This window comes from Mesoplodon densirostris, chromosome 17 (assembly GCF_025265405.1).
Source record: "Mesoplodon densirostris isolate mMesDen1 chromosome 17, mMesDen1 primary haplotype, whole genome shotgun sequence".
Classification (NCBI taxonomy): domain Eukaryota; kingdom Metazoa; phylum Chordata; class Mammalia; order Artiodactyla; family Ziphiidae; genus Mesoplodon; species Mesoplodon densirostris.
The window spans coordinates 27,059,891-27,348,248 of NC_082677.1; positions in this window are offsets into that span (position 1 = coordinate 27,059,891).

Consider the following 288,358-nt stretch of genomic DNA (forward strand, 5'->3'; position numbering starts at 1 on the left):
AAAGCCAATAAATTAAAAAAAAATCAACAAAACAACCATCACACACACACAGACACAGACAGACACAAAGACACACATATCCCTATCTAGAGATAGAGTGGGAATAAACAGACCCACATACCTCCAAAACATCAAATTGCAGCAATATAAAAAATATAAACAGCAATTTGACTAATGGCTATTGAGTCTTTAAAGAGAGATTAAATTACTTAGATTTCTTAATTTAAGAAAATAGTAAAGAGCATATTTTAGAAAGAGTTCCATATAAATATTTACTAAAGATAAAATTTGGATCCTTTGAATGAAATGTTCTTCCCTTTCCAAATGTGGTTTTACCCAGGTCATCAGTGACCTATTTTGTTAATTCCAGTTGAAAATGTTTTTTAGCTTTACCCTAATTCTCTCTTTCAGTTGCATCATATTCAGCTGACTATTTCTCCTTGAAATACTCTTACCTTTATAGTAAAATTCTCCCTGATATCATTCTGTCTTGCTGCACACTCTTTCAACTCCCCCTCCGCCTGATGGGAGACCCTCCACTTTGACCACTAAATATTGAAGAAAAGAGGATTTCTGTCCTAAGCTATTCTTTATCTGTAGTCTCCCAAAGCAATTTTGCTTATCATCAAGCTTTAGGTGATGATGATTCACAAATTTCTGTCTCCAGGGCAGATGTGTTTTTGCCTAATTCAAATCTAATTTCAATTAGAATTGAATCCAAACTCTACCTTTAAGGTTTCCATGCTTTAGACTTTGCCAAACTTTCCAACTTATTTCATACCAATCTCTTCTTTCACTCCAGTTATTCTTTCTCTTCTTAGAATAGAATCAAATTATCTCTCCCATGTCAGAACAGTTGTACTGACTTTGTCTTCTGCTACCAACACGTTTCCTTGGATCTTTTTATGGCTGGCCTTATATCCTAGTTTAAACGGTTTCCTTAAATAGTAGATTTCCCTGACAACCCCTGTGGTTTGCCGCTGGTGATCTCCATCACAAGACACTATTTATTTCTACATAGTACACACATGCACACAAAGTCACACACACAGAAAATCTAGAACTATGGATTGTTCTATTAGATACAAATGTTAAGCTCCATGTACAGGAATATTAACTCTCTCATTTTCCATTTTATCACCAGTGCCTATCTTACAGTAGCTATTAAATATATATTTGATAACTGAATGAATGAATAAAAAATTTCATGATTGGATAAGCAAAGAATGCTTAATGGAAAGACAGAAAACTGAGCAGAAAATTGAGTGTATTTCATAGAGAATGAATCAGTCTGTTTTGCAGCATAATGGATTTTATGCTAATTAGGGAAATACATGAAAATTATTGAAGAAAAGTTTGAAATCAAACCAGGAACTCAATAATAAAAATAAGAGATGTATATTTGGCACTTTTATTTACATAAAAGTGACAGTTGCTTGAAATGCTAAAAGTAATTGAAACTGACAAAGGAGAGAAACAGAAGAATGAGCCCCATGCTTAGTGAAAACTCACTTAGAAGGAATAGGAGTTTGAAGAGGAGTGAGGAAAGTAGGAGAGGAAGAAGAGAGTACTAGTACTAGTACTAGTACTTTTATGGCATAGGTATGCTAGTTTCACGAAATAATTTCCTGCTTTGCCAACATTAAATCCACCAACAGTCACTGAGTGTTAATACCACTTTTGTCAGTACTAGTTAGTACATTTTTAAATGCTAATTTTGTAGCCCCTATCTTCTTTTTCTTATTCTTCATCTCTTTTACTCCCTGTACCTTATTATAAATGGCTTTTAATTCACTGATCTCTTTTGTGTTTCTGATCTAGTCTATACTTACTAGGTTATCATATGTAAAACACTTAAAACAATGGTGGATGATAGTAAGCACAGCATAAACGTTTCTTTTACTATTGTATCATTTTTCATATAAATTCTTAATTGAGTAACTTTTTAAAATTTAAGATCTAAAACTTTATACTTATGAGCTTTCCACTTGATTCTTTTTTTTTCCTTGTTGGGTCTTTTTACTTAAGTTTTTTTTTTTCATATATGATGTTTCTTAACTTTCTGTCTTTATGTTATCTTCTACTTGTTTATTTAAACATACTATATGTATATATATATATATTCTTTTACTTATTTCAACATTATAAGTGTCTTATTCCAACATTTTAAGCATACTTATTCTTTTTTTTAATTTTTTTTTTAGATGTTGGGGGTAGGAGTTTTATTAATTTATTTTTGCTGTGTTGGGTCTTCGTTTCTGTGCGAGGGCTTTCTCTAGTTGTGGCAAGCTGGGGTCACTCTTCATCGCGGTGCCCGGGCCTCTCACTATCACGGCCTCTCTTTTTGCGGAGCACAGGCTCCAGACACACAGGCTCAGTAGTTGTGGCTCACGGCCTGTTGCTCCGCGGCATGTGGGATTCTCCCAGACCAGGGCTCGAACCCGTGTCTCTTGCATTAGCAGGCAGATTCTCAACCACTGCACCTCCAGGGAAGCCTCAAGCATACTTATTCTAAGGCACTGCTTTATTTTATTAGATCGTAGGGAGAGACAGCTAGCAGTAGCCTTGGTATCAGTTCTCCTCTTCTCCTTTTATTGATAAAGTCATTATCTTAAGGAGGAACATTACTGTCCACCTAGAGACAAGATGTCTCAACATATGACATATGACAATATGTCCTTTCAGTTAGAGATAGGTGTGTAACTGAGTTTCGGTCAACAGAATGAAGTTAAAAGTGAAATAGATTTCTAGATCTTGTCCTTAAAACAGTACAGTCTGGAATCTAAATGTGGTGAAATGACCCAGTTTTGACCTATCAGATAAGTGCAGACACCCTAGCGAAAGGGGCAAAACAAATGAAAGGAACTTGGGTCTCTGAATGACCGTGAGGGAGAGACACCAGCAGTTGGAACACTCATGTGTTATATGAAACAGAGATATACTTTTATACTATTTCAGTTACTGTCTTTTGGATCTTTTTTGTTATAGTAACTTCTTTACCATAATAAAATAGGATATTTTTTTTTACCTGAAAGAAGAATCCCCAAGAAGTATCTAAAATATTGATATATGACATTGACATAGAGGACAAACACTGGATAGTAAAAAAAGACATACAGCAGGTTGGAAAGCTGGTAATTCTTGTTATGCTATGGAAATAATTAATTATGATGTTGCCTCCAATAATTTGGAAGTCAGGCCACATGCCAGAGTGAAAGCGTGTATTAGATCTAGAGGGAAGTGATTAGAAAGAACCAGAATTTTCAGTTGGTTGCACCTTACTATTATTACCAAATATTATATAACAAAGATAAGCTCAGTCAAAATTTGGAGGGGATATAAGCAGAAATTGCAATATTTAGAACCTAAATCTTTGCGCTGTTTCAGAACTGGAAGATTCGATTGCTCATGTTCTTCTAAGTATTATGTTCAGTGCCTTTAACATGGCCAAACCTATGCTTGTTTTACTCCCAAAGCCAACTTCAGTCTCTCAAGTATTCTGCAGTAGGAAAGAGCCTCTCAAAACCACAGAGCCGCAACTGACAGTGAGCCAGTGTCAGCCACTGAGTAACAGGATGCAGAAAACCTGGGATTCTCAAGGAGTATGTGGCTTAATGGTCTTGCTAGCATGGATCACTCACTTTGGGATTTAAAGTACTGAATTTTTTGATGCTCTTTATGATAGAAATGTAGGCTTTAACTTCACAATGATACTACATTTCAAACTCTATAACATTAAATCTGTGCACTGTCTTAGCATTTTACTTTCTGAAGTGATTTATCATTTGTCTCTTAGCTTCCTCTTTGTGGGAGTTAACCACAGGGAGTCTTAGGCGAGATTTCGCTTACAGAGCCTTAATTGTGGATGGTTTCACTGTTAGTCAGTGATTATACACCGGCTTTGAAAAAAAATTTTATTGAAGTATACTTAATTTACAGTGTTGTATTAGTTTCAAGTGTATAGCAAAGTGATTCAGTTATACACACATATATATATGTGTGTGTGTGTGTGTGTGTGTGTGTGTTCTTTTTCAGATTCTTTTCCCTTATAGTTTATTACAAGATATTGAATACAGTTCCCTGCACTCTATAGTAGGTCCTAGCTGTTTATCTATTTTATATACAGTAGTGGATTATACACCAGTTTTTATATTTGTTTCTCAGTACATGGGTTTTGCAACATGTAACACATTCTCAGATTCTGTGCTAAGCTGTGCAGTCTTAGGCTCAAAAAGTTCTCTATTTTAATCTATGTATCAACTTTAGACTGTCGGGAATAAACTTTTCAATTCCTGCCTATGGTTAATGCAGTCCTTTCCTGACTCCTTTGTAGAGTAGGGAGCCACTTTCAAATATCCACTATTCTTGTAACTGCAACGTGATACAGGTAATAAAATCCTAGAACTAGCATATGTAAGCTGTTGTGTCAGTCCTGTGGGATGTGTGGCTATCACTCCTGCTTACTAGTTTGTCTACATGTTTATTCTTTATTTCTAGGATGTGAACAGTTCCCTTTTATAGGTTTGGGGTGGGAAGAGGATTTTTCAATCTACTTGCCCAACTTCTTGTCTAGGAGCTGAGATAGAAATATGAAATAAAAGTAAATGAGGAGAAAAAATAATAGTTACAGATGTTCCAAATCTTTTAAAGAAGTCTGAAGAAGTAAAGAGAAAGTAAGGATAAAATGTTATATTAAACAAAATAAGTATAAATAATTTTAAGAATATAAAAGACATGAGATCAATGGCAGGATCAATAAGAGAAAATCCACACCTTAACCACAGCTTGATGAAACCTTAATTCATCAAAGATAAAGGTGAAATGCTAAAATGTTTCAGAAGGGGAGTAAATTACCATAAATGAAAGGGAAACAAAATGATATTAACAATAATAGATGCAATAAGACACATAAAATAATATCTCCAAAGTGTTAAGAAAAAAATGTTTTAACCTGAACTTCATTAGCCACAGCCACTGTTCAAAAGTGAAGGTGAAATAAATACAATTCAGGCATACAAAAATTCCTAAAATTGAGTAACCACAGACTTTAGCCTAAACAAATAGTAAAGAATGTGTTTCTTCAAGAAAAATTATTTTAAAACCTGGAAAAATTAGTTAATGCAAGTATTACTAAGTCACACTGGTAAATTTTATTTATTAAGAATACGAGCACACACACATACACTCACGTAATAATTTTATGATATTATTAACAAGTTGGAAATAATAGATGGTGGGAAAGGATAGTTTTGAAGTAAATAAAAGCCTGTTAAGATTCCTGCATTGTTTGGGAAAGTGGAGAGACTCATTAATTCATAATTAATTATTAGTATGAGAAAAATAAAATTAATTCCCTATCCCAGGCCATGAAAATTTTCCATATAAAAATGAAAATTATGAAAGGCATGTGGCTATATATCCTGGACTCACCTGATCCATCTCTGCCATAGATTCCATTTAGCTACTTGTCATACTGATACCTGGCTTTACCTTTCAAACAGAACTTTGTTTAGTATTTTAATATTGTGGATTAAAAAGGTGCTGCCATGTGCTAACAAGATTGTAGGTGTTCTTGCTTTAGAAACCTAGACAGGAATCCTTGGGACTGTACTGACAAGGCCTTGAGCTAAAGCCTGAGTTATCAGATCTAATGCTAGTTGCATTATGTTATAAGACAGGTAAGGATGACTAGCTCTGAGTTTTCAAGGACCTCTAATATCCTATGACAATTGTCATTGAAAACCAAAACCCTCTCCTTTCTTTTTAAAAGCTATCACTGAACAAGAATAGAGCATTTGACTTTAAGACCTTAAGGTGTAATGCCAAAAGCCTACTATTTGTCTCTCTGTGAACATACTAGGCAGGAAAGCAGATATCTTTTTATTGAATGCTGTGTTTTTATCTGAAATAGAACTTCTCCAATGCCTAGCATTTAATGCACTTTGGTTTGTACTAATTCAATGTAATGAAACCCCTCTGAGACTGTGACTGTGTCTATAAGAGCGTGGAAAAATCAAATTAGACCGTAAAATTTGGCCCATTCAATTTACATTAAAAGAGAAAAATGTGCTAAGAAAGACTTTCTGTTGCATGTTTTATAGTGCTGAGGCTTTGACATTTCTGGAGGAAGTAATTGGTGAATCTCTCAGAGATAGTTACTTGAATATGATTAATTTAGTTTTTTAATCAATTCTGATAAAATACAATCAAAGTAAATAAAATAGAGGAAAAATAAGCTGATACTTTGGTCTTAAAACCTATTCAGTGATGGAGAAAACTAATCACCTTTCAGGTTATGAAGAGATAGTGTATTTGACATTGGTTGACCTTGAGGAATCATATAAACTTGTCTTCTGAGAGGTTGAAAATTATGATTTATTTTCAGCACATGGCAACATCAATATATATTTTTTTTTCATGTTTGAGCATACATTTTATATCACATTTTCCCTTAATGAACATCTTTCTTGAAAAATTTTAGACGCTTTACATAGTGTCTGCCTATTATATATTAAGAAATTTGGGAAGCCAAGACATAGTGAGGGTGTTAATTCCCCTGAGGGTATCAAAAAAAGCCTTATGAGGCTGTTGTTCAGGATTCATTGCTAATGGTAAATCTATCAGTCAATAATGGAGTTGAGAATAAGATATGTTTCTCCCCAAAGGAAAAGCTTTAACTACTAAACCAAAGAGTGTCTTTAAGTGCTCTGTGGTTAATCATTATCCTCTACTTGCCAGTACTTTGAAACATCATCCTCCAGGAAGAATACTCATGTAATCAGGATGCATATGTGAGAAGCCACTGAAATGTATTAAATTGTCTATTTCTTTCATTTCCAGCCAATTCCAAGTTTTTACTTATTATTTCAAAAAGATGTGTAACTTGTTAGGGAGTCAAAAAAAGTTATATCCTGGGGATAAAATATAAAATCTTTTTTTCACACATGATGAAATTTCCACCAATAGGGTCAGCAAAAAGTCACAATAAAGGAAAGATGAGTATTTTGAAATTTATCAGACCATTTCAGCCGAAGTATAGATTTAAGATAATGAATACTTCCAGGCATGTACTATATTAGGTCAGATTATTATGACAATCAAATTCTTGGATTTTACAGGAAAGAGAATTTCTACACTGTTTCATGTCTACTGTGCTTCCAGATCTGATCTGTAAAAGTCTCCCAAAATTATTGTTTAGAAAATTTGTGTAGCTGATTGAAACAAAAAACAACATTTTAACATCTGGATGCTTAATTCACTTTTATTCTCAGTCTTTCAGCTGAGTTACCAAATTTTTAGTTCTATGCATTGTCTTATTGTAAGATGATATATTTATTTATTCTTCAAAAAATCTGATGTGGCATACAGATATATACGTTATAGTGTGACACAAAAATAAAGTAGGATAAATGAAAATAAGGGTTAACTAAACCGGGATAAATTAAGTCAGAAAGGTTCATAGCGAAATGTTTTATTCACTTGCTAGAGGTCAATATCAAATTTGGTTCTCTGACAGCCAAGGAAAGATGAAAACTTGGACAGCCACAGGATTCAATGTCACTGAAACTAAAAAATACCAGTGACTCATGAGAGGTTAAGTTTTTTTTTTGGGGGGGGAACTGAGAATTAACAAAATGAAACCTGGGAATTTTCATAAAGATAATGTGGGGCAAAAGCCTCAAAATATGCTCAGCAAAATCTATAAAGAAAATCATACAAGTAGAGATCTATAGCGTGTGTCAATTTTTCTAGGTCTTATTGCACTGGCAATGTTGACTTGGCCCATGATAGCACAGTTAAATAGTCATGCTGCTTAATATTTGCAAAGATACTATTCATTGAAATTGTCATTTCAACTCAATTATTTTGCAGAAAACAAATTGCCTTTCATACACACATGCATGCACACACACAGACACAAACACACTTATCCATGTAAATTCTTATATTAAAACCAGAGTGCTTCAAATCAAAAGATGGTTAACAATGTACTAATCCTCATAACATAGTCTTTTCCAAGGATGTGAGGGGATATGGGATGTAGATATACAGATATAAACATATAGATACTAAATATGGAATTTGACATCAGATCCCAGAACTACACTAAATACTTTTTAACTAAAATATATAACTATTGGGGAAGTTAGACTTAAATATTCCATTCCTCCATATTTATTAAAATACAAGGTCATTAACTATATGAGCATAAATGTTATACCTCTTTATTGTTATTAATTATTTTAAGAATTCAGGTAATTTCTATGAATCCTATAACATATACTTATTCAAAGAAATCCAAGTTTATATAAGTTGGAAATGTTTTGGAACTTGATAAAAATTAAATGACCTCTTGTGTAATTTACATGTAATTACAAAATTGACAATTAGAGAAATGCATAAAATGTATGTGTTTCAGTTAGAATAATGAGCCCTACCCCCCACCAAAGATGCCCATGTCCTAATCCCTGTAATCTGTGAATTTGTTAAGTTACACGGCAAAGGGTAATTAAGGTGGCAGATGGAATGAAGGTTGTGAATCGTCTGACTTTGATCAGGGAGAATATGCTGAACTATCCAGGTGAGCCCAATAGTAATCACAAGAGTCCTTAAAAGTGGAGAAGGAGGGCAAGAGCAGTGAGAGTGAGGCTATGCGAGAAAGTCTTAACCTACCATTGCCAATTTTAAAGATGAAGAAAGGGAACCATGAGTCAATGAATGTGGGCAGCCTCTAGAAGCTGGGGAGACAAGGAAATGTACTGTCCCACAGAGCCTTCAGAAAGGAATGCAGCCCTCTCATGTCTTGATTTAGTCCTGTGAGATCCTTGTTGGATTTCTAGCCTACAGAAATATGACAGTAAATTTTTGTTTTTTAAGCCACTAAATTTGTGGTAATTTGTTACATCAGCATTAGAAAACCAACACAATATACTTCATAAAATATAACATTATGCCTGTGTCTGCAGTTTCTATATTTGTCTATATCATGAAGGTCTCTATACTTGATAATATACATTCCCTGCATAGATGGTATAGCAGATAGATAAGCCCCATAGACAGTTTCCTTTCAAACCTGAATTAACATATAAATTTCCTTATTTTGATAGTTTAAAAACTTGCTCTTTTAATTGATCTCCAAATATTCTCCTGTCAAAATTAAGTAATAATGTTCACTGGTCATTCTATCACTAGATTTAAATTCCATTTGAGTTTTTGGATACTAGACTAGGTTTTCCAGAAAAACCTAAGAATCTGTTAGTTCCAAAGAGCTACAATTTTAATATGTGAAATGTTTAAAAAGAAAATTAGGTTTTAGTGTTATTATTGATTCAATGGTAATTGATATCTTAACAACAGAGGATCATATTTTTCAGACATGAAATAAAACAAAATGAATAATATTTTAAGATCTTAATTCACTACAGAAATATATCTCATTGAAACATTGTGAATATTTGGTTTTAACTTTACTGTTAACTGGCACTTGGGTATTAATGCTTGCCCCTACTGAGATTTTTAACTGAAATGATAGTTTAACTTCTTTTGATGATTTCAGTGTGTACCCATAAATGATCTGAGTGATTTGGTCTAAATAATGTGTCATCATTATGTGGTAAAATCATAGAAAATCTAAAGAGACTTTTTCTTACCTGCTTGTGCCATTATTAATCTTGATATTTGGATCATAAAGAAAATTATAATTAAATGAAAAATGTATCACCCTATTGTATGACTGCAGTAAGAAAACAATCAAGGGAAAACAAATCTGACAAAAACAGAACATCAACAGTAAGGGGACAAAAAGGGGGGATAATTATCCATTCACAGATAAATAAAATAAGGAAAACAAATAAGCACATGGAAAAAAAGTCCAGCAAACAAGTTAACAAAGAATAAGTCCCAGAGATGTGCTCTGCTACCATAGAGACAAATTATCACAACTTGCCTCTTAGATCTAAATGAAGGCATGATTTAATCTGTGAAATTGTTTTTCTCTCAGACAACCTTTGGAGAGACTTTCCCCTCCTTTTTAAAATCTATCCTGTGGAACAAAAGAGCTGAGTTACTTAGTATTTTTCAACAGTAAACTTAAAAAAAATTACACTTCATTTAAATGAATATGGATATGATTTTAGATTCAGTTTTTGGAGAGAGCAAAGAAGAATTCACCCTGTTTAAAGTTGATCAGAATTGATAAATATAATCATTCTAATCAGGTGAAAATGAATTTCAAATACAAAATTCCAAACAAATTTCTTAAATGCCAATAATACTACCTTGTAAATAACAATTTATTTATAAAACCAAGGATTTACATTCTGTTAGGGGGTTAATTATGTCCCTTTAACCTATTCACAATGATGAAAATAGATATTTCACAGTCAAGCAAACATCTTTCTGTCCTAGAAGAAAGGAGTTATCAAGGCTTGTCAACTCTGCTTTTGTACGCAAGTCATCCCTCTTCCTATCACTGTCACTGCTTTCACTCATCCTCAGCTCTTCTTGCCTGAATTATTCTAATAATATCCCAAATGGTCTTTTATCTCTATTTTACTCCTGTGCAATCTGATTTCCACACTGATTTCAGAATATTCTTTCAAAAAGACAAATCTGAGTGTTTCTTTTCCCTGCTTCAAGTCCAACAATAACTCCCATCACCTTCAGCTTCTACTGTAAACATGGTGGCTTAGCCATAGAAAACCCTACATCAAGTACCACCTTCCTATATTTCCCTTTACTTTATACACAAGCCTTCTTCCAATCACACTGTATTTCTACAGTGCCATAGTGTTTAGTGCATTCATTTACTCAGCACTTATGAACATTTTCTCTCTAGTGAATCTATAGCTTTGATATGCTCTCCATTCTGCAGCCTATGTTGTCCCTTTTGTCTGACTGATAAGGTCTCTCTCATTCTTTAAATCTGAGTTGAAGCACCATCTGCCTACTGAATAGTGTTCCATAACCACTCTGGCCTCAAGGCAGAGGGTTCGTATTAATCCCGGATGCACTTAGATTTCAAGGTACAGCTAAAAGAGTTGCTCGTTGGTTGCCGTGCTTCACAACTCTGTGATATCACACAGCATGCTACTCACATTTTATGGGACCTACTGAGCCTACCCGCTCTCACCTTTTCTGAAAGCTCCCTGTCAAGTTGAGCTACTGCAGCAGGCATGTGCTAAATAAAGGGTCTTGTGCCAAACTCCCTACAGGTTTTTTTTTTTTTTAAATTGGAGTATAGCTGCTTTACACTGCTGTGTTAGTGTCTGCTGCACAGCAAAGTGAATCAGCCATATGTATACATATATCCCCTCTTTTTTTTGGATTTCCTTACCATTTAGGTCACCATAGAGCACCGAGTTGAGTTACTTGTGCTATACAGTAGTTTCTCATTAGTTACCTATTTTATACATAGCAGTATATATATGTCAATCCCAATCTCTCAATTCATCCCACCATGCCCTTTCCACTTTGGTATCCATACGTTTGTTCTCTATGTCTGTGTCTCTATTTCTCCTTTGCAAATAAGATCATCTACACCATTTTACTAGATTCCACATTTATGCATTAATATACCTTTTTTTTTTTTTCTCTTTCTGGCTTACTTCACTCTATATGACAGTCTCTAGGTCCATCCACATCTGTGTAAATGACACAGTTTCGTTCCTTTTTCTGGCAAATTCCTTACAGTTAATTGGACTAGAGGTGGACTCCTAAGCCATGGTGGGCCAATGGGTCAATGAAATTCCTCCATCCTCCAAATTGGGATTGTGACTTACTTTTTGTGGCTTTATTTTCTTCATTAATAAAATGGGAGCACTCATAATGGCTTATCAGATTGATTGTGAGGATTAGGTAACAAATGGAAAATAACTAGCACAGAGTAGGTACTTACTAAATGGTTCTTGACTTACCTATCTCACATACTCTTTCATCAGATGAGAAAATTATGTCTAAGGATTTTACAAAGTGTTAATAAAGTGCTATTATTTTCTGATATAATGTATTATTTCTGATGTAACACCTTACTTTCAAAACTAGCATGTGTGAATTCCTGTCACTGAAGTGTGAATAGATTTGGGCCATAGGCAAAGGGTAGCCATCAGACAAGGCTGGTACATATTCTTGTGATGTAGATTGCTAAATTTCCATACATGTTCAAGTTAAATTACATATATATATATATATATATGTATATATATATATATATATATATATATATATATATATATATACATATATATATATATATATAGTGTGATTTTTGCTTTTTGGATAACGAATAATGAATTTTCTCCACAATCACAGATGCCCTAGGGAATGAATTTATTCTCTCCTTTTCTAAACAGAACCTCGGTGAAAATAGTTTAAAATAATTTTCTAAAATGTTATGAAGTGAACAAATAATACACTAGTTGAAAAATTCCCTCAATTCCTCAATTCTTTGAGCCATAGATTAGAAAAAAACAGAAGAAAGACTTCTGAAACCTTACCTTAGGGAAAAGGGAGTCAATTTTCTATACCATAGTTATCTTGTTCACTTCCCTGTAATTTATCCAGGAACCTGCAAGGATTTATTTGTTCTCATCCTCAAGGGCATAGAGTTAGCAAGTCTCCAAGATGCAGAAGTGGGTCAGACTAGGACAAAGAAAATAAATCACAGTTCAAGGTCTAGGAAGACCCTGGCTCTGTTTCTTCAGAAAAGGAGGAAGTTTCATAAAACATCAGTCTGAAAAATATAGGTAAATATCAGGAGTTTGATATGAAATGTTGGTGCAACTTTAATACTTGAATTATATATAGTTTCCAGAGGCCTCAGTGACGTTCTTACTAGAAATTGGCTACTATTTTGTAAGGTAATGATGTAGAAATCCTATGAGACATTATGCTGTTTACTAAGATATTTAGAAGGAAACAGAGAAGAGGCAAGAGCTATGTCAGAAAAAAGATGGTGTTTGAGAAAAAGAATAAAAGTAGCTTTTAAATTGTATTTATTTTTAAATAAGCAGGGCTGTCACATTGTTCAAAAATTGAAAGATATTCAGTGAAGCCTCCTTGCCATACATGTTCCCCAAGCACTCATGCCCTGTCCATGGAAACCAGTAATATTAGCAATTTCTTATATATTCCTCTGGAGATATTTTATGCTTATCTAAGCAAATATGCTTCTATTATTTTATCCCTCCTATTTTACCCAAAAGGTATCATTTCATGACACTGTTCTGCTCCTTACTTCACTTAGCAAGAATCACTCTGTAATATGACATAAAGAGTTTTCTCCCTTTTTAAAAGCTACAGTAAAATCCAGGCCACGAATGCACGTATTTTTATTAACCCAGTAAATGGAATACTTCTGATTTTACTCTCTAACTTTCCAACTTACATCTCCTCGAAAGAGAAGGAATAAGAATTTGCTGATTTGTTCATCAGCCCAAAAATCCTGTTCTTTACTCAGCGTGTTTTGGTATCATCCATTCTCTAGGTTTGGGGAGGAGGGAGGATGCTGAGTTTCCTCCTCTAAATATGTTATATCAATAATGGTGTTGTTACAATTCACTGATATTCTTATTAATCCTTGTGCTCATTCACAAAGTAATTAAGCTCATTGAGGTGGTTTGCTGAAGCTCCCCAAAACTCAAATGAAATCTCTGGTGAATTATTATATTTTTTTGCTTTCTACAGAAACTACAGTAATGCAGTTTCAACAGGCTGTACCGCTTTTGTGAGTAACTGATTCCATTTTGAGATGCAGAAAGTTATTGAAACATTTTCATGATGGTATTTATATTTTAACACTTTATCTCAAATTAGATAACCTAGATTTAATTTGTAAGACAAACATCTATTTCTCTTATTTTCTGAATCAAATTTCTAGGTCACAACTATCAAAATAATCAAACATTATATCAGTTACCTATATCAATGGAAACCTTCAGGAAAACCTCTTGGAATAAGGTTTTGGGAGATATAATTTCTCCTTAGGTATTTATGAAAGTCACCTTAAACAAGTCTCCCATTTATCAGTGAAGGGTGATATTTTATAAAGCAAATAAAAACATCTAAATTATGAGTACAGAACTTCAATAATATAGCTAACAATTACTGGGTGTTTGTTATATGTCACAGGATGCATTATCTTTCTTTTTAACTTTTAGAAGATCTCTAAGAGGTAGTATTATCATTTCCATTTTACAGATGAATTTTCTGAGAATCACACAATTAGTAAATATCAATAGCAGAGTCCAGACTTGGATAGTTTGGAAATAGCAAGATCTTTGCTTTTGACCCTCACACTATTGTTTTCTCTTATTTATATAAATGTTTCCCTTACTCATATTCGAATTTGGCTGATCAAACTTATTCTTAATACAAGGTAGAATGAATTACACTGTTGCTTTTATGTTATCTCAAACAATGACATTTCCTCTTATGTGGTATAGGAGTTAATTTAAACAAATATTTGCAGAGTGTAAGGCAATTTGCTGGATGTTCAGGAGATGAGATGAAGATCATTGTCATAGCCAATAATTTTAATAAATCATTATTGACATACTATCTTTTCAAGTGTGCCCTCCAATAATCAATCCAAACCATTGTTTATTGCTTACACCTTCTTTTCAGACTACACAAATTAATAATCATGGGATTTGGGGGAAGTTCTTATGTATAGATTATATATATATATATATATATATATATATATATATATATATATATATATATATATATATATATGAAAAATAGTATAAAATTACAGAGTAATATCTAACTGGGAATGATTTTTAAAAATATGTCATATTAGGAAGAAAGATGCAGTGGGAAACAAAAAGTCCTAAAGAAAGCATCAGTTTGGGAAATAATGAGCCTTGATTCAGTCCCACTTCTTGCCTCCACAGTGCCTTCAGTTGAATTAGAAACACTCTCTTATTCCCATCTTCCTCACCACCTCCTGCTACATTTGACATTAGAAGTCCTGCAAGTACATGATAAGTGGATCCTGCTTTTGTGAGCCTTTCTCCAGAAGATGCAGGACTGAGCCTTGGTGCACAGTTTGGTAAATGTATAGTCTCCCCTGCATATGGCACAATCTGTGTAACTGAATGTGCTGACCTTATCTGAATCAAGTTCTGACTCTGCTCCTTACAAACAATGATCTAGGGTGAGGCAATAAATATCTCTAGTCCTCACTTCACTCATCTGTAAAATAAGTAGTTAGATTCTGATTCCCAAGGATCTTTCTAGCTCTAACTTCCGTGTGTCACAAAGCATCTCAAAGCACAGATGAATTAGATGAGCATTGACAATAGTGCTGCAGTCAGCCTGAACACTGTCTGCCAAAGAGCATAAAAGAAAAAAATCATATACATGTTGGGGAGATATAAACTAAATGTAAACAGTGATTTTTCTTGTGTGGTAAATTTACAGAAGACTTCAGATTATTTGTGTATACACAGAGTATGTACATAATAAAGTTAAGTGTATTTTATTAGTTTTTCTTAATATTCTGTGTCAATCATTTATTACATTTAATAATCACAAAAGGGCTTCCCTGGTGGCGCAGTGGTTGAGAGTCCGCCTGCCAATGCAGGGGACATGGGTTCATGCCCCGGTCAGGGAAGATCCCACATGCCGCGGAGTGGCTGGGCCCGTGAGCCATGGCCACTGAGCCTGTGCATCCGGAGCCTGTGCTCCGCAACGGGAGAGGCCACAACAGTGTGAAGCCCGTGTACCGCAAAAAAAAAAAAAAAAAAAAAAAAAAAAATCAGAAAAAAAGCAATAAATATCATGAAAGAGCCAAGAAAACACTGGAAAAGAATTAACCACAGGTTATAATGAGCTTTGTCTTTAAAGAAAACCATAATTCAAAAAGATACATGCACACAAATGTTCATTGCAGCACTATTTACAATAGCCAAGACATGGAAGCAAACTAAATGTCTATTTACAGAGGAATGGATAAAGAAGATATGAAAAAGAATGAAATAATGCCATTTGAAGCAGCATGAATGGACATAGAGATTATCAGACTAAGTGAAGTAAGTCAGACAGAGAAAGACAAATACATGATATCACTTATATGTGGACTCTAAAAAGATGATACAAATTAACTCATTTACCCAAACAGAAACACACTCACAGACATCAAAAACAAACTTATGGTTACCAAAGGAGAAGGGTAGTGGAGAGGGATAAATTAGGAGTTTGGGATTAACGTAGACACACTACTATATGTAAAATAGATAATCAACAAGGACCTACTGTATAGCACAGAGAACTCTACTCAATATTTTGTAATAACCTATATGGGAAAAGAATCTGAAAAAGAATATATATATATATATATATATATATATATATGTATATATATGTATGTATATATATATATGTACATATGTGATTGAACCCCTTTGCAGTACACCTGAAACTAACACAGCATTATGAATCAAATATACCACAATATAAAATAAAAACTAAGAAATAAAAAAGTAAAATATAAAAAAATTAACTTTCCATTAAACAAAAGAAAAGAATTGGATTAGGGAGTAAAATAAATGAAAAAAGGTATTTCAGGAAGTGAAAACCTGGTCCAAGACAAAATGTGAATTAGGTGTTATTTAAGATAAGTTGAGAAGTTCAACATACAGCACACTGTAGAGTAAGTGGTGTCCTGTTTGGGAGGGATCCGCTGCTGAGACTGGGTGAGGGCCTTGGAGTGCATGTTTGGAGGGCAGTCATGTTAGGGATGGAGCATGTAAAAGATTTCTCAGATGGAGTTACTGATTATATAATTCCTTCTTCTGGCTCATGCCTTACTCCTTAGGTATTAGTATTATCATCCCCAGAACTGTGAGGTATTTGAGAAGACAGTAAAGAGGATGGAGAACAAAAAAGTAAGCAATTTCTTAAACCAATTGACTCTGAGTATCAATGAATTTGATTGTCATCTTTCTAAGGTATTTTGAAAGAGGAACATAGGAGGAGGCAGCCCTCAAGGGATGGGTTCACGTGTTGTGGAATTTCAGCCTCCCCTGGGGGTTATGATAAGACATCTAATGTATTTAAGAGAAATATATCAGGCAATGCCTCCAGTGGTACCATCCAGTTGATTGCCTACTATGCCCACACTAGAAACTGACTCAGTAATCTGTATGTATCATTGCAAACGTTTTATGTATCCCCAAGGTGGGTATTCAAGAATTTAATCTTATTAATTGGTACAAGTTAACTTTGTTAGAAATCCAGTGATGATACTGTTATTTTAATCCTCAGTCTCTCTATAGGAATTCTGGGCAGCTGTCAAAAGGGAGTATTACAACGCTTTAGGAGACACTGAGCCCTGTCATTTCTGTTTTGAAAACTTTCACATTCATTGGGGTGGCCTCCTGGTCTCCAATAATTTAAATCCTGCACATTCCATTTATGTGACAAACTCCTACTGTTTTAGAAGTATCTGGAGCACAGTTGTGACAGGTGGCCATGTAATTCAAACAAGCTGTGGTGGTTTTCAGGTCAAACTATGCAGACTTAACTTTCTTAGAGTTTCCTTTGACACAGATGTTGTTTTGTTTTTTATTACCTAAGTTTTACCTTGGAAACAATTTTTGTTTATTTTCTACAACTATACCTTGAGGCAATAGCAAGAGGGAAGGTTAAGTCTTTATTTTCACTGTCAAAACTGATAGCCTATAAAATATCCAGTTTTTTTTCCTCTTGAAGTGACATTCAAAAAAAGCCATATCTTCTGAACCATGGAGTTGGGAACATGATAGTGAAGACAGGATGACTAGTACTTTCTTAGTCTGGATTCTGAAGTATGAGTATGCATTGGCATGTGGAACAGACTTAGAATTTAAACCAGTGTAGACTAGAATGCCTTTTACTTGTTTAGCAATAATTTCATTTGAAAAATTCTTTTTGAGAACATTTAAATTAAAAAAAAAAATAGGTTGTGATAATGCTTGTTAATCAGCGGATTGGTGGATGGAAATATTATTTTATTCCTGTCTAGGTAGTTTATTTGCTGAAAGGGCAAATGCCAATTTTCCCTAAAAGTGAACTCTAAATAGTAGTGGTAGAGTTAATTTTGAGGGCACTTAAGAATTAAGGTAAACAATTTCAAGTATACAATACCAAAAAATGGTAACTAAGTGATGTGATGGATATGTTAATTAGCTTGATTGTAGTAATCATTTCACGATATAGAAGTATATCAAAACATCACCACGTTGTGTATTTTAAATACATATAATTTTTGTTAATCGTACATCAATAAGGCTGGAATAAAAGAAAATAAAACAAAATCAAATAAAGTAAAATAAATTAAAATAAAACAAAATTGAATTAAATTAAATTTAAAAATAACATAACATGGGCTTCCCTGGTGGCGCAGTGGTTGGGAGTCCGCCTGCCGATGCAGGGGACACAGGTTCGTGCCCCGGTCTGGGAAGATCCCACATGCTGCGGAGCGGCTGGGCCCGTGAGCCATGGCCGCTGAGCCTGCGCGTCCGGAGCCTGTGCTCCACAATGGGAGAGGCCACAACAGTGAGAGGCTCGCATACCGAAAAATAATAATAATAATATTAATAATAATAATAACACAACATAAAATAAGACAGGGTAACCAGCTCATTTGGTTTGCTTAGGACTTTCCCCATTTTAGCACTGGAAGTACCATGTCCAGGAACTGGAGAGGTTGATCACCTACTCCTCTTTTCCTTTCTCTGCTCTGCTTTTACCTTTCTTTATAAAGTTCTCAACACTCTAACCAAAGCAAACTTAATTTTAATCAGTAAGTGAGTATTTGATCGAAGTGGATTTGTTTTTGAGCATCTACATTGAGCACGGGTTGAGGGTAAATGAGGATCCCCGTTTGCCAAGACCCTTTGAAGTATTAGTTCAAAGAGATGTTGGCTTTTTTCAAGTAGAATGTAGAAGCTATTTTTCATCCTGAGAAACTCAAACTTAAATCTGCAGATGAGTGAGAGTATAAACTAATGAGTCTGGGAGAACATAACTGCCACATTGCTAGACAGCACTCTTGAAGGGTATTTAACGGGAAACTACTGTGAGTCCTTGCTGAACCAACTTATCAGGACTTTTCAAAATGAAAGTGCCTAAAGACAACCTTTTGGAACCTGTTACAACAAAGTCTTATTACCAGCATTTCTGTGTGCTCTTTTTTAATGCTGAGTTTGAGGAAGGGTACTCTGAAGACAATGAGGAAATCATTGCAAACTTCCTAAATCCTACCTCCAGGTTGAAGTTGACAGGAAAATCTGTGGAAGAGTTCTCATTTTATCTAGGAAGCTGCAGCAATTGAGGAGAAAATCATAGTTTTCAGGATAAATTTACAGCACAGAGGCAGTCAGAGATTGAGAACTTGGTAGGGGTCCAGGAAGTTCAGTTATTCTGAATATCTAGGGTGCTAGAAAACTCTTGAGTGAGACAACCACTGATGTTGTTCCTTGGGTGACTTATGCTGACAAAATTTGCTTTTTTTTCCCCAATGTCGAATCAGAAAAAGGATATTTATGGCAGCTTGGAAAAAAAATCAAAATAGTTTAAGAGTCAACAAACTTGAAAGCTTTCATTTCAGATTTTTCAGACTTGGCTGTTACAGTGCATAAAAAACCATAGTGTCTTTGAAGATGAATATGCCATATTAATGCTATAGGGAGATGCTTTTGCATATGTAAAGCAAACATCTCCATGAAAACAAATCTAGGAGACTAAAGTAAACATCTCTTCAATATTGTTTAAAGCAAAAAAAATAAATAAATCAACAAGAGCAAATGATGAATTTATTCAGGGCTGGTTTCCTTTGCTACAGAAGGCTTTTGATTCAAATTGTGCTCTCAAATGAGCAAAGCAAGGTAGCCTAGATTTCATTTATAGAAAACTGTCAGGATGAGTCTATATTTACCATGGAATATACTCCAGAAGGTTTTCTTCCCCTACTTAGTCCTCAATTTCAGTTTGTTTTCAGATAATATGGTGCTAATTTTTAGAAGCAGATTGCAGAAAAATGAATGTTAATTAAATGTCTCATATTAGTTAATCAATGTGTTACTGATAAAAAGCAACCTCTAAAAGAATCAACAAGACTGAATTTTTATTGTATTAAAATTGTTTGAAGAAAAAAAAACAGGGAGAAGTTGTCTAATTTTATTTAGGTATTTTTTCCCTTGTAATTATGACCCTGGTATTTCTTGTATTCCTGAAATAAATTCATTTAATTTTGTAAGAAATATAATCTCTTATAGTTTGAAGTTGTGAGGGGGGAATACCGAGGACTACATCAAATGTCCTCTCCATAACATTGTCTCTTAGCAATGGTTCAAGATGTAGAGAACTTATAAGGACAAGATTAATGATTTACAGCCATAAGCATGGATGATATCCAGAGGAACATGAAGAATTCAAATTTGAGAGGAGAATAAAACGCAGTACTCAGATGACTTTAAACATACATAAAAATGTACATACATAAGAATGTGTGGCCACTCTGTACTCTCTCATCTTAATAGTCTCAGGGTCAATGATTATTTTTTTAAACTATGAGACCAAGTATTTGACCATTCACTATGCAGGGATATTATACAAGGCAGCACAAAAGACTAGCTCACTTATAATATGTTTTAAAACACCTTATGGAAACAAATTGAGGTGACAACAAATTTGGTCCTATTGACAACAAAAGGATACAGATATTGAGAAACTCAGAGATAGTGGCATGTAGAAAATAAGTAAGCCCCAAATTTTCCTAAAAACAACAGTATTAAGTGTATAATTGTTAGAATTTACATATATATATATATATATATATATATATATATATATAAAGTTAAATATTTTTTCTACAGATTTGGCCATACCCACTTTTAATATGTCATTTTCTAAAGGATTTGTTATTTGTGTTGATTTTTTCCTCTGAATAAAAGCATTTATTTTAATTTTGCAGAAAAAAATCAAAGAAATGGACTTTTTGAGAAAAAACATATATGATAAATGATTTAGGATACATAAAATCTAAAGTAACTTCTTTACCTAAAGACATTAAGAAGCATGTCAAAATTATTCAGAATTGTACTTGGTGCAGAAAATCCCATATATGTATTCATTCAAACCTTTCAGCATCAAACATTTTTTGTCACTCAGAATATACTGACATTTAAAAAAATTCCCTTTGCCAAATTGCACTAATTTTCAACAAAAGCTAACAAACATGAGATCAGAAATGCCAGGAATTGCTAGGGACAAGTATCACATGAATGAAGATGCAAAACTATCAGAGTGAAATATTAGTCAATCAGATCTAAGCATGTATGAAAATCCTAAGTGAACCATGGAAAGGAGAGTTGATATTTGGGTGTGATTATCATCTGTAGCCTCTCTTCGCAAAATCCCCACTGTGATACAGAGAAGGAATAATGACTATGTAATATTTTATCCTTAACCAAATCTTGGGTTCCAACCTTAATTCAAACCATGGGTCATGAATACATCTCTGGAAACTTCTTTTCTTAAGCCAATCTGGTTTAGTTATCTTTAAACCAAACTTGATAAAAGATAATGCTCTATTTCACATTCCATCTACTCTCCCCACCATCACAGAAATGTCCCCACCTGAGACACAATGTCAACATCACAATCAAGGAAAGGTTTATTCATAGCAGGTATGCCATTTTCTATTCCCACCAACAGTGCACAGTCTTCCAATTTCTTCACGTTTTAATAAAACACTTGTTATTTTTTTTCTTTTTTGATAATGACCTTCCTAACAAGTTTGATGTGATTTGCAGTTCCCTGATGATTAGTGATGCTGAGTATTTCTTCATATGCCTGTTGACCTTTTGTATAACTTCTTTGGAGAAATGTCTATTTAAGTCCTTTGTTCATTTTTTATTCAGGTTAGTTGATTTTCTGCTATTGAGTTATAGCAGTTCCTTATATATTTTGGAAATTAACCTCCTATCAGATATATGATTTGCAAGTATTTTCTCCCATCCCATAGTTTGCCTTTATACTTGTTGACTCTTTTCTTTGTTGTAAAGAAATGTCTTAGTTTGATGTTGCCCTACTTGTCTATCTTTGCTCTTGTTACCTGTGCTTTTGGTGTCATAATAAACAAATCATTGCCAAAACCAATGTTATGAAGTTTTTTCCCTATACTTTTGTATTAGAAACAGAACAAATAAGATGAATGGATGGATAGATAAATAGATATAACAGGAGATTTATCATAGGAATTGGCTCATGTATTATAAACATTGGGAAATCCCGAAATCTGCCATCTGCAAACTGCAGAACCAGGGAAGCCAGTTTGACTTCAAAAACCTGATAACCAGGAGTGCCAATGTCCAAAGGTAGGAAAAGATGGATGTCTCAGCTTAAGTAGAGAGAGCGAATTTGTTCTTCCTCTGCTTTTTTTTTCTATTCAGACCCTCAACAGATTGAGTGATGCCCACTTGCATTGGTGAGCGTGATCTTCTTTCCTCAGTCTACTGATTCAAATGTTAATCTATTCCAGGCACACCCTCAAAGACATTCCCAGAAATAATGTTTTACCAGTTATCTGAACATCCCTTAGCTAGTCAAGTTGGTACATAAAATTAACAATCACAGGTTTCTTCTAGAAATGTTATAGTTTTAAGTCTTATGTTTAAGTCTTCAATCCATTGAGTCAATTTTTTGTGTATGATTTAAGATAAGGATGTAATTTTATTCTGTTGGATGTGGATATCCAGTTTTCCCAACATTATTTTTTACAGAGACTATCCTTTCCCCATCTATAATCAACACCCTCGTGAAAGATCACTTGACTATATATGCATGAGTTTATGTCTGGGTTCTCTATTTTCTTACATTGGTCTATTTTTCTGTCTTTATGCTGGTACCATACTATTTTGATAACTATAACTTTGTGATATATTTTGAAGTCAGGGATACAGAATGGAGCTTCCTCGAAAAAATTAAAAATAAAACTAACTATGATCCAGCAATTTCACTTCTGAGTATTTATCCAAAATAATTGAAAACAGTATCTTAAGGAGGTCTTTGCATGTGCATGTTTATTGCAGCACTATTCACAATAATTAAGAGGTAGAAATAATCTAAATGTTCATCAGGGGATGAATAAAAATAAAATGTAGTATATATGATGAAATATTCAACCTCAAAAAGGAATGAGGTTCTGACACATGCTGCAATATGAATGAAATGTAAACTCATTGTGCTAAGTAAAATAAGCTAGTCACAGAAGGACAAAATACTGCATGATTCCACTTATATGAGATATCTAAAATAGTCAAACTCATGGAAGCAGAAAGTAGGATGGTGCCTGTTGTTCAAAGGGTATAGAGTTTCAGCTATGCAAGATGAAAAGTCTAGATATCTTCTGTATAACAACGTGCATATAACTAACAATACTGCACCATATACTTAAACATTTATTAAGGGGGTAGGTTATATATTATGTATTTTTTACCACAATAAAAAAGGTTTATCTGATACAATCATGCATTTCAGTAACAAGGTGAGCCAGAGAGCAAGAGTGAGCAATATCTCATCATGCTGATTAAAGCAAAGAGAAACAATTGAACATTTGGGATTGAATAATAGAGCTGTTTGATTAAATATCAATATCTGAAAATCTTTGTGTTCTTATATCATACCAATAACTAGTTAGAAAATATGATGAAAAATGTAAAAGGATCTTCCTCATAATACCACCAAAAATATAAAACAGCCTAGATAAATGTATCAAAATATGCATAATAACTATATAAAAAACAAACAAAGTATAAAACTTCCTTGGAGAAAGAAAAGACAAATTGAATAAATGGAGGTTGATATACATATTTCTGAGAAAATATGTATTAATGACTTTTCAATATTGAAAAGATGTCCACCTTTATTGCATATCATTGCATTTATTGTAATATAAGCTAAAGTGCTTTAACAAACATCAAAATATAGTGACTTGAGTAGGAAAGGAATTTATTTCTTCTTAATCTAACAGTCCAGAAGTGAAAGGCCTGGGGGTGTCAGGATTGGTCTGTCATCCTTAGTATCCTTAGCTTCCAAATTTACTCTAGTTTTTTCCTATTTTTTTCTAGTTTTTCCCCTATTTTTTCCTATTTCCCACTAGGCTAGAAGGAGGAAATAGAGATGCTAGGGCATCTATCTTTAAGGAGAGTTTGCGCACATCTCGTTTGCAACAGTCTAGTCATGTTGCCATGTCTGGCTGCCATGTAGACTAAGAAGTGAAGTCTGTAGCTATTCCAAAGCAGGGTGGAATCTCTACATGCCTAGTAACAAATCAACTTGAAACTTAGTGACTCAAAACAACAGCAATCATATTATTATTTCTCAAACTTTTGGTGGCTCAGGAACTTTGGAAGAGTTCAACTGGGCAGTTTTGGCTCAGTATGTCTCCTGCAGTTATAATGTGAAGGTATCAAGAGTAAGAGTAGAGTTGTGGAGTGATGGAGTTGTTGGTGGCTGGTTGAACATTTTCCTCTCTTGTTAACTGAGAACTTTTCCATGTGGTCTTGATGTACTAGCTGGGACTTTCTCCCAGGATGGCAGCCTCTGGGCAGTTGGACTGGTTACATGCCAAGTCAGTAGTCCTTAGGAAGAATACTCCCAGTGAAGGAGGGAGAAAATTAATTGCCTTAAGAGGACTTAAGAAATCACCTAGTGTCATCTTTATTGTACTCTACTGATGAACACAGAAAAAGGCCACCAGATTCAAGAAGAGAAGACATAGAACACACTTTTCAGTGGAAGAGTGTCAAAAATTTGGAGCCAAATTTTAAAATGGTTATGCTTATTAAAAGAAAGAATAGGAGAATAGAAGCTGAGAAATGCTTTTTAGTCCCTGTCTGGGCTCCTCTGTCCCACAATCACTAAACACACATACACATGCATGCTCTCAAGTTCCCGCCCACTTGCTGCATCTAGCTCAAATTTAATTAATACAAATCTGTTATTTGTATTAATTCCAAGAATGAGTTCTAAGTGTTGGAGAACTAATAATGTCAAAGATAAAAACACCAATATTCACAGAAGATTAGGAACAAGAACGCTTAAGTGCATAAACTATTATTTGGAAAAAAGGAGGTTTGGAAACATTCAGTTGTTTGTTACCAATATCAAACCCTGCTTGAAAGAAGACTCCTTGCTTCAGAGAGAGCACTTTCCTTGGTATATTTTCTCTTGTCAACCCTGATTCTTCTCTATAGAAGGGACTTCCTTTTTCACAGTCCTTCTCATCCCCTATGTGATCCTTTGCAAGTTCTCCCTCACCTATTATGTCTTGTAGCCACTGTTTCAGTGGGTGTTGCAGATATGGAGGTTTGATGACCTCAGGGTTGCTTCGGAGCCAGAACAATCATAGGCTTCTGTGCTCAGGTTTGTAATTTATTTGGCAATTCAATTTCCTCCAAAATTTAATAGTCTCTGGTCTACTTGCTTCCAGTCAGTTTTATGTGAAATAACCATTCACATAGATCTCCTCTGTTTACAGTTCCTAAACTTGTAGAATTTCTTCTTATATTAGATGGCTTCTGAACTTATCAGTCATCTCTCTGTCTTATAATGGGAGTTCCCTTGAGGGATTTGTAACCATGAGTTCATGTGGGACAGCAACACCCTTAATCTGACTTTTGTTTTCAGTCTGCTTTTGGGCAATAAATTTACTTCTTGTTGTTTCCATATAGAAACAGTTGGAACTTCAAATTCATTAAGGCCTCAAACTTCTGGACATTCACTCAGTTTAAATTTCAGGCCACTGACTGTTAGAACTCCTGTTAACCAAAGCTTGTTTTTTTGTTTTTGTTTTTTGTTCTATCTTTGCTTGCAAACTGGCCAATTGTTGGCTAAATGTCTCTTTCACTCCCTATTGTTAAAAGCAAAAAGGAATAGCCATTGCAAACATTCTACATTTTTCCAACTAGCTCTCATGAGTCTGACATCCAGGTTATCACAGAAAGTGTTCTGCCGAGTGCTTTAAAGTTGGTGACTAGATTGCAGGACTATAATTATACCTGTGTTCTTTCTAGTTATTAAACTATCGCTAAGGCAATCCTTCATATTCTAGGTTTTTGTCAGTATTCCAGCATCACAGCAGACAATTCTATTTGTTAGGTTTCGGGCTAAAGTGCTATAAAAAGTATCCTGTCATATGCAGTCTTAAATAAAAAAGATGTTTGTTTTTTCTCTCACTGATCAATTCCAAATTGAATGTTGTAGGGATCAATTCCAAGTTGAATGTTGTAGGGCAACAGTTTTTAAGGAAATGACTCAGAGGCTGTACTTGTCACTTGGACTCATGCACCCAGCCACTAGTTTAATTGCATAGCCATGGTAAATTGTAAGGGTAGGCAACCTATATCCAGCTAACATTTTGGGTTTCTAGTGCAAAAGAAAGAAAAGGAGAATGGATAATAAGAGCTGATTAAAAGTTTCAGTGACATTCAGGTAAAAAACTAATGAAAACTTTTTTTAAAAATTTTTGTAACAACTTAAACAAATCATTTTAAAATTGACCTGAAATAACAAACATGTGAAAATAGTTATAGAATTCTTTAAAACAAAGAGTAGTAGAGTTGGGATAATATTGGGAACATATAATTTTCCCTAAAAAAAGATTTAAATGTATGAAAGAAAAGAATATGTTGCTAGAATAGGAATAGATAAATAGCCCCACAAATATAACTCAGAGATTTATATTGCCCAATTTATAAAACTATAGCATATGATAAAGATGATATTTCATATAAGTCATTGGAAGAGTTATTATTAAATTATATTTATTAAAAATCAGGCATACAAAATAAAACTATAAAATTGCTAGAAAAATATAGATTTGAATACTTGTATAATAATGGAACAGGGAGAGATTTTCTGAGTGATAACAAACTATAAAGAGTAACAGAGTCCATAAAGAATAATTTGATATAAATGATTGACAAACACTGCAAGTAAAAAAAATGACCATAAGCCTTACTAAAATGCAAATGTAAATCTTGAAAATCCAGATAATTTATATAATGCATAAAGAATTTATATCTTTAAAGAGTGCACTGTTACTGCAAATGAATGAGGAAAATAACAACACTCTAAGGGAATAATGCGAAAGGACATAAATCACAGGAATAGTTAGAATGTTCTATAAACTTGTGGGAAAATATTAAACCTTTGTAGTTATCAAGAAACAATTAAAGTAGTGAGAAAAATTTTCAATTATCAGAAAGTAACTAATTAAAAGATTTAATGTTGACACTTTCATAGCGAAATGGAAACATTTGTGCAATACTGAAGGAGGCTTCATTTTATAATTTTTTAGAAGAATATAATAATATATATCAAAATCATTAAAATATTCCTAACTTCCTAATGATCAGTTATAACCCTTGGGGGAGTTATAAAAATGAGAAGAAATGTGAAGTTTATAAAACTATACCAATAAAAATGTTCATCAATATGCTTTTAACAAGAACAAAACACTGCAACTTTGTAACAGTCCTTCAAACAGGGCATATATAATATATGCATACTGTGAAATCCTGAGCAACATTAAAATTTGTGCAATATATATATATTTATTTACACAGGATGATATCAATGTTTTTAAGTAAAAAAATTACAACATCATTTATACGGTATGTATGTACATATATGCATATGCAACACATATGTATTTTTATATTTTTTCTTTTTTTTTTTTTTTTTTTTTTTTTTTTTTTTTTTTTTTTTTTTTCGGTATGCGGGCCTCTCACTGTTGTGGCCTCCCCCGTTGCGGAGCACAGGCTCCGGACGCGCAGGCTCCGGACGCGCAGGCTCAGCGGCCATGGCTCACGGGCCCAGCCGCTCCGCGACACATGGGATCCTCCCAGACCGGGGCACGAACCCATATCCCCCGCATCGGCAGGCGGACTCTCAACCACTGCGCCACCAGGGAGGCCCTATATTTTTTCTTTAAGATGATAAATATTTGAGTAACTTAATGAATTAGGGAAAATAATTAGATTAATTGAATTAACTAGCTGAATCAGGTATAAAAGTGTACTCCTGTGAATGAATTATCTGCTGAGTACAATTAGCTATGGAATTAGAAATGTTTAAAAGGGGATAATTTTGCTGCAGCTGAGTGTTTGAGATTATACTTAATTATATGATATTGGTTAAATTTTAATCTGAATAAAAATTTAATCAAGAAACATGAAAATGCCCACTACTCATTTATACCCATTGATAATATATTTTTATATGCTTTCAACATTCACTCTGAAAGAAAAAAATTCTTAAAAATTCAGAAATCATGCATATATGCATATATGTACATATGTTAAATTGAAACAAATATTGAGTGACTTTATTTTAAAATATAAATCAAGGCTACCTCTGTTACCACTCTGTAGTTTGGCTAAAATTAACACATGCCTTTATATTCTACAATACCCATCTTCAATTTGAAATGTACAAGTCATCTAGTTAAGTGAAAGCTTGATAACCTAATATAACAAGCTTGAACATCAGAAATCAGCTAAAATATTTTATGTGACAATTGGCTCACAAATGTCTGCCTGGGCAGATGGTATTGGTTTCAAAAGAAAGACGTAGTTTGCCTGGAGAATTTCAGAAAAATCTGGATATCATTTTCAGACTCTGGTAAAGGAGAAAGGTGTCATTTCCTTGACAGCCACAGTGATTTCCCTGTTACTGTTTGCATGGCAGATGCCATGAACAGATTGATGTGTAAAGAAAGACAAGGTACAGGAAAATCATACAATAAGACTCATTAGCTGGAGATAGACATTCTCTGCTGGGAACCACTTGGAAGCATTTTTTGATGTACAAAGAATGTTTAACATTCTTAATATATGTGCTTTTTAATGTGGTGGGACTATATTTATACATGTGGTGCTTGATTGAATGGGGAAAAAGAAAAAAAAACACTGTAGTTTACTGACAAATAGATGTCTATGAATATGTAGCAGAAATGAGTCAGTCTTAAATACGGCTTTCAGCGTAGAATGCACTTTATTATTTCATTTATCCTCTCAGCCTGGCTCTGTAGAAATGAAGCCTAATAATGGAACTATCTATTACTGTCCAAAACAAATAAACCAAAACAAAACTAAAACATCACTACACATAGAACATTATGAAGAAAAAAATTGAAAGCCATGTTTTTGTGTTTTGTGTTATCATCAACTTTTATTTTTATCATTTTCTCAAGAATGTGAAATCTTGGAAGGTCTGAACCATGTGTGAAAATAAAATACTTCATTTTGCCGAGGTGGTGGTGTCATTGACACAGGATATTTTAAAGAATATTTTCTTTGGGGGGAAAGGACTAGAGAAATGACTGTTAGCTATTAACCCAAAGAATGGTTTGACACATTGACAAACATAGATTTCTGATATGTATACTGTGCTTGAATGAGTGTTTTCATTCACAACATGGCCCAAGATACTCAACACTAGTAGTGAGATACTGATGTCCATCACTATTTAGAAACCTAGTGCCCTACTTACAGTCAGTTTATCAGTACACAGTGAAGGCAATCCCAGGTACAAGGCCAGCCTGCCCCTGCATGCCACAGAGGAAGACATGATAGAAATCCAGGCTGCATTTACTGCACACTCAACACCAAGGTTAATTTTTCTAATGGCAAGTAAATGTGCCCCATTATTCACACTCAAAACGTGAAACTCCTATGAGAAGTTTCTACAAATTATTTATAGAAATAGATCAACTGTAATCTTGGATTGACTCAGGTAAAAGTTAATGTACAATAACAGAGCATAAAATGACCTTCATCTTCTATTTCTTCTTCACTTTGCTTCCACTCTTAATATTCTTCTTAATAGAGACAATGGAAGCTAACTTCTGCTTCTTTCTGCTTCTTCTCTGTCATTTTGAACATCACAACACTCTCTCCAACAATGGATGCATCACTTCTTAGTGAGCATCTCAAGATGCTGCCTCTAACTCTGTGCCTTCATGAATTATTCCCCACCACTGAGCGTTGCTTCTCTCAGTTCTCCTTGGTAGAGATTTATAATGCTGAATTCCATGTGCCATGTTCTATGGACCATGTTACATTTCTCATACCTGCCTGTGTTATGTCTTGACCAAAACTTCCCACTTACAGAACTGCTTCCATTTCTGAGGCCAATTTCATCCAGCTATGACACCCTCAAAACACATTATTCTCCTAATTTACCAATATTCTATTTCCTTGTTCATTATGGAATTTGGCACTTAGCTAAACTTCTGTGGATGTCCACATGTTTGACCCAGGAATCTGGAACTGTTTCATCTTCTCAACACCAACAACACTTGCCATCTGTTCCTAGACCCCAACCCAGACACTGTTACCCCTTATAACTGCTCTAACTTGAGTTTAGGCATGAAAATGTCTAACCATATCCTCCCACCCTCTTTCTTTCTCATTATCTTACTTTCAGCATATATTCATTGATATCATTCTGATATCTTGACCCTTGGTCTCACATTTATATTGCCACTGATCACTTCATTTCTGACTTCATTTCCTTCTTGAACTTTCATCTAAGGTCCCACTCCTTGATCTTGCTTTTCTTAGACAGCTTCCCTGAAAACTCTCACCATTTACTATTTCTATTCATACATCTGGACAGCTGAGATTTGCCCCATGACATCACAGAACCATAAAGTTTGGTGCTACTAAAAAATCATTTCAGTTCTCTTTGGGTCTATAATATTATTGAGCTATCATAACCCAACCTACTCTATTTATCCCAGTATGAAACTTTAGCATTCATGAAAATTCCCTATAGGGTTTGTTAAAATAGAATTGCTGGGTCTCATTTCAGAATTTCTGATTTAGTAGGTCTAAAATGGGAATGTGTGATTTGATTTTTTAACAAGTACCCAGGAGTGGGGACCACACTTTGAGGTCCACTGGTTTAGAAACAGAATTCTCTTAAAACATTTCAGGATACAGGTGCTCAAAGATATCATAGGAGTATCTCTCTTTTCTCTCTATTCCATCCTTTGTGTTGACTTAATTTTTCAGGCAATGTCTTGTTCCATGACAGAAAAAAATGGTAACAACAGCTCCAGGATTAACTACCTTTTTAAACTCATACACCTTCAGGAAAAAAAGATTACCTTTCCCCATAACTCTTATAAAACACCCATGAAATAAACTAAAAGGAGTCAGGCTTACTCTACCTAAATGAGTTGAGTGGTATTAATGGGGACCAGCAAAGGGGAAGACCCACAAAGAGATGCTGTGTGTTAGATCGATGTCTTCTGCGGTGTGCTTCACATCTCTTTGCTATGCTCATAAAACACGTCCACACATAGGGCTTCCCTGGTGGTGCAGTGGTTGAGAGTCCGCCTGCCTATGCAGGGGACATGTGTTCGTGCCCCGGTCCGGGAGGATCCCACATGCCATGGAGCGGCTGGGCCCGTGAGCCATGGCCGCTTAGCCTGCGCATCCAGAGCCTGTGTTATGCAACAGGAGAGGCCACAACAGTGAGAGACCTGCGTACCACAAAACAAACAAACAAACAAAAAATAAATAAACATGTCCACACTGCCGCCCCCCTCCTCTTAGTAAATGATCTTACTGACAATTCAATAACAACAACAACAAACAGCCGAGGTTATAAAGCAAGCCATCCCTCACCTCTTGTTTCAAACATGTAATTAAAAATATATATTTATATATTATAAATTATATATATATATATATATATATATATAACACATCTATGGCCTTCAGAGTATGTGTGGCAGGAAGAAAAAAAGAGAGAAAGCAAGAGTCTTGGAAAGGAAACTAGTAGAGAAGTAGTTTAGGCTGGATAGCAAAACAAAAATCAAACAAAGACCAACAACAAAAACAACCCATGAAAACCAGAAAAACCTCAAGTTGTTTTCTCTGGAGTCAGGAGATTATTGGATCACATGATATATCCTCACCTCCTTTATTTCAATTTGTGAGAAAAGTGTTTCCTTTTCATAACACTAACACCATGAAAAGAGCTCTAGTTTCTAGAGGGAATTTCATTAATCAATTTTCCCTTCACATTTCCCTATATGTAGCCCTCATTCTCTCATTCTAACAACTTTTAATAAGTCTATAAATTTAGTGAGATCTATCCAATATAGCATATGTGATTGTACATTTATGGGTTCAATCAAAAATTATCTTACGCCGTACCTGCTTTTTAAAAAACGAAACACCACGTTGATAGTTACACAGCAATAAATATTCATTTATTTCATCGTTTTAAAGGCTGAATGCAATTTCTCTCTATAAATTACAACATAAATTATTCAAACATTTCCTTGTTGTTGAATTTTGTGTTCCTCCCAGTATTTTGTTACCATAAACAATGCCACAAATGATATCCTTATTTATTTATATTTTTATATTTATCTATTCTACAGTATAAAATCCCAGATGTGGAATTGCTGGGTCAAAGGATATGCATTTTTCAGGTTTTTGATTTATGTTTTCTCCAGAACAACCACACCATTCCCCTGAAGTTTGAGTGGTGCTGGTCTCACCCACCTGCCCACACTGAGTATTACCATTCTTTTAATGTTGGTTAATCGGCTAGGTGTAAATTATCCCTTGGTGTCAATTTACTTTGCGTATGCTTGAACACTTACACAGCTGAAAAATTTTTCAAATATCTACTTATTTGCCATGTTTGTTTCTGCTTTGCGCTTTTGTTCATTTGAAGTATTCCTAATAACAAAAAAATGTTAACATTTAATGAGGCTCATAATGTATCAGGTTTATCCTAGTATTTTACAAGCATTATTTCATTTTTTTTGTTTGTTTTTTTGGAGTATAATTGCTTTACAATGTTGTGTTAGTTTCTGTATATGTATACATATATCCCCATATTCCCTCCCTCTTTGTCTCTCTCCCACCCTCCCTGTCCCACTCCTCTAGGTGGTCACAAAGCACAGAGCTGATCTCCCTGTGCTATACAGCTGCTTCCCACTAGCTATTTTACATTTGGTAGTGTATATATGTCAAGCATTATTTCATTTAATCATCACAATAACCTGATGAATATGTACTATGTTTATTTTCATTTTACAAATGGAGATTCAAGAGAAGACTGGTTAAATAATTTTTCAAACATTATACTGTAAGTAGCAAATACAGCCAGTACTCAAACATAGATCTGCCTGAGACCAAAATCATGTGTCCCTTTTTATTCTATTGACTTTTAAATTGCATTCCTTCCAGCCTACTACTACTGCTTCTTCTTGGACTGTCTTTATGTCTCACATGGAATCTTTTGGCCAACTTCTTTGATTCTAGTCTTTTTTTTTTTTTTTTTTTTGTGGGAACTCCCCTCCCCCTGGAAATGGGTGTAGCATCAGAGAATACAACGAGGAATGATAAATTATCCATAATCTCAGTAGCTGGAGATGATGATTGTTAAGAATTTACATAATTTCATGCTGTTGTCTCTTTCTTTTAATCAGAAACTAAACTTATTTGCACAACTATATCATATACATATTTTCTGTTTCAAAAACATCTACATTACAGGTAATGCAACAACACCTCCTCAAATACATGATTCATTCAATAGCTTCAGAGAATACAGCTATTAACGTTATGCTCTGTATGCTTCCATTCTTTTTCTATACATAGACACATAAGCATACATATTCATAAATCATTGTGCTGTATTTTATTAAAATTGTATGATATTGTGCTTAATGAATCATAATAAACTGCTTCAATTTAACGGTGTTTTTTTATGCTTTTGTCATACTGGTTCAAATGAATCCTTTCCTTATTGTTGGCCTCTGAGTAGGATTTTCTACCATGCGTTTTCTTTTATTTATTTATTTATTTATTAATTTATTTATTTATTTTTTATTAGCTTCTGCTTTATAACAAAGTGAATCAGTCATACATATACATCTGTTCCCACATCCCTTCCCTCATGCATCTCCCTCCCTCCCACCCTCCCCATCCTACCCCTCCAGGCGGTCACAAAGCACCAAGCTGATCTCCCTGTGCTCTGCGGCTGCTTCCCACTATCTATCTACCTTACGTTTGGTAGTGTATATATGTCCATGCCTCTCTTTTGCTTTGTCACAGCTTAGCCTTCCTACTCCCCATATCCTCAAGTCCATTCTCAAGTAGGTCTGTGTCTTTATTCCCGTTTTATCCCTAGGTTCTTCATGACATTATTTTTTTAAATTCCGTATATATGTGTTAGCATACGGTATTTGTCTTTCTCTTTCTGACTTACTTCACTCTGTATGACAGACTCTAGGTCTATCCACCTCATTACAAATAGCTCACTTTCGTTTCTTTTTATGGCTGAGTAATATTCCATTGTATATATGTGCCACATCTTCTTTATCCATTCATCCGATGATGGACACTTAGGTTGTTTCCAGCTCCGGGTTATTGTGAATAGAGCTGCAATGAACATTTTGGTACATGTCTCTTTTTGAATTATGGTTTTCTCAGGGTATATGCCTAGTAGTGGGATTGCTGGGTCATATGATAGTTCTATTTTTAGTTTTTTAAGGAACCTCCATACTGTTCTCCATAGTGGCTGTACCAATTCACATTCCCACCAGCAGTGCAAGAGGATTCCCTTTTCTCCACACCCTCTCCAGCATTTATTGTTTCTAGATTTCTTGATGATGGCCATTCTGACTGGTGTGAGATGATATCTCATTGTAGTTTTGATTTGCATTTCTCTAATGATTAATGATGTTGAGCGTTCTTTCATGTGTTTGTTGGCAGTCTGTATATCTTCTTTGGAGAAATGCCTATTTAAGTCTTCTGCCCATTTTTCGATTGTTTGTTTGTTTGTTTGCTATTGAGCTGCATGAGCTGCTTATAAATTTTGGAGATTAATCCTTTGTCCGTTGCTTCATTTGCAAATATTTTCTCCCATTCTGAGGGTTGTCTTTTGGTCATGTTTATGGTTTCCTTTGCTGTGCAAAAGCTTTGAAGTTTCATTAAGTCCCATTTGTTTATCTTTGTTTTTATTTCCATTTCTCTAGGAGGTGGGTCCAAAAGGATCTTGCTGTGATTTATGTCATAGAGTGTTCTACCTATGTTTTCCACTAAGAGTTTGATAGTTTCTGGCCTTACATTTAAGTCTTTAATCCATTTTGAGCTTATTTTTGTGTATGGTGTTAGGGAATGATCTAATCTCAAACTTTTACATGTCCCTGTCCAGTTTTCCCAGCACCACTTATTGAAGAGGCTGTCCTTTCTCCACTGTACATTCCTGCCTCCTTTATCAAAGATAAGTCGGCCATATGAGCGTGGGTTTATCTCTGGGCTTTCTATCCTGATCCACTGATCTATCTTTCTGTTTTTATGCCAGTACCACACTGTCTTGATTACTGTAGCTTTGTAGTATAGTCTGAAGTCAGGGAGCCTGATTCCTCCAGCTCCATTTTTCGTTCTAAAGATTGCTTTGGCTATTCAGGGTCTTTTGTTTCTCCAAACAAATTTTGAATTTTTTTGTTCTAGTTCTGTGAAAAATGCCAGTGGTAGTTTGATAGGGATTGCATTGAATCTGTAGATTGCTTTGGGTAGTAGAGTCATTTTCACAATATTGATTCTTCCAATCCAGGAGCATGGTATATCTCTCCATCTATTTGTATCATCTTTATTTTTTTTCATCAGTGTCTTATAATTTTCTGCATACAGGTCTTTTGTCTCCTTAGGTAGGTTTATTCTTAGATATTTTATTCTTTTTGTTGCAGTGGTAAATGGGAGTGTTTTCTTGATTTCATTTTCAGATTTTTCATCATTAGTGTACAGGAATGCCAGAGATTTCTGTACATTGATTCTAGTCTTAAAGGACTTAATTTTATCATATACTATACATATGTATAGATTTTTCTATAATGTTAATCTGATTCCAATTTTCCTTGGGCTAACATCCCTTAAATGTCACCATGTTTCCATACGGCAAAGCCCAAACTACTTATCAAGGTCACAAATTCTTCCATGGCCTGACTCCCATAAGCTACATCCCTAGCCTTGTCAACTGCACAAAATACTTCTAAATCTTACTCATTTTATTCCCCAACATAACAAAGCATATTTACATTCAATGTTTTATGGCCCTTAGTGTAAGTATTCACACTCACTTTTGTATTAAGTACTCACCCCCTGCCCTACTCCACCAACCAACCCAACAAGTACATACATACCCCTCATTCTACACATATATCTTTCATCAAGCATTTCAGTAACCTGCCTCTTTAAAGCTTTTCTTGTACTATCTACTTTTTTTTTCTTTTTTTTAACAACTTTATTGGAGTATAATTGCTTTACAGTGGTGTGTTAGTTTCTGCTTTATAACAAAGTGAATCAGCTATACATATACTTATAGCCCAGTATCTCCTCCATCTTGTGTTTCCCTCCCATCCTCCCTATCCCACCCCTCTAGGTGGTCACAAAGCACTGAGCTGGTCTCCCTGTGCTCTGTGGTTGCTTCCACTAGCTATTTATTTTACATTTGATACTATCTACTTTTTTTGCCCCTCAAGTCCACTGCTTCTTCCTATTCGACCTCTTTACCATTTCCTACCTAGAACCCTTTGTTTTATTTAATAATTTATGTCAATCTCACTATGCTCAATTTTAATTTTGAATAACAGTGACTTTGTGTGACTCATTCTGTATCCTGCATTTCTAGAAAAGGTCTGGTATATATAAGTACTTTCGATGAATAAATTAAAAAAATAAATTTATATTATGAGTTCACCTGCTAACTTTCTACTAAAGGTCATGAGATAAAACTAATTAATCATTTTAAATAAGCCATTGAACTTATATTTTTATGTGTTATATGTTTGTACTTCATAGATCATTCTATCTTTTAAAAGTATTTTAAAATTAGCAACAATATATTTCTTTTGTAGATAACTTAGTACTCCAAAATAAAACACCTTAAAACAAACTCCCCCAAATTAAACAATAAAAATGACACCAACAATCATGAAAATAAATTTGACCAATTGTCTATTAAAGTTGCTTTTTTCCTTGTATTAATTTCAATACCTACTTATAAATAAGCTAACATTTTAAAGTGTGTATCATTTAAACATCATTTCCCATCTAATGCATAACAGTAAATGTGCATGGTATTTGTCATTAATTCTATGTAAAGTTTTTAAGTGTGAAAGTCAATTTTAAATATATTGGTTGCAGAAATAATTGTTTCACCTATTTACTTTTGTTTTTTAGAATTTTCAAAACACTAAAAATGATGCACTGAAACAAATATGTAGATATTACATTATTGAGCAATCCATGTATAATTTAGATAACTGCTTTTAGAAGATATCCTGTTTGATGAAAGTCTCTAAAAGGGAGATTAAACACTGTGTATTCTTAGAAGATTTTCTCTTGAAAAATTTGTGACAGGTTGTGCTAATTTGCATAAAACTATCAATATTAGGCGAATTTACCAGTGCCACTGTGAAGGATCTATGAGCTGCTTATGAAAATGGCCCCAATTCTACTTCAGATTCTCAGATAAATTGAATTACAATCAGTCAATTTGTACATAAAAAGATATCTCGCGCAAGTCTAAATATAAATGAAAGCCACAGAAAGGCGTGAAAACAGACACTTTTCCATGTTACATGGTATCAAACTAATCCGTCAAATCAGGAAATAAATGAGGAAGGGAGAAGGATGAGGGAATGGGGTTCAGACTGGTGTTTGCATAGTGTAGACAGCATCAGTTAGTTCATGAAGCAATTTTGAATTATGAGGTGAACATAGAAATAAGTAATGAATTTAACAAAAAATTGATTTAACATCTGCAGGTTCATAATTCCTTAAACAAAACAGTTGGGGCAAAAAGTATATGGAAATTTAGAATCTTTCAGATTTTATCAAGGTAACATGGAAAATATACTTTATGATATATAACATCTCAGTGGGAACTGGGACAGAATCACATAATTAAACACATTATTGTTTATTCATATAGTATTTGAATTTTTTCAGTGTTGGTTCAGTTTTGCCAGCAAATGAGTCCTGGTGAAGTTAGGTTGTGCTGTCAAATGATAATTTTTTTTAAGTAATAATTAAAAACACCCCACAACTTTGTTTTTTCTAGATTTCAGATCTTAGGGGTGTAGTTAAAGGGTGGTGGCCCATACTGTATGCTTGCTTGAACAATATCAGGAATGTACTCAAATTCTTGCTGAGAAGAAAAGATTCATATATATGAAAAAATTAGAGACTGCTTTTGTCACTAGAGCCTATAACCCAGGCCCTCAATTCTGTAGTTTAGTTAGTATGACAGTGAAAGTAAACTATTAAATCAATATACATGGAAAGCTCAGTTAAAAGAAAAATATGTGTATAGGCTTGAATAAGGGGTCTTGGCAAGTAAAATTCAGAAAGACCAAAGAAAAAGTTCTTGCTGCAGTTGCACAGATGATTATGGTTTGAAAACTCAACAAGAGATTCTGATAGCTCCCTTCTCCATCTACCTTCAACTACAGTCTTATGGATTAGACTGACCAGTGGAAATATAATGACAATAGTATGCTACAGGTGTCATATCAGTCATACATCTCAGCTTTTATGGAACTTGGGGCAGGATCACCTATCTATGCCTGAGGACTGGAGAAGGCCTTACTGAGGAAGTTATGGTTGAGTTGAGTTTTGGTGGATGAGTTGAGTTTTGGTGGATGCGTTGTCCTCCATTCAGAGCACTAAGGACTGCCAGTGTGTTTACATGTATGGGGTAGGGGACCACGACAGTAGACAGGCAACCATTATTCATACTGGACATTGGTGACCCAATAGCTGAATCTATGCACAAATGGGACTGGACAGACCAGTGTGCAAACCACGTCAGCCCTGGTCACAGCTATTGATACTTCACGGGGTATAGCCACTTTGTTAATTGTCTGGATTCTGTTCCAGCACTTTCTAAGTAGGATCACCCTGTCCTTGTATTGTACACTTCTTCCATTTGTATTCACCTGCATGTTTAGGCCCTGATGGATAGAGATAGATGTGCAATATGACTTAGAATTTGTGCAAATGGTTTGAAAAAATTGTTAGTGTTTCATCTAATAAATTAACAGTCATGTAAGAAATATAGAAAAGTATTGTGATCACAATAGTATTTTTCCCCCCATGAAAAAAATACAACTCAGTAAATAGATACTGTGAGCTGTGGGTGGATATCTCAGCTGTAGATGCTGCAAGGACTTCTTGTCAGTGAAAAAGAGGAATGCAATGTAGGCAACAGTTGTAGTTACAATAGTTGCCAATCCAATACACATAAAATAATAATGGAGAAGGTCATTTCTAAAGGCTGGCAGACAGTAGACAAGCTGAGCCAAGGCAGTGAAAAAAAAAATATACTTTTCCAAAATCAAAAAGAAATTGGAAAGCAGCCAATCTATGGGTTAAGAATAAAAGGATCAGTTTGGAAGCTAAATGGGAAGCAGAGTAGTACTGGTCTGATGGTCTAAACTATTTTTTTTAAAAAACACAAAAAAACTAAGGTAAAGAGAGAGAGAGAGAGAGCCCCCCCCCCAAAAAAAATGAGGAAGTAAAAGAAAAAGAGAGATTCTAAGACCTTAAACAAGACTACAGCTCCTAAGGGTAAAGGGATTTTTCCACTAAAGATGACCTTTAGAATGTTTCCATATCAGTACAGTTTAAAGGAAAACATCTAACATCTACCAGAAGCAGTTTGATTTTATTTCTTAAATCAGCTGTTGAAAATTTCTCCAGACACCTGTCCTAAGGGTCTAGGGCTCTTTTCTGTAGAGGGAATCACCCTGAATCATTTGACAAGCAAAGCACTGCAGACTCTGGTCTTGTGGTTAGATTTTGTGAGCCTCCATTTCATATTTGAGAATAAAATAATAAAAAATTAGTACATTCTACCAAATACATACATGCATACATATATATTTCAGAGGTTTAGTTAGACAATTGATACCTCTAGAAGTTGTAGTCTTATTTGCTTTAATATTTTTGGTTGGTTGCTTACATTGCCATAGCTTAAGAAATTACTGAGTAAAGTACTAGTAATTATTTTGTATCGTTGGTCAACCAGGTAAAGTTTATAGTTTTGGGGTATATTTGGTTTAGTGATGGTATAAAAATAGGAATTAGGTTTAAAGCTTTTACATTTCACCTGACATAAATTTAGTATTTTGATATTTAATATCTAGATTCATATTCAATTCAGTCTCTTTCTTAAAAAATCAGATGTATAGAAAAATAACACCCAATATGTTTCCAGTTGATATTTACTGGTAAATTTATATATTTTTCTAAATAACCCCTGTTATGTTCTTCTTAAATGTATTTCACTAAAAGTTTTCACTGACATGTATTCACTGAAAAGTTCTACAGTTTCTATAAATTAAAAACACCCTTTAATTAACTGATTAAACTTAGGTGACTAGGTAGCACTCTGACCTCAATTTTTTCTGTATTTAAAATGTGTTGAGTGTCCCAGGTAAGTAAAGGGGGACAGAATAAAATCAGATCACAGAAGATGTGTCACCAAATCTGACAGATATGAACACATAAGACTGGAGTTTAGCAAAACTTCTATCACGGAAGTGTGGTTATTTTCCCTAAAATAGTGGATAAGGAAAGAAAAAGAAAACTCTTACTGGTCAAATTGGATCCTAACTCTCTGTCCCACTCTCCAGATGCTGTCCTGGGGAAAAGAGATAAGTAGGAAAAGTCCTCGCAGTCTTCACTAATATACTCCCCTCCTCAATACACACACACAATCAATTAGAAGAGAAGTGTACTGGAGAAATAAATGGAAAATCACTTAAAAATAGAATAACCTACCAATCACTAAGGATGTCAGTATCTTGATATCTCAGTGCTTCAGTAGTAGATGCAGGACAAAGTGCTGGAGCCTGCCATTTCTAGGGCTCCAAGCTGGAAATGGTCTAGATTCAGGGGTACTGTCCTTAGAAATAAGATACACTTCTATATTTTGTTAACACCCTTTTAGAACATTCCCCAAATGATATGAGTCTATATTCTTAAAGTAGAAGTCTACACATAGCCTTATTTCACCATTTTCTATGCCATCCCTTCCCATGCCCTCAGATTATAGACAAGCAAGAAGCTTGAACGGATTTCAAGTTACAGATTAGAAAGGAAGAAAGAAAAAAAATTCTCATAAAGTGGGACAAGTCAAGGAGAAATCAATTGAATTTTACTAAGCCAAATAAAAGATATTATCTTATAAAAGGTATAAGAAGAGAAAAGGAGGAAAAGAGAAAGATATTATTTAAAAAGACTACATAATACAGTTTAGAAGATAACATAATTCCAGAAACAGAAGAAAGCATAACAGAACCATAAATTTAAAATAAGTTTATAGATAAAATAAAACAATAACGTGAGGTTATATATATGAGGTATATATATGTATATATATACAGTATACATAAGCTTATATATGTATACACACATACATGTACTCATATATAGTATATATATATATATATTTACATATAGTATATGTGCACACACATACAATCATACAATAAAATCAGCAGTAAAATTTGTCATTTCCTTTTCTTTTACAGCAAGGAATTAATTGATTTTTTAATATTAAAATTCAGCATATAAAATAATCACATGTTCTTAAGATTTTTGATATTTATCCTCTTGTATATTCTCTTTTAACCTTAAGAGGAATCACTCTACTCCAGAGACAAAACTGTTGATTCTCTTTTAAAATAAAGTAAAATTTCTCCTCCTCTGGTGTTCATGACAGGACACATGGCTACTACCAGCTCCTGAATATGGCATCTTACAGCTTTATCCATCAGCTATACACTGGCAGTCTTTATCACCTGCACAAAAATCTCCAGGGAAAAGGTTGTATCAGTGGGTTATTTCTGTCTCATTGAACGTACATGCACAGATTTTTTTCTCATTGAGCATATATGCTCAGCAATTGGTCCCACTGCAGTCACGTGGATGGGGAAAGTTAGAGAGGTCAGCCTGGTGAACCAGGATACAGATTGCTAAACTCTTCTGGTCTCTAATACTACCTGAGTTTTACACCAGCTTCAGCAAAGAATCAGGATAATTGTTAATTCCATCAAGCCCTTTAATTCCAGTTATACTTACACACAACCGAAAATACACACCCAACCTATCTCTTCTTTTCCTTCTTTTCCAGCCTTCTCCTCCCTGCCCTCTATTTCTTCCTCACACTGCCACTCCCTCACTCTCTACCATTTTTTTAATCTGTTCTTTAGAATCTATCTTTCTTTATAACCCTGCGCCTTAAATCCTAAGTCTCTGCCCATGATTTTATCTGAACATAGTTGACATAATTTAACTTTGGCTCCCTGAATCAGCATACTAATCTCCCCACAGATCTCCTAAAAGGAACAGAGGATTCTCTCATCCTCCTACACTACTAGGAACACAGGAGTCTGAGATGACATTGGCATCCTCCCAGTTCCTTATTTCCAATTTCAGATGGTTATTCTACTTCCCTAACATATAAACACTTCTCCCCTGAGGTTCATGACATCAGACCTCAGTATCTTGTCAGTTCTCCTGCAGAGTTCCCATTTCTTCTTCGCAATGGATATTGGCATCTAACTCACATGATTCTCTACTCCAAGAACTTCAATCATCAGAATAAATGTAAATGATCCAGTTCTCCACACTGTACACTTCTTTACCAGGAATCAATCAATTTAACCCTCTCATCCTCATATCTTTGAGGATGAAAAGCCCTGGGCTTTTTCAGCAGCCCAAACTATTATACCTCTGTGAATTTAAACTCTAACATATAATCACCGAGCATGCTTCATTTATCTTCATCTCTTTCAATTCATATTCTAAGTAGATCTCTGATTTTACTGAAGTCTTAAGGTTTCTCAACCCAACTCACTTTTGTCCCTAACAACATCTTAACTAGTACAGACATCATGCTGCAACTCTTCTATTGTCACATATTCCACTGTTTTGTACCCTTTTCTGTACTATACTTATGGTAACCTATTCCCTTGGATCAACATAGACATTCAGCACTTCTTATCTTACACCTGGGTTACCTAAGTACTGTTAGAGAGGATCACATGGTAAGTGGATTAAAATCACTTCAAACTTAAAATCTTTACTCTTGGTTTTTTAGTACTTTTCACTAGCAATTTTACGTATTTATGGTCTTCTTTCTTCCCAAAATTTTGCAGCAAGCTCTTCCAAATATTCACCACTCTTCCCAACTCTATTTCTGGGACTACCTACTGAGCTATGAAAGGCAGATTGTTTTCCTTTACCTAAGACAGAAATAAATTAAGTCATTATCATAATATTGACATCAGTTTCAAGAATTTCTGAGGATCCAAACACAAAACTTTCATAACATGGTTGACCCTGAGTCATCCCATATATCTTGAAAATTTTGATTGTAATAAATTACCAATTTTAAAGTTTATAATGGCATAGTTAATTTAAAAATATGAGAGAAGATAAAATAAATCCAGAGGTAGATTTTCAAGAATTATACAATGTAAAAATTACAATAATAATCACTATTTGTGGATTCCTTATTTGCAAATTTACCTACTTGCTAAAATTTATTTGTAACTCCCAAATCAATATTCACAGTGCTTTTGCAGTCCTTTGAGGACATGCACAGTGGGGCAAAATTTTGAGTCCCCAGGCATACGTCCTGTTAGCTGAGGAGGAACAAGATGACACTGACTTCTCATTATAGCTCTAAGACTGTAACCAAGTGTCCATTCTGTGGTCTTTTTAGTGCCATACTTTTTATGCCTTTCGTTGGTGATTTCACTGTGTACGAAGGCCCCAATCATTGTGCTGATGTGCCGTCTAGGGTTCCTAAGCACAAGAAGGTTGTGATGTGCTTTGCAGAGAAAATACATGTGTTAGATAAGGTATGTTCATGCATGAGTTATCGTACTGTTGCTCCTGAGTTCAAAGTTAATGAATCATCCCAAAGAAACACAAATATTGCATGATATCGCTTCTATATGGACTCTAAAATAAAATACAAATGAACTTATTTACAAAACAGAAACAGACTCACAGACATAGAAAACAAACTTATGATTACCAAAGGGGAATTGGGGGGAGGGATACATTGGAAGAGGGGGATTAACAGATGTACACTACTATATACAAAATTGATAAACAAGAAGGATTTACTGTATAACAGAGGGAACTATATTCAATATCTTATAATATACTATAATGGAATAGAATAAAAATATTTATACATATATATGTATAAGTAAATCACTTTGCTGTACACCTGAAACTAACACACTATTGTAAATCAACTATACTTCAATTTAAAAAACTTAATGATTCCTGAATATATTAAATAAAATGTATTTAAACAGAAACACACATAAAACAAGATAATGCATTGATTGGTGATTAAAATGTTGTGAACAGATGATTACAGGAAACTAATTTCATATTTCCCCCAGGAACAATGGTTCAGTATTTACTAATTCAGTGTTCACAGTAACTTTTTAAAGCATAATCACTGGAATAATGAGAATCTGCCATCTATAGATAGTGATATTACAGAAATGGGAGGGGTTGCTATAAAAGACCTGCTCCTGTATTCTTGGTGATGACACAAATGGAATTACTGCCTATTTGCAAACAATACCTGCATGAACTGCAAATAACTAGTAAGTCACTCAAAATAGCAGATGAATGAATTTGTTAAGAAAGATACATAATAATTTTATTGGGCCATCAATTAAGGTTTCTGATGGTTTTCTTTTCAGTTTTCTGTAAATGAATCAACTGGCTTAGCAGGGCAAGACAGAGGTCAGTCTTGCTTCTAGTAGGTCAAGGATGCCTTATGACTACCACAACTCAGCAGTGGTCTCTGAATAAAAGTCATAGAACTGGCTAAACCACCAAATAAAATAAACTAAAAAATATTCTCAGAGAACCCTTGGGGAAAGTGAGAGGTAGGGAAATCAAATTTAAAATGATCATGCTAAAATTTCATATTATCTCCCTTAATCTTATAGCTTCCTTTTGATATTGGTATTATCATCTTTATTTACAGATGAAGCAACAGAAAAGTTGAGTAAAATATCTAAGTTCACTCAGCAAATAGGTAAGAGAGCACAAATTAGCAACAGTTGTTGTCTGACTCCAGAGATCATGTGTTTTTTAATTAAAATTCCAAGATTTTAATTCTATTTGCCTCTTTGTGCTCTTCTTTTATTCGTCTGCAAGGCTTTCAACCTTCTTTTAGAAATGTATTTCAAAACCTTTTAAAATTTTTGAATATTCTTCTAAAATATATGAAGAGTTAATATAAAATTACATAATTATTTTCTTATGGGACTTCCATCAGAAGATGTCCCCCTTTTAAATTTTTGTTGCTTTACAAAAGTACTTTTTCAAGTTACTTGATTGTACTTTGGCTTATATTTTCCCTCAGAAAAAAATATAATGGATGGTTAGGCATTAAAGTACAGAAAATTACTATTAATCAATGTTACACTTCATTCGTAGTTTTGTCAATCCTGTATCATGAAGCATCATCCAGTATGTTTCTGTAGGAAAATGAATTTTGGTTCCAGGCAAGAACCGTTTACCTGAACTCATTGCATTCTCTGGAATTCCTCCCTCCAACTTGCTGGTTGTGGAAAAAAGAGAATCCTCTACTTACAAGTCCTTGTCAGTAATTCTGAGAACTGTCACAGATTCCTTCAAGGGCAAGACTTAGGGAAGAAAGCGGAGGTTAAAAGGGGTTGAATTGGAACAGCTCTGTGATTTCTCATTTCTTACAGCAGACCAGGCTGGCATTTGCTCTAGTCCTGGCCAACAGCTCACTGCCTGATAAACCTTGTGGTATGACACATAGATGAGCCCTTAATTACTGGAAAAGCATCTAGACAGGTAGCTGGGAAATATACATTATCTGCCTCTTATTTGCCTCTAGCATCAATGCCATAATTGTTAAAAAATCAGGTTATACCATGGGAATGTGTCCAGAATGTCAATTTCTTCCTTATAGTGAATTTCATAGAAAAGGCATTGAGAATCCTGATATCAAATAAAAACCTATTTTGTTAACATTATTCCTGTCTTAAAAATTAAAATATAATGTGCATATTTATTTCTGACCCTTACACACTGAATTATTTCAAACTTGTTTAGTGCTTTTTAACATATGTATATATGTATATATGAAGAGATAGTGAATTTGTAAATTATACTTGTGAATATATGCAAATTATAGCAATATAGGTGAAGAGTCAATATGTCTGTGTATATATACACACCAAAGAAGAAAAGTTTATACATAAAAGTTGTTGCCATATGTAGGGCAGGTGTAGTATTTTCTCAGTCTGACCAAACTTAAAATGTTTCTCAAGAGAAACGTCCTAGTACTTGAATAGATTAAAAGCAATAGAAATTGGTCCCTCCATCCAAGATTTAGCTTGAAATATTGATTAGTGTACCTGCTGTATGATATTTCCATTGAGAGAAGTATAGAATTTTTGTCTAGAAGATAACAAATGCCAAATTCTAAAGAAACTAGAAAGTTCTTCCCTCTCTTTGTTTTGGCTTTCCTTTTTAAAAAGTTAAGGTTGTCCATTATTTAGAGGGGATAGTTCTCAGGTCTTAGTCTTACAAACAGCAGTTCAAGAACATCTGTACTCTATGTGTGGTGGCTTTCAGACAAGGGTACTTTTTTACCTCATACATCATTTACAATTTTCTAATATTCCATGCAGGATTGTGCATTTTTTTTTACCTTTTTGTGTGCGTGTGTGTGTAACGAAGAGAAAATAGTAAAAGAAGCACAACTGCGAAGTTACTCTCCAGGCTTTGATCCAGGAGTGTACAGGTAACTGTTGTACTCTGTAAAACTCCTACCAGGTGGAACAATCAATGCAGAATGAGGCAAAGACAAAATGGAAGTATTTAATTAGAACACACTCATTCCAGAAACATTTACATGTGTATTACTACTGCAATTCTTTTTTATTATTTTTGGTGTTGATAAATACTAAAGGTATTTAGTTTTAGATAGCTAAAAACTTTACATATTTATTGGTGTTTCAGTAACTCTACATCACCTTGCAATATCCAGATGAAGAATTTTTTCATAAAAGTATGTGGATATATAGATTTTGTGGATAGATACTATTCACAAGGAATCCACTTCCTAGTGAGGAAATTAAAAAAAAAAAACATGAGATAGGATTAAGGTAGAGGTGCATACTAAATGCATTATAGGACAGTGAAGTAAATTTTGAAAATCATGCCTTAGAGAGAGACAGAAAGTTTCATTAATTTTTCTGGAATAAAAATGGAATTTCTTATATATTCTCTTTTATAAGTATTAGCCCCAAATTTATTAATATAATAAATAGAAAGAAAAATTTACTGGGGAAATGATCCTTTCTGTGGCAAGTAATGAAGACTTCCAGTGCAGGATCACACAGTTCTTACACGAGATCAGCCATTCTCGTACCATGGCAATACTATCTGGGTTCTGGTTCTGGATGGCTGAGAGTGCATACCATTTTGCTTCCTCTTTCTCCCCAAAGCTCACTGAAGGAATGATAAACATGTATAGAAGAGGTGATTCACAATAGCACTGAGGACAGCAGCAGATCAGGAGTGTTTCAGAAATTACGAGGAATATGGGGAAAAAAACCCAATTGTTTCATGTTGCTGCATTATCTAGAGGGCAATATTGTTACTTAACTAGGAGATGTCCTTTTCCAGCAGAGCTGTGAAGAGACAACAAGCTTGAAATGGGAAGACCTTTTATCTCCATAACCACAGGGCTAGGCCACCTAACATCCATCTCCCTATCACGTCCCCTTCCAACACATACACACACACACACACACACACACACACACACATTGTCAGAGAGAAAGAGAAAGAGAGAAAGGGAGAGAAAGAGAGAGAGGGAAAGAAACAGCAGCCATGGTCTTTGCTCCTAGTTAAAAGGAAATAATAAAAAAAAATAATAAAAGCCTCCTCTATAAAGAAACTGACTAATTGGCCAGGGAAGACCAAGGTTTTGAGTGTAAGTGTTGGTACCTCCCAAAAGTCCTTACTTTGGCATTTGAATGGGTGTGAAAACCACCTGCATCTCTACACCCGATATGTTCAGCTCCCCATTCCACCCCCCAAATGCCTGGTGGTCACTAGTCCCCACTGCTCCACACAGTCCTGTCAGTCCCTCTCTTCCTGGGACAGGCAGTCATGAGAAAAGACCTACCCCAGACAGAAAAGCTTGTGCCAGCGACTTTTATTAACATCATGGCTCTCCATTTATAAAAAAATAAATAGCAATTAAGGACCACCAGACATTTATGGAAACTACTATCACACATCAAAAAGCCAAAAACAACAGAACAAAGGATCTCAAAAATATCCAGCATGCTTTTGGTAAAAGAGGAAACATTTTCCATAAACATACTTAGAGAAACTATGGGTACACACAGTAACATAGATGGAACTTAGGTGCATTTTGACAAGTGAAGAGGCCAAAGTCAAAGAATGAAGTATTATATGATTCCATTTATATTACAATCTGGAAGAGGCAAAACTATAGGGATGGAGAAGACATCTGTGGTTGCCAGGGGTAGGGGATGGGAGGATAGCAGAAGAGGAGTTTGGAGGGGCGAGGAAACTGTTCTGTGTCATGATTGCAGTCATGATTATAAAGCTCTGTCATATTTCAGAACACACGGAACTGTATAAATTGCAGAGAGAATTTGCTATATGAAAATATAAAAATTTTAAATTTTCGATTAACATTCTCACAAAGACTAGACAAGATAGCCTGTTCCTAAAAATTAAAAGAAGCTACTAGGTTAAAGAAGCATTCTGAAGACAAGAACAAAATACAAGCAACTCAAAATGTTACTGCTGATTAAAATAAAAATAGAAGAATCCCTCCTTCCCTCCTCTATCTTTGTGTGTGTGTGTGTGTGTGTCTGTGTGTCTGTGCGTGTGTATCTGTGTTTGGTTTAAAGGGGGAGTTTCGAAGAAGAAGTATGTAAGTATGTTAGGTAAATTAGTATAGTGGTTGTGGAAAGGTTTAAAATACACAAAGGAAAATAGAGACAAAGATGAAAATTTGGACAATTTGAAAGCAAAATTAAGAGATACAAATAAACTTATCTAGCGTATACAAGAGCCACATAAAATATATTTTCAAATAGAAAGAACAGGAAAAAATGAAAAACAAAGGTAATAATCCATTAATAAAAGGAAAACAAAATCATAGTTTTCAAATTGATGTTTTGATTAAGTGCTGAGCAAGGGAAAATAAATTGCCTTTGCATAAACATACAACCTGTGAGAATGTTAACACAAAAGATAATAATGCTTTCAGAGTGGAAACTGGTTTCAGAAGAAAAACCTCGCTAAGAAATGGCTTGAATACGTGTTCAATCGGTTTTGAATTTCATCAGATGAATCAGCTTCTTTTTGGTGTGGGCACCCTGGCTGACATAAAGGATCACCTATGGTCTCACTCTCCAGGGCTGATCATCTTTCTAAAAACTCAAAAGTTATCCAGGTACAGGAATATAATTTTATTGACAACTTTCTGACATAAATTTATCATTCAAAAATATTTTTTTCATCCAAATTCCATGCTAAAGCTTTAAATCTGTGCCACATAAAACTTTCCCAATATGGTATCTTAATGACCAACAATTTGGAAGGTTTAGTCTGTCATTGAGATCAAATATTTTTGTATGTGTGCCTTTGTCATTATTTGACATTGTCATATAAGCAACACTCTGTTTTAGTGTAATTCTTTGAAAAACACCATAATCAATGGAAATGATGATAATTAGATCAAAGGGGTATTTTTTGTTTTTGTTTTTTCTGACAAAGAGATTGTAGGCAAAGTCTCTAGTAGAAACTATCATTATTTGCAGGTGCATTGGACTCTCCACTTGTCACTGGGTTATAATTCTAGAGATTGCCTCGAGTAATAATGCCTTTTTTTTTCAGGAGCTTTTAATATGAAAGCAAAATATGGAATATGGAACAATATGTAGCCAGTTCAACTTATACCTAGTATATTTCAAATTGTACTGATATATGCCTGAAACCACAAATTACATGAAGAATATTAAAAGAAAATCATGAAAATAAAAGTGACTTTTGTTATCAAGTTTACAACCAAATAGTTATGAATTCTCATTAAAAAAATGTAACTCTTATTTATCAACCAGTTTCTGGAACCAGTTAACTGGTTTTTCCACAATCTCTAGCACAGTGATATCCTTAAAGTCCTTAGAAGTCCTTGCATCGTTCTGAAGCAAAAAAGAGCTGTTAAATGCTCAGTACACTTAAAATTAAGGCATCTTAGTATCATAACTGGATATTCTTTCACCCATAGGTTGTTAGTAACTGGTAGCTTATAAGCCAAAAACAGGATGGTGATTATGTTGTGTTGTGGTACGTAGTGTTCAAAAAACTGAGTTGTCAACATTTAAAAATAGTATATTTTTGATAAACAACAAAGTCCTACTGTATAGCACAGGGAACTATATTCAGTACCTTGTAATAAAGTATAATGAAAAATAATATGAAATAGGATATGTATATGTATAATTGAATCACTTTGCTGTACACCATAAACTAACACAACATTGTAAATCAACTATATTTCAACTAAAAAAAAAAAAAAAGAAAATACTTATTTTATAATATTGAGAGAAAAAACAAAAATTTCAAAATTAATATAAATCAAACAACATTACCTCCATTGTCACTTCCCAATCCCTTAAAAGTGTTTTCTGGCATGGATTTCCATAAGATTTACAAATGAGTCATCGCTCTTGTCATAACATATTTAACAGTTCTCTGTTTATAAAACAATGCTACAATAGAATTCATGTTTTAGTAGCAAAAAAATAAAGACTAGACTATTTTACCCAAAATCAGAATTTGCTGCACATTTTTCGAAAAGAAAATGAAAATCTATGATACTGGGCCTGCCTTTCTACAATCACTTGCAGCTAAATAGCAGTGGATTTTGTTAAGAAACATGTAACCTAACTAGCTCTCCACAGGCCACCCCACTGCCATTGTGTTCCATCGGGCTCTCTTCTCCCAATTATGTTGTGTTTTGTCCCATAGTACTTGAGTAAATGACCCCTCATGTTCTTTCAATCAGTAGGTGAAGAAACAAAGGCAGCAAGGGAAAGTAATCTAACTAACCTGACTTTATGCTCTGAAATATGGACAAACTTCTATATAAAGGTTTTCCTTTCATGATTTCATTTTATCTCTTTCTTTAATATTTTTTTAAATTGAGAATCATTGCATTTTGTAGACACTCAATAACAAGCTATATCATTAACTTTCTGAAAGTCATTATGAGCAAAACTTACAATAATTCATCACAAAGACAGAGATATAAAAATAAGACTTGGCAAAAAATGTATAGGTGATATAGTTAAGTACTTCATCACTTGAAAAGTTCAAACAAGTATAGTAATTTGCTTTATCAGGGTTTCTACAAGATCTTCACTGTATTTTAAGAAGATGTTCAATCTTCAGCAAAATCCTTTGCCTTCAGTAATTATAAGAAGGTGAGAGGAAAATATCTTTGTGAAGCTGGCTCTTTATAGCATATGATTCTGCCAGATCAAACTTAAAATTTATGAGAACTAAGTAAGTTTGTTTTTCATGTAGAACACTTTTTCCACAAAAAATAAAATAAAATAATTAATATTTTCTTATGTAATCAAGTGATATTTTGAAAATAGTTCTTGCCAAGGTAAATAAAAATATTAAAGTGTAAGTTTCTGTGTATACAAAAAGAATAGTTAGGAATTAAAAATTTTAAATATGGAGAAAATTTGAGAAAAACAACACAAGTGCATACCAGAGCCAAATTGTTTTATTTATTTATTTTATTTATTTTTGTTTAGATTTTTGCCACACCTGTGTGGCATGTGGGATCTTAGTCCCCCAACCAGGGATCAAACCTGCGCCTCCTGCGTTGGAAGGTAACCTTCACCTACTGCACTGGAAGGCAGAGTCGTAACCACTGGACCACCAAGGAAGTCCCCCAAATTGTTTTAAATGTGACAGGTGGAAATGCAAAATGGTGAAGCTGTTATGGAAAACAGTATGGAGATTCCTCAAAAAATTAAAAATAGAACTACCATATTATCCAGAAATCCCACTTCTGCATATTTATCCAAAAGAATTGAAATCAGGATTTCAAAGAGATTATTAGCACTCTCACATTCATTACAGTATAGTCAAGATGTGAAATGACCTAAATGTCTTTTGACAGATGAAAAGATAAGCAAATATGTGGTATATACACAGGAATAATATTCAGCCTTAAAAAAGAAGGAAATTCTGCAATACGCAACGACATGGATGAATCTTGAAGACATTATGCTAAATGAAATAAGCCAGTCACAGAAAGATAAATACTGCATAATTCCACTTACATGAGGTATGTAAAATAGTCTAATTCATAGAAACAGGAGAGTAGATTGATGATTTCCAGGGCCTAGTGAAAGGGAGAAGAGAGGAGTTAATTATCAATGGGTATAAAGTTTAATTTAAGCAAGATGAGTAAGTTTTAAATATCTGCTTTACAACGTTGTACTTATAGTCAACAAGAATGTTTCATACACTGAAACATTTAAGAAGGTAAGTCTCATGTTCAATGGTCTTACCACAATAAAATAAAACAATTTAAACGGTGATAGAAATCGTTTGAAAACAAATACAGTTCCTATTTCACTCTAAAATCACATATGACAGCTTTCTGCATATAAATACAATGTTTCCTTACTGTCAATTTACAGTCAATATCATTATTGCTTTCATTGGTACATGCTATTAGCATTATAGTTATTTACTTTCATTGTCTGCAAAGAATGTACTCATATTGCAGAATCAGCAGAGAAGTCAAATCCCTGCCTTATGCATTTGAATGTTTAACTTGACAAAGAAAGACAAACTTTAAGAGAGCAAAGAAAATTTTTTCTAGGAAGTGAGGTTGCTAGCTATGCAGTAAAGATAGCCATTCGTAAAATGTCTGAAGAAGTTCTTCCAGACAAATTCAAGCTGAAGTTTTATTATTGTGTTATGAGAATTATATTTCAAATCAAGTGTTTTTTCAGTCACTTCATGTCTTGAAAAATATGAAATGATTTGCAATTGTCACAGTTATTCATATCACAAATTTTTTACAAGCAGTATTTTTTTTTAGGTTAGCAAGACACTAGAATTACAATAAACTTATATGTGGGAAAACATAGCAGTTTAATAAGCCTATGCTGGGAAAGTTGCACCTTAAAATATTCATGCACACTTTTAACCTTTCAGTATATATGAACTCTGAAGTTAGTTGAATTCTTCGGGGATTTTAACTCATGCTATATTGTGATAAAATCGTTTTCTTAAATCTAAGAGATTCTAGTCAAGTAAAAAGATACCGAATTGTAGAATTAAAGGACCTTTGTGACTTTCATCAACTCCAAGTTTCTTTACTTCTCCAAGTTTCTTCATTTATAAACTAGGGATAATAATGCTTATATGAATATTTAGCTTATGCTAAAATATAATGTGGATATGAAAACAAGTTTAAATGCAACAGTTTGCTCATGAGTTGCCTATTGTAATTCCTCTGTAGAGACATGTACTAAGAATCAATGTGGAAAAGTTCTAAAACTACATCAAATATGTTGTTGACATACAGACAGACTGTCACTTATATCTACTGCCAGGCACTTTCTTAGATTCTAAGGATATAAATATGAAAATTATACAATCATTTGCCTTCAAGGAGCTCACAGTCAGGTAGGGAGGACAAACCATATACAACTTCCTACAATGGATTAAGAACTATATTAACATTAGCAAAAAGTGCTATGAGAGCATATAAATGGAGGGTTACTTCTGATTACAATATCAGACACAAGGTGACTGAGATGGTGTCCTTGAAGCTATGCTTCATAGGATAAATTGAATTTTTCTAGTGGAGAATGAGGACATTTGATGCATAAGAAGTATCGAGTAAAGGTATAAAGACAATTTAAGACAGATGGTGTGTCTGGGATGAGAATGGATATGTGAATGATGGGATTTGATATTGGATGTGCAAAGGCATATGAACTCCAATCTCTGCAACAATCATGAAGAAAGCTGATTTTGTCTCATACCATGTAATTTGTTAATGTGATTGCTATAGTTCTTTAATATGTCAAAGTAAAAAGAAGACTATTTTTAATGACTCATAAATTCACTACCCAGATAACATTTTTGAAACTAAAAATATAATAGTACTGCAATGAATATTATTTTATCTTTATTGGGGAAATTTGTGTTTTTACTACACAGAAAACAAGGAAGAATATACTTTTTGAAACAAAGTATTACACTTTACACAGAACATTTTTTAAGAAAAGAAAGCACACATTTAAGTGTGTGCCATAGAAACAAACAAAGAAAAAACTCTGATAGAATTGATTTGTAGAGAGAGGCACTCAAGACAAGGCAATTAATTCAGGAGAGATGAATTACAGCCACAGCTGTGTGAATGAATAGTTGGGAGTATATTTGATTAATGTTTAAATAGAGAATACATTGGCTAGAGTAAATAGGTGAATGGGAGTAACTAGCAAATGTAGAAAGAAATAATAAATTTTCTTAGCTTAAGTAGAGTGATCAAACATTATAGGATAGAATTTGGAGAAAAGAAAAGGCTTGGGAGTAACATAATAACTTATTTTTGGACACGTTCAATTCAAGTGCCACATGAACTTTCAGATTGAGTTGTTTAGCAAGTAAATAGAAATTATATCATTCATATTATTTTGAAATGTTTTCTGTTTACAGAAGTAAGAATATCTAAAAGCTATTGGATCAGCCATCTCTTTGTAACAACCTACTCCAAAACTTAATGTCTTATTACACTAAGTATTTATTATTACTCAGTACCTTATGAGTCAACTAGGTAGTTTTACTGATCTTAACTAGGCTCAGTTGATATTAGCTGAGTTTACTCATGTATTTTTGGAAATCACGGTTTTCTAGGATGATCTCCTTCACATGCCTGGCATTTAGCTGGCTGTCCACAGAGGTGACTAGGATGATTTAGCTCATCAGACTAGCCTGTATTTGTTCTCATGGTAGCTGAGCAGAATTCCAGGAAAGTAAATACAGGTATGAAAGTTCTCTTGAAACTTAACCTTAGATCTGGCAAACTACTTCTGCCATATTCTATTAGATAAAAAAGGTCACAAATCCAGCCCAAATTCAAGAAATGAGAAAATAGGTTCTACCTCTTGATGGGAAAATCTTCAAAGGCATGTTGCAAAGTGTGTGGTATAGAGAAGGATGGAGAATTAGGGCCATGTTTTTAAATCAATGAACCCATTATCAAATGTGTATTTAAGTATATAGTTACTTAGTGTTAAAAAACAATCTAGTAGGGCTTCCCTGGTGGCACAGTGGTTGAGAGTCCACCTGCCGATGCAGGGGACGCGGGTTCGTGCCCCGGTCAGGGAAGATCCCACATGCCGGGGAGCGGCTAGGCCCATAAGCCATGGCCTCTGAGCCTGCACGTCCGGAGCCTGTGCTCCGCAATGGGAGAGGCCACAACAGTGAGAGGCCCGTGTACCACAAAAACAAAACAAACAAAAACAAACAAACAAACAAAAAACAATCTAGTAGATAATCTTCCATTTAAGAAAAAAATCCCTAACAAATGAATCGTATATGTTAACCTCTCAGAGCACAGAAAGCTTGCTTAAAAGCCACATATAATTATTTTATCAGAGCCATGTGATAAAGCAATTATGTAATTATACATTAATTACTCAACAGAGAAAATGATTTGCGTTTGTGTTTAAAATTCAGAATTGTTCACGTGTTCTTTTTAACTAATCTTTTAACTAAAAGAGAGCTAAAGTTCAATAGTACTTCGAATGGTGTCACTGTTTATCCTTAATTTTAACTAGTGTAAAATGACAAGAGATTTATCCAGTGCCATTGGTGAATACAGAAGGTAAATAATTAAGAATGAGCCAAAGAAATTTCTTAAATGTGGGAAGCACCATACTTCCAACAATCAGATATGTTTAGAGAGGGCACAGACAGCGTACTAAGCAAACACAAGGGTAAACAAAAAACCACACGAACAAATTACCAACAATGAGTAAATCCAGAAACAAACACTCCATACAATTCCAAGTGTGAGGAACATGACTATACATGCAATAGACCTAATGGGCTACTTTTGCGTGAAAGTGGACTGATAATTAGAGTGAAAGGGGCAGAGAGACAGAGGCAGACACTGGGAATCTTTCAGGTAAACTGGAACATACAGTTAGCTCAATAATGAACTTCTCTGTAAACAAGTGTCAGTTTCTTAATCAGAAACTAAGAAGTATACTTGTGAATTTACTTATCCAGAGCCAATTGTTTCACCTTTTTGTTCCTCATTTAAATCTAAGTGTTAATCTGATGGTTTTCTGTGTATTGTCTGACATCTTTTCTTTCTTTTACACGACAAAGGTCATACTCCCCACTCCCCAACCCATCCTACCTTATAGTGTCCAATATTTAAAATGACTGAAAGAAAATTCTCTTTTCTGAAACATAGTGGACGAACTACTTTTGGGGGTAATCTTAAAGAGTTTAGATGAAAGACGCTCAGGAGAAGAGAAGGGAAAATTGTGAAGTGACAACTCAAAAAATAAAGGACAAAGTAGAAGTTAGAAAGAGGGCTTAGGAACAGAGCAAAAGGAACAGTAAAGAATACTGCCCTTTACATTGCTTTTGATGATTTGATGTCTGTGGACAAACTACAGCACTCTGGACAGGCAAGCCCTGCTGAAGAGCATTTAGGGACTTCAGGCACCCTGTCTCAAGAAGGAAGAACCTGCAGGAACTGAATAGAATGTTTGAGCAAAGTTCTTTTTGCTGGGACACAAAAACTGTGAGGATGATGATGGTCATTGGTGAGGGCCTGGACAGAGATGGAGGACCTGGGTCTTTCACATAGTAAAGTAGAGGGTTGCAATCTGTTGAAATACTGGCCAACCATAAGGGATGCTACTAGGTCTCCAGACCTGATTTGGCTCTTCCTTGGCCTTGAAGTTTCAGAGAGGTGAGCTCTTTAGTTTCACGGAGTTGATTGGACTCAAGATGCTGACTAATGATTAGAAAGAGGAATGATTATTTATGGCAAAATAATCAGGAACAGCATAACAGATTGGATCTTAGCAAACTCAGAACTACAAAGTGAATTAGCTATGAGATTTGAATGTACAATTCTTGCAGTTCTAAAAGCTGAGTTATTCCTCTCCCTAATGACGAACCTGTAAAGAGATCTGTACAAAGAATTTGTAGAAACCTTAGAAGATGCTCTCTGTCTAGAGTAATGCTTGAGGAAAATATGTGATTCTTGCTTTGCTTTTAAGATGGACAATACTCCTTTTGTGCCCCTTCTGATTGATATAGTTTTTCTTTAACTTGTTAATATGTTCATACAGAAAACAAGTTTGCTAACCTCAGGCCCAGTCTTTCCATGACTGAGTATTTGTCCACTCCACATGCTATATGTTAATTGCATGGTTTGATTTTCAGAACGTAATCTTACTTGCCTGTTGCTAATTTCTTGGGGTGGGGTAGTGGGAACACTTCACTGTCAACCTCATACTTAGCCTATACCCACAAGCAATTGTGAGCTATATTCTCACAGAAGTAGCTTAAGTGGAAATAAGAGCTAGCTCTACAATCATCTTCCCTTGTCTATTCTCTATTACTACATGAGGGGAAAACTGGGGAATGGGGCAAAAATACATTAAAAGGAGCCCAAGTAAACCTACCTGCATCTAAGGAACTACTTTGAGAAATGATGAGAAAAGGAGCTGAAGATGGTGAGGTCCTTTTATGAAATAAATTTAAAAATACCCTGTGATATGTAAGCTGATGTGGCAGGGGTTTTCCTTCTACTTTGTTTATTATACCCAGTGCCTGAATATTTGCTAGAAAGTGCTCAATAAATGTTTATGGAAATGATTATTAATCAATTAATAGAATACTGTCTTAGATTCTGAGCATCACATTTCAGTTGGAATAAAAGTAACTTGGAACATATCAGAAGATTAGTGCTCAAGAGATGTAGAAGACTGGAAGATCTGTTTAAAGAAGGCATGGGTATCTAGCTGAGAGAAAGAGAATACTAGGCACAGGGCAAAATAAACACTGTATTAAAATATTCAAAAAGCCAATCAGTAAGTGAGATATAGGCAGACTCATTCTGTTACCCTGGGGATGATAAGTAGCAGTTACAGATTTCAGATTTTCATAAGCAAGAACTAATTTGCACCCATGTATCAGTTTCTATTGATGGGTAGTATTTTACCACAATCACATGAATTTGTGGCTTTCCTTTAGGCCTGTCTTCAAAATTCTACATGTAAGGTTTGATTTATTTAGCCATTAAATTCTTTTTCATTATTAAGGGTTGAGCATATTTCCCTGTTGTAGTTCATGATTACATGCCTGTTTCTAGGGTGAGAAATTGGATTCCTTTTGTTTCAATATTAAAAACCATTAAGAAAATGTGTGTAGGAAGATTAAGTATAAGTATATTAATAATAGTTAATACCTTTACACTACGTTCATCAGAGAAGTTCAATTATATATCTAGAGTTTTCCAAGAGATCCAAGTATTCTTTTTCTTAGCTTAAAAATATTATTTGATTAGACATTATCTGGGATGTGAAAACATTACACTAATCAATAATAGAATTGGGTTCAAATTTAATAGCAAATAAATTCAGATAACAGTGGAATTTGGGAGATAGCACTAAAAGTTATGAGCATCTAGCGAGGCTACATGTCCTGTGTACATGAACTTGGAGGGGTGTGGTTGATTTAAAGGAGTTGAACAGGCAAAAATACAGAGTTCTCCAACAGTCATAGATGTAAGTGGTACATTGCTCAAAAGTAATCAGTGGTTCATTAAAATATTATTCCTGATTTTCCTGTTGTATCTAAAACATTTTAACAAAATTTATATACACATTCACTTTTGAAGAATATACCTATTATGTAAGATGAGATGCAATTAATTTAGAAATAGACAGTTTTTATTTTAGAAAACACACACACACACAGCTGTCTCAGAACCTATATTTAAAGGTTAGATACTCAAATCCTGATCCTTTATATACTCAAATTTTTGTTCTTTAGATATTATATTTTCCATTAAATTTCAATAAAGAATTGCTTATACTTGCCTTTCACTTCTTCACTTCCTGCTCCCACTTCACCCACCTCAATCTGCCTTCCTTTCCCATCATTTAAATAAAAAGGTTTCTCTTAGATTACTGATAGATATATCTGTGCCCGTAAGTCCAAATGCTTACTTTTCATCACTCATCTTACCTGACTTCTGTTGACCATTACTTTCTTGATGAAACCCTCTTTCACTTCAATAGCTTTATTTACTGATTTTTGCAGTTTCACACCCTCTCCCTGGACATTAAATATTGGTTTTTCACATCTTAGACTTTGGTCCACTAGAATCTTCCTGGAAAATCTCATACCAGATAATATTTGTCCAAATCCATGCTTTTAGTTATCATGACAAATATATCTCTTACACCACAATGTATGTCCACTTGCCTACATAATGTTTTTCTTTGGCTATCTTAAAGGCATTTCAAACTCAACGTGTCTAAAATTTTATCTGTGATCTTTCCTTTCATTCTTTTCTGTTCTAGCATTCTCTACGTTGGCAAGTGTACCATTAACCATTCAGTCACACACAAACACACATGCAAACCAGAAATCTACGTGTCATCTTTGACATCTTCTTTCTCCCCATGACGAAGTTCTGTCATTTTTCCCATTAAACCTATTTTGAATGTTCTATTCTCTCCATCTCCTTCACCACCACCTTAGTCCAGGATACCATCATATCTTTCCTGGACTATGGCTGTAGCCTCTGTATTTGCATTCATATTAGTCCCCATATTCTCTGTTACAGCCTCAGTTAAAACAACAACAACAACAACAACAGCAATCCAGTTGTGCTGTTTTTTTTTTCTGTCTTATTTAAAGCATTCCAATCACGTCCCAATGCTCTTGGGATAAATGCAAGACCCTGCAATGTTGCCTGTAGAAAGAACCCTGCCTATTTCTTCAGTCTCACTACACACTCTTCTTTTCCTTGTCATCACTTGAGACACACTAGTCTCCATTCATTTCTGCATTCAACTGTTTCTTCCCACCACGGGGCTTTGGATAGCATAATCCTCTCCTCTTGAAACCTTCTACCTTTGTCCATCCACCCTTCTAGCAGCTCATGCTCACTCCTCCATAGGTTACTTCCTCAGAAAAACTCTCCCCGAATTGACTGCTCTGACAATGAGTTTCCTCCAGATGTAAGCTCATTTAGTCCCATACACCTCTCCTTAGAAGTATTCCTTAGTACCATTTATCACAGTTATAATTTCACATTTATATGAGAGTCTCTGATTTACCTGTCTCTGCCAAATCCATAATAAGCTTCATGAGGATAGGGACATTCTCTCCTTTGGTTTAACATTTTATTCCTAGCACCTATGTGGTGTTGAATGAATGGTTTATGTTACCTAGAGAAGTCATTCACTGGCTGTCACATGAGTATGGATTTTATAATTTTTTTTTGTCTTGGTACCAAAAGTGAAGCTTTGAGGAAATGGACTAGAGAAAAAGCTGGGGGATCCTGAACATGGGCAAGTGTCCTTAGAGCACTTTGGCAGCTGCTGTGAAAATGGTAGTGGTTATAGCATGTGTTTGCAGGGAAGTAAGTAATAACTCAATTTAATGTAATATACATTTTTAAAAAGATAACAGGGCTTTATCTATATAAGCTCTGTACTGAACAGTATAAATATAATAAAAATGTAAAAAACAAAACCTCTGTCTTATAAATCTGGGAAACTTATTAAAACATATTGGAAATAAGACAGAAATAAGCTAATAAACATTATTTTTATTTGATTTTCATAGAGCGTTTACTATGCATATGCATTCTAATAAATCTTCAAAATATCTCAATGCTCATAAATCTGATAGAAGAAGGATATTCATATATTGATCTTAGAGCAAAGAAAATTGAGGCTTCAAAATGTTATGAATTATATCCTAGTCCACACAGCTAGAAAGTGACACTGTTCAGAATATATTTCAAGTCCTTAAAATCAAAGAATTCATGCTTAAAACCAGTTTTTGTCAAATTTCAGTAATATGTGGACTCTCATTAAAAAATCAAAATATTTCTGAAATTTTGTATAGAATTAAATTAGCATCATGACAAAATTCCTTAAGCATATAAATATGAAATTCTTTTACTTGTAGATTTCTAGAACTACAAAAACAAAACAATATTTGGTTTTACAAATTTTGCAAATCAAATAAAACAAAAATTCAAATTCATTATTATTGTGACATATTTTTGTTTATAAAATAAAATTAATAAAATATGAATTCTGTATTAATGGTTATATTCCAGGCTCTGTATTAATCTTCATATGTTAAATTTTGCTTCAATGACAACAAACCCCGAATCTCAGTGGCTTAACAAATAAAGTTCTATTATATGCTATATGTCAGGTGACTCACCAGGGTAGATATCACCATTTAAATTTAGGATTTCCATGCTTGGTACCAAGGTAGAGAAATAATTGGAGTGATGTACAGAATGATTTTTACTGCCTAAGCTTGAATATTGATTACAACTAGTCATGTGGCTCCCTGTAACTGTAAGAGGGCTGGGAATTGTGGGTTATTATGTATCCAAGAACAACATTACAATATTGCTGAACACAAATAATGACTATCACAATTCCAAAACTGAACTCCTGTGCTCCAAAAATGATTTCAAGTTATGAGTTATGTTGACCTAAAACACATAGACTGCCAAATCTTTCACCAGCAAGATGGGTTTATTTGGGATCAGCAGAGAATTACAATCTGTAGTCTGTAACCATGATGAGCCACGTGCAAATATCCAAGTATCAAGGGAAAGAAATAGCTTTTATAGAGGGAAAAAGGAAGTTGGAAGAGCTCATGGCTTTCATTTGTTGAGTTCTTGCCATGAATAAGAGGAGTCTTCTTCCTGTTGGGCTCTTCTATCCTCAAAGGCCAAGAGAGGTCACCCTTGTAGTCTCCCAAGTCTATTTAATTGAGGTTTCTGTTTATTACATTTTTACAGTTACCATGCACAAAAAAACAAGTTTAGTAACATTACTGGTAAATTATTAAACATAAATGCAAGAGTAGACATAGATGATTGTTATCATTTTTACATTAGAACTATAAACAGTAAGATGGGCTTCTCAATATATTGAAAGTTAAATAATAAATACCATTTGTATAGGTGCTCTCTTGGCCCCAACAGAGTTGTAAATACAAACATAAGTGTAAGCCATGAACCCTTAGGTAATAATTGGTTAGAAGGTGGTCAATGAGATGATTCAGAATGAGAATTTTTTTATTGTCATCAAAATAAGAATTCAAAATAAAATTGTATCAACAAGTCATGGCCACTTGTGAGAATATATTGCCAACCCCACAGTTTGAGAAACAATGTATACAGCTATTGTGTCTGTAGAGCTATGTGGCAATATGAGTGAAAAAATCATTAAAGTGTTCAAGAACAAGATCATTGTGGACTGGAGTGGACTGAAAGTATTCATAGGCAAGGAGGATTTGAGCTCAGCCTTGAAAAAATGATAGAACTTAAGCATAAAAGATAAGAGAATTGGATTCTCAGCAGGTTTAACATCATAAATAGGAGAAGGGGAGGAGCAAGGTTTGTTCATGGGTTGAGAAGGTGACCTTATCTGGGATAAAATGTTTGTTTTGAAGAGTATTTTGAATTTTCTTTTATGTATAATGAGAAGCTAAAGCAAAATTCTGAGTGAAAAGCTATGCCTCATTGAAAATGGTGTTTTTGAACAAATAATGTAATTTTTCAGTGACTGGTGGTTAAGACACTGTGAATCATGATTACCATGTATTATGTACACATTATGTGCAGGGTAATATATCAGGCACTTTAAACAAAATATCTAATTTCATGATAACATGAACACTGAAAGTTAGACAATCCTATCCTTGCTTTAGAGATGCCAGAAAAGAATTCCAGAAGTGTTGGGTTACTTTATTTACAATAATAGTATGCACCCTGAAACAGGGATTTTAATCCACTTTGACACTAAAATTCAAGTTCTTTCTACTGCATCATACTAAGTGAAGAGGGCCACATATTTCTGGCCCTCTGTTGAGCAAATTGTATTTATTAATAAATTAGTAGTCATCCTTACTGAGGTAGATAATTTTTTGTTTCTTTCAAAGGACTAGATATATAACATTTGCATGTGATCAACATTGTTACCAATAAAGTATGACTTTTGTGACTATCAACAGGAAAGTAATCTAGATAAGTTGGAAATATTTCTATTATCATGAGACATGAACATCTATTAAGTTTGAAATTTTATGGGGTCACATGCCATTTTTATCAGATTTGGGAAATTTATGATAGGAATAAAAAGAAAATATGTTGATTTCATAATGCATTTGTTATCATACTTTTTGCATTTTCCTAGAATTAAATGGTTGTAGTCTCAATGAGATAAAGGGCAGTGTATAAACACTTGTGTAACTGGGTTACCAAACCAAAGATTTAGGGCAATTAAAATACTCAGTTTTCCCTTGTCCTTTTTTTATTATGTTCTCTGAGATACTGTAGCAGCTATGGAATACTTCCAAAGGCATGAAAAAGACCTCAGACTTTGGTGGTAGATAACAGGAACAATCAACAAGGAAATACCAGTTATCATCAAGGAGACTTCAGTAAGAGACTGGGGAAAAATGGAAATCATCCTTAGGGAAGTGGAATCAACATCCAAGTTCAATAGACTAAGTCATCACAGAACCTTGATTGAAATGTGGAAGTATTGGCAAGTAAAGGGAAAAAGAAAAAAAAATAAAAATAAACAAACCAAAAAAAAAAAAAAAAAAAAAAACAAGAACTTCAGAGTGGGACACTAGAGTTAGAACCAGAGAAGGGAACATTGCTAGGGTTGTTTCTCCTTGTCATTGGTGGGGAATGTATTGGTATGTTATGGGAGGTTATGGATGGAATGTGTAGCTTGGTCATTTTCTCCCTTTAAATTAGATGTCAGAATATCAGGATGTTCTCCTATACGAATCTGGGTGAATCTCATGTTACTGGTTCTTATTAGGTACTTAGTAATTACACATTCAACAGATAAAGGATAAAAAAGAAAGAATGAATAAACGAATAGCTAGTGAATTCCATTGTTCAAAAAGGGCTGCAGCATCATAGTTTCCTGTCCTTCCTTGAATTTACTGAGAGCTTACTTAGTGGAGGAAACATACATCCAGAGAGATACCATTGTATGTTCATACAGTGCCTGGCCCTCTGTATAGAGTGGCACCAAAATGTGGATCATTCAAATATTTTGTTGATTGTTGACTAAATGCAGACAATTAGACCTTGAAGCCTGCTCATCCTTCTCACTGTTTTAAAAATAAATCTTTGAATAGCCAATGTAACCCACAAAGGTCTTATAATAGAGAAGAACAAATCTGACTCCATATTGGATCTGTTTCTTTCACTTTAACCTTTGTATTCTATTGCTTTTGTTACAAATTATTTACTAAAGGGATGTTACCTGTAGCTTAGCGTATATATAATGGCCCATTTCCCAGGACCCTGTCTTCCATGCCTGAATGTTAAACTAAAATACCTTTGTTTAAGCTCAGAGGAAACATCCTGACCAGGCTCACTGGTGAATGGTTACAGGAAAGAAGAAATTAACAAATTTGGCCTGAACCAGGAAATGTTGGCAACAACTTATCACCTTTTTTACTTTACCTCCTTACTTCCCCCTCTTTATTCCATAAAAGAAACTAGCATCTAAACCTGGGTAAGATGGTTCTTTGGGACACTAGTCCACCACCTTCTTGGTCTGCTGGCCTTCTGAATAAAATCACTATTCCTTGCCCCAACAACTCATCTCTCCATATATTGGCCTGTCGTGCAGCCAGCTGTATGAGCTTGGACTCATTAACTGTCTGGGCCTTGTCTAATTCTCTAGCATCAACTGATGGAGCTCTTAACCAGTGTTTCTGCAGCCTGGCTCTTTCTAAGGCACCTGATAGAGAATTATCTGAGAGGCAGCATGGCATAGCAGTTAAAAGCAGGAAACCTGATATCAGAGTGCTGCAGTGAGAACTCTCTTTCTACATATACTGACTATATAAGTTTCTTATCCTCATTGTGCCTCATTTTGCTCATCTTTAAAATGGAGCTAATAATAGTACCTTCCTCAATGTATCATTATGAAAATTAAACAAATTAACTGGAAAGTGGTCAGAACAGTATCTGGTCTTTTCCCAAACTTACTAATATGAAACTAATTGAAACTCCAAACATTTCCATTAAATATAGTAAAATAAAACACAAATAAATAGGGCACTTAGTCCAGCTTGAAAGTTTTGGACAGACTACCAATAAGTACTGACAACAGAAAGTCATGGAGTTACAGAGATAGTGACAGAAAAATGGAATGCAGGGTGAAAAAAAGATTATCCTGTTTTATTGGGTTGACATATGGGATAGACTTGAGAATGTTTATAGACGAATGGAAAGACACAGGAGCAAGAGTAAACAGGAAGAAAAGGGAAGTAAACTCCAGAGAAGGTAGTAGAGGATGAGATCAATGCCACAAGTGGAATAATTGGCTTTAGACAGAAGCAGGGACAGATAATAACTATGAGCTGTTTTGCACCCCATTATCTTTAACTCACATTTCTGTTTGGAAACCATGAGCTGGGTGTCACAAAAGCCTTTCTTATTGAAAGACACCCTGTATCACTGATTTTCACAAATTTTCTCTACATTGTATGCTGTTAACTTGATGTTTAATCCATACACCTGCTGCTTTGTGTGCTTAGAATGCCTCTTCCCTTAAATTTCATTTCTCCCATACAGATTTCTCAATCAAGTGACTGTTTAGCCACTGAAACAATTTCTAACTTCAAGAAACTTCTTTGGCATTTCCAGAAACATAGAAAACAAAATTAAGTGGGCATTTGCTTACATTCTTGTTTTCCCCTCAGTGAAAAGTCATCGCTTGGTCTCCATTGCTTGCCAATAATTGCTTCATGGAGCGAAAATACAAACAGGGCAGTGACTACGTGCATTTAATCTACTTATCAGAACATAGAACATTTTCATGAAACATTTTACAAGAACTTATGTTCCATTTGATAATGATGATGACCCATGATTTTTATATAGGAAAGCTCTTAAAATTGCCTAATAAAAGCAGGGCACAGAAAAATGGACTATTTTGTCAGACCATCTAGAAACTTCAATCTAAGAGAGGTTAGTTTGTGAAAAATCTTCTAGGATATTTGAATCTTAAATTTAAATGCCCAGCCTTCTATTTGAAATCATTCTGGATTCTTCTGTAATCTGGCTCTAGAACCAGCAACTAAACCTCTAGCAAACATAGTTTAATCTCTTCATATATTTAAAATAACCAAAGTATATGGCCTCGCTCTGGGCATGCTCATGTTTTTTAAGATAACTCAAGCTTCACCTGAGTAAAAGAAAACTTCCAACGCATGTTTGGGGTTTCCCCCCATACACACAAATGTGTGTATCTCTTTCTGTTATTTCCAGTAAGATGGGAAAATGACTTTGAAAAAAACAACTTCGGGTATATTATCAACGAGAAATTTAGGAATTTAGCTATGACATTATGACATTCCCATTAAGCTTACAAAAAATAATAAGTAAGTAAAGTCATGCTCTGACTTTGTGACTCTCACTGTTAGTAATCATCAAAACACTGTGAAAAATGATTTTAAGATCAAAGCAAAACATAGCAACTTCAAAGACAGAGAGAGAGCTCAGGGCTGAAAAAGCATGGTCCTCATAACATCACCCCCCATTAGATGGTTGTAAGAACTCAGGTAAACAAGACTTGGATCTGAAATGGACCTAAGAATATCTACAGCAATCTGCCAAGTTTCTATTCCTCATAATTTTTCACAGTTACTTTCAAGATCACTTTCTGTTCCATTCCACAGATGAAATCTAAGTGTGCTTCGTGAGATCTATAAGCTATCTTTAATCTCCTGAACAGATTAATTTGACCACATAATTTAACATTTAAATTTGCACATTTTGAGAGGAATAATGGCTTTATTAATAATTACAACTCAAAAATAGTGTTAATTTGGTATGTTCTAGGCAAGTGGGAATACCTTACTATGGCATCTTTCCAAAAAATAGCTTTGTTTAAGATGAAATGTTGTTCCCTTGGCCCTATATTAAGAGTTATTTCTTTTGAAATCTTACCCATTTCTCAGCCAGTTCACTTTGTGTGTCCCCAATTAACCAATCCTAATAATCACAAATATAAGTGGTTTGTTGCCTTTAAGTTATGAAGACACTCCATACCAACCTCAACACAGATGACACTCAACAACAACATAAATGATATCCAAATGTTAACACTACTACTGTATCAAAAATTATTTAAAAAAATCAGTGTGTCATATTTTGAAAATTATTCTATTTTTTTGGCAACTTGCCTATGTATATCATCTTATTTACCAAACCCTTAAGACTAATATCATCAACTACAAAAAGTGCCCAATGAAGAACAATAAATAACTGTAACAATAGCTATAATTTTAACTACTTTAACATAAAGTTATTTCAACAACATCATAGAAATTTTGAAAAATAGAATTGCCTCCCATCTTACCATTTTACACACAGCTGTTGGATATCTTTGTTTTCTTTTTCTGTCTTTATATTTCTTTACGATTGTGTATGAATATCCATTTTTCAAACTAACATTCTAACCATTTTTCTACAGCAGAATATATATATATATAATTGCATTCAGAATCTATATCAAAATTTTACCCAGTTTGGATTTATTTCTATATTGCCATCCAACCCATGTAATTGTAATTTGAGAGTGTAAATTAAATTGGGACTGTTCCCTACTTTAATTCATCTTTGAATTAAAGATGGATATTTGGAGTGACTCTCATTCTTCACTATGTTAACACTGAAATAAATATTTAAACACATATAGCTTTTTTCAACTCTTGAAATTTTAAAATATATACCCAAATGCATGATTACTGGGCCAAATGATAAAAATGAAAAAGAAGAAGAAAAAAGAGTATATGGGTTCAGAGTGTTCAAGAAAAGTTCATTGTATCCTAAGTGACTTATTACAAATGCACCATATTTATATACATATATTTAACATAATTCATGTGATTCAAAAATATGCAATTTATTTGTGATGTTTGAATAATGAAAGATCATCTAACCTAGATCCTTAGTATTTGAGTTCAGCTCTCTTATACTATGAACACGATAAGTACCTGACTTAAGTATCCTATAACTTTAAGATCTGGTTTGGCTCGCTACAAATGAATGGATACACAGAAACATTATAGGTAAAATGGATAAGTCAGTAAATGAAAAGTGACAGTATTAGTTAAAAATAAGATATGTAGTACCAAGTTCAGCACTAAGAAAGACAAACTATTCATTCCAAATAAAATATATCATTTTAAAGTCAGTGAGACAGTAAACTAGCTCCCTCTCTGTATGCAAAGATTTTTCTGTTTTAATATTTGCATGTAAAAATGTTGCCAGTATTGTATTGCAAATGGTGGTTTAATATTTTGTCCTTGATCCAGTTCCTGATCTGGCCTGATCCAGAAGTAACTGTATTTAAACCTCTTCTTAAACCCCAGTGTTTGTCATCTTATTACCTATATAGAGGTGCACAGAGAACTATAAAAAGGAAGCAGGGACTATCATTCTTAGGCAGTTGACAACAGGAGGATTTTTGCCTATAAATCTTTCCACAAAATCTTGAAATAATACTTTTGAACAAAAAACAAAGAGAATGTAAACCAAGCTTGTTTGTTTCTAAAATGTTTTGTGGCTACCTTGTGTTATGTGTGTACCTCATGTGTTTTTTACAAAACCAGAAACATTTTGTTAGTACTATTTCTATTCACACCAGAAGGTGGACATATATTGAGGAATTTATACACCAAAAGGAATCAGAGATGTGGAAAAAAGAAGACATATATTTGAGTTTAACTAAGAGAAAACTTGAACAGCAACGTTCAGGCTATCTTCATCAGAAAATATTGAAAGCATTAAGAAGTAAATAATAATTCCTAGATAAGAAGGATGAAAGAAATCAGTTGATTGCATTTATGTAGGAATGTTAGCAAGAAAACCAAGTATGTGCTCAAGGTATATGGTCATCAAAATCTGATCTCAATGAACATTTCCCGTCTCATCTTCGATTCAAATCCTATAACCTCTGCTGCAGTGAACTGGCCATTTTCTCCAGGAAAATAATCTTACTTCTACATCTTACCTTTGAATGTCTCCCTGTTCCAATTTTTTCCTGTTTATGGAAATTCTCATAATTCGAGAAGGAAGCTCCCTCCAACATAATTAAGTAGTCTGTATATACTTAATCCCCACAAAACTTTCTAAACAGCTTCATCTCTTCCACAAGCTAGTGTTCTGCAATTCAAGTCTTCCTGCAGTAGCACAGAGCAACACTCTTCCTATGGAGGAGGGGGAAGTCTTTTTGAAGAAATCATATTAGCTAATGTTTCTAATAAGGTTAAATTACATTAAATAACTAACATTTTAAGAAAAATGTGATAAGCTAGATAAGATAAATGTATTTAACTATAAGTTTAGGTCCTAACATTTTTCAGTGAAGAGAATGAATTCAATTTAATTCACCAAATATATTTTAAGTAACTATTAAATTCACAGTTTTATGCTAGACCTACTATTACAAAGATTAATACATGTATTCTAAAATATCCCACTTTAATGCAAGACATTTTATGTTAAATGCAATAATATGTCCTGTATTTAAACTCTATGTTTTAAATATGGTAACTCCAGATGAAAGAGCAATTCTTTGAAGGGATTAAGCAGTTTTTATAGAGGAGATACTACTACTTTGAACCTGACACTAATAAGAGAATAAGTTTGTGATGTGTGAAGTAAGGGAGAAAAAAGAGTTCGAATAACTGGATGGACCAATAGTATCTAGGATGGAGATCCTTCTGCTGCAAGATTGCCCCTAAGACAACCACATTTTAGACACAATTTTGTATATTTATTTACAGTATTTGTGCTTTTATCATACTAAAATATAAAAATCATAAAAAATGTTATATTTAACTATCTTATTTTAAAATAATTATTGTGTTCTCAATTATATATATTTTTTTGCATGTTCGGACCATCGGTTTCCCATATGAATAGAATTCCAATTTTAGAACAGTAGTCAAAAGAAGTGAATTGAAGTTTTAAAATGTATCTCCCAGGAAAACATTTAATATGTAAAAAATGTGTGAATTTAGTATTTGTACTATATTTAGTCCAGTCTAACAAACAATTAATAACAAAACCTGTAATTTTCAGTCATAATTTTTATACCATAGCACCTTTTTCTTCCATGTAGCTTTCAATGCAAATATGATGTTATTGCATTTAGCTGGATTTCATCCATTTTGATGAATTTTGTTTTCATGTTTGTTTATTTAAAATATCTTAAATTTTCTCTTGAGATTTCTTCTTTGACCCATATATTATTTAGAAGCATGTTGTTTAATTTTCACATATTTGGGGACTTTTCACTTATCTTTCTGTTATTGATTTCTAGTAAAATTTTAGTATAGTCTGAAGGCAGATATTGTATGGTTTCCATTCTTTTAAATTTAAGGTGTGTTTTATGGCTCAGAATATGGTCTGTCTTGGTGAATGTTGCATGCAGGGTTGAGAAAAATGTGTATCCTTCTGCTGCTGTTGGATGAAGCAGTCTCTAGATGTCAATTGTATCCAGTTGACTAATGGTTTTGTTGAATGCAGTTATTTCCTTACGGAATCTGTTTATTTCTAAGAGAGGGGTCTTGAAGTCTCCAGCTTGGCTAATGAATTTATCTATTTCTCTTTGCAATTCTATTAGTTTTTACCTCACATAGTTTGACATTTGCTGTTAGATGCATATATGTTAAGGGTTATTTCTTCTTGGAAAATTGGCCTCTTTACTTTTAGGCAATGGCCTTCTTTATTGCTAGTAACTTTCCTGGCTTTGGCATTGGCTCTGTTTGTTATTACTGTAGCTAATCCTGCTTTCTTTAGATTAGGGGTAGCATGGTATATTTTCCTCTATCCATTTACTTTTAATCTATATGTGATTTTATATTTAAAGTGTGTTTCTTTTTTTAAAATTATTTAATTTATTTTTTTTACACAGCAGGTTCTTATTAGTCATCCATTTTATACACATCAGTGTATACATGTCAATCCCAATCGCCCAATTCATCACACCTCCACCCCCATCCCCCCGTCACTTTCCCCCCTTGGTTTCCATACGTTTGTTCTCTACATCTGTGTCTCAATTTCTGCCCTGCAAACCGGTTCATCTATACCATTTTTCTAGGTTCCACATATATGTGATAATATATGATATTTGTTTTTCTCTTTCTGACTTACTTCACTCTGTATGACAGTCTCTAGATCCATCCACGTCTCAACAAATGACCCAATTTCATTCCTTTTTATGGCTGAGTAATATTCCACTGTATATATGTACCACCTCTTCTTTATCCATTTGTCTGCTGATGGGCATTTAGGTTGATTCCATGACCTGGCAATAGTAAATAGTGCTTCAATGAACATTGGGGTGCATGTGTCTTTTTGAATTATGGTTTTCTCTGGGTATATGCCCAGTGGTGGGATTGCTGGTTCATACGGTAATTTTATTTTTAGTTTTTTAAGGAACCTCCATACTGTTCTGCATAATGGTTGTATCAATTTACATTCCCACCAACAGTGCAAGAGGGTTCCCCTTTCTCCACACCCTCTCCAGCATTTGTTGTTTGTAGATTTTCTGATGATGCCCATTATAACTAGTGTGAGGCAATAACTCATTGTAGTTTTAATTTGCATTTCTCTAATAATTAGTGATGTTGAGCAGCTTTTCATGTGCTTCTTGGTCATCTGTATGTCTTCTTTGGAGAAATGTCTATTTAGGTCTTCTGCCCATTTTTGGATTGGGTTGATTTATTTTTTAATATTGAGCTGCATGAGTTGTTTATATATTTTGGAGATTAATCCTTTGTCTGTTGATTCATTGGCAAATACTTTCTCCCATTCTGAGGGTTGTCTTTTCATCTTGTTTATGGTTTCCTTTGCTGTGCAAAAGCTTTGAAGTTACATTAGGTCCCATTTGGTTATTTTTTTTTTATTTCCATTACTCTAGGAGGTGGTTCAAAAAAGTTCTTGCTGTGATTTATGTCAGAGTGTTCTTCCTATGTTTTGCTCTAAGAGTTTTATGATGTCTGGTCTTACATTTACGTCTCTAATCTATTTTGAGTTATTTTTGTGTATGGTGTTATGGAGTGTTCTAATTTCATTCTTTTACATGTAGCTGTCCAGTTATCCCAGTACCACTTATTGAAGAGACTGTCTTTTCTCCATTGTATATCCTTGCCTCCTTTGTCATAGATTAGTTGACCATAGGTGCATGGGTTTATCTCTGGCCTTTCTATCTTGTTCCATTGATCTATGTTTCCATTTTTGTGCCAGTATCATATTGTTTTGATTACTGTAGCTTTGTAGTATAGTCTGAAGTCAGGGAGTCTGATTCCTCCAGTTCCATTTTTTTTCTCTCAAGACTGCTTTGGCTATTCAGGGTCTTTTTTGTCTCCATATAAATTTTAAGATTTTTTGTCCTAATTCTGTAAAAATTGCCATTGGTAATTTGATAGGGATTACATTGACTCTGTAGATTGCTTTGGGTAGTATAGTCATTTTCACAATATTGATTCTTCCAATCCAAGAACATGGTATATCTCTCCATCTGTCGGTATCATCCTTAATTTCTTTCATCAGTGTCGTATAGTTTTCTGCATACAGGTCTTTTTTCTCCCTAGGTAGGTTTATTCCTAGGAATTTTATTATTTTTGGTGCAATGGTAAATGGGATTGTTTCCTTAGTTTCTCTTTCAGATTTCTGTAGACATCATATATCTGGGTCTTGTTTTTTATCTTCTATAACACTCTCTGTCTTTCAAGTGGTGTATTTAGACCATTGATGTTCAACATGATTATTGATATAGTTGGATTAATATTTACTATGTTCCTTACAGTTTTCTATTTGTTGCTTTTGTTCCTTGTTCCTATTTTTGTTTTCCACTTTTTTCTGCCTTATGTGTTTTTTTTTTCTTATCTCTTGTGGTTTTATACGATTCCATTTTCTCTCCTTTCTTAACAAACATTTTTTTTAAATTCTTTTAGTAGTGGCCCTAAAGTTTGCAGTATAAATTTACAACTAATTCAAGTCCACTTTCAAATAACACTATACCACTTCACAGATAATAAATAATAAATAAATAAATAATAAATAATCTTAATTCCTCTTTTGCATCCCTGTATCATTGCTTTCATTCATTTCTCTTACATAGAAACATGCATAAGCATATATATATATATATATATATATATATATATATATATATATATATATATACTAAATATATAAATGTATGGTTTGTACATAGCATACATAATTTACTACATTGTTGGTATTATTATTTTGAATATGAACAAACTATTGTGTGTTAGATTAATTATGAATAAGAAAAATAAAAGTTTTTGTTTTACCTTTACTTATTCCTTCAATGCTCTCCCTTAATTTATATACATCAGTGTTTCTGACTAATATTATTTTCCTTCTCTCTAAATAAATTTTTCTTAACATTTCTTGCAAGGTAACTCTACTGGCAACAAATTCCCTAAATTTTTGTTTGTTAGAGAAGGTCTTTATTTCTCCTTCACTTTTGAAGGATAATTTTTCAGGGTACAGATTTCCAGGTTAGTGGTTTTTTGCTCTGAACACTTTAAATATTCACTTCACTCTTTTCTTTCTTGCATGATTTCTGAGAAGAAGTTGGATGTAATTCTTATCTTTGTCCTAATATAGGTAAGGTGTTTTCACCCCCACCTTGCTTCTTTCAGATTTTTTTCCAGATTTTTTCTCTGTCTTTCATTTTCTGTAGCTTGAAAATAATATACCTAGGTTTGTATTGGCATTTATTCTGCTTGTTGTTCTTTAAGCTTCCTGGATGTGTGGTTTGGATTCTGACATTAATTCAGGGAAATTCTTAGTCTTTATTGATTCAAATATTTCTTCTGCTCCTTTCTCTACCCTCTGATACTCCTATTATATGTATGTTACACCTTTGTAGTTGCCCCATGGTCCTTGAATATTCTGTTTTGTTTTTTCAGTCTTTGTTCTCTTTGCTTTTCAGTTTTCAAGAATTCTATTGATATATCCTCTAAGTCACAGACTCTTTCCTCACCTATGTCCAGTCTACTAATAAGCCCATAAAAGGCATTCTTTTTTTTTCTGTTGCAATGCTTTTTGTTTGTTTGTTTAGTGTGTTTTGGTATTTCTTTAATTTTTTCTTGATAGCCAGGCATGATGTACAAAGAAAACAAGGAAGTGCTGTAAATAGGCCTTAGTAATGTGGTGGTGAAGTGTGGGACAGGGGAAGTGTGCTATAGTCCTATGATTATGTCTCAATTTTCACTGAGCCTATGCCTCTGAACTATGAACTTCACAAGAGTTTCTCCATTATCCTCCCTTAGGCAGAAGAGGATGGGTAGAGTGGCCTGGAGTTGGGTATCTCCCTTCTCCCGCATGGTAGGCTGGAGATGGCTGGAGTTGGGTGCTGAAGTTGGATGTTGCTCTTTTCTGGATCAGGTAGGCTCTGTTAACACCCCAGCTGGTTACATCTGCTTAATTTGTTTCCCTTGAGGCCGGACCTTGTTAAGAAGAAATGCGTACTTTGGTGTAATTCAAAATGTTTCCAGTTCCCCACCCTCTGCCTGAAGCCCTGGGATTCCAACAGTATTTTAAATGTTAAACTCTGAGTTGTCCATACTAAGTCTCCAGCAAGTCCTTAGTTATAGTCAGGTTTTCCTACCCTGACACTGGTTCTCAGGGTGACCTCTGTTTGTGAGTATCTGTTATGGTAAGCCATGACTCCCTGAATTCCCCTGTCTGTCTCTGCAATACTGGGGGCAGTGGTTTGTCCTGTGTCCACTCTTCTCTTAGGGACCTAAGAGGACTTGATTTATCAAGTCTGTTCAGCTTTTACTTGTTAGGACAGTGTGACAGCTTCCAAGCTTTTTACATAAGGAGGCAGAAACCAGAAGTCCCCCTACCTTATCTTTTAAGACATTTTTAGTTGTGTTTTCTATTCCCTGTGACTGAAAATACCTGAAATGATATATATGTCCAAATAAATTATAAAAAAATAATGCAAAGCATGTATCACTGTCACTAATATGTTAACGAGCATATTAAGAGCCATCTAGAAGCTCTGATATAAAATTACATGACTTTGTTTATGCCAATAGTCTATATATTTCTATAAATATGTAATCCATTTCTTCAATAATATATATTAACATTCAGAGGAGCATATTTTTGAAACACTATAATACTTCTCTCTATTAGCTAAAACCATAGATTCCATGCAATGAAAACTATACTGTTTAAGACAAAATTACTATATTTGCTTATTTTTACCTTTGATAAACTTCATTAGAATTGGTCAAAGTTACAATTTAAGGAAGAAATGATTTTGTTTTCCTCACTTATTCTGTTTTTTAATTAGTTTAATGTAATGAATGTAGTCTTTTGTATTAGTGGGCTTATTAGCAGCATTTTTACCAATGAAATCACTGAGAAATGCAGGTAGTAAACTTCAACTCAATGGTAAAACCTTTAAAAGAGCAGCTTCACTTTTAAGGGAAGTCATATCATCCAATCGAATTAAATATGTTAAAGATTTTACTTCTATTTCTAAGACCTTGAAAGAATAGAACTTGTACTAATGATGTGAAATTATGTGTAAATGGTTTTAGCACCAGAGATAGAAAAAGGTTCAGAGTAATTATGTTTTAACATTTGATCACTAAATAAGAAGTCAATAAGTCAATTTATAATTTAAATAGATTAGAGAATTTCAAATATCTAAATATAGTGTAACTGAAAATAAATCAAGAGATAAAGAAGAGCTGCAAAAAAATGGTTAGACTAAACTTAAAGTTTGGCAAGGAATTGGATTTATATCCTCAAAGAAATACCCTTCTTTAAATGTAAAATATAGTTTAGAAAAGGCCCATTTCCCAATGGCATCATCTAATTCAAGAGATAGCATTCATGCCCTCAAAGCTACAGCTTTCAGAGCTGCAATAGCAAGAATTACCTTAAATGAATAGGATTTTTTTCCCAGTTACTACAGCTGAATGCATCTGAAATAGGGAATTCATGCATTTCACTTCACTATGGAAATCGTCATATAAATGGGATAGTCAGTGGAAATTTCAGCTTATATATAGCAAGAAATTATGTCATTTACAATTTGTAATTTGTCAATTACAATTTGCATCATGTATACTTTTTTCTATCTATCTTGATTTAAATTTACAAAAAAAAAGGTTTTAGTGGTTATAATATTTTAACTCTCTTTAAAAATAAACGTCTGTTGGAACACCATTTAAAATATGTAGCTAAAGGAGTTTGAAGTGGTTTAATGTAGCAGTAAGCCAACATATCAAAATACAGTATGTTGAAGAGGTAGTCCAGCATTTATCTGCTAAAGTCAGGGCATGTGAGTCCCGAGCAAAAATCATTCTCTGCCAAATCCTACACCATGAAAATATAATAATAATAGCAAAGAGTATTGTTCATATCAGTTTTAAGTGCCACTGCTTGGAAGATAATCACCAAACAATGTATAAAAGATTAAAAAAAAAAAACCACAACTTTTTAATGCACTTAGACGTTAAAGGAAATACACCATTTTCAAGGAACTTTAACTTACTACCAGTTTAATCTTAACCTCAGTTTCATTACAACTAATATCACTTCTATTTCTTGAAGTCTCTAAAGCAGTCTCTTTTTATCGTTTGTGTGACTGTCTTTTTTGTCAACTGAATTGTAAGCTCCTGAGAAAGAATGTCCATGGCTTACATTTCCTTTGCTTCATCCTCAGAGTCCAGCCCACATGTAGTGGGCCCTGCTTGCTCAAAGCACCTTGCAGGTGACTCATTTGGTGTCTTTATTGGCCTCAGAACCTGTGTTCTAACTGGGAGGTTCATTAGGGAAGACACTGGTGCAGGTTGTTGTATAATATCCACTCCTAGTCCAGGCTCTGGTACCCAAAAGTCTTTTCATATATAAATATAAATGAATTAATCCTGTTCCTGCATTCTCTCACTGCTCTTCAGAGTTAAAAGTATCTGGAAAAGGAAAACTTTTTATTCCATAGGACAGCTTACTTATTGTTTAGCTGTCAAAATACTATTTATATGTAGCCCAAATCTTTCATCTTGTGCCTTGTACATACAGGCATACCCCTATTTATTGTGCTTGCCATTATTGCACTTCACAGATAAAATTGCATTTTTTACAGATTGAAGGTTTGTGGCAATCTTGCATCAAGCAAGTCTATTTGAACCATTTTTTCCAACAGCATTTGCTCACTTTGTGTCTCTGTGTCATGTTTTGGTAATGTTTACAATATTTCAAACTTTTTCATAATTATGGTGATCTGTGATCAGTGACCTTTGATGATACTACTGTAAAAAGATTATGACTTACTGAAAGCTCAGATGAAGGTTCGCATTTTTTAGCAATAGTCTTTTTAATTAATGTATGCACATTGTTTCTATAGACATAATGCTATTGCATACTTCATAGACTACAGTATATGTAAACATAACTTTTATGTGCACGGAGAAACCAAAAAACTCTGTGACTTGCTTTATTGTGATATTCCCTAGAATCAAACCCACAGTATCTCCAAGGTATGCCTGTACTTATTCTTGTTTTGTACACTGAGCTTATAAGAATAATTCTTATCTCTCTTATTATTTTGGCCATATTTTACCTCCCAAAGAACTCCTAGCTATTACCCAGGAATTGGGGCTTACCCCAAAATATTTTTCATGTTTTAGAAAATGTATTTATCACAGTTGTCATTTTTGCTATAATTATAACACTTCAAAAATGCACATGATATGTTATTAACTTTGTTTAACTACATATATAATTTAATATTTCCTCATGATAAACAAATCTACATTCACATTTTCCAACTAAATATTTTAATTAACTCTCAAAATTAATATATGAGAAACTTGAGGACATACAATTCAGATTCTCCAATAAATTAGTAGAAGTTGAGGAAATGATACAGCTCGAATTAGAAAAATTTATTATGTAATTTCTTCTCTTGTTAATAACATGAACCAAACAGTACAAAAGAACTACTGTTTTCAAATACCATAACACACATAGATTTTTTATATAAAGTATGAATAATATGCTTAATGTGGTCTAGTTCATATGTATAGAATTCTTCAATTTCAACATATTTTGGAGAATAGTGAACCTCATTTTGTTTTACAATGTATATACTAGATGAGTTGCGATTCCAGATGGCTGGAGGGAAATAGAACCAAAACCCCAACACACAGTATTGCAGGGTTTTATGCTGTCCTCAGCCATTGCATGATTATTTGAGAGTTCTCAGCCCCCCTGAGAATACTGGAGATTCAGAAGATGGAAACAATCTAGTCCAGAAGTCACTTCAAGTCACGAACTTCCTTTTTGTGATTTCCTTCCAGCTTAACTTCCCTTTACATGCAAAGAATTATATAGCAATTTGCCACAGAACTCTGCAAGCATTTATCCAAGAGAAAGGATTTGTCTAAGAAGTGGCATCAATTTTGGCCACAGGAGAGCCAGGCATACGTACAATCAAGTGAAGTACATATGACTTCCATGTGGTCAATTCTCTATGGTCCTTTACTGAGGTGAATTGCCTGTTTGACTTAAGATTAAGTTTTTGACAAAACTAACATTTTAAAGCTTAACCTCAAAGAAAGCTACCGTTTATAATATACTGTTAGCAACATCATAATTCTAAGAAAATCTACTTGTTAGAATTACAATTTTACAAAATCAAAAGACACCTTTACTGTGTCTTAATGCTGGGAGACTTTTCTTCTAACTCGAGTTTCATAATACTGAGAAACATATAATAATAGTATTTATGTAGCATGTTCTATTACAAAAGCTTTTGAATTTTTATTTAATACTGAAATGGTCCCCACTGAGATGTTAGCATTCCCCTTTGCAGTTGCACTGATATCACAAAGACATACACACACACTCATTGAATCTCAACTCAGCTGGACTTCTAGTTTTGGTTTAGTGAATACAAATGAGTATATAAAAATGTGTTTGTGGGGCTTCCCTGGTGGCACAGTGGTTGAGAGTCCGCCTGCCAAGGCAGGTGACACAGGTTCGTGCCCCGGTCCGGGAAGATCCCACATGCCATGGAGCGGCTAAGCCCGTGAGCCATGACCACTGAGCCTGCGCGTCCGGAGCCTGTGCCCCACAACGGGAGAGGCCACAACAGTGAGAGGCCCGCATACCACAAAAAATAAATAAATAAATAAATGTGTTTGCAATTAATAAAATTTGACTTTATTTTCTGGCAATAAATGCATGACATGAGATAAATTTTGATTTAGCTATAGGCATTTGTTATTGCATGTTTCTGTACAATTCAATGAACCCACCACTTCACTGGGAATCCTACTGAGAAGAAAGTAGAAAATCAACTCCATTGCCCCTAGACTTCTCTAAATCTATGAGACTCATTAGTACTTGTGCATAATGCCCTGACATATCTAGTGATAACCTTCTAATGGATGGAGGTCATGTCCAAGGTAGTTTCACTGTAGCTTTGGGCACCATCTAATATTGCCAAGCATGCATTGAGAATACTTTGGGAGGAAAGCTCTTAATACTTCGTTATTGTGCAATGTCTTTAATCATTCACATCAAAGAGATATGTTATGGCTATAAAGCCTAGTTTTTGTATGGTTTTCAATTTATCAGTGACTGCTGCTGAGCTCTGGAAAGAGAACTTCTTGTCAAATTCAAAAGTCTAACCATACCTAAGAAACAGAACGATGGGACAAATAAAAATAAGGAGGTTAAGAACTATTCAGGGGAGTACAGAACTTTTAAGTTCAGTGCAGTGGTACAGTTCATTGTGAAATGTGAAGTCCATTACTATGAAATGCCTTAGGATCACCAAAGAAAAGAGGATCAAAAGCACGACAAGTAATTTCCTTCTCCATCACTATGCCCCTCCTTCCCAAACTTAATGATTCTGCTCTAATTTGTTTTATATATTTTCTTTGGCACAAATATAAGTTGCTTTTCTGGAAAATACTGTTCTGCTGCTAATAACATATGAAAGCTACTATTAACGTTTCTTTCTAATTTAATTATTCAGCAAAGAGACCACCCAAGTTTATCCACATGTACCAAAGATATCAGAAATGGGAAACAACTAGAGTCTGTTTAGTTTGATTGTAGTGTTTTTGTCCTACCACATTGTCTTTAACTAGTCAGAGAACACTCCTAGGGGTGAGAACGAGGCCAATATACACAGTATTCATTAGTTTGGCCTCTCTAAACTGTTGACCTACCACCAACACAAATGTCATTTTATGGTGTGATTCAATTTAACTTGGAAACACCTTATTAAATCTATTTCACTATAGATACCCTGCAAAACTTATTTGTCTACAGACTGTTTATAAAGGACATAGCATGTAAACTCTGAGTCCCTGGTTCCTGGGAACTTTGGCAGTAGAACTCAGCAAGAGGCAGCATAATGGAGAGATAGTATGCATGAAGACTGACCTTGGAGTGTGATTCCCAGATTTATTACATCATATCTTGCTATGTGACCTTAGGCAAGTTAGTTAACCTCTTTTGGCTTTACTTTCTTTGTCCTTAAAGTGGGTATGAGAAATAGATGAGTTAATGTTTGCCTAGTACTTAGAATAATGCCTGACACATAATAAATATGACTCAAGCCTTTGTAAAATAAGATTACCACCTTAATGAGTCAACACTGTCCTTAAAAAGGGAAGTACAAGAAACAACACAGGGGCCTCCCTGGTGGCGCAGTGGTTGGGAGTCCGCCTGCCGATGCAGGGGACACGGGTTCGTGCCCCGATCCCGGAGGATCCCACATGCCGCGGAGCGGCTGGGCCCGCGAGCCATGGCCGCGGGGCCTGTGTGTCCGGAGCCTGTGCTCCGCAACGGGAGAGGCCACGGCAGTGAGAGGCCCGCGTACAGCAAAAAAAAAAAAAAAAAAAAAAAAAAGAAAGAAACAACACACACACAAACATGACTAGGTAGCAATCTTGTTTGGTGTTTTGGAGCATACACAATAAAGTTCTTAATGGATCTATCTGAGCTTTTGTGCATAACAGTGAATCACTCCGATTCTACAGTCAATAATGTTCAAAAGTGTACCTTTTTTCTCAACTAAGCATCGTGCTACAGTTAGCCTGTCTTTGACACTTCCTGTACTGAGCTCCTGTGAAGTAATCTATTTGGGGCCTTCCCAGAAGATTCATTAAGTTGTACTAAGCGTATCTGCTTGCCTCATGGGCCAGGGGAGGAATAACAAACACAAAACACCTGTGCTCTCAAGTTAGCCAATTTTATTTCTTTAGACAATTAAAGGTTTCGTTTATTATTTATAAAATTCCGAATGTGTTGGGACCTAATTATTTCTGAAAGTATTGCACCCCCCCACTCCATGGCATGTCAGCTGCAGCTGGCTCTTATCTTATCTATTATTAGATCTGATTTGAAGCAGGATGTTTTCTGTGGAGAGCCCCTGCATCCTGAATACTTTCCCCTCAGTCATCTATCAAAGTGCAAACATGAGAGTATTTAGGTCATGATTTATAGCACCCTCAATCTTCTCAAAGTTTGATTAATTTTAGTCATCTTTTTTCTAGGACAGAAAACAATAGTGTATTTAATAACACTTAATATCATTAAATTGCAAAAAGGTTGACTTAATACATGCACACTAGTCATTTATTTTGGAGCAAGTAATACAATCGTAAAACATTGATAACCAAAGTGGTGTTTATAAGCCAAAAATGAGTATGTCTACTCATATATATTTTGAGCCAGTTGTATCATCAAGATATTCCCAGCATCTATTATCTAAAGCATTAAAAATATATATATTTCCAAAGGACAATCCAACAACAGAAACATTCATAAGCTCTTTAGAAATGCAGGTACCTGGCCCAAAGCAGAACAATGGACTCAGAATCTCTAGAGATGAGGCTTAGAAATTAGGATTTTAACAAATACGGTAGGTAATTCCAATAGTTGAGAATCTCTGATTCTCTAGTATGAAAGTATTCATTTTTCCAGATTCTTTATTTCTTCAGCTATTTTAGGCAGCTGCCGGCCAGGCAGGGTGTGACTGGCCAATAGGAGAGAACTACCTCAATCAACATGTGTGTATTAACTTATCATCCCTTCGACCTGCCAGTCACACTTTTGTCCTCTTTGCTAGATCTTAGAATACCCTAGGGAGCAAAGGCACAGATTTTGCTTAGGGTTTGACTTGAAACACCTACACAGATGCCAGAGGAACCAAGAGAGTAGGGACTCTTTCTTGGCAGTTAACACAGCATACCCCAGAGAGAACTGCTGGTCCAGTCTCAGTCTTAGAACTAAGAACATCTCTTCATTTTCATTGTACTCCCTTATTTTACTTGGATAAATGAAGCTACCTCGGCACACCTACCTTGGTCTTTGTAAACTCTGGTGACCTGAACTACTGTCCTTCTGCCAATTCCACTGTCATCTGATGAGAAGCAGTGCTGTATCACTGATTACCCTCCCTCTGTGTTCTCTGCTGGTTTCACTTTCTTTTCCCATCTTCTCCGTGCAGCTATTTCTTTTTCTTTTTCTTTTTTTTAAATAAATTTATTTATTTTATTTATTTATTTTTGACTGCGTTGGGTCTTTGTTGCTGCATGCAGGGTTTCTCTAGTAGCAGTAAGTGAGGCTACTCTTCATTGCGGTGTGTGGGCTTCCTTCTCATTTCGGTGGCTTCTTTTGTTGCAGAGCATGGGCTCTAGGCGCGTGGGCTTCAGTAGTTGTGGCACACAGTCTCAGTAGTTATGGCTCACGGGCTCTAGAGCACAGACTCAGTAGCTGTGGTGCACGGGCTTAGTTGTTCCACGGCATGTGGGATCTTCCCAGACCAGGGTTCGAACCCGAGTCCCCTGCATTGGCAGGCAGATTCTTAACCACTGCGCCACCAGGGAAGCCTGCAGCTATTTCTTAAAGTGTTGTTCTCAATCCCTTTCTCCCTCTAAGGCCCTGTCAAGGAGAATTCATCTCTTTCTATAGCTTCAACCCAACAGCTCCATGTTAGTGATGCTCAAATGTTTATCTTGAGTTCTAATCACTTTAGAAAACTGAGAGTCACTTTTTACTGCTATCAACATGTTCACTTCCATGTGTGATTACATATTTGAATCAACTTCTGCAAATGTACTGTGGAACACATTTCCTTACCCTCCAAAAAAATAAAAAAAAAGAACAGAAATAAGAAATCTGGTCCCAAATTTGGCCTCTTCCATCAATGGTATATGCAACCTCCAAGTTCCACAGTTTAGAAGCGTTTATCAACTTTGACTTCTTTAGTCTAAGTTAATCACTGGGTTGATTTACTACTATTTAAAACAATTCTTTATTGAAATCCTAGGAATCCCAGGACCTTTTGGACAGAGAAAGTACTTAACTCTAAAGGAGATAATTCATTATGGTGATTATAAGGAAGACTGATACAAGAGAGACTTTGGTTTGAATTCTACAGTACTTTATGCTGCAAGAACATAGGCATATTGCGTAACCTTTCTAAACCTATGTCTTTCTTGCCAATATGAGTTTATTTATTTTTTCAACAAATATTGTTGGGAACCTTGTAAGTTTCATTGCTGTACTAGAATCTTGTATGCTGTGTTGGACAACATCTCTTCACTCCTGGGGAATATAAAGGAGTGCTTCATTGTGATGAAAGATAAGGTAATATATTTTAAACACTTGGCACAATGAAAATGTTCTGAAAATATTCATTACTTTTCTCCCCTAGAGTCTATTTTCTGGCCCTTAGCTAACATATCATGTTTCTTTGGACACCTTTGTTTGTTTGTTTGCTCTTTTTTTTTTTTTCTTTTCTTATTAAAACTGTCATACATAACTCATTCTGCCTCCTTGGCTTCCCCAGCAAAATGAACTGCAAAGTGGGTGACTTTTCCCTATGTTCTCTGATTCTTGCTTTTCTCTGGGAAGATATGATCTCTTTCATTTTATTTTATTTTATTTTTTCCTGGAGAGACATTAACAAACCTTATTTAGTGACGTGGTTTGGTCAAACTTACAAGACAGTATTTTTGTGATCATTTTTTGTTTGTTTGTTTCAATATGCATGATGAGAGAATCAGGTAAAAAAATGTCTCCTAGTTTTCCTTCTTGGCTGACTGGTTGGGAATAGGGGTGTCACCAACTGAGTTTGATATAGGAGAAAGAGAAGGGAAAGAGAAAATAATTGTCCACTTATTTGGAAATGGTACCTTTGAGGTTCTTGTGAAACTTTTAGATGAAGAGTTGAACAGAAATTTAGATAAACAAATATGAAGCTTGAGAGAGAGGTCTGAGCTGGAAATAAAGTTTTGGGATGTATCAACTTGAAGTTGGTATTCAAAACTATGGTCATAGATTAATGTGTTTTAAAATATTAAACAGTATGCATTTATTTACTAGGCTTTGTGCTTAAAACTAGGAAAAAAAATTTAAATAAAACTTATATTGCCCTGGCCCAAAGGGAGCTTATACTCTATCAAAGGACCAAAAAATCATGTAAATAAATATAAATTGGGAAATGTGATAAATAGTGTGTTGTGATAAGAAGAAATGCTTGATTCCCTTTAACTTGGATAAGCTGACAGAAATCCAGTATATTTGAGTATGGGTGGGTAGGGCCAGGTCACGTACAGCCTTGTGGACCACAGGAGAAATTTGGATTTCAGGCACAAAGCAATGAGAATCATTGAAGTGTTTTTAGTTTTTAAGTCTTAAATGACATAGTGACTTATTAAAGACTGACATTTGCTCGTGTTATTATAGGGAAAATGTGTAGACAAGGAGAAAGAAAATTGCCCTAACCTCATTTCTGAGCTCCAGAACCACATTTCCTGTAGGTGACTTATGGTAAACTCAGTAACCATGGGATAAGTGTATTATGTGGAAGAAATTGTGCTCAGATAATTTAAATTATTTAAGAGGCAAGTTATTGAGCTGACACAAAAATCCAGGACTTCCGAATTTTGTTTCAGTGATTTGAATGAAATATGGATTGCCTTCTATTCTGTGAAAAATGTCCTTATTCCTGCACATTTCAATATTTTCTATTTATATTTCCACACCAACAAAACCTTCCCCCAACAGAGTAGGTCTGCTGGAATTTTCCAACACAATGATCAACTGCCAAAAGACATTCTTTCTGAACTCAGGTCCTGTATAGCAGACTGTTGACAAAGATAAATCTTGAACTTCAGCAGCAAGTCAAACCTTTCAGCAAGAATATTTCAGAATATGATTTTCAAAATTCACAATCATGAGTACTAATGATCCAAAGACTGGGAGTGTAATTAATTACATGTACATTGATGGATATTGACATTAGCTGTTGCACATCAGTTCAGGGTGCAATAAACTGAGGTACAAAATCCTCAGCAATTTAAGTCAAAGGCCTTCATAGTCACAGAAATAATAACAATAATACTTCTTCAAAGAACTGTACACATGCAATATAATAATTGTAGCAGATATAAACAGAATATTTAGTATGTTTTTATCATTTTAAATATTTTATATGGATCTCTCTCAAATAGGTACTATTATCATCTCCATTTTATAAATTAAAAAAAAGACTGAGACACAGTGTGATCAAGTAATTTTCTAAAGGTTCACATAGCTTGACATTAGCATATCTATGATTTGAACTACAGCTGCCTGGGTTCTCTGTCTTTCTGTATGTAAAACAATACTGTTGAAATGTGATACTATACATGGTGTTGGCCTTACCTATGTTTTAATTATTGTAAATTATTAAAATTCAGAACCACTAGACAGATTTAAGTAGCTAGAGCTTACATTTTTAGTTTAACTGTCAGAACAAATTGTTTTATATTTATGTGTACAAAGATTTATAAGGTGTAAGGGGTGATTGTAAACTGAAGACATAAAACCCTATTTTTTAACTTCAAATACAGTTATGACTGTTGTTCTAAGTACTAAATAATCCCTTATCTTATAAAATGATTCTCGGTGTTCCAGGACACAAAATTATTATGTCCATATCGTCTACAATTTTAGATTGATCTCCTGTTATTACATTGTTGGCTTAGTTTATAATCAGTTTCATAAGTTAGTAAGTATGACAGCTGCTTGATTTGGTCTAGGGGAAAAAAGAACATTCTGATAAAACTCTACTAGTAAGAAAAAAATCAAATAAATAGTATAATAAACTTTTCACATCAAAAGGATATAAGGATCCTAAAGTACTGTAATGATTCAAATAGACACATTACCCATGCATTAGAAATATTTTATTTGTAACTTCATTAAAATATGTAAAGCAGATGTATCAAAAAGCTGTAGTAAGACCCCAAAGGGAAAATATTCCATTTGCTGTCTTGTTACTAAATCTGTGAGAATTTCTTAAAGTGTGAGAAAATATACTTTAAATATTGGTTTGTACACATATTTTAAACATGTTTTATTATATTAATAAATATTTTTGAAGGTGGAAGTTTTTTTTTATAGTATCTGAAAGGAGAATAGGAGTTTTTTTATGATGTATTATTTTATTTTACTATATTTAATTTTATCAATTCCATTTTATTAGGGAACATGATTGCTAACATTTAATGAATGTTTCCTTTTGGCTATTGCTTTACATGTACTAACTCATTTAATGTTCACAATAAGTTTATGAAATAAATCTTACAGCTAAGTCATTATATAATGAGGAAATTAAGAAACAGAGAGACAAGCTAAATCTCCCAAATTTATACATTTAGCAAGTGGATAAGTTGAAATGTGAATCTAGGCTATTTGTTTCCTGAGAGATATTTTAATGACTACATTAAATGGAAAAAAATATATATTATACATACATCCATACTCAGGAGCTAATGGAAACTTGCTTTGGAGAGGTATTTAAGTTATACAAGGAGAATCCTTTTTTAAACAATAAGCACATATTTGTATGTAACAATGCTTTTATTACATTCTAGAATATGTACCCTAGTTACAGTATTTTATCTTTCCACTTTGAAGGAATTCTAATATATTCTAGTCACTGAAAAATTCTGCAGGGTATATATGTTTTTCAGTTCTTATCTGTCCAGAGGCTGAGTTTATTAATAAAGGTTAACACACACCAATCTGTCAAAGTTAACTCTAGGGTGTAGACTTATTGAATGACAAAAGTGAGGGAGACACTTTCATGGTAATGTTTTTACCTTGTACCATTTATTCTCTCACAATACCATTTTGACTTCTGTAATTAAAACAGAAGAAAGGTAAAAAAAAAAAAATCCAAGCAGAGCTTATAGAGTACCACAGATGGCAGTTTTAGTTTATGGATAAGAACATGGATGCTGAGAAGGTTGGTAAAATAATCAGGATCATCTAACTCCAAAATCTACTCTTTCCATTAACTTGAACTATTAAATGAAGAAAAGCAAGCAAGCAATATGAACTTAGAAATTCAGCCTTTGACTCTGTTAGCTGCATAACTTGTGACAGAACTACGATTCCACCAGAAGTCTTGGCATAAGTTTTAAAAAGGCAAGAACTCGGTGATATTTACCTCTATCCTAACACAATGTCTGGCCCATGGTTAGAACTCAGCAGTTATTGAATTTGAATGAAATAAAGAGAATATTTTTAATTATCTCCAAGGAAACAGTTCTTTCCCATGGACATATACTGAGAGATCTGTTGTTTCCATCTCACATTCTTAGATCAAGAATCAGACACTACTTTAAAAAAGGAGTACGGCAATCAGTAGCCTGGTTGTTCACAACTCAGTTAATTTTCATAAACAGACAACCACATTTGAAATTGGCAGGAATGAGCAGTGCCCTCCTATTCCCCTGTGGCACCTGGGATTCTTTTTATGAATTTCCAAAGCAGTCAGACATCTCAGAGTATTATTTTCATCTGCTTATTTTTCTCTTCCCATCTCTCCATTTATTTCCATTGCTCATCCAAAAGTTACTATGCAAATAAAACTTTAATAAAAGAATGGGGATTATCATGAGGCATAAAATATTCTAGTTTCCTTTCCCCATACTTGTAATCTGAGTATTGATAGTAATTGCAAGTGTTTGGCCTTAAGGCAAAGTAATTCTTTCAATGTGATCTAACATCAGAACAGTGTTTAATTTTAAGTAATTGCATATGGAAGGAAAGAAAATATAATTTAAGTAAACAGGAAAACCCACAATCCGTTAATAATGATCTTTAAGAAATACTTTGAGCAGTCATGACAATTCGTACCCTAAAAGTAAATTTAAAATGTAGCAGTTTCAAACCTTGTGTAAAAAATTTAAATTATACTATTTTTAAAGCTGCCTAAGCATCCTAATTTTCCTTTATCTTCCACTTTCAATATCCATTATCTTTGTATGCCTACAGTTTATGCTTAAAGAATCAAGCCATAGCCATAAAAATAGAATTGCATTTTTAGTAACTATTGCCATTATACTAAAAATACATTTGGATCTATAAGATTTCACAATTTCAGTACTCTTTCCCAATATCAAATGTCTTGAATTTACTACAATTGAGCAAGAGAATAGTTTTGAATTGCTTTTCTAATTAAAGTGCAGAAAGTTAATAGGTCTGGACATCTCTGCAAAATGAGTAGATGTGTACCCTTGTCTTGACATTTCCTTCAGCATTGATTTGAAAACACTAAATATATTTTATTTTGTAGAACCAGAGCACAAAAATACACCTAGTAATTGTTTTCCATTGATATTCCCTTGGTGAATTTGCATTTGTAGGATAAGAATTGACATTTATAATGCAGAGCCGGTCAAATTATAGAATTTGTAAACTGAAGCTCTTTATTTTTATTACTATAACCTTTCAAAGTGATTGGATGGTTTTGTACAGCCTATTTATTTATCTCATTTTAAAATTGATTAAAGAAATAACTTTGCCTATGGAACAGAAAATGAGTTATTTCTTGAACAATTCCATTTAAAATACAATTGTTAGAAAGTTATTTTGACACTTTAGGACTAGGGCTCCACTAAGAAATCAACTTGATATTAAATATTTTAACAGAAGATAGTCTAAATGCAATGGGTCAGGTCTGGTCAGTAGGAGGCCCCCCAGATTTGTGGTGAACTTGGGAACTTTTGACTTCACATAGGTGTTGAAAACATGAATAATGCCCTTACTATTGATTATATGCCAGGAGGAAAAAAGTCAGGGTAGTACATCTGTGGGAATGAGATGAAGCAGTGGCATAGGTCAAACTGTGAATAAATGAAATATCAGTTCAGCAGTAATACGCTCTCCCTTCCCAAGGTTTGTTGTATAGACCAACACGGAGGAATACTGAAACCAGGGAAATTCACAAAGCATCCATCTATCAGCACTTTCTATAAACTATAACTGATATATAGATAAAACCAGGCTAAAAGGAACATGAAAGGCATTCACTCTTAACAGAAAGAGAAGTTTAAAAGGCCAAGATAGAATGGGATACAAAAGTTGGTAAAGGATAATTCCATAAACTTTGTTTTGATGTTCTGTTTGCTGATGGTTTGTGGTGATTGGGGTTCTCTCTTTTTCTTTTCCTTTGTATGAGAGTCAGATAGGGTGGGCCCCAAAAGATGGAACTAGAAAAAATTACTCCATTAAATAAATGAACACAAAATATACAGAATATATGATTCTGGAGTGAGAATTTTTGGACTTCTATCCTAGGAGGTTTCATTAGCTCCATTGACTAAAACATCTACACAGAGTTGGTGACTCTCAAGCTTTATCTTCAGGTTTGATACTTATTTTGAAATTAGACAAAACACTCTCAATATAATTTGGAGAAAATGCATTACTTTCCATCTTCTCTTTCTCTTGTCCTTCTATCTCTGATATTGGTGACACCATCTGTTTGTTTGTCTAAGTCAGGACCATCAGTTGCTGTCCTTCAGTTTGTATTAATACTATTAACTCCCCATTATCCTCTACAACTACTGGAAAAAAGGCCTATTCATGATACACCTATAACTTCTTCTTTCCTTCTTGATTGCTATCGCTGCACAGGATGCCCTCATTGTCTCTATCACAGAGCATTGTGGTCATCTCCAAACCCATGTAGGAAATAAGTGTCAATGAAAAGGCAATGAGATTATGTCTCTAGTAAAGATAAATCATTAGAAAAATATTATCCTGCAATTACACTCTTGGACACATACCCGAAGAAAACTCTAATTCGAAAAGATACATGCACCCCAATGTGCATAGAAGCACTATTTACAATAGCCAAGACATGGAAGCAACCTAAATGTCCACTGACAGATGAATAGATAAAGAAGATGTGGTATATGTATACAATGGCATACAACTCAGCCATAAAAAGAATGAAATAATGCCTTTTGCAGCAACATGTAGGGACCTAGAGATTATCATACTAAGTGAAGTAAGTCCGATAGAGAAAGACAAGTATCATGTGATATCACTTATATGTGGAATCTTAAACAATGATACAAATGAACTTGTTTGTAAAACAGAAATAGACTCACAGACATAGAAAACAAACTTATGGTTACCAAAGGGAAAGGGGGAGAAAGATAATTTGGGAATTTGGCATTAACAAATACACAGTACTATATATAAAATACATAAACAATAAGGACCTACTGTATAGCACAGGGAACTATATTCAATATCTTGTAATAACCTATAATTGAAAAGAAGCTGAAAATAATATACATATATATATATGAGTAAGTGGATCACTTTGCTGTACACCTGAAACACTGTAAATCAACTATGCATCAATAACAAAGATAATTCTTTAGAAAAATACTTTGTTCAGGGTGGAGAGGAGACTTGAGGGAAAGAGATGAAACAATAACCAGTTTCACCTGTCAGGTAATTCCCTTCACAACTTGAAATTCCTTTAGTTCAATCAGTGAAAGTGTTTTGTTGTTGCTGTTGTTGTTTATTTGCTTAATTTGATAAGTTACTAAGAATGATTTTATGTCTTATGACTTCAGCCTAAGGATACTTAAGATAGAAAATAATTCAGAATCTGATTATTGTTTATGCCATGGTCTCATAGAGGACATATAGGTATCTTTCTCTTTTTGTGAATAAAAAGTAGCTTTTTATTTTTTTATTTTTAAAATTTTACATATTTATTGGAGTATAATTGCTTTACAATGTTGTGTTAGTTTCTGCTTTATAACAAAGTGAATCAGTTATACATATACATATGTCCCCATATCTCTTCCCTCTTGCATCTCCCTCCCTCCCACACTCCTTATCCCACCCCTCTAGGTGGTAACAAAGCACTGAGATGATCTCCCTGTGCCATGCGGCTGATTCCCACTAGATATCTATTTTACGTTTGGTAGTGTATATATGTCCATGCCACTCTCTCACTTTGTCACAGCTTACCCCTTCCCCTCCCCATATCCTCAAGTCCATTCTCTAGTAGGTCTGTGTCTTTATTCCTGTCTTACCCCTAGGTTCTTCATGACATTTTTTTTCTTAAATTCCATATATATGTGTTAGCATACAGTATTTGTCTTTCTCTTTCTGATTTACTTCACTCTGTATGACAGACGCTAGTTCCATCTAACTCATTACAAATGGCAAAATTTCGTTTCTTCTTATGGCTGAGTAATATTCCATTGTATGTATGTGCCACATCTTCTTTATCCATTCATCTGATGATGGACACTTAGGTTGTTTCCATCTCCTGGCTATTGTAAATAGAGTTGCAATGAACATTTTGATACATGACACTTTTTGAATTATGGTTTTCTCAGGGTATATGCCCAGTAGTGGGATTGCTGTGTCATATGGTAGTTCTATTTGTAGTTTTTTAAGGAACCTCCATACTGTTCTCCATAGTGGCTGTACCAATTCTCATTCCCCCCAGCAGTGCAAGAGTGTTCCCTTTTCTCCACACCCTCTCCAGCATTTATTGTTTCTAGATTTTTTGAGGATGGCCTTCTGACTGGTGTGAGAGGATATCTCATTGTAGTTTTGATTTGCATTTCTCTAATGATTAATGATGTTGAACATTCTTTCATGTGTTTGTTGGCAGTCTGCATATCTTCTTTGGAGAAATGTCTATTTAGGGCTTCTTCCCATTTTTGGATTGGGTTGTTAGATTTTTTTTTGTTATTCAGCTGCATGAGATGCTTGCAAATTTTGGAGATTAATATTTGTCAGTTGCTTCATTTGCAAATATTTTCTCCCATTCTGAGAGCTGTCTTTTGGTCTTGCTTATGGATTTCTTTGCTGTGCAAAGGCTTTGAAGTTTCATTAGGTCCCATTTGTTTATTTTTGCTATTATTTCCTTTTCTCTAAGAGGTGGGTCAAAAAAGGATCTTGCTGTGATTTATGTCATAGAGTGTTCTGCCTAAGTTTTCCTCTAAGAGTCTGATAGTGTCTGGCCTTATATTTAGGTCTTAAATCCATTTTGAGCTTATTTTTGTGTATGGTGTTAGGGACTGATCTAATCTCATACTTTTCCATGTCCCTGTCCAGTTTTCCCAGCACCACTTATTGAAGAGGCTGTCCTTTCTCCACTGTACATTCCTGCCTCCTTTATCAAAGATAAGGTGACCATATGTGTGTGGGTTTATCTCTGGGCTTTCTATCCTGTTCCATTGATCTATCTTTCTGTTTTTGTGCCAGTACCATACTGTCTTGATTACTGTAGCTTTGTAGTATAGTCCGAAGTAAGGGAGCCTGGTTCCTCCAGCTCCATTTTTTGTTCTCAAGATTGCTTTGGTTATTCGGAGTCTTCTGTGATTCCATCCAAATTGTGAAATTTTTTGTTCTATTTCTGTGAAAAATGCCATTGGTAGTTTGATAGGGATTGCATTGAATCTGTAGATTGCTTTGGGTAGTAGAGTCATTTTCACAATGTTGATTCTTCCCATCCAAGAACATGGTATATATCTCCATCTATTGGTATCATTTTCAATTACTTTCATCAGTGTCTTATAATTTTCTGCATACAGGTCTTTTGTCTCCTTAGGTAGGTTTATTCCTAGATATTTTATTCTTTTTGTTGCAATGGTAAATGAGAGGGTTTTCTTGATTTCACTTTCTGATTTTTCATCATTAATGTATAGGAATGCCAGAGATTTCTGTGCATTAATTTTGTATCCTGCTGCTTTACCAAATTCATTGATTAGTTCTAGTTTTTTTCTGGTAGCATCTTTAGGATTCTCTATGTATAGTGTCATGTCATCTGCAAACAGTGACAGCTTTACTTCTTCTTTTCCAATTTGGATTCCTTTTATTTCCTTTTCTTCTCTGATTTCTGTGGCTAAAACTTCCAAAACTATGTTGAATAAGAGTGATGACAGTGGACAACCTTGTATTGTTCCTGAGCTTAGTGGAAATGTTTTCTGTTTTTCACCATTGAGGACAATGTTGGCTGTGGTTTTGTCATATATGGCCTTTATTATGTTGAGGAAAGTTCCCTCTATGACTACTTTCTGTAGGGTTTTTACCATAAATGGGTGTTGAATTTTGTCGAAAGCTTTCTCTGCATCTATGGAGATGACCATATGGTTTTTCTCCTTCAATTTGTTAATATGGTGTATCACATTGAATGATTTGCATATATTGAAGAATCCTTGCATTCCTGGAATAAACCCCACTTGATCATGGTGTATGATCCTTTTAATGTGCTGTTGGATTCTGTTTGCTAGTATTTTGTTGAGGAATTTTGCATCTATGTTCATCAGTGATATTGGCCTGTAGTTTTCTTTCATTGTGGCATCCTTTTCTGGTTTTGTATCATGGTGAAGGTGGCCTCATAGAATGAGTTTGAGAGTGTTCCTCCCTCTGCTATATTTTGGAAGAGTTTGAGATGGATAGGTGTTAGCTCTTCTCTAAATGATAGAATTCGCCTGTGAAGCCATCTGGTCCTGGGCTTTTGTTTTTTGGAAGATTTTAAATCACAGTTTCAATTTCAGTGCTTGTGATTGGTCTGTTCATATTTTCTATTTCTTCCTGATTCAGTCTTGGCAGGTTGAGCATTTCTAAGAATTTGTCCATTTCTTCCAGGTTGTCCATTTTATTGGCATAGAGCTGCTTGTAGTAATCTCTCATGTTCTTTTGTATTTCTGCACTGTCTGTTGTAACTTCTCCTTCTGCATTTCTACTTCTATTGATTTGAGTCTTCTCCCATTTATTCTTCATGAGTCTGGCTAATGGTTTATCAATTTTGTTTATCTTCTCAAAGAACCAGCTTTTAGTTTTATTGATATTTGCTATCATTTCTTTCATTTCTTTTTCATTTATTTCTGATCTGCTCTTCATGATTTCTTTCTTTCTGCTAACTTTGGGGTTTTTTTGTTCTTCTTTCTCTAATTGCTTTAGGTGCAAGGTTAGGTTGTTTATTCGAGATGTTTCCTGTTTCTTAAGGTCGGATTGTATTGCTATAAACTTCCATCTTAGAACTGCTTTTGCTGCATCCCATACATTTTGGGTTGTCGTGTCTCCATTTTCATTTGTTTCTAGGTATTTTTTTAATTTCCCTTTTGATTTATTCAGTGATCACTTCGTTATTGAGTCGTGTATTGTTTAGCCTCCATGTGTTTGTATTTTTTACAGATCTTTTCCTGTAATTGATATATAGCCTCATAGTGTTGTCAGAAAAGATACTTGATATGATTAGAATTTCCTTAAATTTACCAAGACTTGATTTGTGACCCAAGATATGATCTATCCTGGAGAATGTTCCATGAGCACTTGAGAAAAATGTGTATTCTGTTGTTTTTGGATGGAATGTCCTATAAATATCAATTAAGTCCATCTTGTTTAATGTATCATTTAAAGCTTGTTTTTCCTTATTTATTTTCATTTTGGATGATCTGTCCATTGGTGAAAGTGGGGTGTTGAAATCCCCTACTATGAATGTGTTACTGTCGATTTCCCCTTTTATGGCTGTTAGTATTTGCCTTATGTATTGAGGTGCTATTATGTTAGGTTGCACACATATTTACAATTGTTATATCTTCTTCTTGATTCGATCCCTTGATCATTATATAGTGTCTCTTCTAATAGTCCTTATTTTAAAGTCTATTTTGTCTGATATGAGCTACTCCAGCTTTCTTCTGGTTTTCATTTGCATAGAATATCTTTTTCCATCCCCTCACCTTCAGTCTGTATGTGTTTCTAGGTCTGAAGTGGGTCTCTTGTAGACTGCATATATAAGGGTCTTGGTTTTGTATCCATTCTGACAGTCTGTGTCTTTTGGTGGGAGCATTTAGTCCATTTACATTTAAGGTAATTATCGATATGTATGTTCCTATTCCCATTTTCTTAATTGTTTTGGGTTCGTTATTGTAGATCTTTTCCTTCTCTTGTGTTTCTTGCCTAGAGAAGATCTTTTAGCATTTGATGTAAAGCTGGTTTGGTGGTGCTGAATTCTCTCATCTTTTGCTTGTCTGTAAAGGTTTTAATTTCTCCATCAAAACTGAATGAGATACTTGCTGGGTAAAGTAATCTTGATTGTAGGTTCTTCTCCTTCATCACTTCAAATATGTCCTGCCAGTCCCTTCTGGCTTGCAGAGTTTCTGCTGAAAGATCAGCTGTTAACCTTGTGGGGATTCCCTTGTGTGTTACTTGTTTTTCCCTTGTTGCTTTTAATATATTTTCTTTGTATTTAATTTTTAACAGTTTGATTAATATGTGTCTTGACATGTTTCTCCTTGGATTTATCCTGAATGGGATTCTCTGTGCTTCTTGGACCTGAGTGACTATTTCCTTTCCCATATTAGGGAAGTTTTCAACTATAATCTCTTCAAATATTTTCTCAGCCCCTTTCTTTTCCTCTTCTCCTTCTGGAACCCTTATAATTCGAACGTTGGTGCATTTAATGTTGTCCCAGAGGTCTCTGAGACTGTCCTAAGTTATTTTCATTCTTTATTCTGCTCTGCAGTAGTTATTTCCACTATTTTATCTTCCAGGTCACTTATCCGTTCATGTGCCTCAGTTATTCTGTTATTGATCCCTTCTGGAGTATTTTTAATTTCATTTATTGTGTTTTTCATTGTTGCTTCTTTCATCTTTAGTTCTTCGAGGTCCTTGTTAAATGTTTCTTGTATTTTCTCTATTCTATTTCCAAGATTTTAGATCATCTTTACTATCATTATTCTGAACACTTTCAGGTAGACTGCCTATTTCCTCTTCATTTGTTAGGTCTGGTGGGTTTTTATCTTGCTCCTTCATCTTCTGTGTGTTTTTCTATCTTCTCATTTTGCTTATCTTACTGTGTTTGGGGTCTCCTTTTTGCAGGCTGCAGGTTTGTAGTTTCCATTTTTTTGGTGTCTGTCCCCAGTGGCTCAGGTTGTTTCAGTGGGTTGTGTAGGCTTCCTGGTGGAGGGGACTAGTGCCTGTGTCCTGGTGGATGAGTCTGGATCTTGTCTTTCTGATGGGCAGGTCCACATCTGGTGGTGTGTTTTGGGGTGTCTGTGGCCTTATTATGATTTTAGGCAGCCTCTCTGCTAATGGGTGAGGTTGTTTTCCTGTCTTGCTAGTTGTTTGGCATAGGGTGTCCAGCAATGTAGCTTGCTGGTCATTGAGTGAAGCTGGGTCTTGGTGTTGAGGTGGAGATCTCTGGGAGATTTTCACCATTTGCTAGTACTTGGACCTGGGAGGTCTCTTGTCGACCGGTGTCCTGAAGTTGGCTCTCCCACCTCAGAGGCCCAGTCCTGATGCCTGGCTGGACCACCAAGAGCCTGTCAGCCACACGGCTCAGAATAAAAGTGAGAAAAATTAGAAAGAAAGAAAGAAGATACAATAAAATAAAGTAAAATAAAATAAATTTATTAAAATAAAAATAATTATTAAGAAAAAAATTTTTAAGTAAAAAAATATCAAACAAACAAAAAAAACGGATGGATAGAACTCTAGGACAAATGGTGAAAACAAAGCTATACAGGCAAAATCTCACACAGAAACATACACATACACACTCACAAAAATAGGAAAAGGGGAAAAAAGAATAAATCTTGCTCTCAAAGTCCACCTCCTCAATTTGGGATGATTCGTTGTCTATTTAGGTATTCCATAGATGTAGGGTACATCAAGTTGATTGTGGAGATTTATTCCGCTGCTCCTGAGGCTGCTGGGATAGATTTCCCTTTCTTTTCTTTGTTCACACAGCTCCAGGGGTTCAGTTTTGGGTTTGGCCCTGCCTCTGCTTGTCCGTCTCTGGAGGGCATCTGTTCTTCACTCAGACAGGACGGGGTTAAAGGAGCCGCTGTTTCAGGGGCTCTGGCTCACTCAGGCCAGGGGTAGGGTGGAGTGCGGGGTGACCCTGCAGTGGCAGAGGCTGGTGTTATGTTGCACAAGCCTGAGGTGCCCTGTGTGTTCTCCCGGGGAAGTTGTCCCTGGAACCCGGGATGCTGGTAGTGGCGGGCTGCACAGGCTCCCTGGAAGGGAGGTGTGGAGAGTGACCTGTGCTCACACACAGGCTTCTTGGTGGCCGCAGCAGCAGTCTTAGCATCTCATGCCCGTCTCTGGTGTCCGCGCTGATAGCTGCAGCTCGCACCCATCTCTGGAGCTCCTTTAAGCAGCGCTTTTAATCCCCTCTCCTTGCCCTCCAGGAAACAATGAGGGAAGAAAGTCTCTTGCCTCTTCTGCAGGTCCAGACATTTTCCCGGACTCTCTCGAGGTTAGCCGTGGTGCACTAACCCTTTCAGGCTGTGTTCATGCCTCCAGTCCTCTCCCTGCGCTCTGACCGAAGCTCGAGCCTCAGCTCCCAGCCCCGCCCACCCCAGCAGGTGAGCAGACAAGCCTCTCGGGCTGGTGAGTGCTGGTCAGCACCAATCCTCTGTGCGGGAATCTCTCCTCTTTGCCCTCTGCACACCTGTGGCTGTGCTCTCCTCGCGGCTCTGAAGCTCCCCCCCTCCACCATCTGCAGTCTCCACCTGCAAAGGGGCTTCTTGTGTGTGGAAAGCTTTCCTCCTTCATGGCTCCCTCCCAGTGGTGCAGGTCCCATCCCTATTCTTTTGTCTCTGTTTATTGTTTTTTCTTTTGCCCTACCCAGGTACGTAGGGAGTTTCTTGCCTTTTGGGAGTTCCGAGGTCTTCTGCCAGCGTTCAGTAGGTGTTCTGTAGGAGTTGTTCCACATGTAGATGTATTTCTGATGTATCTGTGTGGAGAAAGGTGATCTCCGTGTCTTACTCTTCCACCATCTTCCCCTGGCCCCCAGGTATCTTTCTTGACCTGAATAGACAGAGTGCTGATAAAGATGTCCCCAGCCTGTAATAATATAATCATGATGATTATAAGAGTTAAGTACTTGGAGTGATTTCTGAGTATCAGCTATTCTGTTAAGATGCTTACTGTAGACTATCAAAATCAATCCTCATGGTAATCTTATGGGGAAGGTATTATTATTATCTTCATTTTTATAGATGAAGAAATTGATTTTCAGAGGGGAGAATTAGATTACCTAAGGTCTACCACTGGTAAATTTTAGAGTCCAGATTTGAATGCAGGCTGATTCCAAAGGTAACTTCTGTAGTAATCACCAACTCTGGAACCATCTTCCTGAGTTCTAATCCCTCAGAATCTATCTCCCTTATAGGGTTGGAATGAAGCTTAAAAGAATTAATAGATATTTAGCATCAATCAGAAGGCCTAGCACATAGTGAATGCTCTATAACTGTTAACTTTTTTCATTTAACTCTTTACCCCCCATCCATACCATATTTATAAGTGAGACATTGGGTAGATTTGAATACATGTAGCTTTTAGAACCTCTGTCTACTATTTGCTTGGGGAACAGGCGGAGCAAAGGGAGAAAAGGAATAGGTTTCATCATACTCCTTAGATAAATTGGTGCACAAATCACAAGATTTTAAAAGTTATTCTGATTTAAAGACTCCCCTTGAATGGTATAAAGGACCCTCAAGGCAGGAATGGAAGTCCAAGTCTAGAAAAACTGCTGGTGGGAACCTGACGCTAATAATTGTTACCATTGTTTCTGGCTGATCACACTTGGTTCTTCTCCAAGTCCACCCAGGTAGAATAGAAGCTTTGACCTCTTAAGACCAATGCTTTTTGAATATAATCATGTTTTAAAGCAAAATGAAAATGATATCCAAAAGCCACAGCAAAGAAAAATTGACAAATTCATTACTCAGAGTTTTCTCACTTATAATAGATAATATGCTCACTGAAGCACAACCTTCATATTGTTTCTGGTTTGGGCATATAAATATCTTCACTCTCTGTGTCCAAATTCAAATTTTATTAGTTTTTAAAAAGAGGAAATATTACACACAACATACACTATTATTTCAGATGCCAATAAAGGTGGATCTTAGTTAAACAAATGACTTAACTAGTTAAAGATAGTAGAAACTGATCCTAATTAATGAATTTTTTTATTATTCTTTCCCATGGTCTTTAGCTGTGACAGTTGGAGAGGAACCTATAAAACGGTGAATGGTTACCAAATTATCTCTGCTCATTTGATTTTTTAAGTGTTTATTATGTAAACTTTGGTCTCCAAATACACTGAATTTATAGTTTTGGATTATTTTAAATGGGTGCTTCAAATGTTGACAGTGAAAAGAATTTCATCCTGGGAGCCAGGAGGCCTGAATTTTCTTCCTTTCTTAACATGTCATGAATGTCACTTTGTCCCTCTAGACCTCAATTTCCTCATCAGGAAATGGAAACTCTGCCTGGGTAGCTCTTCCTCTGGTTTATTAATTCTTCAAGTTTTAGCTTAAGTATCACTTTCCTAGTTTAAATCCTATTGTTAAATTTCTAATTTCGTCTGTAATTTCCTTTCAGGTATTTAACATCACTTCAATTCAATTATGTAATTATTTATCTTCTATCTACTCTGCTAATGGACCATAAGCTCCATATGAAGGTAAGAACTACTATGTTTCTCTTCTATACCATTGTAAGACATAATAGTCTCTGAATTATAAGGCATATAAGACACAATGGAGTTTAGGAACTAGGTAAACTGGGGACTGTCTGCCCCACATAAAGTTATTAAAATTTAGAAAACACTATTATTGCCAAACAAAACCCTTATGGGGCTATGATTTTGTGACTTCTAGCTTCTAATAGTAGGTCATTCAAACACCCAAGTGACATTAAAACAAACAAACAAAAAACAAAACAAAACAAAACATGGGAGAGTTTATGAAATGTGTTCCATTAGACAAATTAATATATTTTTTTCTCTAATATATTTTTGTATTACCTTCTGTTGCATACTGAAAATGTTGCTCATTTTTCAGTAACCTCAATTGCTCCTTCATGGAACTGTGTTTTCTTATTGAAATATAGTTGACTTACAATATTATATTAGTTTTAGATGTACAACATAGTGATTCAATATTTTTATAGATTACACACCATACAGTTATTATAAAATATTAATTCTACTCCTGTGCTCTACATTATATTCTTGTGATTTATTTCTTGATGAACTCAACCTTATACTACTATCTCAAAATATTCTTGGGCTTCCCTGGTGGTGCAGTGGTTGAGAGTCCGCCTGCTGATGCAGGGGACACGGGTTCATGCCCCGGTCTGAGAAGATCCCACATGCCACAGAGCGACGAGGCCTGTGAGCCATGGCCACTGAGTCTGGAGCCTATGCTCGACAATGGGAGAGGCCACAACAGTGAGAGGCCCGTGTACCACAAAAAAAAAAAAAAAAAGAAAGAAAGAAATTATTGTATCCCCATCAGTAACTGTACATATAGCTCTCTAAGTTACATAAAGTTAATAGGTTAAAAAAACACATTGAGAAAATAATTATTAAAATTTATCACCTCCTTACAAAATAACCCATTTTACATTGACCATGAGATCTCTTTGAATAATGAGCTCTTCTTATATATTTCAATATGCATTTATATTTACAACTTGTTTTGCATGGGACATTTAAGATGTCTATTACCTTTCAAAGTGATATGCAACTGTATGGATAAAAATTCTGCTTCTCAAAGAGATGAAATTGTGCTTTTTATTTACTTCACTTTTGTAATACAGACACATGTACTCTGTGGACAATCAATAAATAATATTGACCAAAATTGCAATAGTTTTAACCTCACTTTCAAATGCCCTTTAATAAGAAAATTTAAATAACATGAAATGTAAATTAAAGCTATGAACAGAAAACTAAAGCTGGAAAATATTTATCAAAAGAAAAAAAACAGCTAGACAAAAAGAAGTTAAGTTATTCAATACCCTTGACTGTGAAAACCCTTCATTTCTCATTACAAAACTGTAGACAGCATACAAAAGTGTAAAAGTTTGACCTTTACATATTCTTTAAGCTAAAGATATTCTTTAACTACCATATTAGATTCCTTACAAAAAACATTAATTTGTACCATGTATAATTAAAATAATTATGAAAATAGAAATGCATTGACTTAGAATAATGTGTTTTTCCCCCCCACAGTGTTGGTCCAATGATGGAGAACAAAATACATCATTAGTACCTATTACCATGTGTATTAGAAAAATTATGCATCCAGTACTAATCTTGTCACTGGAAAAAAAAAAGAATATAGTATACCTCAATCTTATGTTGAATTTAGGAATTTTTTTCATGATCTATGTCACCACAAACATAATTATCAATAATGAAAAGTCTGCCACTTGCAAAAATGATGTAAAGAAATTCTGCAATCATCATCCAAAATTTAAAAAACAATGCTTTTTGTGAGACAGAATATCCCTAAAGATTAGAATTAAACATAAAATAAAGTAAATAAGACACAGTTTCAAAATGCATGTTAAACTTTTTGAGGCAAAAATAACTTTGTAAGCAATTTCTTAGATGATTTCTAAGGCTAGAGGATAACTCTCAGACATAATAGAAATTTCAAGATAACCTAAATATATAATAAATAGTTAAGCTTTTCTAAATATAGAACTAATTTTATCTAAAGGAAGATTTAAATTTTATCAAAATGTACATTTTATTATGCAAATATAACCATGAAGAAAATAATACCTCAAATGAAGAATTATTTGTCTCTGTCTTACATATTCAACAGCACTGACAATTGTTTACATTATAAGCTTTATGATTTCTCGAGGAATAGATTTCTAGCTAAGATTTTACAAGGATGCTGATCTTAATCTATTGAATAATTATACAAAACAAAACTCTTTTGAAAAAGAACTTCTTGATTTTTAAAACAATTCTGAACCAAATACTGCTTTACAAAAATGAAGTCTGATAAAAAATTTACATACAGCAAACTATTCCATAAAGTATTAAAGAAACACTTTTTTTCTAGGTTATATCCATATCTTTAAATCAACTATTCAGTGATTTTTCCATATGAGATATGAATTTAAAGAGTTTCTAGGTCACCATCCCATAACTAGATTGTGACAATGAAGAAGACAAAGATGAAAACAAAGATGAAGGTGAAGGTGAAGAAGAAGGAGGAGGATGAGAAGGAGGAAAAGGAGGAGGAGGAGCAGGGAAAGGAGAAGAAGGTGATGATAATGATGAGATACCAAAGAAGATGAAAAAAAATAGTAGAGAAGAAAGAGTGGAAGAAAAAGAAGGGTAGGGAAGAAAGTGGACACTAACTAAAAGAAGGTAACTTTTATTATTCTGAAGCAAAACATTATTAGGAAAGATAAGCTTCTCCTATCTTTTCATTTATTTACTGTCATATCTTAGTCATGTATCCACTCTATCCTTTTCTTTGCTGGGCAATGAGAATAATATTGCCAGTTATCTCACAGATATGTTTCTATTCATCTGTATCTATCTATCTATCTATCTATCTATCTATCATCTATCCATCCATCTTTCTTTCAATCATCTAGCTCTATGATCTACCTATGTACGTTACTTTCTAGCGTTTCTCAGAGAAGAAATTATCTAAAAGCAATCCATGTGTCATTCTTGAAAAATATCTAACAATAAATCTTATTCACAACTTTGTTAGCATCACCCTGGCAAGTGAAACTGTAATTAGAACAGCAGGAAAATTTCCTCTGTGGGGTCATAACTCCTCATTTTGCATATCGTTCTGCCCTAAGCTGCCCTCAATGAACTCCATATGTAAGATCTTCCAAGCAATGCTATAGGTTGTTTTTCTCCCCATTGAAAACCATGCTTTCATTTCAGTTGACTGTAATTAAATAATCCCAAAATATTCAATTAAGGAGCAAATAGCTACCTATATTAATATTTCTCTTCTAGGTAATTTTGCATTTTAAAAGGTACTTTGTTTTAACCACAGTAAGTTTTTAAGAAAATCTAAAATATAGACATAGTAAACAATTTATACTTACAGAGTGGAGTCCTTCTGGAAATTTACAAATCATATAACATACCCGAGCTAATCTCGGGTATGTTAAGTTCAGACATGTTGGGACAAATATTACTTTCACATTAAGAGCTGGATTAAATTACTTTTACCTCCTATTTCTTTGCTTATTCTCACCATTAGAGCTAGAAAATTTACTCACCTGTCTTCAAATCTTTTCTCATATCCAGTTTTGTTTGTTTGTTTGTTTATTTTTCAGTTCCAAGTGATGTCTGCCTTTTCTCAGAATAGACCTTGCCTGTTTGTTCACTGTTGTATCTATACAATAGCTGAAAGATAACAGGCACTCAATAAATGTCGGTTGGAAGAGTGAACAGTGTATGGTTAGACCTCAGTGATGAAGGAAAACTAGAGCCAACTCAGTTTTGTTCAAAATATCCTTCTTTTGATCAAAGAAATTATGTTTTGATTTGGGCAAAAGAAATATGCAAATTGAGGGGTTGCATAGTCAATGAGATAAACTTAAAGTCAATTGGTATTCACATCCTATGAGGATAACAGAAGAAACAGGCATCTAAAAATGAATAAATTATTGGTATAAACAGAAACGTCAAAAATACAGATGATTTTCAACCTTTTAGTGACTAAATTAATATTTGCAACTTTAATGAAAACAAAAATTAGTCTTTGGAAACTCTACAGATAAGTACTAAAATGACTTGTTAATAGTTTATCATTTTATTTCAGACATGGCATGTACAAGTCTTCAACATCCCCTGATAGAATACCTTTATTCTTTCTTGTGACTCGATTTTCTTTGTCAGGCATTTTTCCCCCCTTATATCATTGCAGAGTCACCTATTTCCATACACAAAGTAACTAGCCAATATATGCTACTACATTTCCAATCTCACAGAATCCTAGGCCCTATTGTTGCAATTCCTTTCTCTGCCTCAGACATTGTGAAAGATATTGTTGTAAAGTATTGTTGAGTTGACAGGTTTGGAGTTGCTGATGACACTGTAGAAAAAGACTTCCCCAAAGGTTAAAACCTACATTTTATCAAAGAAAACAGCAATGAAAGATTTGAACTATTGTGTCTTGAATTATGGCTGGCTGAGATACTCTACTGAATCACTTAATCCTTTTAATACCTGCTTATTTTAGCTTTTATATAAGCATCTGCTCATACAAAGCCTGCATCAAACTCCAAAGCCAAGGACTATTAGAACTGCCTGTAAGACTGATGGACTGTGCTGTGAGCTGTGAAAAGATTCAGAAAATGAGGGAATCAGTATCACTGGAGGCCAGGAGGTGGGAGCACTTAGGTACCTGGACTCTAGTCTTCTTGCTTCTCACTTATTGGATTTCTTCTAATAACACACTGTTTCTAACAACTAAGAACAATATGGTGTCAGGAAATCAGATATGTTGATGTAATTATTTTTGTTAAGCTGCTAAGCCTATTGATTGAGACTATCATAGGAAAATTCTATAGTGGCTGTTGTGCCACATGACTTTGAAATCAATTACAGTCGAGTTCATGTCTCATGTGACAAATCTAATAGAAAAAGATTTATCTGTTTAGAGCAAGGTAAGTACTTACTATTTAGATTTGATTTTGTTATGCTTCTGAGTAGAATAAATGAGGAAGAATAGAGGTGAGTCATTCGGACATTGCTTTGCCTCTCAAGCCTTAGCCAGCAATGTAAAATTCCCACTCCCTCTCACCCCCATTCCCATCACAGGGAGGATAAATGAGAAACTGAGAGAAGAAACTGAGAAAGGATTGAGTCAGTGAAACAAAAGGCTTTTTTTCTACTGAATAAAAGGAGAAAAAATAATCTAAAGGACAATGCAAAAATAGCCACCAAAGCAAGTCCAACTGTTTTATTCATTAAAAAAAACACGCGGCTCAAATTTTGAACATTTGATTCAATGCACATACACACACAATGCACACACATTTGATTCAATGCACACACTCACAAAATCAAATTTTGAATATTTGATTCAATGCACATACACACGCAAACACAACAAAGAAAAATATCATCACCAAAGTGTCATCACCAATGTGTCTTGCTAGAACCAAAAGGATTATTAAGTGGACTTAATGAGGTTAAGAAAAGGTGATTAAATACCCAGTACTTCATGCTTCTCTGTGTATAGACTTTCTTAAATTTAAATCTAAGCATATGAAAGCAAACATTAGCAGGTAAAGTCAGCAGCTCTTTTATAGGTAAACAAATTCTGTTTTAGAAGTAAAGAACTGGATCTCAGTGTAAAATTGTATCTCTGAGGTTGTATAATTTATACTGCTGCCCTCAAAAGTGGTAGTACTTGATCAGCGAATGTTATCTAAAATTTATTAATAACACCATATCATTTATGGAACTGAGAACTAAATATTTTACTTTCCTTTCTTGCTGTTTTTAATGATTGGCTATTACTAGCCTTTCCTCATCACGTTCCTATTAGTGCTTCCCACAATACTCCACTGCTAAAATCTTCAGAACATTTACAAAGAATATAACGATACTTCTATCCTTTTTGGTTATCCCTTTATTGCACTCTAACAAGTTTCATGTAAGCTGGAATCTCCATGCTATATTACTTTACCTAGAGGACAGTATGTCTCTTTGCTAAATTTTTCAAACATTTATTTGTAGAAAATCATATTCAGAAATTATTCTGTAAGCAAGATAAAAATGTGCAATAAAAATATTACTCAGCCATAAAAAGAGAATGAAATAATGTCACTTTCAGCAACATGGATAGACCTAGAGACTATCATAATAAGTGAAGTAAGCCAGACAAAGACAAAAATCATATGATATCATTTGTATGTGGAATCTAAAAAAATGATACAAATGAATTTATACACAAAACAGAAATAGACCCACAGACATAGAAAATAAACTTATGGTTACCAAAGGGGAAGGAGGGGGAGGAACAAGTTAGGAGGTTTGAATTAACAGCTACACACTACGATACATAAAATAGGTAACCAACAAGGACCTACTGTATAGCACAGGGAACTATACTAAATATTTTGTAATAACCTATAAGGGAAAATAATCTGAGAAATAATTTATATATAACTGAATCATTTTGCTGTACATCTGAAAGTAACACAACATTGTAAATCAATGATACTTCAATAAAAAATAAAATAATATAAAACAAAAAGAATGTTCAGAAGACATGTAAGGAGCTTGCTCTCCACCACATTTTCTTCTAATTCACAGAGTAGTAAAACACTTGATTAAAAGAAGTCAAATAAAAATATCAAGTATAAATGCTTGTGGGCACCCCATTACTAACTTCTTCATGAATAAGCCAAGGAGACATTCCCTACCAATATTTAAGAAAGGGCATCAAGCCACAACATGTAAGATGAAAATCTTACCACTTAGAAAGGATTGTATACAGGATAATGCAAATACAATTTGGATATTCGTTAGGAAGCCATGAGCCATAAAAAGTCAAATAGCCACAAATGATTCATCCTAAAATAAAAGTAGACATTGTTCTACAAGAAAAAATATGGAACCATTAGGTGAAAAGTTGAATAGTGGTAACCAGTTAACCTAAGATTAATACAGGTTTACCTGCAAATGAAATGTGACAATGTCTGAGCTTTTCCTCTGGTGTTCCAGAAAAGATAAAAATGAAATAATCTTCCTTTAACTTAAGTGCTGCATACTCACAGTAGGCTGGATAATAGAAGTGCTATTGAGACTTCTTATTCTCATTGAAAGTAATGTCAAACTGGATGATCATTTAAGCATGGAAGTGATAGATAAAGAAAATTTTTTTAGTGCAAAGGGTTTTTTGTTTTTGTTCTTGTTTTTTCTAAATTTAAAATTCTTTTTTGGAAACTTACTTTAAATAAGAAAGCACTCTATGTTCTGATGGCAGCACACCAAATAAATGCAATTGAAAAAGTTTGTGAGTGATCTCTCTGAATGATGCAGTAATAAGTACTGTTTTCATATTTCAAAGAATGTGGACTGGCAGTGTTCTGCATGCCTTTATTTTGTCTCTCCAGCCTCACAGAGAGGACAAAGACACATCGCTCTCTCCTCCCTTCTCCTTGTTTGCATTTCTCAATTACCCCCTCTAAATCTGCAATTTGTAAGTATTGATTGAACTAATCCATTAAAACTGAATATCTTTAAGGGGTGAAACATTTTTAACATGAAATATACTATATTAATTGAAAGATTTATCCTGTCTACAGTGAAAGAAACTTAGTAATTAAAGAGTTTGTGTGTGTGCGTGTGTGAGAGAGACAGAGAGAGACAGAGAGAGACAGAGAGGCAGAGACAGACATAGAGAGACAGAGAAAATGTGTCTTTGCATATTCTTGGAAAATTTCTGCAAAGGTTTGTATTAGTGTGAGAGCATTCACCACACTTGCAGCTTTCTGAGATATTGGCCCAGACTGAAGCATAGATGATTAAAGTCAGCTCAGGTTTCTAGTAAAAGCAGATATTATTATAATGCTAGGACAGACTTTTCTCTCTTTGTATCTCTAGAGCTTTTGTGATCAAACAGAAGATTTACTTTTTTCCTATATTTGAATTTTAAAGGGCTCTAAAAATCCTGATTCTCTTATATCTGAATGTCACAAATCCTTTTAAAAATTGTTCAAGTGGACTCTGTAATATATAGAGGGGGCAAGTCCAGGGATAAGCATCTGGAAGGATTCTTTGTTGTTAGGAAGAGGGGCTTTCTCTATCTTGTTATGGTGGCTCATCCCTGGAGGATCTTAAAGCAGAAGAGGTAATATCCATCTTGAGTACTTGCAATGTAGTTTCTTTCAAGTACAAGAAGCTCCCATCATTCAAACTTTAGACCCAAAGGGCTATTAACACAACACTACTTGATAATAATGATGATGATATCCTATACAGCACAGTGTTTACAGTTTTCAGAATGCTTTCAGAAAAAAAATAATATTCAACTCTGATCTCAGCAAAATCCCTTTGTTCACTACTTTTATCAACAGCACCCACCTACTCACACCAATTAGTACCCCTATGTCCTTGGCAGTGTTCCCCTCATCCTAATTCCCCACAGTTTTCAAAACTCTTCTGGAATCTTTTACTTTCTTTCCATATCCACTTGCATGGGCTTTGTTCAGCGCCGATCTCTCTCACAGAGAATTTTATTTAACTGTGACTTCTCTTTCAGATCTCAGATCATTACCTCTGTGTGTGTGCACTGTGGCCACCAGAGTTAACATTCTGAAATGCAGTTCTAATCACAACAGTGTCCTAGTTGTCATGGGTCGAGGACTCCTGACAGCTTGCAGGGAAGTCCATACTCTTTACTGATAAACTCCACACCTCTTGCAATCTGCTCTCAGCTTCTCTGGTTTTCTTTTCCTTTTCTTTATTCCTTCATCTGTACCCTCAAGTCACACAGAGGCATTGCTTACCCTTCTCCACCACACTAACCCATAGAACGTTTCTGAAACTTTGCCCATGCTCTTCCTTTTGTCTGGAACAACCCTCTTTGTTCTTGTGCTGAGAAAAATGGCCTTTGGTCCAGGATGATTTGGAGAGGACTAGAGAGGATGTCAGGGTTCAGTCATAAAGGACTCTTAAACCAGGTTAAGGAAACTGAACTTTGTGTTAAGGAAATTGGAAAACAGGAAGGATTTTTGAGAGGTAAATGATGTGCTTGCATTTTAGATGAGGATCTCCCTGTACAGAAAATGACTTGGAGAGGAACAAGGGATGGAAACCAGTTAAGGATGTTTTGGATAAGGAGAGGAGGTGAGCTGATGGCTACAGTGAGGCAGCAGGAATGGAGAGATACATGAATTGAAGAGTCTTAAGGAAGTACATGTGGCAAAATTTGGAAATTAACTAGATCTGGGGAGTCAGAAGAGTGCAGTCTATTTAGATATAGACTTTCTATTCTAAATTTATGGTGAGTTTCTTGATGTCTGGTTTTGAATCTGGAGAGTATGATTTTTAGAAGTGACTTTTCAGGTGAAGAAGTTGCTATTTTTATTCAAATGTAAGGGAGGAACTTAAGGTCAGAGTTACTGCTTGACTTATTCAAGATCACAAAGTTAATAAGTCAGAGCTGGGGCCATGCCATCCCAAATAGTCTGACAGCTTTTTTAAGTTATTTTCAGCAAGGAAAACAGGAACTTTTTAAAGCTGTAAATGAGCTTTCTACAGCTAGAATTTTATTTTTACAAAAAGGAGGTGACATGGGATCACATGTAAAAATGAATGAAGCTGTTTGGGCCTGTCTGGGGCCTTCACAGTTGTCACCAGGCTCTTGATGACCATGGGCACAGCTTACCTGGCAACAGCACAGCCTGGCGAGGCTGGCGCTCTCCTCTCTCTGTGGCCTCAATCTTCCTATCCAGGAGTCACAGGTGGTGGCCCTCACTAAGTCAGCCTCACTGGGCTGCGGCGAGGCTGAGGACTGTTGTCCTTTCTCATGGCCAAAGTCATGGGCTAGTTCAATGCTCTGGGGACTTGCAGGGCTGGGGGATCTGGAGATTTGAGATTCCGTGGAAAGAAGCAGGTGAGACAGTGTCTCCTCCTGAGACCATAGAGAGGTAATTCAAACAAAAATTTAAAAATGCAGACAAGACAGAGAAGTCTCCAGAGAAAAGCCCTGGAAAAGCAGCAGAGAACCAGAGTTCTACCCTCATGGAGTTGACTTGTACCAACCAAGAACATGATGAAATAATAATAATTCAGAGCATGAAAATACTATTAAAGGCCAGATAGCTTGAGGAAGAGGAAGTCTGGCTGTGTCTCCTTTCTCCTTTGGCAACCTTAGGCCTGTTTTGTCAGAAACCAAGTTCAGATGATTGAGCCATGTTGGAGTCATCAGCTGGGCAGCCAGTGGGGCCGTAGCTTCTCCTTCCATGTGGCTCATGAGGACAGGGATTTACTGCTGGCCTAGAGGCTGGGGATGACTCCTTTTCAAAATCAGGCATTCCTTCAGGAAAGGGAAACCTTTGTCCAGGGAATGATTGTTGGCTTGACAATGGGGAGACTTCATAGTGTCTTGAAAACTTAACTTCTGAGGAGGTCGTGGAACTGGAAAATAAATCTGTATGGAGCAACATGAAGCAAAGTGCCTGACACCTATTTCATAGAGCCAATACCCTTGGAAGGGGGATGTATATATATATATTCATATATATTCGTATATGTATATATATGTGTGTATATATATATATGTATATACATATATTCCAAATAGATATCCCACAGGAAATAATCCCTTTGGAGAAAGAGACATAAGTATGGGCTCCTGAGAGTAATATAGTCGAGAAAGGCACTAAATGTCTTTCTCAATCATGTTGTATATATAAATCATATCAATACTAAATTGCCACTGTAGTTAATAAAGCAGACCACTAAGTGTTACTCACACAGAACGTATTTCCCCACTCAGATCAAGGGGGTGAGAGTTGGGATGCGCCTCTAGGCTCATGAAAGTGTTTCAAGTATTTTGATCTTTACCAAAAAAGGGAAAGTTGCCATTTTAAAAAAATAAAATAAAAACAGAGGAAAAGAAAAAGGAAGGAAGGAAGGAAGGGAATGAGATAAGAATGGGGAAGAGGCTACTGAATAACAAGATGTCATAATGTATATATATGTTTAATTCATTTTTAAATAAACTTTTCTCCCTCCAAAAATAATATATACAAATCACTTGACTTCGCTGATTCTGTCTTTTTTATACAACTTTGGAATGTTTATTAGCCATTTATAAATAAGTATCCTCCAGCTTTCTTTCCCATCCCATATCACGTTTTACTAAGAAATTTTATATTTATCCTCAATCCTCAAATTTCCTCAAGTTTAAAGCCACTTTCTTAATCTTGCTCTTTATTTATTTATTTATTTATTTATTTGGGTCACACCAGGTGACTGGTGAGAACCAGTTCCCCGACCAGGGATTGAACCTAGCCCCTGGCAGTGAGAGCTTGGAGTCCTAACCACTGGACCGCCAGGGAATTCCCACTCTTGCTCTTTTTTAATATCATGATGATGACATTTCTAGGATTGTCTTCTAACTGATAAGAGGATACTAAAAAAACCCAAAAATGCTTTTGTCTAAATGCCTCTTATTTTTCAATATGTCAGTGGTAATACATAATTAACTATCCACTGACACTCACTTAGTATAATTGGAAGTGAACATAACCTGGGTTTGTACTTAAAATGGAGCTCCTGACATGTACCTCCTTCCTTAGATAGATGAACCTTGAATCATGCATTACCTCAAAGAAATGTGGTTTGTGTCAGACAGTGAGCGCATCATTACTGAAGCAGTGGGACAGTCCTAATCAAGATGGGCAGGGAGATGACATACAGACAAGTGATGAGAGGTAAGCTATTGATATCAGATTAACTCAACAGAAGAGAGGCAGCTTGACTTGGCGGTGGGATGGAACAGAGGCAGGGAGTTGGGGAAGAGGCACCACAGAGATATGGGCAAGAAGGGAGTAGATGACAGTTCCAACAGTGTTCAGGTTTAGAATCAATGCTGCTGGATTATTTAATAGACTAAGCCCAAGTTGGGGTAGGGGAAAATGCATATATTCAGAATTTTATTGGATTTCCTTATACTTCCTTTGCTGTTGAGTATTGTTTTTATGTAAATTACACATGCAGAGGGCAGTATGATCATGACTGAGCATATTTGGAGCTGAAGACAGAGGTTAGACTGTCCAGTTATGGAGATGTGAGGGCTAGGGGGAAGATAGAGCCTTACAAGACTTCAAGAAGACTATGCACATCAGTGTCAAGAACTGTGAAGGATCTGAGAATTGACTGTACACTACTTGCAATCTAACTATTTAGCCTGCCACAGTTTCGTGGCTGCTGGCAACACAAGGAGACTCCTGGGTCAGAGACAAAGGCTTTCATTACTCACAGTAATAGCAATAGTGGACTTACACCAATTCACTGAGCCTTAGTTCCCATGGAACAACATGAAGAGGGCCAGGTGATAGCTGTTCACACAGTAAGTTGAACGGTAGGAGTGAAACTATGAGTTTAGGAAACACAGAAACCATTAATGTGTAGTAAGCCTGACCATCCTTCTGGAGGAAGATAACATTCCTGTCTTCCGAGGCTGCTCACTGTACAATCATAATTGCACCGACAGCCTGCAACAAAGGCTGTCAGTGTCTTTGCTCACAAGATGTGAAGAAACACCAGAGACCCATGGAGAACTGATTCCCAGCCATCAACAAATTCAAGCCTTTATTTTACTGTTTAGGATACTGAGGCTCCAAAAGGTTAAGTGATACCTCAAAGAAACACAATCATTATAAGATTTTAGGTTAGACCTAGATGCCCAGATCTTAAATCAGGTTAATAGCAAACCTCACTCTGTAACATACAAATTTCCCCAAATTTCTCCCACAGAGTTCTTATGCTGTGTGCATGATATACATTTTTTTAACTTAATTGAAAAGTAGTGATGATTGATACTCACTGGTCTCTTCTGGTTCCACACTTACAGTATCAGTAATGTCATTGTCCAGAGTATTTTGTGAGAGATTATCAGGATTGGGCCACTTCTTCTCAGGTAGATTCAGAGATGTATATAAATTTTTCTCCACAGGAGAAGTACATGGTTATTTATACTGTGACCATAATTTGTGTAGTAATGTTAGAAGCATGACTTGGTGATACTATACTACCCAAGAGGATCCCTTAGAAAAGAACTTCTGACATCAATGACAGTGAACCTGTCAGGTGGTAGAAGGTGAACAGCCCTCTGGATTATACAAAGAACTCAGTGATGTTTGGAAATTAACACCTCAAAGTCAAACACTTTACCTGTAAGAGAGGGATACATCAAAGTGTTACCGTGCGAATTAAATAGAATGTACGTGGCCATCCTTTATTTGCAAAAAGTCACCAGAGATTGTGCTCTACTTAAAATTGTGGGCAGTTGTATACTTCGTAAAAGCTGTCAATGACAATCATGAGAACTGTAAGCTGATGAATGTGACAACACTGACACTTTGATTTTCAGAAGATAAAACTTCTAAGTGTGTGACTTTCAAAGAAAAGTTTTAAATCCACAGAAACAATACAAAAAACTAAAACCAAGATCATAGAAAGATGATTTTTTTTTTTTTTTTTTTTTTTTTTTTTTGCTGTACGCGGGCCTCTCACTGCTGTGGCCTCTCCCGTCGCAGAGCACAGGCTCCAGACGCACAGGCTCCGCGGCCATGGCTCGCGGGCCCAGCCGCTCCGCGGCATGTGGGATCTTCCGGGATCGGGGCACGAACCCGTGTCCCCTGCATCAGCAGGCGGACTCTCAACCACTGCGCCACCAGGGAAGCCCAGAAAGATGATTTTTTAAAAGTTGTCTTTTTCATGCTCAAGCTCATTTTTATGGAAAACATGTGATTTCCTGAAATAAATAATAAGCTTTTATTTTTGTAGAATATTGGGCTTATTTTATTCACTTGTCACTAAGTTTCAATTTTTTCAAAATGTTGAATTTATAATGACTAAAGGTGTTTTGTTTCTTTAATTAAAATTGATATTTTCTATTTCCACCATTTGTGTATTTTCCAATTCTGTTACTGTTCATTTGATCACTGTACAAATTGAGTGTGTTTAAAAAATCATGATATTTTTATGAACCATGTTAAATGTCTTCAGAATTCATGACTTCTAGTTAATTGATAAATCACCATAAAATTGGAAATATTATTAGAATTTAGAATCAGATTGTGTCTATGGCATTTTAAGAATGTATTACCATCCTTCCTAAAGCCCAGATTTCTCCTAACTATTATTTTTACTAAGGATCTTTCATTCTTCCAATAACAATGTTTGGGCCTCACTTATTACTTGTTATCCCCCCTCTCTTCCCCCTCATATAACCAGGGGTCATGTCCTTTCCATTATTCTGAATTCAGCCAAAATCATTTACCAATGTGAAAACTGAGGCCCCAGAATGTTATGATTCATTAAGGTTACACAAAAAGATAAATATCATATGATATCACTTATACATGGAATGTAAAAACACGATACAAATGAACTTATTTACAAAGCAGAAAGAGACTCACAGACATAAAAAACAAACTTATGGTTACCAAAGAGGAAAGGTGGGGGGTGGATAAAGTGGGAATTTGGGATTAGCAGCTACACAGTACTATATATAAAATAGATAAACAATAAGGACCTACTGTATAGCACAGGAAACTGTATTCAATTTTTATCTTGTAATAACCTGTAATGTAAAAATAATTATTATTTTTACATTACAGGTTATTATAGGTTATATATATATATATATACATTACATATACATATATATACATATACATATATGTGTACATTACATATACATATATGTATATATACATATATATGTATATATACATATATATATACATATACATATATATACATTACAGGAGATATATATATATATATATATATAGATAGATAGATAGATAGATAGATAGATATATTCTGAATCACTTTGCTGTACACTTGAACCACTGTAAATCAACTATACTTCAATTAAAAAAAAAGTTACCATATTTGAGACTCCTTCTTACTTCCTACCTCTAATCCAGACTGCCATCTTCTTTTTTCTGTCTACTCTGGTCCCTTCCTAAAGCACATATATGGTCATAGTCAAACATCATGAAAGGATTCCTGCTATTTACTAAATAAGTCCACATGCCTTGGCATAGAATTCAAGAACTTCTATGCCCAAGTCTTAATATACCTTTGCAAGATTCTTCCATCTTTTCCATAATATATCTCCATGTTTTCGTGCAACCTGACAAGTTGACATTACCTGTACTTTCCCATGTCTTCAATGCTATTCCCTTTACATGAAATGTTCCCACTTCATACCAAGCTGTCAAAATTCTACCAAAACTATAGAATCAGCTTGAAGTCTTATTCAAATCTTGAATTTATGTTCTCACATTTCCTTGAAAATCTTCATAACATTTTTGTATCTCTCTTACTGTAATAAGTAACTTCCACATTTAAAATTGAATCTCCATGTGCTCATGTTACATTCAGTGATACCAAAAAAGCAAAATTTGTATCCTAATTATTTTAATTTTCCACTGGTTCATAGTATGTATGCTAGGTATCAGAAGTTTCTTCATCAACTTCTCAGCATCATTTCTTTCCCTGAAATTAGCCCTCACAATATTTATGTTAGATTGCCCCTTGTCCTCACCTTTCTTTGTGTATGTTGCACATTGAAACAGGAATGAGCACAGCTCAGAAACCATTTCATAAGAAATGCTGTTTATGTACCCTAAGTATATGAAGAATACATCCTTACAAAGAAAGTATAAGTAATAAAAAATAACAATCAATGTGGGACACATGTCACATGAGACCAGGGCACCAAACTTAAAAAAAATTACATAGAGTTAAAACTAAATAAATCACGCACTGTAAATGAGAAATAAGTCTTGAGCAATATTGGTAACAGAAGTTACTATGTGGGCCACCAATAAGGAAATTCAGAAAACCTCAGCCTAAAGAGGGCACCATAGCTAGAAAACATAGGTAAGTGTTGGATGACAGAAAAATCATGGTCTGAGTCTTGAAGGAGGTTAACAGAAATCCCTGAACACCTCAGCCTCAACCTGTGTACTCAGAATTCATTACCTATGTGAGAAGGATCAGTTAAGATCACTTCTGAACATCTGAAATAGTAAAGTATAAGTATGTGCATTGATTACAAATAATTTACAGCTATCACCTAGAGTAGATTTGATGATAATTTCCAATCTCTGCTTGCCAGTATATTGGAAAAAAGGGCAGCCATGAATAACAGGGTAATCTCTGATCTGGTTCTCACCAAGGTTTTCTTCTGCCCTTGGATGTGTGTGATGTATTCACCCTATTCTGTGGCTCACATCAGTCTACAATTCACACTAATTTATACCAAATATGTTGTGAGAGCAGCAAATTCACACATTGTAATCCAATGTACATTGCATTATATCCAGCGTAAGTGAGATTTGAATGACACTTTCCATTAATCTATGTTCTGTAAGAGTTGCTTTGCTTTTCACTTCTGTTTGCTTGTGCAAAAATCCATGAAAACACAGGAAACCATTCTTCTAATGCAAAAAATTGTGTGTGTGCTTGTGTGTTTGTAGGACTCACATGTTTGGAGGAGTTTTATCTAGCACTCAAGATTTTCTTGGGAAAAGAGCTTTTGTTCTGGATGCTACTTGGGGAAGTATTCCTCACTTAACTAAAATCCTTTATCCCATGATTACGTCTGTGACTCCAGAGCAAATGTAACCCCCGTGGATGCAGCTATGGATTAAATTGCTTGTTTGCTACCTCTTGGTCTTTTGGGTTTTTGTTCCAACATCATAGTTTGGGAGCATGTATAACCAACTGTTGTATGTGTTCCTACAGCTCCCTCAAGCCTCCCTATCTACACAAGAATGATCTTTTCCTTTGTGACTACGAAACTCAACTTTCTCACAAATTGAGGCAGTACAATTGGGCAGCAAAGATTTTAAAAATTCTTGGAATAATGTTTTCCATCACTTTGAAAAATGTCATTGATGTTCAGAATACAGGAAGGATTAATGAAGTATGAAGACACAGTCAGAGTGGGAAACTGAGTCAGGCCTTCACACCTTTCACTTTATTATTTCCTACAGTCTTTTACACCCTCCTGCTCTGAATTGCCCCTGTCTTTCAGATCAGTTTGTCACTGACACATCTTTTTGATAAGTCATTGCAGCAGTATGTTGCCCTTTTCTGTATTTGTTTGACCTACCATGTTTCCTATATTAAGCTCCTAAAAATAAGCTATATCACAAGAATTAAGAAAATGAAGGATTTATCCCAATCCTAGTTAATTTTTGATATTATTGAACTATGTACTTCCTTAAGTATGTTTGCAAGAGTCATAAACAGAAACTCTCTATTAAATGTTTCCACATTTCAAATGATTCTTGACATTTATGTCATTCATGTTGTTTTTCTCAAGGTTTATACCATTTAATCAGTCACAGAAGAAGTAGTGGGTGGTTAATAAGTTATTTACAGGAAAAGTGAAGCAAATAAGAATTAATGAAAGTCACTTAACTGACATCACTAAAGAAAACCTGACAAAAACTTAACTACTCAAGTAGTTTTAATAGTTGTCAACTTCATAATACAATGTTACAGTTTATTATTCAACAAATATAATTTATTTTGTACTCTACAATGTTTTAAAACTTTCTAGTGGAAACTTTCACCAAGAAATTTGAGGCTATATTTCATGTTGTTTTTTCAAATGTATTTTGTGCAATAAATCTGCCATATTCAGTAGCAGTTGGCTAGGATGACTATATAATTTATCATCCAAACCAGGACACTGTTGAGAGTGTGAAGGGATGCCGTTAATAATATTCTGGGTTAACTAGTGTGAAACCAAACTACCCTGGGACACCATAACTTATGGAGATCCTAAAGCTGCTCAGGTAAGGAAAGTTCACATTTCTTTGACCTTTGACCTCTTATGAAAGAAAGACCAATAAAAAAGGAGAATGAGAATTGGGTCTGGAGACTAAATAATTTGGTTAAAATCTTGACTTTTCCAAGTAGTAGCAAGATGACACTGCTCAAGTTATCTCTGTTTCCTTTCCCACTGTGAACTATAAGATCTGGTACATTTTGTATTGTCTTGGAATCATTTAATACCCAAGATTGTAATCTCCTAGAGCACTACTGTCCAATATATTAGCCACCAGCTACATGTGGCTTTCTTTTACATGTGACTTTTTAAACGTAAATTTGAAATAATTAATATTAAGTAAAACAATTTCTCAGTCTCACTAGCCACATTTAAGAGTTGAATAGCCACATGTAGCTAATGGCATCTGTATCCATGCAGATTAGAAGATTTCTGTCATTGCAAAAAGCTCCATTGCCAACACTGTGAAGATCAAGATCATCATTATTTCTTGCCCAGACTCTGTCAAATCCCCCTGAATAATCAGTGCACATTCACTTTGGCATCCTTGCATCCATTCTCCATTCAGCAGCCAAAAGATTCTCTCAAAAGACTAAACTTGTCAGTTTGCTCATCTATTAAAATCATTTAATGGTGTCCTTAGTCTCCCCCACTCCTTGTGTGGCCTGCCTCCTCTACTCCTATCATGGCTTATTGCACCAGGCCTTCTGCTGTCTGCTTCCAGCCTCAATGACCTTATTATTCCATTTGCATTTGCCTGGCTTCCTCCCTCTACGGGTCCCTTGCCTGTTTTGTTTTCATTGCCTTGAATGCCCTTCTCTCTGATTCTCACCACAGATATCCTCCTGCAGATCAGCTCAGGTGTCACTTCTTGGAGGAATCTCCCCAAACCTCTCTGATAGATTAAATCTCACTTGATAAATCTTAAACATCAAATAGTAATCATCCAGGAGTGAATTTTTTGTTGTTTTTAAATTTTTTCCTATTGAAGTATAGTTGATGTACAATGTCGTGTTAGTTTCAGGTGTACAGAAGGATGATTCAGTTATCTATCTATCATCTATCTATCTATCTATCTATCTATCTACCTACCTATCATGTTTCAGATTCTTTTCCCTTATAGGTTATTACAAAATATTGCGTATAGTTCCCTGTGCCATAGAGTAGGTCCTTGTTGGTTATCTGTTTTATATATAGTAGTGTGTATATGTTAATCTCAAGCTCTAATTTATCCCTCCCCTCCCTTTCCTCATTGGTAACCATAAATTTGTCTTCTAGGTCTGTGAGTCTCTTTCTGCTTTGTAAATAAGTTCATTTGTATCTTATTTATTTTATTTTTTTTTACATTCCACAAATAAGCAATATCATATGATATTTGTCTTTCTCTGTCTGGTTTACTTCACTTAGTATGATTGTATCTAGGCCCATGAATGTTGCTGCAAGTGGCACTATTTCATTCTTTTTTATGGCTGAATAATATTCCATTGTGCACATATATATACCACATCTTCTTTATCCATTCATCTGTTGATTGACATTTAGGTTGCTTCCATTCTTGGCTATTGTAAACAGTGCTGCAGTGAACATCCTGCAATCCCACTCCTGAGCATATATCTGGAGAAAAACTATAATTCGAAAAGATACACATACCCCAATGTTCATTACAGCAGTGAATGTTTATTCATCTTTATATTTGAATTTTCTCTACAGTGGTTGCCATGCAGTGAACATTAGTGGAACAAATGAATGATCTGAGGCCTCCAGTAGGCTCTACCTGTGTTACTAGAAAAAGCTATAACACTTGATATAGAAAGGCAAAATTGATCAGAACACTGAGACTGATCTCTAAAGGTCAACAATTTTTCTCCACTGCCTCATGTTGGTTCTGTTTTGTTTGAACCAGAATCCATTAATAGGAGAATTATTTCTGTAAATATGAACTGGAAATCTGAATTCCTATTTCAAGAATTTTAATAGTTAATATAACAACCAATGATTAATTCACACTACTTGCTGTAGGGAGGTTGTTGTGAAATGTCTAACTTCTAAGAGTTTTAACACAGCTTTGGTCCCAAGAAACCAAGTCTTTTTGGGTTATTTGATCTTCTACCAAAAGAAAATTTCTCTGTTTCCCTCTTAGGGCTTCTGTCAGGCCAGCAATTTAATATGTTTGACATTTTTGACTTAACAGTTAATGTTTAAAATAAATTATAAATTAAATTTAAATAATTAATGATGTTAAGCTTCATAATTATATATTTTATTTACAGGTGACTCCTAAAATATTTTTAATAGGATTTTGATAATTAGCTTAATGACTCATCAATGTGTTTTATGTCAAGTAGTACTGGTCTTTAAATTCTAATCATTGAAGAGTAAAAAGCAAATAAAAAATGAAAAAAAATATGTCAAATATTTTGTTAAAAGTATTTATCCATACACTCTTTGGAATAAAGACATATTAAACTGCAAAATTAAGGTTAGTGTAACTAAAACAAGAGACAACTACTTAGATGTAATTGAACTATTAAAGGTTTCCATTGACATTATATTTGCCATCTTAAATGTTAATTAACATTTTTATTAAGAAAATCTTTCACTCTGAAATATAAATACACAGAATCTCTAAATACATGTGCATGGTAATGGGTTTTCTTTTTTATAAATATGTTGCTCTCTGCCTTTCATTTTCTCTATTGCTGTCCTGCTGTTTTCTTATTAATACTCCTAGGTTTGAACACATAACTAAGGGAAAGCTCTCCTTTGTTTTTCTCTTTAGTGTCATTGGCAGCTATTGTCACCTTAAGAGTTCTTTGGGGCCTTCCAAGATGCGTAATAATGGAAATGATGATGACTTCCATTTATTGAGAACTTACAAAGCACTTTTGCATACACTTCACAGAAACATTATGAGGCATATATCATTATCTCTCTTTCAGAAGAGGCTACTGATCCTTAAAGCGATTAAGTAGCCTTGAATTAAGTCGCATTTATGGCTAGAGACAAAGGCAAGATTGGGACCTATGTAATCTTGATTCTAGTTTCACCCTCTCAGATATTAAGCTATACTGTCCAACAAGCTATATTACCTAGTCTCACCATATTCTGGTGAGGACAATTCAACTTCTACCTTGTACCTCTATGCTTAAGATATTTTATCATACAACTGTTATTAAAATTTAGTAGGGTTAGACTCCTGAGCCTGGCTAAGTAATGTGTCATCAAAGAAAACTTGGGGAATGTTCTCTGCTTTACCTCTATGCTATGGCAATGAAGCTCACTTCAGCATAGATGGTGGTTAAAGCACAGTGGGGTCCAATGCCCTGGGGTTGAATGTTAGGTCTACTTCTCACTTTCAAAACCCTGTGGAGAATGTTCAGTCTCAATTTTTCATTTATAAAATAGGGATAATGATTATACTTTCCTTATAGGATTATAGTGATGATTAAATGTACAGTCTTTGAAGAGTGCCTGGTACATACTTATCTCAATAGTTGCTGCCTACCATTATTACTACTATTAATAGTTTCATAAAAATTCTAGTAGATATTCCTCTGAAAGAAAACAAGAACTAGATTTATATCCAAAATAAAGTGAATAGTTTAGAAATAAGAATGATAATGTAAACTTTTTCTTGGACCCATACTAAGCGACAGGCAATATGTTGGCATTTAAATATGAGGAAAACAAGACTTAGAATAAGTAATTTTTAGTAACTGGATATGAAGCTAATCTGTTTCCTGGACGCCTAAGGGCTTGATGACAATGAACTCCAGGGAGAGATGAGAAGAACCATCAGTAGTTTAAATACTCAGTTTCCCAATTCCTCCCCGACTGCACTGTTTGAGTCAGTTGTTTCAGAGTAAGGCCTGGCTATCTGTATTTTAGCAAACTTCCTACATGATTTTAATTCTATCCAAACTTGGGAACCACAGACCCTATGAAATACTTCAAAGGAGGTCAATTAACAGAAGGAAGAAGGTTTCGGGAAGAGTGAGACAAGCACAGCCCCGGCCTTAAAGACCTCCAGGAGAGAGACAAACTGGGCAAATCAAGAAGGAGAGGTTTAGAAGTCATGTGAGCCATCTTTAGGGCTATAAAAATGCCCCATATTCCACGCACAAGAGTGTAACTGGTAAGGCTTTGATAGGTCTTCAGAGCAGAAATATATTGGAAAATATACATAAGGACATCCTGATTTAAGTAATTTGCTTGGCAAACCACATTAAACAAGTTTAAGCTTATGTACAGTGATTCTCAAAGCAAGAGACAGAACATCAATTTTATACTCACCAAGAGCATTCAGAGAAAAGCTGAATTAGGACATCCATGGCAAATTAAGCACAAACAAATACCTACCCGCCCCAATAAAACAGGATTGTGAAAGCTTCTCCCATTTTCCTCTGATGGCAAGACTCTCAAAATATTCTCTTTTTATTATTTGATTGATAGAATTCTGGAGTTAATAGAATCTCAGAAATAATCATAAGTAACAGTATTTTCTAGAGTATGGTGGCCCTACAACATTAAATATTTTTGCTCCTATCCCTCCACCTATGCATTTGCTTAAAACCAAGGAGTTCTTCCTGAGGCTAACATTCTACATATCTCTCTTCTCTGTCTGAATTTTTCTTCAGGAAAAGAAGGTAAAACTTCTTCTTGTGTTTTGGTAAAACTTTCTTATTTACATCCCACAAAGCCAGTCATCTTTTTGCTTAGATTCATCCTTGAGTATTTGTCTTTCCACAAGTGCCTAAGCATACACATCTTACCTCTTAACTTGTGATCCCAAATCACCAATGGTGTTCTTTGTATTTCCAAAAACCCCTCACATCTGTACTTGATTTGTGCTTTGGGGTGAGCTCCTTTGTTTTGGACAGAATGCTGCTTCATTTTTTTCTGCTCAACATTTTTTAATGTCTGTGTCTGACCAGCTGGCATAAAAATGTCTGTCTTTGTTGAATGCGTTAAACATTATGATACTTTGTCCTTTGACCCACTTTGTCCTTTAAACCATCTCACACATCTAGTCTGATGCCTAAGGGCTCTCAAGATTCATAATGACATCATGTGCTTGGGCACTGTACTTATTTACAGCATGCTTTACGTACGTCCAGATAAAATAGTCAAATGCTTCACTCCAGAACCACTTCTCATAATTTAGCTTCACCTTTACACTCCCTTGTCTATACTCAGTAGAGGTCTATTTTTTTCCCATTTGGCTTCTCTCCTCCCTGTGGGTCTCAGCAAACTATGTAGCCTGGCCCAGCTGCCACCATTTGAGTTGTAAAAATTCACACATCTGTTAGTGTCTCTCTGTTGGCTTTTTGCAAAGAAGTACTTTGTGGAAGTGGATTTTCTAATAGATACATGCCAAGATTTTTCAGAAACAGTTAAGAAATGTATTCTAATTCGGCAAGTCATATGTTGCTCTATTTTTACAGTTTACTTAAAAATGAAATAAATGAATCATTTTAATGTATAAATCATATTATAAAAGTTAGTACTTCAGAAGAATCTTTACATTATTTCAATTGATTATGATTTAATCAATTTAGAGGTAAGCAGAGATTCTTACATCCATTATGTGAAAGAGCACACAAAGGCATCATTTCTTTTTTATTAAGGAAGCAGTTAAGTGGTTTGCCTATAATCATATATTTAGCAAGTTATGGGGCAAAGACGAGTAGCCAGGTATTCTGACTCCTGACAGAAAAATCAGTCACATAGCAAGGGTAAAATGTGCTCAGGTGCTATACAATTTGCTGACGCTCTTCCACATCCTTTTAAAACTACATGGGAATTGGAAAAGACAAGCATCTTTGAGGAACCCACTACACCTACACCTAAATGTCACTATGCCCTTGCACTTGTCCCTAAAGTAGGCCTTGACAACATAAAAGGTACCTATTTTATCTGGGCCTTGACACAAATAAGAGTTGACTAGTTATTAACAGAAAGAAGGAAAGAATGTTCCAGGCAGAAGTAACAAGTACCAAAGTGCCACTAGAAGAGGCATTATAAAACAACATGCTTATATTTCCAAATCCATAAACAGAGTAGCATTCTGCCTTAAGGTGGAAACTCAATGGCTAACTTCTGAAAATTCACATGGCATAATATTTTAGCCACAAAGGCATTGAATCTGTGACTCCTTTTATGAATTTTGGGGAATGTGAACAGCTGGAGCATGGATAACACCCTCAAGTGTTGCTTTTAGTCTGTTGTCTGGGAAGTATCAAAATAAGTCATTAATTTTAGAATAAACTAAAGCTCCCAATTTTAAGGGGCTTTATAAATAATGAAGTTTGCACAAAAAATGTCACTGGATCCTTACCACAATCCTATGAGTGATATTACTCTTCTTATTTACTTTGTATACACAGTAAGGATTTGAAAATTTGAGATAGCAAATGATTTGCTTAAGATCCCATAAGTAATTTATCCCAGAGCTGGGCCAAGAAAATAAATATTTGGACCCCTGGTCCAGTGTTCTGAAAAACAAGACAATTTTGTGACATTTCTTGGATGTAAAATTTCTTAGAGGTAAAAGATAAACGAAAGATAATCAGAAAAAGAAACCAGCTATGGCAGAACTGTAAAAAGGTCACTGTTTTCACTCACCAAAGATTGTTTACTTTCACGCATATTAGCATTTCAGGGCACTCACCCATTGATATTTCTATTAGCACATTTCTGTTTCCCCCTCTGTATACATAATTACACCACACCCCTCCTTCAGAACCTAGGACCTCCTGCTATTTGCCTCAACCTGATTTCCTCCTCATTGAATGCTGTCTGCTGACTACAGACCACCGAGGACATTTATTTATGCCCCATGGAAATGCACATCTTCATTTCTCTCCTTGTACCATGATTATTTGTATTGTCTGAGGCCTCAGCTTGACAGGATGACCATACATCCTGGTTTGTCTGAGAAAATCAGGAAGAATGCCTGTTGTCCTGGCATAGTTAGAAATGGTGCCCCCTTTCACTTTTATACATGTCAGAGTTTTTCAAAAACGCATATGATCACCCTACACCAGATAACCGGGCAAATTAATGAGTGCTCTTGAGAGAGGGAATAGGGATGTATCAAATAATTTTCTAGCCAATGTTCTTTCAGTAGCCCACAGTTGTGTTAGATACATGTATTTTAAGAAAGAAGATAAAAAAAAATTCTGCATGTAACTTCAACACAAGATTTTTAACCTGCCATAAAACAGATATTAATAATGTTTTCCTAGCTTTATCTAGAGAAGATTATTTTTAATTAGAATAACTTCCAAGAGATTGGTTCAAGATGGAGGAGTAGAAGGACATGCACTTACTCCCTCTTGTGAGAACACCAGAATCACAACAAACAGCTGAACAATCATTGACAGGAAGACGCTGGAACTCACCAGAAAAGACACCCCACATCTGAAACAAGGGAGAAGCCGCAATGAGGTGGTAGGAGGGGCACAATCACAATGAAATCAAATCCCATAACCACTGGGTAGGTGACTCACAAACAGGATAATTATTATACTACAGAAGTCCCACACTGGAGTGAAGGTTCTGAACCTCAATTCAGACTTCCCAACCTGGAGATCTGGCAACAAGAGGAGGAATTCCCAGTGAATCAGACTTTGAAGGCCATCGGAATTTGATTGCAGGACTTCTACAGGACTAGGGGAAACAGAGACTCCACTCGTGGAGGGCACACACAAAGTAGTGTGTGCATCAGGACCCAGGGGGAAGGAACAGTGACCCCATAGGAGACTGAACCAGACCTAACTGCTAGTGTTGGAGGGTCTCCTTCAGAGGCAGGTGGTGGCTGTGGGTGACCATGGGGACAAGGACACTGGTAGCAGAAGTTCTGGGAAGTACTCCTTGCCATGAACCCTACTGGAGTCCACCACCAAAGAGCCTATAGCCTCCAGTGTTGGATCACCTCAGGCCAAACAACCAACATGGAGGGAACTCAGCCCCACCCATCAGCAGACAAGCAGATTAAAGTTTTACTGAGCTCTGCCCACCAGAGCAACACCCAGCTCTACCCACCACCAGTCCCTCCCATCAGCAAGCTTCCACAAGCCTCTTAGAGAGCCTCGTCGATGAGATAGCAGACAGAAGATGCAAGAAGAGCTACAATCCTGCAGCCTGTGGGGGGAAAAAATTCACAGAAAGAAAGACAAAATAAAAAGGCAGAGGACTATGTACCAGATGAAGGAACAATATAGAACCCCAGAAAAACAACTAAATGAAGTGAAGATAGACAACTTTCCAGAAAAAGTATTCAGAATAATGATAGTGAAGATGATCCAGGACGTTGGACAAAGAATGGAGGAAAAGGTCAAGAAGATGCAAGAAATGTTTAACAAAGACATAGAAGAATTAAAGAACAAACACTTAGAAGAATTAAAGAACAAACAAACAGAGATGGACAACACAATAACTGAAATGAAAAATAAACTAGAAAGAATCAATAGAATAATAACTGAGGCAGAAGAACAGATAAGTGGCTTGGAGGACAGAATGGTGGAATTCAGTGCCATGGAATAGAAAAAAGAAAAAAAGAATGAAAATAAATGAAGACAGCCTAAGAGACTTCTGGGACAACATTGAATTCACCAACATTTGCACTATAGGGGTCCTAGAAGGAGAAGAGAGACAGAAAGGACCAGATAAAATATTTGAAGAGATTATAGTCAAAAATTTCCCTAACATGGGAAAAGAAATAGCCACTGAAGCCCAAGAAGCATGGAGAGTCTCAGGCAGGATAAACCCAAGGAGAAACATGCTGAGACACATAGTAATGAAACTGACAAAAATTAAAGATAAAGAAAATGTATTAAAAGCAACAAGGGAAAAACAACAAATAATATACAAGGGAACTCCCATAAGGTTAACAGCTGATTTCTCAGCAGAAACTCTACAAGCCAGAAGGGAGTGGCATGGTATATTTAAAAAGATGAAAGGAAAGAACCTACAACAAAGAATAATCTACCTGGCAAGGATCTCATTCAGATTCGACAGAGAAATCAAAAGCTTTACAGACAAGCATAAGTTAAGAGAATTCAGCACCACAAAACAAACTCTACAACAAATGCTAAAAGGATTTCTCAAAGTGGGACACACAAGAAAAGAAAAGGACCTACAAAAACAAACACAAAACAATTAAGAAAATGGTATTAGGAACATACATATTGATAATTACCTTAAATGTAAATGGATTAAATTCTTCAACAAAAAGACACAGGCTCCGCAGTCTCGCTGAATGGATGTATAAACAAGACACATATACATGCTTTCTACAAAAGACTCACTTCAGACCTCGGGACACATACAGACTGAAAGTGAGGGGACAGAAAAAGATATTCCATGCAAATGGAAATCAAAAGAAAGCTGGAGTAGCTATACTCATATCAGATAAAATAGACTTTAAAGAATGTTATAAGAGACAAGGAAGGACACTACATAATGGTCAAGGGATCAATCCAAGAAGAAGATATAACAATGATAAATATATATGCACCCAAGATAGGAGCACCTCAATACATAAGGCAACTGCTAACAGCTATAAAAGAGGAAATCAACCGTAACACAATAGTAGTGGGGGACATTAACACCTCACTTACACCAATGGACAGATCATCCAGACAGAAAATTAATAAGGAAACACAAGCTTTAAATGAAACAACAGACCAGATATATTTAATGGATATTTATAAGACAATCCATGCAAAAAGAGCAGATTGAACTTTCTTCTTAAGTGTACACACAACATTTTCCTGGATAGATCACATCTTGAGTCACATATCAATCCATGGTAAATTTAAGAAAATGGAAATCATATGAAACATCTTTTCTGACTACAATATTATGAGATTAGAAATAAATTACAAGGAAAAATGTAAAAAAAACACAAACAAATGGAGGCTAAACCATACATTTCTAAATAACCAAGAGATCACTGAAGAAATCAAAAAGGAAATGAAAAAATACCTAGAGGCAAATGACAATCAAAACATGAATATTCAAAACCTATGGTATGAAGCAAAAGCTGTTCTAAGAGTGAAGTTTATAACAATACAATCCTACCTCAAGAAGAAACAAGAAAAATCGCAAATAAACAATCTAACCTTACACCTAAAAGGACTAGAGAAAGAAGAACAAACAAAACCCAAAGTTAGTAGAAGGAAAGAAATCATAAAGATCAGATCAGAAATAAAAGAAATAGAAACAAAGAAAACAATAGCAAAAGATCAATAAAATGAAAAGCTGGTTCTTTGAGAAGATAAACAAAATTGATAAGACTTTAGCCAGACTCATCAAGAAAAAGAGGGAGAGGACTAAAATCAATAAAATTAGAAATGAAAAAAGAGTAGTTACAACTGACACTGCAGAAATACAAAGCATCATAAGACACTACTGCAAGGAACTCTATGTCAATAAAATGGACAACCTGGAAGAAATAGGCAAATTCTTAGAAAGGTATAACCTTCCAAGACTGAACCAGGAAGAAATAGAAAATATGAACAGACCAATCACAAGTAATGATATTGAAACTATGATTAAAAATCTCCCAACAAACAACATTCCAGAACCAAATGACTTCACAGCTGATTTCTATCAAATATTTAGAGTAGAGATAATAACACCCATCCTTCTCAAACTCATCCAAAAAATTTCAGAGGAAGGAACACTCCCAAACTCATTCTATGAAGCCACCATCACCCTGATACCAAAACCAGATAAAGATACTACAAAAAAAGAAATTACAGGCCGATATCAATAATGAATAAAGATGCAAAAATCCTCAACAAAATGCTAGCAAACAGAATCCAACAACACATTAAAAGGATCATACACCATGATCAAATGGGACTTATCCCAGGGATACAAGGATTCTTCAATATATGCAAATCAATCAATGTGACAATGTGATACACCATATTAACAGATTGAATAATAAAAACCATATGATCATCTCAATAGATGCAAAAAAAAAAACTTTTGACACAATTCTACACCCATTTATGATAAAAAGTTTCCAGAAATTGGGTATAGAGAGAACCTACCTCAAAATAATAAAGGCCATATACAACAAACTACAGCATCATTCTCAATGGTGAAAAACTGAAAGCATTTCCTCTAAGATCAAGAACAAGACAAGGATGTCCAATCTCACCACCTTTATTCAAAGTAGTTTTGGAGGTCCTAGCCACAGCAACCAGAGAAGAAAAAGAAATAAAAAGAATACAAATTGGAAAAGAAGTAAAACTGTCACTGTTTGCAGATGGCATGGTACTATACATAGATAAGCCTAAAGATGCCACCAGAAAACCACTAGACCTAATCAATGAAATTAGTAAAGTTGCAGGATACAAAATTAATGCACAGAAATCTTTGCATTCCTATACTCTGACAACAAAAGATCAGAAAGAGAAATTAAAAAAACAATCCCATTCACCATTGCAAAAAAAAGAACAAAATACCTAGGAATAAACCTACCTAAGGAAGTAAAAAACTGTGTTCAGAAAATTATAAGACACTTAGAAATAATTCAAAGATGACACAAACAGTTGGAGAGATATACCATGTTCTTGGATTGGAAGAATCAATATTTTCAAAATGACTATACTACCCAAAACAGTCTACAGATTCAATGCAATCCCTATCAAATTACCAATGGCATTTTTTACAGAACTAGAAGAAAAACAAATCTTAAAATTTGTATGGAGACCCAAAAGACCCCAAATAACCAAAGGAGTCTTGAGAGGAAGAAAACAGAGCTGGAGGAATCATACTCCCTGACTTCAGACTCTACTACAAACCTACAGTAATCAAGACAATATGGTACTGGAACAAAAATGGAAATATAAATCAATGGAAAAAGATAGAATGCCCAGAGATAAACACACACACCTATGGTCATCTAATCTATGACAAAAGAGGCAAGGGTATACAATGGAGAAAAAACAGTTTCTTCAATAAGTGGTGCTGGGAAAACTGGAAAGCTACATGTAAAAGAATGAAATTAGAACACTCCATGACACCATACACATATATAAACTCAAAATGGATTAATGACCTAAATGTAAGAACAAACACTATAAATCTCTTAGAGGAAAACATAGGAAAAACACACTTTGTCATAAATCACATCAAGATCGTTTTTTATCCCACCTCCTAGAATAATGGAAATAAAAACAAAAATAACCAAATGGTACCTAATGAAACTTAAAAGCTTTTGCACAGCAAAGGAAACTATAAATAAGATGAAAAGACAACCCTCAGAATGGGAGAATATATTTGCAAATGAGTCAACCAACAAAGGATTAATTTCCAGAATATATAAACAGCTCATGCAGCTCAATATTAAGAAAACAATCAACCTAATCAAAAATGGGCAGAAGACCTAAAAAGACATTTCTCCAAAGAAGACATACAGATGGCCAAGAGGTACATGAAAAGATGCTCAAAAGCACTAATTATTAGAGAAATGCAAATCAAAACTACAGTGAGGTCTCTCCTCACACTGGTTAGAATGGGCATCATCAGAAAATCTACAAACAACAAATGCTGGAGATGGTGTGGAGAAAAGGGAGCCCTCTCTCACTGTTGGTGCAGATGTAAATTGATACCGCCACTATGGAGAACAATATGGAGGCTACTTAAAATACAAAAAATAGAATTACCATATGACCCAGCAATCCCTCTACTGGGTATATACCCAGATAAAACCATAATTCAAAGACACATGCACCCCAATGTTCATTGCAGCACTATTTACTATAGCCAGGTCATGGAAGCAACCTAAATGCCCATTGACAGACAAATAGATAAAGAAGAGGTGGTACATATATACAATGGAATATTACTCTGCCATAAGAAGAAACAAAATTGGATCATTTGTGGAGACATGGATGGACCTAGAGACTGTCATACAAAGTGAAGTAAGTCCGAAAGAGAAATACAAATATTGTATATTAACGCATATATGTGGAATCTAGAAAAATGGTACAGATGAACCGGTTTGCTAGGCAGAAATAGAAACACAGGTGTAGAAAACAAATGTATGGAGACCAAGGGGGGGAAGTGGGGAGAGGATGGTGGTGGTGGGATAAACTGGGAGATTGGGTTTGACATATATATACACTAATATGTATTAAATGGATAACTAATAAGAACCTACTGTATAAAAAATAAAATAAAATAAAATAAAAAGAAAATAAAAGCGAATGCCGGGATTAAAAGGGTAAAGAGTCTCTTTAATAAAAAAATATTTCTTAGTTGAAAAAAAGAAAAATAACTCCCACATTTTCAAATAAAAATGCCCATTCTCAGTTGAAACACTTTCTTCACTTGGCTTCTGAGAAATAGCACTCAACTCAACTTGTTTTCCATTTACGTAATGAACATTCTCAGTTTTCTTTGCTGGCTATTCTCTTACTTCTTTTAAAATATTGGATTGAGGGCTTCCCTGGTGGCGCAGTGGTTGAGAGTCTGCCCGCCGATTCAGGGGACACGGGTTCACGTCCCGGTCCAGGAAGATCCCACATGTTGCGGAGCGGCTGGGCCCATGAGCTGTGGCCGCTGAGCCTGCACATCCGTAGCCTGTGCTCCGCAATGGGAGAGGCCACAAGAGTGAGAGGCCCGTGTACCGCAAAAAAGGAAAAAAAAAAATTAGATTGAATGCCATACAAAGCTGTCCTTGAAGGAGTTTTTTTCCCTGTTGACATGGATTCCTAACAGGATATCATTCAGTCCTGTGGTTTTATAGCAACCCTATGCAAATAACCCCTCTGAATTTCAAATGTTTAGACTCAATTGCCTGCAACATCTCAATTTTCATTCATAAGTTTATTTATTTATTCTCTCATACAGCAAACTTTTTTTTTAGCTGCTAATAATTGCCAAGCACTGCTTTATGTGTTATCGCAGTGAGTAAGGCAGAGTCCTTGCATCCGTGGAGTTTCCATTTCAGGGAGATAACAGAGGTCTCAAATATGTTCCACACCAGAACCCTTGATTCCTCAAACACACACCCCTCCACACACATACGTGCACAAACACAAACTTACATCATCCTCAATCTGCTATTTCAAGTGACAGCTCCGCAATTGACCCATTGCTCGGACCAAAAACATTGCAGTCACTCTCGACTTCTCCTTTTCTTATACTCTAAATTCTATCCACTTAACACTTAAAATCTATTCTGAATCTCTGCACTTCTCTTAACATTCATCTTTGCCACTCTGGACCAAGCCACCACCATCGATGGCTTAGCATTTTGAAATAGCCTCTTTATTGTTCTCCTTGCTTTCAGTGACATTTGTTACAATTTATTCTCCCCATAGCAACAGTAATTATCTTATTAAACATGAGCCAGATCCATTCACCAAATTTCTCCAGTAGTTTTCCCTAAAACCTAGAATAAAAGATGATACCCTTCCCATGCTTAGAGCACCCCGTTTGATAGAGTCGTGAGCTCCACAACCTCTGTTACTTCTCAGGCCTTTTATCACCTCTCTCCTACTGTTCCTCTTTTCTCACTTCCCACACTCTCCTCCTGCTGTTCCTTGAATGTATCAAACATACTCTCACCCTGCAGCCAATACAGCTATCCCTCCTTGGCCTAATATGCTCATCTGCCAGATACGTGCATAGCTCATGACTTCTCGTAATTCAGGTCACTGCAGATGATACCTCTGCAGGGAGGCTGTCACTTATTACCTGGCCTAAATCAGCTTCTCACTCTCCCACCCTCATTCTGTCTATTCCCAGATCCTGTTTAACCTTTGTTTCTAAACTACAATAAACATTATATGCCTATATTTTTTGTATTGCTTTTCCAACATTCCACTGGCATATTGCTGCCATATAAAAGAAACTGTTTTATTCCAAGCCCTGAGAAAGTATAGGTCAAGTAATGAGTATCGCCTAAGATCTGATGAAATAATAAATTAATTCATTCAAGCAATCTTAATAATCTCTGCCTCACAGGCCCTTTACATGAGAGCTGTCTGACATGAAATAAAACCCCAAGCTTGATGATGGAAGAACATGCATAAACAACTTCAAAATGTCTTTAGACGCTTTCTTGTCTTAAATGATAGAGAGGGGCAGTTTTGTGGTGTGATGGCTCTTTCAGATTACATCGTGATTTCAAATTTTGTGACCTGAAGAAGTTACTTAACTTCTCTCTACCTTAATTTCTCCAAAGTTTTACCTACCTCACAGGGCCTTTGTGCAAATTACATGACATGATACACATAAAATGGTTAGAACAGTGCCTGGTACGTTGTAAATGTATACTACATTTCTTTCTTTTATTCTTTCATTTTCGACATCTATTCCTTATGTTATTTAGCAAGTGATAGACCAGAATTTACTATATTTTCTGGCCCCCTCCACTGTGATCTTGAGTGACACTTATTAGATGAGACAGAATGTTTTGATGGTAGATAACATCACCAACTCAAATGCCATGTGATTGTTTTATGTGGGGATAATGTGTGGGCACTGCTCTAATCCCATGGATGTTGGGCCCAGTGTGTGTGGCTTTAATCCCAAACAGTCCTCAATCCTCTTGGTCCCAGTGGAAATGAGACAGTGCTAAGAGCTAGGTTAGCTGTTAAGTGCTCAGAGAATCCCTGATGAATTAAATTAGATTAGTCACAGCTTTTTTCTGCCTCCGCATATACAAACAGATGCAGAGAGGCTCACCTTATGAAATGTTTAGCTTTATTCTCTTACTGGTTTCTTTCTATTCTCTTCCTCATTTTTTTCCCTCACCTTTTAGCTTTGGAGGCCTGAAGTTGCCAATTCAGCTGCTTTGGAGCAGGTGGATTAGTGGTGGCTTTATGAACTTGTGGATAATGGTTTTTTTATTGGGGGGGATGTTTAGATTTGTCTAAAAGAGGGATTGCTGATGCTTTTACTACAGCTGCCCCTGCTCTCAGTTTAACTTCAGACACCTCAGGAAGATGCCAGTAGGGAATAACAACAAATTAATCTATTCTTTTGAACTCAAACAGCAAGATTGTGTAACAAGCTAACTGAATTTCACCCTCTCCCAACCCACAAAAAAAAAAAAAAAAAAAAAAGACACCTGATAAAATCAGATGAGGATTTGAATCACATAAGAGATGGAATTTTGCGTCAAAATTTCTACAACCTTGTAATATCATTTGAAATTAAGCCATCATTTAATTGTATTGTTAATATAGCAGTAACAGTGATGGTAAAAGTACAAAATAAGGAGAATACAGGCAGCAAATAGAGACTTCAAATACTAGGTTGATGCCAAAGCCAGAACTTGGGGAGGCTGTGTTGAATATTCCTAATCACCTTCTTCCACCTACCATGGGGAGAAAGGTCACCAAAAGGAGTATAGTTTACTTTTCATTCCACGCCTTTCCCACCTGAAGGCCAGAGAACAGAGACAGCTCCATGATGGACCACTTTAGAGAAAGTGATAGAGATTTTTAGTGCCTAATTTTCACCCCACAAGGTGTCAAGATCCCAAACTGTTTTCTCCTCAAAAATAGGGAGCTAAAACCTCACAATGACAGACTGAAATTAATCATCCTATCTAGGTTTGGTTCTCCAGCCCAAGAACTTCTCATGGAACAAGAGTATGTCTTTTATTTCTGTACCTTTAATACCTAAGTGTCACCAATAAAGGTTGAGTGAATTAATTAATTAATGTTCTGGTCTTGGCCCTGGCTCTCCCTCCTCTGTGACGTTGAAATCTGTTCACTCTTTCCCAAGTCCACCACCATGATGGACCGCCATCATCTCTCACCTGGATTACACCCCCAGCTTTATAACGGGGAGCTATCCCTTCAGGTTTGGCCCCATACTCTTGCCTGAATCCCTGTTCCTTTTTCTGCACTGCAAACAAAATTACATTCTTTAAAATGAAAATTTTATCAGGGCAGTTCTCCACTCAGAACTGTCCAATGACTTTTTATATCTCTTGGTTTTAAAGTCCAGGTTTTAGTTTGTGCATTTGGCTTGTAATACCCAACACAATGCAGCCCTAAATGATTTAGCATTGATTTAATGCTAAATTGATGGCATTATTTCCGCCAACCATCATGTTTGTGTTATATGATCCAGCCATACCTCGATGCACATATCTTTCTTTCACATTTTAACATCCCTGATATGATGAATCTCAGTCCGTGATACAATTGCTGTGTTTTTTCTTTTCATATTGGTACACAAAATTATGATTCATTTTATATTTTATATCAACTGTGACTTAATAGACAAGGGAGTATTTTATTTTTTATTTTAATTTTATAATTTCTCAAATTCCTTTATTTATTTATTTTTAACATCTTTATTGGAGTATAATTGCTCTACAATGGTGGGTTAGATTCTGCTGTATAACAAAGTGAATCAACTATATGTATACATATATCGCCATATCCCCTCCCTCTTATGTCTCCCTCCCACCCTCCTTATCCCACCCCTCTAGGTGGTCACAAAGCATCGAGCTGATCTTCCTCGGCTATGCGGCTGCTTCCCACTAGCTATCTATTTTGCATTTGGTAGTGTATATATGTCCATGCCACTCTCTCACTTCGTCAAGAGAGTATTTTAATTTAATTTTTTTTTTTTTTATGGTACGTGGGCCTCTCACTGTTGGGGCCTCTCCTGTTGCAGAGCACAGGCTCTGGACACACAGGCTCAGTGGCCGTGGCTCATGGGCCCAGCCACTCCACGGCATGTGGGATCCTCTTGGACTGGGGCACGAACCCGTGTCCCCTGCATCAGCAAGCGGACTCTCAACCACTGTGCCACCAAGGAAGCCCTTAATCTTTGACTTTAAATTCTGGCCCTTGATATATATATATAAGTAAACTCCCAAAATGTCTACCTGGTTAACAGTTTTTGTGGAGGAATACCCCTTAGTTTTTATTGTCCCAGCTTCATAGAATATATATCTCTCTAAATAATATGTTTCTCCTCAAGTGTTTATATAAGACAAAAAAAATATATTTATGCCCCCGAAGTTCGATGAAATATTTTTTTTAACAAAATAACTTGCAGGGAAATTCTTCAGTTACAATCCAAATACAACTGCTAGAATGCCAGAGTCACTTTCATACAAACTGAAAATTGTGCCAAGTGTCACAAAGAGTATGTGCTTCTGGGATTCTGTTGCCAGCGAATGATGTGTCCAGTGTTTCCTCAGTATGAACCATTTGATGGCATCAAAGGCCAGTCCTGAATCTGTTTTCACAGTGACTTTCCCATGTAACCCGTATTCTTGCATAGATTTTGTGATAGCCTTAAAGAATAGCATGGAGAAGTAAGGAGATTGAGAAAGATGATTAAAAACAAGATGTTACAGCATATACAAAACATGTTACTAAACATGTTGAAACCATGTTAATTGGTGATGAGAAAACTTTCAACATTTTACAATTTAAAATGATCATTTTGATAGGGACAGAGTAAAGGGACAAAGTAGGTAATTAAATAGTTAATCCCACTAGGGTATTGTAAGTAAGGAAAAAAGTTCAGGAGACCCCTGTAAGTTAATGATCACTCAAGAAAGCAGGTTTGCTTAACCACAAAGCCAAGCAGGCTAGCCAAGCAACAAAACCATGCAACAGAAGCATGAGACATAGGCCAAAACAATAAAACAATGGTGGCATGAGACCCACCTCCTGCCCAGTGAGCTCAGCAAGTTATTGATGCCTAGGACATGCTCCTCTGAACACACTAAAAACAAAAATATAAGGAAAAGGTGAAATTATACTAAAACCTGAGATGATTTAACATTTTTAGCATATGGTACTGCCTTTTTGCTCATTTACATTGCACCATGACTAGTCCAGGCTTGACCATATAGTGACAAGAAAACTCCCCCCTCGACATGGAGGAGGAACTGATGATGGAAGCATGATGTCTACTCAACAATGAGGAAGGTGGTCTTTTCCCCCTCCCCACTTTTGCTTTGATTTTAAAATTGTAGCCCACTATGTTCTCAGGGTGTAGCACCCTCTCACCCACCTGCTTGTAAGCCTCACAAGTGTCCTATCCTAATACTTCTTAGCTATCACTTTGCCTTTCACTGAATTCTTTCTGTGCTGAGACATAAAGAACTGGAGCTCCTCGGAGCCCCCTGAAACTCCACCTAGTGGTTAAAATTTCAACACTGACATAGTCATATCACTGTGTCCTATATTTTAGGAAATTGCTTGAGGATGTGGGGTGGAGGTGTGCAGTAGATTCTTCAGTATCCTGTTGAAGTAGTATAGCCTATACATCTACCATCATGTGTGAACACAGACAAGTGACTTGCTTTGACCAATGGGACAGTGATATGCATGGCAAGCAGAGGCCTGAAAGATGTTTGTGTATTAAATATATATATTTTAAAATTTCTGTATATTATGATATTTTGGCATCTTAAACTCCCTTCTGGCTAGGGAGAGACTGCCCCTTCGTGGGTTAGCCAACTCTTAGAGATAGGAAAGGGCCCAGCCTGAAGGCTCCTTTGATATGCAAAGGAGCCTACCTCCTCTCTCTGGCCCTTACACCTTTGGAGAGATAGTCTTCTGCCTTAAACATCCCAGAACTAGGTACCCCCAACTAGGGATCACTCCTATAGTTTTGAGCCAGTCAGAATATTCAGATTAGCCAATTCTCAACTGTTTACCCTGCCCTAGCCTCATTTTCCCTCTGTTTCCTGCTTTCTGCCTCCTGACCACCCTTGGGTGTCTCCCTGTGGCCCTACATGGCATGCTGTGTGCCTGCTGTATCTAAGACCTGTGATATAATAATTTTTTGTTTTCTTGAGCTTCTACTCAATTCCCTTTTGTGGCCATACCTTACTGACCATTATATAACAGAACACAGAAGAACTTGTATGGTTGGTCTTGGTCTTTTGGGCCATACTGGCTTTCTTCATGAAAAGGTCTAGGAGAGCTGGTGGTCTCAGAACCATGAGAGACATGGAGCAAGCTGGGTTCACTCCACAGTCTGAACCAACCCCTGTTCATCTCAGCCCAGGTTAACCAAACCCCCATCTATACACAAATGTGTGTGAGCAAGAAATAAATGCTTACTTTTTTAAGTGAAGGAATATGGGGATATAGTGTTATGCAGACATGTTGTGGAAAGCAGTTCATTACTACCATGCAAAACATAATTGATAATGGAAAAGAGGCTGTTGGTTAGAGATATTGTTCAGTGCATCTGATTTTTGGAAAGAATTGTTGATGTTAAGAAGGAGATAGACCAAACTATGTCATATGCTTGCTGTCAGCTTGAGTGACTTATCCTCTTCCATAGCACCCTGTCTTTTCTTATATTATATCACATAACAGATGTTAATCTAGTTGTTTATCTAAATTGTTCACTAGAATCTCACATACGTGGAGGATAGGATCAATTTGTGTTCCAGTGATTTCTGAGAGACAGCAGTGAGCAGCAGCTGGAAGCAAGACCTTAGTTGCCTGACTGGTGATGGAACCCTGCTCACAGTGGTGAGAGTGCCAAGTCCTAACCACTAGGCCACAAGGGCAGTGGCTAGAGTCTGGACCCCAGTCCTTGTCTGCCTTGACAAAATAATTCTGACAAAGAGATGGAAGGTAGAGAGGAAAGTAAGGCGTTTATTACAAAAATAGATTGCACGCTGACAGACACATGAGTGAGCTCAGAGAAAAAGTCGTGCCTTTGGGAAGTTTAAATCATTTATAAAGGGGTAGTCTTCCCGGTTTTTTTTCCTCTGGCCAATCATCTTGCTTGTTCTTTGACTCAAGGCCCTCCCTTTTAGACCCTCCAAGGAGCCTTTCTGCACATGTGCAGTCGAGGTCTCCCTGAACCCAAGTATGAGAAATATGTGACCTCTTGATCTTTTGCCCAAGCAAGGCTTAGCTCATCTCTGCCCCTACCATTACTATTATCTTAGAGTGTCCACCGAAGATGAAGTCCAGCTATTTACCCTGTTCCTGCTGTTATTTCTACCTGGAATTATAAACAGGAGGCTGGTTGTAAAGGTCTAGCCTGGAGCCCATCTATCTCCTGCCTCACCAACACTCAGCATGATGCCTGGTACATAAAGACTCTTACAAATTATTTGCTGAATTAAACTATCTCATCTCAACTCTGTCTCTAGATAGTATTTGACTTGAACAAGCTACTTTATTTTTATGCTTTCAGAATCTTTTTTTTTTTTTTGTAAATGGGACGATTGGTCTAAATAATCTCTAAAATTCTCTTTCTATACTACATTTTCATGTGATAAATTTTTTTTAAAATCACTTATTTAATTGTAGAGTTTATTTAAATGTTTGTAAACTTTTAACCGAAGTGATAAAACATAAAATAGGATTCCCATAAATAAGATTAGTATCTGTTATATTTGGTTGTATTTTATTCCTTTAACCACATCCTTTTATTATATTCATTTTTATAAATAAACCTGATTTTATATCATTAAGATCTCATTCTACACATACTTTTTTATCTTAACTTTTTATTTAAGGTTACATCATGTTCTAATATTTAAACAGCATGCTTAGTTCATTGAATTTCAATTAAAAAATAATTATAACTTTTAAATTTATGGATTTTTCCACAAATTGTAGCTTTGGCTGCACCCCACTAGTCTTGGACAGAGTATTTTCTATTTCATTTTTTATAACTTTGTTCATCTGTTCATTTATTAATTTAATAGTCTAAGCACTCACACTAGCTAGTGTCTGCAGCACGGTTTCAAGCACTGGAATTCCAGCCATGTACCAGAGAGATAAAGGTCCTCTCTTAAAAATAACACAGTTTCTTGTATCTGTACACTTGGTAGTGAACTATAGGTTGAAAAACAACGATAACAACAACAGCAAAAAACAGGCCTAACCTACCTACATGTAAGCTATCATTTCACTCTTCTTTTAAATTCTCAAACAAAATTTACTTGAGCTCCCTTGTACTGGTTTGAAGAACTATGACTCTGTGTACTAAAGAGATTTTCTTAGGTTCCTATCAAACAGGTTCTAATGAACAGGTATTAAATTATTTTCCAGGGACCTCCACATGAAGGCACTTACTGCTGTGGTCAGTTGCCTCTCAAAGCAATTTACGTTATCAAACCAGAACACGTAACATTGGAGTTTAAGAAAATGGTCACTTAATGGTGTTTTGTCCAAGAGCAACAGAGAGATACTTTCCTTTCTTTACATCTGTGTAACTGGACAACTCTCTCAAATTGCTTTCACAAAAGTAAATTTGTCTCAATTTGAAGAATAACTGTTTACAACTTTAAAATGGCAGTTTTCAAGCTTTTCTTATTATTAAAAAAAAATCTTAAAGAGACAGAAGCTAGGCAAGGCTCTAAGTTGTGATAGTTTAGATTTCTTTTTTTGAACCATAGTTACTCTGGGATCTAGGTTTTTGATTTTTTTAATTGTGTGTTTTCTTTGTTTCATTGTTAAAATATATTTCACTGTGGAAAGTAGAGGTCTGGTATATGGATAACTATTGTGTTCTACAGATGCTTGGAAGATTTTAGGTTGAGTAAAATGATAAATATCCTGCTGTAAATTCATGTATGAGGTAGAAACTATGCCCTGGAAAGCTAGATTATCAATTTCCCAGACCCCCTTGCAGCCAGAGGTGGTCACATGACCCCTTTATCTGTTAAGAGGTGTGTGATAAAGCCTTTACTTGGACAACTATAGCTGTTGTAGCCTTTATTCTTTGCCATTCTTTCAGTCTAGAACTGGAATATGACTAAAAGCACAGCCATCATCTTGTGACCATTAATAAGAGAGGCAAAAAACTAAGAATATGGGGAAGAAAAAAAACTGTGTTCCTTAAAGTCATAATTGAGTTACCAGACTAGCATTAAACTGACAACTTCTAGACTTCCTTTATGTAAGGAAAAATAAATTTGTATTATTGGTGCAAGAAGGGGGACCCCTTCCTGGGCTCTAGAGTGGGCTCTTGTCTAACACTTGGAAAATGAATTATCCAAGGAGACAAACTTGCTGACAACGCAAGAGACTTTATTGGAAAGGGGCACCCAGGGGGAGAGCAGCAGGGTAAGGGAGCCCAGGAGAACTTCTCTGCCATGTGGCTCACAGTCTCAGGATTTATGGTAATGGGGTTAGTTCCTGGATTGTCTCTGGCCATTCTTTTATATATATATATATATATATATATATATATATAATTTATTTATTTATTTTTGGCTGTGTTGTGTCTTCATTGTTGTGTGTGGGTTTTCTCTAGTTGCAGCGAGCAGGGTCTACTCTTCATTATGGTGAGCAGGCTTCTCACTGTGGTGGCTTCGCTTTTTGTGGAGCATGGACTCTAGGTGTGCAGGCTTCATTAGCTGTGGCACGAAGCATCAGTAGTTGTGTCTCATGGGCTCTAGAGTGCAGGTTCAGTAGTTGTGGCACACAGGCTTAGTTGCTCCATGGCATGTGGGATCTTCCCAGACCAGGGCTCGAAACTGTGTCCCCTGAATTGGCAGGCAGATTATTTTTTATTTTATTTTATTTTTTTGCAGTACACGGGCCTCTCACTGTTGTGACCTCTCCCGTTGTGGAGCACAGGCTCAGCTGCCATGACACATGGGCCCAGCTGCTCCACGGCACGTGGGGTCCTCCTGGACCAGGGCACGAACCCGTGTCCCCTGCATCGGCAGGCGGACTCTCAACCACTGTGCCACCAGGGAAGCCCTGGCAGGCAGATTCTTAACCACTGCGCTACCAGGGAAGCCCTGGCCCGTCATTCTGACTCGAGGTCCTTCCTGGTGGCACGCCCATCACTCAGCCAAGATGGATTCCAGTGAGAAGGATTCTGGGAGGTTGGTAGGACATATGGACTGGTGTCTCCTCTTTCCTTTTGACCTTTCCCAAATTCTTTCAGTTGGTGGTAGCTTGTTCCTTACCGAGGAACAAGTTGGTGGTAGTTCCGAGTTCCTTACCAGAGCTCCTGCTGTAAGATAACTCATGCAAGTGATTACTGTGGTGCCTGGCCAGAGTGGGCAGTTTTGGTCTGTGGTTTCCCTGACATTATCCCTTTTTTTAAAGCAGCATGATTAATAATATTGTTCAAATACTCTCTAAGCTCACAAGTTTTGTATATTTGATCTTGCAGTGACTGAGAGATTCTGTAAATACCTCTTCATAATTTTAATCATAGTTTTATCTCTATATTTTGATGCCATGATGTTCAGAACATGTTTATCATTTTTATATCTAGATTGGCAAGTATGCCTTATAGCAATATAAAATGATCCTCTTCACTTATTAGTTAATTTTGCCTTAAAGTTTCATTATCTGAAAAAAAAAAGAAAAATATTATGTTATCTGAATCATTTAATGACTTATTAAAAATATGGATTAAGTGTTATTATAACCAAGGTTTACTTTATTATGTATTCTTCACAGAAGTACCAGAATGAAATTTTAAACACATTTTATGTCAATTTACTGTTTAATTAGAATTGTCAATGTTTTCCCATCATAAAAATAAAAGCCAAACTCATGACAATTGCCTTTTAGTACCTTTGTAGTCTAGTCCTTGCTAAACCATGTAACTTTATCCTCTACCACTCTCCCCAAACCTACTGTCCGCTTTTAACTTTTCATTGATAACACCATCTTTCCTGATGACTGAATGTCATCATCAGTGATTTTTTTGCACTTGTTGGTCCCCTTGAATGGGCTGTTCTTCCCCTGATTCCTTCCATCTCTACCTCCATATCTCATCCTGAAAGTTCATATCAGTTATTTTGCTGGCAAAAATCTAACTCAAGTGGCTTAAGTTTGTTGCATCATATAATTCAAGAAGTCGAGAGGTAGATCATCCTTCAGGGCTGATTTAATCCAGCCACTCGTTATTCTGAGGTGCTCTCAGATTTAGTAGCCTCTATGTATCTTAGGCTGGTAGTGAAATAGCTGAAATAGTAACAGTTCTCAGTTCTGTACATGTCAAAGAGTAAAAGATAAATGAACTTTTTATATAATCTCTTCTTAATGATCCAGGAAGAATTCTGCTAAAAAACTCTCTAGCATTTTTTTGCCCTCTTGATGTACTCACTGGGATGGGATTACCTTAGACCAACTAGACACTTTCTAGGAGGTGGTGTGGCTTAACACTTGTGTGAGGAAGGGGGGAAACCTGAACAAAACTGGGATTTTGTGACGAAGGATAGGAACAGAGTGCATCCTGAATAAACCAAGCACGATTTTACCACTAATTGTCAAGGAAGAAGACATTTTCTTCTACCCTTCTAGATTCTTCTGGCTGGCCAAAGAACTAAGTTGACATGAGACAGATTAACAGAAGAAAATAAAACAAAGTTTAATTACATGTGTACATGGAAAAGACCCAGAAAAACTGAATAATTCACCAAAATGGCTGAAATCTTCATGTTAAACAGTGTCTTCACCTAAAGAGAAAAGAGGATGTTGGGCATAGGAGTTTGGAAATTCAAAGGGGAGGAAAGATATTGGCATGGATATGGAAAAGCAAATGTTTGGTAAATATATGTTTCCTGGACCAGGCAGAGACAGTGAGACACAGAGAAGAATTTTAACATATAGACTTTGCTAGGTTCCTCTCTCTGTCAGCCACACTAGTCCATACTATAGTTATAAATGGTAGAAATCCATTTGTAGAAATGGATTTGTAGAAATCATTTCATATACATGAATTGAATATTCACTTTAACATTTACTTAGGGAATTCCCGGGAGGTTCAGTGGTTAGGACTCGGCATTTTCACTGTTGTGGCCCAGGTTCAATCCCTGGTTGAGGAACCAAGATAAACCGCATGGTGTGACAACAACAACAACAAAAAAAAAAAATTTACTTTAATGTCTTTGAGTTTAACAGTGTATTTGAATTTTTAATTAAAAAATGTTGAAAAAATAATTTGAGGAGGTTGATCCAGTAGCAAGTGCCAGTGGTGGTAGTGATGGATATAGACACCCTTGAACTGGAGGCCAAGTATCCTAGCCCTTTGTCCCATTTTGGCCCTTGGGTGAATCATCTCGGTTCTCTGCGTCTCAGTTTCTACATCTGCATTTAATAGTGGATTCTCAATAAATATCTGTTGAATTAATGCTTGACATATTCATCTAAAAATTGAAAGAAATGGATTAGGTAATCTCTGGTCTCTTCTAGGTTTTCACTCATATGACAAATATTCACTGAGTGTTGATCAGATAACATAAAACTACCATGATTGAAAATATCTTAGCAATTTATGTATGGTGTATAATTATGTAAATTTGTTCAATAGTGTATACTTTTAATTGATGAGCCCGAGTTTATATTTACAAATGAGTGATAGCTCTCAGAAGTAGACTTCTGGAAAAGGCAGAGAAGTATAAGTCAGCTTGGTGAGAAGGTCAGTGTCAAATACAGCAACAGAGTTACACTGTTCTTTTCAATGCTTTTCTCCAAACGGAAAATGTGTAAATAAATGTACGTATGTTTCCTAAAGTTTAGAGTTTGTGTCTAATTGTAGCTACTTCAAAAGACTCAGTTCCATTGGATATAACACATTTTTGTGCTGAACTGTAGTATCCTTATTACTAGTTGAAATAGAAGTTGTTAAAATACCCTTTATAATTTATCTGGTTCGAGGGGCAACAAAATAATGATGGATAATGAATAAATGTCAAATTCTTTGTTAGCTGCTTGGTCCTTACCTACTGAGTTTCAAGCTGTGTTGAAGAAAAAGAGACAATTGTGACATGATACCCGCAAGTACTTATTACATTATCCTTGGTATTGAATTAATGATAACCAAAAAATTACATTTTTATCAGGCACCCAGGGTACACAATAAAATATTCATTTACCTTACACTGCATACAAAGCTGTTTCTTTCAACACTTTGTTTCTTGTATAGAATTGCAGTAATGTGGTTCCCAGTACATTAAGCACTGAAGTAATTATTATCCTCCTGGTATACAGCCATCTAAGTTAAATACCATTAAATGAAATGTTTTCATAAATATGGTATGTCTTTATAGAACTATTATCTACATTTTCTCAAAATACTGTGCTCAGTTGGTCCATAGGAATTAGTGTTTTTTTCTCACAGTTATGTGGATAACCTAAGGCTTCAACCAGAAGGAAGAAAGTTTTATGGCTCCAAATTTATTGGAACACATAGGATTTCTTTGTGGCTACTATCTCAAACCATGCCTCCCATACCCCTGTCACTTTTCTTTTACAACTTCTTTTTATAGTTACTTCTATGAAGCCCTTTCAGCCATGATCCTGTACTCTTTAAAACATCTTTCTGCAATTAACATTTTCTCTGACATACAGGCACTTAGCAAGATTGCCAATGCTCAGGAAACCAATTGCCAATGGTTTCTAAATTAGTCTGCACATTACAATCCTCTGGGAATCTTTTAAAGAGTTCCAAATCTTAGGACACTTCCCAAACCAATTAAATCACAATCTCTGTGGATGGACCCAAATCATTAGTATTTTTTGAAGCTCTCCAGGTGATTCCAAAATGTAGACAAGTTTGGGAACAACCAGGCCAGCAGTTATGATTCAAATTTCTTTTAAAAAACTGCTATGTATGCATCTTTTGATAGACACTTAGGTTGTTTCCATACCTGACCAATGAATGAAGAAAATTATTTATCATATATAATGGAATAATGTAAAGCCTTAAAAAGGAAGGAAATGCTGCCATTTGCCACTACATAGATGAGACTGCAGGACATTATTCTAAGTGAAATAAGCCAGATAGAGAAAGACAGATACTTCATGTATCATATATATGTGGAAACTTAAAAAAAAAAAAGAGTCAAACTTACAGAAACAGAAACGTATAAAAGTGGTTTCCAGGGGGCTGGAGAAAGGGAGAAAAAAGAGAGGTTGGTAAAAGGTATAAACTTTCAGTTATAAGATGAATAAGGTCTGAAAAGATAACATGATGACTATCATTGATAACACCATTGTATAACTGAACTTTGTTAATAGAGTAGAACTTAAATGTGAGGTGATGGATGATGTGTCAATTAACTTGATGGTGGAATACTTTCACAATGTCTAAGTACATCAAATTATCACATTGTACACTTTAAATGTATTATGATTTTATCTGTCAATTATCCTCAATAAAACTGGAAAAGAGAGAGAATAAAAAGAAGGGAAGAAAGAAAGAAAGAAAGAAGGAAAGAAAAGAGGAAGAAAGAGAAGGAAGGAAAGGAAAGAAAGAAATGTTATGTTATTGAAGTCAAATGGCACAAAGTTGAATTTTTCAGCTTTTAGGAGGAAAAATTTAGATATAGTATAACTTTAACCCCAATCAATTATTTTCTTATTAGATCGAAGGTCAAATTTAAGTACTTTTGAAGACACTGTCTTCCATGAAGTTTTAATTGTTTAGCAATAGCCACCAAACTATACGTGTAGCCATTTTGACATTAATTCTGAAAGTAACAACTTATAAAATGAATAATGGCTTAGTGGGTATTTAGTAAAGATCATTTTGGGAACGTTTAATATGTATGTATATATAGTAACACTCAAGCTTATCCAAATCAAGGGAAATTGATCATAAGAATTTACATAGTAGGTAATTTTTTTTTTTTTTTTTTTTTTTTTTTTTTTTTTTGCAGTACGTGGGCCTCTCACTGTTGTGGTCTCTCTCGTTGCGGAGCACAGGCTCCGGATGCGCAGGCTCAGCAGCCATGTCTCACGGGCCCAGCCGCTCCGCGGCATGTGGGATCTTCCCAGACCAGGACATGAACACGTGTCCCCTTCATCAGTGGGCAGACTATCAACCACTGTGCCACCACGGAAGCCCCATAGTAGGTAAATTTTAATAAAAGCGAAGATGGAAAGAAATCATGAAATTTTATTTTGTTTTGTTACATGAATCCATGACTTAGTAAGATAGTAGTCAAATTACACACAAAGAGATGTATCATGTTGTACAGGGCTTTTGGGTATTAGAAAGAGCTACATAGTTTTTTAGAATTCACTCAGATTTCCCCTGTATGATTAAGTTACTATGCAGATGAAAGTCTATTGGAAAATATATTATGTGGTTTATATTCAATATATTTTCTGATTATATTTATGGTATTGGACACATTTCTAGATAATTTGATTCAGGGTCAAACCTGAGATAGTAGGTTCACATTATAACCTCATCTATTGGTGGCACAACTGCTAAGAGTCTGTTGCAGTTGTCATTTTTACCATCACATTTTCCTTTTTCCTGTTTTAGTATATTCTGGTAACATTGTCTCATCAAAAAAAAGTAACTTAGTGGGTATAATTTACTAATGAAAAATGTACGTTTTATAGTTACTGTTTTGAATATTATCAAAGAGAAGCATCAGAATATGTCTAGTGCCATGACATTGAAAGAAACCTTTAATATCTAAATTCTAAATGAATTTAGGAATTCTAAAAGTTTTTAAATGAATAGAAGTGTACATGGATAAACAAGATGATAAAATCATTGGACTATCAGAATATAGTGAAGTACTCATCAATTTTTAATATAGGCATTTGTCTATATTATAGGTTCAAAGGAAACACTGGGCATATTAAAGCTTTATGTATTCACCTGAGGAAAAAGAAAATAAAAATATATACCTCGACTGAATATTCTTGAATTGAATTGAGTTTAGATTAGGTAACTTTGTAAACTTCTTTGTTAATGTTAGCTTTATCTTGACACACGTTCTCAAAACGTACTTTTTTTTTTTTTTGGTTGTCCTAAAACAGATCAGATGTTTTAGAACTTTCAGAGATACTAACTGACGGCATATGCATTAATTTAAAGGATTAGGTTAAAATTTTGATACTTTGCTTCCCTCCTTTAAGGATAAGCAAAAAAGAAAAATAGGAGGTTCCGTTACCTCTCACTTGAAAAAGAAAAAAAAAATAAACATGTTTGTATTAACAGTTAAGAACTTGGCCTATACATTTGTTTTGTTTTGCAGACTTAAAATATTTTAAAATTATCTGCCGACATTTTAAAAATTAAGAAAAGTTTTAGCAACATTTTAAAACATTTTTAAATTTAAAAATTGGGAGATTTTCCCATAAATATTCTGATTTATATTTCAAATATTCTGTTTTACCCTGAAAAATCCACTGATCCACTATCCCTGTCTCTTCAGGCCCACAAGGCAGTATTGGGTCAGAGCTGACTAGCTGCTACCCCCTATAGGTGAGCTTGTTTGTTACAGTGTCCTCACATCACTCACAGATGACTGTCTAGCTCCTAAAAACACTCCAGGAATTAGTCCCCAGAATTTGTACTTAAACGTGGTAAATAAAGTATGGGTCAAAACTGGTGGTGACTTCAGACACCCAGGATTCTAAATTACACCACACCCCTTTTTTTGACACTTGCTACAGAGTTGGCATCTGGCCATTGACATGAAGGTAGCAACAAATACTTCAGATGGTAGACAGAAAATATCTGTAAACCCCTAAGTCTAGTGCCTCCAGTGATGCTTTTGTTTGATTGGATTTATAGTCTTTCAGGACTTGAAAGCTATCACACAAGATGATTACTATTCCCAAACACATGGTTCTGCCCAAGCTTGTGATACAACTGCCCCTCCCTTTTCCTAGTTAGCTAGCAAGGAGGAAAGCTTGGCAAAACCAGCTATTGGCTGGATGAATACTGTCAGAGAAATTCTAGAATTAACTGCTGCATCAAAAGTCACAACAGAATCTGTACTTGACCTCCCCTTGGCTTAACTCTGATTTCAGATGTTACTGTGATGGACGCACCACATGAGTTCAGACACACCTTGTATAGATGGCATGTTACCTCAAGTAATGATTTGGTTCACTTTTTTCCCCACAAATTATTTAATTCTTGTCCCCCTGGCCATTGCAAAAGTACAGCTAGAAAGAGGAGTTAATGGCATTGAACATAACCTCAATATGGAGCAGTGGACAAATACTCTAATCTCCTGTCCTTTAGGAGACAAGAAGACAAAGAATGGATTCGATTTTCTTTCCTTTTTCTAGTACTATAGTTTGAAAGTTCTATGAAACAGTGAAAAACACATACAAAAGGAAAGATTACAGTCAGGTGGCAAGGGTATTTTAATCCCCTGAAAATTAGTAGCATGCTATGTATTACCAGGAAGAATGGTGCCAAGAGATAAAGTTGGTGGGTATTATTTCCTTATTCAGTTTAGTGTGCAGCAGGCAAAGTGGTATCTTTTTTTTATTCTCTCTCTCTCTTTTTTTAATGGAGACAGAAATAGAAAACCACAGGCAGGAGAGAGACAAACATATGGAAGGAGAGACCAAAAGAAAGGATATGGCAAAGAGTAGAGAGATGCAAGCTGTACTTGAAAATTACATCTGGAGTGACATAGAAACATGTATAATAATTTAATCAAAAATAACTGCGTGATTAGCTCAACATTCTAGAACTTGAATAACATTTATTTGGAAGTAGAATTTCTCTACATGTTTTTGCCCTTTAATTGGGAATGTGATGTTGTTTCACTTTTTTTATACAGGATATACCTTCAGCTACAATAGCATGCCTGGCAGATTAGAGTATTTCTTCAATAAATATATGCTAAATAATGAATGATTGATGTTTAGAGACCAGAGTGAGATGCTCTGTTAATTGGTTAGTTCTTCAGTGTTTGGCCAAAACGTTGCCCCAGATCTACTTATTAATTACTTTCTATCCCATGTGAGTGATGTTACAGGGATTTTGCTTTAGCTTTATCTCCTTGATAACTGAAATCAAATGAGAAATTACTGCTTCAGGGGCCAGAGAATAATATTTTTTAATAAACTTGCCACAATTATTCATTAAATGAACAAAATGCTTACATTTTTGAATATACATCTCAATCTAACTGGTCGTCCAGTATTGGATTAAACAGAACCAACCTGCTCGTACATAAAAGTCCAACTATGATATTTAGCATGGCTTCAAAATTGTGATCCTTGGTTAAAGTTTGAATAAATAATAAAATTTTCTGAATAACTCTTAAGTGGATCATAAAAAGTTCACTAAATCTGTGTTATTATTCTTCATGTTTCATATTATTTGATTTTATTAAATTGTGTCCTTTACATTTTATTGGTAGGTTGGTGTGGTTAGGTGTTGGGTTATACAGACCAATAAGACACAGTCTCTGCCACAGTGTGCTGTGTCATTCCTATGACCATGTACCACCCACATTTCCTTTATATATTTGGGAATACTTCACCTTAAGGAAACTGTTGGGAGTAAGGGAACATTCCTTATGAAAGAAGCTCAACATGCCAGATTGTAACAGAGACTCAGACACAAGATCTAGGTTCTGCCAATGTCTCATTTGTGCTGACTTTGATCCAGAAGATGATGGCATCAGAAAAGGGTCCGTGGATCTCTCTCCCAGAACACAAGCAGCAGTGGTGAATTCTGCAGAATTTTTTCCACGCAAGTCATGGCAGAAGAGAAAGCCATAATACCTGGTGATTGGTAACCAAAGGTAGCAGTAATTTTCTTACCAGATGAATTCTGCACATGGTTTTGTAGGTTGAGTTTGATTCCATAGATTTCATGGTTCTGATTCTATCGTTCTCCTGTCAATTCATCTAGCTAAATAGCTTTAAAATAAATTCCTTTTCTGCTCCTATCATTCAAAATTAAATTGTTGATTACACCTAAGAAGCTTCACACACACACACACACACACACACACACACACTTCTTTCAATCTTATGCCAGAAGATAGACACGTGCCTATTACGATTTTGGTTATACTGATACATTCTTGATAATATTACTAATTCTTACAGTTAATAACCCACCCATAAAGGCACAGAAACAAACATAAAGGCACAGAAACAAACATATACAAAAAACCTACCATGTGCTTGGCATCACACATATTAATATTTTGTCTCATTTACTTGGCTGTAAATTGGATAGCTGCAAAAAATTCTCATTTATCTTTTACTACGAAGAGATGTGATAAAATTAAAGTAAAAATATGCACATAGCATGCACAATGCAGTCCCTCATACATAGTAGATGTTCAACAAATACTAAATTCTTATACTTACATATAGTAATATGTTTTCAAAGCAGTTCTCATGTTGGTCTTAAAAGGAAGATGGGAGTAACAGAAATGAGGGCTAGGTCAAAATTAAGCTAGCTTCCAGTAGGCTTAATGTGAAAAAAGTGAGATTAATTTTACAGGGAAAAATATGTACAGATATAGGTTATTTTGTAATTAAAAATCAGGCTTTCATAACAAATAACTGTAGACTTGTGTGCCTTATTTTGATATAACTTTATTGCATATGTTTTATTCAAATAGCATCAAGCCCAGCCTTCTCCCATAAACTTAGTCTCATATATACAACTGCCTGTTTAACTCATTCTACTTGGTGAGTATAGGCCCTTGTACTCATTACCTAAGGCTGCTGTAACAAAGCACCACACTGGGTGTCTTAAACAACAGAAATGTATTGTCTTACACTTCTGGAGGCTACTGGTCTGAGAACAAGATGTTGGCAGGGTAGGTTCCTTCTGCGGGCTGTGAGGGAGAATCTGGTCCATGCCTCATGTGGTTTTCTGGGATTTGTGGGTGTTTTTTATTTTTATTTTATTTTTTTAAACTTGTAGATGTATCACACTAATCTCTGCCTTCATCTTTACATGACATTCTCTCTGTGCCTCTAAGTCAGGATTTCACCTTCTAATAAGGTCACATTTATGTTGGATTAGGGCCCACACTAAAGGACTTCATCTTAACATCATCATCTGCAAAGACCTTTTCCCAAATAAGGTCTCATTCACAAGTATTGGGGGTTAAGACTTTAGCAGGTTTTGAGGGGGACACAATTCAATTTATACTCTCCCCTCAACCCTAGCATATCTCAATGCAAACACTTGCTTTCTTCTCTTTCTCCCCCATGTCTTACTCCTCACTAGTCTGCTCCTCCTATACCTTTCCTCATCTTAAAGGAATGTTATCCACTTTCTTCTGTATTCTCAGGCCAATAACCCAGAGAGACAATATAGAGGATGCGTAAAACACTGAGTAAAAGGGCCTTAGTTTGAGTTCTTGTTCTCTCAATTGCAAGCCATACAACCTTGGCAGCTTACATAAACACTGTCTGCCTCAATTTCCTAATCTATTAATAGAGATAATCATAATACCAACCCACGGGTTAAGAATCAAAGATGTATGCCAATTAGTAACTTGTATATGTGTGGATAAATAATCTTGCTTTCAAATGCACAATTTCCTCTTAGAAGAAAGTCACTCGCTAAAAACATTAATTAAATCTCACATATTATATATATATATATATATATATATATATATATATATTCAAGACTGAAAAAAATAATAACAAAATTATGTTTTTTCCTTAAATATTCATGAGTAGAAATCCCTGTATAAAAATAAGGTAAAATTACATAATATTTATTAGGAGAAAAATGTAGAGCACTTAACAATCAAAGAAATCTGGGGTTGTTAAAAAAGTCTTCTTTCAAATAGCTTATTTAAATGTAAATTAAATCAATTCTATTAATTGAGAGCTGAAAGAACAATCAGCCTAAAATTGGAGGAAAGTCACTCTGGAGAAAAGCTACTCTGAATCAATATTCTACATCTCTTTTTTAAGAAGTGATAATTTTATTTTTCATATATATACCTTCTTCTATTCAAAAAGTGTGAAAAGTCAGCAGGATTTTGCAGTCTTGAAGGAGTAAATAGACTGAGAACTGTAATATCACACGTGGAGAATGAATCACTTCTTGCTAATAGTGTGAACATCAACCTAACATCTGGACCACACAGCAGTGACATGTTTTTAAAATAAAATGCAAGTTTGCAATTATAATTTTTAAATATAAAAGAAGAAATTATAATCATTATTATTTTATATAGACCTGTTTTCATCTTTTGAAGACTTCTATGATTTATTAAAAATCTGAAAATCATCTTATCTCCTCTGAGGAATCCCTGGGATGGGACCGGCAATTCTAGTCACACAGAGGGAACAGCTTATCCAAATTCAGGTGGCCTGAAGCTTGAATAGAAAGCCTGGGGCGTTTTATTGGCTGGTCCTGGTATCCAGTCCCACCTTTCATCACAACATGCTGTTTTCTGAATCCATTATATAGTCAATACGACAGTGCTATTAATATATGCAAATTAAAGCAGAATTGCAATGATGTCAATACATCTAGTTAATTCAGGTGAAAGTACTTAATATGACTTTCATACCTTCCAACATTACAACTTGCTATTTACAAGTATAGTAGCAGCAGATGATAATTTCACTTGTGTTTTTTTCCCCCTCTGCAATAAAAGTGATTCTTGTCCTATATTTATATTTACAACCATTTGGTGGAAGATTTAAATCAGGTTATGGAAGTACATTTTTCATCAAAAAAGACTAGTTTTACTCTCATTCCATAAAGAAGTTCTGAGGTTCTCTTCCTCAATCCTGTCCTTAAAAATATAAAATCTGAAGTTGGAGAGCCTGATTCCTCTAGCTCCATTTTTCTTTCTCAAGATCTTTTTGGCTATTTGGGGTCCTTTGTGTTTCCATACAAATTGTACAATATTTTGTTCTAGTTCTGTGAAAAATGCCATTGGTAGTTTGATAAGGATTGTATTGAATCTGTAGATTGCTTTGGGTGGTATAGTCATTTTCACAATGTTGATCCTTCCAATTCAAGAACATAGTATATCTCTCCATCTATTTGTATCATCATTAATTTCTTTCATCAGTGTCTTATATTTTTCTGCATACAGGTCTTTTTTCTCCTTAGGTAGGTTTATTCCTAGGTATTTGATTCTTTTTGTTGCAATGGTAAATGGGAGTATTTCCTTAATGTGTCTTTTAGATTTTTCATCATTAGTGTACAGGAATGCCAGAGATTTCTGTGCATAAATTTTGTATCCTGCTACTCTATCAAATTCATTGATTAGCTCTAGTAGTTTTCTGGTAGCATCTTTAAGATTCTCTATGTATAGTATCATGTCATCTGCAAACAGTGACAGTTTTACTTCTTTTCTGATTTGGATTCATTTTATTTATTTTTCTTCTCTGATTGCTATGGCTAAACCTTTCAAAACTATGCTGAATAATAATGGTGAGAGTGAGCAACCTTGTCTTTTTCCTGATCTTAGAGGAAATTGTTTGTTTTTCACCATTGAGAATGATGTTGGCTATACTACAAAGCTTCAGTAATCAAGCAACATGGTACTGGCACAAAAACAGAAATATAGATCAATGGAACAGTACAGAAAGCTCAGAGATAAAACCACACACATATGGTCACCTTATCTTTGATAAAAGAGGCAAGAGTATACAATGGAGAAAATAAGTGGTTCTGGGAAAACTGGATAGCTACATGTAAAAGAATGAAATTAGAACACTTCCTAACATCATACACAAAAATAAACTCAAAATAGATTAAAGACCTAAATGTAAAGCCAGATATTATAAAACTTTTAGAGGAAAACATAGGCAGAGCACTCTATGACATAAATACCAACAAGATCCTTTTTGACCCACCTCCTAGAGAAATGGAAATAAAACCAAAAATAAACAAATGGGACTTAATGAAACTTAAAAGCTTTTGCACAGCAAAGGAAACTATTAAAAAAACACACACACACACAAAAAAAGACAACCCTCAGAATGAGAGAAAATACTGGTAAAAAAAATCAGTGGACCAAGGATTAATCTCCAAAATATACAAGCAGCTCAATATTAAAAAAACAAAGAAGCCAATCCAAAAATGGGCAGAAGACCTAAATAGATATTTCTCCAAAGAAGATATACAGATTTCCAACAAACACATGAAAAGATGCTCAACATCATTAATCATTAGAGAAATGAAAATCAAAACTACAATGAGGTATCACCTCACACCAGTCAGAATGGCCATCATCAAGAAATCTACAAACAATAAATTCTGGAGAGGGTGTGGAGAAAAGGGAGCCCTCTTGCACTGTTGGTAGGAATGTAAATTGATACAGGTGCTATGGAAAACAGTATGGAGGTTCCTTAAGAAACTAAAAATAGAATTACTATATGCCCCAGCAATCCCACTACTGGACATATACCCTGAGAAAACCATAATTAAAAAAGGGTCATGTACCACAATGTTCATTGCAGCTCTATTTACAATAGCCAGGATGTGGGAGCAACCTAAGTGTCCATTAACAGATGAATGGATAAAGAAAATGTAGCACATATATACAATGTAATATTACTCAGCCATAAAAAGAAATGAAATTGAGTTATTTGTAGTTAGATGGATGGACCTAGAGTCTGTCATACAGAGTGAAGTAAGTCAGAAAGAGAAAAAAAAATACCGTATGCTAACACACATTTATGGAATCTTAAAAAAAAAATGGTTCTGATAAACTTAGGGGCAGGACAGGAATAAAGATACAGACATAGAGAATGGACTTGAGGACACAGGGAGGGGGAAGGAAAAGCTGGGTCGATGTGAGAGAATAGCATTGACATATATACACTACCAAAGGTAAAATTGATAGCTAGTGAGAAGCAGTTGCATGGCACAGGGAGATCAGCTCGTTGTTTTGTGACCACCTAGAAGGGTGGGATAGGGAGGGTGGGAGGGAGATGCAAGAGGGAGGGGATACGTGTGCATAAAGGTGATTCACTTTGTTATACAGCAGAAACTAATACAACACTGTAAAGCAATTATACTCCAATAAAGATGTTAAAAAATAAATAAAATAAAATCTGGCCACTTTTGGTGCTATTAATATCTGTAAACCTTAACTAGTCCACTTTAATGAGTCTACCATGATGTAACAGGCTATGGGAAATGTCCTTCCTGGACTCCACAAACCAGCCCACTGCACCGACAATTTGTATGGCAGGCAGGGGTATTCCCGCTGGACTCTCTTCAGGAATTTTTCTTCATGGAAGAACGAGCTTTCCCCTGTCATGGATATGGAGCATCATCAAGAGAACATCAATATGGTGGACAAACTTGCTGCAGTGGTGGTGTAATGCCGAGAAGTTGTTTGTCTTTCTTCTGCTCCCAGCTGATCTGGAATCAAGTAGGCTGGGTTCCTTTTGGAGGTGCCTCTAACAGGGAGGGCAGGGACTACCAAGCTGTGCAACTTACCTTTAGCTTCTGAGGGGAAGTTACATACCATTTTAGTGAGTACTGATAACTCTAAACATTACCTTAAAAATAAAGGTGGGGTTTTGCATTATTTTGGACCTTAATTAATTTGTAAAAGTGCATGTTATAATTGAAACTCCTGTGCAGTTTGTGTGCAATATAAATTGATGTTAGAAGATGCTGAGTTGCAAAGTTTTCTAAAAGAATGTCTACAAATGGGCATATTCATAAAAATGCTGCTTTAGCCTTCAATGACACTCCTCATACTTTCAAACAGATTGTTTACATTATGGCTTGTTGTTACAACAGAAAACATATTGTGCTGTAAATAAGGAAACATTGCAACACACAGTTTTCTTCATTCCCATAATCCTCCTACAACAATATAATTGCTGTTTCGTTAATAAGCCTAAGTGCCAGTGATGAATATAAGTTTTTGTATGGTATATTGATGATAATATCTGAGTAGGATTAGCTGCCAAATGAGAGGCAACGAAAAAGAAATACTGCAGTCCAAATTGCATTCCAAATAGCTATTTTTCCTCGCTGCACAATCAAAATTGTATAGTGTACAGTTATTTCCATAAACACCCATTGGTGCTGTAGAATGAAAATAATAACTTCATGTGATTCACAGCAGATGCTGGTAACATAAACCTACACACCTGTGATGAATAGGATTTAGTAATTTCTCCATGATTAAGGCAACGTATGCTTACTCTTCTGCCATTGCGTTAGGTTGTTTATCTTTTCTATTAGAATTATAATTAATCATCAAAGCATGAACTGCTTGATCCCAGGTAGATTTAACATTCTGGAATGTGGGTTAGTGTTGGATACAGAATGTGTTGCACCATAAATGAAACACATAAAGTGCTCTCCAACATTTCTTTGTTTGCCAGCAATGTAGAAAGTAAATGAAATGTAGGCGAAGGAAGAGTCTAAATCAGCAGTAAAAAGTGTGCCTTCCTAGTTCAAGCTACATGGTAGATCTTCCTTACTTACCCTTGTAGAAGTTTTAATATATTTGTTTCGCTATTGTTAGTGAAAGAAGGAAATGGGTTTCTGCTAATGTAAGTGGGCAAAGTACACATTAAGGGATAACAAGGTAATAAAGTAAAGAAAACATTGTCACAGTCTGCATAAGGAGAGCATCAAGGCACAGTAATTCAGGTGCCCAACGAAGCAAGTTAAAGCTCTCGGCTGACTCTACTAAAGGACCCTAAACAGGATCTTTATGCAGCTGAAGATGCAAATAAAGGACCCTCTGCCTCCTGGTAATATCAAGAAAGGAGAAAAGTGGAAGGCAGAAACATTAAATTTACTATGTTGCTGGTTGTACCCTGCTGTGAATCAGAGGATGACACACTTTGAAACCATACATAACGGTCAAAGTTTCTCTTTTTCCAAAATTGTTCTTCATAGTTTATTTTGTAAATTAACTTCAGTATGATACCTTCACCGTGGAGCGTGTGTACCTGAGTAGCTTGTTCTGTTTGCACCAGTATTTTAATAATTCATGTGGGTAAGGACTTTTTCCAAGAAGGTTTTAAACACTAAGAGTGGGTTCGGTCCCTCCAAGCTTTGTATTAAGTTGTTGATTGACAAAGGAAATCACTGGAAGGTAAAAGAAAAAAGACCTATTCTGTCAGATAACAGTGAGTAATTTAGAAATCTGAAACAGTAATAATAATAATAACAAAGACATGAAAGCATGTAGGAAATCAAAATTACCATTTTTACAACCATCTTTTATGACTATATTAAGCCATCAATTCAGTCAGAAAATTGGATTTGTTGATACCACAACTTTTAGAGTTGTGATACTCTAAAAGTACCTGAATTAAAACAGTTGTTTGTTTTCATAAAAAATAGCCAAGATTCTTGCTTTTTCCAGGGAATGATTAAATTTTGAGTATTCGGTTTTAAAACTGTGTCAGACTCTAGTCCACAGGCCAAATGCAGCCACTTCCTGTTTTTGTAAATAAAGTTTTATTACAACATGGCCAGGCCCATTTGTATATTGTCTATGGCTGTTTATGAGTAACAGTAAGGACAGAGTCAGCAGTTACAATAGTTGACCCACAAAGTCAAAAATATTTACTATCTGGTCTTTTACAGAATAAAGTTTGCCAACTCTTAGTTAAGTTGCTTGAATTTTACTTTTTGGTGGTCACTTCAATGTGGGAAATGACAGCAAACCCAAATACAGGTTATTCCCCCAATAAGCAAAGGCATCTCTGTAAACTTTGGTCAATTGTTGATTTAGGACCTCTTCAAGGACTAGAATTACCTTTATAAAATTATGGCAAGTATGTTTTTTTTTTTTTTTTTTTTTTTTTTTTTCGGTATGCGGGCCCCTCACTGTTGTGGCCTCCCCCGCTGCGGAGCACAGGCTCCGGACGCGCAGGCTCCGGACGCGCAGGCTCAGCGGCCATGGCTCACGGGCCCAGCCGCTCCGCGGCATATGGGATCCTCCCAGACCGGGGCACGAACCCGTATCCCCTGCATCGGCAGGCGGACTCTCAACCACTTGCGCCACCAGGGAGGCCCGCAAGTATGTTTTTAATCTTTGCCCTCATTTGCATGATGTTAGTTCAGAACTTAATGCTCTTCTTTCTAACCCTCACAAAATCCAATGGGAAGTGTTGGTTTAAAAAATGAATTGAAGAACCGTATAAAATACGTCGTCAGTCAGTTCCTTTTCATACTCTAAGATGTTGAGTTGCAATTTTTAGGCAGTTTTATCCATACAGCAGACTTATTTACAATTGACTAGCCCTAGGATAGTCCTAAATTATTCAAACAATGCACACCTTTGTGTCTAGTAAAATACCATCCCGGAAAACAACAACAAAAGAAGCAAGGGTATATGAAAGTAACTTTTTCTCCTGGAAGGTTCTTCAAGTTTATAATCCTCAGAGGTACAGGTAAAAGAGAATGAATATAAAAATAATTGGCAGGCTTCCCTGGTGGCGTAGTGGTTGAGAGTCTGCCTGCCGATGCAGGGGACACGGGTTCGTGCCCCGGTCCGGGAAGATCCCACATGCTGCAGGGCAGCTGGGCCCATGAGCCATGGCCACTGAGCCTGCGTGTCCAGAGGAGCCTGTGCTCCGCAACGGGAGAGGCCACAACAGTGAGAGGCCTGCATACCGCAAAAATAAATAAATAAATAATTGTCAATGTAGCTTGGAGATCCAAATACATATAAATAATAATTATGCTCATATCTTTATAAATATATCTCTACTCCATATTGACATCAAGTATCATGAACATCTGAAAAGGAAAGTCAATAAACAAATATTTCCCATGCAACCACAGTGTATGCTGGTTTTTATATGCATTTTGTTCCATATTTAGAAAACAAATAAATAACCATAGTTTGGAGAATTTGTGATGATCAAAATGTTCCGGAAAAAATCCAGGGCTGTTTACCATTCATTTTGACAGACAATGGAAAGAGGAGGTTAAAATGACTTTCTGAAGAAACAGCCTGCAATGCATATTTAATATCTTAAAATGCTATTTCAGCTGCTTAGAAATATGAGATGTTGGAGGTGTGTGTAACTGCCTCTCATTTAACAAATTGTCACAATTTTTTTTTGCAAAAAGAACCTAAAGTTAAATTTGTTTTTGCCTTTCCCCAGTCTCCTCAGTTCCATGTGCCCCTGCCATGTACACTACATGCTTTCTGCCCTCCCACTCGCCAATTATCTGCCTGGCTTTGAAACTATACCAGAGACAATAGAGGAAAAAAAAATCTTTAGTTGTGTTTCAAAACTAAATAATGAGGCAGTTTACTCAATACAGATATTCAGGATGCTTTTGTTTTCCCCTCTGTAGAATGTTTGTAATCTCTACTAGGTCTTGTTGGCATAGAGTTTTCTATAATCTTTCCTGGTTCAATATTTGAGGATTCTGAAAATATATTTTCTTGTAACAAACAAGCATTTGTAAAGGTCTGTGGCTTCTTCTCTGAGTCTGTATCTATAGCAAGCAGCAGATGGAATTTTCACTCTGATAATGTGAAGAACCACTCATCAAGTATAAAAATAAGAGTGCAGATGAGATGTCCTTTCCCAGATATGCTTCAGCCATGTCTGGAGTATAAAACCCACAACTCTCTATTCTTAACATACATAGTTTGGAGATGTTCTAACCAATGCACCAGGTAAAATGCAGGAAGTAGATATCTGTTTTATTAGCCTGGAAGAATATGAATGAGAGAGTAAGTCCTCTGGATAATTTATTATCCATTTGTGCAATCATTAAATTAAACAAACAAACAAATAAACAAAAAAAAAACCTAAAGGTGCATTTTCCCCTTAATATCAGTGCCTCCTTGACAAGAAATCCAGAGACACTTAAAGAAGCGGGACTGAAAATAACACCTCTGTTTCTGGCAGCACTAACATGTACTATTTCAAAGTGAATACTGAATTACATTGGAGGCACTTAACGTTGATTCCTCCTTTTTGGAAAACCAGTTTAGAGCTTGCTGGTGGTTGGAAACAGCAATATGGAGGAGTAATGAGAAGCATGGTATGTGGATATAAAATTAATACAAGGTTTAAATAACATAATGCTTGTAAATACTTAGCACAGTGCTTGACACATAGTAAATGCTCACTTAAAAATTACCTGTTGTTGCTTATTGTTATAATTATCCCTTCCTCCTCATGCTCCTCTAATTTTACTACAGTAGCATGATGAATTAGTTTTGGGGGAGTATGTTAGAATCAAATTTTTTTCCCTCCAACTTGGCTATCATGTTTGCATTTTGGAGATTTTCATGTATCTGATTTATATGTGGTCCCAACTAATGCCTCATGACCCAATGTACCAGGTGACGTCTCAATTCCCGACTTTCGTGGTTATAAAATGTATACATTTGTTTGGGATTTGCAGGATTAAAGCGTCATATTTCAAGAAAATAGAGAAGTGGTTATAGAGGTTAACATTAATTTAAATGATCATTATTCTACTCATACATATGATTATCTCTGTAAGCAAAGATATTAGACCCACTACCTGTAGTTACCCCTCAAGAAAGGGGGTTTCCGTTATACTCACTGGATTAGTAGTCCGATATAGCTTAGTGAGCAGGTATGACTCTCAGTCCATAAACAAGAATGTGCAAATAATATGGCTTTACAGTTTAATTTCTCTTTTAAAGCCCCAAAACATGAGGATAATAGTTAAATTTCATTATCTTGGAGTTTTCTGTTTTCAAGGGGTTGTGTCTAACTTCTAGTGGGTTACATAGTGCCAAGTAGTTCTTGGAGGTGGAAGACTCTTGAATCATCTGCTCACTCAGGCATTGGCTGATGCCATCATGATCCATCATACCCTATTACCTCAAAAATCATAGTTCTTTTTCAAAGTGTTCCCTGCTCCTGTTGGCATGGCTTCTCAGGAATTGGAGCACTCTCAGTTATTCTGTGACTTCCCAGAGCTACCAAAGGATTTGCATTTTTGACATATAAAAACTAGACTTATAGTGTTCATTTTGATTTTCAATCTATTGCATACTGCCCTGTTAAAGGAATCTGACACTTGATTTTTTTTTTTTTTTTTTTTTTTTTGCGGTATGTGGGCCTCTCACTGTTGTGGCCTCTCCCGTTGTGGAGCACAGGCTCCGGACGCACAGGCTCAGCGGCCATGGCTCACGGGCCCAGCCGCTCTGCGGCATGTGGGATCCTCCCAGACTGGGACATGAACCCGTGTCCCCTGCATCGGCAGGCAGACTCTCAACCACTGTGCCACCAGAGAAACCCGACACCTGATATTTTTTAAGTCTGAGGGAGGAAAAGAAAAATTATCAGATGGAGACAAAAGTTAATATTTCAAATATTGTATAAACACAGGAATTACTGTACAATGATCCCTACCCTACATTCTCAGACCCTCCTCTTATCTGTCTAAGGGTTTGAGGGTTTGAAGATCCAAACTATGAATATAGTTATACATGAAAGGGACAGCTTTATGAGAAGAAGACACATCTATACCATCTGTGTTCACCAGGATAGAGCTCTGGAACTATGCTCATGCTCTCTCTGTGTAGTTATGCAAAACCTCTCTTATGTACAAGCTCTAAATGGGGAAGAGAGGCAGGCAGAAGGAGACCCAAATGTCCAAGATTCAGAAGGTAGCATTTCCATTACCAGAGCTTATACACTGACTATTTTGTGGGGGATTTTTGATTTGTTGTACTTGTCTTGGTTTAGAAAACAAGAAGAGTTCAGTATATGAAAGAAGAGTTGAGAGCAGGAAAAACAGTTCTCTTTTATTGATGAGTACCACGTTTGCCTAACAATCTGAAATCACTATATAGATAGACCATGGAAGGCAGAAATTCAGTGTGAAATAGAACCTTCTTGGACTACTCTTAAGTGGGCCAGTATATAAAGTGGCCTCATACAAAGTTAAAATCCACAGCTACATCTAAATACTAATCACTTTAAATCATCCTTAAAAAGTTATATTGAACTTCAGGATGAAACACTCTTTGATAAACATTCTGATACTACCAGGTATTAGAAAAGTTCTTGAGGTAGGAACTTTGCAAAAGTATAGGGAGGGAGTTAGAAGTCTGTGGATCTTCTGTTTCATCTTTCTCACCTTTAAATTTGTTTTTAATAAAAAGTCGTTGGCTGTCATGAGGGAAACAGTGGGTCTAATATCTACCCACCCTGTCATACACACATCTCAGATACACCTGCAGATGCCATGAGCACCATGTCCCATAATCAGATGAGATCCAAGAGATCATTTACTTCTGCACATCTCATACTCCCAGGCCCTCTTCTGCTTCAACTTGAAGGCATAACATTCAAAAGCTGGCATTCACCTTAACCATGTCTGAAACACCTCCTTACCATGGGGGACTGATTTCACTGGCTGACTTGCCACTTGCCAAGACCCATTTCTCTCTTTTTTTTTTTTTTTTGTCCTACAATATACGTCACTTAGAATATACTGGACTGTTCAACAGATGTTTGGCAGAAATTTGAAGTAGAGGCTTTGAAATATTTATGGAGAATATACTTGACTAGTCTCGATCTCTGACCAAGTAATGGATAAAGGATATAAATATTGGCATTAGTTTATTCCTATTCTTCCTTCTCTTCCCTAATCTTTACATATCTTTCTTCCTGTATCTCTCTTTTTTTGGTAATATTTCAGAAAAGGGAAATTTAATCAAAGATGAAGTAGGAATGCTTAGTAAAGTGTATTCATATCCTAGGTTATGAGTGTTCTAAAGAATGGTGTATCATTAGAGTTTCTCTATGTGCTGTATCAGTACATTAGAATAGCTCTATTTGTTTCCTACTAGATCCTAACATGAAAAACTAAAATGTGAACCAGAATCTCTTTCTTTTACCAACAGTTCAGCCTGATTCAGACTTCTTTTTGAAAAAGTTAAGGAAGCTTCTTACAGAAATTTTGTGGAGTGGTTTCCTTCTATTGAAATAAATTCGGCAAGTAAAATTAATGTGAGAATCCAGTCAAAATGGAACTAGAGGTGATTTATAGGTGGATTTTGACAGCCTGGCTATCGTGGTAATTGAGCTGAAGATTTTATGAAATCATGTTCTCTCCTGAGAATTACTTCACTGTTAAGTTTGATTTTCCTTTATTCCAATCATCATGTAGGAATTTCTAGTTAAAGCAGAAGATCATTCAAATGTCTAAAAAGAAAAGAGTAAAAGCAAACAAAATTATTTATTTTACTGATTTGATAAATAATCATTTCTTATATTTGTAGACAGTTTCAAAAGCAGAAGAGGCTGTGTGTATTCCTATGTATATATACTTAGATGAAAGACATAGGCATGGAACTAGTATACAGTAAACAAGATGGTCCTAAGTAGCTTATGACCACTTGAGTTTTATACAGCTGTCATCTGAAAATAGTATATTGTTGTCTTCCCATAAATAATGTTTATTTCCACTTAAGATGTAGAAAATTGAAAAAAAAAAACAACTCCCATTCCAGAATATACAAAGAATTGGAAAATATAAAACCCATAATACATAAAGAACTTTTAAAACTCAGTAATAAGACAATCCAGTTATGAAAATGGGCAAAATATTTTATCAGACACCAAAGAATATATATGAATGGCCAATAAGCACATAAAAGGATACTCTACGTCATTAGTCATTAGGAAAATAAAATTAAAACCACAATGAGACAATACTATATAGCTATTAGACTGGCTTCAATCAAAACCAGCAAACAAAACCAGACAATATCAAGTGCTGTCATGGATTCAGAGTAACTGGGATTCTCATGCATTTCTGGTGGAAATATAAGTTGGTATAGTGACTTGGAAAACAGTTTTCCAGTTTCTTATAAAGTTAAAGATATTCTTACCATGAGACCCAGCGATCCCACTCTTAGGTTATTACCCAAGTGAAATGAAAACATAGACCTGGATAAAAAAATGTAGGTAAATCTGTACAGCAGCTTTATTCATAATCACCAAAAGCTGTAAACAACCTGAATGTCCACCAACAGAGGAGTGGAAAAAGGATATGTGGTTCATTCATACAATGAAATACTACTCAGCAGGAAAAAGGAGCAAGCTACTGACACATGCAATGACATGGATACATTTAAAAAGCGTTATGTTAAGTGTAAGACCCAGCAAAAAAGACTACATTCTTTATAATTCCACTTATTTGACATTCTGGAAAAGGCAAAACTATAGAGACAGAAACCAGATCAGTGTTTGCCAGGGACTGGGAATGGGGAGAAAGTGACTGAATATAAAGGGGTATGAGGGAAATTTATGAGATGAGAAAATATTCCATATCTTGATTGTGGTAGTGCTTACCGGACTGTATAAGTTTTCAAAATTTACAGAACTGTATACCTTTTTAGGGTGGATTTTACTGTATTTAAATTATATCTCGGTAAACCAAAGATAAAATAAGGATATGGGGGAGAAATAATCTTTTTTGTCTAGATTAGGCAAGACAGTCTAACACTTACTAAACTGGATGGTTTTGCTCACAAATTACTGGTGGTAAGTTATCTTGTCTGAGAACTCAGTGATTGCAAATTGGTACTTGAGTGTAGCTATTCAATTCATTCTAGATTTATTTCTTATCCTGTGAACTCCATCGGAGTTTTAGTATTAATGAGGTCAAAAGTCAGAGTATTAAGAAACATGAAGGAGTAAAAGCTTCTTTAAATTTTAGAGAACAGTTTGATCATAAGCCCCAGGGCTGCTTCCTCTGGGCTTTTGGGAAGTGGTGTGGGAAGGAAAGTAAGCAGAACCATAAAGTTAATGGGAAAATGAATCCTACTGTAATTAAATTTTGAGCATCAAATACTGGTGAAGTATTTACATGCAAATTTAATTGGGAAAGCCTGTTGTATCTACTAAAATCAAGCCTAACGTGACTTTCTTTAAGAGCATGATTACTTCAATGCTTTGTAGCTACACCATGGAAATGCTAATGAGTTGTTTTACAGATTTGTACCAAATTATAAGTTTTTGTGTTTTGAGGCTCAAGAGAATTGATTCAATTATGCCAACAGATTGACAGAAGCAAACAGATATCGTGTTACAAAATGGCATATATTAAAAAATTAAGAACAGTTACACATTTTGTGTTTATTTTAATAAATGCATTTATTTATTTTTGGCTGCACTGGGTCTTTGTTGCTGCACGTGGACTTTCTCTAGTTGCGGCCAGCAGGTGTTACTCCTCATTGTGATGCGCAGTCTTCTCTTTGCTGTGGCTTCTCTTGTTGTGGAGCACGGGTTCTAGGTGCGCTGGCTTCAGTAGTTATGGCACGCAGGCTTCAGTAGTTGTGGCACACAGGCTTCGTTGCTCCATGGCATGTGGGGTCCTCCCAGACCAAGGCTGTAACCTGTGTCCCCTGAGTTGGCAGGCAGATTCTTAACCACTGCGCCACCAGGGAAGTCCCTTGTTTTTAAATTTTATTTTACTTTCAGTTTGAGCAATGAGAGAGTTCATAAAAATTCTGGCAACACTGGCTTTTTAAATATGTCTTCGGAAGGCTATTGCTCACTCTCCAGTCTTACATCTGTCACTCTGCTAGAATACAATAGGACTGTGCAGGTTTGGGCAGCTTGTTAGATTGCTTTCAATGTTTATTTTCACCAATATCCAAATGTGTGAATATAAGAAAGTTAATGTTTTAGAAAACAGTTTGTCTTTGTTCTTTTATAGTATGCATGCATTTTTATATCAATCTGTTTTGGAATGAAGCATATTTTATCCAGACATGGTATGTTTCAAAGACTGCAGCATTGGTCAATGCACATATTTCATTATGTTGCATTAAGACCATAACATGAAGCCAAAGAATCCGTAAAACATTTTTATGTTACACTATTTGCAATAATGGATATTTATTCTTATTAAAATAAGAAGGTAGAATTCATCATATATTTTAAAATAAGACTCATTACATCTTTGTCTTTTAATACAAATACACAACGTTTGAGGGTACGTAGTTGAAACCACTTCTCTAATAATTGAAATACTTAATTATACTATTGGTTCCACATGCAAGCATAATTATATTAAAGCCTATTTCTTTCCTTTTGGCTTTTATTTGCTTGTAAAAATCAGAGGTACTTTAGATAATATTCAATTGTTTTGGTCATTAAGCTCTACCGGCTAAAAATTGTTCATCAAAGCCATATTAAATACAAAGAATTTTTAAAAGTTAGCCCTGGAGATGTAGTAAATTTTCAGGCATTTCCTCCTCAACATTGGAATAGAAAATCTGTTCACTTTTTAAATTAAAAATGAGAGAAGAAATGGAATTCAGACTCCAATGAAAGCCTGCTTTCTATGAAGAAAATGTATGGATTTTATCATGGTCTTATTAACACGTCAAGTTGTAATTAGGTATTTTCTGAACAACTTTCACAGGGTGATTTTGCAGGCCTGGGGATCATGAAAACTATAATCTTCTGAACAGTATTCAGACCTACATTCAACACTTGCTTCTGAATTGGAAACAAACTAAACCCCACCAGACATGAACATATAGATGAAGTTATATTTTCATCTATAGTGTTATTAATTCAATAGTAGAATGAGATTTTCGTATTTGACTTGCATCTTGCATTAACTATGTGAACTGGTACACTGGATTAACCCCCAGGCTTGCTTACTTAGTCAAACTCTATCCTGTATTCCCCCTCTCCCCTCATAGGAACAACACTCACACAGGTCAGCCCACACAGCTTTTATTGTTCATTTAACACATCTCTGATCAGTGTACACTTTGTTTTTAATATTATTATCCTCCATTTCCTAGAGAGGGTCATTTTCTCCCCCACTGGTAAAACAAAAACTCTTTATTTTCAGGGATTATTATGAGGATCCAATGTGGAAATTTTAGTAACATTGTTCCACTAACTTTATAAAGGCTTAAAAAACTTGAAACATTATAATTCAGTCATTGTTCAGATGGAAAGTGACCTGGCCATGGTCCCTGAATACATTAGTCTCTCTCTAGTTCCTAGGGGAAATTGATTCAAGGTGCACCTCAGGAAGACTGCTTTGTTTTGATCTAGAATGCCGAATCCCATGTGAATTATTTCCTTGGCATTATAGGTTGAACATCCATGAGTTCAGGAATACATGCTGTGCCTATAGTTTATGTCTAGACTATAAGCAGTCCTAAGGAGATTGTTCTTAGCCTTTTTCCCCTGTATATCACCCTATTCACATTTAGCCTATTAAATAGGAAGTGGGAGAAATTCCTATGTTATATTACCTCACATCTAAGGAGAAAACATCCAGTGAGAGGGACCTGGGAAGATGAAGGGAGCTTTTAAACACTTTGTTCCTCCAAGTTAAAGATATTCTTATCATTTTAGAACTGGAGATGGGAATATCATATTCTCAGGAAGAGGTTTGGAAGGGTGTCAACTACAAGGTTAAAAAATGCTTCTTATAGGGGTTTCCCTGGTTGCGCAGTGGTTGAGAGTCCGCCTGACGATGCAGGGGACACGGGTTCATGCCCCGGTCCTGGATGATTCCACATGCCGTGGAGCGGCTGGGCCTGTGAGTCATGGCTGCTGAGCCTGTGCGTCCAGAGCCTGTGCTCTGCAACAGGAGAGACCACAACAATGAGAGGCCCGCGTACAGCAAAAAGAAAAAAAAAAAAAAGCTTCTTATAACATGTTTGTATCCCCCTCCAGCCACTATCTTCTACTCCATTCTCATTGAGAAGCATAGATAAAGAAAATAAAACATCTTGGAAGGGTTCATGTTGAACCTCTTTGAAAACCCTACATTCTTCAGCATAACATGTTTGAGATAAATATGTGCCCAACAAATTTATAAAAATCAGACTTTTCCAATTTTCTTTTTAAAAAAATATAATATTGATGAAAATCTGAACATTCTTCCTAATTTACAGTCACCAAACACATAGTACAACTAGGTAGTATGCAGCCTCAACAGGAGAAAATCTTCAAAGAAATTAGATATCAAAGAAAATATAATTTATTATTTATGACTACAGAGAACTAGCGTTGTTCAGTGTTTAAGACCTAAGGCTCTCAAGTCCACATGCTTAGTTTTAAATTCCAGCTCAATCATTTACCAGCTGTCTGACAACAGACAACTTTATTAACTTCCCTAAATCTCAGTGTCCTCACCTGTCAAATGGAATGTTAGTAGTTCTTACACTCATAGAAAAGTTAAATGAAATGATGAAAATAAAGAACATAGAGCAAGGCTTGGTTCAAAAAGGTGTTACTTTTCTTTCAGTTAGTCTATGTAGAACTAGAATTATATTTTAGCCTTTATTATTGTTCATGTTTTCAAAAGTATAGCTCGTTTGTAAATTAATCTTAGATGATGTTTCTAATATACATGTTGAAAGTTCCAGGTAGTAATCCAGTGAATGGCATGGAATAAAGCATTGCTGATAAATAAGCACATACTATGAGAATAAGAAACATCAAAATATTTTTAAAAAGATGATTTTGTTATTAATTATTCTGATAGGAAAGATCTATCCTTAAAAGCTAATATGATACATATATATATATATATATATATATATATATATATATATATATATATATATATATATATATATATATCAGTTTTGCTGATATATCAGTCAATGCTACTGAGTTCCTAAAATGCAAAATTCTTTTCTAAATGGATTGACAAATAATAAAATGTGTTAAAAGCACCAATCCTTGAAAAACAGTTTATTATCATTTGGGGGAGAAAAGATAATAATTTTTGATTTTCCCTACTGTCAACTCAACTCTGCTGCAAAATCCATTTAATAAGAATGAATGCATCACTTCTCAGACAGATGCAAATGGCTAGCAACACAGCACAGTAATTAAGAACAGGCTCTTGAAATAAAATGGCTGGATCTAAATCTTGGTTCTGCTACTAGCTTTGGAAACTTTGGACTCTGTTTCCATGTCTGTTAAATGGGGATAAAAATAATACTCATCTCATAGGGTTATTTGAAGGATTAAAGAGACAATATTTGCTACAGACCAGAAATACAGCTACACGTGGAACAACTCCTACAGAACACCTACTGAACGCTGGCAGAAGACCCCAGACCTCCCAAAAGGCAAGAAACTCCCCACATACCTGGGTAGGGCAAAGCATAGAGATTCCCGCACAGAGGAGCGGTGCCGAGCGGCACTCACCAGCCCGAGAGGCTTGTCTGCTCCCCCGCCGGGGCGGGCGGCGCTGGAGCTGAGGCTCGGGCTTCGGTCAGAACGCAGGGAGAGGACTGGGGCTGGCGGCGAGAACTCAGCCTGAAGGAGGCTAATGTGCCACAGCTAGCCGGGAGGGAGTCCGGGAAAACTCTGGAGCTGCCGAAGAGGCAGGAGACTTTTTCTTCCCTCTTGGTTTCCTGGTGCGCGAGGAGAGGGGATTAAGAGCGCCGCGTAAAGGAGCTCCAGAGACGGGCGCGAGTCGCGGCTGAAAGCGCGGAGCCCAGAGACAGGCGTGGGACGCTGGGGCTGCTGCTGCCGCCGCCAAGAAGCCTGTGTGCGAGCGCAGGTCACTGTCCACACCGCCCTTCCGGGAGCCTGTGCAGCCTGCCACTGCTGGGGTCCCGGGATCCAGGGGCGGCTTCCCTGGGAGAACGCACGGCGCGCCTCGGGCTGGTGCAACGTCACGCCGACCTCTGCCACTGCAGGCTCGCCCCGCACTCTGTGCCCCTCCCTCCCGCCCGGCCTGAGTGAGCCAGAGTCCCCGAAGAGGCTGCTCCTTTAAGCCTGTCCTGTCTGAGCGAAGAACAGACGCCTTCCGGCGACCTACACGCAGAGGCGGGGCCAAATCCAAAGCTGAGACCCAGGAGCTGTGAGAACAAAGAAGAGAAAGGGAAACCTCTCCCAGCAGCCTCAGAAGCAGCGGATTAAAGCTCCACAATCAACTTCATGTACCCTGCATCTGTGGAATACATGAATAGACAACAAATCATCCCAAATTGAGGAACCAGGAGTCAGTGCTGTGCCTCTGAGGTGGGAGAGCCAACTTCAGGACACTGGTCCACAAGAGACCTCCCAGCTCCACATAATATCAAACGGCGAAAATCTTCCAGAGATCTCCATCTCAACACCAGCACCCAGCTTCACTCAACGACCAGCAAGCTACAGTGCTGGACACCCTATGCCAAACAACTAGCAAGACAGGAACACAACGCCACCCATTAGCAGAGAGGCTGCCTCAAATCATAAAAAGTCCGCAAACACCCCAAAACACACCACCAGACGTGGACCTGCCCACCAGAAAGACAAGATCCAGCCTCATCCACCAGAACACAGGCAGTAGTCCCCTCCACCAAGAAGCCTACACAACCCACTAAACCAACCTTAGCCACTGGGGACAGACACCAAAAACAACAGGAACTACGAACCCGCAGCCTGCAAAAAGGAGACCCCAAACACAGTAACATAAGCAAAATGAGAAGACAGAAAAACACACAGCAGGAGAAGGAGCAAGATAAAAACCCACCAGACCTAACAAATGAAGAGGTAATAGGCAGTCTATCTGAAAAAGAATTCAGAATAATGATGGTAAAGATGATCCAAAATCTTGGAAATAGAATAGACAAAATGCAAGAAACAGTTAACAAGGACCTAGAAGAACTAAAGACGAATCAAGCATCGATTAAAAACACAATAAATGAAATAAAAAATACTCTAGATGTGATCAATAGCAGAATAACTGAGGCAGAAGAACGGATAAGTGAGGTGGAAGATAAAATAGTGGAAATAACTGCTGCACAGCAAAATAAAGAAAAAAGAATGAAAAGAACAGAGGACAGTCTCATAGACCCCTGGGACAACATTAAACGCACCAACATTCGAATTATAGGGGTTCCAGAAGAAGAAGAGAAAAAGAAAGGGACTGAGAAAATATTTGAAGAGATTATAGTTGAAAACTTCCCTAATATGGGAAAGGAAATAGTTAATCAAGTCCAGGAGGCACAGAGAGTCCCATACAGAATAAATCCAAGGAGAAATACACCAAGACACATATTAATCAAACTGTCAAAAATTAAACACAAAGAAATCATATTAAAAGCAGCAAGGCAAAAACAACAAATAACACACAAGGGAATCCCCATCAGGTTAACAGCTGATCTCTCAGCAGAAACTCTACAAGCCAGAAGGGAGTGGCAGGACATACTTAAAGTGATGAAGGAGAAAAACCTGCAACCAAGATTACTCTACCCAGCAAGGATCTCATTCAGATTTGATGGAGAAATTAAAACCTTTACAGACAAGCAAAAGCTGAGAGAGTTCAGCACCACCAAACCAGCTTTACAACAAATGCTAAAGGAACTTCTCTAGGCAAGAAACACAACAGAAGGAAAAGAACTACAATAACGAACCCAAAACAATTAAGAAAATGGGAATAGGAACATACATATCAATAATTACCTTAAATGTAAATGGACTAAATGCTCCCACCAAAAGACACAGACTGGCTGAATGGATACAAAAACAAGACCCATATATATGCTGTCTACAAGAGACCCACTTCAGACCTAGAGACACATACAGACTGAAAGTAAGGGGATGGAAAAAGATATTCCATGCAAATGGAAACCAAAAGAAAGCTGGAGTAGCAATTCTCATATCAGACAAAATAGACTTTAAAATAAAGACTACTAGAAGAGACAAAGAAGGACACTACATAATGATCAAGGGATCAATCCAAGAAGAAGATATAACAATTGTAAATATTTATGCACCAAACATAGGAGCACCTCAATACATAAGGGAAATATTAACAGCCATAAAAGGGGAAATCGACAGTAACACAATCATAGTAGGGGACTTTAACACCCCACTTTCACCAATGGACAGGTCATCCAAAATGAAAATAAATAAGGAAACACAAGCTTTAAATGATACATTAAACAAGATGGACTTAATTGATATTTATAGGACATTCCATCCAAAAACAACAGAATACACATTTTTCTCAAGTGCTCATGGAACATTCTCCAGGATAGATCATATCTTGGGTCACAAATCAAGCCTTGGTAAATTTAAGAAAATTGAAATTGTATCAAGTATCTTTTCCGACCACAATGCTATGAGACTAGATATCAATTACAGGAAAAGATCTGTAAAAAATACAAACACATGGAGGCTAAACAATACACTACTTAATAACGAAGTGATCACTGAAGAAATCAAAGAGGAAATTAAAAAATACCTAGAAACAAATGACAATGGAGACACGACGACCCAAAACCTATGGGATGCAGCAAAAGCAGTTCTAAGAGGGAAGTTTATGGCAATACAATCCCACCTTAAGAAACAGGAAATATCTCGAATAAACAACCTAACCTTGCACCTAAAGCAATTAGAGAAAGAAGAACAAAAACATCCCAAAGTTAGCAGAAGGAAAGAAATCATAAAAATCAGATCAGAAATAAATGAAAAAGAAATGAAGGAAACGATAGCAAAGATCAATAAAACTAAAAGCTGGTTCTTTGAGAAGATAAACAAAATTGATAAACCATTAGCCAGACTCATCAAGAAAAAAAGGGAGAAGACTCAAATCAATAGAATTAGAAATGAAAAAGGAGAAGTAACAACTGACACTGCAGAAATACAAAAGATCATGAGAGATTACTATAAGCAACTCTATGCCAATAAAATGGACAACCTGGAAGAAATGGACAAATTCTTAGAAATGCACAACCTGCCAAGACTGAATCAGGAAGAAATAGAAAATATGAACGGACCAATCACAAGCACTGAAATTGAAACTGTGATAAAAAATCTTCCAACAAACAAAAGCCCAGGACCAGATGGATTTACAGGCGAATTCTATCAAGCATTTAGAGAAGAGCTAACACCTATCCTTCTCAAACTCTTCCAAAATATAGCAGAGGGAGGAGCACTCCCAATCTCATTCTACGAGGCCACCATCACCTTGATACCAAAACCAGACAAGGATGTCACAAAGAAAGAAAACTACAGGCCAATATCACTGATGAACATAGATGCAAAAATCCTCAACAAAATACTAGCAAACAGAATCCAACAGCACATTAAAAGGATCATACACCATGATCAAGTGGGGTTTATTCCAGGAATGCAAGGATTCTTCAATATACGCAAATCAATCAACGTGATACACCATATTAACAAACTGAAGGAGAAAAACCATATGATCAACTCAATAGATGCAGAGAAAGCTTTTGACAAAATTCAACACCCATTTATGATAAAAACCCTGCAGAAAGTAGGCATAGAGGGAACTTTCCTCAACATAATAAAGGCCATATATGACAAACCCACAGCCAGCATCGTCCTCAATGGTGAAAAACTGAAACCATTTCCACTAAGGTCAGGAACAAGACAAGGTTGCCCACTATCACCACTCTTATTCAACATAGTTTTGGAAGTTTTAGCCACAGCAATCAGAGAAGAAAAGGAAATAAAAGGAATCCAAATGGGAAAAGAAGAAGTAAAGCTGTCACTGTTTGCAGATGACATGATACTATACATAGAGAATCCTAAAGATGCTACCAGAAAACTACTAGAGCTAATCAATGAATTTGGTAAAGTTGCAGGATACAAAATTAATGCACAGAAATCTCTGGCATTCCTATATACTAATGATGAAAAATCTGAAAGTGAAATCAAGGAAACACTTCCATTTACCATTGCAACAAAAAGAATAAAATATCTAGGAATAAACCTACCTAAGGAGACAAAAGACCTGTATGCAGAAAATTATAAGACACTGATGAAAGAAATTAAAGATGATACAAATAGATGGAGAGATGTACCATGTTCTTGGATTGGTAGAATCAACATTGTGAAAATGACTCTACTACCCAAAGCAATCTACAGATTCAATGCAATACCTATCAAACTACCAATGGCATTTTTCACAGAACTAGAACAAAAAATTTCACAATTTGTATGGAAACACAAAAGACCGCGAATAGCCAAAGCAATCTTGAGAACGAAAAATGGAGCTGGAGGAATCAGGCTCCCTGACTTCAGACTATACTACAAAGCTACAGTAATCAAGACAGTATGGTACTGGCACAAAAACAGAAAGATAGATCAATGGAACAGGATAGAAAGCCCAGAGATAAACCCACGGACATATGGTTACCTTATCTTTGATAAAGGAGGCAGGAATGTACAGTGGAGAAAGGACAGTCTCTTCAATAAGTGGTGCTGGGAAAACTGGACAGGGACATGTAAAAGTATGAGATTAGATCACTCCCTAACACCATACACAAGAATTAGCTCAAAATGGATTAAAGACCTAAATGTAAAGCCAGACACTATCAAACTCCTAGAGGAAAACATAGGCAGAACACTCTATGACATAAATCACAGCAAGATCCTTTTTGACCCACCTCCTAGAGAAATGGAAATAAAGACAAAAATAAACACATGGGACCTAATGAAACTTCAAAGCTTTTGCACAGCAAAGGAAACCATAAACAAGACCAAAAGACAACCCTCAGAATGGGAGAAAATATTTGCAAATGAAGCAACTGACAAAGGATTAATCTCCAAAATTTATAAGCAGCTCATGCAGCTCAATAGCAAAAAAACAAACAACCCAATCCAAAAATGGGCAGAAGACCTAAATAGACATTTCTCCACAGAAGATATACAGACAGCCCACAAACACATGAAAGGATGCTCAACATCTTTACTCATTAGAGAAATGCAAATCAAAACTACAATGAGATATCATCTCACACCAGTCAGAATGGCCATCATCAAAAAATCTAGAAACAATAAATGCTGGAGAGGGTGTGGAAAAAAGGGAACACTCTTGCACTGCTGGTGGGAATGTGAATTGGTACAGCCACTATGGAGAACGGTATGGAGGTTCCTTAAAAAACTACAAATAGAACTACCATATGACCCAGCAATCCCACTACTGGGCATATACCCTGAGAAAACCATAATTCAAAAAGAGACATGTACCAAAATGTTCATAGCAGCCCTATTTACAATAGCCCAGAGATGGAAACAACCTAAGTGTCCATCATCAGATGAATGGATAAAGAAGATGTGGCACATATATACAATGGAATATTACTCAGCCATAAAAAGAAATGAAATTGAGCTATTTGTAATGAGGTGGATGGACCTAGAGTCTGTCATACAGAGTGAAGTAAGTCAGAAAGAGAAAGACAAATACTGTATGCTGACACATATATATGGAATTTAAGAAAAAAATGTCATCAAGAACATAGGGGTAAGACAGGAATAAAGACACAAACCTACTAGAGCATGGACTTGAGGATATGGGGAGGGGGAAGGGTAAGCTGTGACAAAGTGAAAGAGCAGCATGGACATATATACACTACCAAACGTAAGGTAGATAGCTAGTGGGAAGCAGCCGCATAGCACAGGGAGATCAGCTCGGTTCTTTGTGACCGCCTGGAGGGGTGGGATAGGGAGGGTGGGAGGGAGACGCAAAAGGGAGGGGATATGGGAACATATGTATATGTATAACTGATTAAATTTGTAAAATAAATAAATAAATAAATAAATAAATTTAAAAAAAAAGAAAAAAAATATTTGCTACAGGGTTAGGACAGCATCTAGCATATAATAAATGACAAAATATTAACTTAGCTAACTTGTCACCCTAAGATTTCTGTTTTGCTTTGGCTGAGTTTCGTCAGTAATTGAAAGAGTGCTTCTAACTTCTACTGGGCTAGATTAGATAAAGATCCAGTTCTTGTCAATAGTGTGCTTAATTAAGCAGACCAGATAAGAGTATCAATAAGCACTTGAAAGAAGCCTTAATATGGATAAACTTAAGGAGAGCTAATGGAACGTAGGTACATGGCTAAGCATGTGCTGGGCTTTTTCGGATTGCCTCCAGGTGCATGGTTACTGTCTCATCTCATTCTAATGTATTCACGTAATAGCATCTTACAACTCCTTTGTTTTGTTCTGGAAATTTGGACCCCAGTTTGTGAAAGTACCAGAAGTTCATCTGCAGATCAACTGTTTGGAATTCAAAAGATATTTTTTAACAGGAACGTTGTTCTGAGTGGTAGTTCTTAGGCCAGCCTAATGGATTCAAATTTTCACTGAAGAATATTATCCCATCAACTCTGAGTGACTCTCATTGATACCGTGCATTTTGTATTTCTGTTTTATATGCCAGAAGCGAATATCCCTGTCTGCAGTAGCAGTACATTTGCTGCAACAGGAAAGGCACACTGGTTATTCTAGGGCACCAATGACTAATTTGTCAAATCCCCATTTCTGCATAAGATAATTTTCCTTCTTATTTCTGTACCTTTGAGGAAGAGGGCATTTGAATAATATAAACTCAGAGTTGCTGTAGGGTTTATGTTCTTTCTAGTCCACATCAGCAGATATGAACTAAACTTCTTTTTATTTTTCCTCCCACACTGTATCTGCTTCTGAAAGAAGACTAGAGGCAGAGGTCAAGGAAGGAGTATATACTGCACAGGAGTATGGTGGGTTGTCCTGAGAAGAGCAAGGGCTCTCAGGCCAATGATGGCATTTTTATGACTGTCCTCATCTCCGCTCTCTGAGATTCCAAAGGCTGTTAAAACTTTAGCTACTATTTCTGTAACTTCCAGTGACATTTGTCACATCAGTCCCCTCTCCGGATAGAATACTACCCTCCTTCCTATTCAAATCTTTCTCCACCACTCAGAAAAATACCACATTAAAAAACCTCCACCTGGGCTTCCCTGGTGGCGCAGTGGTTGAGAGTCTGCCTGCCGATGCAGGGGACACGGGTTCGTGCCCCAGTCCGGGAAGATCCCACATGCCACGGAGCGACTGGGCCCATGAGCCATGGCCGCTGAGCCTGCGCTCCACAATGGGAGAGGCCACAACAGTGAGAGGCCTGCGTACCGCAAAAAATAAAAAAACAAAACAAACCTCCACTTGAATGGATGATTAATTTCATCACTCTTTTCTCTGTGGATCTAAACATCTCCAGGATGTCAGTTTATAATTAAGACTAAAAATTTAAAAAATAACAACCCAAATGTAAAAAGACTATAGCAGCTTCAAAAGTGAATATTCTCTTAATAATGAGTAAGAGAATTTTTTTCCAACTTTTCATTATTTTCTCTTTGAAAATACATATGGCAAAAATAATACACACATTTTGTTGGATTGTGTTTCTTTAAATGCTGCATTTCATGAAGCATTAAAATGGATTTGGTATCAACATACTGAAGACTCCTGCAACTACCAAGATATCAGCTGTCAGTACTGTGTCATGGAGAGTCACCCCTAAAAATATCTCACACAAAAGTGAAGGCGACATTTGCAGACAGCTTTGTCATTTAGACATCATCTCATGGTACATAGATGGATCCTAGCTGCTGTACTCATTATAAAATGATTTCACAAATTTAGAGTGACTAGAATCCTCCAATTAGATGTTTAATATCTATGGATGTACTAGCTTTGGTATTTCTTTAACTTCAATGTGTGGAGCTTTGTGATCTAGTGACTTCCTCTTACCTTTCTGCTTTTAAATGTTTGTTTTTACTCTTTGGTTTCATAGTGTTTATTGGCAACAAGAACAGCTTAGTGCCTAACATGTAATACATTACTCAATACACCTTAGCTTTTATAAATGAAAGAATCAATGCAGCTGCATCGTTTCACATTTGACTTGCTGTGTTCAACAGAAATAATGCACATACAATGATATTAGATAATGGAACTGTTTCTACCATTTTGGCAACAGCTGGAAAGCCTGGATAAAGTGAATTGATTGGTGACCTTGGGTACTCCTTGACTTCACTACATTCTGCCCCCGATTGGTCAAGTGATGGGGTCGGTAGCCCCAGGTATCCCCCAGTCAGCACTTTTCTCTGTCCTTACTACTCCAGATTTCTGTCTTTTTCCATATGCAGTCCCAGAGCTTATCCTTTCATCTGTGCTCACAGAGATTTGCCTTCATCTTTCTAAATGAGACGGTAAAGGATGAGCAATTAGAATGTGGTCTGGAGAGGGCTATCTTAACATATTTTTCTTTCTCTGCATTTCTCTTCAATTTCCCTCTCTTCTCTTGTTCCAAATTATAGTACATCCTTATTCTCTGCTATTCAGATTAAATCAAACAAAACATGTCAATAAAATATAACAGTACCAGAATTTTTGTCTTGACTCTGTTTCCTTCTAGCCACAAGTTTCACATGAGGTGGTGTGCATGGGAGTGAAAAAAGAAGAGGAAAGGTCTTGGAAGCTTGAGAGAGAGGAGAGAAATTGACAGGGTGAAACATGAAATCCTGGTTGAACTAATCACTGGTAGAGTGGTTTTCATCTGAGACATGAAGACCAGTGCTGATTTTTGCTTCCAAGTTTATGCAGAGCAAGAAAACAGGCTACCCTTGAAGCCAAGCCATATGGGTTTAGAGCCAGAAAGTTAATTCAATATAAAGCCCATAAAATGCTTCCTCCAGATGCCTCCCTCTCTTTTACTCTCTATTTATTCCTACCACCATTCATAAGAATTCTATGACTATAGCCTCTTTCCAGCCTAAATGAATCTCTATTCCTTTCTATTCCACCACAAAATTAATCTTCCTAAAACATTGCTTCGATGACACTCTCCTGGTCACAGGCCCTGGAGGTGGGGAGACTTGGCTGTCCCCTACTTAGCTTTGAAGTGTAATATGATTAGCTTGTCAGTGCAAGTCACTAATACATAGACTCACTTCATCATTTTCCCACCATTTCTCTGTTAGTTATCTTTGGCTGCAAAGTCTGAGCATTTTCCCTAACTGGATGTGCTTAAAGATGTCTCCAGACCACACTGATTTGTCAAGAGGGACTTCTTAAGAAGTGGAATACATTTTTTTTTACACATGTGAACAGCCATCCTATTCCTCTGTAATACCATTTATATACTCTACATGTCAACTAACCAGTCAAATGTTGGCACAAACTGCATTAATGGAATTTCTTTCTTATTTAAATAAATTATATATATATATATATATATGTATATATATATATATATATATATATACATATATATATATACACATACACACACATATTCTATATTATATATATATATATATATATATATATATATATATTCTATATATACATTTATTCTATATACACATTCTATATTCAAGTGGCTTCCTCTTTTCCAAATTGTCTACTTGGGGAATTGTTCTCAAAGTGTGGTCCCCAAAGGAACACATCAACAACACTAGGGAACTTGTGAAAAATGCAAAATTCTCAGGCCTCACCCAGGACCTAGAATAGTAATCTCTGGTGGTAGGACCCAGCAGCCTGTGTTTTAACAAGTCATCCACATGATTTTTATAAACTTTGAGGAACGTTAATCTAATGCTTACAAATTCTGAGTTCATTTTTCATAATACAGTGATATTTTGTATAAAATATATAATACTCTTCTAGGTCATACCTACTACAGAATGAGTGTGAGTTTTCATTATGAGAATCTATCTGAAATTTTTGGAAAATGGCCGCATGATATATAGGCTTTCAAATACATATACAGTCATACATATGAAAACATGCATGTACAGACATCTAACAATTCAGTATATTTTTCCAGGCACAGTTTGAAGAACTTTACATATATTAACTCCTTCATTCCTTAAAACAAACTTAAGAGGTATTATTTATTTCCCATTCTACACATGGATATAGTCAGGCCCAGAGGAGTCTAAGTAACTTTCCCATCGTCACAAAGCCAGTTGGGAAAAAGCAGGGATTTGAACGTGGTAATCTAGTACTCCATGCTTTTAACTACTCTTCATGTTTCCTATTAAATAAGCATCCCCTTACTCTTCTTAGAGTTATTTTGTTTTTTAAAATACAACCACATCATCATAACCAGAACGTTGAACATTTATGAAAAACTTGAAATGTTACCTCACTTTGTTTAATTTAATCTTTATTTACTTCCAATTTATACTAGCTAAGAGGTTTAGTGAGGCTACATGATTTTCTCAATTCCATATAATTATTATATTGTTTCAGCTGATCTGTTTTTGAGTATAATGTGTTTTCCCTTATACTTTTAGCTTTTAAAAAATCAGTGTAAATTCACTGATTAAGAGGTTACTGTTTATTTTTAATGCATATCAGAAGATGGAAGACTGTAGATTTTTATTTCATGCAGACACAGTGATAGTAAATAAATCATTCCAGTGTTAAATATAAAAATCATATTATTTACAGATTGGTAAATATTTACCAGCATTTTATCTTCTAGGGCTAATACACAGAATCTTCCTCTGAAATATATTTAATACATTTTACTGTTTATAAAATTACTAATATCTAGTACATTAGAAATAAATTGCAAATTGAATTATTACACACATTTAAAGTATAATCTTTGTTAGCTACATGTGTTAGCACAAATTGCTTTGCAGTATATTACATATAAATCTGATGCAAATTAACATGAGCAAATATTCAGTAGATTGTCTGGACCAGTTATCTAGATTGTAGTTATTTTGAAGACTAAAAAATGCAAATAGAAGAAACTTCTCTCATTTATTGAATATTAAGATTAGGATATGTGTTTTTTAAAGTTATTTTTCCATCAACCCATCTTCATTTTAATGCTGTCTTAAAAACATTGGTGTTTTCTTTTTCATTGTCCAGTGCAAAGACACCTGAAAATACAATTCAGTAACTCAAATTCACTATGAAGTTTAACTGCCTCTTGGGGATTCAATCATCATTTGATTTAAGGCTGACTGTTTAATCATATTGTAAACTTCTGCAACAGGCCTGCATAATTGCCCCCTTAGCAAAAAAGAGTAAACAGCTTACCTTGCAACTCCAGTTCCTTAAGAAGCCCATTACTTTCCTGAAAACATCAAAAGATTTGTCAGCATTTTCATTATCTACCCCCATTTTCTAGATCTGATAACTGGCTATAAAATTTTACTCTGGACTTAAAATTGACATTTAATATTTTGACCATGAAATAAAGGCAGTCGTACTCTGGGAGAGAGGGTAGGGTTATTTTGCTATGCAATTCGAATTAGGTAAGTTGTTATTGCCCAGACTCATCATTATAATCACTGGCATTTACTGATTATTTTTTGCCAGGCACGTGATATACACGATATTGAATTATTTTTAACAAAGTTCAACAAGGTATTATTCTCAGTTTGCAGATGAGGAGACTGATACTTAGAGGAATAAAGTCCTTTTCCAAGTTTACATAGTAAGAAACTGAGTTCAAATAGAAGTTCAGGGGACCATGGCGCTTCCTACTATGGAACTGCTGATTAACCTCACCTGTGCACATGGGGTAAGGGGGTGGAGGGGACATGAGCTAATAACGAGAAACAGAGTTTTACATTTCAACAGTCAACCTATTTCACCTCTATTGCCAGAGGCGACTGTCTCATTTCGTAGTCAATTATAGCTCCCATGGGTATTTTTGCTGCCTATCTTGAAGGGAAAATATTATACTAATAAGTCAGGATTAGAAAAAGACATTCCACTCATTTGACATCTTGCCATGTTTCCATAACAAACAACTATTTAATTAGAGAAAATGAGGTTTGAAAATAATCCCTTTCATCCAAAATATAAACTAGTCGGTGTAGGTATTTTTATTTTTAAAAAAGCTCGTAATAGTTACCATTAGGTAACTTAAATAACAATCGTCTCCCACATATGTTCTTTATGACTTCTTCAGCAAAAACTCTGCAAATACTTTCTCCCAGAGAAAGTTTAGGTACCTGACACCTGGACTAATGTGACAGATCACATGGCTCAGCATGTTGGAAATTCATTGTAACTTACAAATGCAACTAAAATCGTTCTGTTAAGTGCTGAACAGCGTTGACAGTGATGCAAATTCTGTGGCATCTTGACTTTGGGGATAAAAGCAAATTTCAGAGACAAGAAAATGTATATTCCTCTGTTAAAAGGCAGAATACGTTAGCCTGATGGAAAAATCAATTTTCTGTTCATTATTTTTCTTCTTTTCCAGTGATGGCAATCAATATCATCCACATCAAATCTTTATTAGGTATCTAGTTGGTGAGTGGTACTGTGAAATTGTTTGTCCTCAGAGCAACATTAAAGCAATATTCTGTAATAATCTAAACAGGAAAAAAATTGAAAAAAAAAGATATATGTATATGTATAACTGAATCACTTGGCTGTACACCTGAAAATAACACAGCAGTGTAAATCAAATATACTCCAATATAAAATAAAATTTTTTTAAAAGAATAAAGTTAAAGCAGACCTAAATCCTCTCAATGTATCCAGTTTGGCCAAGGTCTATTGATTTGACATTTTAGCTTGGATTCATGACTAATTGTAAAGTGATCAATTGGGATGACTATGCAGTAAGCAGAATTGAAAACTTAATAGCAAGAATCACCAAATTGCCTCTAGCCATGTCCGTTAAAATTGTCTACAATTTAACTTCACATACAGGTAATAGGATCTTTTAAATCCTTTAGAGAGGCAATCCTGCCAAATATGTCATCAGCATAGATCTAGGGAGAGCCAATTCTCAGTTAAACTGAGACTGATTTCATCCATGGGAAAGCTGATTTTTCAATGTTTGAGAGGATCATTTAAACTGATCAGAAGTCTTCAGAGGATACTTAGGTGATAGGTAGAAATTTGATTGGCTTTCATTCCCACAAATGGCCTATAATTCAGTAGTGACTGAAAGAGAATGTGCATAAAAAATTCTAACAGTTCTTTTCAACCCCCAAACTGGATGATTTTACTCACCTGAGGGAAGATGAGACTCAAAAACTTCGTACATTTTAAGCAAGGACAGTCATCATGGAAAGCAGTCATGCTCCAGCAGACACTTCATAGGGAAAGCGGACTCAGTCCTCCTGGCCAAGAGGTCATTGGAAACTTTGTTCCTTAATAAAACAGGATGGTTCCCCTGCCCATAGCAGCACAAAAATGAGTTTGAACTTATATTCCTCTTTTTCCTTGAATAAAGACATACACTAAACTTTTAAGTGGCCGCCTCTCTCTTGTGTACTTTCTGCTTTACTCTTACAGATCTTTGATAATTTCCAGAACCTTGTAGATCACGGGTCTCCCAGGGAGTGATTGGGTTGATTAGGAAGCCTCAGGTTGCTGGATTAAAAATGAAAATGCCTCTGATCCGAAATTCATGTCAAGACAACTTGTCTCAACCATTTGGATTGTCTGTATCTCAGCCTCACTGCTGCTTTGTGTGCCTTATGAATTCTCCTCCTAGGTCTGGATTTCACCTTGACTCAGAAAACCTGTTTTTTCAGTTGCCTTTATCCAGGTTTTAGTCCCTGTCTGAACTGTTCAGTCTTAGAGCACTACATAATGCAAACTGAAAAGCAAAACCTTAAGACAAGTATGCCTGTGTCTCTGTTTCTGCCTGACCTCTTGTTGTTACATCTAAGGGTCTGGTTGGCTCATGGGGGCCAGAAACTGGAAAGTCTAATTCCTACCTAAGGTCACAGAATAGTCTGCCCAGAAATGGTTATGGCCTCAAGGAGCCACAAAGGGGCGACAATGATTCATCTTGGTGATTCAGAATCTCCAATTCTGCTCTTCCTATAAAGGATCTGAAGTGGAAGCCAGGGTAGGTTATAGTGATAGTATAATAGACACTCACCACACCCACTTCTTCTTCATAGGTACATATCCATCCACATTTCTCAGTCACCGTTGCTGGTAGACGTGGCCATATGACTGACTTCTAACAGGCAAAACCTGAGTTGACACAATATGGACTATTTCCTCACATAAAATCCTCCTAGGAGATTCTCTAATTAATGATAATGAGCACCTTCTCATGTACCTTTTGACATTTTTATACCTTATTTAGGGAAATATCTATGAAAGTCTTTTGCTCATTTTTAAATTGCGTTATTGTTTTTTTGTTTTTGAATTGTAGGACTTCCTTATATATTTTGGATATTAACTCCTTATCAGATATAGGGTTCACAAATATTTTCTCTTGTTCCATAGGTGGCCTTTTCATTTTATTGGTTATATCCTTTGTTGTGCCAAAGATTGTAAGTTTGATGTAGCCCTATTTGTCTATTTTTGCTTTTGTTGCCTGTGCTTTTGGTGTCACATCCAAAAAAATCATTGCTAAGAAAAATATCAAGAAGCTTTTTCACTATGCTTCTTTCTAGAAGTTTTACAGTTTCAAATCTTATGTTTAAGTCTTTAATCCACACAAATGACCAACCAACACATAAAAAAAAACTCAACAGTACTAGTCATCAGGAAAATGCAAATCAAAACTACAGTGAGATGTGAATCAAGAATCTAACATCCAATGTTGTAACTTATGTGTGAAGGCAAGAAAGTAGTTTTCTCAGATACACTAGAAATCATATTATTCAATATTATTCTGAAATAGTTTATAAGATGTACAACATGGGAGTGAAAGAAAATACAATATTACCTGGTTAAGAAAAAGGGAGTCATGGTTTTAATGGCATGTCAATGAAAATTAAATCTATGTAAACTAAACACCCAATATATCATAATTTGTAGGTTGTATCTAAAGCAGTACTGAGGATGAAATTTACTGTTCTAAATGCTTATATTAAAGACAAAAGTTCTCCAATCAAAAAACTTGACTTAAGAAACTGTGAAGAAAGCAAATAAAACCTAAAGTAATAATAAGAAAAAATAATAAGGATCAGTGCAGAAATCAATGAAATAAAAATCAGAAAGGCAAAAAAATGTCATGAGAATTCTCTTGAGAGTAATTCATTATCTTGAGTGTGATGGTAGTTTCACAGAGTTATACCTATTTTAAAACTTCTTCAATTATATATTTCAAATTCACATGTTTCATTGTATGTCATTTATGTTTCAATAAAACTCTTAAAACTTTTATAAAAAGAGGTTGAAATAATTATTAAAAATTATCAAACAATTCAATCAAGTTTTCTTGAACTGAAGACCATCAGTACCTAGATTAAGAGGATCCACTGAGAACCCAGCACAGGAGTGAAAAAGACCTACTCCAGTATATCTCATTGTGAAACTTCAGAAGGGGTTCATAGCGGATAGAAGACACCAGAAACATTCAGAGTAAAAAAACAAAACAAAACAAAACAAAAAACTCAAGACAACCAAACTAATAAAAACCATTTTTCTTTTACAGGATTAGAAAACACAGTGGCAGTTTGACTTTACAACAGCAACTCTGGACACTTGAAAACAATCTAGCCATATTTATAGAATTCTGAAGGAAATTATTTCTAATCATAAGTGTTATACCCAGAATTCAAAGATGATTGAGCTGTAGATTTAAACAGAGGGAGAGGAGGAACTGTTTAGGTGAGGGTTTGAAATCTTCAGAACAAATACATTTTGTGCATGGATTACAGAGGCTCTTCTGTATATCAATCAGAGTTCATGTTATGGTTCAGACCCATTGAGGTACCTGGCAGCCTAAAAACAAGAACAGGTGAGGGGAGAGGGAGAGAGAGAGAAAGGGAAATTCTACCTGCTAAATGGTCAAGGGTCATTCAAAATTCACTGGTCTATATCTCTACCTTATCGGTACAACAGGTGAGCAGTGGAATTTGGAGAAAAAGCTTAGTTCTCTTTTCAAACATTGCAGTTGAAGACAGTAACATTACTTAGGTAAAATTTGATGTATTATATTTGATGTCTTTGGCAGTATCTTATGTTTCCTTAACCTTCCTTGGAAGTTCAAATTATTCCATTTGCACTCCTAGAGTACTACTTGATATCTTTTGTAACTTATCTAAAATTGCCAACTGTTGACTGGATATAATGTGATACATAGTTACTCCTAATCCTTGGCCCATAGTCCCTACCCCTCCATCATGCTCTACCCCCAAGTGACTTTGAACTTTTTCACCAGTCACAAATCAATCAGAATGAACAATATAAAATCATCTTTATTTTGTAGGTAAAAAATGCTCAAATTTCAACAATTTGATATTTCATTATAATATGTGTATAATAAATGTGAGTATTTGAATTAAATGTCATTCAGAAATTATATAAGTCCATAAAAACATAGAAAGAGACATAAATGAAAGATACAGAATGTAATAGTCTAATATTTAATATCTTTCCTCTAATAATGAATGTGGGTGTACTTCAAGGGTACAACGCTGGTTTAAAATTAAAAATAAACTATAATGTACTTAATGAAGTGTCTAGGCAAAAAGTAAATAGAAATATAGTATATCAGAATAATATGATAAAATATTTATTTAGACATCATGCAAAAGCCTTGTGCCAAGTATTTTGTTTGGTGTTAGGAGGCATATTAATGGATATATAAATATTAATATATTTCTACCTGTTTTATGTTATTTAGAACAAAATTAGAATTATTATCTAACATACTACTATCCCAGAACACATACAGAAATTGCTTGTGTAGGAACAAATCAATAAATATCTCAAATAAATAAATTGTACAGATCCCAGTCTCTGAATAAAAATAAAACAAAAAATTTATAACAAATGATTAATTTAAATATCACTTAAAATTGAGAACCTTTTATTTGAGAATATAATGTATTAAAGTTTGTGAGAGGTAACAAAACTGTTTTTCAAAGAAATACACTTCTTTGAAAGTTGTTTTGATAAATTAGAAAAAAAAGAATATAAATAAAAAGACTTTCAGGGGTCACTTATTAAAAAATAACACAATTATAGGAAAGTATGAGTAAAATATTAATAAAGTAAAGCAAATAGAATAAACAATAATTAATTACAATTAATCAGTAACTTAATGAGTTAGTTCTTTGAAAAGAGCAATAAACCCCTCTAGCTGATATAATGAAAAATATATATGAGAACAAATTTCTAACATTGAAAATGAAAATGATCATATAGCTATGGATACAAATAATTTAAACATTGTAAAACCATCACATTGGGAAACTCTACACTAACATATTGAGATAGGTAATTTCCTTAGAAAAATAAAATTACCCAAATTAATTCAAAAAGTAGAAAATGAGAATAGTCAATTAATCATAAACAGCTTAGTAAAAGAAAATTAGTGTCATAAAACCCCTCTAAGTAGAACTCCCTCATTTTTTTCATGGGAGAAAAATATAAAATTTTCAAGGAACAGGCAGAGTATATTCATAGAACAAAAACCATATAAAATATTTGGAAATCCCCAATTAAGAAAACAAAGAAATCAACATTCCAATTGTAAGAAAACCTGAAAAAATGACCTGTACAAAAATAAATCCTTCAAACATATCTCATTTACAAATGACTTGGATTTGGATGTGAGCTTATCACAAGAGTTTATTATTATATAGATGGTAGAGTAGTTGCACATTAGGAAGCCTATCAATGTAACTCATAAATTATTAAGTCTTAGAAGGCAAAATCATATGAGATGGGGTTTAATTAAGTTCATTTTTCCTTTCTGATGATATTTAGCAAACTTAGGGAAGAATACATCCTTAACACATAGTGCAAAAAACTGAAGCTAATCATCAACACTAGATTTAAGATGAAATGTAAATGTGGCATTTCCAACTGAGATCTGTAGAAAATTACTTTTTGAAGATATAACATATATTCTATGGAAAAAAGAGAAAAGCATTCTGTGTTCAAATGCATGTGAGAAATGTCTCACATTTATTCTCAGAGGGTGTGCTTTTGTACATGTGTGCTTAAAGAGACCTAAGAAACCCTATAGTAAAATAACCTTTTTAATTTTAACTAAGCATTGCCACAGTAATTTTTTACAGTGTTATCAGCTATAGTCATCATGTTTCACATTAGCTCCTCAGACTTTAACTCATCTTGTAGCTGAAAGTTTGTACCCTTTTACCAACCTCTCCCTATTTCCTCGTCCCGCCAGGCCATGACAACCACTTTACTACTTTCTGTTTTGACTTTTTTCCTGAAGATTCCTCATATAAATGATGCAAAAAGTCTCCTTTTGAGAAGCATGCATATTAAAATCTTGTAGAACACTGCAGGTGTTACCATTTTCAGAAACTGAAGATTCAAGTCATATCCACTGAAACCAGGGATAAGACAGGATCCTCATGTTGAGAAAAGTCGTTTAGCATTTTTTTTTCTTCCTATATGGAAATTTCAGTTAAGAAGACAAAGAAGGAAGGAAGAGAGAGGGAGCTAGGGAAATAACCAAATGGCAAGTATTAGTAAAGAAGAAACATATTTTTAATGTTCTTAAATTTACAAGATTTCTTTAATCCTAATGTCATCAACTGAAAAGCTTTTAAACCAGGGAGTGTACTAAAATAGTCAGTCACAAAGTCCATATATAAAACTTAGTATCTCTTCTACATTCCCAGAAAAGATCATTTACAAATTATAGTTGGTAAAAGCTCCCATTTCCAAGAAAAACAAAACATGTAATACAGCTAAGAATACATTTTACAGAATCTAAGTAGTGTTTATATGTAAAAAATAATTAAAACTATGAAACTGTTTTTAAAAGTATTTAAAATATACAAAAGTGTAACAAAATGCACTATGTAAAAAAAAAAGTACAGAACTATATTCATTGTTATAAAAATGCATAAAGTCATTTGTCCTGGATGGAAATCTTAATGCTGTAAAGAAGCTAATTTTTCTCAAATAGATCTTTAAATTTACAATTACTTCAAGCAAAATACCATTTTCTTTCTGGTATTCAAATAAATTGCCCAAAAAATGTGAAAAATTAATTCTAAACCTTATGCAGAAAAATTAAAATAGAATAGCTAACAAATCATGGAAAAGAGGTGAGTAAAGAAGTAGTTTTTGTACTGCCAGATATTAAAATTCATTAAAAATTCATAATTATAAATATGTTGTAGTGATAAAAATAATAGCTATACATATAAAGGAAATAGGATAGAATATTAGAAAAATTTTCCAGGTATAATAAGAGTGCAGTGTATGTATTGTGTAACACATTTAAAAGTCAGTATTGTACCACCAGTTGTGAATGAGTACAATGACCAATCCAGGGCAGCTAAGGTGTTGGGAGAAATCTTATTTTATAAGCTGACAAAGCAGAATGTCAACTGGAATAAATTTTCTGGAGAAATATTCATCAGTAGGCTTCAAAAATGTTCAATTTGTATATGCCCTTTGGGCTCCAACTTTCTTCTCTATCTCCTTGAAGCAGTATAAAATTTTTATTTCTAGTAATTCATTCAGAGATAATTACAAATTTCACAGAGATATACTCTTGAGGCTGTTAATCTCAGTGTGGTTGAGACGATATATATTTTTTAAAAAAGAAAAAGACAAAAAGGAAAAAAAATCTAAATGTCCAACTGTAAGGGTTTAGTTTAAGTATAGTTATGTTTCAGATAGGTAATGAAAATGATGCTATTATTAAATTGAGGGGATAGATCTGTATGTGACATGAAAAATGGTTCACAACATGTAAGAAAATTTACAGTACACAAATATACATATATACATTTTACACATGGACACACATACCTAATATATATTAATATATGTGTGCTGTGTGTGTGTGTGTGTGTTTCTCTCTCTGTCCCTTTCTCTCTCTGTCTCTCTGCTTTTTTTTTTTTTTTTTTTTTTTTTTTTTTTTGCGGTATGCAGGGATCTCACTGTTGGGGCCTCTCCCGTTGCAGAGCACAGGCTCCGGACACGCAGGCTCAAAGGCCACGGCTAACAGGCCCAGCCGCTCCGCGGCATGCGGGATCCTCCCAGACCGGGGTGCGAACCCGTGTCCCCTGCATCGGCAGGCGGACTCTCAACCACTGTGCCACCAGGGAAGCTCCTCTGTCTCTCTTGAGAGAGAGATGAGAATATCTGGTATGGATTTTTGGCCATTCACTCCTCCACTCAATTATTAAGTTCCACGGAATTTTAGAATTTGAACTTAACCCCTCTTTCTCAAGTCTCTTCACTTAATTAGGACTTTCTTCTGTCTTTCACAGGTGAAGGTCCTTGCTATGTTTAGTGCCCATTGCCTTGTTTCTGTCAAAGAAAGAAGTCAGCTTCCTAATGAAAGCTTCTGTCTCACTGGGGTCATTGGATAGGAGCCTCTCTTCACTTTCTAGAAAGAGCCAACATTTTCCTCATTGGTTTTGCTCTGTTCTTCCATATGTACATGGCCTGGCACAGTAAGTTCCTAGATCCACGGCCGTTCATTTGGCAGAAGTTTATTTCCTTGATTTGTGCATATGTTGGTTAGGTTGTAGGCTGTAAATTTCTATACTGTTTTACTGGGTGAGATGAAGTCAATAGTAACTAATTCATTCAATTGAACTAAATTTTGCTATAACAAATTGTAAGAGGTGTCCAGACTATTGTGAATGTTATATCAAACCCAGGACCTTTGGTTCACTGTAGCCTCATGTGGTCTGTGTCAGGAGACTTTCCTTGTACTGTAATGCTTTGGTGAAGAGAAATCATATTTGCTGTGTATTGCCTTTGCTGCTGGAGCCTGAAAGTATAGGCACAGCTTTCAAAGTTAAACAAAAAATCTTACAAAGCAAACAATTAATAATAATAAATTACCCAATGTAATCCAAACATATTAGAAATTAAAATGAGGAATGTTTTCAAATTATACTTATATCCAGTTCATTTACAAAAAATGATAAATAATATTACATGATTTATTTAATTTGTCAAATGACAACTCAGGGAGTTTGCCAGTTTACTGAATTATTTTTTATTTCTGTTTTGTGACAAAGTATAAGAAGCTATGAGAAAAAATATATTTTTGAGTGATTAAAGAAAAATAAATAATTTCCTTCCTTAAAATTGGTAAAATAATCATTATTTTACTGGTGATAAGAAAAGTTTATTTTCCTGGACAAATTTTACACATACTGTCACTTCAGTGCCATAAACAGAAGGCTTAAGGCCAGAAATATCCAAACATATATTTTTGGTCTGTTCCACAGTAAAAAAAAATTGACTCTAACTCAAAAAGAAGAAAATTTGTGATTTTATGTGACAGGTAGTTCTGGGTTTTATTTTAAGGTAGATGTTTAACATTAAACCTGTAATTCCAGTGAAAAATTATATTTGCTCATTTTCAAGTATTCATACAGCCTATGTGACTTAAAGACAATGATGTCCCAGCTTGTAGAAAAATCTAATTACTGCTTCTACATTTCTTCTGGTTTTCTCTCCCTCTCCTTTTCACAGCTTTGTCCATTTTATCTGCTCAGAAAAATAAGCCCGAGAGCCTACATACACAAAGAAAAGATAAAATGTCACCTCCAGAGCTTTCATCAAAGGCGGATTCAAACTAAATATTCTAACAAAAGGTAAAGGAACAATGAACTAAAACAAAGTAACAAATATGTAATGAGCTTCAAAAAAATTCGATCGATAATTGCACTTGAGATCTGTGAAAATTTTACTGTCCCTGATCCAACCAAGAGACTCTTGCTGCAGTATTTTGTGAACACAGCTCTCCTGTGGGATCGGGCTGCAGAGGACATTTTAGTGGGAGGACGAGAGCAATAGGAAGAGGGGTATGATTCATGTTCAGCATCTCAAGTGGAGGAAGGAGTGCAAGTATTGAATAATGAAACAAAGACAAGATATTCTGCATGCCAGGAAGGTGACTGTTAGAGAGCTGTTAGAATTATTTAAAAAGGTTAGTCTATGAATAAACATGCTTCATCAAGGTCTCTTACACATGCAAAGAGAGATGCTAATGAATAATAAAAGAGTAATGGGGACTGGCGAAGAAATGAATTTAATCTTATCCAAAGCAGATACAAATTAATATTAGAGCAACATTTTTGTAATCACTTCTCAAGGCAAAAATTCAATTAATGTGACTATATCAATATTTCAAATCTTAGTCCCTTGAAAGTATACTTGTCTCTCTTCATATAAACTTGCTCTCCTCTGCGAATGGCTGTAGCTCACCTTGTCAATACTTGGGGAGACTTCTAAATGGTATAGCTGGAGGATATTGAGACCAGTTTTATAAATCACAGGGCTATGATGCAGAATTTCCTTAGGGCACGTTTCAGTTAGGAAATTCACGTTAGAGAAGAGTAATTATTCTATAGAAAATAGATATGCAAGTCCAGAACAGTTTCACTCACTTCAAGATTTTATTTCCTGCTTTATATACAAAAACACATATATATTCACACACACACACACACACACACACACACACACACACACACAGGAGGGAGAAAACTCCGTGATTTCTGGAGAATACACATTTTTAAGTACATGTTTACAGTCATGTAATAGTTGTATATATATATTATATAATATATATATGTTTACCCCTATAGGTATTTAAATAACATCATATTAAATGGATTAGCAGAGGAAACCACCACCAAAAGGAGAGTAGTTCTATCAGTGAGAAAACAACCATGTAAACCAAAGTTGAAAAAAATGTCTGCACCTGAGCTAAATTTTATGCTTTGTCACAGCCTGCTTTGAAAACAGGAAAAAGAAATTGAATATTTTCCTTGGAATTATGAATATATCTGATTTTTTTCCACTAGAGATTTATTTTATCTCATATCTTTTTCTTTTGTTGTAGTCACTAGATACATTTTATATAGTGAGTTATAATAGTATGTATAGTATCCTATTTGACATGCAATATAAATGCCTGTCATAGTTTGTTTAAGGTGTCAGAGACTTAGAAAAAGTTTATGAAACTAAATGGACTCCTTAAATAAGTGTTTTACAGCTGGGCAGAATGTGTTGTTTATGTTGTAATGCCCTGACAGGTTTATATAATGAGAAGTGCTAACGCCACCATACTATGATAGATTGGACTTATTTGAAGCATGGTGCTGTAGACAAATATCCTTACATGCTGTTGTTTGCAAAACCAAATGACGATCCAAAGCAAGCCACCCTATTAAAATAACTGTCTGGACAATCTCACTTCTGTAGTTTTAATAGACAGTGTATCATTCCCATAATGCAAGAAACATGAAATGGTTTCCATATGCAATGAGTTTCCTAGAGGGGCTGGGATTTGTCTCATTATATAAAGCTTTTCCATCACCATTGCAATACCTCTTCTCATCTTTGCTTCTTATCCGAGTGGAGAATTTTCTGTCAACAGCTTTAGCCTGGCTAAACCTGCATAACACAGAAAAGAAATATACTGGAGATAATATTACTTCTTTCTATTTATGTAGAAAATTATACCCAGTATTCCTGCCTGAAAAGGATTACTCTCTGATGTGGACAGCATTCTGCACTCTCATTAAGAAAGGCAGTCTATGATTTTATTTTATTGTATTTTTTAAAGAAGTTGTATGTGGCAGGAAATACTATCTGAGATTTCATGCTGTGAAATTCACCAGGGGGAGAAAATCACCACTTGTGATTTCTCCTCAGATGCCTTTGGGAACTAACAGTCCAATACTGTACCGAGAGCTTCCCATGGCCAGCAATCCTACCACCTGCCTCAATAATTTTGATGGGAGGAAGAAGGTTAATATGATGGAATAAAATGAACTTTGTCAAGTAATATTAAAGTTCAGTTACTAACTGACAAGCCCAAGGATTTTCTGAGAAAAGATGTTACTGTGCTCTGTGATTCGCCTTGACTTTCTGCTGTTTCTCTTTGCTTTAGTTCACACAGGTCCTTTGGGCAGCCATTATCTCACAGCAGAGGGACTTCTTGTCCTCCCATGCTCCTTTATATCTTCGTCACCATCATCCTCATCATGCTTATCCTCTTCCTCTTCCTCCTCCTCGTCATCAATTATTGGGTACTTATAATATATCAATCAATATAATTTCATCATCCAAAAAAAAACCACTTCTGTGTATTTTTATGTTCATTGCACATTCAAAAATGTGACTTAGGATATAATTAACTTCTTCAAAGTCACAAGCTAATAAATGGAAGAAATAAGATCCAAAACCATGTTTGAATCTAAAGACAAGGCTTTTAACCACTCTGCAATACTGCTTCAACCATGATGTTCCAATACTGTTGCTCTTCAGGCATATTTCTTTTATGATTTTAACCCAAATACCAAGTGCTATTGTTAAATTGTCAGATTAGGATAAAGTTCCTTGAGAGGCAAAGCTACTCCTTAACAATCCACCTCCTAGACATCAGGCTTATGGAAAAACTTGCTGTGATTTAACAGGCAGTAGGAAGAACAAATTTGCATGCATGGGTTTGTTCTTCGACAAGTAATCAAGTGGTTTAATTTTATTTGACACTGATTTCCAAATGGTTATTCTGGACATATCTTTAAAGACAGGTATAGCAATGAAGTGAAGCTTGGTTTGTTTTCTTTGTTCATTTTAATAATTTCTCACATAACAATGTAATTTTCCTTGTATCTACAAAAAAGCATTTAAAATTTAAGTGGTGATGGAAAAGGTGAAAACATGTGTTGTCCATTCTTGCTTTTAATAGAAGAACTGGATTAATCAGACTGATGTAAGATAAATGGGACAAAATAATCAAAGAACTTAACTCCCCAGTAAAGAGGGGAATTACTGAGGAAACCATCAGCAGCTAAACAAATCCGTAGCAAACACTGTCATAGGTAAAGGCTGGCAGAAAGTATTCCTATGGCTTGCAGATAAATTTCATCAACTAAATAAAGCACTCTCTTCAATGTACTTTGAATCACTCCATGTTACCTTTTATGGAGTATCTTCTAGATCCCATGTTACGGATAAAATAAAATAAATATGTTTAAGATCAACATTGAAAATCAAAGCTATCTACCCTAACAGTAGAAGCCAGCAGAGGACTATTCTGTTATTTCCATGGATATATATATATATATACGGTTTTGTTTTGTTTTGTTTTGTTTTTCGGTATGGGGGCCTCTCACTGTTGTGGCCTCTCCCGTTGCAGAGCACAGGCTCTGGACGCGCAGGCTCAGTGGCCATGGCTCACGGGCCCAGCCGCTCTGTGGCATGTGGGATCCTCCTGGACTGGGGCACGAAAACATGTCCCCTGCATTGGCAGGCCGACTCTCAACCACTGTGCCACCAGGCAAGCCCTCCATGGATATTTTTAGGTCTGTGGTTTTCCAGCATCCATCTTCTTTAGGGTAATTATCTCTTCCTCATTTCATGCCATGATAGTTGGACTGTAATGTAATTCATATATTGGCTCTCACCAGGCAGTTGAAAAGGTTCCTGGCAGTTCCTTTAACAAGTCCTTTCTTTTACAGCCCCAGTATTGCAAAAGAATATATAATCAGACCCTCTCTATTGGAACACTGAATCTTGAGTGAATAATGCAAAGATGGAAAAAGTGACTGAGTTTTATTCTAATTGTGGTACCCCGGTGACTGGGGTGGGGGCAATTCCTGCTCTAACAATTTCTAGAACTTCCAGGACTCCCCCAAACTTAGTTTGCTAATGTTACCTCTGTATTAGTAAGATCCCTTGTATCGCTCAAATTATTTATTTATTTATTTAAATAGGGTCACTTTCTATTGCTTGCATCCAGAACAGTAAATGGCTAAAATTCAAAAAGCCAAATATAAATAGCCAAATTTAATTGGTAAACTGAATTCATGTGCCCTTAAAGACAATTCCGTGCCAAACCATTATATACTGTTAAGGTAAAGAAAGGCTAATTTGATGATCATTTTTGTTAAAGGTAATTTACTTTCCCTGTCTATTCAGCCAGCAAGTCTAATGGTCTGCCCTTCCAAAATGAATCTCATACCTGGCTGTTTCCATCATGACTTCTAAAAACCTTGTCCAGGTCACCATTTTCTCTCTTTGTTTAGCAGGTGCCATATCATTTTATTTGCTCTTCATTTTTTGCTCTACTCCAAACTAACATCCACTTAACACATAAGGAAACATTTTAAAAATATAAATTCAATCATTTCACTTCCTCCTTAAACTTCTTTGATAGCTGACAATTATACTTCAGATAAAATCCAAACTACCATGCTTTGTAAGGCCCTGGATAATCTAGCTCGTGGCTCACTGTTAAACTTTATCTCATGTCACTGTTTCACAAGCCACTTCTACTTTCTTTCAGGTCTTATCAATTTCAAAACGGCGCCCCACCTTAAGCTTTCAGCTCTCACTTTAAATACTACCTCTTCAGAAAATTCTTCCCTAAAAATCTCTTTTCACTTACTTGCCCTTGTTTGTTTGCTTCATGGTTTTATTATAATTTAAGTATATACTATTTGTTTTTCACTTGTTTATCATTTGTGTAGTCACTGAAATGTAAGATCATTGAGGGCAAAATGATTCACAGATGCATCCCCAGTGGGTCAGTGCAATAGAGCCCGTGGTGGCCTCTCGAATAGTTTGTGAAGAAGTAAATGCATGTTTTCTATGTAGATCAGCATTGAATTGCTTTTCTTATAAGAACACAGCTTATTATCCTCTTTTCCTTAAAATGAAAGAGTTTTTTGTTTTAATTCCACATTTCATGTTTTAGTGCTTGAAAATTTCATACAAACCTTTACGTAAGCTTGTCTTTTATAGGATATAAAATGAATAGTATATTAAAGTGTTAATGCCTATTTCCTTTGGTTTGTATAACAGTAATGAGATTAAAATGAATATAGTATAAGCAGGAAATCTACTAAAATTTCACCTAAGAATAAGCTTATAAAATACTCCTTGTGTCAGGGGAAACCTAACAAATCTTTTCTCTACCTGTAAAGCGCTTTTGTGTTATAGAAAACATGAGATTCCAAGATCTTCTGTAGACAGTGGAATGCTACATTTGAATTACTGTACGCTGTGTCAGACAAATTTCTGTTTTTTTTTCTGAACAATACACTCAAAGAAACTCTCACTGAAATGGTTATTGAGTTAGAAGGAAAGAGAGCTAACATTTTTGAGAGAAAAAATTCAAATTCTTCCACTTTGGAGCAATTATGATAGTGATTAGAACTCTGCAAGACAGATCATTTCCATGGAAATGTCAACAGGTTTCATATGAAAAATAGTATAAGGAGTGCTATGCTCCTATTTTTTCACATTCCAGCAATACTCATCCACCCAATGAAGAATGAATAGAAGTTAGAAAGGAATGTGTGCAGAACTGAGATAGCAAGATGCTCTAAGAATACAAATAAAATTTGAGAAAAAAAGCCTGGCAAATAAAATGTGCACTCTGATTTCTATTTGAGATATAATTTTCACATTTAAGTTGTAACAAAATGTGAAATATGCTACTAGATACCATTTGTTGGATATAGTCTGGGCAAGGAGATTAACAGGAGAAAGTCTGTTAGTCTTTGCTTTCTCTTTGTTAGAAAAACATGGTGATGATATTATTTCTATGAGGCAAACATGTAACATTTCATTACTGGAAAGGGAAGAAGAGAATACTGATAAGCTCTTTTTGTTTGTTTTTTCTGATTATAGTGTTTGATCTAAAATATCACTAATTTTTGATTAAAATGATCTAGTTTAAAAAGATGTTACAGGCTTCCCTGGTGGCGCAGTGGTTGAGTCCGCCTGCCGAAACAGGGAACACGGGTTCGTGTCCCGGTCCAGGAAGATCCCACATGCCATGGAGCAGCTGGGCCCATGAGCCATGGCCGCTGAGCCTGCGTGTCTGCAACCTGTGCTCCGCAATGGGAGAGGCCACAACAGTGAGAGACCTGAGTACCACAGGGAAAAAAAAAAAAAAAAAGATGTTACAAATGATTAACTTTTCCCATGGATGAGACCAATGTTCTAAATCCAATTTAATAAGGATTTTAAAATATTTGCTATTTAGAAAACACTAGGCAGTGGAGTTTTTCAAAGGCATACAAACTTTTCTTAAGTAAGTTTCAATTTACCAGGATATATAAGACCTGCACAAATTAAGTGAGAAATCCAGGCTTCTCAAAGCTTAATGAAGGTAATCTCTTGGAGATCATGGCAAAATGCAGATTCTGTTTTAGTAGATTTAGTGTGGAACCTAAAATCTGCATTTCTAACGAGCTCCAGAGTAATACTGAGCAGTGAAGGTATAAATGACAGTTGTCTGAAGTGGGTCTCAAAGAGTAAGCTTACCCTTGACTAGAAAATTGCACTTATAATGAATATCTGTGGGATGTTGACTGGAGATATTCTAGAAACAAGGAAGCCGTGTAAGTAAAGGAATACCAGTAGGAAATTGTCCATCGATTTTGGATGGAAATTGATAACTATTATGGCTTTTTTTGAGTGAAGGATATTGGTCACCTGCTATGTGCCAGGTCATATACAAGGTTTTACTATATATAGCTGGTACATTTCAAGATTTACCACTGGTTAGTGCAAATGTTTATTTTTGTTTTGTTTTGTTTTGTTTTTTGTGGTACGCAGGCCTCTCACTGTTGTGGCCTCTCCCGTTGTGGAGCACAGGCTCCGGATGCGCAGGCTCAGTGGCCATGGCTCACGGGCCCAGCCACTCCACGGCATGTGGGATCCTCCCGGACCAGGGCACGAACCCGTGTCCCATGCATCGGAAGGCGGACTCTCAACCACTGTGCCACCAGGGAAGCCCCCAAATGTTTATTTTTGAAAGTAAAAAATCAAAAACACCATCTTCTCAGAAAATTGAATCTTTTTCCATGTTTCTTCTTTCCTAGTATACCTGAGAATCTACAGAGATGTTTTCATATGTAACTACTAGATCATTTTGTGAAGTCTTATTTCAAATGTAATTACCACCATCCTGCTCTTTTGCTCTGTAACTTCCTGCCTGGTTTCTTCTGGCCAGAAATGAAGTATTCCATACTTCTTGTGCACAGTCGTTCAAAAGCTGTTCCACAGCAGAGAGATTAGGATCCTGATACTGTGAAACTTGCTTTCTCAGAGTAAACAGAATCTGGGAGTGAGAAAAGGACCCAGGTGGGTCTTGGGTTAGAGTGGTCAGATGCATCCCTTACTTGTCAACTGTAGTCATTCTAGGCCCTGCTGCTCTGCCTGGTCCTTTCTTCTAGACCTCTCTCCCATATTATTCCCATAATATTTTCTTTTTCATGTGTTCCTGTAACAGAGAAGAACAAACCTGACTCCATATTAGATCTAATCCTTTAGCTCTAACCCTTGTGCTCTGTTGCCTGTGCTTAGTCATGCTGGCTCTGTGCCTTTGTCTAGTCAGACTGTAAAAAAAACTATTACCTATTGTCTGAAATATACAGAATAGTCCATTCTCAAGGCTCTGATCTTTAAATGTATAACACTTTTCTATTCATATAGAGATAAAGTGCTGAAGTAACAATTGTCTTGTTCGAAGTTTATAGGAATATTGTGACCAGATCTACATGGACAGCTGCAAGAACAAAAGATTCCAATACAAACAAGTTTGCAACTACCAGCCACACTCCCTCCCTCCCCTTTTAGTATAAAAGAGCCCTGAAATCTAACTCAGGTAAGATGGTTCTTTGGGACATTTGTCCACCATCTTCTCCGTCTGCTGGCTTTCTGAATAAAGTCACTATTTCTTGCCCCAACAACTGATCTTTTGATTTATTGGCCTGCCTTTCAGTGAGCAGTATGAGCTTGGACTCAGTAACACTCCTTATTCTTTCTCTTCATCTGATTTCCTTCAATTGCTCTTTGTTTTTGGATAAGTTTATTAAAAAGGAGGAGTTCACATTCTTTTACACTGTGCTCCTATACCCTGTGTAAATTAAAGCTGTGGCTGGGTAATGTTTTAGCAAAATTACACAATCTGTGACATTTTTTATAAACCCTAGAACTTTGTATTACATTCAAGTGGTTGGTCAATTTGGAGGACTAAGGGGACTTCTAAGAAGTAGTCATTGTGTATACCACCCACTGGTCTATCTAAGTCTCAGGTCTGGTTCAAACATACAACCAGTCAGCTGTGCACTATCATTTAATCCTATCAACCGCCTTATAAGTTAGATATTATCTCCATTTCAAGCAATATTTTAAGCATGGAAAGCAATTAAATCTCAAGAAAATTAAATAACTTTCACAAAGTCTGATAGCTAGTATGGTGTTAAGCCAAAAGTGTTCACTTACTTGGATTTGGAAGATAACTGCGGTCCCAGTGAAATAATAACTAGTATTTCTAAAGTACTGGCTATATGCTCACCAGTGTTCTAAATATTTGACATGTGCTAACTAATTTATTCCTTACCACAAACCAAGAAGGTAGGAGTTTTATAGTTGTGGCCATTAAAGTACAGAGATTTGTTCCAAGGTCACACAGTAAGTAAATAGAACAGCTAGGGTTTAAACTCAGGCACCATGGGTCTAAAGCCTCATCCTTAACCAATAATATGTGAAAGATGAATTAGAGTACACTGAAACTAAAGATAAGAGATTAGGGTGATAGATTGTCACTGAAATGGAACCTAACCAAATGCACTGGATGACGGCAACTATGTGTAACATGGTATGAATCAGCTGATTACAGATACTTTTGCACCGTGGAAATCTTTGTCAAGAGGTGGAGAGGAGGTCCCTTGAACTAAGTGCACAGAAACCATGGAAACAAAGAAAGAAAATGAAGCAAGATTAGGCTGAGAGAATCGTGGGGAAGGATGTGAATTGCCAAAGCTCAAGAGAGTATCTCAAAGAGACAATTCCTCTGAGTGTAGAAGATTGTATGGAGAGTATAAATCTTGGGTGGTAGTGTGCAGCCAAGGTTAATATACTCCAGCTAGGTTGTAGACTCACTAAAGTTTCAGTTCCTGCCTCATGGAATTTCCTTCTTGATATTTAAAAAATTAAATCTGTATATATTGAAGACATATAACATAATGATTTGATATACATTACTGCAGTCAAGTTAATAAACATATCCATCTCCTCAAATAGTTACCACTTGGGTGTATGTGTGGTAAGAGCACCTGAAATCTATTCTCTTAGCAAATTTCCAGTATTCAATGGATGAGAGACTAATAGTCTGGTTTCAAAATCTTCCATGACATGAAATAGGCCAAATGAGAGGAAGTCAAGGTGTGAACTATTATAAACTATGTGGAAGAAGAGAAGCCCATCATTGTGAAATGCAGGATGTAGAGCAATGGAAAATTCTGTGTGCTTCCTCACATATAGAAAGTGAGACAGAGAGATGAGTTGAAGGTGGAGATACACTTTTCATCCACTACTTCCAACATATACCATCAGAGTTATTCTATCTGGTTTGGTGCTATACCTGAATATTTCACTAAGTGTTTGTGCCAGTTAGTAAAGTACATCAGCTTTAACACTCTGTTCAATAATCTGTGATGCTGGGGTTGGAACTGCCAACCACATTTCTGTTTTCCCACTTTGGCTCCCTTTTGTGCTCAGCCAATGAGGGACCCTAGAGGGAACATAGAAGGCTGGAGGGGGAAGAAGAAACTTGCTCCTTCCTCCTGTCAGGATTATTCTAGCAATGTGTCTTCACTTGGTAGTGGCAATTCATTCTAGTTAGTAGTAGTTGAATCCAGTTTGAAGTTTTGTCAAACATTTGTAGGACCAGTCTCATTGTCCCCCTGCCTTGGAGATACCAGCACAAGCCAACTATTCTGGCTAATGGCTCCATGGGGTCCCTCTTCTTAGAGACATCAGTACAGGCTTAATGGAATCATCTGTTTAGCAGTCTGTGTTTCAGCTTTGCAGAATCCTTCCTTGTAGCTTCCAAATTTCAATAATTTCATCCCCTTCTCTGCATCAGGGGTAGAAACTGCCACACAATTACTACCTTTGTGATAGTTTTTGGCTCTTCAGTTCTTCATTACCTAGATAGAAATTTATATATATATATATATATATATATATATATATATTATACTGGCTTTAAAAAATGATGTAGTTTCTGTCTCCTAAATGAACTCAGACTGATATACCACATTTATGTGCTTGAAAAGTTTCTGAGACTTAATTATTTCATTAATAAAAAAGAAAGGTTTTTGCTGGACAAAAACCTTTTAGCTGTAAGTTCTATGACTACTTGTATGGCCTTTAGAGTTTCTTTCTTAAAATATGTGCTCACTACCAAATTAGGTAAAAGAAAATACCTGGAAGTTTTACTTTGTTTTTCACTTACTATTGGCTTTACAAGGAAAATCAGTCTAGCTAATAGTCCCATCAAATACCCTAAACATCTTGGCTCATAAGGATAAAACAAAGTCACAGTAGATTTCACTGAAATTCAGAGGAAAAAAATTTAGATGCATACAGTGTTGGTACAGAGACTGGGATGCTAACTGGGGAAGGAAACCACAAGTAAGGACCCAAGACATAATAACTAGAGAATAAGAAAATAATTGTTACTAATATTGTTATTATTTATTGAACATAGACTTTATACCTAACACATGGTTAATCCCTTTATGTACTTTTAATCCATCCAACAACCCTATGTAGTTGTGGTGGTGTTTTTATTAACCTCTATTACCAATGAGGAAACCAAGGCTCAAAGAAGTTATGTAGGGTACCCATCCTCTGTAATAAGTAAGAGGTGGGACTGGATTCCAATGCTAACCCATGATGTTGCAAAGCTCCCTCTTTTAATCTTTATACTTAATTTTCTGTGATAAAGTGCTGGACCAAGGAGGGAGTGGGGCCATTAACAGGGCCAAAAGACAGATTATAAGAGAAAGATACTACTAAAAACAAATGTTATATACATCAACTTCTGGTTCTCAAGATATCTTTAGTGCCACTTTTGCATTTGAATGAGTTATATGACCTTTAACCGATTTCTGGTTTATCTTTTTTCTTTTATGTATATTCTCAGGTACACATTTTCTATCAATAATCATATCTAAGCCATAGAAACAGTTGCCCAGAAACACTGCCAAAGTAGGTCCAGAACCTAAAATACATACAGATGTATGAATTTCCTTATTTTATTTTTAAATCCTACAGGTTAATAATTTACATTTGCATGTGAATTTGCTGACACTCTGTTAAATTTTGATTCATGTATATTAACATCCTTTGTATCTACTGCAAACAAAGCTGAATTTGTTGGGAAACTCAAAAAAGAAACTGATTCAGATAAAAATTTTATCCTTTAGTCTTAGATAATGATTAATGGACAGAAACCAGTGCTTCTAATTAACAGGCAAGGTATCATGAAATTCTGTCTAAATCAATGACCTACTTATTACAAAGAAACTAATATAGCTAATAAGGTCATATTGTTGTAATCTTGAGCTTGTTTATAATGTTATACTTCTGCACAGTAAAGCAGCAACAATAGTGATGAGAATGAACATGAACACGTATATAAATTTCTTAATCCCACATCTAAAAATTCAAGAAGATAGAAGGATACTATGTGCCTATCCATCAGGGAAGTTACTGGGTTTAATGCGTTGGCGTCTGCGAAGTGCTCAGAGCTGAGGGAACCATCCTGAATAAGTATGGATTGTTACTATTATTATAAAATGGTCCTGGGCATGTGGTTAGACTACTAAGAAATTCAGTGTAAAAAAACAGTAAAGGGGCTTCCCTGGTGGCACAGTGGTTGACAGTACACCTGCCGAGGCAGGGGACATGGGTTCATGCCCCGGTACAGGAAGATCCCACATGCCACGGAGTGGCTGGGCCTGTGAGCCATGGCCGCTGAGCCTGCATGTCCGGAGCCTGTGCTCTGCAACGGAAGAGGCCACGACAGTGAGAAGCCCACATACGGCAAAAAAGGAAAAAAAAAGAATCTTAACAAAAAGGGAAAAAAAAATTGCTGTTATAAAAATTAGTTAGAACTAAAAGCCAAAAGATTGAAAATTTATAGGTTACTGACCAGATGCTGATCATTCCCCTTTGAGCTCTTCTGGTGCCTGCACAAATGGGCTGAAAATCTAATGAACGCTGTCTTCCTCATGACATATCAAACATCCCACCCTGAGCCAGCGCCAAAAATACCACAAGAAAGAACGGCCCTTCTCAGAGTACCCCAGCCTTCCTTTTCCAGATGGGTGGTATAATAAAAATATTCTTCCAATTATTTCAGGGCCTTAAAAGAGAAAAGGAGAAGATATAGCTTAAGTTCAATTCTGAAAAGGCATGAAGCTTTCAGTGAAGTTATTTCTGAACAGGTTGGCCATTCCTAGTAAAGATTCTTTAAAGATAACTTTTCTGTCTTGTTTAAAAAAATATTAGAGGGAAGGTAGAAGAGTCATCCCCTTATATCATAGTAGCTGTGGAAGAAATACAGTGTGGAAGTTTGTGAAGTCATTTAAAATCTTGAAATTCTCACACAAAAGACATACAGTAAATATAGGAATATACAGGAATACTGAACTCAATTTGGCAGTGACATCAAAAGTACTCCCTTGTAAGATTTCCTCAGGGGATGGTCTAAGGGAGTAACTGCTAAGTACTAAAGGGAATTCCTTCCTAATTTCTCTTTCCAGAACACACAACCTCAACTCCTTTTCAAAGTCTCCCCATAATGTGAGTCTATGCAAACGCCTACCAGAAGTGAGTAATAGATTATCAATGACTAAGGGCCAAGTTGAACCTGTGGAATGTGTCCCCAGTGTAGATGTTTACTCCTGTCCAGTTCTCCTTCCTCTAGCAGGTGAACCCATGATGGTCATAGTGTCATCAATCTTCATGGAGAGACTTCCCTCCTATGGCACATAATTTGTCTGAATACAAATTCCCTTAAGTAAGAGTAATGCTGGTGGTAATTGTATTACAGAGAAATTCCATTTTCTAAAATTGAATCTAAAAATGAAAAGGAAGTTAAGGATATTAACTTAGTAGGCTATTGCAACAGAGAGCACTTTGGACTTGGAAAAACACTCATATTTTCCATATAACTGACTTTTATGTTTAAATTGGACAATTCCGTTTTACTCTTTGAATAGATGCAGAACAAAATCTTGTGATCTTTCATGTGGCAGAGAGAGTAAATACACATTGGACAGTTCATTTGATAGTGTTCAGGACCAAATTCAGTAGTTCTGAGTTTTTATTCTGGCTACCACTAATACATGATTAGCAATCAGGAAGAGATGAAATCCTTTTACTTAGAATGATCTGAAAGGAGTCAGCATCAATCTCTTGCCCTCAGAGAGGATTCTCTTGAAAATTATTAAAAGCTGCCTAAGAACTAAGGGTCCTCTGATTTCTGTGTGGGATATGTGTCATTTATTTATTCAAATGTATTATTCTTTTTTATGAACATAGCCCTGGTTGTGTGTTTATGACCCTAGGTCTTATTTAGCATTTACATAGTGCTTCTACTTTTACAAAAGTGTGCTATAGCCACTTTTACTAGTTATTCCTCAGAGTACCCTGTATTATTTTACTGTATTATTTCCTGGATGTAAAACAAACTCAAGCATGACTTGGAAGTATGGCCATTTTTTATTTTATTTTATTTTATTTTTTGTGGTATGTGGGCCTCTCACTGTTGTGGTCTCTCCCGTTGTGGAGCACAGGCTCCGGACGCGCAGGCTCAGTGGCCATGGCTCATGGGCCCAGCTGCTCTGCGGCACGTGGGATCTTCCTGGACCGGGGCATGAACCCATGTCCCCTGCATCGGCAGGTGGACTCTCAACCACTGCTCCACCAGGGAAGCCCCAGATGTACTTCTTATCTTAATTCACTAAATATTTTTATATGTTTGTTGCCTTTTAAGACAATGAATGTGTATGTTGGTAAAATAATGTGTTCAAAAGCTCACAAAATATTCTCCATACACAAACATATACATATATTCAAATATTCAGCTAGGAATGCATTCCTCAAAAAGAAAGGCTGAATGAATCAGTTGTTATTTTTATTGCAGGATTATCTTTCAATTCCTCTTTTTGCAGGACATAACATCTCCCAAGGAAGAGGCTGATACTAACCTTTTTGCAAATTGTCCATTTGTCTTCTGTAGCAGTTTCTGTATCAATACGTAAGGTTGATATTTATAGCTGCTTCTCCCTACCCAAGACTCAGTAGTTGCACAGACAACAGATTCAGCTACAGTGGAGCCCTATTAAGCCAGTTATTTCAGCACTGTCAAACCAATAGAACAATTAATCAAGGTCATTAATTCCTTTTGTTATTCTGTTATTACAGCTGGGAGAGAATTTATCTCATTGGTTTCTTAGCCTCTGAGCTATATTTTATTCAAAACAGATTTGTTAAGCATCCACTATGTGAAAGGAACATTGTAAATGGTTGGGATAAAAATTGATGTCGTGGGTCGAAACCAAGTTTCAACTAGTTGATATAATAATGATATTTTCCTTGGGTGGTAGGTGATATTAAATATCATTTAATATTTCTCTCTGGTTTTACAAATCTCCAGGCACTTTTGATTATTTTAGCAGTCTCATATGCTTCATCACTCTAGTGGAACAAGGTGAGCTAGTGGAAAAGTACTGGAGGGCAGTAGGGGGGAGGTTGATCAATGGGATGTGTTGAACACATTGAGTTATCCTTGTATTTGCAAACATATATATTTTTTACTCTGCGATTAGGCCATATATGTTTGCTAATTTGTGCCCATCCTATGTTAGGCTCCTACGTGCCCACAGAGACAGAGAGATAATGTTACCATCTCCTTGGAAGTTTAGATTTCCAAGACATAGTTCTCAGGTCCTGGAGAAAGACATTCCCTGGGTTGGAAATTGGCAAGGTACTGGAAAAAAACTTACATACATGTCAAAAGAACAGAGAAAAAATTTACAGTTGCAATTTTTCTAAAGTAAATGCTCCAAAGGAATTCCCTGGTGGTCCAGTAGCTTGGACTTGGTGCTTTTACTGCTGCGGCCCAGGTTCAATCCCTGTGAGACTAAGATCCCACAAACTGCACTGCACGGCATAAATCAATCAATCAATCAATCAATCAATCAAGTAAATGCTTCAAGAAAAGGGAGATCAGGGGCCTTTGGTCAGGAAGGAACCTGAATAATGTTAGTTAAGCTAAAGGGAATGGTTAAACCATTTTGGTCACCACTGTTTGTGGAGAGACTGAACCTCGGCAAACTGATTAAACTCTGAAGAGGGTAGAGGAGCAGGCTGCAGTCATCAACTTTCCCGAAAGGAGAGAGGCAGCCTATGGAGGTCCCTACGGTTTACCGTTAAGGGCAGGACTAAAGTAATAGTCTTTGTTGTGTGACTCATGGATCAGACGCTTGCATACTTATACAAATAAATAGACAATGACCCTTGCTTTGCAGTGGCTAAGGATTCTAGTTATAGAATCAGGCTGAATTTAGTTAAAATTCTATCCTTGAAATGTATTTGCTGTTAAATCTGGAAATTTTACTTAATGCTTCTACTATGAATAGATAATTATACCTATCTCGTAAGTGTATTGAAAGAACTAAATAAAAATGTTCTAAGGAACATTTTCCATACAGTTCTTGGCACATGATGAATGCTCAAGAAAGGGTATATACTTTACATGTACCCAAATGAGTGTCAGTCCCTAATGGGTCTATTGTCTAATATTATTCTCAATCTGCATCTCAAACCCAGCAGATAAGCACTTATATTTAGTCTTGCTCTTGGAGGAAAAAATATAGCTATCTCTTTGATCTCATCATGTTAATTTAATTATTAATGTTTATCTTTGTTATTATTGGTTATACTTTACATTCACACATAATTTAGGAATTGATTATCACAGGTGGAAGTGATCTTAAGGGGACTTACTCCAAGGTATAAGAAGATTTTTACTTCTTCTTTGGAACACTGTCATTCATTTAGCCTTTAAAAAATTTTATTTGAATAGTGATTTCATCAAAGCTTTATATATCATTATTACCTTACCATTCTGAATCTTTAGGGAAGCTGTATGTTACATAAGCATGAAGGGCTTTAGAAGAGAAACTCAGTAGAGCAGAGTTAAACTCATTCCTCAAAAAAAAAAAAAAATCCCTAAGCTTCCTTGTGCCACCAGCAGAAGAAATTTTTCTTTATAACAAGAGCCCTGCTACTCTATAAGCCTTTTTCAAATAGGATAGAATTTTCTGGATTTCCAGCTTGCTTAAAATGCCAAGCTTCCTGCATCACTATTACTGATTACCTCAGCAGGAAAGATGTCAAATAAACTCTCAGCCTAGAAAGTAGGGCTGTAGCCTTTGGTCAATTACTAGAAACCCAACGTTGACTAGAATATCAGTATAAATACAATCTGGATGCAGTGACTCATTCTGTTCTCATTTAACTAATTTAACAAGGCAAGAAAATATTTATTTTGTGAATGCTTACTATGTTCTCAGTACTTTTGGATGTACCTATATGATATCAACAAAGAGAAAGACTGACATTTGCTGTAGGCTAAATGTTCATGTTCCCACCAAATTCATTTGTTGAAATCCTAACCCCCATGTATTGGGCGGTGTCTTTTAGGAGATGATTAGGTCATGAAGGTTGAGCTCTAATTAATTGTGTTAGTTCTCTTGTAGAAGAAACCCTAGAGAGAGCTCCTTTGTTCTTTCTGCCATATGAGGACAGCAAAATGATGGCCATCTATGGACCAGGAAGCAAGCCTTCACTAGACACCAGATCTACCGGTGCCTTGGTCTTGAATTTCTCAGCTCCAGAACGATGAGAACTAAACTTCAGTTGTTTATAATCCACCCGGTCTATGTTATTTCTGTTATAACAGGCCTAAAGGACTAAGACAGTATTGTTATCACCATTTTTTAAAGATGAGGAAAAGCATTCCCAAGATTAATAAGTTGGGAGGGGATTTGAATTCAGATCTCTGAAATTTTCTAACAAGTGTTAAGAAGACAGACAAAACAGAAAACAGGTGAGTAAGTCCACCACTGAAGGAAAGAGTGCTTCTGGAATAAGGGACAGTGTGTGTCTTGAATACAAGTAACATGTCAAAGCAAAGGAGAGAATCTCTGAAGGAAGGCTTGTCTTCCTTTATACAAAGAGAAGGACCATTTGCTCGTGCTCAGAGAAGATAGAGACCTTTATTTAATGCTCTCATGAATTGGGATTTAAATGAATTATTTAAGGTGTTTTCTTCCTCTCTGATTCAAAGAAAAAAAAAAACTATCACTCTCAATTTTTCTTTTCAAAGAGATACTCAGCAAAATGTCAATTGAAAATAAAAAAGGAAAATAAGTGGGTATGTAGGCAGGAAGTAAATATTCCAAGTCATTTACCTCTATAACTAGACAAAAACAAGTGGCTCTCTGCAAGTGAAGACAATAACAATAACACATTCCCAGATGCTTTAGATAAAAAAGTAAAGAATCACAATAATTAATTTGATTAAATATCTAGCTCTGGAAATATTAAATTTTGTTATTTCTTCTATCAGATATAATTAAATACTAAAACGAAAAGGTCTGCTATTGATAAGCTCTTTAGAATTCAAAAAGCTGAATTTAAGCAAGGTACAAAAGACTTGTTACATACAAATCACCAGCATGGAAAAATCTCAAGGTATAAAAGCCTTTAAATGATTTCCTTTACAACTCATAAAATATGCCATAGGTAGCCATTTGTCTAGAAGAAGCTCCAACAAGAAGAAATGTGTTCATGAAACTTGTCATGAACAAGAAACCTTGCAGCTGTGAGACTTGCAAAGAGAGAATTACAATAATGTAGCCTGCTGGTAATTTAGCTTAGCCAAAATCACTGAAAATATATACATGATATTAAAATTCTTGGGCTTCACTGGTGGCGCAGTCATTGAGAATCTGCCTGCTAATGCAGGGGACACGGGTTAGAGCCCTGGTCTGGGAAGATCCCACATGTCGCGGAGCAACTAGGCCCGTGAGCCACAACTACTGAGCCTGAGTGTCTGGAGCCTGTGCTCTGCAACAAGAGAGGCCGCGATAGTGAGAGGCCCATGCACCGCGATGAAGAGTGGCCCTGCTTGCCACAACTAGAGAAAGCCCTTGCACAGAAACGAAGACCCAACACAGCAAAAATAAATTAATAAATTAATAAAAATTCCTACCCCCAACATCTAAAAAATAATAATAATAAATTAAAAAAAATAAAATTCTGATATCTTGTTCTTGTGTCAGAAATGACAGTGACAAAGGAAAAAGGAATCCATTGTCATGACAAAAACCCTAGGACCACACAAAATGGCCAAGTATGTCATCAAAATGAAGACAGTATTTACTTACCTGTCAGAAATGCTTTCTTCACACTCTAGTTAAATTAGTTGAAATGTGATTCTACTCTATTTAAGACAGTTTTTATTTCCAGCTTCATTTAGAGAAAAAATATTCTCTTTCTAGGGGAAAACTCTCCTGCCAGGAAATGATACAAGTTTATGAAGCTGTACTCTCCACAATAGGGTTAATGGACAAATCTATTGTTCACAGTAATTTTTTCTTTTATGTCTAGTCATCCAACCTGGTTATAACTATTACTTTATTTACACACTGATATCTGAGGTTAGTGAGAGGTCAAGATGGAAACACTATCACAAAAGTATCTATAGTAGTGCTCTCATTTTTTGATATATAAAAATTTATAGAATTCAACAAAACAACACAAAACACACCCAAGCACTGTCCCATAATTCTCTATATCAATATTAATACTATACTTAATGCTATATTAAATTGTCCTTCCTAAGATTTGCTTGCTTCAGGTTGAAATATGATGCTTCATATTTATACTTCACATGTTGCTGCTATTTAGAAACTTATAATTATCTATCTTTGTAACCTTTGTTTTAATGTCATAATAATCACAACCTGGTTTGGGTGCAAATTAGCAAAACTCTACTGGAAGTCCATTTGGAAGTATATATCAAAATTGACCCAGAAATTCTCCTTGTAAGTATTTATCCTACAGATATACTTGCATGCTTTCAAAATATCATGTGCACAAGATCAGTCATTGAATCATTCTTTCTAAGGCAAAATATTGGAAACTATATGAATATATATAAAAAATGGATTAAATCAATTATGGTATAATCACAAAATGGACAATTATGTAGTCATAGAAAATAATGAGGTTGCTTATTTATGTGCTAATGTGGAACGAGCTCTAAGATATACTCATAATTAAAATATCAAACTTTGCATAGAAATTTCCTAAAAGAAGAAAATGTATACACATAGATGAAAAAACTTCATCAGAAATTAAGATTATTTTTTACTATGTTTAGGAGAACTAGGTGGATAAGGAAACAGTAGGAGGACTAATTTTCCATGAATGTTCTTATATTTAAAAAAAAATTTCCATATGTTAATGTATTACTGGGCAAGGAAAGGTTAACTCAGCAGTCCTGGATTGCTCAAACTCTGCACATTTCAAAGAAAGGTCTGTCTTCAGGGCTGGCCTTTGGTAGACTCTTGGGAGGAAATATCTTAGTCTTGGTATATTCTGTCTGGGAAGAATGATTTTTGTATGACTGATGCCTTACATCACACTGTATTTATGGTAAATACCTGTGTTTGTATACCAGAGACACTGAGTCACACTCTACCAGCTTGATCAGATACATTTTTTTCCTAACAATGTAATGTATTGTGAACACCTGCTTTTCCTCAAGTGTTTGGGGAGAGTGAAGTGGGAAGACTGGTGTCTGAGTAACTAAGGTCAGCCATGTAGGTACTAAATGCCTCGGTGACTGACCCCTAATAAGACCCTGGACACCAGGCTCTGGGTGGGCTTCTGTGGTATGCATCATTTCACACATACTGTCATATACTGTTACTGAGAGAACTGAGTGTGTCCTCCGGTGACTCTACTGGGATGGGACACCACTGAGAGCTTGCACACGGCTTCTTCTAGTCTTGGTCTCAGCTGAATTTTCCCTTTGCTGATTTTTACCTGACCCCTTTCACTGTAACATACTATAACCATGAGCATAATCCTTTTTCTGAATCCTAGGAGTCCTTGTAGCAAATCATTGTGTCTTAGGATGGTCTTGGGGAACCTGACACAACTGTATATTCCCAAAATCAAAGTAAAATATTTTAAAGTTTAAATTGCCTTTATCAGAGTCATATCAATCAGTAAATAAAAAGTTATTCAACTCCTACTATAACCAAGTTCAGTGCTAGACAATGGGAGAAATCCTTATTGGCTAATTGAAGGATACAATTAAGACAGCAAAGTTATTTACCATGCAAGGAGTTATGACTACTTCATATAGAGAGTGAATCAGAGGCTCTGAGCTCCTGGAGTTTAAAGGTTATTATTGTTATGGTAAAGAATACAAGTGCTGTTTAATGAAAACAGTTCTCTCTTACTGAACATCTTCTGTGCTCTTCAATTCTTGCTACTTGTTTTACTTTCATTGTCTATAAATCACTTCAAGGTAAACATTTACATTCTTATTACAGATGAGGCAATTGAGGCTCAGAGAGCCTGAGGCCAAGATCATGAATGTAATAAATGGTGGAAGTAGGTTTCTGGTCAAAAATCTCCAATCTTATATTTACTAGTGTATTATAGATGCAACATAATTATTTAATAGTATATGGGTACATTATCTACAATTTCAAGCTTTAGAAGTGAAGCATTCTAAGGGTTAGAGAGATTAACTAACACTCAGGAAGAGCCGGACCCAAAATTTGAAGCACTGTCCACTTAAATCTGAAGATGGCTTTTCCTCCTATTGTGTTAAAGTGTCCTATGAAGCTAAAGAGTCTATAAATAAGATTTTATTTTTAACTTTTATCGAAGTATAGTTGATTTACAGTGTTGTGTTAATTTCTGCTCTACAGCAAAGTGATTCAGTTATACATACATATATATATATATATATATATATATATATATATATACTTTTTCATATTCTTTTCCATTATGGTTTATCACAGGATATTGAATATAATTCAATTTGCTATACAGCAGGACCTTGTTGCTTATCCATCCTATATATGATAGTTTGCATCTGCTAATCTCAAATGAGATTTTATAAGACAGACCACACTTACACGATTCTAGAGAAATAACAATACATCTGGTTTTAACAAGAATTTTCAGTAATGCTATATTTATCTCTGAATATAAACTAATTGTAAAGGAAGAAACAGAGTAGTATAAATAGTATAAAAATATATGCATATAAAACTACTCAACATTGCACAAAAATTAAATATATGTATATATGTGTGTTACAAATAAAAGAAAGTGAAACAACTGTAATGTTCTCTAATTTCAACTAAAATTAAATGAGGGAGTCCAGATACACACTTCTCAGACTTTAATTCCTTATCCATAAAATATCTTTTGTACTTTGAATGTATTGCTATATAAGTCACAAGTAATCACAGAAATAGTAAAAAGTTGTCAAATTGCATTAATAGATAGTGCATATATGGCAACATCATAGTTATTAACCTAGGTATTAATTTCCAAGCAATTTCTTCAAACCTCTTAGAGAGAGGCTAAATACAGCTTTGTTTGATGACCCCCATCATTGCATTATTATTGAAGAATCCAACAGAAATGTAGGTTACTAACTAAATTAAACACAGTAAAAGCTTGTCTGAAACTCCAAATTATAGTCTTTGAAGATTCAAAAAGTCAGAAACACAAAAAGAGCTATATTTAACTGATTTAAAAGAAAAAACAGCACAGCTGGAAATTTATCATAAAATACAGTGCTGATAATACAGAACTGCATGTAGGATTCACTGATGCTATCCAAGCATTCAAAGGATGCCTTAACTTAAAGACAATATACATTTCCCTTAGGATATCATTGTATTAAAAGTAAGGTGCATTTTATTTTTTGGGGAAGAATGAACAGTTTGAATCTTGCCATACTTTATAAGCAATAAGGATGTATTACCCCCAAAGGCAAGTCAGATGCAGATTTTCTTAAGAGGAGATTAGTGAAACACATGCTTCTTATGACAAAGATTGGTAGGAGGAAAATGATGAGATAACATAACTCTCTGAGCCGTCAAAATTTCCCTGAAAGATAGTCCATGAATTCAGGATTACAAATCTGATAGATCAAGGCTGTGGGATTGAAATGGTATCACATCATGGGATTTTACATCCACTGAGGTCGGATCACTGCAAGTATACCACAGAAGCTGCTTGGTGCTTTTATATAACCTGCCTTGAATCTTTCAAAAAAATTATTAAGTAAAGCAGGAAACATTCCTCAATCTTCCTTTAATTTCATTCATGCTTAAATGACAAAGGAATATCTGAATATCTTGGAAGAATGGAAGCAATTTAGTGGCTTGAAGTATACCAGCAAGAGGAAGGAATAAATGATGATGAAATAAAACTTTTTTTAAAGAAACTGCAAAATTGGTTACAAAAAGAGTTTATTCATACTTATTGCAATACATTTTGTCCTTTTTGTAATTTTCTTACAAAATTTAAGATACATTTTTATTGAAGTATAGTTCATTTACAATGTTGTGTTAGTTTCAAGTGCACAACAAAGTGATTTAGTTATATACACACACACATCTATATCCACTCTTTTTTAGATTATTTTCCATTATAGCTTATTATAAGATATTGAGTATAATTCCCTGTCATACCGTAGCTCCTTGTTATTTACCTATTTTATATAGTGTGTATATGTTAATCCCAAGCTCCTAATTTATCTCTCACACCCCTCCACTGCTATCCCCTTTGGTAACCATAAGTTTGTTTTCTATGTCTGAGTCTAGTTCTGGGTTTTTTTTGGGTTTTTTTGCTTGTTTTTTTTTTTCCACTTCAACCAAGTATTCTTTATTCCCTGAGGACTAGACATCTCATTTTAACTTCCACATTTTTCTTCTCTGTTATCTTCATACTAGAATCATTTAATGTCATACAAGATGTCCTTTATATGTACTTTCCTTTCAATTGTTAAACAAACCCACCATTTTTATCACTGTTCCCAGAAGATTCATTCACAAGTTTGTTCTTTCACTTTCAAGGAAACATGAATCATACCATGAAGTATTGTGACTGACATTTTAATCTTGACTATTGGAGAAGTTGATCTTTTCCTCTTAGATTCTCTCCTCTGTGGGTTCTTCTTCAATCTTCCAGTTAATTCTCCAATCAATTTGCAGTGGAAAATCATTGCTATTTTATAAGTAAATTCATTCGTATCAATTTTTTAGAGTCCACATATAAATAATATCATATGAAATTTGTTTTTCTCTGTCTGACTTAACTTCACTTAGTATGATGATCTCTACGTCCATCCATGTTGCTGCAAATGACATTATTTCATTTTTTTTATGGCTGAGTAATGTTCCATTTTGTGTATATACCACATCTTCTTTATCCATTCATTAAGATACAACACTTTTAATTAGCATAAAGAAAAACACATTCCCTTACTTCCTTTAAATGTCTATTTTAATTAAGAAAGCAAAAGACTTGATTAAATGTATACCAGGTGCCAGCAATATATTAATTTTTTTCTGGAGAACCAAAAATAAATGAGACACAGTCCTTTAAAGGCCTTTCTAAGGCCATGAGGAAGAATTTTGTATCTAAAAATTTTAGGATTAATCATAAAACTGTGTAGCATATTTTGACTGTGATGTTGGATTCAAATATCAGCTAAGCAAAAATTGAATTTAGTAAATAAGAAAGGATACAGAGTGATGCTACACTTGGAATTGAGAACCAAATGAGGCTTCTTTATATAATTTCAGGTTGGGTTCTAAATAATTTCCTCAAAGTGATATGTAGGTGGAAGCTAGGGATCTTTCAGGATGATCCTTGGTCTTTACTGTGTATTTTTGACTTGTTAAAAATGCCTTTAATTTAATACATTCTCAGTTCTTTGAGTTCCCCTAAGCAAAATAATATTTTAAGCCTTTTAAAGTAAAAGTTTTACAAGGAATTGTATCAATTACTGTGAAAGACCAAATCTCAGAGCACAAATTTTGTGTTCACTGCCATTGCAAAGAAAAATTTTACTAAAAATATAAGGCTGTCTCCATATGAGACTATTTATCCTGCCCACTAGGCAAAATTAATTCTCCTTTGAATTCTTCTCTTTCCTATTTTAAATACCATTTATTTAGTGTTTGTTTAGTAAACACATTTATTTATTTTACTTAACAGCTTCCTTATATGTGTACTTTATGCAGCAGCTATTGTTTATGTTAATTGCCCTAAACTAAAGTCACTAGAAGGACTCAAATATCTGTCGAATTAGTAAATATAATTTGGCTACAGAGTAAAGTCAGTTGAGATTCCATTTGGCAAGGATTATCTAAGTTAAGAAAGGTTTTGACCACTGATTTGCAAGCAATATTTTTGTAGAAAACCATTGTGACAAAGAGATTCAGACAGAAAAAGACAAATGATTATGTGTATGTGTGTGTCTGTCCGTGTGTATATTTAAAACCAAATGGATACTGTGAGTCCTGTTTCTAAACCCTTAAAGTATAATAAAAACAGGTTTAGGAGATGATACACAGCACTTTGACATAGGCAAAATTAAACATTTTACTGGAATATGTTAGTGGTGAAAACTGCTTTTTTGATTTCCACATTGATGGGAGCTGGCAGGAAATTCTGGGAAATTTCTCATAATATCCTCTTTCTGTCTTTTTTGTTGACAAACATGTTTTCTAGCAAACGTGGTGTACCATTACATTGTAGTAATGACTATCTTCATTGGTGTCATACACAATAGCACATGTACTAGTAAAGAAAGAGTTTTGAATTCATTTAATTAACTAATGAGATACATTAAATTCAACAACCTGTTGAATTAAACAGCCTGATTATTCATTTACATATATTTGTAATATATAGAGAGAATAGAAAACCTTTACTTTGAGTTATTACTTCTCTTTTGGAAATTGAGCAAGATTAAATAAGTTAGAATTTGTAATGTTTCAATCTGGATTCATTTTCAAGTTTTCATGAAAAAATAGTTTCTCATACAAATTTTGTTTAAATTATTTTGTCTAAATTATCCAATTCCAGTATTTGAACATGTTTAGATTCAACAATCTGCTCAAAATGGAAATTAAGCAGACTGACTATTCATTTACATATATTTGTAATATACAGAGAAAATAGAAAATCTTTGCTTTGATTTATTAATTCTCTTTTGGAAATTGAGCAAGATTAAATGTAAGAATTTATGATGTTTCAATCTGGATTTATTATCATTTTTAAGTTTTCATGAAAAAGCCTTCTCATACAAGTTTTGTTTAAATTATTTTGTTTAAATTACCAAGTCCCAGTATCTGAACAAGTTAAATTTTGGATCTCTTTTTCCTAATCTGTAAAATGGGGATAATAATAATCACTACTGCATAGGCTGTTGTGTATATTAAATTAAATGTAAAATAAGTACATTGATATACGGCATATAGCAATACTCAATAGTTGCTAATATTTGTTATTGATATCATCATAATCATCACTTTATATAAGCTAGTTGCTAGTAATTTATATAATTAAAATAAGTTCCATAGTGTCACTATAGAAAGACTTTATTGTTATTATTTACGATTGATCAAATATTTGAAGGCAATAAATTAAAATAAAAAGTTGGCTTTTTCCCCACTCATTGGACTGGAATTCCTTCTGTTTAGGCTGTCAAATAGACAGCTACAAAATAGCTAACAAGTGCTGTACAAAGAATGCTGCTCTGATAGCACACAATAGGAATACCTAAACTGAACTGGCAAGTTTGGAGATATTTCTCAAACAAAATGAAATATTTGCTGAGTTCCAAAGGATTAGTAAAACATATTCAGGAGGAGTTAGAGATCGAGGGAAATCCAGGTAAAGGAAGCAGCATGTGTAATGGTATGAAGATTTAAGGGGGTTCCCACATTGGGGAATTTTAAGTACAATAGTTCAGTAGCACTGGAGGTTATGAGGCATAAGTAAGTAGAAAAACAGGTGAGAAAGAAAACTGAATGAAAAATGTTAATTATATAGAACATTGTATGTGTATAAAAGCATTTGAAATTTATCCTATAGGCAAAAAAGAATCAACCCAGGTATTTTTGTTGGACATATAGCTTTTAAATTGTTCACATATAATTTACGTGCATAATTTCTTTAGTGTGCAGTTTGATGTGTTTTTACAATTGGTAATTCACATGTAACAATGGCTCCAATTAAGATGCAGAACACGTCTATCTTCAAACAAAATTCCCTCATATCCTTTTAAATAAATGCCCCTTCCCACCTCTGATTTCATTGTTACATGTTACTTTTCCTTGTTCTTGTTCTGTACATAAATAGAATCATAGAGATTGTATTCTTTTGTGCTTGGGTTCTTTTGTGTAATGAAATATTTTACAAATTTACACATGTCGAATATATCATTACTTTATTCTAATTTATTTTTAATAAGTATTCCACTGTATGAATATATTTCAATGTATTTATCCATACTTTTATTGATGGATATTTATGGGTGTTGTTTCCAGATTAAGACAATTATGCCCAAGGCTGTGATGAACGTTACCTATAAACATTTTTTTGTGTGTGTGAACATATGTTAAATACCTCAAAGTGGAATTGTTTCATCATTGTGTGGAAGCATGCATAATTTTAAAGGAAATACCAAACAGCTTTCTAAAGTTATTGTGCCATTTATGCAATGAAAATGTCAGCAATGTATGAGATCCAGTTGCATCAATCTTGCCAGCATTGTGAGCTTTCTTGATATTAAACATTCTAGCAGGTGACAAATGATGTTTTATTGGGGTTTCAATTTGTATTTCTTTAATGACTAACACTGTTGTACTTTTCATATATATATTGAACATTCATGTATCTTCTTTTTCAGTTATTTTCAACTAATTTGTCTGTTTTTGAACTGAGTTCTCTATTACTGCATTGTAGAAGTTCTTTATAAATACTGGATGCACCCTTCTTTCAGTTTGTGGCTTTTCAGTTTATTTTCTTAATGGTGTATTTTATTATCAGAAATTATTAGTTTTGATAAGGTCAATTGACCGTGTGTGTGTGTTTGTGTGTATGTGTGTGTGTTCTAAGAAATAATTTATCACAATCATGAAGATAAACTGTTTTCTTCTAGCTTGTGTGTCTCTAGTTTTCATGTTCAGGTCCATACCATTTTAAATCAATTTTACTTTATAGATTAAGGAAGGGGCTGAGATTATTTTTCTTTCATTTCTATTTTTTAGCATAAATATCCAGTTGTTTTAACATTTGTTAAACATGCTAAATACACACACACACACACACCCTCCTTTCTTTTTCCCTTTAAATTGACTTTGTACTTTTCTGTAAAAAAAAAAAAAATCAAGTGATAATATATGTGTGGATTGAGACTCCTTCTTCTGTTCCATTGATCCATGTGTTTATCCTTAGACCAATACAACACTGTTTGATGTAGTTTGACAGTGTGTCTTGAAATCAGGAAATATAAATCATCCAACTCTGTGCTTGTGCTTTTTATAAAATTTTATTTATTTATTTATTTATTTTTCGCTGTATGGTGCTGCATGTGGGATCTTAGTACTCCGACCAAGGATCGAACCCATGCCCTCGTCCAGTGTTTGTGTTTTTAAATGTCAGATTCCTTTACATCCTTTGTATTTATATATTGACATTAGAATGAGCTTAAAAATTTTCTTTTTAAAGATATGCTGGGATTTTGGTTGTGATTGTATTAAATCTATACATAAATTTAGGGAGAATGTGTATTCAAAAATATCAAGTACTACAATCCATGAACATGGTATATTTTTCCTTTTACTCATATCTTCTTTAATTTCTCTTTGAAATGTTTTGTAGTTTTCAGCATAGAGATATTGCACATTTTCATTAAATTTATTCTTAATTATTTTATGTATTTTCGTGCTATAGTAAGTGCTATTATGTTAACTTTCTTAGATTGTTTATAGATTGCATACAGAAATAAAATCAATTTTATTCTAATCTTGTATTCTGCAATTTTTCCAATTTCATTTCTTATAGCTAATAGCTATTTTGCATACTCCAAATGATTTTCAAACATATAACTGCTATTTTACTTTTTTCTTTTTAATCTTTACACTTTAAAGCATTTGTTATCTTGCCTTATTGAATCTGTTAGGATTTTTCAGTACAATGTTGAATAGAAGAGATGAGCACCTACCAGACATCCTTGTCTTCTTTATTTGCTTTGTTTAAGTGCAAAATGATTGATGTTTGCCATTAGTTGAGATGTTAGCTGTAGAGTTTTATAGATGTCCTTTTTCTCATATTGAGAAAGTCTCTTCTAACTCTAGATACTGAGATTTAAAAAACAAGTATCATGAATAGCTGTTGACTTTTTTCAAATTTTTTTCTCTATATGTATTTTAATTATCATTATACTTTTAATGTGGTAAATTACAATGATTAAAGATGTTAAACCAACATTACATTTCTGGATTAACTCTAATTGGTCATGATATACTACCTTTTTTGCATATTGTTGAATTCAATATGCAAACTTTTCTCAAGAATTGTGCATCTATGTTCATAAAGTTTATTTTTCTCTGATTTTTTTTTGTGTGTAATGTCTTTAATATCAGTTATGCTGTACAAATCGAGTTTGAAATTAGTCCCTTCTCTCTATCTTTGTAAAAGACTTGTTTATGATTTGTATTATTTCTTTTAAATATGACTGATGAAATTCACTTATACATCTGGCCCTCAATTTTTCTTTTTGGAAAGGTATTTGAATATGAACTCAGTTTCTTTGATAGGTATATTTGGGTATTTATTTCTACTTATATCAATTTGACAAATTTTTTTTTTCAAGAACTTTCTCTATTTTATTTAAGTTATCTCACTTACTGGCATATTGTTTCCCTTAATATTCTCTAATTATTGTCTGTCTGTGGAATTTATACTAATGTCCTCTATTTCATCCCTGACATTAATAGCTTTTGCTTTCTCACTCTATTTTTTTCCTTTATACATCTTGCTAAAACTTTATGAGAATAATTCACTTTATTCACAGGGTAAATTTTTGAAAATGTGATTTTTCTATATTTGATCTATTTCCTATGTCATTGATTTTCACCCATTTTTAAAATTTCTAACTTCTACTTAATTTTATTTCAATTTGCTCTCTTTTTCTAATTTTTTAAGGAGGAAACTTAGATAATTAATTTTATATTTTTTAAATATAGGCCTAAATTCCCTCTAAGAGCTTCTTTAATTACTTCTCAAATTTTTATGTGTTTTCACTGAAATTTAATTTATTTTATAACATCCATTATGATTTATTTGATTTATGTATTATTTAGAGGGGTGTTGTTTAACTTCCAAATATTTAGGGATTTTTAAGATGTCTTCCTGCTTTTGATTTCTAATTTAATCCTTCTATTGTTACAGAACACATTTTGTAAGATTTGAATTTTAAGAATTTGTTTAGAAATGTTTTGTGAATAAATATACAATCTGTCTTGGAGAATGTTCCATGTACCCAGGAAAATAATGTTTATTCTACAGTTATTGGGTGCAATGTTTTGTAAATATCAATTTTGTCAAGTTGGTGGATAGTGTTTCATTCTTCCTATCAATTACTGATGAAAATTGTTGCATCTCCAAGTATGATTTTGTATTTATCTCCTTTGCCTTTAGTTGTATATTTTGCCTCCTCCACTATAAAGAATGAAGCAATTGGGACTAGATTATGAACAACTAACTCGCATGCAAATTTACAAGGATTTCATAGGAAATTTCTTAGACCAACTATTCTAATAATTTATAATTTCTAAATTCTAAGGGTCACACCAATTTCAAAATCATACAAAACAAGATTATTCCTATTCAGGGAAATGAAGTTACATTATTCACCAGATGTAAGAAATAGAATGACACTTAACATATTATATGTAAAGTCTGAAAAGAAAATGACTCAACTTCAATATTAATAACATAAAGAAAAAATCCTTAAAAATTGTGGAAAGTACAAAAATTATTAATTTTTTATGTAACCAATGACTGTGAAAATCTTCCATGTTCTGAATGAGTTGGGTGAATGATTTGGAGAAATTGAAATCAATAAGGTATCAATTTCCCAGAAAATAAAAGTTATTTTATTGTGTTCAAATTATGTTTGTCTTGAAATAAGTAGAATTGATACACAAAATCACATTTACATGAACATACCTACAAACTTAATAGTTTCCCAGCTTAATACCTCACTGTTTTCAAAATATGTAGGCCTCACAAGTAATTTCTAATGGATTCATTGTGTTATATAGATTAGTCAGTTAATCTCTTCACTCATTTTACATTTGTACTTTAAAATGCCAAAGTATCTGTAAAGAGCAGAGGCTTCCTATATTTTATCATTCTCATATAAATTGATCAATCTATACATGTACAAACACCACTCGGTGTTTTACTTAATGGCTATCTAAGCGTAAAGAGATAATTAGAACAGCTATGAATGTCATGTCTATTTTCTGCTTGGGGGTGGAGGGTTGTTGCTTGTCAATGAGATTGTACTCAATCCTCTGTATTATAGAAACATAAGCTTCTGTATTTGGAACCTTCTGTAAGAAGAATTCAGATAGTCAAATCTTCAAAATAGCAAATAGTTAGCATTTTAATCACTGGTGGTTGTCCTTATGCATTAAAAAGGATACATTTTTTAAATATGAGCTTTTTCCCTAATCTCTGAAACAGAAATGTGAACATGATTTAAACCTCACTTTATAGTCAAGGGGATAACAATAATCTTCAAAGTTTGCCCATTACTCTAAGTATTATATAGAAGCTTATGTTAGTGATGTTGTACACCATCCAAAAGAAATAGTAATTGCATCAATTGTCCTTGGAAAACAAACCTGATGACAGTTTACTTTTGGGTCACTTGCTGTTAACTGTATAACTGATTATTCAATGAACATAACACTTACAAAGCAACTACAGTGTGTCATTTAATTGTCAGTGTATTAAGGCTTCAAAGATTTTATATCAGTCTCTGTCCTCAAGAAGCTTGCTTTCTGTTAAAGCTGAATGAAAAGCCTGTTTTAGCCAACCGTGTCCATCTAAACCCAACAATGCTGCAAGGTGGGGTTTTATACTCCTATCACCTAGGAGAAAATTAGGACTCGGAAATGTTAAATAACTTAGCATACATCAAACAGTGGTGAATGTAAGAACTAAATTCAAACTCAGTTCTCTCTTTCAAACTTGTATTCTTTCAGTACTTCCATGCCCCCAAAGGCTTTGATTTACAGTGAAGCATCTTCACTTCTTCCCAGTCTTCTCCCCTGGGGAAGACAAATTCTGTGAGGATGGCTGCTTATCTCTTCACTCTTGACCTTCAGAGGCAGCCAGTGATGCCTCCTTTGCTGTGAGAGTTGCCAATTTCAACAAATCGTAGATATTCAGGACTGGGAAGGTCCTTACAAGTTGTCTAACCAAGTCCCTACATGTGCAGTTTAAGGCGCTCAAGCTTAGCAAAGGCGACTTCACAGTCAGACCAGACTGCTGTTGGCAGAACCAGGAATGGAGTGAACATATTCTCTAGACTCGCAGGAACATGTCCTTTCCATCAGGCCATGGCATTCTTCCTCGGATGTATTCTCTATGCTCTTCCATTTCCTAGTTCTTTAATATTGCTTAGTCTTCATTAAAAAAAAAAATACAGGCTTCAATAGAGATGCCATCAGTCAGTTAGATAACTACACCTTTCCTTATGAAGGATATAATTGCAGAGTAAGTATATTCTTCTGCCTTTTAATCTTTGTTTATATGTTATTGGATGCTTCTACAAGACGATTTTGGTTAACAAGTTCTGTGTGTTCCCTGTGATTAAGCTAGTTTGCACACGTAGACTGGTATGAGTTAGTCCATACAGAGCTAAAGTGATGTAGATCTATGCTTCTAGGACAATCTAGACTGTTTCAGTTCCATTTTTAGCACTGTTGCCACTTGGCTTATTTTAAGAACAGCCTGGAGAATGTGTTCAGTTTTTACATAATTTGGAATGAGTATTTTTGTTATGAAATAATTTTGCTTCCACAAATTCTTACTGTGATTTAAGAAAAAAAGCTATTTCTAAGTATTTTTATTGGCTCTCAGTTTTACTAACATCTCAATCACAATAGCAACTAAAAGAGACCAATGCTTCTGTATACATTACTAAAAAAATTATCTTTTCACTGATAAATAAAAAAAAATGCAGCTCTTTCTGCTAGGTTGACAAGCTCCAGGTCCAGTCACATGGGAGACAAGATTTAGTACCTGAACCCAGGTTCGATTTAAGGCTTCACTTCTTTCTTTGGTGAGATGTCTCTTTGCAACAACCTACAGGAGGTATATTTTCAACCATGTGGATTAATCTGAGATTAGCTTGTTAATACCCAGGCATGTCCCTAAATGATGTTTTTGACATAGAGGAAATATACATAGGGAATGGTCAGGGACAGAGAATATGACAAGTACACACAAAGAACATCTTGAGATACCAGGTTTTGTATAGTCTGGACCCTACCTTGATCATAAGTCAGTAAGAATGTATATGATTTGTATATTATTTGTATATATGCATGCATTTTCGGATTTATTTGACACTGACTCCCTCTGATTTCACATTGAATACATTTAATATGTCATCATTTTATCACCTTTTATAAGATGATGCTTTCACTGTCATTATTTTGGAAGAGTGCTAGTAAATAATGTCTGATCTCAAACAGATTTTGTGATCATAGTCACATAGACTGTAAGTCATAGTCCCCATTCCGTTGTATTTTTCAGAGTATTTTCAAAGGCTTTTATACGTATTGACTAGCTAAGCATTTCTAAATACTTCAATAGGGAGACCGAGTTATATTTATCAATTTAGTTTGGATACTATCTGCTAGAAATGTAAGTAATTTAGCGCACTTGATAAGTAATTTAGTACACTTGGTATAGTTTCTAAAAGATTATTCTGAGTGAAGATTACACTATTCATTAAGATTCTTGGAGTTATGTTTCATATAAAGACAAACACTGAAAGAGATGGAAGCTAACGTTATACATTCTTCCAACCTCATCAGAGCGATTGAACCCATGAAAATGTGGGAGATTAATCTCTTTTATTGTTATGTTAATACAAAATATTTGCATCTTTGGCATTCTTAATAGCATTACATGTGTAGATTTTTTTTATAAATTGCCCTTCGGTATATGAGCAAGAACTAGTGGTATTTATTACCTTTGCACTGTCAGTGTAACTTTATGGCCCTGTGAACTGTCTCTGTATTTGACAACTGTAGAACTTTTCCTGTATTTCCTAAGAAGTAATGTGCTCCTAAAAACCGAACTAAGATTTTAAAAACCTGGGCTCTCTTTTAAGATCTGCCACTTTCTAGTCAAGTAAACCTTAAAAATTTACAACCTTTATGAGGCTCACATTTCCATCTGTGAACTGGGGCAAGAAATACTTGTCCCTGCTTCCTTCCTAGGGTCGAACTGTTAGAAGCAAATGAAAGTAATATATGAAAGTATTTTAAAGTTGTAAAGTCCTATGCAGAAACAAAATGTAATTATTTGAAGTCTATTAAGTTGTACTTTGAAAAATGCTTTCACTTCTGTTATTGACATCATGTACCATACATCAAATGTGGTCAGCCAAAATACACTTCTGAATATCATCTTTTAGCCCAACCACTGTCATCATCACGTGTTCGTCAATAAATTATGCATCCACATTTTCCAGTGTATAGATTCCAAGTGCGTCATGCCATCCTCCAAGACTAGAATGTGGAGAGTCAGGGTTCAGGCCCCAGAGAGAGGTGATCACTTGTATTAGAAGGCGATTGCAGCTCCCTCTAGCGGCAAGACCTAGATTTGGTCTGTTTGATTCACTGACGCATCTCAAGCACCTACAACAGTAATTAGTTCTTACAACCTTTCAACGAGTACTTGCTGAATGAATGAAAAAAATATCTCCCCTATAATACTGAAAAGATCTGAGTCAAGTGGGAAAATGTAGTCAGCCGTCGATGGCATTTTTCAAAACAACGGTTTATGTTCGTTGTGTGTCCGGGGAAATGCCAGTACACTGACTTAGGTCTTTCATAAAGCTCATTTATATACAAATTATCTAAATGGTATCATAATATTTATGCTCTCTTGCAACTTGCTTCTTTCCCAAACTAAACATCTTGGTTGCTATTGATATCATTTTTTATAGATCTTAACAAATTTTAATGACCATAATAACATATTAATTCATTATATGCTTATACATAATTTATTTAACCAATGATCTTTTAACTATTTCTGTTGATTTTAATCTTATGCTACCACAAAAAAATAGTGAGATAAATATCCTTATCCAAATGGTTTGTGCTAAAGTATGAAAACACCTGCAATCCTAAAATGAAATAACTGTATCAAATGTTTTATGTGACTTTTATTTGGCGACTTAAAAGCAAATTTCCTTGCAGAGAAGTTTCCATTATGTGAGCCCACACACTCACATTCCAACATCAACTCACTGTATAATCAACCTTTCACACTTTTACAGTTGTGATAGTTGAAATATCATGTCTCATCTTATCAACTTTGAATAAATTTTATTAAAATGGAAAATTTACACAGTATTTTTCATGTGCTTAAAAGGTGTTTGCCTTTATTTTTATATGAACTATCTTTCCATATCCTTTGCCTTTTTTTAATAGAATTTTCAGATTTTCATTGATTTGTAATTGCTCATTATAAATTAAGAATTGCATTTTTGCCTATCAGATGGCTCAATATCTTTATTTTGTGTGTCATTTATTGTTAATTTGGATAATAATACGTTTCATGCAAGAATTTAAAAAATTTTGTGTAGTCAAATTTATCTATACTTTAAGACTCTTCATTTTTTACTATATTGAAATGTTTTGCCCACTTTAATATTATGAAAAAACTTCAGTTTTATGAAAATGTTTTTATCAATTAATTTTCCATTTAATTATTTTATTCTCCTGGTATTTATTTTGTATTAAAGACTGATATAGAATTCAAATTTATTATTGTGCTTTCCTCACGTGGTTGGCAAGTTTTCCTACTTATATTTATTCAAGGATGAATTGTTTCTTCAGGAATTGGAGATTACCTTTATTATAAACTAAATTCCTATTTGGGCATCTAATTCTGTGTTCTTTCTGTTATTCCATTGATCTGTCTGTATTTTTAGGAATAAGTATCTGGTTTCTTTGTTTTCTAAAACTATATACATATTGAAATATCTTACAGGGTTAATTCCTACCCATTATTCATTTTTGAAAAAATCTTCCTGGCAATTCTTGCAAGATTTTTATTCCAAATATACCCTATAATTAGCTTACTTGGTTGCAAATAAAAATCATTTTTGTGATTTGTATTAATGCTGCACTAAATTTATGATTGATTTATGGAAAACTGGTATCTTTATAATACAGAGTCAAAGAAAATTCATGGTTTTCTATTCAAGTATTCTAACTCCCCCTTTTCATTTTTATATCTTCTACTTATCCTGTTAAGATTTTCCAAAAGAAGTTCATCTTATTCTGTTACTATTGTAAAAATAGGGGATTCTTTCATTATGTTTTCTAGATGGCTATCTTTATGTAGGACATATATATATATATTATATATATATATATATACACAAATATATATGTATATATAGTGTGCCTATTATGTTTTTACTCAGCCACATAACTAAAATTATTTTATGTTCTATAATAGTCTTTCAGGTTATTTACATGTGTGTTTAAGGTATAGCCTATCACTTCAAATATCTATCTATACCTTTGATTTTCTCCTCCAGTCTAAATGTGTCAAATAATTTCTCCCCAAAATATTATATATTAACATCTTTATTGGAGTATAATTGCTTTACAATGGTGTGTTAGTTTCTGCTGTATAACAAAGTGGATCAGCTATACATATATCTCCATGCCTCCTCCCTCTTGTATCTACCTCGAACCCTCCCTATCCCACCCCTCTAGGTGGTCACAAAGGACCGAGCTGATCTCCCTGGGCTATGTGGCTGCTTCCCACTAGCTATCTATTTTACATTTGGTAGTGTATATATGTCCATGCCATTCTCTCACATTGTCCCAGCTTGCCCTTCTCCCTCCCCGTGTCCTCAAGTCCATTCTCTATGTCTGCGTCTTTACTCCTGTCCTGTCCCTAGGTTCTTCAGAACCATTTATTTTTGATATTAGAATTTCTTCAAGCATTCCTGCCTTTACAAATAAAACTTCTAATTCTCCATTAAAATTTTTACTTGCTTTTGCTTTGTTTATATCTATATCTATATCTATATAGTAATACCTATATCTACATTCCTATATATACATATATATAATGTAGGTATTTAAGTGTACCTTAAAACTATGCTTTTTCCTTATACCATGTGCTTTTCACTACACTTGTCATCTGTGACCCTTGAAGGAGAACACGAAGGCAGGTGGAGTCTTCTGGGCTTCCGTTAACAAATCTTACTTATGTTTCTATCCAAGCACAATGGAAAAGTAAAATTCATGGGCCCATCCCTCTAGTTTGTGTAAGGAAAGGCTTCTCAGGGTACAGTGAATGCAGCATTGCAGTGAAAACCAGAAAGTTGTTAGTTTTTTGTTGTTGTTGTTTTTTGAGGAAGGAGTTTGAATGATGGGAGACGGATATGAGAATATGTGTGTCTCAAACAAAATGATACGTCCTTTCAATGGTAAGGTAAATTGAGAAGAGTTGTAACCCCAAGTCTGGTACTAATTGTATATTTAATACATTACTTTCTTTTTTTATCATTTGAAGTGTGAGAAAGTTAGAGTAGTTAGGGCCAAAATATTTTTCATATTTAACATTATTTAAATTATTTCACTTAACGCAACCTAGAAGGTGGCGACCTGGCAAGCTGAATTACTGAACTAGATTATAATCTCCCATTTATGCCTCTTTATTCCCTACAGTTTTAAAATGTAGAGAAATAAGGCACTTCAAAGCTTCTCTTTCTGCTTATTTGATCTGTATTTTCATTTGTATGAAAAATGGGAAATGAATTCAGAATATATTTCTATTTGATTTTATATTCTGCCAAGTATTTTTCCTAATTTGGTTGAAGAGTTTAAATTTTTACAGAAGATTAAGCTCTACTAAGATGCAGATTTCTTGGCTGTGAAAATAAGGGATTGGAAAACACGTGTTTGGTTGACATGGAGAGGGTAGGTCCTAATAGTTTTAGCTTTCCTTGGTAAGTAAACCTCAATGCTTGTAATGGTTTAACTTAATGGTATTCAAGATTGTGATGATATATTTTTCTTCTATAAGTAGGTGCTCTCAGAGAATTACCCGGTGGTCTAGTGGTTAGAACTCGGCACTTTCACTGCTGGGGCCCGGGTTTGATTCCTCTTGGGAGGATCTAAGATCCTGCAAGCCATGCAGTGTGGCCCAAAGAATAACAAATAAAAATAAGTATTTGCCCTTATCATTACCTTTGCCAAGTCATTTCAGTGTACAGGATTTGAAATACAGGATATCTGCACATGCTGCTCTGTGTCAGGCAAGTGCTGGTCACCAGTGGAGCTTGAGGTTAGTAGGTGGAGGCAGTAAAACTTGGGCTTTCTACAACTCTCCATGGAGTTTCTTCCAAACCTGATTCAGTGTCCCCCAAGAGCTTATGACACATGAGCAGTAAGGAAGGATGAGTAATAATGAAGCTCTGGCAAGCAGCCAATCCTCCTGCAATGAAGCTCTGTTCACTTTAATGAAGCTCCACTGGGCTGGATACAGGTGGAGGATGGATGGTGGCAGTATGCTGAAACAGCTGCTTGGGGAGAAGCTGAAGTGGACCACATGGATGTGGGCAGGGAAGGAAGAGTGTGGACATTAGGACATTTGCTAAAGGACTGCTAAAACCACACCATAACACCATGGTGCCGTCAGGTTGTAGACGCTTACAAAACAATAGCATCACAGAATCCATCTGGGCCTATAACTTTCAGGGGAAAAAAAAGTGCCTTTCTTTTAAAATAATGGATGAGAATCAAAGCAACAAAGTTCTTTCTGGGAATGCTGGACTGACCCTTATTTTGACATGCACTCCCTTAAACAGTCAATAGACGGATATCTAAATGTTTTGATTTCTCTGCTATACAATCAGCAGGTTCTACATTTCCAGGCTTCAGAATGTGCTCTTTTAGCTTCCTTTTCAAATCCTATAAATCAGCCTGAGAAAAAGTATGGCATGAGCTAAGGCAAGGTAATAAAAATGAAAGAACAGTTAAGAAGTAAAAAAAAAAAAAAAAAATCTGCACTACTGTTCTGATAATTAAACCCTCTCCTGGAGGGCTCTGTGTATTTTTGGAGGTTAAATTAGTCTTAAGTTGGTGATAAAGCTTGAAGTTGTTGTCTAAAGAATAAGCATTATGTTCATAGAAAAATATACTGAGGAATGTTTATTGTTTAGAGGAAATATGCTAGACCTGGATGTCTATTTATTTGGATATAATTATCTCAAATACAATAGATCATGACCCATTCCTTGACTCCAAGTTTGGAGCTGACTACTTGATTATGTCTTATATATTAATGTACAGTTTGTACATATGACCAGATTTAAGTCAGTTTGGTTGTTTGGATGTTGTCGTTAAAATCAAGATATTTCAGATATCCCCCCAAGCTCGGCAATCAATAACCAGCATCCATTCTTTTTATTTTTTCTTTGCACATCTACCCTGTACTTGACACAGTGTAAGGGACCGAGTGTAAAACAATGAATAAGAAACATATAATTCCTCAGCTCCTGGAACTTGCATAGTTATTGTTTAAAGCTTACTTTACTTGTTATTGTTCAATGATACTAAGTCATACAATACATGGTACCCTATCATAAAAGGCCAACAATTTCACTGGCGAAGTATGAACCACATGAAAAGAAAATAATATGAGGCAATATGTAATAATTATCTAATGAGTTCTTCAGAGCAGGCAAACTTTTCTACAAAGGGCCAGAGAGTAAATATCTTATGCTTTGTAGGCCAAATGGTCCCTGTTATGATTACTCAACTCTGTTGTTAAAGCACAAAAGGAACCACAGACAATAAATAAGATAATGGGTGTGATTTTATTCCAATAAAGCTTTAGTCACAAAACAAGTAGTGAGCTGGATTTGCCCCATGAGTTGTAGTTAGTCAACACCTGCTTCAGAAAATAATTTGTATAGGGACAGAGGAAGAGAGGTCAGAGAGGAGGATCACTGAATAATAAACACTGGAAGGAAAATTGGTTCATATCCATTTACTGAATTTCAGCAAAATAATTAGTATGCTGTATATCTTATTGACAGTACATGCATTCATTTATATGGATCCAAACTCTGTTAGCCACATCAAGTTTAACTCCATCTTTTCTAGCCCAAGTCTTTCTACCTGATCCTTTATCCTTTCCTTTGGTTTTGAGCTTGGTCCCTGGAAAAGACTTAGTTCCCAGATCTCTTAAGCACTTAACAGACAATCACACACTGACTGCTTTAAGGCTCAGGTCTGGATTTTTTATTGGTTGGCCGGCATGGAATTCTGTACTTGCTAGTGAATGAAAGTAAGTAGAAAAAGAATGAAGAATAGGATGTACATACATAAGAGTGGTAGAAAATGGATAGTAATGGGAAGAATAAAACCTTAGGAAAGAATTTTCAGAGAATGAAAGAATGTCAAAGAGGCACATTAACTTTCTTCAGAAGGTCTAGTTTACTATGACATGCCATTACCTTGGACAGAGACAACTTCATTAAGAATTTGATGATGTTACAGTTGGTTAATGCCACCTCTATAGAGAGCTCATGGAAAAATTATATATTACTGGTGTTTTATGAATATGTCACTAATTAGAATATACTTTCTGTTTCTATAATACTCTCCATAGTCTCCATAATTAAGCATTTGTCGGTCTTTGAGTTCTTTCAGGATTTCCAATTATTGTGTAAGAATTGCAGAACTTTATCATTACAACTTTTTCTTTTTACCAAAAGTTGTTAAGTAACAAAGTACACATGATTCATTTTTAAGTACCAAATACATTTTAAATAAAATCACTTGCAGTGTGTGTACTCTTGTATTGCTTGGGACTATCCAGGCAAAATATTTCTAAAAGATCTTACCACTTTATGGTTCTGCCTATGTCCACATTTTCCAAATTACTTCCCTTCTGCCTGGCACTTTCCCTTGCATTCACATGTAACTGAACTTTTCAACTCATTCTATCGCATTCTTCAAAGGAGTTTTCCTTGGTCTTCCCAGGAAGGTTAAGTACAAACCACATCTACTTGTTTAGGACCATTGTCACACTGATTTCTAATTGTATTTTTCTAATCCATTGGATTATGAGTCTGCAGAACACAGAAATTCTTTTTGGTCTCAGGAGTCACTGCTTTTGCTGGTACATAGTAGGCACTCAGTACATACTTGGAAGAATAAATGAATGATAAGTATTGTGCAGGTGTTATGAATATATCCTAGAAGTACAAGAAGGCATTTTTTTCTTTAGTGTAATAGCTAATACCCTATGCATCTCATCTGTGATTTACTCATCTATGTTCAACACACAATTGAAAATAATGCATAGAAGTTACAAACATCATAATCTGTAGTAGTAGTGTTTCTGATCTTAGACAAAGACAACTTAAGTTCATTACTGTCATCATCAGCTGGAGTACTTTGGGAAAGTCACTGAGCATCTCTGAGCTTTAGTTTCCACATATATCAGTAGAATGATAATAGTATTCTCCATGGTTGCTCTGAGGATGGAAAAGTTAATTCTCATAATGGCTTCTAAATCACATCATGAAATATAAACCATTATGATTATTTCATTTCTGCTCATATTCAGCCCTAAGTATCACCCACTAAAACATGGTTAAAAGTCTCAAAGAGCAGGACTTGCCTTGGAATTTATATGGAATATTATTTCCAACCATTACCTATTTGCCCCTCATTGTCATCTTTACTATTCCTACTGGGTATTTAAAATGCTGTACCAGATACACATTTCCATAGTATTATTTATTTCTACTTTTGGTTTGAACCTCTAATGACAAATGGAGAATTAAGATAGAAAATAGTTTAATTTTCTAACTAAATAGAAAGAGGGTAAAATCATGGTTCTTTAGTTTTTAATGAGAATGATTGGTGTTTAGATAGAGATGTGTTAAATGATCAGTTTACAAAGAACACAGTTACCAGGGATTGGATATGCACACCAGGGCTCCTTTCCCAGGTAATCACTTGGCCAACAGAATAATGATTCTGTCTTTCTCTTGCTTGAGAGGAATCTGGCTATTCCTCTAGCAGATTCATGCTGTCTGACTCTGCATATCCATTATCTGTGAAAAATGGTTTGGTCTCCAGAATGTTAACTCACATTTGCAATGTTGGCAAGAGCTTGCAGTGCAGGAGTGAATCTTTAAACAGACTTACTGCTATATTCACCACCCATCCTATTTAATAAAATGGAGCAGTGGAGGTGCTTTAAAAATCACATTTGTTCTTCAAATTAAAAGAAAAACAGCACATTTCTGAAAGCAGAAGTTTTGAATGGCGGAAGTAATTGCCTAGGTCATTCACATATGGAAATGGGTAGACTCTTGCTATGCTATACATAGGTGTGCAAAATGTTTTTCAATTAACTTTCTTAATTTTGACTTGGAAAATTTGGAAAGGAGATAGTAAAGTAGATATTTCCAAATGGTGAGACCAAATTTCATAGTAAGACAGAATTTTTCATCACTGAATATATCAATGACATGGTCACAATTTAAGCCTGGTTAAAAGTAACACATTTTTATAACTCCTTTGTCTGGAGGTGAGTCTTCTAACTATTCCTATCTTATAAATTGCAGAGAAATGGAGTTGGAATTGGTAAGGGAGTAGAAAAGTGGGAAAGTGTATTACGTGGGTCCCAGGCACAGAGATGCTTAATTCTGAGACTAACGGAGTGATGATAAACCCCATGACACCGAGGCCATCCCTTCAACAGTGCAATTTCCGTGTAGGAGACTTTCTAAAAATACATTGCCCCGGGAAAGAATGGTTAATTCCAACCTTCTTTTTCTAACTTTCTAGACCAACCTTCCAAACTGGAGTCAATTTGGATGCCTGGATGGAGCTGCTAACAAATATAATAGCATTTCTTCCATTCTGAATGTTCTATAGTTGGAAATTCGACGGATAAATAAAACAAGGCAGGGGGATATAAAGTGTATGGTTGTGTCAGGGGAGGGGCAGCTTTAGAGAAAGTGCTCTGGAAAAAGTCTGAAAATGTGACAGTTGATCGTGAAAGATAAGTAGAAGCGAGACCTGCAGATGGCCCACGAAAAGGTCCTGAGGCTACAAATAACTTGCTCTGGGTTTGGAGTACAATCAGAGAAAGGACAGGAGGGAAGAGGTAGAAACCTCATCTCTTAAAGCTTTGAGGCTCTTATAACCAGTTAATTTAAAACTCTCAATGCATAGTGGATAAACATAAACCTTTTATTTAAACCTGTCACTGTATTAAATCATGTTCTAAAATATTCATTCCTTTTTGCTCTTGAGGGGCATCTTTCCGGTTATAGTTTATTAAAATCTGTCCAGGGGCTTCCCTGGTGGTGCGGTGGTTGAGAGTCCGCCTGCTGATGCAGGGGACGCAGGTTCGTGCCCCGGTCCGGGAGGATCCCGCATGCTGCGGAGCGGTTGGGCCCGTGAGCCGTGGCCGCTGAGCCTGTGCGTCCGGAGCCTGTGCTCCGCAACGGGAGAGGCCACAACAGTGAGAGGCCTGCATACCGAAAAAAAAAAAAAAAAAAAAAAAAAAGTCCTGTTCACGTTCAAACTTCCAGTCTCATATTTGAATCCCATGTTTCAAAGTTCTACCCGTCCTCTCCTTCTGATGCTGAGGCATCAGAAGTCCTCTACACTGTTCAGAGTAGGGAGGTCGGCAGGGAAGAGGATAAATGGCTCTTTGTGGCCACATTTGGGTTTTGGCCCCTCCTTGCCAACTTTCACTGTTTTAGCTGATAATGCTGGCCGTCAGTCTCTGTGTGGCAGTCACTGACCTGCTGGCTCCTGCATGGTGTGGGTGACAGATCTGCAGATCCTCCCCACTGCCCAGGTCTCTGATCTGGGAGTTCTGACTCTTATTCAGTCCCTTTCCTACCCACACCGGCAGCCCAGCTGCCAAAAGATGGGAATGCAGATTCCTAGACCGCCAGCCAGCCTTCGCTCCAAATGCTTATTTTCCCTGCTGAGAAAGGCAGAGAGGAAGGTCAACAAGTTCACTGACTAGGCAGATACCCAGCTGGGAGACAGAATGCCAATCTCCTTTTATGGTGACAACATCAGTGATTATCTTGCAGCCTCCCTGTCATCTCTTTGGGGAGCTGGATGCCTCTCACAACCAGAGAGCTCTGTCCATAAGGCCAAAGACATGGACCACCTTGCTCTCCTTAGTCTTCTAAGTACACCCACTGGGGAAGGTTGGGGAAGCAGGGACTGCTTTGGGCATTTGGTGGCTGACAAATCTCAAAATCAACAGATAGAGTTGAATTTAATATTCAACAACATTTGGAAAATAATGGATTGAGTCTCCAGCATAGTTGAAGGAGTATTATGGGCTTTGGAGTAACTGACTCATGTTCAAATCCTGGCTGCTGGATTTACTAGATGTTTACTATTGTATAAGCTAAATCCTTCAGGGCTTTAATTTCTAATTTGTAATTATGGGTAAAATAATAATATCTACTTTATAGAATTATTGTGAAAAGTATATGGATTAGGGCTTCCCTGATGGCGAAGTGGTTAAGAATCTGCCTGCCAGTGCAGGGGACACGGGTTCGAGCCCTGGTCTCGGAAGATCCCACATGCTGCAGGGCAACTAAGCCCGCACATCACAACTACTGAGCCTACATGCCACAACTACTGAAGCCCGTACACCTAGAGCCCGTGCTCTGCAACAAGGGAAGCCACCGCAATGAGAAGCCCGTGCACCACAACAAAGAGTAGCCCCCGCTCTCTGCAACTAGAGAAAGCCTGCATGCAGTAACAGAGACCCAACACAGCCAAAACTAACTAAATAAAATAGATTAAAAAACAAGCAAACAAAAAACAAAACAAAACAAAAACTCCACTACCCAGCTGAAGTGGCAAAAAAAAAAAAAAAAAAAAAGGCAATGACTTAATCCCTCTAAAGTATGTACCTAAGTACTGGCATATAGGACTCGGTGAGTTTAGCTATTATTAGGGACTCTGATTAATAATGATTTTATGTGATCATTCTGACTACTAAATGAAAACTAGACTGGGAAAGGGAAAGCAGGGCAGGATGGAAGCAAAGAAATCATTAAGGCAGATAGCAGAGGAGTCCAAGAAAAATCTTACAGGGATTTGGAATAGAGTGGTGTAAGTAGAAATAGTAAAGTAGTCATTTTCATTATTTGGTTCTAGGTATTGCTGTCAAGACTTGTTAAGGAATTTTTCAATGGGTTTGAGATAAAAAAGAGGAATCAAGGATGGCTCTGACATTTTCAGCCTGAGACACTTGGAAAGCTGTTAGGTTTTTAAGGCCATAGGGTTATACGAGATCAGAAAATAAAAAAGAAACAAAAACATAAGGATCTGAAAGGAAAAAAAAAAGAAAAAAAAACTATATTGCTATACACAGATGTTGTAATTTTCTACGTGGGCCTATTCAGACTTTACCATATGCTATCAGAATTTAAGCACATGATATGGATTAAAAAAAAATACTCCATGGAAAAAACTGTCTTTTGCAGGTGAAAATGGATCCCCAACTATGTCTACACCTTAATATCTTGAACTATGAATATGTTATTTTACGTGGCAAAAGAGACTTTAAAGATGTGATTGAAGTCAAAGACATTGAGACAGTGAGATAATTGATGGTTTCAATCTAATCACATGGGTCTTTAAAATCTGAGAATCTTTTCTGTCTGGATCAAGGAATATTGTATTGATGGGCGAAGAGTCTGAGAGATGGCAGCATGAGAAGGATTCCATGCCCAGTGCTGGTTCCGAAATGTAGGTGGCTATGTGCAAGGGCTGAAAAGAGGCCTCTCAGAGCTAAGGGTGGTCCCTAACTTTCAGCAAGGAAACTCAGTCTTACAGCTGCGTGGAACTGAATTCTGTCAATACTGGATGAGCAAGGAAGTGGATTCTCCCCTAGAGTCTCCAGAAAGAGGCGAAGAATGATAACACCTTGATTTTAGCCTACTGAGACCTCTACCACACCTCAGATCCACAGATCTTCAAAATAACTAATTTGTATTATTTTAAGCCAAAAAGCTTTTGTCAATTTGTTGCAGCAGCAAGAGAAAATTAACACATATATCATAAAATTCATACACTTTTTTAGACATTTAATGAATTTATAGAGTGGTAACCACAATCCAGTCGTATAGTATTCCCATGACCCTGAAAATATGCCATGTGACTATTTGCCTTCAATTCCAGTTCTGACTCCCAGCTCCAGGCAATCACTGTCTGCTTTCTATCTATATAGATTTGGTCTTTCTGGACATTGCATATGAATTAAATCATGTTATGTGTAGTCAGAATTTTTATTATTATGAATAAAGTTGCTGTGATCATAGGTCTTTGTGTGGACCAATGTTTTATTGCAGGCAGATATCTAGGAGTGAAATTGCCAGGACATAGATAAGTTTATGTTCAGCTTTTTAAGAAACAGCTCAAATTGGCTGTACCATTTTACATTCTCATTAGCAATATAAGTAGGTTCTGGTTTTTCCACTATCTTTGCCTACACTGTTGATTGTTTGCCTTTTTAATTATAGCTGTTCTAGAGGGTGTGAAGTGGTGTCTCATGTGGTTTTTTAATTTGTATTCCCCTAATGACTATTAATGCTGAACATCTTTTCGTGTGCTTATTAGTTATTCATATATTTTCTTTGGTTTAATGTCTATTCAGTTTATGTGCCCACTTTTTAATTTGGTTGTCTTTCTTATTATTAAATTATGAGTTCTTTACATATTCTGGATACAAATAGTAGTGGGAAAATTGGATATTCTCATGAAAAGTATGTAGACATAGACACAGATAAGTAAGTTAAAATGAATCATATGTCAAATCATAAATGTTAAATATATGTACATAGTTAACCCTTGAACAATGTGGGGAGTTAGGGACTCAGTTTGACCCTCCATGTGGTCAAAAATTTGCATACAACTTATAGTCATTCCTCTGTATCCATGGCTCCTCTGAACCCTCGGATTTGATCGACCTTTGATTGTGTAGTACTGTAGTATTTACTATTGAAAAAGTATTCACACATAAGTGGACCCAGAAGTTCAAACCCATGATGTTCAAGGGTCAACTGTATGTGTGTATATATATATATGAGTGTATGTATATATATATATATATATTCTCGCAGAATATAACTTACCTTTTCATTTTCTTAGGGGTGTCTTTTATTTTATTTTATTTTTTTGCGATATACGGGCCTCTCACTGTTGTGGCCTCTCCCGTTACTGAGCACAGGTTCCGGAAGCGCAGGCTCAGAGGCCATGGCTCACGGGACCAGCCACTCTGTGGCATGTGGGATCTTCCCGGACCGGGGCACGAACCCATGTCCCCTGCATCGGCAGGCGGACTCTCGACCACTGAGCCACCAGGGAAGCCCTTAGTGGTGTCTTTTAAAACCAAAAAGATTTTTTTTTAATAAAGGCCAATTTATATTTATTTTTCTTTTATGTACAACTATTTTGGTGTCATATCTAAAAACACTTGGCCTAAAATCATAAAGATTTTTCTCATAAATATTATTCTAGAAGTTTTATAATTTTAACCTTTACATTTTTGTGTATGATACATTGCATTTTTTTATATATGATATGAGGTGTCTGAATTAATTTTTTTCACAAAATATCCAATTTCCCCAGCATTATTTGTTGAAAAGACTATCCTTTCCCCCACTGAATTGTCTTAGCACCTTTGTGGAAAATCAGTTGAACATAAATGCTAGGGTTTATTTCTGAACAGCATTCTAATAATCTATTCTATTGATCCATATATCTGTCCTTCTATCAGAACCATAGTGCCGTGATTAATGTAGATTTATAGTAAGCTTTGTCACTGTTCTTTTTCACAATAGTTTTGGATATCATTGGTCCTTTTCATTCTCATTTAAATGTTAGGATAAGCTTGTCAATTTTTGCAAAATCACATCTGCTGGGTTTTGATAGGGATTAAGTTGAACCTGTACTTAAAACTGTGGAAAATTGCCGACTTTACAATATTGATATTTCCAATGCATGAACATGGAACATTTCCCCATTTAGTTTAGATCTTGTAAATATTCTTTCAGCAATGTTTTGTTGTTTTAAAGAATAGATCTTGAATTTTTTGATAAATTGATTCTCAAATATTTTATTATTTTTGATTCTACTCTAAGTGAAACTGTGTTTCTTAATTTTATTTTCAGAAGTCATGCATCCTTACAAAAGGGATGTTTGATAAATCAGGGGGACAGTTGGAAGAGTATAGGGCTTTCTGTGAAGCATTTGATGTTATATTTGGAAGGATATGCTGAATTAGATTTTAAAATACTTTGCATTTAAATTCTGATCTATACAGAAGAATGACCTATGCAGTGGGGAGGAGAAAATAAAGCTAGAAGGAAGAAAATTGGGAAATGGAGATCTTTGCATAAGATGAAAAATTAGACAAGGGTGACTTGAGGAGGGCCTGGACAAAACAGTAGTAGGGACAAATATGATTTTCAGCTTGGGGTGTACATCAGCCTTATGTCTAGTGAGCCAAAAAGAAGATCTGCCTTTCAGAACCCATCACCAGTCTGGCCTATTTGAGGGGTGGAGGAGTGCTCACATAAATAAAAGATTCGTTAAAAAATAATAATAATTGGCCTGAGAGAACAACGTATTTCGTTTTAAGCAATATTTTTGACAATCATTTATATATTTCATTTTAACTGTATCATTTTAAGAAGTGCTTTCTGTACTTTATTTACTCTTTAGAACTTTGCAAAGTCTTGGTTTATAGCTTTACAGTGAAGCAAAAAAGTAATAGATAAAAATCCAACTATTCATTGGCTTTTAAGGAGAAAATACGTTTGTTTTGTTTTGGTTTGGTTTTTTTGGCTGCACTACGTGGCATGTGGGATCTTAGTTCCCCACCAGAGATCAAACCCACGCTCCCTGCATTGGAAGCATGGAGTCTTAACCACTGGAACTATTCACTGACTTTTGTTGAACATTCCCCAAATTGTAAATAGTTGTGGTGAGCACTAGATGAAGTAATATCTAGTACAGTACACAAAACAGGCCAAAAAAAAAAAAAGTCATCACTCAATAAATGTTTGTTTTCTGTTCCTTCCCCTTATCATTTATATTCAGTATTTATTGTAAGTAAAATTATGCTTGACATTCAGAAAAATGTGTTTACTCTATTTTTTTTATAGTATGAAGGCAAAATTAGGTTAAAAAATATCAACAGAAATTTCACAGCACACATCCTACAAGAAGGACAGGTAAATGAGTCTGCAATTAGATAAAACTGCATGCTTTTCAAAGAATTGTATTATGAAATATTCAAGATTATGTTCGTTAGGGAGGATGTAAACTCAAAGACGTACATTTCTTCAGGGCTTTTGACAGTAACTAACCATTAGAGAAACATTAAATGAAACATTGAAAGAGAAAAGTAATTCAATAAATGGACCAATTTGAACAACTCAAAGTACTGCTTTAGATGGCACACTTAGAGAACAAAAGACAAAAGAGAGGCAGAGAGAAAAAATCGTTTAAAGACCAAGTGGCCATTGTCCATTGATTGAGAGGTCACACTTTAAATCATTTTGACAGCTGAAAAGGAAGAATATAGTTTCCCCAAAAGGTAGTTTAAACAATTTTTTTGAAAATAATATAAAGAAAAGGACACCAGAGTTGACCCAGAAATGACCAAGAAATTTAGTTGCAGATTATATGACCAACATAGGCTAAGTCCAGATAAAGAATATTTAAAAAATTGGATGCAGAATAGATAAAGGGAACAACTCACTCACTTGGCATTTTCTGGCACCTTTTGAAACTCTATCTCCCTCTAGCAATATTCTACCCTTCCATTTAGTTTAAGTATAATCTCATTTTTTCCAGCATGATCTGGGTTTATGACAGCTTCCATTTTTTCTTAGCAGAGGCATTTATTAGATTTATTGCTTATGACAAATTCTCTCAAGATTTAGATGGTGAAAACAATAGCAACACCAAAACACACTTTGAGCCATTTTCATGCTTCATTTTATGTCCTAAATATGTGCATATTATCCACTAAATTTGCTGTATATTCTATAAAATATATTCAAGGTGAATCAATAAAATGAAGTATGATTTGCTTTGCATCTCACAGACTTGTGATCAAATAGGGTTGGCATTCATATTATAGCTTGGGAGATTTTCTTTCTTGATTTTATTTTGAAATGTTCAGTGATCCTGCCAGCTGGGCTTATGCCACATACACAATGAGAAACCTGGAGAAATGAAGGAATTATCAGGATGATTCATGCAAATACTCCATTTTCATCTGAATTATATGAATGTCAGTAAGCATGATTTAATGGTTGGGTTCTCAGGTTTAGAGATAAACATACCTGGACCTGAATTCAATTTATACCACTTAAACTCATTAATGTTCTATTCCCCTTTATCTACTGGAATAATAATAAAATTGATATAATAATAAAATTGATATAATAATAGTAATAATTTCTATGAAGATTAAATGGGATGATGCATTGAAAGTCATTAACATACTACCAGAAACAGTAGTTATTCAGCAAATGAAAGTGATACAGTAGTCGTAGTAATAATAGTAGATATGATAGTAGTAGTAGTAGTAGTAGTAGTAGTAGTAACGGTGGGATTGCTAGTCATAGCAGTTGTATTTTCATATTTGGCTTGAATTATCAAATATTTTTAAAATTTTACTTTAATTCTTGAACCCCAGGCTTAGTCAACTAATAAATGAGAATCTTTATATGTGAAAAGCGGAAGGAGAGTAAGTCATAATAAAAATGGCCTCAACTTAACAATGCTTTTAAACAATGATTGATATTCTACATGTACTCTCTCTTAACTCCAAAACAACCCTCAAGGAAGGAACTTTAGTGGAACTCTAGTTATAAGTTGCTAATGCATCTGTAACATGTTTCATTTTAAAAAGGGGATGGTTCATCTTACAATTGAAGCCATGGGATGGAAGTGACGTCAGAACATCTCTGGATTCCATGTTGTCTCTATTCTTTGCTATTGCAGATGTACTTCTCTTAGAGGTATGCCTGTAGTCACTCTGGTTCAATGCCTTGCAGATCCTTGATCAAAACGAAAAGGGGCTTGGTCTCCTTCATGTCTAGTTTGAATATAAGAGCAGAGGACACCCGCTTGGTTCAGCTGTGGTAATGTTCTCATCCTCTGGCAACAATCACTCTTGGAGATTGGAAATACAGTTGGGAGTTAATTATGGAAGTAGGGTTGAGAGTTGATTAGCCTAGCTTATGGATATGACCTTCCTGTGTCCAGGATGGGATCTGTAATGTCAAGAATGCAGGAAAGATTGTGTGGCACCAAGAAAGGTAGCAACTACAGCATATAATCAGAGCTCCTTATTTAAAGGTAGGAAATTAGGGTTCTGAGAGAGTGAGTATAATAACCCTCAGAGTTATAGTGGGAATTCAAATCTGTGTCTCTTTCACTGCAAACCACGTAGTCTGTCCACTGTCCCATACTGCTCTCATAGTTCCACAGATAATATTTATATAACAAATTCAAGTAGTAGACATTGAATATCAGGTCAGGGAATCCATACTGGTTTCTGCAATGTAAGTGCTAAATAATCCAAATTCTCTTGATAATTGGCAAACCTTCACTTAGTGCTAAAATTTTTTACTAAAGCATCATTAAATCCACACAAATTGATGTGTTTTCCTAAATATCCCAGATGATATTCATTCAGCACACAGCCCAATTGCTATTTGTCATTCAGTTGATCAATTTTCAACAGCATGCTTAGCAGACCTTGTCATTAGGAATGTCTTCCCCAGATCTAGAGAATGTTTGCATTTTCTTTCCATTTTCCAGAAGATCTCATGGAGCCCCTGAGGTGGATATATATACATGTTAAAACATAGATCAACCATGATTATCTGCTACCTCAGCATTTTTTACCATGATTAAATAATAAGTACAGATTATCTTTTGAACTATCTTGGAGATCCTTAAAGTGTCCAAATATATGCAAAAGAAAATTATTTAATTCACTGGATTGTAAGACCCAAGGTCCATAATGCTGAAGAGTCTGGGAATATTGATTCGATTCATACCTTCTTTACTGTTTTTTTTAAACCCCTGAAGTCGTTGATTTAATCAGTTTTATTCCACCCCCACCCCAAATTTAACCTCGTTATTTGGTTTTGATATGAACTCCAAAACCATGCTCTTTTCCCAAATGCTTCTTGACATATTACAACCAACTAACACAGTAATACATAGTCTATTATGCTTTGTGGTGTGATCAATAATATAAATAAAATGTGCTTTGATGTAATTTGCTTTTTGAAATGTTAGTGGTTACAGTTTATTAAGCTATTTATAAGGTAAGATTAAGTTGTGCTCTAATTACCTGCCTTTTTCTCCTGTGTGTACCATAATATTCTTTATTGTTTCTACTGTCTCAATTGGTGAACAATGATTCCTTTTGTTTCATGAATTTGTATTTTATTGTACAGACTAGTGTGATCATCACACTTTGGCTTAATTGCAAGCCTGCCTAAAAATGTATTTACTCTGTTTTCCAAGTAGATAAGAAGTTCAAATTTTGCCTTATGCAAAATAGTTCCATTTTTAAAGGAATTCAAAAGTTAATGTTAGTGTAATCCTAAATAGATGAAGCAATGGTGAAGAGAACTGCAGAGCAAATATGAAATTTATCAATGGCATTCCAATAGCTTGCCTTTCAAATTATTAGGAATTCATTAAACAATGGTTGAGCAGCACTGACAATTAAATTACTCTCATATGAGGTATCGGGCCATATTATAAATATTGCATACTACATAGCTCACATTTCTAAAGGGATGTAGACAACAAATTGGATTTCACATAATTAACATGCGGCTTGAATTCAGTCTCTAGACACCTTCCACTTTGTTTCCAAGCAAAAATAATTGGGATGTAACTTTATAAAGAAAGTTAACATTAAAAATGTTAAAGAAAAAAAAAGAATGTAGAACTTATGGCTGCATTAGAAGGCACCTTCCACAGTTAGAAAGTTGAGAGGCAGAAATAGTAATAGTGAATAACCTGATAGAATTGAAAATATTTTGCATAAATCAAGACTTTTAAAGCTCGCTTGTATGAGGCACTCTTCTTTTTTCCCACAGATTACCAAGCAATTGGTAGAAGTCACACTGTTAAATGTGTCACAGCTGGGACTGAAACCTATAGAGATTGAATTTATTACCACTGCTCTATAGACATTTTAAGACACACAGAGAAACATCATCCACAATCTAACAGCTGGACTATTTTTTAATATTATGTTTAGTGTCTGTGTATCTCCTCAAAAACAATGAGAAGATTCTACTAAGAATATGTGTGAAAACTAAAACCCAAAAAAGGCTTACAATAAGTTCTTCCTGTGAAGCTGTCTTATTCACTGTTTGGGTGGAGCCCATAGGAAGTTGGGAAAATGAGAGAAAGAAATGCAAAAGACAGGCCTCAATATGGAGCAGAAGTTATGGAGAACAAAGTTGGGGTCTGTCTTTCCTGTGGTGGGTTCCTGTTAACTACTTTTTGAAATACACTTTTGAATTTTAGAATAGCTTTAGATTTACATAAAAATTGTGAAGAGAGTACATACCCCACATTCAATGCCCCCTATGATTAATATGTTATTATTAATTAATAAGTTAAATGTTAATATTATTAACATTTATCACAGTTAACCAATTAATAAACTACTATTGATGCACTACGATTAACTAAAGGTCATTTGTTATTTAGATTTCCTTACCCAATGTCCTTTCTCTGTTCCAGGATCCCACCTAAAACACCATATGATGTTTAGTTTCCATGTGGTGTAGGCTCCTCTTGGCTGTGAAAGTTTCTCACACTTTCCTTATTTTGATGACACTGACAATTTTGAGAGTACTGGTCAGGTATTTTGTAAAAATCCTTCTATTGTGACTTGTCTTATGTTTTACTCATGATTAGACTAGGGTTATAGGTTTGGAGGGAGGAAGACAACAGAGATAAAGTATCATTTCCATCACATATCACGAGGGCACATAATCATCATGATCTATTACTTGAGGTCATTCTCGCTCACCTGGCTGAAGTAGTATTTGTCAGGTTTCTCCATTGCAGTTACTTCTCCCCACCCCCTACCTCCATGCTGGACACTTTGGGAGGATGCCCCTGTGGTCTTTCTGTTGGCTCCTGTGTTCCTTTGACACTCTTTCATCACAGTGGGGTTTTTTGAGTACTTCAAGTTTCTTCAGGCACATTTTGTATATTTGATGCCCTATCAATTAACTTTTGATATCACTGCATGTTATATAGTGCACACATTTTAAAAAGCTGATTTATTGAATATAATTAATATAAAGTACACATAATTAAAATGTATAATTTGCTAAGTTTTGAAGTATGTGTACAGCTAGGAAAGCATCCCCACAATCAAGATAGTGAACACACTGTCATGCCCCAAACTTGTCTCAATTCCCTTTGTGATCCTTCACTCTTGCCCTTTCCTCTCTTCTCCTTCCCCGTCCCCAGACAAATACCAGTCTGCTTCCTGTCACTAAGAATGGTAATGAATTCTCTAAACCTTCTTTTAAAAATTGGGCTGGGGCTTCCCTGGTGGCACAGTGGTTGAGAGTCTGCCTGCTGATACAGGAGACATGGGTTCGTGCCCCGGTCCGGGAAGATCCCACATGCCATGGAGCGGTTGGGCCCGTGAGCCATGGCCGCTGAGCCTATGCGTCCGGAGCATGTGCTCTGCAACGGGAGAGGCCACAACAGTGAGAGGCCTGCGTACCAGAAAAAAAATAAAAAAATTGGACTGTTTATTGTATATTCATTTTCAATAACTTCTTTCACTTGGCATAATTATTTTGAGTTTCATCCATGTGTTATATGTATAAATAGTTAATCCCTTCTTATTGTTGAGTAGGATTCCATTATATATACTGTTAATTTGTGTCTAAAATATAAATGTATATATAAAATATATATAGTATATACATATCAAATTTTTTTTCTCCATTTACCTGTCCATGGACATTAAGGTTGGTTCCCTATTTTAGTTTTTACAAATAAAGCTCTTCTGAATATTTGTGTACTCTTCTACATTCCTCATGGGTGAGATGGGAATGGCTACTTCATACGATTGGACTATGTTTAACTTTTAAGAAACTGATGAATTGTTCTTCAAAGTAGTGGTACCTGGACTTCCCTGGTGGTCCAGTGGTTAGGACTCCAGGCTTTCACTGCAGGGGGCATGGGTTGGATCCCTGGTCAGGGAACTAAGATGCCACAAGCTGCATGGTGTGGTCAAAGGGGAAAAAAGAAAAAAGAAAAAAAAGTAATATTACCATTTTTAATTTCTAGCAACAGTGAGGGAAATTTCCAACTTATCCAATTGCTCATCAACACTTAGTTTGTTGTCATTTTTTGTTTTCAACATTCTAATACATGTGCAGTGTTATCTCACTGTGGTTGAATTTGTATTTTCCAAAGAAAAATGTTGTTGAGTATCTTTTCATGTGCTTATTTTTCATCTGAACACTTCTTTGATACAGTGTTTGACCTTAAATTGTGTTCTGTGCTTTCTTTTTATTGTGTTGAAAGTTCTTTTTATATTCTGGATGCAAGCCATTTATCAGATATTGATTTGTAAATATATCCCAGGTTTGTGACTTATTTTTTTGCTTCTTAATAATGACATGTAAAAATCAGATCATCAAAGACCACTGATCACAGAGCACAATAACAAATATAATAATATTGAAAAATTTCAAAATGTTGCAAGAATTACCAGAATGTTACACAGAGATACAAAGTGAGCAAATGTTGTTGGAAAAAATGATGCTTATAGACTTTCTGAGTGGAGGGCTGCCACAAACCTCCAATTCATAAAAATACAATGTCTGGGAAGCACAATAAAGTGAAGCAAAATAAAACATATTATGACTGTACTTAATTTTATGCAGTCAAAATTTAATCAATAAAATAAGAATGTTAAAGTGCAATCTCTCTCCAATGCTATTTTAGTTCAGTAATGTATTTCTAACTTGTCTTATACCCCAAACATTTGCTAACATCATTACTACTGTATTTCTAGCCAATACTGATTTAAATTTATCCAAGCCTTTTGATCACTACTTCTTACATTTCATTCCATCCCTCAAGGTTTAATTTAATACATTCCTAAAGTATGTATTATTTTATCTCCTACATTGAGGGACTGGTAAAGATAAAGATTCAATCCTTGTCTAAAAATATCTATATTTAACCTACACTATTAAATGTTTTTAAAGTTTTAGCTGGTTGCTATTTTCTTGTGTTACATTATCATCCAGTTTCTGTTGTTTCTGTGAATAGCTACGTAGCAGTGTGATTATTATTACAGGTAAGTTTTCTTTTTGTTTGCTTTTAGGAATTCACTTTTACGTGAATTGTTTTGCCTAATTGTGTGTTATTTGGCCTTCATAGTGCTGACTTTGTGTCCTGATTTTGAAGGATGTATGCCTTTTTTCAATTCAGGAAAATTTATCTATCAGTTTCTCTTTTGGTATTGCTTCTCCCCCATGTTTATTTTTTAAAAAAGTATACAAGGTATGGTATTTACATCAAGATATACAGGTCAAAAGAACAAAATAAAGAACATGGAAAGATACCCTCATTTCCTCACCTTTCATTATGCAAATATTATCAAACATAATTATCCTCAATTTTTCCTTTATTTCTCTTAACCTCCCTTTTATATTTTCCATATCTCTCCTTTATATGGCATTATTTACAATATCCTCAAACTGATTCTGTCAATTGTATCTAATAGTATAATCTATACAAAGGTAGATTCAAATCAGGAGAATTTAGAATGGCTCAACTAAAAAAAAACTTAAAGCCTGTAAGTTTATGGTTATTGTTCTCTGGAGATATACCTGAGTTTTCATTTAAAACCTGTTCATCCTAGATATAATTCTCATAATTTTAATGGCCCCTAATATTGTACTTTCTATTGCAATAAACCAAATAGAGAAACATAGAAAAATCACAGATGCCTAGATGTAAAGATTAAAGGAGAGATGACAGAGAGGCAGACGGGTCTGAAAATATACTCATGGCTAGTAATAACATGCATAAAAATTGTTAAGGAGTTATAATGTTACCCAACAGGGGAAGAAAACTGTTGAAATATTTTAATCACATTAATGCTATTATCAAATTTCTATTTAAGAAAGTTAACATATTTTTCAATGAAAATGTGAACATAAGTTAGAAAACTATTGTAATAGTATATTTGTCACATGTATATGATGTCTTCTCTCTACTGTGAACTTCTCAAAGGTAGGTTCAGTGTCATATATATATATATGACATATATATATATATAATATATATATATATATATATATATATATATATTATATATATATATATATCCAGAATCTTAATCCAGTGACTTGTAACATGATAGTTATTCTCTAAGTGGTAGTTGAATTGAACTAAAAATAGTAAAATAGGGCCTCCCTGGTGGCGCAAGTGGTTGAGAGTCCGCCTGCCGATGCAGGGGATACGGGTTCGTGCCCCGGTCTGGGAGGATCCCATATGCCGCGGAGCGGCTGGGCCCGTGAGCCATGGCCGCTGAGCCTGCGCGTCCGGAGCCTGCGCGTCCGGAGCCTGTGCTCCGCAACGGGGGAGGCCACAACAGTGAGAGGCCTGCATACCGCAAAAAAAAACAAAAAACAAAAAACAAAAAAAAAAACAAAAAAAAAAAATAGTAAAATGACAGGTTTTGGAGCCCAATCTTTAGAAACTGTGATAAAAATATCATAAGGTTCCAATTTCTCATACATGCTTCATGCATATATTTTAATACTAAAACCTAATAAAATTGCTATCTATAATGAATAAATGACTACATATTGATAGTTTCTTCATAAAAATTGTGAGGTTTGCATAGATACTGGGTTCAACTATTAGGATATTAAACTGTCAAGAATGAATAGTAACATGTATTTCCTGATTATAATGTTATAGGTGACTGAACTTTGTATTTTTCTACTAGTAAGATATAAGACAACTATATTTATTAAATATGGTCTACAAAGTGTGGTATTTCCATCTAAAGAAATATATCAATGGAACAAAAGAAAGAACCTAGAAATAGACCCTCAAATAGAGTCAACTGATTTTTAACAAAGGTGGAGAAAGGATAGTCTTTTTCGCAAATGATGATTAAACCATTGAATATCTATATGCAAAAAATCCCCAAAACTTTGAACCATATTTTTCACTGTAAGTTAATGCAAAATGGATCAGCAACCTAAATGTTAAATCTAAAACTGTAAACTTCTGGAAGAAAACAAATCAGGACACCTTTGTGACACTGGATTGAAAATTTAAGACAGAGCAAAACCCCACAAATCATAAAATAAAACCACTGATAAATTAGACTTCACCAAAATGAAATTAAATACAGGCATACATTGTTTCATTATGCTTCACTTTTTTTGTGCTTCACAGATACCACATTTTTTGAATTAGAGGTTTGTGGCAACCCTACATCCAACAAGTCTATTGGTACGATTTTTCCAACAACATTCACTTAGTTTATGTCTCTGGGTCACATTTTGGTAATTCTGACAATATTCTAAATTTTTCATTGTTATTATATTTGTTATGGCCTGTGATCAGTGATCTTTGATGGTACTATTGTAATTGTTTTGTGATGCCACAAACTCAGCTCATGTAAGATCGCAAACTTAACTGATAAATATTGTATGTGTTCTGACTGCTCCCCCACCATCCCTTCCCTGTCTCTCTCCCTCTCCTCAGGCTTCCTTATTCCCTAAGACACAACAAAAGTGAAATTAGGAAAATTGATATCCCTACAAGGGCTTCTAAGTGTTCAAGTGATAGGAAAAGTCATGTCTCTCACTTTAAATCAAAAGCTAGAAATACGTTTAGTCAAGAAGGCATGTCAAAAGCTGAGATAGGTCAAAAGCTGGATCTCTTGAACCAAATAGTTAGCCAAGTTGTGAATGCAAAGGAAAAGTTCTTGAAGGGAATTAAAAGCTTTACTCCAGTGAGCACATAAATGATAAGGAAACAAAACAGACATATTGCTGAAGTAGATAAAGCTTTAGTGGTCTGGAGAGAAGATCAAGCCAGCCACAACATTCCCTTAAACCAAAGCATAATACAGAGCAAGGCCCTAACTATCTTCAGTTCTGTGAAGACTGAGAGAGGTGAGAAAGCTGTAGAAGAAAAGTTTGAAGCTAGCAGAGATTGGTTCATTATGATTAAGGAAATAAGTCATATCCATAACATAAAAGTGTAAGGAGAAGTAGCAAGTGCTGATGTAGAAGTAGCAGCAAGTTATCCAGAAGATCTAGTTAAGATAATGAGTGAAGGTGGCTATACTAAACAACAAATTTTTCAACATAGATGAAACCCCCTTCTATTGAAAAAAGGTGCTAACTAGGACTTTCATAGCTAGAGAGGAGAAGTCAATGCTTGGCTTCCAAATTCAAAGACAGGTTCTCTCTTGTTAGAAGCTAATGTAGCTGGTGACTTGAAGTTGAAGTCAATGCTCGTTTATCATTCCAAAAATGCTAGGTCCTTAAGAATTGTGCTAAATCTACTCTGCTTGTGCTCTATCAATGGAACAACAGAGCCTGGATGACAGCACATCTCTTTATATCATGGTTGACTGTATATTTTAAGCCTATCTGTTGAGACCTACTGCTAAGAAAAACAATTCAGAATATCACCCCAGTTGTGCTCATTGACAAAGTACCTGGTTCCTCAAGAGCTCTGATGAAGATGGACAATGAAATTAATGTTTTTTTTATGACTTCTTACACAACACTCTTTCTGCAGCCCATGGATCAAGTTGTAATTTCAACTTTCAAGTCTTATTATTTAAGAGACATATTTCATAAGGCTATAACTACCATAGATAGTGATTCTTCTGATGAATTTGGGTAAATTGAAAACCTTCTAGAAATGATTCACCATTCTAGATACCACTAAGAACATACATAATTCATAGGAAGGGTCGAAATATCAAAATTAACAAGAGTTTGGAAGAAGTTGATTCCAAATCTCATAGATGACTTTGAGGGGTTCAAGACTTCAGTGGAGGAAGTAAATACAAACATGGTAGAATTAGCAAGATAACTAGAATTAGAAACAGAGGCTGAAAATGTGACTAAATTGCTGCAATTTCAGGATAAAATTTTCACAGATGAGGAGGTGCTTCTTATGGATGAACAAAGAAATTGTTTTTCTTGAGATGGAATCTACCCATGGTGAAGATGTTGTGAAAATTATGAAATGACAGCAAAGGATTTAGAATATTACAGAAACTTAGTTGATAATGCAGTGGCAGGGTTTGAAAAGATTGACTAAATCCTTACAGATACTACTTTGAGGAACTCTCTGCTCTTCTCACTTTTGTTCCTTAAGGAAAGCTACTCTCCCAGAACACTCTTCACCATCATCTTACACCTCCTTTCCAGCCTAATTGATCAACACTTCAGTTCTTATTTTAATTATCATAGGCTATGACATTTTAGCCTATGACATTTTCTTGGTCTATGACTTTGCTTAAGACCTTGAACTTCTCTTTCATCAGCTTTGTCACAGTTTCCTAAAATGACTCTCCTTCCTCCCATAGAACTCTGAAAGGGCTGTGATGTAAAGGAAAATGTGCTGGATTTCCTGTATCCCCAGACCCAGCCTACAGGATAAATAAATGAGAGTAGAGCTCTGCGGGTTGAAAGAAAAACTTTCCTCTTACTTAGAGTTTTTTTTTAAAAATGTTTTCTTGGAGTAATATGTTCTTTAGGTACCCTTCATGCTTCTTTGAGTTAATTTGTTCAATAGTCTTTCAGCAGGTACTTATTGATCACTGCAGTGTTCCAGGTACCACGACCAGTGTTGGGTTTTCAGTGGTGAATAAGATAAACATGGCTCCTTTGCTGATAATGCTTCTTATAATTTAATTTTTTAAAAAGGGTACATATCCTTAACAGCTTACATTTGGAGAGGAAAGTCATTTAATTAAGTATTGTGTTTTGATTCAGCAAACCAACATCAGTGTTTACCTCCTTGACAAGAACTGTGTCTGAAAGTAATGTAGATGAATGAGACTCAGTTCCTGCCCTGAGGGACTTATAATCTAACAGCAAATGTTGACTACAGAGCTCGAGTGAATGAATTGTAGTGTGATTGTGTGGCTTGAGTCTGTAGGAGCACAGAGAAGTGAGTGATGTTAGATACTGGAAGCTTTGGAAGAATTCACATGGAAAGTTACATGAGTAACTTGAGTCTTGAACTGATTTGCTAAGTGTGATCTCTTCACGACACTCTCAGTGAAAGATACAATGAATCAAGGCCAGTGGTAGACACCTTCACTGACTTTTCAGAATTATTAGCCAGCCTTAACATCCATTAAACATTTAAGGAACAGCATAATATTATGTAAAATTTGTCAATGCCTAGAATGTAGTGACAGTTGCTATGGGAATGTGACTCCCTTATAATTGGGATTGTAGGTGAAGCTATTTCTCTATTTTAGTCCTTTTATCAAGTGACATAAGAGTTAGAGTGGTCAATATACAGCTCACAAAAATAATTGCCTCTTCTATAACTTAGTAAAATACATGAAATTTTTTTTTAAATCTCCTTCAAAACAACTACTCTATTATATTCTTCTATTAATTGCCATGAATTAGTTTAACCCAAAGTCAGTTTACACACTCATTCCTCCTGACTTTATGAATGCAGCATCTGTCATAATTGTTTTTTATTCCATTTCATTTAGAAAATTTAACTCTGTAGAGACCACTTCCATTCTAGTACTACTTAGTCTATTCAAATGTGTCATTGAACTTATTTACAACACTGGTACAGAGTGTAAATTGCATGCAAAACTCTGTTTATTTATGCAACTGCATTTTTCTTCAGAGTTCATGATCTTCATGATCATTAGATGATCAAAAGGACCAAGACCTAGTAAAGTCTCAAAAGCACTTGAAATTCTTTCTTTTTGTATTTGCCAGATTTCAGCTACCTTGAAAAGACTCTACTCGGGTGTTTTCTTGAAAGCAATAGAAGTTGTTTAAAAATATTTGTTCTTATATCAAAAAAGGAAACATTACTCACTTCACAACTCCTTCACAATGCCCTGTAAATTACTCTGGATTGTCAACAGCTGACTTCTGAGATGGAATCCTATTTGTCCTAGTATAGCTGGTATTTTACACAATACACACCGCATGGTTGGGCCTCTGTAGATGTGCAAAATTTGAATGGATGAAAGACATGAGTTCCTTTTTTTGTTCACTGTTTCTGGCTGAGTACACATTGGATGCCATATACCCCTAATCATGCTGCCTTGATATAATTTGTTTTATGGCTAAATCCATCCTGTGACATAAGCTATTTAAATTATAGTAAGTCTCCTACATACAAATGAGTTCTGTTCTGAGAGTGCGTCTGTAAGTCCAATTTTTGCATAAGTCCACAAAGTTAGCTTATGTACCCAACTAACACAGTCGGCTATATAGTGCCATACTGTAATAAGTTTATAATACTTTTCACACATATAATACATAAAAAACACAAAAAATAAGGAAAACATTTTTAATCTTACAGTACCTTGAAAAGTACAGTAGTACAGTACAACGGCTGGCACACAGGGGTTGGCATCGCCTGAAAAGGCAAGAAGAGTTACTGACTGGAGGAGGGGGAAGAGGTGGGAGGTGGGAGAGCTGAAGGATCATCAGCAATAGGAGATGGAGGGCAAGCTGCAGTTTCACTCATGCCTGACATTGATGGCACAGTTTCTGACTCCTTGCTGGATTCAATTCTATCTACCCTCTTGAAAAAATGATCCAGTAATGTCTGGGTAGTAGCTCTTTTTTTCTTGTCATAAATGACACAGTAGCACTTGGTTGCTTTCTGAAAGGCTGCTGCAAACTTCATGTACCGTTCTACACTCAGGTCCTATGCCTCAAAAACTAACAGTGACTCCTCAAATAAAGAAAATCCCTTTGCCATTTCCTGTGTCATGAATCTCTTCGGTTCTTCAGTTACCTCTTCCTCTTGTCCCTCTTCATCCTTTCTCTGGGCCTCTAATTACATCAGATCTTCATTAGTAAGCTACACAAAATAAGTACACAAAAGCATAACCACTTGAAGAGGTTGCACACACATGACAATGTATGCCAGACACATGAACTAATTTATGGGATTGGACATGCAAACTACACATTCACAACTTTGAAAGTTCGAAACTTGAAGGTTTCATATGTAGGGCACTTACTATACAGTAAGTGTTTGATAAATATAAATGCATATTAAACATTTATCAATTAAAACAAACAAATCAATGCCTGCAACTGATTGGTTTACTTAAAAACAAATGGAATAATGGACATATTTCACCTTCTGGTATTCTATTATTTTTAACACTATTTTCATCCTTCATGATTCTTTTTGTCGTCCTTTAATATTACTGAGTTTCCAATAGGGAGTCTGAGCTGAAACGTCTGCCACGTGAGGCTGGGACTACATTGTAATGAAATAATCAGAAGTGAGTCTCAGTGCATTTGCATCATAATTTAAGGCCTATTTGAAGCATGATGAATGGTCCTTGTGTCTAATCATTATACCACCTGAGCAGTGCTATGTCATTCATGTCTTCCCGTTGTACTCTTGGAACTGCTACGGAGGTAGCAAATGTACAATAAATGCATCGCTGGATTAAATTAATATTTCAGAAAAATTCAATGTATTAGAGAAATAGGAGTAGCAAACTTAAACGTAGCTGAGACTCTACAGTGAAAAATACTTTATTGACACCCCTCGGCTCCATCTCTTATTTTATGGTCCAGAAACAAAGAACCAGATATGTTGAATATTTTCCCCAAGAAGAAAATCAGTTACTATTTGATCTAGAATTAGAACACAAGTTAATTATCCATCTAGTCATTCCCCAAGTATTTATTGGGTGACTACAGTGCTCCAGGCACCTAACTAGGTATAGATTAAGTTAAAAGGCAAATTTTGCTCTGAAGGTCTTTGGGTCTAATAGGAGTGACTGACATATTAGTAATAATTGCAGTACACAGTAAATGAAAAGAGCTCCAAGGGAGGTGATGTACAAAGCCCATAGTGTTTTTTTTTTAATTATTTGCAATGTTGAAGAAAGTCACATATGTGTTGTTTTTGTTTTCTAATGAGAAAATGCTTCCATGCAGCGTTGCCAGAAAAATACAGGAAATCCAGTTAAACAATTTTTTTTGTTGTTGTTAGTATATTCTAAATACGAAATTCAACTTTAACTGGTATCTTGTATATTTATTCGTTACATCTGACAGCTCATTTGTTGTTGATGGCAATTCCTTATTTGAAAACTATGAAATTTGTGGTGTTTTGAAACATTTTTTTGTTTGAACTTCAGCTGCCATTATTTTATTTTTAATTTTATTGACTCACTTTTAAAAAATTCCTTTAAATTGTTTTAACTATTATATAGAAGTAACTGGTATGCCACAGTTTTTACAAACTTAGGTTTTAACCTCCCAAATTATGGCAACTTTGTAACCCTCATTTTGCATAAATTGAGAAAACATAATTTTCATTTAGTTAATTTTTAACCTATATTCTCTCTTACAGGATTCCATAAGGATATTCACATGATCCACACATTCAACCTTGATGGCCTGGTACCTTCAGACTAATTTCTACTCTACTTCTCTGACAAGCCACTTGTTCACTACAGATCAAATCTACTCATTCTAGTAGTAGAGTCCCTCTTCCTCCTCCTTCTCCTCCTGTATGATTCTAGTAGTAGGTAAATAACCATTCTCAAAATTCTAATGTTTTTCCTTAGCCAATTCATCTCAATAGTAGAAGTGGTCCCTATAACTGTCAACTAAAACCAAGCACTATTTACAACAGCCAAGACATGGAAGCAACCTAAACGTCCTTGGAGAGATGAATGGATAAAGAAAGAGTGGTGTATGTATACACACACACACACACACTCACACACACACTCACACACACACACACACAATGGAATACTACTCAGCCATAAAAAAGAATGAAATAATTCCATTTGCAGCAACATGGATAGACTTAGAGATTATCATACTAAGTAAGTCAGAGAGGAAGACAAATATATGATATCACTTGTAAGTGGAATCTAAAATATGATACAAATGAACTTAATTACAAAATAGAAACAGACTCGAAGGCATAGAAAACAAAATTATGGTTACCAAAGGAGAAGGGGAGGGATAAATTAGGAGTTTGGGATGAGTAGATACAAACTACTATATATAAAACAGATAAACAACAAGGTCTTACTGTACGGCACAGGGAACTATATTCAATATCTTGTAATAAGCTATAATGGAAAAGAACATGAAAAAGAATAAATATTGATATGTATGTATAACTGAATCACTTTGCTGTACACCAGAAACTAACACAACATGGTAAATCAACTATACTTCAATAAAATATTCCCATAATTTATAGCTGATGCCGTGCTATAGTTTTTAAAGTAAGACTTTCTATAGTTTTAAGAGTAGGGAGATGAAATCCAATACTGGGAATAATTTTTAATTGTTATTATACATGAAGTCTCCCACAGATTATATTGTATATAGAAGCAGATGTAGCTTTTGTCTCTTTCACTGTCTTGAGACGTATACTGCACACACACACACACACACACACACACACACACACATATATATCAAACATCAATATGTATAATATTGCATTTTTTATTCTAAGAGTTTGACTATTTTATGGAGCACCATAAATTTAGACATCACACACTTAGAAGAAAGAAAGAATCATGCCCACATTAAAAACAAACATAAATTGTAAGACACAGATTGACTTAGAAATGTAACAATTTGAACTAAAATGCACATATTACTTTTTTTTTTTTTTTTTTTTTTTTTTGCTGTATGCAGGCCTCTCACTGCTGTGGCCTCTCCCGTTGCGGAGCACAGGCTCCGGACACACAGGCTCCGCGGCCATGGCTCGCGGGCCCAGCCGCTCCGCGGCATGTGGGATCTTCCGGGATCGGGGCACGAACCCGTGTCCCCTGCATTGGCAGGCGGACTCTCAACCACTGCGCCACCAGGGAAGCCCCACATATTACTTTTGACAGTATAAAATAATATTTACACAGTCTATCCCATTTGGTAGTAGGCAATAAATAACTTTTTACTGAACTTATTAAAAAAAACAAGATACTTAGGATAGGCATTAGGAAGAAGGGAATCCATTGCTCTCCCCCTAACTTTTTCAACTAAGCCATCTGAGCATCCTTTCTCCCTTTCTGCCCCCAACCGCCACCCAGGGACACATTGCTAATCTAAATAATCTGATACAAGAACATTTATTGCACTGTGAGTCCTAGTGAAATTTGCTTAGAGAGTAGAATTTAAGACTCTATCCCCCCTCCCAAAAAGGATACATATGTGAGATGATGGATGTGTCAATTAACTCAGTCAGGGGGAGGGGGGTGGAATCCTTTTACAATTTATATGCTATCAACTCATCACATTGTGCTCTCTAAATATCTTACCATTTTGCTTGTCAATTATACCTCAGTAAAGCTGGGAGGGGAAAATATTTGTATAGAAGTAGATGAAAATTAAGTGCTTAAAGTAAATTAGATTCATCTTTCTCCTCACTGACTTAGGAAAATTTCGATCAGGTTGAAGATCATTCTATTTTATAAGTTTTGCAGGTGGATAATGGGAGAAGTTCTTAAGAGCCTTAACTTACCCTTAATGACATTATAACAAATATCAAGATGCCTTCTAAAAGACAAGAGATTTTGTCTAAAATTTGTTTTAATTTAGAACTTAAAAAAAAATATTTCTCCAAAAATGCTTGAGTCCCTTCCTGGGAAAAAATGATCAGTAGTAAAATTATTGTGCTAGAACAGCTCTCATATCCCTTAGAATGAAGCTATATCATTCCATAGTGATGCTCATGTAATCATGATCATCCTTATTTGTTTCTAAAATTCCTTCTTCCAAGAAATTTTGGTATTCATTGTTAGTGAATGAGTTGAAGAAATATATTTTTTGGTGACAACATTGGCTTTAGTTAAAAATATATGACAGAGGGGCTTCCCTGGTGGTGCAGTGGTTGAGAGTCTGCCTGCCGATGCAGGGGACATGGGTTCGTGCCCCAGTAAAGGAATGTCCCACATGCCCTGCAGTGGCTGGGCCTGTGAGCCATGGCCGCTGAGCCTGTGCATCTGGAGCCTGTGCTCCGCAACGGGAGAGACCACAACAGTGAGAGGCCCACGTACCGCAAAAAAAAAAAAAAAAAAAAAAAGACAGAAAAATCTATCATTTTAATAATGCACTTACTTTGTGTTTATTAAGGATGGCCTTTGTTCCCAGTAAAGTCACGTAGGCACAGTCACTCTCTACTCATTATAACATGATTTTCTTAATGAGACAGTTTTACTTTCACTTCAAAATGAAATAAAATATATTTTACTATACTCTCCTTGGGTCTATTCAAATTATAAAAAGCATAATACTCATTAATGACAAGTGAAGAAAGCAATGGCTAATATTCTCTTGTCCTTCCTATCTGCCTCTGAAAATGATAATTACAATTTTAATTTGAAGACTAGGCATATTTTAAAAATGTTCATCATGTGATATGTCTAGGTTGAACTATATACTTATTTTACATTATGAGTCGTGCAGCAGTTACAGTTTCAATTACATTTTTCAATCATAAAACCATTTATATTACTACTATTGATTTCAACATGAAAAGTTTCAAGATGCAGTCTTTCCCAGTTAGTGATATATATTGTATACACTTTTATAAGTTTAATGACCACCATTGACAAGGAGATTACAGCTTTTACGAAGCTCTAAAAGGGTCTGGCTACTTTCTCATAAGCATATGTTATGCCAACAAAGCTATGCGGAATCATCTGTTTTCATGTTTGTTTGTTTTTTAATGAAAGATTAGATTTTATTGAATAGCAAACATATACTACATACATACAAAAACAATGGAAAGGTTTAGTTAAAACAATAAAAGTTTAAAAACATTTTTATTAATGTAAAGTAACACTTAGCTTAAAAATGCCCTGCATTTTCAATTATTTAATATGAATATATAGTTCACAAAAAGTTACTTTGATTATATTATCTTTTAAATATTGTTTCCAAAATCTCTACAGATTCAGTGAAAAAGAGGGTGTCATACAACAAAGTTGCAGTAAAAGCAAACTTAAAAGCCCTAATTTAGGCATAGAAGTACAGCCTTTACCTTCACACTAACATTCTAAAAATATTGTGTAATTTTATATTTCTTTCTAACCTCTTTAGAATTCCTCCAAGAGTTATTATTTCATATTCATTTGATTATTTCTTACTATTAGCTTCTTTTCAGTATGGTTTTAGAAAATTGCTTATGAAAGGAAGTCTTTAAATACATTATATCAATTCTAAAACATACATTTGACTAAACTATTCACCAGCTGATAACAGTTTCAGTTTTTTTTTAAGTTTTAGTGAATAGTGGAAATATATCACTTCATTGGCATTCTCTTTGTTTTCCTTTTTATTACTTTTCTTTGCCTTTATGCATTTTATTCACCTCTGTGACAGTGAATTCTGAATCCCAGGTCCCTATGTGTGGTTTGGTTTTGCCTCATCTCTTAGATCAAAATAAAGATTAATTATGGAAATAACAAAATTTCTGGTGAAAATTTTTCTTGTTAACAATCTTTATATTTAAGTATCTGGTTTCTGAATACATTCATTAGTGGATGGTGACCCTCATGAATCCCACATATACAAATATAAACTTTTAAAAGTTGAAGTTATTTTCATTAAGTATTTGTGAATTATAGATATGGAATGGTTGGGTATAGACGTGGCTTCCTGCAAAAATCACATATATAAATTAAGATCTTCTGAAACCATCTAACCATATTTTATTATCACCTCAAAATTCCTTATATTTTAATAAAAAAATTCCCAAATGGTATACTTATGAACATCTTTTATATTTTAGGGTTTTGAGGCAGGATGTTTGAATCCATTCTATTTTATTCCTCTCTATCTTACCTTTCACTTGAAATGTGCTTGGAAAACAATAATCCCCTTCTTACGTTAGCATATGTGATCTAGTATTGTGTTTAAAATTAATTCAATAATCTGCAGATTAAGATAACGCCTAGATACACACTATGTTGTAAAGGAGATCTATTTTCAAAAGAGGTGACACATTAGCCCATGACTGATCATTGGTATGAATGAATTTTTCAGATCAATGCACTTGAACTAGCGAGAAGAGGGACCTCAATTGAAAAACGTGACAAAAGAAGGAGTCCCATTTTGAAAGCCAAATTTTGTTGTAAAAAAATATAACATGGGGCTTCCCTGGTGGCGCAGTGGTTGAGAGTCCGCCTGCCGATGCAGGGGACACGGGTTCGTGCCCCGATCCCGGAAGATCCCACATGCCGCGGAGCGGCTGGGCCCGCGAGCCATGGCCGCGGATCCTGTGTGTCCGGAGCCTGTGCTCCGCAACGGGAGAGGCCACAGCAGTGAGAGGCCCGCGTACAGCAAAAAAAAAAAAAAAAAAAAAAAAAATATAACATGGATGTTACCTAATAAAGGTAAACTGAGACTCATTTGACACTATGGTGGTAAGGCATGGATACGAGGGTGTGAAATGGCTGCAGAGCTCTGAGAATGATGGATGTCCAAGGGTCTATGAATGAGTAAAAATAGGTGGAGCATCAAAGGAACTTTCTGATTTTACTTTGTTTATGTAGAAATTGAAATAATCAACTTTGCATATCATACATATTGTACCAGACTCTGTTATTTAATTGTAAAACTGTCTTTAAAAGATCATGTAAGAATTTCCTACTCTTAACCATTTTGACAATAGGATTTATTTTTTAGATATAATCTTTAAAGATTATACACCTAGTCTTCTAAATAGGTTAAATAATACATTTTATAAATTTTGAGGGATTGTCTGGCATATTCATTTACCCCTGTCTTTTTCTGATTTGCTCTTCTATACATTTATTAATGGTGTTTTACAACTTTTGTGTTTTACCCTAGGGTGCTACCAGGGTGTATTACAATGTTCACTAACATCTCTAACAGTTTTTGACATCCCATGATCTTGAAAGAAAATTATGGTCGTGTACTCTATTTTTATATTAATGATGCGTTTTACTTATGCAAATGTGACAAGTAATTGGAGGGTGGAAATGATGAGTATGTTGGATATAAAGTGAAGTCCTTCTAGTTAATTGATTTTTCATTTGTTTTACTGAGTTAGAAGGAATTGTTTTAGCAACGAACTTACTTTAGCCGGAGTTTTCTTCCTTTGATTTCGTGCTTTGTAGTATATATCTCCCCCTTTCTTTTAATGATCAGTAACTGCTTACCATTCTGCTTTTTTCCTCTCTGACCTAAGCTAATTAGCTTTCTCCACTAACATACCACTACAACTACTTCTATTTCTACCATTCCTCTTAAGAGCGACACAGTACAATAAAGAGTCCCTTGAGTTATATTTTAACTGTATAATGACATAAAAATGTGAAATTTTGAGAAGTGAATCAAGCTCATATTATGCATGTGATGCAACATACCTCATCTGTTTCTTATCTTAAATCTCCTTAGATCTTCATAGGACAACATCTTCAACCTGTAAAATGATATTTTGAGGGGAGCAGACATTTCAGTGATTCTAAATTTAAAGTTAGAAGATTATCCCTAAGGTTGATCTATTGGAATTACTTCTCTGAGCCAAAGTAATTCAAGTAATTCAGGTGTAGTGAAACACTTCTAATTTTAAATTCAGAAGCAGTGAGGAATGAATTGGATTACTGGCTATAGCACATAGCTGATCCTCTTTCTTATCATACTTAACTTTTAAAGCCTGGTCTTTTTAAAATGTGCTTCAGAAATCCATGTGCTCACAATCATTTGATTCATTAATTTTGAAAGACTATTACAAAGGTCTTTTAGTAATAAGTTCAGATACCAAAAAACCCAAGAGTGAATATACACAATTAAAATAAAGAACTCTGTAAAAATGTCTCAATGAATCAGAGGTGAAAAGGTGATCATATTCTAACAGGGAGGTCATATACATATATATGTCTAAATCCTCACACAATGGATCCTTGGAATTGGAGGTGGGCAGAGAACAAATAACTTCCTTTTTGTTCCTATGTTTTATGTGTTTTCAGTATATACATTTGTAACACTTTATTTTTGGTATTAGTTAACAAGTGTTAGCACATGCTAGCGCTTGTTAGCAAGTGCTACAAGGGAATAAAGAGAATACAAATTTTACATATATCAAATCAAATGTCTGAGTAGAACATGTACCAAATTTAAAATAATATTCAAGATATTTTTCTTTATTTCTCTCTCTCTTTCTTTCTATTTTCATTCCTTCCTCCCTCCCTCCCTTCCTCCATCCCTTCCTCCCCTCCTTCCTTCTTTCCTCACTCTCTCTTTCTCTCTCTCTCCCCACCCCCAGCTCTCTCTCTCTCTCTCTCTTGCTCTCTTTCCCCCCTGAAAGTTGTAATAGCATTTAACAAGAGTAGGTATGACATTGCTACCATTTATTCAAATCTCTAGTTCTATCCAATATTCCCTGTTGTATGTATGTGGGTGTATAATGTGTATATCTACAGATGTACACATATACATGTAATATATAATTTAATATTATGATACAATATATACTAAACAAAATATGTTTTTCAGATTAAAGAATTTTTTATAAGCTGAACTTTTGATGTTTACTAAATTGTAATGGGTTAAATATTTTAATCTGTTACTACAAAAATATTATTTACTTACTTTGTTTTCTAATTCTATATAGCTTTTTTGTTTGCTTGCCACTGTACTGGCATAGTAGAGGTAAAAAGATGAATATTTACACTGTTTTGACCTTAATAACTTACTGTTCAGCTGGAGGACACATGTCAGTAACTACCACTTGATCTAGGCTTTTGGGTAGAATTAGAAGTATTGATATTTTAGGGAGTGGAGAGGAAAGGGAAGAGGCCTTTAAGATTTGAGAAACAGTTTCAAAAACAAAGAAGGAACAAGAATGGAGAGAGCCCTACTGTGAGAAAGGGGACTATTGGACATGGCAAGAGACAATGCCATGGCCACATCAGGGAGAAGCTGAAGAGCGAGGCTGAGTGGTGGGTGTGTTACTGCATAAAGAACAAACATGTTTCTAGGAAAGAGGAAAGAATAAATGAAAAGTAAGAGAAGATCAACAGCAGCAGCAGCAGCAGCAGCAGCAGCAGAAGAAGAAGAAGAAGAAGAAGAAGAAGAAGAAGAAGAAGAAGAAGAAGAAGAAGAAAAAGAAGAAGAAGAAGAAGGAGAAGGAGGAGGGGAAGGAGAAGGAGAAGAAGAAGAAGGAGGAGGAGGAGGAGGAGGAGGAGAAGGAGAAGAAGAAGAAGAAGAAGAAGAAGAAGAAGAAGAAGAAGAAGAAGAAGAAGAAGAAGAAGAAGAAGAAGAAGAAGAAGAAGAAGAAGAAAAAGAAGAAGAAGAAGAAGAAAAAGAAGAAGAAGAAGAAGAAGAAGGAGAAGGAGAAGGAGAAGAAGGAGAAAAAGGAGGAGGAGAAGGAGAAGGAAAATTTGCCAGATCTCAGAAGACAAGAGAAGAAATAGGATTAAAACAAACAAAAGGAATAAAAAGAACATCTTGTGAAAGTAAGGACACAAGGGATTTGGCCCTACCTTGTCCATGTAACCATTCTTGCAGACATTGCTAATCCACCATGTTTTTCTCCAGAAAAACTTGATCAGAACGAGAATCATTCATGAGGTAGTACTCCAGGAAACCCTATCTATCATTTCTGACACATGAAATGAAAGTTATTTTGTATTTTAGAAATAATACATAAGAGTTCAAGAGGCACTAGAGACAGAAGTCACTCATGTTACCATTTTCACTTGCAAAGGTGTAGATAAATAATTTTACTTTTTATTTCCTGGATGGAGAGTTCATCAGTTGCACAGTTGTGGGAGATTATCCACCTAAACTGTTTATAATGCTGTGTTTCTCAAATGATGGTCTGCAGACCACCTCCAGCAAAATTGTTGCATTTCTGAATCACCAGATTCCTCTGCTAAGGCATCCTGAGTGAGAATCCAGGACAGGGAACAAATAAGTTGTGTTTTTAGCAAGCACCTTGCCTGCATCTCTTACGTAGCAAAGTTTGAAACACAAGAGTATAAGGATCACTCATCTGGGTAACATTCCTATCAGCACTGAAACAGCAAATGCTGACTGAGTGAACTGGTGAAGTTACTTTTCATTAATGATACTTAGTTTCTTTGAATTCACAGCTTTAGGAAGGCATCAAACCTACTAGCTGAGATAAAATTTAAAAAAGTATCTGTGTTAGCTAAATGGAAACACAAATATATACATTGTACAGTACTAAAATAATACATCTATCCAACTATATTGTGTCTGATTTTTAATTACCAGTGATTTAGACTAGATGAGGGTGAAAACTCCTCCAGGCATAACCAGGGTATGCCTCCTGACTAGACCTTCTTTCCCTTTCGCCTGCTGGCGTTATGTCACTGTGTCAATATTGTTCTGTCTGCTTATGTGTTCTGTAACCCTAATTGAGACCTGCCCATTATAATTTCCTCATAAAGACTTGTTTAATTAAGTTCTGCTTGATTTTCCCCTCTGGTGATACAAAAGAAAGTAACATGCCATTCAGAGTTGTGAAAGAAGGAAAATAGTTTTGCATAGGTGGCCAGATTCAAGCCTTACATATCTTAATATCATATTCAGAGCTACTAATAGTCAAGCTAAATCATGAAATTTAAAACCATTTTCCATCATTTTCCCCTAATATATGCTTTTTACTTTCTGTGCCTTTCCTCACTTTACTACTTCTGCCTAAAATACCTTTGTTCCTCCCACATCTTACCCCTCTCTCACTTTTGCCTGTCTAGATAAAATATTTTCAACTTATAACTATCTATAATGTGTTTACTATGTCTCTCTTATGACAGTCAAATATACCTTATATTTTCTTATATTTATGGTAGCATAATTCCTTATTTATACAAAACTGTCTCCAAAGGCAGATTGTCTTTGCTTCCCCAGCTCCTGGGTGTTTACAGTAGGTACTCAATTATACTTGCCAAAATTAACAAATTAATAGATGATCAAAAAAGCCAGCTCTGGGAGGATTGTGTAGGGATAAATTCCTTTTTGCCTCATCATCACTGTAAAATGATCTTGCTAGAAAAATTTTGCCCTGACCTGGACACAGAGACACTCCATCAGTTCTGAAATGTAACTATCCAATGGGTATTTTTGAGATCTTCATTTGTGCACAGAGCCATGGTTACCAGGTAAACACAAAGTGTTGAGAAGAAATTCAATTATTTCTTTGTGACTCATTGACGTCCCACCTAAGTAAGCACTGGTGCATTTGTTTTAATGATTCTTTCTAGAAGTTTTAGGGATAGTTAAGAAAAGAAGCTATGGGACTTCCCTGGTGCCTCAGTGGTTAAGAATCCACCTGTCAATGCAGAGGATATGGGTTCAATTCCCTGGTCTGGTAAGATCCCACATGTCATGGAGCAACTAAGCCCCTGTGTCACAACTACTGAGCCTGCTCTCTAGAGCCCTTGAGCCACAACTACTGAGCCTGCATGCTGCAACTACTGAGGCCTGCATGCCTATAGCCATGCTCCACAACAAGAGAAGCCACCACAATGAGAAGCATGTGCACAACAACAAAGATCAGCCCTCACTTACCACAACTAGATAAAGCCTGTACACAGCAACAAAGATCCACTGCAACCAAAAATAAATACATAAAATACATTTATTAAAAAAAGAAAAGAAGTTATTATACTTAGAAGTCTATAATTTTTTTTTAAATTAACAATGGACTGTAAGATTTTATGACAAGGATGGAAAGTGAGATGGGGGAAGACATGCCATGTATTTAAATGAACTTGAACCCATCCTCAGAGCCACTGTAGATGATACCCTCAGTCTATTGATGGGCATTAAAATGAGTCAGAGAATGAGGTTTAATGAAGCTCAACCCAGTATTCCCAATGACTGAAAAAAAAGCCCAGAAAGTGTAATAGTTTTTTGAAAATAAAAATTGGGGGCTTCCCTGGTGACGCAGTGGTTGAGAGTCCGCCTGCCGATGCAGGGGACGCAGGTTCGTGCCCCGGTCCGGGAAGATCCCACGTACCGCGGAGCAGCTGGGCCTGTGAGCCATGGCCGCTGAGCCTGTGCGTCTGGAGCCTGTGCTCCGCAAAGGGAGAGGCCACAACAGTGAGAGGCCCGTGTACCACAAAAAAAAAAAAAAAAAAAAAAAAATTGGGGAAAATACATTTCTCAGAATATTTCACTCTTATGTCTAATATATTACCCTGAAGAACAATCTATTCTCTTGTCTAAATTACCAAAGACTAAATAATCATTTATTCCCTGAGGTAGTGGATGTTGAGAGTTTGTATTACAAGAGTAAAGACTGCCAGAGATAAAATATAGAGTTACTTCACTAGAATTTTTTTTCTCAGGATCTGTTGTATTATACATCACCCTATCCCCCTAATTCATGTTATGACACCGAAAAATGCCAGGTGGTTGAATTTAGCTATAATTACTTCCTGCGCCTAGAAACACTGGCATTCCAGAAAGTAAATTAATTTTTCACTTCTGGTTTCAGATTACTGACTCTTGGTAAAAAGGTTATGCTAATTTTTCTGGTCAAGTGTCAATTGATGAGTCCCATAAAAGCACAGTTAAAATGCTATAAAGATCTCTTGTCTTTATCAAATATTTTTAGGCAATTGTGAAACCGATGAATAGGTTTATCCTGCCCCACCTCCTAAATAAGGGAAAATAAAAGAAAAATTACTGCATAATAGCCTTATGACTATGCATATTTAGCCTCTATTTTACATTTGAATACATTTTATTGAAATATGCAAAACATCCAAAAATTTTAAAACATGCACAAAAAAATAATATGACAAAATGCAAGCTATCCTTTAATGTCACCCTTTGGGAAGGATGCTGGGAAGCTGTTATATATATTTTCTCTGAATTTGCCTTGAAATATGCATAAATTCATATGACATTTTGGTAAATGTATTTCCCTAAGAAGATGCCATGCATTTCAGTAAGTGTATGATTTGGCAATTATTAAAGAAATTCATTACTCATGTATAAAAAATAGTTCCATGAAATACATGTAACCTGTCAGAATGTGACTTATGGTTGCCTCTAGCAATAGCAATGTATGTTCTCTGCTCATTCAATTTAATAATACATTTTCAATAATAAATAAATTAGGTAATAAATTCATGTTATGTGCTGGAAACTAGAAATAACTCTCTTTCTCTCTGTCTCTTTCACTCCCACTTCCCTTCCCTTCCTTTTCTCTGTCTTTGTCTCTCTCATCCCTCCCTCTCTCTCTCTCTCTCTTTCTTCAATGTGCAGTATTCCATTGAAGTCAATATCTTTTGGAAAAAAAAATAAACAAGTATTATCCCAAAATAAAAATAATCCAAAGGAGACTAGTTCAAAATTGAATATGATCAATAATTCTTAAGAATCCTTCCTTCCTATTATTTTATTAATTTATTTTTACATTTCAAACTGCTTTACATCTCTCATCTTATTTTACCTGAATAAATTATTGTGAGGTTCTAAAATATTACTTTGACAATATATAATAATATCAGTGGAAGTCAAAGTCCATTGAGGTCACATGATCAACAGTTCATATGGGAAGTGGTAATTAGTAGCATATTTAGTTTGTGAATACAGTTTTCTTGACTTAGTTCCATGTTCTTTCTCAAAACCAAAGAGGTAGATAATATTGGTACAATTCCCCCATTTACTGTGTCAGCTTCGTGGCTTGTCCTGTTTTTAATCTTAAGTGTTTTAAACACTTCCCCTTTGCCTCTGTCCTAGTATAGGAATAAAAGCAGTTGAAAATAATTTTCCTGCTTAGATCTCAAAGATGAAGACTCAGTTCTCAGTCAATATATGTGCTTAAGGTGAAGTCATCATTGGTGAGGTCTGAGGACATACATGTACTTGTCTGTGAAGGGAGAAATTGGGATTTTTGTAAGTCACATGATTGCTCATGTGGGGCACAGCATAGTAAAAACAGCATAGATGTTAGAATTAGATATTAAATATGAGTGTTAACCCCTGTTCTCCCACTCACCAGCTACGTGTTCTTAGAAAGCTGAAGTTCAACTTTTCAACTAGTAAAATGATGGAGTTGTAATATTTTAGTGAAATAGGCCATGCAGGGGCTCACTAAATATTTACTGAATACTTTCATCTCATTCCCTGTGGATTTAAACTTGCTTCTCTACAGTTCTCTCTATTGACTGTATTGAACTGTCCCCTCTTCTGGTATAGGCTGAACAGACACAATGAAAGTCAACGGAAGGGAGAATGAAAGTGAACATTTGTGTAGGCATTTCTTGTCCCAGGGTCCTTTCTACTGGTTAAGGGACCATCTTTCTGTATCAAAGGAGACACCTGCTGTCCCAGCAGATGCCCCTCTCCCACTCCAGTTTCCACTTTGGCTGGGTCCCAGTAAACCCTCCTTCCACTAAGCCATTCAGGCTGAGGGTGGGAATAGCTTTCCTGCCATGGTTCTTCCAAAGTGTTTCACCATCACTTGCTGACTTCCTCAAAGCTGTTCACACCTTTTAAAATAACCCCTTTATTAAACTCTCTTCAAAAGTCCATTTTCAATGTTCCATCTGTTCTCCAACTGGGTTATTGATCAAATCATTATTATCCTTATCATTAAATATAATTATTAATGAATGGTTTCATTGAATGCCATACGAAGTGTTGCTATGAACAAGATTCATAGTATTTAACTGCCTTGAGATCATAAAAGCTATCAAGTGACACGTGGAAATGCAGAACCATCTATCTTGTGAGGCTTCTGGATAACTGCCTAAAATGCAGATGTCATAAAGGAACTCAAAAATGCTTATATCTGTTGAGAAGTGTACTAATTTACTAATTAGCAAATATGTATATTTAATAGGGTATTGCTTTTGTTTGTTTGTTTTGTTTTGTTTTGTTTTTGTGGTACGCGGGCCTCTCACTGTTGTGGCCTCTCCCGTTGTGGAGCACAGGCTCTGGACGCGCAGGCTCAGTGACCATGGCTCATGAGCCTAGCCGCTCCGCGGCATGTGGGATCTTCCCAGACCGGGACACAAACCCGTGTCCCTTGAGTCGGCAGGCGGACTCTCAACCACTGCACCACCAGGGAAGCCCAATAGGGTATGGCTGAACACTGCACAAACAGTATATATCTATCAAATTGTATAAATAATTATAGATGCAAAGATAAGACAAAAATCACTTTTACCTTTTACATTAATGAGAAACATGAAAAATATGTTAAACTTGTCTTCCTGGGAGTGGCTAGGATGGGGATTTCAGAGAGAGAGGATTCTGCCTTCAGCCCTGGGATGATCACAGCTGTGAGCAAACTGATCCTGACCTGCCCAGAGCCTGTGATTCCAGTGGCATATCCACCATGGGGACTGGTTCAACACTGGCTAAGATAAATAGCAATAAACAAAATCTATTCAACTGCATGGAAAAAATAGAAGATGCTGAGGGATGGGCTTAATGGAAAAAACATTTTGGCAAAAGATAAGAAATAGAAGGAACAAAATATTTTTTAATTTATAATACGATAAACCACATAAGCTAAATAATTTAATAACATGACTTTTAAAACTTACACATTGGCTAATATTTTTCAGTCATTTTCTCTGAAGCAGTATACTACATGTCAGAGAAAATCAGCTGATTCACTTTTACAAAGTCAGAAGAAAATAAATTGAGATGAGAGTTTCTCCTCCTAGTAAATGTTGAGAAGATGAGCATTCATTTTCCTGATGTTTCCTATCAGTGAGATTTCCAATAACCCATAGTTTCATGCAATTCACTCCTTCTACCTCATTTGGTTGACCCAGGCATTGGGATTGATTGCTACAGGTTTAATATAACTACATCTAATGGCTTGTAGATTGTTTTATAATCAAGCCTTGCTTGAAATGTCTATTCAGCTTTGCCCCAGGAATCAGAATGTTAAAGTGCCTAGGACAAATGACTTTCTCCACATTTGGCATAAGAACCCTTCCTAACAGGGTAGCATAGTAGTTGTTTATTCTGGAACCCACTAAAATTAATTACAAAAACCAAAAGTGAATATAAACAATTACAAGAGCTTTAAGTGATAAGGAAGATTTTGGAGCTCACTAGGAGTAAAATGTATTGTTTCACAGTCTATTGGTGACATAATGGATTACAGAAGATCCTGAAGGTGTGTGATGCTTTTTACTTACAATGTTCTTGGTAGGTTTCCATCAATGCACACAGACATTGCAGATATCGGTCTAATAACCTTGAATTTCTTTCAAATGTGGACGTTATTAGACCTGTTGAACTTTGTTTTTTCAAGAATGAACATCTTATAAATTTAAATACCAACTGTGAAAGATAATAAAATAATTTGTTGTCTCAGGTTATATTTTTAAATAACTTTTTATGTTGTGTCTATAATTTGTTTCTTATAACTTTAGCTAACATAATTACTTCAAATATATGTTTATTTATTTTCTCCAAACATCTGTTTAGTATATCTTAAATAATGCATAATAAAAGCAATTACATAAGTGAGGCTTCTGTATTTTTTAAATAGTGATAAAAGTTAAGGGAATACCAAAAAGTCTCAAACTGACTCTTGAGCAGGAAAAATTAGGTAAGGATGAGAAATAAAAATTTGAAAAGATTCTACCTAATCCATTTGTTTGTATTTGAGGCTGATGACATACTGATCTGGCTTAATTAATATAAGAACATAATTGTTAGTTCTTACCAATGGAAAATTGTGACAGATTCCCATCTTTGTTCAAAAAGAGTCTGAAACAAACTTCTTAACTTTGATTCAATAGATTTAATTCATATACCTAATATACCAGATATTTTTGTATGTATTTATTTATAAATACAATACACCCAAGTACATCTCATTGGATTTTGATCTGTCTGAGAGCATTTGAGTAAATTACATTATTAATATAATTAAAATCTTAAACTAAGAAATAATGGCATCATGAGAGGGCTAAAATCAAAATGTTGAGCCATAGCATCCTGGTTTAACATCTTACATCCAAACATTTCTTCTCAGTGTGTCTGCTGCTTTGATTCGTGCATTAAAAAGCTAGTTTGCATAAATGTTCAAAAGATGAGCATTTCTTTATCTCAACAGGTGTTAGATTTACGCTTTTTTTATTTCCAGTTTGAATCCTTTATTTTTTAATTCGTTTTGACATCTTTATTGGAGTATAATTTGTTTACAATGGTGTGTTAATTCCTGCTTTATAACAAAGTGAATCAGCTATACATATACATATATCTTTAGACCTACTCTTTTTTTTTTTTTTTTTTTTGCGGTACGCGGGCCTCTCACTGTTGTGGCCTCTCCCATTGTGGGGCACAGGCTCTGGACATGCAGGCTCAGCGGCCATGGCTCACGGGCCCAGCCACTCCGCGGCATGTGGGATCTTCCCGGACGGGGTCACGAACCCGTGTCCCCTGCATCAGCAGGCGAACTCTCAACCACTGCGCCACCAGGGAAGCCCTAGACCTACTCTTAATGAAGGATTGTCTTTTTGATTAAGCTGAAACTAAGAATCAATGAAAAGAAAGAATAAAAAATTTCCAAGCCTTCGTAATACTTTGGATATAGGTATGTGTATGAAACAGGGAGAGGAGGTAGAAGGATACTTACATTAATTGTGAACAATGATACAGCTTTATTTTTGTGACTGCAAAATCATATTTTTTTTCATTAGGATATATATATAAATAGCAAAATTGAAAATATTTTAATCTAACAACTGGTCATTTTCTTTCAATCACATATTTTCTACCTGGTTGCACTTCTGCTTGCCCACTTGTTTTTTTCTTTTTCTTTTTTTTTTTTGTTGTTCATTTTGACATGCACAAACCATTGCAACTTGTAATATATATATTTCTCATCATCTTTCAGTCATTTGTTATTTTGGCCACGGTTGGTTGAAGGTTTTGTTTGTTTCAATGTGTTTGTTTTTAATAACTCAGAGTCTGTGACTATTTGAAATCAGCTTAAAAATAAAAGTGGAAAAGTGTGTTCTTTGTTGTTGTTGATTTTTTTTTTAGAATGCCTAGTGCCTGTCTTTATAGGGGAAATTGGGACGAGAGAGTTGAAAACTAGAGAAAAATATAAGATGAGCAATACATAGTCATCAACTATCTTTATAGATTAAAATTATCTTATTCAGTATAAAAATATAAAATTACATTATTAGTAATTTTATTTGATTTGTTTTCAAAATTATCATATTTGATATATTTATATATAAGAGCATATAGTAAAGAAGAAGAAATCACTTTTGAATACATGGTTTGAATTTGCCCTTCTGATAGTTGGAGACCGCTGAATTAAAAGCCATTAGCAAAAATTCTCTCCTTCTATGTTCTCAACCTGTATATTTATTATTTGAGACACCCTGAATTTTTGAGGACTAAGAAGTCTCCTTGTCTCACATTACCATTTGAATTCTGACACAAAATAAATCTGTTTTGAAGAACATCACAATAGATAAGCTATCAGGATATTCACACTTATAACCCCTTTTAAATAATGTTTAATACAATATTTTATAGTGTTTGCGGATCAGTTATCTCTGAATAGTCCTTCTTGAAATGGTCTTATACTTTAAACAGCAGAAAATTAATTAATGCTGTGTATATTTAAATACTCATAATAATATGTTAGAAATTTTGGGTTGTTTTAGGAAGCAACAAGAAATCCAATTAAGGAGGATTAGAAAACAATATTATCTATTATACACTGTAACTTTAAGATGAAAAGTGTTGAAAACAATTTTATTAGTTGTCTCTAATTATAGTTTGAGGTAAGTGATGAAGAAAACTTAAATGTAATAAACTCCCCATAATACATCCTATGGAACAATACAAAATATGGCCAGTTTGTTGCTTAAGACTAAACATTTTAAAAAAGAAAAAGAAACATGTATCAACACTTACATTGGCAAATACACTTACCTTCAGCTGATTAGAGCTGATATGGTGTTTTCAAACAATGTGGGCTGTACTTAGTTGAATTTACTTCTTGACTTTAAATTCTGTACAATGAAAGCAAAGGGACCTCAATTTAAACTCAAATTGTTCTATTCAACACATTTGAAATGTACCTGAATTCCAGTTTATGTGCTTAATGAATGAATAACAATACTCAGGCACCTATTAATCATGAAAAAATGAAGTTAGATAAGACAGGACTGTCTGATCTTTGCCGGTCTCCCAGAATCAAGATGTATTGCTTTCAGGCAGATGTCTTGGAGAGTCAGAGAGTGGGAGGATGACTTAAATTTGAAAAAAAAAAAAAAACTTAACGATGAGGATGAGACAATCTGTTGTGTCACAACTTCCCAAGTAGCTCTTCTATAAATAAAGATGACATGAAGTAGTATAAGAATCTTCCCTTTAGAGAAACAATTGCAGACATGTGCCTACAGTAACTCAAGTGCTCTGACAGCTCAAAGAAATGAAGCTCTGAGCTAACTGGCCAGTTTTGAACTAGAAGCATTAGAATAAATTCCATATGTTGGAAATTGAGTAAACTCATGTCAAGTAATGAGGATGATAAATTAAGGAATATATGTGTGATTTATTACTCCTTTCTCGAGAACACCTTTAGCAATAGCAAATGTAAATTAAGATGACACTACAAAACAGATTAGTGGAAAATAGTATGCAGAATTCTAAGGAGATTAACAAACAGGACAGGAGACGCTTTTAAAAATCACAGAAGAGGGCCTCCCTGGTGGCGCAAGTGGTTGAGAGTCCGCCTGCCGATGCAGGGGATACGGGTTCGTGCCCCGGTCTGGGAGGATCCCATATGCCGCGGAGCGGCTGGGCCCGTGAGCCATGGCCGCTGAGCCTGCGCGTCCGGAGCCTGCGCATCCGGAGCCTGTGCTCCGCAACGGGGGAGGCCACAACAGTGAGAGGCCCGCATACCGCAAAAAAAAAAAAAAAAAAAAAAAAAAAATCACAGAAGAAACTCAAGTGCCTGCTGGTCTTGAAAAGAATCAGTATTTACCTAGTCCTTTTCATCCAAGAATCTTAGTATATTGCAAAGTATTTCAAATTGCTTTTCACCTGGTAAGGTATTCATATTGTCATCTAAATCCTACAGATCAAAATAAAAATCAAAGTGCCCTATATTTATTAAAAACTACAAAATAGGAAAAGCAAGTTAGTGATGGATCCCTCTTGGTATATTATTCAGAGACACAAATGCAAGGAAGATGAGCAGAAAACACTGTGCTTTACTAATACTGTGTGACAGGATAATTTATTGGAAAATTCATTTGTGTTTTGTTTTCTCTGCTCAGGAAGAATCAGAAAGAATGAGAGTTCACAGTATTTTGTGCTCTGCATTTTTCCTTCCATTCTGAGTAGGCCTTTATGTTTCTTTGCCTGAGGGACTGTTCAGGACCTGAACATAACTTATTTGAAAATAGCCTCTGTTTCCAGCTTTTGTGAAAGTACAAACCAGGGGTTGCAAATTCAAATACTGACAGAGCTAAGCAGCACCGAAGTGAACAAAGCAGACTGGGTTTAATTTTTTCCACATAGGCTCAATTTGGTTGCATACTTATTTGTGTAGGAATAGTCTTTACTTTCACTAAAGAGTATACTTCCTTTTTTTTTTTAATTTAGAATTTTGGTTCATTTATCTTTTCTTCTTTTGATACTGTCCACGAAACACTGCACCAAACAGAGTTAAACAGGCAAAGAAAACTTTACTCAAGATTACCAAAGGGGCCAAGACTGTTGCAATAGGAGAAAGAGATTGAACTCAATTTCGCTGAAAGAAAAAGTGGGATGAACTAAACAAAATACATAAGAGGACGTGGTGGGGAGATTGATCTATGTGATTAGACCATCTGTGTTTGTTGATTGTCACTTATCAAAATTAAGGTCTAGGATCCCACAGAGATTGGGAGATAGGGTCAGGAATCCCTTGGATGATTACATAACAAAGGGAAGACTCCCAGGTCCTTGAGAAAGACCTTTCTGAGTTATAAAACTGCCAAGAGCCCAAGAGAAGATTTACATCCAAAGGGACAGAGAAAGAATTCATAATCACAAGTTTTCTAAATAAACGCCCCAAGAAATGGGAGGTCAGAGACCTATGGTCAGGAAGAAGTCTGTCTAATATTTAGTCAAACTGAGGAGAATGTTAAGGCTTTTACAGTCAAAAGTGATATGGTCAAAGGGAAATCTTTCTGTTATATGTGGAGGACAGCAGTGCGAATATGGTGCTAAATGGTGACCATCGGATTAGTGTTGTGAGAGACACCTGGTACTGATGAGGGATGCTGAAAGCTTGCCAGGCTCATGTAGATGGGGCAGCAGTACTATCAAGAGGAACTGAAGACTCAGTTTTGCCAGATCTGTCCGTTTTTTAGGAGAATCTAGATGTTTATGTAGGCAGTTAATATAAAGTTTTTATCACTTTGAAATATTAATAAAAGATTTACCTGATCAGCAAGCCATCAGTCTATCCTCTCTTGCAAGATCTCAGAAAGCAATATATTAAACATCCTAAAAAGAGATGGAAGGGGGGAGCCACCCTCTTTTGGCCAGGGGTTGGGGATGAAAGAAGTGTAACAAAGAAAAGATGGTTCAGGAGGATGATTAAGGACTGTCTGCATGGGTAATGGATCGTGAAATCAACCTGCCTCCTTCCACTGGAATCAAAGAACTTTAAGGCTTAGAGTCAAGTAGATTTGATTTAAAGTTAAAAAAGAAATCTGATATTTCCTACAGAGTGAAATTTGTGGAGAAGAATAATATGCAAATACAGTGACTGAATGACTTGATGGTTACCATCATCTATTTCATATGATAGGTATGTGCAGTGGGGGAAGGGGGATGTGATTCATATTTTCCTAGCCAGATGTACAAAAGAATAATGTTATTTGCTTTCTATAACTGATGTCATTTTTTATTAACCCCCATTTCTACTTATAGAGTATAGTGTAGGGCCTGAAAGATCTCAAGTTGCCAAATTATACCTCAGTCCTCCCATTTTTCAAACTTTCTCTTTGCATTCTCAGTCTCTTTTGAATACATAGTCAGAACTTTAAAGTTGAGGCATCAAACCAGGGCTGTTTCTCCTATTTCAAAAGGGACCCCTTTTTTTCCTCCCTGTCTTCTTTTTTCATGTAGCCCCTGGGTGCAGGGAAATATATATTCTTAGTGGAAGAAAGAGCCTCACCTATGTCCACAAGAATGTGATTGTTCTTGTCCTGTATCTTGGGGATCAAACTGATAGTCAGGATTGCATCATGAGAACCAATATATGGAGAGTTTAAGATCATAGACAAGAGGATAATATTCCCTGGACTCATAGCCCAGCTTTTTTTTTTTTTTTTTTTTTTTTTGTGGTACGTGGACCTCTCACTGTTGTGGCCTCTCCCTTTGTGGAGCACAGGCTCCAGACGCACAGGCTCAGCGGCCATGGCTCATGGGCCCAGCCACTCCGCGGCATGTGGGATCTTCTTGGACCAGGGCATGAACCTGTGTCCCCTGCATGAGCAGACAGACTCTTAACCACTGCGCCACCAGGGAAGCCCCATAGCCCAATTTTGCCACTGATAAGATATCTGACACTGGGAAATAACTTAAACTTTCTAGGTCTTAATTTTGTCATGTGTAAAAGAGGGGTAAAACAGTACCTACTCATAGAGTTTTAAAAGGATTTAGTTACTGAATGCAAGCTCCTGGTAATATGGCAAGCTCCAGGTAAATATTATCACTACATTACAGGACTGATATCAGCTGAAGGGTGGTTGGTACTGTGGTACTCACATCCCTAAGGTTGTTGCCATTGCCTCTGGTGAGGGAGGTCCATACCACAGTGCTTTCCTTGCCCCAAAACAAGGCTTTTCCTGTCAATATCTTCTTAACTGTACTGGAATTCTTAGCTATATTCTCCTCACCATAGTCAACACATAAGATGTCTGTGGGTTTGATTAACTCAGTTATAATAAATGACTTAATTAGTGTAATTAGAGGCAATAGGGAAGTCTTTTTCTTCTTAGTTTCAAACCCCCTTTTATTTCTTAAACATGTGAAACATATTTGTAGGTTTCTTCCAATGTTTGAAGTTTATAGGTTAGTTTATGTCATCTGCTGTTTCTCCTGACTCTTTTTTACAGAGGTTAGCTCAAGATGGTGGAGTATAAGGACGTGAGCTCACCCGTTCTTATGTAAACACCAAAATCACAAGGAACAGCTGAACAACCATTGACAGAAAAATGCTGGAATCTACCAGAAAAGATACCCTACATCCAAAGGCAAAGAAGAAGCCACAATGAGCAGGTAGGAGGGCACAAGTGCAATTAAATCAAATCCCATATCTGCCAGGTGGGTGACCCATAAACTGGAAAACAATTATATCAGAGAAGTTCTGCCACAGGAGTGAAAGTCCTGAGCCCCATGTCAGGCTTCCCAGCCTGGGGGTCTGCAACAGGAAGAGGAGCCCCCAAAGAATCTGGCTTTGAAGGCCTGTAGGGTTTGATTGAAGGAATTCCACAGGGCTGGGGGAAAAAGGAAATCCACTCTTGGAAGGTGCATAGAAGGTCTTGTGCCCACCTGGGCTCAGGGAAAGAAAGCAGTGACCTCATGGGAGACTGGGCCAGACCTACCTGCTAGTATCGGAGGGTCTCCTGCAGAGGTGGAGACTGGCTGTGGCTCACAGCAGGCAGAGCTCTGGTGAGTACTCATTGGTGTGAGCCCTCCTGTAGGTCACCATTAACCCCACCATACAGCCTGTAGGCTCCAGTGCTGGTATGTCTCAGACCAAGCAACCAACTGGGCAGTAACACAGACCTGCCGATTAGCAGACTAGCTGCTAAACGTCTTCCTGGGCACAGCCATGCCCACCAGAGCAATGAGACCCAGCTCTACCCACCAGCAGGCAGAAAGCAGCCCCTCCCATTAGGAAGCCCACACAAACCTCTTAGACATCCTCATCCACCAGAGGGCAAACAGCAGAAGCAAGAAGAGCTACAATCCTGTAGCCTGCAGAATGGAAACTGCAATCACAGAAAGTTGGACAAAATGAGATGGCAGAGGAATCTGTTCCAGATGAAGGAAAAAGATAAAACTCCAAAGAACAACTAAGCGAAGTGGAGATAAGGAATCTACCAGAAAAAGAATTCAGAATAATGATAGTGAAGATGATCCAAGATCTCAGAAAAAGAATGGAGGCAAAAATCAAGAAGATGCAAGAAATGTTTAATGAAGACTTAGAAGAACTAAAGAGCAAACAAACAGAGATGAACAATAAAATAACTGAAATGAAAAATACACTAGAATGAATCAATAGCAGAATAACTGAGGCAGAAGAATGGATAAGTGACCTGGAAGACAGAAGCAATAGGAATTTAGAATCTAATTATTAAGAAAATATTATAAAATTATTTAAACTTTGACATTTCAAGTCATTCAGTACCCACTGAGCATTTATGGTATGCAGAAAGCAGATTACAAACTAGAGATAGGAGTAGGGGTTATTCAGAAATTATAAAAGCATAGTCTACTTTTAAGAGTTGAATTTTCATCCAGAAATGGAAACAAATGTATTCATATGCATAATACTAGAAACAAGGCAAATGTCCTTTAGTCCACAAAAGCATTATAAACAAATTCTGATACTCAAACAAATTAGGAAGTTATAACCTTCCACTGAAGAAATGTTTATAAGAAGAGGAGGGAACATACAGAGTTGAAAACATCTGTATAGGTTTAATTATCAGATAGAGAAGAAGCACAATTAAAATTGTGTACATATCAGTAGGGAATATGTGAGAATTTTTCCTTTTCTGATAATTCTTAATTGAGATCTGTTTTGAGGTTAGAACTAGAAACAAATATTGGATGAGTTAGAGCAATGAATATCAGAAGACATGTTCTGGTCTTTTCTCCCTAAGCAAAAAAGAACCTTCAAAGGTACATGAATGTGTGAAGACGCAAATTTGTGTTTAAGGAAAAGTACTCCATTGATAACATGTAGGATAGGTCTGAAAGAAGAAAAGTTAGAAACGTGGATGAAACTGAGTCTCACTTGCAAATCATTTCCTAATGGGCTTTTTTATATATATATACATATATATATACATATATATATATATACACATATATATATTAGGTTGGGTACAGTTGGGATTTATTTCTTTATAGTGATTTGCGGGAATTCCTTGGAAGAAAAGAGTGCATGAGGAACTAATCTGGTGGCTGAGATGCCAAGTTTCCTACTCTGAGTTGTATTCATTTTCACATCTCCAATTTGGCTAAAACAATATATCACAACAATAAATTAATTCTGAATTGATTTTGAGTGAGTTGAACTGAATTATAAAGGTAAAATGAAAATGAAAGGAAATGATAAAGGGTCTCTATTATTAGATAAAGAAATATATAAAACTCAGAAAATATTGTCACAAAACAAGCAAAATTTGAGTGTTGATCAAGAGTTCTAGGCTGTGTGTGTGACTGGATGGAAGCTTCAATAATGTGAATTAGAAGCCAAAGATTCATCTGTTAAAACTATCTCTTTGCCAGAAGGTCATGCCAGTGGTCACCACTTCATTTAAAGATCTTTTAGAGAAAATGCATTGATTCCAGAAAATGTTCATACATTATCGTAAAGGCATTTTCCCAATTATAAATTTAACTCTGCAAGAAGATTTCTTAGAAATTCTAACCCTTCATTTATATTTTAGTGAAGAGGTTTGAGCTGATTATAATAGTCTGTTCTGATCTGTGCTCATTATATTGTATTTTCCTTTAAAACTGACTGTCCTTCCCTTCCTGCCTCCGTTGGTAAATTTCCTATGTGTTGTCATAAAATGTATACTGTTGTTTTTATGTGCATATATTTTAATGTACATAAATTGATTGTGTCCTTCAACTCATTTTTCTTACTTTTTTTCCACTAAGCATTAAACTTTCAAATTCTCTCCATGTTTTTATGTGTAGATATATTCCATTGCTTCTGAATTCTATTTGAATTCCATGGAGTGTATTACACTTTACTTATCCATTCTGACAGTGATGGACGTCACAATTAACTCTAATTCCCAGAACTCACAAGAATGCCGTCATGAATACTCTTGTTTGTTTCCATTAGAAATCTCTATGAGAATCTCCTAAGAGTGGTATTGTTGGGTTATAGACTGTACTTATTCCTACAAATTATAAACAATTTCATCTCCAGAATGGAGATGCCAACCTTGTCTCTCACCAATGGTGCATGAACATTCCTCCTTCCCCACATCCTCACTAACACTTGCAATTATCCATCTTTTTAGTAGATAAAAAGTGGTATGTTTTCATTTTCAGTTCTTTAACTATTAAGAAATGAATTTGAGCATGTCTGCAATGTGCTTGTTAGCTTTTTGTTTCCTCTTCTATGAATTTCATGTTCCATTTTTCTAATATAATAAATTTATACATATAAGCTGATATACAGAAATTCATTATGTACTCCACATACAAGTCTCCTCATCATTTTTGTCTTGTAAAAATAACTTTACAATCTATAGTCTGTTATTTTTGACCCTAATACTTATTCACTGAGCACAAATGTTCAAGCATTCGTTGTTATCTAATTTTCAATATTGTCACCTTTTTGGCCTTAATGTTTGTGCATTTAGAAATTCTTCCCCACCCCAATGTTACAAAGGTCATTATATGACCTCAAATTAGTTTTAACATTTTACCATTCCCATTTTAATTATTTCTTAGTTTTACTTTAAGCACCTATATGTACCCATATAATCTCATGGAACTAATCACCTTACATGTCCTTTAAAAGAGGGAAAAGTGAAGATAAGAAGAAAGGATAAAAATTCATCTTAAACAAAAAATAAAGATGTGGAGTTCTTTGACAGAGATGAATACGAAGAAGGACATATCCACCAGGTTTAAATCACATAAAATATACTAAATAGTGGTGCTATGGACTGAATTGTGACCTGCCACTCCTACTCCATTCATATGTTGAAACCCTAATTCCCACTACCTCAAGATGGGGTCTTTAAATAGGCAATTATGTTGAAAGGAGGCTATTTGGGTGACTCTAATTCAATCTGACTGGTGAAGTAGAGATTAGGACACACAGAGAGAGAGAGGCACCAGGGATGTTCCTGCGTAGAGAAAAGGCCACGTGAGGACACAGTGAGAAGGTAGAGAGGCAAGTAGAGAGGCCAGAGGAGAAACCAACCCTGCTGGCACCTTGGTCTTGGACTTCCAGACCCAAGAACTATGAGAAAAGAAATGTCTGTTGTTTAAGCCACCCAGTCTGTGATACTTTGTTTTGGCAGCCAGAGCCAACTAATACAAGTGTGTTAATGTGGAAGTGAAACTTTAGATTAAGTTTTCAGAACATTCTTACCACCAAATACTATTGGAATTATAAGATGATTACTCCAGGTAAATGATGACAATAACAGCCCCTGAAAAGATTTACAGCTACTTAGTAACAAATGCTAATACAAGTGGTATCTTGTATATTGACTGGTGCTTAACAGATTGGGCTATGGATTGTTAGTTCATTTCTAGAATTGACTTCCATGTTCTATTAACAATTATTTGTTGTTTACTTAGCTATGCTGTTGTAATAAGAAGAAATGTCGTGAAGGCTTGGCATAAATAACAGAGCAGAAAAACAATGCAGTTGCACCTAAACAAAAACAGCTATTAGCTTAACTTCACTCCCCTTAAATAACAATTTTTAACAAGCCCTATTCCACTCTACTTCAGTAAATTGTTCGTTCTTTAACCAAGTCTAAGTTAAAGAGTGACTCATTTCCTGTTTCCCTTGATTCTCTATTTCCCAAATAAGTAAATAGTTCTTAATTGGAATAACAGTGACTCCTATCCTTATGCAAATAAAAGTGAAGCAAATTCTCACTTGTTGTCAATGTTTTGACAGCAGAAGCTTAAGTTCAAAAATGATGTTTTTTGCTTAAAGAGACCTCTTTCACCCTTTAGATACCCTGTTGGTCTGAGATAGTTTTCTTAGTATATTCAATGCTTTGATGATAACCAGAGCAAGGGCTGCATGCAACTGTCAATAAATACACATAGTGAGAAAAAGCATTATGATATAACTCAAGATAAAATTTATTGATGAGAACTGGATCCCCTATCATCAGTCAACTCTCTCCTTTCATTTCACCTAGGTATACTGCCTTTAATTTTTTTTTTTTTTAACTTAACAAGGAGCATATTGCAGAAGCTAAAAAATGGTAAGGACTCACTCATTGATTTATAGGATGCACAGGCCTCACAGCCTTAACTGGACTGAAGTTTACCTGAGTAATTCTTATATACCTAAATGATGATACCTTCTTAGAGTGGTGATAAAGCACCACTTCAGTCCAACGTTAAACCAGCCAGGCATAGAGGACAGACCACTCCCCCCATCTTCATTCGTGATGATAAGATTATATCACTGGGAAAACAGCAGGTCTAATTCAAGATATGAAATGCCTCTTTGTTCTCTCAGATACACCGAGGAAAAACATTCCGAAGTTTGCCAACTCTACAGTAGTAATCATGAGAAGTTAGTTGATTCTCACCAGGTGACAACCATTTTACTCAGCGCTCTCAGAATATCATTTGACTGTAAACCAATTTGAAATGTATTCAGATGATTTGGCTTTGAGAATCTTATAATCTCAGATTTATTTTCACAGAATAGGGTTAACAACTGGGAGCAACAAATTATGAAAGTGTATGTGAAAGTTGTCTCTCTTTCTCAATCTTGCTCTCTGGCCCCCTCCCCCCCACCCCATTTCATTCTAGCTCTCACTCCTGCCCTTTTATCATTGCAAGGAGGATAGAGCTGGTGTTGTGTTGATCTAAATTCAAATCCTGATTTTGGCACTTAATATCTGAGCAAATGTCGACAAGATATTTAACTTTCTGAACTTTAATATATTCCTCCATAACGTTTAATTTAAATTATGTACTGAAGTACTCAGTTACTTGCCCTAGTGCCTGGAAAATATTTGTCTCAATAAATTTTAGTATATTCAAATTTCATCCCTATGTTGGATTTTTCAAAAAAATATTTTATAGATTTCAAAGATTATTAACACAAAATTGCAAGGATATCTAAGAATAGAGATGAACTTGTTTTGATTCAAAAGACATAAGAATATGATGTTTTAGAGCTCAAGATATAAGAGTAGGCACTTCATTTAAGATGGATCTTGATATATGCCTGTAATGCCATAGTGAAAAACAAATATATTTTCTACTATCTTTCTTACAGAAGACATTGTTCTATATTTTTCCCATTAACTCGTTAATTGGCTTAGTTAAAATAATTCTAAAACATTCCAATATTGCTATTGTACCATGTGCCACTGCAAACACTATGTGTTTGTCAGTTTAAATGGTAGAATGATGAATTTTCATGATGCTGGGATACACTGGCTGCTACAGCAAGGATGCCTTCCCTGCTGAATGAAGGATGTCTTCTGATCTTAGTACAGATTCTTGGTTGAACATGTACCAGCCAATATCTCAGGATTCTGAATTTCTTTCAGATTTTGATGCTTTTAGTTGAGTTTGAAATAGCTTTCCCACCTAGTTCCTCCAGAGTAAGGCCATGCTTTTCTTTGTTTTGTTTTTAGTACTGACTTACCAAAGCCCTATTTCCAGTAATGTTCATAACATTCCCATAAATATATCACCTGATTTGGGTGGGCTTTAAATCTTTTTTTTTTTTTTTTCATGAAAAGCTTTGCAGCTGGAAAACTTTGGACTCCATGTGAATCAACTCAGGTCCACTGCTGGCCTATTGTGTTGAGGAAGTATCTGGGTATTGCCTAAAGCATCTGTGTTGAAGGCCACTTTAACTATTTAACTTTCTAAAAAATTTATAATTTATTCCAGATGGACACTTTAAAAAAAATGATGGTTAATTTGATGTGTCAACTTGACTACGTCACAGAATGCCCATATGCTTGATCAAACATTATACTGGGTATTTATTGTGAAGGTGTTTCTGAGTAGATTGACACTTAAATCAGTAGACTGAGTAAAGCAGATTGCCTCTCACATAATGTGGGTGTTACTTATACAATACATTGAAGATCTAAGTAGAACAGAAGGTCTGACCCTCTCTCCAATAGGAGGGGTTTCCTCCTGCATCACTGCTTTTGAGTGGGGACATTGTTTTTTTCCTGTCTTCAGACTTGAACTGAAACATCAGCTAGTCCTGGGTTTCAGGCCTACTGGCCATCAAACTGGACATGCACCATTGGCTCTCCTGACCTCAGGCCTTCAAGCTCAGACTGTATATGTTATTCCTTCTTTTGGGTCTCTAGCCTGCTGACTCACCCTGCAGATCTTGGGATTGTACCCCTCCATAATCTCCTGAGCCCGTTGTTTATAGTAATGAATGGGTTTATGAGATTATGGATACATACATACATATATATGTATATATCTTATAGTTTCTGTTTCTCTGGAGAACCCCTACTATACACTATACCAAAATTAGCTCCTATGAAAATGAAATAAATAAAACATAATATACAGAACTCTAGACCCAATTTTATTTTTTAGTATTACTAAATTAAACAGATGTGAAATTACTCTGTCAAATTGCTGTAAAAGTCTGTAAATGTTTTCTCTCAGTTTTTGTTCTTACCATATTGTGAACAATAAAGAACAGTTCAGGGATATATGAAGGTATACAGTCTAAACGCTGAGCAGCACCGTTCTGACATATTTTAATAGGACACTAGAGAATAGATAAGTAAATGTTTCTTCTTATGTGAGTGAGGAGAGGTCATAGAGAAAAAACAATTGAATTGGTGTAGATTCTTTGCAGTATTAAACACATTTTGAATATATCTAGTATTGAGTGTTTAATACTTTTACACGAATGTTACAGAATCAGTAAAAAAAAAAAAAAGGATTTTCTTAGTGAAAAGAAATAATCTTGCTTTCCAAGAGGAATGGATGGTAGTAAACATTTAAGCAAAAATGCAAGACAGATCATATGATGTGTGACTTTTTATTTAGAATATTTAGAAATCAGTATTGTAGGAAATATTGGCCTTTTCCCCTTAAATTCTGCAGTCTTTATGTAGGATGTGGGATAAAATGGAATTTGTAGAATGAATAAGCTTTAGACAAGTGGAGACAAGTATTAGCATCATTCCACAAAGAACTAAGAGAGGGTAATCATGCAGCAAGAGGCATGAGCATGATGTATCCATGGAAGAATAAACAGATGTATGGCCAAAATTTTAGAGAGAAATATTATGGAAAATGTAAATAGAGGTCAGATAATGAACAATCTTGAAAAGGACGATGAGAAGATTGATGATATTGATAGAAATAGTAAGTCTCAAGGATTTTGACTTGGAGAATGACATAATAAATGTTCTGTATTGGTATTGAGGTGGACCCTCCACTGCTATCCGGAAAAAACAATAGAAGTCAAGAAAAATTAATATGATAGTAATAACATTTATATCAGATTATTCAGACAATAATTAATGATATTCTCAATTAATATTCATTCCATTGTCATCAAAATAGGCTTGGGAGTCAGTGAATACATACTTTTCATTTCTCAGGAATAAGGGTCAAAGACATGATAAAAGGAAGAAGATGCATGTCTCACATGAAGTAGACTGAGGTCTTTGAGAGTTAATACTCATGGTGGTGATGGATGTTTTTCCCTATGTAATTTAGAAGACACATAGCCATGGCCATTTCCAGTGAAAAGGAAACTTGAGCAAAACTTCCCAGTGTTTTCTATGCTCCCTGACACCAAAACTCATATCTCTCTTTTGGGAGACTTCAGAAGGACAGCCAAAAAAAGAGGTAAATGCCTTTAACATCTGGTTGAAACCTTATTTGTTTTTACAACACAAAAATAAAGACAAGACAGGGTCTCCATTATTATGTGAGCAGCTATGGGAAGGTATAAAAGGAGGGAGAAAGCTGAGGCTTCAAGAATCCTAAAACAGATCTTGGAAAGATAAACTATAGAAAATATAAAATAATAATTAGGAAAATAGAAAGTTAGGGCTTAAAGGGAAGATCTATGTGAAAAACCATCTAAAATCTAAAAGAGTAGAGCCTTGTTTTCCCTATTTTTTTTTGTCACTGTCCAACCCTCATTCCTTGTTTTGTGTGTTACAGGTGGTGGATTACTTCTGTGCCCAACTCCTAGACCCCCAGTCCTGTACTGCCTTGTAATATTTAGGAAGATTCTGAGAAAAAGCATATCTATTAGAGATCACTGTGTGCTAATCTAGGGAGGTTGAAGAGAGGGTTGGGAGAACACACAAGAGAAGGAGAGTGCATATTCTTGTGGTCCAGTGGTTCATGGTTTTTCTTTTGGGGAGATTAGTAGACAGTGAAGTCTCTCCAAAATTAGAAGACCAAAAGGACTTGTCCTCTGTGACTAATGATAAGTATCCCTCCAGAATTAAAGAAGGACCAGGTTATAAGAGTTTCATTAAAAGGGTTATTTTTGTGTAAAATAAAGAACATAAAGACATCAATATCCTAAAAAATATATAGTAATATCAATTCTGTGAGCAAGTATTACTGAACATCTACTGTGGTCCTAGCCCTGAGATAGCCATTGACATTGAGATGCTGAATAATCTATCTGGAGAGACAGAAATGACAAAGACATGGTGTTATACATTGTGATACATAAGTAGATGTTAAATTCTGTGATGCAGACATTAGGACTCATGAAATGAGGGAAAGGGCATCAGTGTGGGATGGAAAATGGAGCAAGGAATTCTGGGAGTTGAAGCAGAAGTCAGCCATAAATGACGAGTAATAATGTGGACAGAAGCATGCATCTCTTTCAGAATCTGTATAGTGTAAGGATTATCATTATATAATGAAGTACATTCTTTTCTAGCCATCTACATGTTTTTGGATATTGTAAACATTGGAATTGATTTTTCACAAGAGAATCTACACTGAGTAGCACATGTGTCACTTAGTGGTAGCCAAGATGCCAGTCCTAAAATGATCTTAAGAGTGAGGACATGCTGAGGGGATAAATTACTTAAACATTTCAAGAGCAATATCTCAGAGCTAAAAAACAATTTCTTCTCCATGTCATTGGTGTAAATAAGAAGCATTCCATTCACAAACCGATGCTCTTTTCCCATCGATTTGTT